Raw genomic sequence first — 288,358 nt, 5'->3', positions numbered from 1 at the left:
GCAATAGCTGCCCAATAAAAATCCCCAGACTCTCTGGCCAAAGTTGTTCTTGATAATAGCATAGAGCATGATTATCTTTTAGCTGAGCAAGGAGATGTTTGTGCTATGGCCAACACCACTTGCTGCCCTTGGATTGACGTTTCTGCAGAAGTTGAGACTCAACTACATAAGATCACTGAACAGGCCAGTTGTCTTAAAAAAGTGACTCTTTTGGGGCCAGCCCCATGGCGTAGTGGTTAAGTGCGTGCGTTCTGCTGCTGGTGGCCTGGGTTTGGATCCCGGGTGCACACTGATGCACCGCTTGTCAGGCCATGCTGTGGTGGCATCCCATATAAGTGGAGGAAGATGGGCACGGATGTTAGCCCAGGGCCGGTCTTCCTCAGCAAAAAGAGGAGGATTGGCATGGATGATAGCTCAGGGCTGATCTTCCTCACAAAAAAAAAAGTGACTCCTTCAATAAGATCTTTCTTTGACTTATTTGATTCTGATTGGTTTGAGTCTTGGGGACCATGGCTCTGGAGTACACTCTAGACACTGGGAATCATCCTGCTTATAATAATCATAGTAGTCTCTCTGGTGCATGTATTCTCTCAAGAGCTTTAAACGCATGTGTGCAGACACTAAGCACCAAGCAAATTATATCCCTAAGAATAGAACATCAGAAAAGAAATGAAGAGAATGACCAACTTAAATAATGTGAACCTGACATCATGAGCTGTGAATACCACAAAGAGATTCAGCAAAAAAAAAAAAAAAAAAGAAAGAAAATCTACAAGAACTCCAGATTGGTAACTGGGAGTAGCACTAATGCCTTAAATTTTTATCTCATCTCTCAGTTAGGTGGAGAGTCTGATCAAAAGGGGGGAATTGTTAAAAAAACAAGACAACAGGCCCAGAATGGAGTTGCTTATGCTAAGCCCCACATCACCAAACTGAGACTTAATTTAATTACAGTTTTGGCTCTCCCAGAAATGGAATCTTCAACCAGTCAATCAGGAAAAACCTGATTAGTACTAGTTAGGTAATCTGCCTGATAGACCTCTGCCATCCCCGAAAGGAGAGTAACTTTGCAATAACCAACTCACTTTTTTGTCTAGTATAACTTCCCTGTTCCTACTCCTTCTGGCTATAAAAGCCTTTCATTTTGTACAGCTCCTCAGAGTTCATTTCTATCTGCTAGATTGGATGCTGCCTGATTCAAATCGATTTTTTCTCAAACTCTTAAAATTTTTAATGTGCCTCAGTTTATTTTTTAACAGTACGCATTCATGGGGAGCAGGGAGACAAGCGTGGATGAAAAGGAGTGTGCTGATGGGCAAGCAAGAGGTAATGGGAGCACAAGGCAGCACACATGGCCTTGCAGCCAACATAAGGATCTGGCTGTCACTTTGCCTTTCACGTTCACAATGGTTTTCACTCAAAAGCCATTGGATGGTTTTGAACTTAAGAGGGACACAATCTGGCCAAGGTTTTTAAAGGATCATGCGAACTGTTGTTGGAGAATAGGTTGAGGGGGGGTGCAAAACCAGTTAGGAGGCTACTGCAATAATAAAGGCAAAAGATGGTGGTGGCTTGGATCAAGGTGGGAGCAGTGTAGGTGGTAAACGGTCAGATTCCAATTATATTTTGAAAGTAGAGCTGACAGAATTTGTTGATGGATTGGGTACATGGACTGGGAGAAGAAAACAGCAATCAAGGCTGACTTTATTTCTTTTGACTCAAGAAACTGATAGAATTTACTGAAAAGTAGAAAGCTGCAACAGAGTTAAATAAGGAGTAGGCATGAATTGAAATCCGAGTTGATTTGGGATGTATTAAGTTTCAGACACATGTTCCTTATCCAGGTGGACCTGGCAAGTAGGCAGTTGGATTTACAAATTTGGAACTCATAGGAAAGGTTAATATTGGAGATATATATTTGGAAGTTTTCACTCATATAGCTGGTATTTGAAGCCATGAGCATATTCTTGTTTAAATCTCCTAAATTTTACTAATTGACTAGATTTATGCAATGGTAAACAGGATAAAAATAGAACAGTAGAAATTTCTGTCTCTGGAGCTTATACAAAGTAGAAAAGCCTCTGGACCTTTAAGATTGCAATCAGTTAACTAGCTCTGCTAAAGGCATTTGATGGGCACAAATGTGAGCATAAAATATAAGCGTGACCAAAGAAGAGAATTTAGACCAAGATCATCAAAAAGTATTCACAGAATACATCAAAAGGACATCTGAAACACACACACACACACATATGGGAGATGCAAGCTAGACATATACATACAGCTGTACATATATAAAGTCATACACACACATACCTGCAGTGGGCGTTTATGCTTAATTATTCATAAAGAATAGAATCAAGTTCCATCTTTTTCTAGTTCTCTATCTGTAGTCCTCCTTATCTAACTCAAGATTTTCAAATCTCCTCTCTTTTCTGTCCCTCCCCTGCTCATCTCAAATCAAAATTCCAACTTATAAGATGACTCTTACCACACCAAACACTTAGAATTGGGGGAGAGCAGTATTTTTTACAAGCTAACTTGGGATCTGTTATCATTTTTTAAAGATGACACTTGATTTCTCACCTGATGTGCTAAAGAATGGCAGAGAGGAGGCCTCTAGGGAGAGAATGAGATTTTCATAGCTTAAATGCTAAAAATAACAGCCCCATAACACTGAATCTCATTACCAAGCAGCAAATGCTCTCGCCTCTCTCTTCTACCGTGATGTTCACAAGATGCCTTTCAGAGCCCACACATTCACTCCACCCCCATCACTCATAAACACAAACACACACACACACACACACACACACACATACACGCAGCCAGCTATACTGTTACCTCTGGTAAACTTGGAAAATACGTGTCAGAACTAGAACCTTCTCTTATCACGTTATCATAATTTACTGCCCGGGAAATGAGTCTGTGTTTACAGACCATTTTGTTCGTTATGTGGCAGATTTGGGCAGAGCTGGTGAGATTAATGAATGCAGCTGCACGTCCTGTGTGCTGGGAGGATAGAAATTCAGACCCAGAGTGAATTAGAGAAAGAGAAAACCTGAGCCAGAGGCACGACCCAGCTCACTCGAGCTTTGTCAGTCACTGTTTACATCATGTTCGCCCATAAAATAGATAATGACAATATTTCCACGTATTCCTAAACTGCTTCTGTCTGGGGACATCTTAAAGTTCATAGTGGCCTTGTAAATAAGTTCCACATCTTTAGCAGACAATGAAAGAAACATGAAATCAGCATTTCATCAATCACTGGGTTACATCTCCCTATGCCTCAGGCAAGGGACTATTTGCAAGGCTACCTAAAAGTATGAGCCAGAGGGAGAGCTACAGAGTCCACACAGGCATGCTCTTGTCCTGCTCTGCTATTTGCCCTTAAATCCTCTTGTAAGTCTCCTGGGGAAAGCTATACCCCCAGAATCTTGTTCTAGAGTGTTCCAGGGGAAAAGAGTCAGCATGGCACACCATACCACAAGACTTGCCTCTCTCCCTCTTTCTACCTCACCAAGCACCTTCTTCACTGCCTTCAGGAGAGTTGCGTTTCCTATCCTGCCAAGGCCTCGAATTAGCAGAATACAGGATTAACACATTCAATTCCATTGACCTGGAAGTTCTAGGCTTTATTAAACAATTTCAACATCTGTGGGGCACATTAGAATTTACAAATGTCTTCACACCATTTAACACAGTGATTGCTTTCAACAGGCTCTGGGAGAAGCAATATGGATGTTACTCTCCCATTTTACAATTGAGTAGGGAAGGCCCAGAGTTAAGGCAACACAGACGCCAAGGTCAATGGGAAAGGCTGGCAACAGGACACTAATTGGAAGCCCCTAAATTGAGGTCCACCTGAATTAACTATATTAACTTGTCATTTTTTATAGGAAGAAAATCCTGGAGTTGGACCGACCTGACTTTGCCACTCAGGCAAACTTACTAATTCCTCCAAGTTAATTCACTAATCTCTAAAATTGATTTATTATTCCTGCAAAGGCTGTTATGATTAAGGATATGGAGAATTGCAAGCACCAGGCACAGAGCCTGGCATGTGTTCTGGGAATGTTAGCTCCTTTGGTGCCTCTTCCCTACTCTCTCTGCACCAGCTTCAATACCCACAACCCTATTATCATTACCGCAATTGTTACTCTGATGGTGATTATACCTAATCTGTTCCCTGCGCTCGCTATGTACCAGGCACTGTGCCAACCACATTCCAGGCACCCCTATATTTAATCCTCACCACAACCCTATGAATTAGCACTAGTATCTGCCTTCCTTGCAAACCTGGAAAAAAAAAAAACAAAAACTGATGCTCAGAGCAGTCAAGCAGAGTTAAGACTCTCTCTGGTCTGTCTGACTCTATTGTCCCAATCTCAGCCACTCTGGTATGTTGCCTTAATACTCAGGCCTCCCACTCAGTCCAGTTGTTCTCTGCTAGCCTCAAAAATCTGCCCTCTCCCTCTCCATTCTCACGCCCCAGTCCTCATTTGTCCAGAACCACCTTGTATATAGACCAATAAACAGCTTCTAGGACATGGACCCTGGTCCTGTTCACATCTACAGTTGCCAGATTTAGCAAAAAAAAAAAAAATTCAGAATGCTCAATTAAGTCTGAACTTCAGAAAAACAACAAACTATTTTAGTATAAGTATGTCCCAAATTTTGCATGCTATGCTGATTTACATGAGACATATTTATACTAAAAAATTATTAATTGTTTATCTGAGATACAAATTTAACTGAAAGTCCTGTATATTATCTGGCAACCTAGGCACTTCCCAAACCCCAGTAGCCTCTGTCTATTCTGTGTCCCATGTCTGTAAATCCTCTTCCTCGAACCACGCTGCAGTAGTTTGTTACATCAAGGGATTTGGGGGACCACACCTCCAGTACTCATATCTTTTTTCCTTTGTCTTGAATTTGGGCCGACAAGAATACAGTGCAAGTGATTCTGTGCCCGTTCTGACCCTAAGCCTTCAGAAGCCCTGGAGCTTCTGTTTTTGCACTCTTGGAAGCTCTAAGCTCTCATGTAAGAATTCTCACTACCCTGCTAGAAAGACCACATGGAGAGGCCTGACGGAGAGAGAGAGGCTTTGAAACTACTTGAAGGAAAACCAAGGAAGGCAGCCAACAGCAAGAACCACAGCCAAAATATGATCCTACTCGAGCCCTTCCAGCCAGGCCCCAGCCATTCAAACCATCCTCCATCAAGTGTCAGACACGTGAGTGAAGAAGCCATCTTGGACACTCCAGCCTCAGCAGACACAAGTGAAACAGAGATGTTCAATCCCGTCTGTGCCCTATCAAAATGACAGACCCTCATAATCATGAGAAAGCAATGATACTTTCTACTACTAAGTTTCGGGGTGGTTTGTTTTACAGCAATAGATAACTGAAACACATGCCTAAGCATTATTTTCCATAAAGTTTAGGGTTAACATAGGCACCCAGTTCAACCCAGTTATTACCAGGGATTCCCCTCAATCCATCCTTATAAGCTCTGATTCTAGATCCAAGCTCCTTCTGTAGTCGTGACTTTAAAGGCTGCCGGAGTCCAAGAGTCAGTCCCCATATTTCTCAGTTACAGTTTGGAACTACGATGTGACAGGGCACAGTAGGCGATGATCTTGTTGTGCTGCATAACAGAAGCAGCACAGTGCTGGCCCACACCCAGGGAGGCATTAGCAGAGCAAGGCTGAGAGAAGATTGTCCGGCACCTACCTGTTCTCAGCTGGGCCTCCCGCCAATCCTATTAGCTTTGTGCTTACATAATCACAAAGTCCACCTACATATCTTTCAAAAGAAAAACTCCAGGAACTGTGGGCCATAATAGCCAACTGAATTATTATCTGGGTTGGTACACTGAGGGGAGGGTTGATAAAAACACGGCAAGAAAAATATGCTAGCAGCATCAACAGAAAAACACAAGTGCTTCTAATATGGATTCACAATTAAAAAAATACTAATGCCGTTATTTGAACCCCCAAAATTGGTTAAATCATGTCCTATGCATTACTCATGTTTGATGTCCAATGTAATGATTAGGCTTCATTTAAGTGGAAGATTTCTGCATAGAAAATTAAGAAGAGGAATTCATGTTCCCCAGAATCAGAGTTGATGTCACTGGACCTTTAAAATATGTATATCATCTGAACATGTATCAAGGGTAAAAACCCTTTGACAGAATTAGTTAATGCTGCTGGGAAGGAAACCTCAGAGGAAAGACACTCAATAGAGCCAGCGTTGGCTTGGGGTATTTTTTTTTTTTTAATTTTTTGTTTATTGCAGTAACATTGGTTTATAACATTGTAAAAATTTCAGGTGTACATCATTGTACTTCTATTTCTGCATAGATTACATCATGTTCACCACCAAAATACTAATTACAACCCATCACCACACACATGTACCGAATTATCCCTTTCACCCTCCTCTCTCCCCCCTTCCCCTCTGGTAACCACCAATCCAATCTCTGTCCCTATGTGTTTGTTTATTGTTGTTATTATCTACTACTTAATGAAGGAAATCATACGGTATTTGACCTTCTCCCTCTGACTTATTTCACTTTGCATTATACCCTCAATGTCCATCCACGTTGTCACAAATGGCTGGATTTCATCGTTTCTTTGCATTGTCCTGATATAGGTACTAGAGAGTAAGGAATTGACTCAAGGTATGGTAGTTCTTTTTAAGGACTCAGAAACATCTCTTCATTTCAACTTAATTGATTTCTCCAGAGTGGACTTTTCATGAAGGAAACTTCCCTCTGGTTGGATCCTTTAATTGAAGTTATATTCATTTAAGTACCTCTTATGTGCCAAGTATCATGAAATGTTTTAGGGATTTCGCAATAAGTAGCACATGACTCTTGTCTTCAACGAGCTTACTGATCTGTACAAGAGCGATATGTGGAAGCAGACTCTTGAAGAAGAGTGCTGATAAATGCAGGAGGTGGCAAGGTAAAGCACAGGCTAAAGGAAGAAGGAGGACAGACAGCAAAAGTGTCACAGAGCCATAGGCCAATTCTATACCAGGCCTGAGACCTCAGACTTACTCAATTCTTGTGATTCAATTCAGGAGACTAACTCTCTGTGTGACCTTGAGAAAGCAACTGAATTTGTGAAGAGACCACTAGCTAGCTTTGTCTAAATGCTGATGCTTTCCATGGCATTGAGTTCATGGTGTCAGACAGAACTGCATTCAAATCACTAGCTTTAGATAAATTACCTGCTTTTGAGACTCAAGTTCTTCATCTGTAAAATGGGGATAATAACGTTTACTCCACAAGGTTTTTGTCAAGTGTAAACGAGGACGGGACAGTTTAGATCAGATTCCTCAGAAGCAGAGCTCAAGACTAGGATTCACGTACAAGTGATTTATTAAGAAAATGCTGGGGCCAGCCCCGTGGCGTAGTGGTTAACTTTGGCACACTCCGCTTCAATGGCCTGGGTTCACTGGTTTTGATCCTGGGTGCGGACCTACACCATACATCAAGCCAAGCTGTGGCGGCAACACACATACAAAATAGAAGAAGATTGGCACAGATGTTAGCTCAGAGGCAATCTTCCTTAAGCCAAAAAGAGAATATTGGCAACAGATGTTAGCTCAGGCCCAATCTTCTTCACCAAGCAAAAACAGAAAGAAAGAAAATGCTCCTGGGGAGACCAGCAAGGGAGTGGAGGAAGCAGGAAAGAGAAGAGGAGGAAGCCAAGCAAGGATGCCATCTCAGGGAGAGAGCTGCAGAGGGTGGCCTCAGCCTGAGTCCACAGGGGAACTCTGGAGTGGGAGTTATGCCTCAGAGTTTGTCCCCACTGGAGGCAAGAGAGCAGGACTTTCATATCCCTGCGTTCTTCAGGCACCAGCTAAGAGCCTCCATGGGGGCTAGAAGGGAAACTTACACTCGCAGACAATTTGAACTCTGTACATGTGAGCAAAACAACTCCTACAGCAGAGCACCATCTGCCAAAAAACAGACTCAAGAACCAGCCGTTTGGAAGCAAATACCCACTGAAACTGGAGAAGGGATGCATAGTCCCAAGCAGGTCTGGATGGAATACCAATAGCATCCTCTTCAGCCTATACTTCCAGGCACGTAGTATTTACTCGATAAACGGCCCTTTCTCCTTTTCCTTAGAATGGGGGGAAACATCTCTGCCTTTCACACATTGCAGTCAAGACAAGTCCTTGGGTTTTCTCTCATTTGCAGCTCAGAATCATGTTTTATGGCAATAAACTGAGACTCTCAGATGTGCAGGGACATCCACTCAGGTTCAAGGAAGAAAAGAGAATGGGAATCACTGACACACTCTGGTCGGCTATTGCTCATCAATCTCTCTTCTCCAGCAGTTCCTCATCAGGCCAGGAGAGTCCCTTTCACCCCTGTTGTACCTGCAGTAGCTAATGAGGGGACAGGGTAGGCAGTGTTACACAACCAAGGCGCTCACTGGTTCCTTGCTACAATGAGAGGCGCTGGGTTTGGGATCAGCATATTGCAGTGGCTGGACTTCCACACCAAGAGGTGCCCTTTGTCTCCCAGTCTGTGTAGGGCCAATGGCCAGCCCCATCCACTTCTCTCAGGGGTGACTTGCCTCTCAAAAGCTAGACCAGAGGTCTGGGAGGGCTTGGTACCCAAATGAAGAATACCTTCAAGATGTCCCTGACCTAAGCCAGCACAGAGTTCAAAGGAGCCCTGTGCCCTCAACAAGGAGGAAAGAGAGGGGTCAGCACAAATCTAGAGCTCCAGCAAGGAGGCCTGAGGAAATCTAATGTCTCTTGAGAATCTGGGTTGGGCCAGGATCTCTGTATCTCAGGATTAAAAACTCATTTTAATAGCTGAAACCAAACATCCTCTTATGAGAGAATGATTTTTGCTTAGGAAAATACTTGATAGACTGCCTAGGTTGGGGAAGTTGAAATCCCGAAAGCTTAGTCCATAAGAAGACAAGGAAATTAAGAGAAATTCAATCATTCCATCTAATAAGTTAAGAATTTGGAGGCTAGAGTGAGTGTGGGGAGAAAAGATGGGATGGATTTGGAGAAGGGAGAGAGGAGATAAGACACAATGCTGAGTCTATTCCTCTCTAGGACTAACATTAATCCATTAGTCTCTTTATCTTTAGTCTCTTTTCACTGGGATGGCTCTTACCCCCAAGCCTGTACATATGATCCCCTCTCAAGAAATTCCTCCCCAGCCCTCTGTCCACTTGAAGCTATAGCCTAGTGTTTCCTGTTCACTCCCCTTTGATCTCCTTGAGTCACTCGTGAGGCAGCCCAGACTCTGGGCTTCATCACGTCTGGCCAGGGTGCCTGAGCGCCCATCACTCCTAAGCCAAGTCCAAGGCTTGGCAGAGTCAAGTGGCCTCCCAATTATCCTAGTCCTTACCTGTCACTCTCGACACCAGATCAACTTCTAAAGATGCCCCCGAGCAGGGCACCTGCCTCTTGCTGTTAACATCGTACTAAACTAGAGCATCTGTAAAGGCCTGTCTTATCTTCCTTGTGACAGCACCTTGAGAAATGACCCATGTCCAAGGCCTCCTGCAGACAAGCAGCCTGTGCCTGTCTTACTGCTGGCTTTCTGTATTGATATTTTTATTCTGCCTTTGCTTTAAAATGAGGTGTTTATAAAATGTTTCTAACTCCAAAGACTAAGTTACTTGAGAGCCTTAACTGTATTGTTTTCATCTCTGCTGCCACAGCCCTCATTGCTGTCAGCCAGTGACGTTGCTCCCAGGGCAAGCCAGAGTCTCTGCCTCGTTCTGGTGAGTGGAGCCACAGATCAAATTGACATCTTAAATTATAATTCCAGCTGATGGTGAGAATGTGGGGAAATGGGCATGATCATACATAACTGGTGTCAAGTAAATTGATTCACCCTCTCTAGAGGTATCTCACAATAATTATCAAGAGCTCTAGTGTCTATGCCCTTTGAGCTCATAATTCCACTTTTGGAAAAGTACCTAGAGAAAGGCACAAAATTTCATGTGTAAGGAAATTCTCATACAGAGGTATTTATAACAGTGAAACCTGGAAATAGCCTGTAAGTCCTGTGATAGATAGCTAAATGAATTTTATTATATCTAAATGATGAAATATTTTGTAGACATTAAAAACAAATTGTTGAAGAATACTGATATGGGAAAATTTTTATTTTATATATATGTAACTATTAAATATGTGTGTATATACATATATATAATTACAATTTTATTCCTCCAAAAGGACATAAATTTATAAATAAAGCAAAATGTGAGGTTATGAATATTTTTTGTTTTCCTTATTTCTTATAATTATAACAAATATAATGTTGTTTCATAATTAGAAAAAAATAAATGTTATCAAATTTTTAATAAAAAAAGTAAGCCTTTGCATTAAGGTCATCAAAAGGCAAATATAACATTTATTTAACAGCCAGTTATTGAGAAGCTCCTACGTGGCCAGGCACTGTGCTTGAAGTTGGAAATTCTAAGACTGAGAGAACACGCTTTCTTTTCTTTCCAGTTTTATTGAGGTATAATTGACAAATAAAAACTGTATATTGATTTGATATACATATGCATTGTGAAATGATTACCACAATCAAGCTAATTAACAAGTTCATCACCTCACATAGTCACCATTGTGTGTGCGTGTGTGTGTGTGTGTGTGTGTCTGTGTGGTGAGAACACTTAAGATCTACTCTTTTAGCAAATTTGTCCTATACAATACAGTATTATTAACTATGGTTACCATGCTGTACATTAGAGTCCCAGAACTTATTCACTTTATCACTGAAAGTTTGTACGCTTTGACCAACATCATCCCATTTCCCCTGCCCCCCAGCCCCTGGCAACCACCATTCTATTCTCTGCTTCTGTGAGTTTGACATTCCACATATAAGTGATACCATACAGGATTTGTCTTTCTCTGTCTGGCTTATTTCACTTAGCATATTGCCCTCCAGTTTCATCCATGTTGTCACAAATGACAGAACTTCCTTCTTTTTTGTGGAAAAATAATTTTCTTTATTGTGTATATTTATACCACATTTTCTTTATCCATTCATCTGTTAATAGATGCTCAGGTGGTTTCCTTATCTTGGGTATTGTGAATAATGCTGCAAAGAACATGGGAGTGCAGACACCTCTTTGAGATACTGATTTTGTTTCCTTCAGATATTTACCCAGGAGTAGAATTGCTGGATCATATAGTAGTTGTATTTTCCTTTTTATTTATTTATTTTTTTTGCTGAAGAAGATTGGCCTGGGCTGACATCCGTGCCCATCTTCCTCTACTTTATATGTGGGATGCCTGCCACAGCATGGCTTGATTAGCGGCGCGTAGGTCCGTGCCCGGGATCCAGACCTGCAAACCCGGGCCGCCAAAGTGGAACTCGTGAACTTAACCACTATACCACTGGGCTGGCCCCTGGATTTTCAATTTTTTGAAGAACCTCCATATTGCTTTCCATAGTGGCTATACCAATTTACATTCCTGCCAACAGTATGCAAGGGTTCCCTTTTCTCCACATACACACCAACACTTATTATCTCTTGTCTTTTTGATAATAGCCATTCCGACAGGTGCGAGGTAATATCTCACAGTGGTTTTGATTTGCGTTTCCCTGATGATTAGCAATGTTGAGGACCTTTTCATGTACCTGTTGGCCATCTGTATGTCTTCTTTGAAAAATATCTCTTCAAGTCCTTTGCTCATTTTTTAATCAGATTATTTTGCGGTTTTTTTGCTGTCGAGTTGTATGAGTTCTTTATGTAATTTAGGTAGTAATCACTTATCAGATATGTGGTTTGCAAATATTTTCTCCCAATCTATAGGTTGCCTTTCCATTTTGTTGATGGTTTCCTTTCCTGTGCAGAAGTTTTTCAGTGTGATGTAGTCCCATTTGTTTATTTTTGCTTATTAGAACCCACTTTCTACTTAAGAGAGTTCACTCGGTGTAATGAGGGTTGATTTGTCATCTGACAATGACCATAAAACATGGTTAGTGTAGTGGAAGCTTAAAGGAGGGAATTCCGACTTTATTGGAGGATGTATTAGAAAAGCTTCAGAGGAAGTCAAGATGGCGGCATAAGCAGACTCCAAACTCACCTCCTCCCACGGACACAGCCAATTTACAACTACTTGTGGAAAAATTACCCCTGAGACAGAACTGAAAACTGGATAAGAGGAACTTCTGCAACAAAGGACAATCCTAATTGAAGCGGAAGAGGCAGAAACTCCCTTCTGGAGAGAAAAAACGCCGCCTTCACAAGCTGCAGCGCCTCACAGCCGCCCAGGAGCAACCCAAATGTACGCAGCCTCGCTGGAGGCACGGGGCCCTGAGCCAGGGAGCGCCCCCACTGTGGGCATTTTGTGGACCCAGCACAATCGAGACAAGTGGCATAATATCTGACTTTGCCTGCTACTAAAACATTGGGGAGTACCCCCAGAATAGCTGGTTCACAAGAAATTAAAACCGGCTCTTAAAAAAGGGCCCACGCGCAAACTCACCCGTTTCAGAAAGCAACCTAAAATCACCAGAAAGAAAGGTGCATGGTGCTTTGGTGAAAAGAGACTCACCTGATAGGCCCTGAGTGCATCTCGGTGAGAGGTGAGACCTCTCCAGGGACTGGGACATTGGCAGCGGCCATTGTTGTGGCCTGGTGTGGGCGGGCTGACACAGACGCCATTGGAGTTCTCCCTGGGGCCTGCCAGCCCAGGTCTGCCCCACCTACTACAGCACCGATTTAATCCAGCTCAGCCAGGGCAGGCAGCCCACCCTAGAGACTGGCCCCACCCAATAACAAGCCTTTAGGAAACTTGTGGGCCTGCATAGATTGGTGACTGGATTCTCTGCAGCCTGGCAACTAAGCCCACTTCAGTGGGGCAGGGCATGCACAAGGAGTGGGTGGAGAGTGTGGGGCAGTGGTGGAGTGTGTGGGGCTCCCGCCGTGGAGAGACTGGGTCCGCATCAGGAGGTCGGGGCACGCACACGGAGCAGGACTGTGTTGACTGTCTGTGTGGACCTGTGGGTGGCAGGGCTTGTCAGCTGCAGAAGACTTACGCCTCTCAAAGACCCGCATGGGGGTTTGCCCCACCTTCCAAAGCCTGAAACAATTGGGTGTTCCCATGCCTGAGGCCAGCCCCACCCAGCTGCAATCCTCAGACAGCTGAAAAGAGACCTAAAGGCTGGAGGCTTATAGCAATTGTAAGGCCCTGAGCCTAACAACTTGCCACACTGGGGGCCTACTCACTTAAAAGACATACTGCAACACAAATGTGGTATTAGAACTTGCAGCCAACTGTGCTGGGGCTCCTCACACCTGATAAAGAGACTGAAGGGCCCACAACAACTACAAGCATTACAACAGCTGGCCAGGAGCATAACTCGGCCTCTCTGGGTGCCTACAGGGAGAGCAAACAGGCCACAACAGAAGGACACACATAGCCCACATAGGGGTCACCCCTGGAACATTGAGAACTGAGGGAAGAACACGGCAGGCCTCTTAAGGCACCAGTTATATAAGGTCACCTATGCAAGAGCAGGAGACGTAGCTGACCTACCTAATACATAGACACAAGCACAGGGAAAGAGGCAAAATGAGGAGGCAAAGGAATACATTCCAAGTAAGGGAACAGGACAAAACCCCAGAAAAGGAACTAAGTGAAACAGAAATGAGCAACCTACCCAACAGAGAGTTCAAACAAAGAGTGTTAAGGATGCTCACTGATCTGGGGAGAAGAATAGATGAACTCAGTGAGAATGTCAACAAAGAAATGGAAGATATAAAAAAGAACCAATCAGAAATGAAGAATACAATACTGGAAATGAAAAATTCACTAGAGGGACTCAAAAGCAGAGTAGAGGATACAGAAGAATGGATCTGTCAGCTGGATGAAAGACTAGAAGAAATTACCCAAGCTGAATAGGTACAAGAGAAAAGAATTAAAAAGAGTGAGGACAGTCTAAGGGACCTCTGGGACAACAACAAGCGCACTAACATCCATAGGTGTCCCAGAAGGAGAAGAGCGAGACAAAGGGGCAGAGAATCGATTTCAAGAAATAATAGATGAAAACTTCCCTAACCTAAGGAAGGAAACAGACATCCAGGTACAGGAAGCACAGAGAGCCCAAACAAGATAAACCCAAAGAGGCCCACACCAAGACACATCATAATCAAAATGTCCAGAATTAAAGATAAAGAGAGAATCCTAAAAGCTGCAAGAGAAAGACAAGTTACATACCAAGGAAACCCCATAAGGCTATCAGCTGACTTCTCAGCAGAAACCTTACAGGCTAGAAGAGAGTGGCATGATATATTTAAAGTGCTAAAAGGAAAAACTTACAGCCAAGAATACTCTACCCAGCAAGGTTATCATTCAAAATGGAAGGAGAGGCACAAAATTTCATGTGTAAGGAAATTCTCATACAGAGGTATTTATAACAGTGAAACCCGGAAATAGCCTGTAAGTCCAGTGATAGATAGCTAAATAAATTTTATTATATCTAAATGATGAAATATTTTGTGGACATTAAATTGTTGAAGAATAATTACTGATCTGGGAAAATGTTTATTTTATATATATGTAACTATTAAATATGTGTGTATATACATAGATATAATTGCAATTTTATTCCTCCAAAAGGACATAAATGGTCTTTTGTGGCCTGACGCACTAAGCATCAGAAGAACCAGGTCCAAAGAAAGAGAGACAACTGAAGTAGGTGTCTAGAGAGCATAGCACCTTGTAGAGAAACACGTAGTGAGCTACTAAGTTGCCACCTCCTGCCTTTGGATTCTGGAAAATTTCTCCCCTGTTCTCCTCTGTTTTAAAGAAGCTTGTTTGCACGAATTTCTGTTTCCTGCAAATAACACTCTTTCATTAAAACACCTTCCAAGATAAAGCTTCCTGAAACTCTTGGGGGATCCCACAAACTTACTGGAGAGACCCTCTGGTTGGCTCAAGACTGGGTCATGCTCTGAGCCTAGCACAAGGCAGATGCCCAATAAATAATTGTTGGCTGAATGAATGTAAGAATGAAAATGGTCCCAAAGGGTCTTCTCTGGCTGCCTGAGAGTCCTCATTTACCTGTCTGACATCCACAAACACTAACAGGAAAGTGATCACATGGGCCCATGCACAGCTTGGATTCTCTGCCTCAAACTTGTTCCAATAATCATTGAACACCTGTTTTTTTTGGCAGTCTGGGTTGTACTGAGCCATTCCAGGGGATATTAGAGTTCTTCCCTGCTCCCAGTCTCTAGTGAGTGATGCTTTTTGTGACAAGGAAAATGCTCAGTGTTCTCTTGAGTCCCATCAGTAGTCAGAATTGTAAGGATTGGAGCACAGAATCAAACACAGACAGCCCACTAGTGAAGATTTAGTTCCTGATTAAAAGGAACAGGTTTCACAAGTAGTTTTGGAAATGAGGTCAAACCCATTTGTTTCCAGATGGTCCCAGACTAAAAAAAAAATGCAAAGGGTAATGGAAAATTTTCAGGCATCATATTGTCATTCATCACATCTAACCAGCACCTTGATTCCTGAAATGTTGGATATATCTGGCTTGGAAGTTAGCCATGTAGCTGTGCCATATACGTGGACTTTACTTCTTAAAGTAAAGTTTTATTCAAGGATTCATAAGCCATATTCCCTACCCAATATAATCACTCTTTCCGCATTGCTGTCAAACAATTCATTTGCTCATTGTAACATTATTTTTTCTTCTTCGTATTATTCCTTTAACAATGTTTATTAAGCACCTACTATTTGTCAAGCTCTTTTCTGGACACAAGGATAAAGTAAAGAGCAAAACAAAGTCCCTACTTTTATGGAACATATATTCTAGTTGGCATTTAGGGGGAGAAAGACAATAAACAAATGAACAAACAAAAGAAGTAAATTTATATGGTTAGAGGGAAAAATAATGCAGAATTATGGAGATACAGAGTTCCTCAAGTTAGAGGGAGTTGCTGTCGTATATAATATACTCAAGGAAGACCTCACTGAGATAGACGGTGACATCTGAGCAGAAATCTGAAGGAAGTGTGGAAGTCAACCCTGCTCATATCTAGGGAAAGAACATTCTGGGCAGAGAACACTACAAGTGCAAAGGTCCTGAGGCAAGAGATGCTTGGTATGTTTTAGGAAAAGGAAGAAGGACAGTGTCTCTAGAGTGGAGTGAGTGAAGGGAAGAGGATAGGACATGAGGTCAGAGGGGTGTATGCAAATACTTTCTACTAGACTGTGAATTCTAAAAAGCAAAAACCATGTCTTACTCATCTTTAAACTCTCCCTAGCTCCTACCACAGTTCCTGGCACATAAGATTGTTTTAATAAGTATTTGTTTTAGTTATAAATGAATGCATAGTTTACTTATGCTTTATGTCATTTCTAGTGCGTTCCAATAATTACGATGAAATAAAGAAATTTAATTTAGCTTTCATTTCCTGAGTCAGTAGATGTAATTCTATTAAATAGATGATGGATGGATGGACAGTGGACAAATAGGTTTAGATATTTAGATGTCAGATTTGAGCCAAATCCTAGAATCTAGCTCTGCTCATACATCTGTACACATGACCATGATTCCATGAGCTTCTCAGTTTATCCTTGATCTGTCTATTGGCAATTTCATCCATCAAGTGATACAGCGTGAGGAGTTCCATTCCCCTGCCTAAGTGGGCGAGATTATGGTTTGCTCAAGCACTGCCGTCCCAAGCTCAAAAATGTTGTACTGTCATCACTTGAATATAAGCCTAGTTCTGGGTATCTTTATCTCCCTGGATTTGGAAGGTTACCATCTACCTCAGGGATTCTGACTTGTCTTCTAATTGTACCCTTGCCTTTTTCTCACCTTCCTGGATGATTTTTGGTTAGCTACAGTCTTGTGTGTTCCAGCATAACACTAACAGGTAGGGCTCAGTGGACTTGGTTGTGCATAGAGCCCATGAATGCACCACAGGCCATTGGGATCCACCAAGTTCTTGGCTAAAATTTTTTCCCTTGTTTCTTCTGTCTGGATGTTAGCCAACCCTGAGACCCTCCTTAACTAATATGGGACCAAATTGAAAGCCAAATGAGTAAATGAATGAGCAAGCCTCAGGTCTCAACCAGACCTTGCAAGAAGAAAATAGAGACCATCTGTTAAGTTGAAGTTGAACAAGTTTTAAGTTAGTTTTAAAATTTTTACTCCAAAATTTCAAGAAGTACATAATTGGCCTTAGCACATAAATGAAGTTGTTTCTTTTTTGAGATTGGTAAACACATTTACCCATGTAGTTAGTACAATAGATCTAAGGACATTAATTGATATGTTGTACTAGAACGTGAGTTCTAATAAGGGTGTCAGAAATGAATACAATACGTTCTCCTTTAAAGATGCTCTGGAAATATTTCATCTATCTCGCATACGATATAAATTCTAATCTGTATCTTTCACCAAGTATTCATTCACATCATGCTGCGTGTGGTGGAAGCTCCCTATAAACTACGACTGTTGTACAAAGACTTATGATAACTTTCTCTCCACTCTGAACGCTAGAGAAAGTGTGTCTTCTACATAACTGGTCTACTTCTTTTTATCTAACAATAAGAATAAGATAAACTGGATAAACTGATTCACCCCCCCCTTTTTTTTTTTTTTTTGGTCTTGTCTTCTAAAAAATTCAAAGCTTGAGCATTAAACTCTAATTCATTTCCCCTCATCCCTGATTCCTGGCATAATTACCCGGTCCCTGATGACACTACATGATTTCTGATCTTCATTTAGCTTTATTTCAGCTTCCCTGTTGTTATAAACTTTACTCTAGTGTTCAGGGAAGTTTGAGGGATGCCTCCATGAGAAACAGGAAAAATATATATTGTTAGTAAACAAAGAGGTATGTGACTAACTACAATAAAACACAGGGTTTTGAGTAATGTAGACCTGAATTCAAATGTCAGCCTCAACAATTATTAAAAGTGTGAGCCTGACTGAGTAAATTGCTGAAATTCTGTGAACTTTTGTTTCTTCATCTAATAAATAAGGGAAATTATTGTAAAGAATTTGTAAGGATTAAATAAGATAATGTGTAGAGAATGCTTAGAACCCTATCTAGCACTTTGTAAGTGTTCAATAAATGATATCCCTACGTGAACAAATAAGAGCCTCTGAGAGGCAACTTTGAATTACACAGTATATGAAAAAGTGTTTCTCAAATACAGGAGAGTAGCAAAAGTTCAGACTTTGGAACTAGTTTATGTGGGTTCAAATCCCAGCTCTGTAATTTACTATCTGTAATCTCAGGCAAGTTTCTTTACCTCTTTATGCCTCAGTTTCCTAATATTAAATGAGAATAAAGACAACATTCACCTCATAGGGTTATTTTTAAGGAGGTAATACAGTATAGGTGCTTTAAAAAGTGACCAGGTACACTAAGCATTCAATAAATGCTACCACTACTGCTACAACTATAGTAATAATAATAATAATTAGTTGTAGTACTAGTTGACTCCTAGATTAAAACTAAATTTTCAGAAACATCTACTCCATTTTGGCCCCAAGAAAAACAGAAAATAACAAACACAGAAAACTGAATTGGTCTAGTAACACAGAGATATTTTTCACAGGTTTGTTTTCACTTCCACATTGGGAGCCTTGTTGATGAGAACATTAGAGACAAATATTTACGGAAATAAATGTGCAACATAAGCCCAGAAAAGTAGACATTGTAACTTCTCTATAACAGAAAGGAATTGTTGGGGAAAATGGATCTCTCTTGTATTATTCCAGAGTGAAGAAACAAGTGAACTGCTAGCCCAACCCCACCATTATTGATTCCTTGTGTTTTTATCTCATTTTACTCTTTGCAATAAGTTTTCATATTCAGCCACCATCTCTTTTGATCCTCAGAGTGAACCAAAAAAGAGGGCAGGAGAGGGACAATTATTATTAATATTAAGGTAAGTAATAAAGCGAATTGACTATCTCAGGGCCACCCAGTTAGTAAGTGATTGAGCTGGGTTCAGAACCAGCTATCTGCTTTCCTGAAATTATGCATATTACCTGAAGTCAGACTTCCACACTGGAGCAGTTTCACATGTAAGAAAATCATTCTACAGTGACCACTGGAACATCTAAGGAGAAGATTGCAGGATGATTCAGCTCCTCCAGAAAGGTGCCTCATCCTGCACAGCTCAAAAGAGGGGGTCTTTGAGAGAATGGGGTGCCTCTTTCCTTTCGTTCCTTGTGCATCTTGTTTCCGCACACAGCCCTGTCATCCCCAAGCTGTCCACTAAGCACCCACCACCAGTAGTAAAGGATATACATCTTTATTTAAGTACCTGTTACTTAAAATGGAAAATTGAAGCACATAATCACAGGATTAGGAACAGCTGAATCTAGGGATGCTGAAAAACCCTTTGGAATAAGTTGCCAAATAGTTCACTCTTTGCCAAAAATCTCTTTTCTCTTTCTTTAAACCCTCCTGCATTATAAGAAAAATGTAGTTAAAACCATGATCTTCTCTACTCAAATGAACAGCTTCTGTTGTCTAAGAAAAAAAGAAAGCCTCAAAGATACCTGTGACTATTCTAGCCCTTGGGAGGAGGGAAAGAACTCGTGAGTCATCCAGATTCAGTCTGCATGGAAATTGACCATACATGTAGGTTGGAAATTGGGCTGGTTATTAAGCTATTGCCTCTCAGCACCACCCACCCTTCTGTTCTCTTTTTTATGATTCTAAGGCTGGACTCCACAGACAGAATTTCTTCTTTGCCATCTAGCCTCCTGTTAGGATCTGCCCAAAAAAGGTGTTAAAGGGACACTACAAGGACAGAGGAAGGAGAAGGGATTTGCTCCTTGCTATTTGCTTCCTCTTCTTGTCAATGTCACATCAGCAATGGTTCTCCACCCTAGCAGCAGCAGTTGGTTCTAGGTCCTTTTTTTCTATATTCCCAGAACCAGACCCATAGAGTTCCCTTCAGAGAGATCAGCATCAGCCGGGTGGCAACTCCTGCTTCATGGTCTGGGTCACAGCTCTGTGGGGGCCTTCATCCAAGCTTCTAGATTCTAGTAACCCCACCCTCTTCCCCTCTGTGCCCCTTGCCCTAAGGGTGGTAGATATTTCCTGCAGTTACTACATCTTTCTGCAGTTACAGTCCTCCAAATGCACGTTTAGCAATTCAATTCCCTATATTAAATTATCTCTGTTAAAGTAACTGGTATAAGTCCTGTTTTCCCGACAGGACATTGCATTCTGCAATGCACTTCTAGATCAAGCCAGTGAAACCTAAAGTACTCTCCATGATGCATTACTTCATTGGAGGCATTGGTAGGTAGCCCATGAGTAAAGGACTCAATGGGTAAATAACTTGAAGAAATGCTGGACTGAACAAAGACAGTTTTACTTACTGCAGGATTTCTCAGAGCTTTTAATATCCTTACATGTCTGAATCCCAACGACAGAGTTACAAATTGCAGCCATCCCTCCAGATCACATTTGATTCATCTTTTCTTTTATCTACTATATATACATCTAATCAAATATTTACATTCCCTCTAACCTCTTCCACCCTGTTCCAACCTCCCCACTGCCACCATCATAGTCTTAACCATCATCGCCCTCCTCTGCCAGCCTCCAACCTGACCAGCTTGCCTTTATCCTCACCCTCCAAGTCAGTCCTCCACAGCAGGGATCAGAAAACTGCAGCCCGCAGACCAAGCCAACTGGTTGCCTGTTTCTTCATGGTTAACAAGCTAAGAATGTTTTCTTAATGGTTACATTTTAAGTGGTTATGTAAGTACCTGCATAATAACTTCAATGATGCCTCTTGGCAAAGCCTCAAATATTTACTATCAGACCCTTTAAGAGAAAGTGTGCTAACCCCTGCTTAACCCTCCTATCAAGTACATTTATCCTAAATCACCTATATTTTTAGGTGTGTCTTCTCACAAGTTGCTCCTACTTGTTTAGCCCGAATGTTTAGAAAACTATAACAAGGAAAATCATCTCATGTAACATTCTCATTCACCAAGCAGGGAAGTGAGGTCCTTCTTTTAGGTTTCAGCAAAAAGGAAAATTGCTGTCACCTGCTGACTCCGAAGCAGAATCAGGGAACAATAAACGTGTATAAAGTGCCTTTCTTGAATACAACAATGTGCACTAGATAGTGGTCAAACAGAAAGAATGACTAATTTTGTCAAAGCAGAATCACCAGGCAGGAAGGGGTAGGTATAGACAGTGATATGCTGACGAATATTTAATAACTGGCTTTCCAGGGAGACATGGAGCAGGAGGTGAGAAGCCCTAATGTGTAGTATTTGCCAATTTCTATGGTGTAAATACTCCCAACATGCTGGTTTCACACTACCAATGTGACATCATTGGATGCAGAGTTGGGAGAGACACACAATTGGCTTTCACTCTAGCAAGCCAGGAACAGAGCAGGAACCGAAGCAGGTGGGGTCGCATTTCTCTGGGCTTTCATGCCCTGAACACTGAGGGGAAAGACCAAGCCACCTAGAGTGGTGACTCGGAATCAAGTCCACAGCTGATCCTTGCTGCAAGTCTGGAGTTTAAGAAAATGTGTCATCTGCTCCCTTAGCGATGCCTTTTCTTCATGGGAGCTGGGGAGGTCCACCTGGTCCCTATGCTGAAATTCTTAAAATTCCTTCAGTAAGAAATGCTCTTGAGAAATAGATCAAGGAAATATTTCGGCTGTCTCCAGTTAGGGCTGTTGTGAATCAAATTGCTATGAGCATTCTCATACAAGTCTTTTTGTAGACATATATTTTTTAATTCTCTTAGGTAAATACTTAAGGGTGGCATTACTTGGTCATAGGATAGGTGCATGTTTACCTTTGCAAGGAACTGCCAAAACTTTCCAAAGTGATTGTACCACTTTTATACTCCCATCAGCAATGTACGAGAGTTCCAATGTTTCCACATCTTCAACAACACTTAGTATTGCAAGTCTTTTTCATTCAAGCTGTTCTGGCGGATGTGAGCTAGTATCTCCTTGTGGTTTTAATTTGCACTTCTCAAATAACTCATAATGTTGAGCAATTTTTCATGGGCTCATTAGCTATTTATATATTTTCTGCTTTGATCAAGTCTTTTGCCCATTTTATTGAGATGTTTGTCTTTTCATTATTGATTTGTACTTTTTTTAAATGGATCTACGTAAACATCAAAAATAGAGACTAAATATACAGCAAACTTTTTACTTCATTTTTATTTTTTCATCTTCATTTTCTTCCAGCTTTATTGAGAGATAATTGACACATAACATTGTGTAAGTTTAAGGTGTACAATGTAATGATTTGATATATGTATATATTGTGAAATGATTACCAAAATAAGGTAGGTTAACACATTCATCTCCTCACATAGTTACAATTTGTGTGTGCGTGTGTGTGGTGTGTGTGTGTGTGTGTTTTAAGATCTATGCTCTTAGTAACTTTCAAATATACAATATAGTATAGGTAACTATAGTCACCATGCTGTGCGTTACATCCCCAGAACTTATCTTATAATCTGTTAGTTTGTACCCTTTGACCACCTTCACCCATTTCCCCCACCCCTACCCCTGCCACTGGCAATCAAAAATCTACTTCTATGAATTTTCTCTGTTTCTATGAATTCTTTTTTTTCAGATTCCACGTATAAGTGAAAACATACAGCATGTGTATTTCTATGTCTGACTTATTTGACTTAGCATAATGTCCTCGAGTTTAATCAAGGTTGTTGCAAATGGCAGGATTTCTTTATTTTCTTATTTTTTATGGCTGAATAATATTCCACATGTATATATATATATATATATCACATCTTCTTTATCCATTTATCCAACGATGGGCACTTAGGTTGTTTCCATGTCTTGGATACTGTGAATAATGCTGCAGTGAACACAGGAAAGGAGATATCTCTTTAAGATACTGATTTTATTTCCTTCAGATATATACCCAGAAGTGGAATTGCTGGATTATCTAGTAATTCTATTTTTAATTTTTTGAGGAACCTCCATACTGTTTTCCATAATGGCTGTACCAATTTACATTCTGATTATTCTGAATTCTTTGTCAGACAGTTCATAGATCTCCATTTCTTTAGGGTCAGTTATTGAAGCTTTATTAGTTTCCTTTGGTGGTGTCATGTTTACCTGATTCCTCATTGATCCTTAATTCTTTGCATTAGTATCTGTGCATTTGAATAGCAATCTCCTCTTCCAATCTTTACAGGTTTGCTTTGGCAGGGACAGGCCTTCACCAATCAGCTCAGCTTAGGGTACTTGACAGGTCAGCTGGTAGTGTCCATGGTTAGGCAGGGTTTGCTATCAGGGTCTCTAGTTGGGTGTGGCCACTGCCTATGCTCTGAGGTTAGGTGGGAGTGCTGCTGGCTGGGCTCCACGTTTGGGTGGGGCCACTAGCTGGGCTTTGCAATCACCTCTGGCTGGGGAAGGTCGCAGGCTGTGTCCCCCAGCAGGGTGGTGCTGCTGATTGGACTATGCAATTGGACAGGGTGACGGGCTGGACTCCAAAATGGCTCCTGGTCTGATGGGGTCTCAGGCTGTGCTCCTCAACTGGATGGTACTGCTGGCTGGGCTCTGTTAAGGCAGAGCTGCAGGAAGGGCTTCACAGTTGGATGGGGCATCAAGTTGTGTTCTGTGATCAAGTGGGACTGCAGGCTGTGTCCTGAAGTTCATTGGAGCCACAGCCTGGGCTGCATGATCAGATAGGCTGATATCTGTGCTCCGCTGTTGGGCAAGGTCTGGCTGGGCTCAGAGGTTGGGAGAAGTCTCTAGCTCTAGCCTGCAGTTAAGTGAGGCTAGAGACTGTGATACATGGTTGGGTGGTCACCGTCTGTGTTCCCTCCCCAGGTGAGGCCTCAGGCTGTGTTCAGCAATTGAGCAAGGCCATAGGCTGTGCTCTGCTGCAGGGTGGGGCTGTAGGGTGGGATCCACGGTTGGGCAGTACCATAGGCTGTGCTCAGAGGCTGCCCAAGGTCACTGCTCAGGCTCCCTGGTAATGTGGGACCAGAGGCTATGCTCAACAGCTGAGCAGGTCTGCTGGCTTGGCTACCTGCCCAAGCACAGTTATAAGATGGGTTCTGTGGCTTCCAGGTTCCCTGGCCAGCCTCCTTGGCCAGTTCGAACTGAAGGCAATACTCAGCAGTTGAGTGGGGCTGATCTGGTGGGGTTCCCTGATCAGGTGGGGCTGTAGAACTGACACTTTGGATGATGGGGCCCATTGACTGAGGACCCAAGTCTGAGAGAAATGCCAAACGAGCTCCTGGTCAGATAGGGCTACCAGCTTGGCTCTGCAGATAGACAGAGCTGCTAGGTGGGATTTCTGCTCAGGTGCCCCTGCAAGCAGGAGTGAGGTCTGCCAATATCTGGGCATTGATTGCTGTAAGCCGCACCTCCTTCTCTATCACTATGTGATCCGCAGTAGTGGAGCCCTGCATATTCTCCCAGTGATCCCCATGAGGAAAGACCTGAGTGGACCTCCCAGAAGCGATCCACAATCCTAGGGGAGCTGGATGTCCACCTTGGGCTCTGTTTTCCCCACTGGAGAAACTGTAGGCGTAGGGGGGCCCTCTTGGTGCATCGCTGTGCTGGCCTGAGGGATGAGCAATGCGATAAGAGTGTAGCTGCTACTCTTAATCCTCTAATGCAGTCCTTCTCAGTCTCCGTGATCCAGGGTGCAGGAGGTGGGGGTGCAGTGCTTCAACCTTTAGGTTCTGAGATTTTCCCAATGATGCCTTGCCTATGGATAGTTGCTAGTTAGCCTTCTTGTGAGGAGGCCTAAAGTCAGGAACGATCTATGTCACCATCTTGATGACACCACTCCTCCACAGGAAACTTTTTAAATCTTCCACCAGGATACTGCACATCATCCTTCCCTGATTTATAATTGTGCCTGGAGATGAGGCTGTTCAGACATTCCAATGCATTTATTAATAAACAGATAATGGACCATGTTGTCTCATCAATATTCTATAACTTGCCTTTATTAGCTGATTATTTTCCTCATGATCCTTATAATAAATGTCAAGAGATTGCGTTCCAGATTATTCTTCTGTGATTTGATAAATATTTCTAAGGAGTGAGTTTCAAACATGTTCTCTAGTTGATATGATATACAGTATGCACACAAACACACATACACACACATAGATATTTCTAGTACCTTAAAAATACCTTATGTGGCTTCCTCTTAATCAATCAAGAATATTAAGCATTGTATTAGATACAGACATATCCACATTGGAATCTTGGTGGCTAGATTGACATTCATTGAGTAAAAATGAATTTTGATGTTACTAAATTAAAAATTGCTTTATAAAAAACTGTAGTTAGGATACACCTAACCATGAATACAAACTATTCACTCTCTAAATTGGGGCTTCAAAATGACCAGAACTTTGATATAGAAGAACTCACAGGAAGATGTCATGCCTGGAGGGTTTTTTTAATGGATGTTTAAAATAGAGATTTTAGAAATGATGTTGTTACTAATGATGACAAGGTCCAGAGTTTGCTGTGGATGTAGTGGCTAGAAATATGTGTGGTGGTAAGCTACAGTGGAGGAAAAGATCATTGGAAGACATTCAGAGACCCAAAGGGTAAGGTATTTGAAGGTTTGTGCAGGTGGATGCTGATGTTGGAGATAAAATATTTGGAGCTGGAAGAACTGGCTCTTTACCCCAGATCTGCTTGATGTGGCTGCATCACCCTTCTTCTCAGCTGTTAAACGGCAACAACGATGGTGATGATGGTGAAGTCTGACAATGATGATACTGGTGGTGAAGACAAGGATGATGATTGATTAGCTTACCTATTCACAGCCTCAGGATTTAATAAAGATCATATATTTGAGGACATGTTTTGAACTATAAAGCTCAATACAAATGTAAGGTATTGCTTGCATAATTTGAGAAAGAGTCACTTGGTCACCGTATCAGTCAGGATTCAACTAGAGAAACAGAACCAGTAGGAGATATGTATCAATAGATTTATTGCAAGGAATTGGCTTATGAAATTGTGGAGACTGGCTAGGCATGTCCAAAATACACAGATGAGGTCATAGGAAGGACAGGCTGAACCTTCAGGCATGAGCTGAGGCAGTCCACAGGTGGAATTTCTTCTTCTTGGGCACCTCAGTTCTGCTTTCAAGGCCATTCAACTGGCTGAATCAGACTCATCCAGGTTATCTAGAGTACTCTTCCTTACTTAAAGTCACCTGATTATGGACATTAATCACATATATAAAACACCTTCATAGCAACACTTATATTTGATTGAATAACTAGGGACTATATCCTAGACAAGTTGACACATAAAACTGACCATCACAATCACATATTGTTTTGTGATCATTAGCCAGTTATTTAGCTTCTTTGAGTCTGAATTTCAACATCTCTGAGGTGGGAATAGCTGTCTACCTCACAGGGCAGACATGAGGATCCAGTGAAATGCTATATGTTTAAATGAATGTTAACCTTAAGGGACTGTCAGCACTAGGGAATTGAATTTAACTAGCTAACCCTTATAGAAATGAAAGCTGGGCCCTGGGCCTCCCTGCCACCATGTCTTAGTTAACAGAAAAAAAATTGCCACCTACCCATCTATCTCACTAATAACATGTGTAAATTTGTCAGCTCATCTATGAGATTGTGATTGAAATTCGTGTGATTCACACCACTGTGCTTTAAAAATAATCCTTATTTAAACATTGTTTCAAAATGTTTCACTGCCTTCAATCTGTCATCCAAGCTGACACCTTCCCAGGGTCCTGGACAAGACTCAGTTCCCTTGCTTTGTCCTTGGGAATCTGAGCAGAACAATTGTTTTGGGTCTCAGGATCTCCTGAACCAATTTAGCTTCCTAATTATGATATTTAACTCAAACTCACATTGAATACATGGCTGAGCCATCTCCTTCATCCCCAGCAAATACCATAAACCACACATAAACCAAGCAATTTTAAAGATTCATAGCTGAATTCATAGCTGAATTCATAGCTGAATAATCTCTGAAATAAAGATTTCTCCTACATATGTAATAACGGTGCTTTGAAATTTTTTCAAAATTTTGTCTTAAAAGGATGTTCTCTGGGCCAAAAAAATAATTGCAAATTCATCCCAGCAGATATAGAGAAACTCAGGGATTTAGTCTAAGACATACTTTTGCTGTTCGTAGAGGATGGCATTTGGAAGGATATTAGACTCTACAGTAGGTAGGGTCAGGCATTAATAGTCATTTGTGAGTAGAACCAAAACAATGCTAAAACTGATGGCAGATATGGCCTTTGTCAATTCTCAAGGATGCCAGTCTCCCCAAATAGAATTTCATTCACCTGCCTAATTTTTTTGCGTCAAATCACATCAGATATTTTATAATCATCAATTTCCAGCCAGCCAACCAATGGAATATCATGAAATTCTTAAATGTGTCCCTTGCTCATGTTCTATAATTTAACTCCATCTTTTCTTTTCTCTTATTTCCCTATATACCTTGTCCCCAGTCAAAGAGCAATTGATCTTAATTATTTAATCAGCAACAGTCTTTGGATGCCTACTATGTGCCAGACACTTTTATAATAGGCTGAGATTACAGTAAATTATGAAACAGGATTCTCATGATTTAAGAGACTAGTGCAAGAGATAATTAAACAAATTATTATAATATAATATGAGATGAAAATAAGAGAGATAAGTGCAAATGCTATAGGAGCCCAGAGGGAGAAACACCAAATACAGCTGAGCAGGGGGTAGGAAAGCTTCATGGAGAAGAAGACACTTGAATTGCTCTTTGAAGATGAGGAGGCACCTTCCAGACATACCTGATATTTAGTGAGTTATTTACCACATGTCCTAAACTAGGCTAGGTGTTTTATGTGTGTTAGGAAGGACCCATAACTATCCTCAGTGAGAGACTTAGAGAAGATGCATAACTTGCTTTAAGGTCACATCTAGTATGGGATAACGCTAAGATAGTCGCTAGAGGCCTCAATGTGAACACAGGTAAAAGAAGGGTCTAGGAGCACTGTACAGGCCAAGCAGCAAACAGCAGCAAAGAAGAAGCACAGCATGAAGAGCGTGGTCAATTGGGAAGCAACGCTGAACATCTTGTGGGTCCTGTTCTCTTGAAAATATGGAGTAAAAATTCTGCAAACATTTCAGCCCTTTCAAAACAGTTCAACCTGTTTGTGATTCAACTGAGCTGATGTTTCCTATCCCTATGGTTTTTCTTTCCAACAGCTTGATCATCCCAGAGTAGACACATCCATATCATTTAATGCAGGTCAATATTTAAGAAAAGGAAACAATGCTTAGGAAGAGATACCATGTTTTATGGATCTTCTGTATCCCCTGAGCACCAAGCCCAGTGATAGAAAGATAGCACTCAATACATGCTAGTTAATTGATGAACATTTTGGCCAATACTTTGCTGTTGGAATTCAACCCTATATCTGACTTCCAAAAAATTAGTCACTTGGAAAAATTATCTAGCAAATCAATATAATCAAACATTAAGTTCAATGTCTGGAATTAGGGTGTGGAAGAACTAGGTTATGATTTTAGACAATTTACCCTTTTTTAAAAAGCACTCCAATGGCAACAAAGAAATGCAACCTCTCTATATAGTTGAGCTTAAATCCAACCACTAATTAAGTGGATTTTCTTCATTCTTACTTCTGTTTATTCATTGATTCCTAGGACTAAGGAATCATGATTTAGGGATGGGCGTAGGCCACTAAGTTGATGCAAAGTTACAAAGGTTAAAGAACATGTTGCAAATACAAGAATAAATCTTTGGAGAAGTGGAAGGTGGAGGGGGTGAGTAGACAATATTACGTGGAGAGTCTGCTGTGAAGCTCAGAACATGAGCAGCATAAAAATAATGAACACATGTTTTTCCAAATTACTTAATCTTAACCTTAATAAAGGTCAGAAATATTAGAAAATCACATTTGGTTGAAATAGACTCTAAATAAAGGTGTCACAAAAATTTCTTCCAGAAAAATTTAGGGAGCTATATTAGATTTCTAGGGCTGCCATAATAAAATACTGCAGGCTGAGTGACTTAAATTTATTTTCTCACAGTTCTGGAGGCTAGGAGTACAAGATCAAGGTATTGGCAGGTTTGGTTTCTCATGAGGCCTTTCTTCTTGACTTGTAGGTAGCCGCCTTCACACTGTGTCTTCACATGGCCTTTACTCTGTGTGCGCATGTGCCCCTAGTATCTCTTCATTTTCTTATAAGAACACTAATCCTATAAGGTCATGCCCTTATTAGAGCAGCCTGTATCTGGTGACTGAGAGAGGGAGGTAAAAGGTGCAGCCATTTCAGCTGGACACAGGACGTTCATGGATAATACTCGCTCCAGAGCACTCTCCTTGTTGGCTGAGGCTTTGTCAGGACTGAATCTCAGTTCCACTTCCCAGTCAGCCCAAGCCTGCCCTCATAGGTGTTGATCCTTAACATCTTGCTCTCCAAACTCCATCTCTGCTTCTGGAGAACCTAACCTACAACAAATCTCTGCAGGAAAATCAGCTTGTATCTATAATTTTATGTCCAGCCAAATTGTCACTCAAATATGAAGGCTAATTATTAAATCATGCAAGACTCATAGAGTTCCCTCCTTATGTACTCTTTCTTGGAAAAAAAAAAATTACTTAAAGATATACTTGAGGGGACCAAAAAAAAAATTCAAGAAAATGGAAACCATGAAAACAGTAGGTCAAAGCCACAAGTGCATTAAAAAGGAAAACCAGAGATAGAACTGTGCCATGAGCCATGAAAAATAAAAAGTCACAGCTAGAACATTAAGTTAGAGAGAGTTCCAGGACAAAATTCTTCATAAAAAGGTAAATTCTCATTTGATAGCTAATATGATAAAGTGGGAAAATCTGTAAAAATGGTGAAGAGATCATTTCTTTTCAATAAGAAAAATGAAAGAAAATTGGAAACTTTAGACAAAATCTATATTTAAGAAACTACAGATATGAAGCAAATTAAAATGTCATGATTTTGAGAAGCTGAAGTAAATTAAGTTCTTAGTTTAATATTTCAAAATCTTAATTTGAAAAGGTGATGGCTTTAATCTATGCACGATTTGCGTCATTTGCTATTCTCAGAAGGGCCAGTCACTCGGCTTGGTCTTGGGGTGAGTAATGTGTAACCATAACATTGCTAATGACCTGTGTTGGTGCCTGAATTTTCAATTCAAGCTACGGGCAAAGCAGGGAAAGCTTAAGCATATTTATAAAATAGAATGAAATAGTAATAAACCTTGACGATGTTTAATGATGTAGTTGGAAGATCATGAGAATTAGGAGGAAAGGTGGAAGGAAGTTCAGGTCTTCTAATTTCATCTTATATCTTTTATACCAGTGAGTCAAATTTGTCTGAATTTGATGGATCAAGATGAAGCATTTGAAGTATACTTTTTAAAATTACTAATGTACCAAGAGAAGAACCCAAACCAATAACTATGAAAAGTAAAATGAAGAGGGAAGGTAGGGAAAGTGAAACATTTTTTTATCATGCATAACATAGAGTCTATAGCTAACGTTTAAAATTAATAATTGGAGAAATAAAGGTTTCACCTAATATTGAGAATTTTGGAGATAACTATTTGAAGAATCAAAAGAAGAAAGCGCTTACCTTGGGAAATGAATCAGAGGAATGTAGGGTTGGGATATGAATGGCTTATTTCCATTATATGCTCTTCTGCATTGTTTAACTTTCTGTGTGCATAAACACTTCACCTGGCTTCTGCTCTCTCTTTGCCTCTTCGATCAGCCCCCATTTATAACCGTCTACCCTAACTCTGATGTTTCTCTCACCTTCAGAACATAGTTTCTCTTTTACGTCTACATGTTCCACACAGCAGAACCCCAGGACTCAGGAATAAGGTGGCTCAGCCCTCCATCACCCCCTTCCCCATGCACTGGCCTATGCCTATAGGAAGGGAGTAGCTGATAAAATCTTTTCTCCCCAACTGGCTTACAAGTGCTTTGATTAAATTCCTCTGTGTACCTAGAAAGTCTAGCATAATCATACATGCATGGACCAATTCATATTTTCTGATTGCACTGAGCCCAGAGGAGTAAATTTTGCCTGAATTGAACATCTTCAATCTTTGTGACCTAGGACAGGTCATTTCACTAATCTGGGCCTCAGTTTCTGCATCCACTTTGTGGTAGGAGTGAAATAGATGCTCTTTGGGGTACCTGACCAACACCAGGATTCTGGAAGTCTGCCTGGCCTAGCTCAGCATCCTAATAGCTTCCAAGTTCATGGTCCAGCAGTGCAGCCCCAGCAGTCCAGGGAAGAAACCACACCACTTCCTCCATCCCTGGCATTTCCAGAATCCTTCCTAAATCTGCCCCAAAACAAAAGATAGTGCTTCTAGCCAGTTCTTTCACTGATCTTCACCTCATATCCAGATTTTCTCTTTATTTGCTTCCTTGGACTCTATTCCTCAAGCCATCCCTCCTTCCCTTGACCCTTTGCTCAGAACAGGAGTGCCAATTCTCCCTTGCTCCATGCCCCACAGCCTTAGGCCAGCTGCAGGGTTACTCCACAAGAGAAGTGAAGCCCTGAATAGCCCAACAATTAAATTAAATTAAAGCTATTTTTCAAGCAATGAGAGTCGTAGTAAAACACCCATCCAAATAAACCCACAAATGATGCACTCAATACATAATGAGTATTATCATTAAAGGTCAAAAATCAGTCATCAGTGAGGAATAGGACAATTATGTGGAACTAAATCTCCACCAGCCAATAAGGACCAGGAAAAGTGCCTGGCATGCCATCGGGGAGTCATTTGGCCTAGAGAGCTCATTGCCCTGGCAAATGAGAATTAGACTCTAATTATCCCATTGGCAGGTTTCAGAAATTTTTAAAATATACTCTCTACAACTGTCACAGTGTCAAAACAATTATTTGCCTGCTTGAGCAGGTGTCAGGCATTGTAAAGTATATATGTCCTAGTAAAATTAAACGGAAAACTTTCCAAAATTAGAGGTGTAAGCTGGGATCCTAATTATACCATACTTAGATATCTAAAGTTGGGAGGCAAAGAGGGAAGAACGATAATTTCTTTTTTCTCTTTTTTTTTCCTGAGGCACTGAATTCTGAGTACATATGAGGTGAAAGTAGAATGTGCCACCTAAACTTCAGGGAGGGATTCCAAGCCATTTTGCCTATCATCCTTGCCTTTGAGCCATCATTGATCCTTAAACATGTATTAGTTTTCTCTGCATAGTCTGTGGACTTCACCTGTATTGTCTCCTTTGATCCTCCATAACAGCCCTGTAAGTTCAGCCAAGCAGCATCTTTGCCCCATTTTACAGATGTGAAAACTGACTGAGTGGTGTTCCAAGTCTCCACATTCCAAGAGACCCACTCTTTCTCCTACAAGACCCCTATGCAACTGCCTTTCTTCCTGGACCAGTAACTAAACCTCTGCTAGCATTACCTCAATGTTTACCCTCCTGTTGCTATTTTGTGGACTCTGAGACTCTTGGATAGATGGATAGGAGGTAAAACAGGCAGCCATCAACACGATGCTCCTTGAGTTATTCACAACTAATAGACATTGAATTAATGTTGAGTGATTGATTGACTGAAATAATAACACCAGGAAGGGCCCTCCTGCCAAATTCAAGGAGTACTCAATTCAACCCGTGTTGATTAGTAGCCTACTATGGGCAAGGCATGTAGACAAGCAGGTGTGTTACACATGAAATAAGGCCAGATTTCTTCCCTTGAGAAACTCACACCTGAGTCAAAGAGATAGATATGTTCTTATTTTCTGAATATAATGGCAGCTCTCGTGAAGATACAGAATGCTCAAAAATCAAAGAAGAGAAGGAAATATTCACAGCTTGGGGTTGTTGACCTTAAACAAATAGACAGCTCATTATTTCTCCAGCAAAAATGGGCTTGTTCGGGATCAGCAAAGAATTCCAATTCAGGGTTTGCAACCATGGTGAGCCACATGCAATCTCCCCGACAAGAGAGGAGGACAAACTCTTTTATAGAAGGAAGAGGAAGTTGGGAGGCTGTTGTAAACAAAGAGTTCCGTGTGTAGTGGCTTTTCATTGGCTGAGTTGTGACAGTCTCCCGTTGACTGAGCTTCTTGACAGTCAAGAAGAGGAAGTCTTTCTTCTTCCTATTGGGCCCTGCTGTGACCAGCCGAGAGCTCCCACTTTTGGCTTCTCGACCCCATTTTAACAAGGTTTCTGTTTATTAATTTCCACAGGGTCAAGGGACTCTTCATCTTCTCGATGATTATTAAGTACCTCTTATGCATTGCATGTTTTACACACATTTGCGACAATCTTCACAATACTACAAGAATGAAAGTGACCCACCTGGATCACCCCAACCCCTAGAAGAACCTTTAGGTTCTGAAGGGAAGCAGTGTGGATGAATTGTGGATTAGTGGGTGCTGGTGGTGTCCTGCCAGAGCCCCTTTACAGACTGGTACAACTATACACCAGACACTGTGAATATTGGCTGTCATGAGCTCCAACTGGCCCCTTCCTTCAGAGAATTGCCTTTGGCTGATTAGAGCCTCCTGGCCTGACGAGGCATGTCCTCACTCCTGGAATGGCCCACAGCAGAAGACTGATAGGGGTTCAGTCAGCATCTTGACCTCAAGGTGGGGACCACTCAATGGCGTGGTTTATGCTCCAGAGCCTCTGCAGATCAGGCCAAGGCTGAGCTCCTGAGACCACATCTTTTCTCTCCTGACCCCTTCCTCCCCCCAAGTTTCTTCTAATAGCACCCCCTCCATAAATCCCAGGTACCCAAATCCCTGTCTCAGGCTCTGCTTCTTAGATCTAAGACAGTTATATCTAAGATCTAAGACCTAATCTTTTGGAGCCCCTTTTCCTTATTGTAAAACTCTGATAATACATCACAAGTGAACATGAGAACTAGGTGACATGATGTAATTCAAGTTCCTTGTATAATTCCTGGGCTCAACAAATCATGGCAAGGATTCTTTCCTCTTTATTTACATTTCCAGAGAATTTCTGGTCTCTGGGATACAGAACAAAGAGACTCCAGGCAGCAGCATCAGGTGGCAGCAGCGGCTGAAGGAGCAGAAGCAGCCACGCGTTTGTACATGCAGGAGGAACCAGTCAACCCGCACATACTGATGGGCCAGTTAGGACTTGTGCCAAGCAAGTGCATTTTGTACCCAATTTGCCACAATGGGTGGGGGCAGGGAGCTGGTCAAGGACCTGGTGGAGGGGGACAGGTGGCAAGGGCAGCAGGGTGCCATTAGAGAAGTTTCAATTCAGTACATTTGTAGGTTAGCTTTGCTGTTCACCTTTTAAGCAAGAAGGGCAAATAGATCGCCCACTGGATAAAACAGCTTTCTCTGAAATATTGCTTCCTGATTCCACTGTTTCATCTCCGTTGGCTTCTGCCTCCCTCTACCCTCTCCTTTCAGGCTGGCTTCCCACAATCACTGCAGGGCGAGCCCAAGCTGATGAGGGCACCTGGCTTTCACGGCAGCTCCTCAAAGCTAGAGGTCAGGTGTGTTTCTAGGATTTAATTAAGCTGGAAATGAAATCCAGCCCTGGAGTGGCTCATCATCTTTATTATCACATTTCTTACCACTTGTCAGGCCACAGTGGCTCCAGGTCTTGAAAAGGAAGAAGTGGGATGCTTCCTAGGCAAGGCTCGGTTAATCTATTTCACACTGCATTTCAGATACCTTCCTCCATTTTAGCAGGATGGAAAAAAAGATAGCATTCTCAGGGGCCTTTCTGGGGAAAAGAACTACCTTAAAATGAACTAAGGAAAATGTGTTTTGAAATAACACAGTATTTCAAATATATTTTCTTGTTATAATATAATGTGTCCACTATAAAAATGTATAAGATATAAAAACATAAAGAATAAAAAAATCATTTGTAATCTCACCAGCTACAGACAACCACTGTTACTATTATGATGTCCTTCCTGCCAAGTACAGGTGTATGTTCCAGGGCTTAAAGTGTGGATAGTGAAAGACAGAGAAAGAAACAGTCCTCTCTTTAGAATAGGAAGAGTCCTGATCCTATAGGGGCTGGGATTCACTGCATAATCCTTTTTTTCTTTTTACTTATGTATATATTCACTAACATTAATTCATATAGAACACTAATTCACTGAGATCAATGAGGTTTTTTTCCCCCTCGTTCAAGCAATCTGGAACCAGGAAAAAAATCAGGACTTAAATAATCTCCATGCTCAAGAGTACCACAGACTATCACGTTGCAGTCATGTTTTCTGTGCCTAATAACATATTCTATAGTCTCTCAGATTAATCAAATGAGATGAGGGGATTTATACACTGCTGTGCACTGAGAAGGGGGCTTAACAGTCTCCCAAAGTAATATCATTTGACATTCAGAGCTATTAGACTGTGGCTGCAGAGGGTATTCATTTTTTAGCCTGATTTGTGTTCAGCGGGTGGCAGTCCCCTTCATGTCCCCTTAGCGTGGCGAGATTTGGCAGCTACAGGGCACTGACCTTTCTCACTCTAGAGATGTGATTGCTTTCACACTGATCGCACAGAAACACTTAGCAAATCTCATACTGTTAACTCCATCCCACACCAGTGATGCTGGCATTTTATGACTGTCATGTGGCATTAGCCAGCTGAAAACTCACTAAGATGGGGAAGCTGTGCTGAATTAATAACTTGTAAGGTAGTAATTTAATCCATTTTCGTGCAACTAATAAGTACCACTATGGCCAAAGGCAAAAGTCACAAAATCATAGAGTGTTGAAGATAAAAGGGACCTTCAAGAACGTCTCATCTGGCACCTTCATTTTACAGGTAAAGGAAACTGAGGATCAAAGAGAGGGAGGGATTTTCTTTCAAGGTCACAGAGCTAGGATGGAGGAGTGGTTTTCAACCCTCATGCTAGCAGCATCAGATTTCAAATGGAATCCTGCAGGTATAACTACAACATATGTGAAACGTCTAAGAGAGCAGCACCATGATTGAAGCAGGGTTGGAATCCAAAGCCTCACTCCTCCTCATCCATCTCAGCTATGAGATATCTCAGGGAGCCCTGAGTCTCCATGAAGCACAAATCAAAAACCACCTTCCTGTGGCATTCTGCCTCCAGTAACATTTCTTGTACCTTCAAATATTCTTTATGTAAACAAATAATCTATATTGGATTAATAAATAATTTAAATTGGAAGAGTGTGATCTCACAGCCTTCTCATTTGCAAAAGGAAGACATTAATGGTTTCTGTGACAACAAGCGAAATATTAGTTAGAAGCTAAACAGACAATGGAAATGAGTAGACGTTGCGATAGCCTCTCGAAGCATCAATTCTAGCCCTGGTCCACTGTGGAACTGCTATGTGGTTTAGGTGGGACTAACCCCAACCCCAGCTTCAGGAGTGGTTCAGGGTTGGCCTAAGCCAGTTAGCTATGGGTAACCACTGAATTGGCAAATGTCAATAGTAGACTCAGATCCACTGAGTAAGAACAAACATTGACCTTGGCTTGGGCAAATCAAACAAGGTTTACTGATTGCAAAATACAAAAGGAAGTCAGTGTGGTAAAAAAAAAATATACAGCAGAGAGGTTGACAACATTCTCCAAAGGATGTACAAGCTTCCAGAATACAAAAATTCTAAACATAAACCCATAGTTACAGATGAAAAATTTGAGAGAATAAGGCCATGTTAAATTTCTAGATACTCAACATCCCCCTCCATAAATAAGGCTGGAACTGCTGTGCAGGTTAGCTAGTCCAAACACGTGTTGGGACTCCCTCATTTGAATCAGTTGCACACCATCACTTTTGAGACTATATAATATGTAACTAAAGAGTATAGCTCAATGCAATATACTTGGATGCAAATATAGCTCTATTTATTATTCTTAGCCTTCCCAAGCTAACATACCCTGGTCTAGTGAATCTCTGAACTAAATACTGCCAAACAAAAATGGGTTTAGTTATCCTATCCCTAGGAGTCAGGCCAAGATACCAGTTATGAGGCCTTTCTTGTAGAGTCATTATGACTCATGGCCACAGTGATTGGTTCAAAGACAGACATGTGCCCCAGTTGGTCCAATCAGAGGAGAGTTCAAGATTTTTGTTTGACAGCTTAGATAAAGGTATTTTTTCCCAGGATATTAACAAGTAAGCAAGTGGTTATCTTTCATACTGGCTGTCTTCCTAGATCCGCAAGGGGATCTCACCTTAGGATAAAGCTGACACCACGGAAGGGAGAACAGGAAAACAGAAAGAAACTGGGTCCTTCTTGGCATCATTGAGGTGCTCGATCAACACTCACCTAAAGTCAGCACTTCTGGCGTTTCCGTTACACAAGCCAATACACTCCCTTTGTTTAAGCCATGTTGTCTTGGGTTCTTTGATACTTACAATGGAGAGAGCTCTTTTTGATATGCAAACATATAGTGGTTTCCCAAGTTCATGAAAGTCTGAAACACTTAAATGCTTCATGAGGAAAATTTGCTTTAAGAACTCTGCACTATTAGGCCAGTAAATCCAATCCTTTATTCAATAGTTTAGGTCAACAAACATATGTGAAAACACTGTCTGTGCCATAGCCTGTGTTAGGCAGTGGGCTACACAGAATCCCTACTCACCAGGCAATAAGATCTTACCAAATATGGACAGCAGCAATGAAGTTAGGGGTCTGCAAGCTATTTTTCAACACTTCAAAAGACCCAAGAGAAAAGTCACATCTTTAGTCAGAATAAGACCGAACTGGCTAACTATGTACGGGGCTCTGGTTACTTTTGAATGTAGTAACACTAGGTATTCCAAGGGGATAAGTTCTGACTGGAAGTTAGAAATAGAAAAAAGAATTTAAAGCTAATTTATTGTGCTAATTTATTTATTTCATTTTATAGCAATAAATCTTCCCAAATAGAGAGATTCTGTAAAAAAAGAAGGAGGAGGAGAAGGTGGAGGAGAGAGAGAAAAGAAAGAAGGAACAAAGGAAGGAAGAAAGAAAGAAAAGGAGGAAGGAAGGAAGGAAGGAAGGAAGGAAAGAAGGAAGGGAGGGAGGGGAGGGGGAGGGGGAGAGGGGAGGGGGAGAAGGGAAAGGGGGAGGGTGGAGGGAGGGAGGGAGGGAGAAAGGAAGGAAGGGAGGGAGGGAGAGAGGGTGGGAGGAAGGAAGAAAGGGAGGGAGGGAGGGAGGGAGGGAGGAAGGGAGGGAGGAAGGAAGGGAAGAAGGGAGAAAGGAAAGGACAGGGGGAAAAAAGAAGAGATTTAGATGGGAGAGGGGTGGATCAATTTGTAATTCAATCACTTTCACACTTGCTAAGGTGTCCTAAACTTCGTTCTTCTGAACTACTTCATTTCCACCTCTGCTGACTTGCAAGAAAAGCCACCTTTGAAAACATCCAGAAATAAGATGCTAACAAAGATGAATAAATAGCTTGATTTTCCCTCTACTTCACAACACAAGAATTTCCCTCTACTTCACAACACAAGAACAAGATCTTTCGAAAAGCATATACTGAGCTCTCAAAAGAGGTTCTGTATTAGTTTCCTAGGACTGCCATAACAAATTACCACAAACTGGATGGCTTAAAACAACAGAAGTTTATTCTTTCACACTTCAGGAGGCCATAAATCTGAAATCAAGTTGTCAGCAGGGCTTCACTCCCATCAAAGTCTCCAGTGGGGTATCCTTCTCGGCCTCTTCCAGCTTCTCGTGGCTGCTAGAGTTCTTTGGCCTGTGGCAGCATAACTCCAATCTCTGCTCTGTCTTCAAGTGGCCTTCTCTGTGTGTCAAATCTCCCTCTCTGTTCTCTTATAAGGATACTTATAAGAATTTAGTCACCCTAAATCCAGAATGATTTCATCTGGAGAACGTTAACTTAACTCCATCGTCAAAGATCGTATTTCCAAATAAGGTCACATTCAAGGGATCAGGGGTTGGAACTTGGACATTTCTTTCTGAGGGAGACTATTCAAGATACCAAGTTGGTGAGCACGTACTCCTGGTTTAGAGGCCCATGTTTCTGACTGTCTGAGCAAAGCACCGTCTAAACCAACACCAGCTCCTTGAAAGCAGTACAACTGAAACTGAACTCATTCTTATTCCTCCCAAATGTGTTTCTGTTCCTGAGTCTCTTACTATTAATGTCCCACATGAAATCAGTTGCTATGCTCTATTTTACATCTGAAATTTCTCTTGCATCCATTTCCTTCTCCATCCCAGAACCAGTATTTCAAGTGTTTTGCACTCCTTCCCAGGCCCCTGCCTCATAGTTGGCCTCCCTGATCCAGACTCCCGATAGGCTTCACCATCCCCTACCTCTAATCCAACCTCCCACCCCTAAATGATTGATTTTTCTAAAATAACAGTGTGTTTAAAACCCAACAATGACTTCCCCCATTTATCTCTTGTCAAACTTCACACTTACTTCAAGGATTATCTAAACTGCTCAGACGCCACCCACTCCAAAAAACTTTCTGTAATCTCCCCAAGTACAATTTTTCTCTTCATTGAATTCCCATAGTTCCTCTTGCAAGCCTTACATTATTTTAGTAATTGGTAGTTTTTGACAATAATCTACAGTTATTTCCACCAAGGATTCATCTTTGCATCCCTAGCAATGACCACATATTGAGACATTTATTGGTCACTTGACATTTTCTCTTCTTCCCTGCTGCTCTGAGACCGAATGCTCACTCTTAGATTGGGCCGGGCCTGATTCTACCCTCTCCACCTTGCCATAGTTGATTCGACACAGACAAAGTTTGGGACAATCAGACGTTCTCCTTTGTGCTTAAAAATTGAGGCTGAGAAGTTCCAGTTCCTTCAGGAACTACTTATTTGAATAGAAGAGAAATTTATTCTCATTAATGTTCACACTGGTGTTGTCAGTGGACCTGTTTGTTACTCGTCCACCACAAAATAAGTATAGAAATAGAGAGTATGCATTTAGAAACTTTTATAGCAATTTGACAGAGTGATTTTATGTCTGTTGACTCTAGTAATTAAAAATGTAAGAATTTTATTTTGTATTTATTTTTATTTTCTAATAATCTATTCTTAATAACTTTTTTGAAATAAATTGACTTACAAAAAGTTGCAAAAATAGGGGCTGGCCTGGTGGCGCAAGCGGTTGGGTGCGCGCGCTCTGCTGCGGCGGCCCGGGGTTCGCTGGTTCGGAGACCGGGCGCGCACCGACGCACTGCTTGTCAGGCCATGCTGTGGCGGCGACCCATGTAGAGTGGAGGAGGATGGGCACGGATGTTAGCCCAGGGCCGTCTTCCTCGGCAAAAAAAGAGGAGGATTGGCGGATGTTAGCACAGGGCTGATCTCCTCACACAAAAAAAAAACAAAAGTTGCAAAAATAATACAGAGTTCCCATGTACCCTTCGCCTACCTTTCCCCATAATATCTTACTTAACCATAATACATTGTCCAAACCAGGAAACTGACTTTAATATTTCTTTTTTATTGTATTTTATAAAAGTATCCATGTGTAACACAATAATTTTTTTTAAAAAACTAGTCATTCACCACAGATAATTTGGAAAGAACTAGTTTACATAATCTTATTACAACAATAATTGAAGGTAGCAACAGAAATAGATAAAAGAGTGGAAATGCCACAGGTTGGAACCAGCTGACTTGATCAAGCCCCTGCCCACCACCCGGTGTTGCTGTGGGAAAATTCCATACCTAGAAATAGGGTTAATAATTATTAACTGGAAAATGGAGTTAATCGTTACTCTTTGTCACAGAACTATAGGATCAGATGGTATAATGTTTGCAAAGGCACTTTGAAAAATACTTTCAAACATAAGCCACTGTACTTTCTATACTAATAAAATGATACTTATGTCCAACTTACATGTGTACCATATTAATACACAGACTGTGTCCCAATATAGCACAATTATAAGAATTCCTTATTTTATAAGCACTTAACAATTTTTGAGCCTCTTTCAAATGCACTGTAAACCTATTTAATATTTACAAGGGTGGTTTTCCCAATTTTATCCATGAAGCTCAGGAATGTAAAGTGGCCTGAACAAGAGTCAAACAGCCAGGATGAGAGTCGAGATAGGAACTCAAGTCTTCTTTCCCTGAACATGGCTACATTTCACTTCCCCACATCGATGTGCATTTTGCAGAAATCTAACGTTATCTCAACTCTTCAGGAACCCAACAACCCAAGGGAAGAAAGAGAATTTGTGCAGATTTTACAAGTTACATTGCTAACTTAAAGACCAAGTTAAAAAAATACTCAGTGTTTTATGATAGTTGGCCTTTGTCACATATGCCTTCCTTCCATTTATATGTAATCTTTGCCTTTTCTTCCCCCTTTCCCAAAAGTGGCACCGTAGAGGTTGCTAAGCAATTGTCCCTGACAAGGTCTCAGTGCCTGTCAATAAAACGGAATATTCTCCCATTCTTTGTTCCCTTTTAGTGCTGAGGAGGGTGTCAATCAAAGAATATCAGTAAATGCTGGCTTTTGAGAGAAAGCAGAGAGGCCCTGACAGGCAGAGAATAAAAGATGACTATTTTTAAAGTAACAAGTCCTTACTTAAAGTAAGGCAAGTTGAGTAAGAGAGAGACGAGTTTCACTATTCTGCTTTTCTGGGAGGTAAAAGGGCTCCTTCAGGTCAAGCCACCATCTTGATTTGAGAAAGTTGTCTTATTTGTCCAGAGAGCAGTCTTCAATGGTGTGCTACTGCTCTTTGTAAACCAAAGAGAAAAATGCCTCAACAAATAGGTATCAGAAATTAACATTTTTTTCCAAAGGCTCAGGAATTTAGAAGCCAGCCTTGGTGGTCTAGTGGTTAAGACCCGTTACTCTCACAAGTGTGGCCCAGGATCATTTCCCAGTCAGGGAACCACAGCAGGTTGGTTGTCACACTGTGGCAGCTGAATGTCACTGTGATGCTGAAAGCTATGCCACCAGTATTTCAAATACCAGCAGGGTCACCCATGGTGGACAGGCTTTAGCAGAGCTCCCAGACTAGACAGACTAGGAAGTAGGAACTAGCTACACACTTCCAAAAAAACTGGTCATGAACTCACTATGAATAGGAGTGGAGCATTGTCTGATAAAGCGCTGAAAGGTGAGAGGATGGCGCAAAAGACCAGACAGGGTTCCGCTCGGCCGTACACAGGGTCACTAGGAGTCAGAACCCACTTGATAGCACTAACAAGAACAGGGATTTAGAAGACTCTCTCAAAAGCTTGCCCATCATATTTAACTAAAGTAAGACCTTCAGAGAATGGAGATTTTATATGCAGAGTATGATTAAATGGTACCAAATTTATCAACATATATTTATATTCAATAAATACAATCCAAGTCATTGTCTATATAACTCCACAACAGCTGCCATCTTTATGCACAGCATTGAACTATACAAAGACAAATACACAGAGATTAAGGTAAAGGGATATTTGCTTCCCTTCAATATGTACAACTAGCTTGACACATAATTAATATCTGCACACAGGCCTTCATGGTGGAGTATCTAGTCAAGCCAGAGAAGATTTGTCTTATATTTAAGACTGAAATAATCAATCAAACCACTATTTCACCTACCACCTCCCAAAAAGGGAATCTTCAAATTGTCTTCCCCCAAACTGACTTAGTCCTTTCAGAACCTACAGCTCGGTTACATTAGAATTTCTGGGAGCAACCAAGTTGCTCTTGATCCCACACCTGAATCATTTTTCTGAATAGACTCATTAACCTTTGCTCAAACATATGCATATGTTCCTAGCAGGTGGCAGCCTTTTTCAATCTCTGGTAATATCAAGATAATTCTAGTGCAAACACGGAAATGTCAGTGTTGCTAAACTTTTTAATTACACACCATATTATCTTCATGTGACATGGGAAATGGCACACTGCAAAGTCGTACTTCAAATAGACTGCACTGAAAGCAAACGCATGTGAGGAAGACCGTCCAGTGGACTCAACACAAAGCCCATGAGGGTAAAGTGGCAAGATAACTTTAACTTAGTGAGGCCATGAGAATGGAGGTAGTAGGAAAGAGCCAACACAGTGACAAGTGCTGAATTCTCTACCAGAGTGCACAGAAAAGCATCCGATTTCCCACATCTATGCCAAGCCAGCAAGTGAGAGACCGGCCACTGAGGAGCAAGAAGCACGGAACACACTTTTACAATCTTTCCCTTAAAGAATGGGTAACAGACCTGCTGGCTTACGTAATTTTCTGAGTACAACGCATTCTGAAACAATGCATTCTCAATAATATTTATGTTCGATTATGAGTTTTTAATATTTCTGGCATTAAGCACCCCAAAAGTGCTTATTCCCTTGACCCTTACTTCCCTTCCAGCTCACCCTCCAGCCTGTAGGTGCAGACAGAATTTCTAATAGCATCCATAATCTTAGGATCCAGGTTTAGATGGCACCTTAATGCAGGTACTCAAACTGGGAACCCAGAGGCTGCCTAGTTTCATTTCCAGTGCCAGTCCATCAATTGCGTGTCAGGGAATTGTGCCTGCTCCCTCTACTGAAATGTAATCAGTGTTGTGCAGTAGAAGGAGAGCAAGCTTTGAGGTCATTCATCCAAGTCTGAACTCTACTCCTTCACTCAGAGCCTCAGATGTTTCCTCTTTAAGATAGGGCTAAGAATGCCCACACACTAGGGTTGTTAAAAGGAATAAATAAAATGCTTAGCCCAATATTTGCAACATAACAGATGTTGAATAAATGCTAGTCTACTGCCTCCCATTTAAATGTGAGGCAGATGATTTATTCATCTTTGTATCACTAACAGCACAGACATTAATATATTGTATAATGCTCTTTATTTTTTTTTTTATTTATTATTTATTTTCCCCCCAAAGCCCCAGTAGATAGTTGTACGTCATAGTTGCACATCCTTCTAGTTGCTGTATGTGGGACACGGCCTCAGCATGGCCGGAGAAGCGGTGCGTCGGTGCACACCCGGGATCCGAACCTGGGCCGCCAGCATCAGAGTGCGAGCACTCAACCGCTACGCCACGGGGCCGGCCCTATAATGCTCTTTATTTTTAAAAAATCTTTTTTTGGGGGGGGGAGGAAGATCAACACTGAGCTAACATCCATGCCAGTCTTCCTCTTTTTGCTGAGGAAGACCGGCCCTGAGGTAACATCTATTGCCAATCCTCCTCCTTTTTTCTCCCCAAAGCGATAGTAGATAGTCGTACATCATAGTTGCACATCCTTCTAGCTGCTGTATGTGGGACACCGCCTCAGCATGGCCGGAGAAGCGGTGCGTCAGTCCGCGCCCGGATCCGAACCCAGGCCACCAGTAGCGGAGCGCGCTCACTTAACCGATAAGCCATGGGGCTGGCCCCAAAATATCTTTTTCATATTCACTTCCGTCACTGCTCAACTCATCCTCCAACCACTTCTGCCTTGAACCTGATAGGTAATAACCCAAAAAATGAACTAGAGTGTTCCTAAGCAGCTAAGTGACTCTGGAAGATAATAATAGAAGAAATACACAGATAACCTTCTCCTTGACATTGGAAGATGGTGATAGGGATGGCATAATGTCCTGTGAGTGAAAAGACCAAATCTCATGAAATCCTTATGACTTCCAGGTTACCCAAAAATAAAGATTGCTCTCCATGTTGTGACTCAGCCATTCTCTGCAATGCTCACCGACTCTATATCATGACTTGTGGTTTTAAAAAGGCCAGTCTATTATCCACAGTTATTTCCCAGAACTCTACAGTTATGTCTGTGTGTAAGTGAGTGGGAACATCGAGACGGTGGGAAACTGTGGGGAAAAAACCTATGTGCAAACACCACACCACATAGAACGTCAAAGAACCTGCCTCATTGGCCCTAATGCTACTGCACAATTCGAGCAATGAAACTGTCTTAAGGAGACTTAGAAACACATCCCTAGCTGTCTGGCAGAGATGCCCGGATTTTGGGTGTGAGAGAAAGAAGCCAGAATTAAAAACATAAAACTAAAGGAGGGGGCTGGCCCAGTGGCATACTGGTTAAGTTCGCGTGCTCCACTTCAGTGGCCCAGGGTTCGTCAGTTCAGATCCTGGGCATGGACCTACAAACCACTCATCAAGCCATGCTGTGGCAGCATCCCATATACAAAATAGAGGAAGACTGGCACAGATGTTAGCTCAGGGACAATCTTCCTCAAGCAGAAAGAGGAAGATTGGCAACAGATGTTAGCTCAGGGCCAATCTCCCTCACAAAAAAAAAAAAACTAAAGGTGAAGGTTACGTAAGTTTTCCCATATTTCCTCCCCATGTTTACAATTACTCATAAGTGTGTGGGTGAAACAGTATATTTTAAAAATTACAGATGTGCTTCATTTGATCCCTGACTCGTGCATCTAAAACAGTAGTGTGCCCATTATATTTTAAGATTGTATCAGAATTCCAGCATAAATACTTCTCCTTCTGTAAACCTTAAAATAGCAAAAATGAGAATTAATTAAATTGCATAAATTCCATTTTCAGTGAAACCAGCACACACATAATATGTAGACTGCAAAATTCATGTAAGAGCTCCCAAAAGCAGCTGAGACAAGGCAGAGGCTACACTAGAAGAAGTAACAAGAAAAGGCATGGGGGTTGGTGAAAGGCCCAGCAAGGGCAGATCTCAAAAAGTGCCAGAAAAAGCACGCTTCCTGAAGATGAGGAACTCATCCTGAAGTAAATTATTTCTCGTTTGTCACAATGAGTGCAGGAACGGAGGTAAACAAGGCTGGAGGAAAAAGCCCTCCAGGACTCAATTTGATTTGGAAAGACAGAGAAAATGAGGCTATACTAAAAAAAAAGCAGATGAGCTATTTTTTCAGGAAGCAGCCTGTCTCTGCGGCAGCAAAGACAAGGAAGCCCTTGTATTGTGAAGTCTGGAAGACTAGCCCAGGCATCCTGTAGCCTCTCCTACCATCACCAAGGAACAACTCAGAAGGAGCTCATCCAGGAAAATAAAATTGATTAAAATATGAATAATAAAAAGATGTAGGTAAAATATTGATACAAACTTACTATAAGAAAAACAGGAAAGAGTAGCAAAACTTACCAGCAGACAAAAATCCTTACCAGAAAAATGGTGCCAGGGAGCGGATTGAAACTGTGACCAAGCATTTTACCAGGATTTATATTAAATACTAATGAAATAAATACCTCCTTGAATGAGGACCACAATGCAAGAATGTAGAAATTCAAGGAAAAGAAGGGGAAGTAACAGGAATATTGTTCCCATGAATTCTTCTTAAGGACATTAGTAAATACAAACCATATATTACAAGTAGAGGCACACTTAGCAGCGCAAAGGAAGCACTTGCTTAATTTTATTGACTAAATAATCAGGGGATAGAGAAAAGAAGAAAGTTTTAGGAAACAGGATCATGCTAATTTAATTTTAACTCACATTTGGGAACTAACAGAAGCCTAAAATAGTAGAAGACTACAGAAAGCTATAATTATGGAAGTAAATACTAAAACAAAAATTCAAACTTTTATAAATTACAGAACTACAAACAAACAAAAAGTCAACCACATGTTAAAAACAGAAAAGAGAAAACAAAGCATAAAATAACATAATTCAGACCCATTGTATCTGTTACATCAAAAAGTGTAAATGTACGTATCACAAGAAAAAGATTTTCAGATTGGCTCACAAAGCAAAATCAAATTCTGGGCCAAAATAAGAGACATACATCTTTAAAATGTGATTCAGATAAATAGAAAAGAAGGCTGAGCAGAGTTATACCATGCAATGTAAAGAAATAAACAAACTGAGGATCACAATATTAATACTAGACAAGGTAGAATTAAGGGTCTAAAGCATTAAATGAAACAAAGAAGGGCACTTGGTAATGCTAAATTTGCTTTTCAAATTGAAGATTTTCAAGTTATGAACATCTATGCACCAAATAATTTAGCCACAGTATTCATAAAACAAAAAAAATCTCATGAGCTATGAAGAGAAATAGAGATGCCCGAGTAACAGGAGACTAAGTCATTTCTCACAGTCCTTGACATCAGCCAAGCAGCCCAAAAAAAAAAAAAAAAACACAAGAGCAAGGATATAGAAGATCTAAATAACAAAGCTGATGAACTGCTCCTGATTGATATATATCATTCATTACCCTGAAATGAAGAATGCATTTTATTTCAGTTCTCATGGAATGGTCATGGAAACTGACCAAGTATTAGTCCACAAATAAAATCTCAATAGATTCCAAAAAGTAAAAATAGAACAGACAGCTTTTTCCAATCACAATGGAATAAAACTAGAATCTAATTTAAAAAGGAGAAGACAACAGGTCCTTCTACCCCTAAATATTAAAAATTTTTCTCTTAAACAATTCATGAGTCAATGAGAACTAACTGAAACTACAGATTTCTGGAAAGCATGGATGAGGAAAACTACAGTCATCAGAGCTTATGAAAATCAGCTAAAACTGTTTCCAGAGAATAATTAATAACCTTAAGCACTCACTCAACTAAAAAGAGAATAAAATAATTAATTATACATTCCATTAAAAATGACAGTAAAATAAACCAAAGGAAAGAAATTAATAAAAATAACAGCAGAAATTAATGAATTAAAAACTAGGGAAAAAATTAAACCAATAAAGTAAAAGATGATTCTTTGTTGGGAGGAGGAGAGGACAGTAAAACTATATAAATAATTCTCTATCTTATGATTTTTTAAAAGGAGTACAAATTCAAAAAGTAAAATATGATAAGATACATAGAGAATTAAAGAATTGTAAGAATACTTTGCTAAATTCTATACAAATAAACTTGAAAATCTAGATAAAACAGATAATTTTCCAAAACTGATAGAATTTACCAAAACTAATTGCAGAAAAAAATAGAAAATTTAAACACATTGATTTCCATAGAAGAAATAGAAAAGTTGTCAGAGCTACCTTCTAATAAAGGACTGGGTCCTAATGGTTTCACAGGGGAAATATACTAAACCTTTGAACAATAGAAATCCAGTGTTAAATGTTTCAGAACATAGAAAAGAAAGAAAACCATACAAATTATGAACTAAATATAATGTTGATACAAAAATCTTCACAGATTATACAAAAAGGAAATGAAAACAAATTATGACAAAGATGCCATATATCAGTGGGGGAAAGATGGACTACTAAATCAATAGCACGGGTCCAACTACGTAGACATTTGGGGGGAAAAAATGCAGTTGGAGCCATAACCCACACCATACCAGTTAAATTCCAAATGGAGCAGACATCTAAATGTCAAACAGAAAAGGGCCAAGATAAAACAGTGGGGAATTCTTTTATAATCTTCGTGAGGGAAAGACCACCCTACTATATTCAAAATCCAAAAGCCATGAAACAAGATTAATAAATTTGACCACAAAATAATTTTCAAACCTTCTGAATGGCAAAATACATCACATGAGTCAAAAAAAATGAAAACCTGGAAAAAATATATGCAACTTATTTCATGGATATATATTTTCAGCATAAAAAGAAGCACCTAGAAACACATGTGCAAAAGATCACAACCCAGTAGAAAAGTGGGCAAACAATATGAACAGGCAGTTCACAAAAATGGAAATACAAATAGTTCTAAGCATCCAAACATGAACTCACTATATTGGCAAAAACCCAGAAGTTTAATAACATGCTCTATTAAGTTCATTTGGAAACAGCCACTCTTGTGTATTACTGGTGGGAATGTGACCCCTTTGTTCAACAATGTTACAATATATTTCAAAAATAAAAATATGTATACACTTTGACCCTCCTATTCTTCTCAAAAATTCTCTCACAGGTATACCTGCACAATGTCTGAATTGACCGACGTGTAAGGTAAATAATAAAGGTTTGGAAACAGCAAATGCCCTTCAACGGCGATTAGTTAAGTAGATTATGGCTCATCCTAACAATGGAATACCCCGTAGTAGTGAAAACAAAACATGAGAAGGCTCTCTTTGTGCTGATATGGAAACATCGCTCAGATCTGTTGTTAAATGAGAAAATGAGATAAAGAACAGGGGCTGGCCCCATGGCATAGCGGTTAAGCGCGCGCGCTCCGCTGCTGGTTGAGGGGGTTCGGATCCCGGGCGCGCACGGAAGCACCGCTCGTCAGGCCATGCTGTGGCTGTGTCCCATATAAAGTGGAGGAAGATTGGCACAGATGTTAGCTCAGGGCCCGTCTTCCTCAGCAAACAGAGGAGGATCAGCATGGATGTTAGCTGAGGGCTGATCTTCCTCACAAAAAAAAAAAAAAAAAAAGATAAAGAACAGTGTGTGTAGTACAAGCCTATGGGTAAAAAAGGCAAGGCATATTTTTATTTGCTTGCATATCCATAAGGAAATTCTGGAAGAGAATAGATGAAACTGATAACAGTCTCTTTGAGCAAAACAGTGAGGAACTGGGAAGATGGGAAGAGAAATTAGGGAGGAATTTCACTGTTCTTCTTTATTATTTTTAATAAACAAAAATATTTTAAATAAATAAAAATAAAGTTGGATGATAAATTAATAAAATTGAATTGTTACTTGAAGCCCCAGATCTCTATAATAAATCACTCCAAGAAAATAATTTCCCCAATATTGTGTACATCTAGATTTTCCTTACAGCATCACCTCATAGACCAATATTCCTTCTAAAACAAAGAGCAATTTTTCCACCCAATTTCTCAAGTAAATTATATTTGGGCCTGTTATATAGATATTCACACATTTGCATCATTTTCTCAAAGACAATTTTTTTTTCAAAAATTACAGAAAGATGAGATTTGGTACTTTAACCTTGATGCATCTTCACTAAAAACTTTTCATTTTTAAAAGTGTTTGTCACTAACAAAATGGTTTATAATTTTAAACTCCACTTTGAGTTATTTTCTAACTAAATATTCTCTGCAAAAGAAATCTTTTATGAAATTGTGCAGAACATTTGCTAAGTTAAGATGACAAAACTATGGAAAGCACTGGATTTGGAATCATAAAATATGGGCTTGAATTTCAAAGCCTTAATATCAGTTCCTTAACTTTCCTTCAGGAGCCAACCTAAGTGAACTTAGATATCGAAGCTTCCCTAGAGTCTTTATTGCTCCTACCCTCTCACACACACACTGTTGTCCTCAAGACCTGGAGAACAAGAGGTCTGCTATCTGTTGGATTTCACAACCTTGTCATTACTGACATTTTGCAACTGATAGTTCTTTGCTGTGGGGAGCTGTCCTGTGCACTGCTTCCATCCTTATGTGGTAGACACCATTGTATGGTCACAGAAAATGAAATCTAACTTTGTAAATTAATAATAGTCTACTCTAAAAATGAATCAGTTACCTGAGCCTCATCAAACCTGGGACACTGGCAAGTTTAGTTTCTGGGATTGCACGCTACAGTTCTGACTTCGCAAACTCTCTCTAAGAAGTCAGCCAGCCTCTCTTTAATATTTTTAACTCATTATCTTTATTCTTGACATTCTATGTCTGAAAATACCTTGACAAGTCCCATTCTTTTCACTACACTTATGAACTTTTTTTTTCTCTCTAAGAGGCTAGAGAAGCAATGGAAGAAGGACATTTGCCAACTGCTAATAAACGTGAAGTTGAAACTTCTCATTTCTTGACTTTGTGGATAACTGTTCTACCCTCTATATTTGGCTTTGAAGCAAAACATCTTCTGAATCAAATGCATTAACCCTACAGAGACCTGACTGATGGAAAGTGAATACATTTAGGGACTAACCAAACATGGTTTGAATTCTAGACCCACCATTTTCATTCACTTGCCATATGAGATTAGTCAAATCCTTAACCTCTCTTACCCTCAGTGTCCTTATCTGTAAAAATAATAATACTTACATCACAAGGTTATTATAAGTATTGAAGGAGACAATATATATTTAAGAATCTGGCACTTAATGGGTATTCAAAACTATTCATTTCCTTTTCCTCGAGTAATCTTCTCTGGCTAATAAATTTGGCATTCAGTAGTATTTGCAGAACTTGTAATAGCTTACTGAAAGGAGTCATTCCAATTAGTGTTCTAGCAGCTTTTTCTGAAATTACAAGTCATAAGTTTATCGTCCTGTGTCCAATATTAGTTATATCCTTATTATTAGTTGTAACTCCAAATGCATGTGTTCTATTGTTACTTATAATGAAAACTTTTTTCCTACAATCCTTCAAGGGGCACTTGGATTTATTACATGCATGGTCTATGTTTAGACATCTAATGCAGGACCTGGGACAAAGCTAACTTGCTTTCTTAACAATAATTACTATAATAAATTTGTTGATAGCCAGAAAGGCTGCAGTTTGTTGAATATATACAGTTAAGTCCAAAAGGAAACAAAAGATTTGATCATCCATCTATATTTATTAGAATATTTCCCCTACTGGTTGACTCCACCTAAAATCTGTTCTCTACCTCTGATCTCAGATGGTATATGCTCAAGCATTGGAATCCAACTCTAGCTCTCGACTTAACAGTCCATGTCGTTGAACAGAAAAGATTGTAGAGTGTAAAATGCATAATAATGCAGACATGCAAATAAGCACAAGCCCAAGATCTGGGGGAAAAAAGTGGGTCAAAATGGAAAGAAATTATATTCTAGGCAAACAAGCACATTTCTTGCATTAATTTTAGATTTCATCCAGCCCTGAACTTTCCTGCTGCCAGTTACATTATTTCTGAGTGAGGCACTGGGATTTGTGGGGAAAGTCACTAAATATTTTACAAGATAATAAAAATGTTAGCAGGCCAAAGGATTCTTTAACCTATCTGGGAGGCAGAAGACTCAGGCTCAAAGGTTTTATTTCCCAGTGGTTTGGCTAAATCGGTCTTGCTCTAGTATCCAAAAGAGATGTAAATAGAAACGTTACTAACAAATGATGCACAACCTTAAAGAGACAAGCTAACCCAGAGATCAGCCCGCCACTGGGAGATTCAGTTAAACTTGTCCTGACTCCCAATTCCACTGTCTACAACAGTCAAAAGACCTCTACACAACATCCGCAAATTCAGAAGTTCATTTCCTCCTGCTTCTATTGCCTCTAAGTCCCAGCTCTCTTTAAATCCACAGCACTCTCAGTTCCTTTACCAGTTTCTAAAAGAAAATCACCACTCAAATCGAGTATTTCATGATTTAGAGAGGTTTCCTGACGACTTGGGGTGACACGTGGAGATGGGTTACCTCAGGGAGCTCACATCTTCCTAGAATCTCCTGGTTTCACTCTCAACACCTCCGGAACAACCTGGCCCCTTTAGAACATATCCTGGCCCCTTGTGACAGAGGAGGAGGTGGTTCTAGAGCTACCCTAAGCTCATATAAAAAGGCTTTCCCTCAAAGTTACCTTTCACTTTCTCAGGAGAATTCCAGTGAATTTTATTTTCTCCAGCTCATTACACTATGACATTCAAAATGGCAGTCTTAGGCAGAGATGGAAACCAATATTTGTGAGTGTTTCTTGTGTGCCAATCACTTTATATGTACCTCCTACATCCCTCACAAAGCCAACCTTGGGCAGTCTGCGTCACACAAAATAGGAAACTTAGGTTCAAAGATGTTCAATTACACTCTATGTCTCAAAGCAAGTAAATGATGGAAGTGGGATCTAACTCAACTCAGATTGACAGCAAAACCTAAGCTTGCTCCCAACCTCCAACTACCTCCACACTTACTCTCTTATCAGAAACCAGCCACTCAACCAGTTCAAGGTTAATGCTTTGAGCTGTGGAATACACTGATGAGCTGGAAAAGTAACAGAGGAAGTCCAAAACACATCAAGAGAGAGCTCCTCTCAGCCTTCTTTCTCTCATTAATACAGTGAAATCCCAAATTCTAAGGGCTTCCTCTTAGCAACGCTGCCATTGTCCTGTGAATAGTTTGCAGGTTACTCCAGCACAGAATGCCAAGAAAAGTCTATGCTCTACTGATTTGCACTAGAATTTACTGCAGCCTATAATTTACTGATTTTCAAAAAGCAAGAGAGTCCTTTTGGGTCTTTTGTTTGGAGACAAAAAAAAAAATGAAGAAGAGCTTCCATCCATGTAGACACCATTTTAAATCTCCATTTCATTTCCTCTATCTTAGAAAACCTAAACCAGCTAGCTGACCAGCCCATTTTTATTTCACATTTATGCTGACATTTCCAATCGCAAAAACCATGGAGGACATATTTACAAATACAACCGTGAGGGAAGAAAAAACCTTTCACGTTCAGCCTAACCTACTTCTCATCGCATCTTTAAATATTTCTTTCTTCAGTGGAGCACATGTTTGCTGCAACCCTGTACAAAGTCTGAAAAGGAAAATGCCTACTCCGTTTTAAAAGTGTCTAGTCTCAAAATCCCATAGCCATCTTCTGTGGAATTTCCCTGTGTTTTTGTACATGTTCTCCCACTGAATTCCCGTGTGTGTGTGTGTGTGTGTGTGTGTGCGCGCGCGCACGTGTGTGTGTGTGTGTGTGTGTTGGGGGGGGTGGCGAGGAAAGACCTAGGAAATAAGGGAAAACAGTTCCTATTAGAGATATGCCTGGGATGTGCAAAAGATGAGAAACAGCCCCAACCAACAGCCAGCCTGAATCATTCAAGCATTATCTTTAGAAGGTGATACAGCACGATTTGTACAGTAAAAGTATGGAAAAAGTATAAACACCCGTCAACAAGGAAAGTAATAAATTACAGTGTAATCATGCAGTGAATCTTGTGCAATCAGTACAAATAAATAAATTAGAGTTTTATATACAGGCATGGAACAATATCAACAACATTTTGGTAAAACAAAGTTATAGGACAATATGGATGGTTAAAATGTATGTTATGTTAAAACGTTAACACATTTTTATGTTAAATGTATATATGCTTAAATGTATATTAATATATGTGTTAAAATGTATATATAGTGCATTTATCAATTTTATTATCATAATCGTGCATTTCATTGTATTATGTACAAATGGGACATGTGGTTTATGCCCAATAAAGGAGGTTGGAGAGGTGTTAACAGCACTTGTCTCTGGGTGGGACTATAGATGTCTTTTGTTTTCTTCTTTTGGCTTGTCTGTATTTTCAGTTCATGCTATAATGAGTATGCATTGCTCTTTTTAAAATACGTTTTGAAGTTATTTTTAAATTAAAAGATATACACACGTGAGGAATCCTTTGGCATTCCAGCAACGTCCAGAACCCAATCGAGAGCACATTCTTCAAGGGGTATTTCTGACACACCTGAGCATCTGCAGACTGAGATTTCCACACTAGGCAGAAACCCTCCTCAACCTTCTCAGATCATCAAGCCAGGTAGGGGCAGTGTCACCCAACACGCATGGCTTATGCTCCTGCACAGCCAATGGCAAGTATGAGCTTCAATGGGCAGGGAGAGCAGAAGGTTGGAACTCAGATAATTTGGGGGAACCTGTCTCAATTTTATAACTGAGGATGAAGGTTGACTTCCTAGACAAGAAGTACACATTCTTGCCACTTACCTATTGTTGAATACCAAACCATTGCAAATTTAGTGGCTTAAAACAACAATCATTAACTATGCTTACATATGCTGTGGGTCAGAAATTTGAACAGAACATAGAGGGGATGGCTTGTCTCTGTTCCACAGTGTCCAGAGTCTCGGCTGGAAAGACTCAAACAGCCAGGGGGCTTGACCCATCAGGAGGCTCCTTTACTCGCATGTCTGGTACCTGGGCTGGAATGACTGGAAGTCCAGGCTCCATATGTACACCTACGTGTGGAAGCACCTACGTGTGGCCTCTCCATGTGACTTGGGCTTCTCACAGCATGGCGACTGGGTTGCACAGGGGAATGTCACAAGAGTGAGCATTCCAAGAGAACCAGGCAAAACTGCACAGCCTGTTATGACTTAGACTTGGGGTTCACATGATGTCACTTCCACCATTCTCTATAGGTCAAAACAATCACAGGATTGCCTAGATTCAAGGGGTGAGGACGCAGACTCCACCTCTTGATGAGAAGAGTGTTAACAAATTTGTTGCCATTTTACAAAACTACCACACACATTTATCAAGTTTCTGCTCTGTGACAGCCACTGGAACTGGAGCTACAAAGAAGAAAACACGGAAAGAGCACTGTATTAAGTAGCTAATAGGTAGCTCAATAGCTCTCTGCCCTGTTTCTCCAATAACTCTCTGTCTCAGTAATAAATTCCATTTCTCCCTCAGCAAGATGGAAATAGTCACGTTAGGTTGAACCGTATAAAACTGCCAATACTCAGCAATTTCTGACCTAAAAAAAAATTGCAATTGGTTCAACCTAATACCTGACCTAATGCTTCATAGAAAATAAGGCTAAAAAGTGATAAAAGATAAAATGTTCTTAGGGGGGAAAAGTGTTTAATGCTCCTTATTTTTTTTAATGCTCCTTATTTTTTGAGCTTTCTTGCATAAGCTTTTGTAATATTTCTACTAAATTTAAAGAGAAATTGATATTCCCTGCTAGCTTATTTTCTAACAAAATAATCAATATCCAGGCTATTGCCAGAGTATATGTCCTGTGATTATGGTTCTACTCTCATACATCCTGCCAAACATCTTTTCTAAAACCTTCTTGGGGTTTCATTTATGGTACAATAAGAATGCTTACTTTTTATTAACCAAATTCTGGATCTTTGCCAATTTTACATTATATTTGAATAGCGTTGTGTCAAATGTTACACTACATTAGTATGTGGTGTCCTCGGTATTCAATAGGTTGCTTCCTCTAGTTATTCATTAAACCATATTGGTAATCATTAAACACTATCTGTACTTATAGTCAACCACATTTTCTACTGTTACAGATATATGACCACTGAAACAAGTTGTTATAAGGATATAACAGCATATAATATAATAGGGAGAGGTAGGCAAGAAAACATTTTCTGGCCAAAACTAGAAGAGCAAGAGAAGTGAAACAAGAGGCAAATTACCAAAAGGTCATTTTGCCAGAAAATACAACTGCAAAATAGTAAGACTCTGTCTCTTGAATGACCCTAAAAGTTAAGTCTAACAACAAATCACAAGAGTTGAAATTTCCAAACATGTTTTGAAGTATGCAACTTCTCAAAGGCAATTTTTCAAAAGGTATAAGCCAGTATTGTTAACATTTGGTGAGTTTGTTCTCCTGTATAGCTCTCGATCAGCCATATTATTTCACTGGTAGAGGAGTAATATCCATGCACAAAATAATAAAAGCCTAAATGAAGTCATTTAAGACAGCAATTAAAACAGTGCATATACCAGGGGCAGCTATGAGGAACAAGAAAAAATTCTGTCCTTGGATCTTAAGACCCAGAACTGAACTTACTAGTGGGTGACCAACTGGTCCCATCTTGCCCAGGACTGTCTACATTTTAAGACTGAAAGCCCCATGTCCCAGGAACTCCCTCAGTCTCAAGAAAATAGGGATAGTTCATCAACCTACTTACTAGGAAACCTTGGGTGAATCATTTTTCTCTTTACAAAATTCAATTTCTCCAACTATAAAATGATAAAAAATAAATAAAACCTAATTTGTACGCTTGCTGTAAGAACAATGGAAATAACATTTCAATGCATACTTTTTAATGTCTACAGACTTTTTGTTACCTGACCTGAGGGTACCTACACAGTTGCCCAGCCCGCTAGTGACCTTGTGGTCTTGGCCACTAGCCTTTGTTATAAAAATTCTATAAGTAATTTCGTAAGTAAGAGATGCCGCTGCCCCTCCTTCTCGAGAAGGGCCCTGAAGGTTGCCCAAAGTCAGAGGAATCCATAAGACCCAGATCCCAAGAAAGGTGACACAGGAAAGGTGACTTGGGGGAGCCCCACATTTAAAAAATGTTTCCATTGAGGACTTGCTTTGCATTTCTCTTGCCGAAGGAGAGTCTCATTAACCATCCTTCATATTCAGAACTGAACCCCCTTTCCTCCCACCCCAAACAAAAAGCAATAGAAGGAGGATCAGAGGGTAAAAGCTCTGTTTTCAGCAAATTTTGAAAACATTTTCTTTCCAAGAGCTATCAGACATATTTCCTTTTCCTAATGCAAATTAGCAATCAGAGAAAAAAGAAAATGCTTACAGACTATTACACTAATAAAGAAGACATTAAGCTACTACAGTCAGAAAGCTGAGTAGTAATAATAATGGAATTTTCCAGCCCATTGTTTAATTAAAAGTTGCCAGAATTAGCATATGTACCCCTCTCTGGGCTCTGGAGTGACTGAGCCCCTCCCTCTTCTCTCCGTGTCACGTCCTACCCCCATCCTACCCTCCCCATCTGCCCCTCCACTTTCTTCACTCCACATATGCCCCCATCTTCTCTCCCTGCGCCTTTCTCACACCTGGAGACAATAACGATATGCAGCTCCAAATGAACGAAGAAAATGAGAATTACCTTCCTAGAGGAAGGAAAGTGCATTTGACATCCCTCTTGTTCCAGGGCTGAAGAGATTCTGATATAATTACCTCAGAGAGGCTGCAGGCAGATGGCAAACTCGGCAGCCCCATGTCCTCAGTCAGCAGGACACTGCCGAGATGCTCTCCGTGACATTTTGTTCAAGATGTTTCCAGCACACAAAGCTGAGAGCTGGCAACCAGCAAAGGAGACTGTGAAGCATTTGTTAGCCTGAAATTATGGCTATCTCACACTTCTGCTCCCCAGGTCTGTGCCTCCATCCCTCTGCCCAGCCCCATAGGCAGAGATCAAGGACATGATCAATGGCGACGTACCTCATGAGAAGCTGCAGAGTGAGCATATGGGCAGAATGGGAGCACAGCAGAAAAGTTGGTGAAGAGTGTAATACACCTGACTCTGGCCCTCTTGGGACACCATTCTCCTCCACTTTTAATCTGTGGGAGTCACATAAGGAAGTCAATGCAAGCTGCTAACTTCTAGACAGATGTTTGGGATTATTATGAAAGAGAATAATGGAGGACTGAAGAGAGAGACAGCAGAAGTGTGACCCTACCAAGTGTGGAATGTCTCTCTCCCTTGCATTTCCACCTCATCAACATCCCACTTTCCAGGAATTTCTCTGTCAGTATCCATAGTAGTCAGGGTAGCACACTAGCTTTAACAAACAACCCCAAATCTCAGTGGCCTAAGATAATAGAGGTTCATTTTTCTCTCTTGGCACAGTCTCATGTGGGGGTCAGTTCTCCTTGGTGCCTCTCATCCAAGAGGATCCAGGTTCCTTCTGTCTCAACCACATGGCCTCTGAGAGCACTGCTGAACGGGAAAGCAAGAGTACAGACAACTGCACAGAAGGACTTAGAGCCAGGTCACATCCTTTGGATGTGACCATACTAGGAAGGTGCTGGCCTTGATAAGAGTGAATGAGATCAGGGCATCAGAAGCCAGGTAGCAGTGTGCTAAGTCTTCATGATTAGTACTTTAAAAAGACAGCTAAGAGTTCAGTAATTTCTTCCCTACTAATGAGGAATTTCCAACAATTGAGACAAAACTGAGCTTACTTTTGTCAGCACATCTCCTCCTAGATGCAAATTAGAGTATAAATCATACAGAATGGGGGATGCTAGAATATCTAAGAGACTATGCCATTTTTAGCCAACTTCAGGATTCCTCAAATAGGACGTCCTCCAAGCCCAGGTCCAAGTCACAGTGTATGTTTGTATGTGGGAAGAGTTAAGTTAAAGAGTGGGCCTGGCTCAGGGATGGCCTTGAAGGGGCAGCAAGGCCCTGAAGGGAGAGTTATAGTCACAGAGGAAGGGAGGAAGGAGGAGGAGCAGGGGCACAGCCCATTGGGCTGACAATTGTAATGGCTGGCATTAATGGGCCATCTTCACACGTGTCCATCTTTTTTAATGCCCACAGCCCGGAGACCTCCTTCTCCCCCAACAAGCTGCCTCCATGGGTCCATCCCCAGCACTGGAGGGAGTTGAGGGAAGTGGAGGAGTCAGAGCCCAAGGACAGCAACTGACTGGGGCAAAGGGCAGATTAGCTCTGACTTCAGGCATCTCAGAAGCTTATTTACGTACCAGAGATTAATAAATTTACTTAAAATCTCTTCTAGCTATAAATTACATATAAATCATATAAAGTAATCTCCTTCAACATCTTTACTCATTCAACCAGCATTCATTAAGCACAAACCAACCATGTGCCAAGCTCTGTGCCAGCTGCTGAAGTGACTATTCGCTTGCTTTCTATCAAGAGTTCACTGCCTGGGACCTTATTATAGGCTGCATTGTGTTGTTTCGTTAAACTAAAGGGGAACTGAAACAGGAAAATATTTGTAATAAGAGAATAAAGCACAATTAATCACTGTGCTCAGAGAGGCAAAGCAAATTTCTCAAGGTCAAGCAGCTGGGAAATGTGAGAGGGAAAATTCAAATTGAAAGTAGAATTGAACTTCCAGAAATCGATTTCATTTTAGACTTTTTAGCACATCAGACACACCTCCCCACGATGTGTTTCCCCAGAATTGATTTTGGTTTTGGTTTCTGGAGTTGTTTATTACATCCCCTTCAGTCCATTCTTACTCCAACACACAGGGCCATAATTTGAAACCTGCACTCCCTTTGCCAGAATGTTATGAAAGCTAACAAGATCGTGTCTTTCAATGCTTGATCATATAGAAGACAAACTCAAGCACAAGTTCATATCGTTTTAGTGATTACAGTCATTATAATTAATACTAGACAACATAATGATAAGAACATGATGTATTTATAATGCCTAATTAGAGTCATTTTATCATTATTTTCTTCCTAGGCCTAATGATCATGATCATCATTATTAATAATGATCATAACCACAGGAAGACAATGACAACAATGATGACAAACAGCTCAGTGCCAGTTTGGTGTTCTCCAGGAAGAGTACTCCTCCAATAGTCTCTTGCCGGTCAGAATGACTTTGTTAGTTGTGAAATGACAGTTAAATTATAAAAGAAAAGTGGCATTACACCACAGAAGGGAGAAAAGACAGCTCAGGCCACCAAGACATCACTGGGTCAGTGCCTCCCCACCCCCAGGACAACTGATATACAAATGCATGCACAGCCGTAACCACCAGCCCGACCTCCAAGCAGCACCATGGTTCATCCATCAAAAAACTCTGCAGTAGGAGGCCTGGATCTGAGGTCCCTGCTCTCCCACTGGGACCATCAACGTGCTATTCTCCTTTCATCCAGACATGTGGCAAGAATCAGAGTGATGGTTAATTTTATGTGTCAACTTGACTGGGTAAGGGATGATCAGATAGCTGATAAAACATTATTTCTGGATGTGTCTGTGAGAGTGTTTCTAGAAGAGATTAGCATTTGAATTGGTGAACTGAGTAAAGCAGATGGCCCTCCTCAATGTGGGTGGGCATCATCCAATCCATTGAGGGCCTGAATAGAACAAAAAGGTGGAGGAAGGGCCAATTTACTTGAGCTGAGACATCCATCTTCTGCCCTTGGACATCAGCACTCCTGGTTCTTGAGCTTTCAGACTTCGTTCGGGACCTACACTATCAGCACCCCACTACCACCCCCTTCTCAGGCCTTCTGACCCACGCTGAATTATACCACCAGCTTTCCTGGTTCTCCACCTTGCAGACAGCAGACTGCTTCTTAGCCTCCATGATTGTGTAAGCCAATTCCTATAATAAATCTCCTCATTAGATAGATAGATAGATAGATAGATAGATAGATAGATAGATAGATAGATGACAGATAAATAGTTGGATGGATGATAGATAGATTCATGAGTGGATGGATGGATGGATAGATAGATAGTTAGATAGATAGATAGATAGATAGATAGATAGATAGATAGATAGGTAGATAGATAGATAATCTCCACTTGGTTCTGTTTCTCTGGAAAATTCTGACAAACATACACAGCCTATCTTAGACATCCAACTGCAAAGATATTTTAGATTTCAATTCACATATGGCTGACATGTGTCCAAATATATTAGGGCCAGGAAAATGCTAGTTAAGGCTTAGGTATATTCACTGAGTCAAATCTGAACCCTATAACGGAAGTTCACAGGTCACCTGGGGAAGAAGAGGATCGTGCTTCTTTTGCTGGCAGATTCTAAATAAATTGTCCAATCTGAGCAACACTAAGTCCACAGTGCTCTAGCTGAACAACTCCCTATCACTCATCATTCGTGAAACATCCCCTCTATTCCTACCCTGCTCCACAGCTGTCCCACGTGTGCTGCTGGAAGCCCTTCTCTCCCCCATTGCTGAACAGTCAGCCACTCTGTGCCTCTTACCAAAGAGGCAGAAGAGGTGTGAACATTAAAATAATTACCAGCCTATAGCTCCCCAATAACATGGTCACCAAAGAAGTAGGCTACAGAGAAGGACAGTTAAACCATCTGTGAAAGGACGGAGGAGCAGAGGATGGGGGGAGAGAAAATGGCAGCCATGTCCCTGAAGGAGACTCCACCTGTGAGTCTCTGCCTCTTTGCCTTGTCTTCTAAGAGTGAGGAGAAAAAGAAAGAAGGGGAGGACAGGCAAAGAAACCTACCCTGCCACACTTGGTTTTGCAGAGCAATCTAAGATTCTTTTTAACTGAAATTAATCACTAATGGGCCCTTCCACAGCTGAGACTGTGCACTTTCTCATTCCTCAAAGGCTGGGGTAGCTGGGGTAGTATGTAGAGCCCACATACTCTTTAGTTCACTATCTAAACAGACCGTCCCCTGAGCTAAGGCTGTGCCACTTTGAAAAGTGTGGGCCAGCCACATACCTGTCCTTATTCTCCTGAGCGTCAAGGTTCAAATCCCAATTACAGTCAGAGAGAAAAATAAACTTAATAGGATCTTGGAGGCCAGCATCTATGCCATTCTAAAATCCAAGCTCTAGTCTGAAAGAAATAGCTTGTCAAGCTGCTCAGATGGAAAGAAGGAAGATGTGGTATAAAGACTATAGGAAGCCACTGTCTGCCCAACTCATCATCCATCTTCTACCTCTGGGTCTTTGATCATTGATGGTCCCTCTGCTTGGAATCTTCCCATATCTTCCCCCATAAAATACTAGCAACAGTTTTAGGCTTAATTAAAAGGTTGTTTCCTACAAGAAGGCTTCCCTTATTTAGTTCCCTCATAAAAAATAAAATGATAATAGTAACATATATTGAGACTTTACTATAATGCCAGTGTTACATATATTTTTTCTTATTTCTCAAGACCATATTATCAATATTATTGTTATCTTTATCATTATCCTTATTTATTATTATTCTTGTCCTTAAATTAACCTTATTTTTCAGATGAAGCTCAGGTAGGCAATTTTCCTAAGGTCACGCTATCAGAAAATAGTGGAGCCACAACAATTTGCTACCTCTTATAACATTTGATGTCTGTAACAGCTACTAGAGTACACGGCTATTGAAATTTCTGGAGGACTGTGTGCCCTTGACTTTGATTCTGCCCTCCACTCTATCATCATTAATAGCACCCCCATTCCTGTCCCTATCCCAATAGGAAACCTGTAACATAGTAAATGTTCAACACATGTTGTTTTTAATCGAACTGAACTAAAGTTGAGTAATAAGAGGCAGGATGCTTAAGGATAAAGAGATGGATGCAACTCTGACATAAGCTTAGTCATTTTCTTGAAAGAGTGGTCTTTGGTGAATCACATTGTTTCACTTGTTCCGTTGAAAAGATAAAGATGCCTGGCTGAACAGATGGTTATTTTGGGATCAGAGACCAGGCCATACCAGCCATCCAACCCTATAGAGACATCCTCAAAGAGATAAGAAGAGCCTAGACTGGCATCTAACCAGCTCAGAAACGTGTATGTGACACCAGTGTCGTCAATTCCCATTGCTCTGCCCTCCCACCAGAAAGGCTAATGCACATAGCATTGCTCTAATTGACTTATTTAAGAATAAACTTCTCTATTAGTTTTCTGTCATTATGTAACAAATTACTACAAACTCAACAGCTTTAAACAATACCCATTTTATTATCTCATAGTTTTGGTGAGTCAGGAGTCCGTGCATGGCTTAGCTGGGTTCTCTGATTAAGGTCTCACAAGGCTGAAATCAAGATGTTGACCAAGGCTCTGATTTCATCTAGGAGCTCAACAAGGGAAAAGTCTGCTTCCAGAATCCCTTGGGTTGTTGACAAAAGTCATTTCCTTGTGGCTTTCTTGGCAGCTTCTTCTTTAAAGTCAGCAATAGAGAGAGAGAGTCTCTATTGCTTGGAATCTCTGACTTCAAAGAAAGCCTAAGCCCTCTTTTGAAGGGCTCACCCAATTAGGCCAGGCCCACCCATGATAATCTCTCCAATGATCAACTCTGTTAGCTGATGAGGGACCTTAATTACCTCTGCAAAATCCCTTCACCTTTGTCACATAATATAACATAATCATGGGAGTGATTCTATTAGAATTAAGCCATAAGTTCTGCCCACACTCAAAGGAAGGAATTATATAGGACACAACACTAGGAGGAGGAGATCATAAGAGCCATCTTGGAATTTTGCCTACCACAACTTTCCTCCATCTTCCCCCAGAATAGCATCTGTTGCCTCAAAATAAAATGCAGGCTCAAGTCTGGGACAGGCTAACAACCTTGTCTCCCTCAGGGAACTCAATTTGCAAGTTAAGGTATCTTCTAAATTATTGGTTCTATCATCCGGATACTAGTTCTCCTCTATCTTAACCACCAAGACACAAAAAATGTTTATTTGAAGTCCTTATTTTCTTTTCTTCTCCTTTTATGTTTCTTTTTAAATGTTCCCATTATTTCTCAATAACGATTCGGGTCATACTCCAGATTTCCTTTCCCTTCCTCCTGTTGTTTCTAACACAATAACAATAATGACAATGACAGCACTGGTGATGACAATGTCAGACAGTTCTGACAGAAGGGAATCATTCGCCCCCACCCCCTTTAAAGACTTCACAATTGCACATCTGTTAGGGGCTGATAGGAAAACAAACCAAATTAAGTTTAATGTCAAGTTGTATCACGTCCCATTTGTGAACTCTCTCTATCTCTTTGTCTCAGAATCTGTTAAATGTGATGGACAGCAGCAAACCTCTGATTAGCATATTTCCCATTGCCGTTTCAGGTAAATGAATCTTCCCTCACCAGAATTTGAGATTCCAGTCATATTCTCAATTCCATCTGGCTAGTCATTCTCATTATTATGCAAATGCCAGCTTTACCTGAAGGCAAAAGCTTTCTTCTTAATATTTAAATTCCATCTCGTTTTCATTGATCTCTAAACAACAGCCCATCTTTGAACTTTCCTTGGAGAACTTTTTAGGGATGAAATGTCCCCCGAGATTGTTCAGTTCGCTCTTTAAAATAGACTGGGATGATTTGGAGAGAGGCAGATGGAAGAGGTAGAGAGGACCATTGCCCCATCTCTGCTTCCAGAACAGGACTTTTGAATGACTTTGGCTGAGTCTGATACAGGGTGCCCTGCAGTAGGGTAAGACACTCAAGGGAGAAATTAATTGGCAGAGATAAGACGAAGCCGCCATGCCAGGCAAGCCTGTTTTGAAGAAGAACAATGTGAGGAACCAACTACCAAGGCAAACAGTCCACATCAGACAAGTAAAAGGAACTAAGGGGCCAGCAGCAAACAGAGCTCGACACCAGGAGTCCAGGCCAGCAGGTGGGCAGGCTTGGGGATGGGGTTGGGAGCTGGAAGCAGGACTGCAGATGCTGGTTTCCCCAGTCACTGAGTCTGAAGTGCAGAGTGCATTGCCACATCAAGGTCCCAGTTACTAGACTGGGGCCTGACATGGCAATTTAGTGTCCAAGAGATGCCAATCAATCTCTCCACCAATCATTCCCTCCTTTGTCCCAGTTGCTCTTCTCAGAGAGTCTATACCCTCAGCAGATATGTCATCAACCTGGCCGCATTTGATTGCACCCATGTGGACACTTGACCAAACCCAAGCCAATCAGATTCTCCATCAGGAAATGTGGAATTAGGGTTCAGAGTCTAGTTGGTCTCTCTCTACCTATCTATCTATCTCTCCCTTCCTCCCCTCTTTCCTCTCTCTCTTTCTCAGTGTTTGAAAGGAAAGTTTGTGCATAATCAGACCAGTGAGTCCATTTTCCACTCTGTGCCTTCTTCTCCTCTAAGAAAAAATTTGCAGAGTGACAGTGAAGCAAACACATGGAGAAAAACATGAAGGATGGAAGAATGATTTACAACCATCGGTCACTAACTACCCACTTTATGACCTATTCTGATATTTAGAACCCAGAGGCAGAGACTATTGTGAGGTAAGTAGACAGTGCTTACTATTCTAGGGGACAGCCTGGATGCCCAACACTGCTCTTGACTTTCCTCCTTCGCTTACAAACTGGATCAAGGGGATCAAAGATCTAGTTCCTCAGCGAGTTTCAGGGGCTGTTTCCAAAAGTCATCAGTGATAGATTCCTTCCCTTCTACTCATCTTTAGCTCCTGAAGACATTAAAAAATTTGTGAGAACTGCCACAGACTGAAAGGTAAATCTTCCTTATCAGTTTCTAACTTATCTCCAATACAAAGGTCAGCATTTTAAACTTTTCTTCAGAAGAAAGAAGTATTTTCAAATGCTTGGGGCTATATTGGACATTTTTGTCAAACAAAATGATGTCAAACCATCATTTTCTCCTACTATATCATTAAAGAGTATGAAGACAAGAAGAAGAGTGGGGAGAAGGATGAGACATAGGAAGAGAAGGGGCAGGGAGGAAGAATAGAAACTTCTTACTTACCATGTGCTTGTTCTTGGTGCTTGATGCACATTATCATTTTACTCTTCTCAAGAGCCCCAGAGGTAGGTACTGAACACCAGAGGGATTATTGTACAGCGGACAAGCACAGGCTCTGGAACCAGATGACCTAGTTTTGAATCCCGGCTCTGCCATTTATTTAACAACCTTTTGCTTCAGTTTCCTCATCTGTAAAATGGAGATGATTATAGTTGAGACTTACATGAGTTAATACAGGCAACAATCTTAGAAGACTGCCTCTCACAGAGTGAGCACCCAGTAAAACCTTGGCTGTTACTATTTCTGCCAGCCCTGGTGGCCTAGTGGTTAAGACTTGGCACTCTCATGGCTGCAGCCCAGGTTTGTTTCCCAGTCAGGAGACTACACCACCCTTGTGTTGGTTGTCATACGGTGGCAGCTGCATGTTGCTGTGATGCTGAAAGCTATGCCACCAGTATTTCAAATACCAGCAAGGTCATCCATGGTGGGCAGGTTTCACTGGATCTTCCAGACTAAGACAGACTAGGAAGAAGGACCTGGCCATCGACTTCCAAAAAAATTGGCCATGAAAACCCTATGAATAGCAGTGGAACATTGTCTGATGCAGTGCCGGAAGGTGAAAGGATGTCTCAAGACCAGGCAGGGTTCCGCTCTGCTTTACCCAGGATCACTAGGAGTTGGAATCAACTTGATGGTACTAACAACAAATTACTATTACTGCCATTTTATAAATGAAGAAAACTAAGAGTTTTCTCTAGAAAACTGAGCACAGAAGAGTTAACTAACTTGCCCAGGGTCACATAGCTAGTCAGTGATAGAGTTCAGAAGTCCACTATACGACCATTCTCTTCTATACCTTCCATGTAGTTCTTGCTCTCTCAGTGCTCTGTTCTGTATCTTAAGAAACTAAAAGGCTGCCAAACTGCTCAAAAGGAAAAGGAATGGAGAACTGAAGTGAATACAGCCACCTGGACTCCCATTACAAGGTCCTGCCTCCTTTTTCTCTAGGAAGTCACCCCAACATCAAAGAGATGGGAAACAGAAACCCCAATTCCACCTTCAACAAACTAGAATAGACTTTTGAAACTCTGAAATATGCTAAAAGAGAAAGGGCTATGAAATCCGGTGAAGGAGTTCACGAGGCCCTCAGCAGGTACAGATCTCAGACAAAACTGTCAGAGCACAGTTGTCCAAACAAGATGGTGCGCTCTAAGAAGAAAAACAATCTCTCATTTGGAGCAACACGAGGGGATCAGTGAGCTGTCAGAGGAAGTTTTCTAGGACCCTATTTAGCACAAGTGTTGGAGGGGAAAGGAACTCAGTGAGAAAACACGCAGACTTTGCAGGAAGCAGATTGCGACTGATACAGATAGAAGATAGATTCTCAACTGCAAACAACCATGCGTTGGTTCTTCTGTCTGGGGAAAACTAAAAGCTAAAATAACTCATTCACTCTCAGGTGCATACAACCCTGTATGATAAGGCCCTTCCTCCACCAAATCTAACGGAAAAAGTAGATCCATGAAGAACTTGTTTCATTCGACAATGACCTAATAAAAAAGAATTACACAGATTTATATAAAAAGACTATATGAAAACAAAAGGAAAATAGAAATACGAAAACAAATAGGAAATGAGAACATTGACAAGAAAAATATACATAATTGTTGACAAAGAATAGGAAAAAAATTACTAACACCACTAAGCATTCAAAAGTTTAAAACAAAAAAAATCTTAAAGTAGAAGAAAACACAGAGGGAAACCTTCATGACATTGGTTTTGGCAAGGATTTCTTGAATATGACACCAAAAGCACAGGCAACAAAAGAAAAGTAGATAATTTGGACTACATTAAAATTTAAAACTTCTGTGCATCAAAGAACACACTCAACAGTCAAAAGGTAACCCACAGAATGGGAGAAAATATTTGCAAATTATGTACCTAATAATGTGTTAATATCCAGAATATGTAAAGAACTACTACAACTCAACAACAAAAAATAATCCAATTAAATAATGGGCAAAGGAACTGAATAGACATTTCTCAAAAGAGGATATACAAATGGCAAATAAGCACAATAAAGATGCTCAATGTCATTAATCATAAGGGAAAAGCAACTCAAAACCACCATGAGATAGCATTTTGCACCCATTAGGATAGCTGCTATCAAAAAAAAAAAAAATGTTGGCAAGGATGTGTAAATATTGAAATTAGGAATGTAAAATGGTGCGGCAGCTGTGGAAAACAACACGGTGGTTCCTCAAAAAATTTAAAATAGAGTGATCATGTGATCCAGCAATTCCATTTCTGGGATTATACCCAAAAGAAATGAAAGCAGATATTTGTACATTCAAAGAGATATTTGTATACCCATGTTCACAGCAGCATTATTCACAATAGCCAAAAGATGGAAGCAACCCAAATGACCATCAACGGATGAATGGATAAACAAAACGTGGCATATACATGCAATGGAATATTATTCATCCTTAAAAAGGAGGGAAATTCTGATACGTACCACAATGTGGATGTCCCTTGAGAACATTATGCTAAGTGAAATAAGCCAGTCACAAATGGACAAATACTGTATGATTCCACTTACATGATGTACCTAGAGTACCTCAGAGACAGAAAGTAAAATGGTGGTTGCCAGGGGCTGGGAGGGAGGAAGGAATGGGTAGTTGTTGTTTAAATGGATATAGAGATTCAGTTTTGCAAGATAAAAAGAGTTTTCGAGATTGGCTGCCCAACAATGTGAATGTACTTAATACTACTGAATTGTACACTTAAAAATAATTAAAATGGTAAATTTTGTGTTGTATGCATTTTACCACAATTAAAAATAATTTAAATTTTTTTTTAATTTTTCAAATCTTAAAGGAAAATAAAAAAGCTTGAAGCTAAATTACAAATTTTCTCCCAATATATGTAATGGACAAAAACGGGAGATAAAGCATGCAGTGACAGAGCTCAGGAAATACATGGGAAATATAATAAATCGTCACAAATATGAAGTCCATATTGAAAGGGGAACAAAGGAGCAAAGATATTAGTGAAACACAGAAAGGGACAAGTAGGACAAGAAGGCAAAAATGACCAAAACAAACAAAATTTTAAAGGATTCAAGAAAAAATGATATGGAACATAGATAATGACAATTCAACATATGCAAAATTGCAATATTTACTCTGAAGAAGCGAACCAACCAGGAAACCAAAACATTAAAGATCTATTTTTAGAAAATTTTCCATCAGTAAAAGAAGAATGAACCTAAAGATTGAAAGGGCCTACTATATCCAAGGGGAAAATTGTTACAGAATGGCCAACACTGAGGTATATCCTCATAGAGATATTACACCTCAAAAATATAGGATACTGTGAACAGTTAGGCCAAAGTTCCAGTCACCTTAAAGTTAAGAAAAATTATGATGCTTCAAACCACCTTAGCACCACTAAATAAAAGAAGACCATGAGAAAATGCCAATAAAGTCCTCAGAGAAAGTGTGACCCAAGAATGTTATATCTGGTCTTACCATTGTTCAAGGATAGAGGCAATAGGCAAACATTTTTCAAATGTACAAGAACTCAAGAAATGAATTCCCATGAGAGTTTCTTGGAGAAACTACAAGAGGACAAACTTCAACCAGCCAAGAAATGACAACAGGAACTATTGTAGAAGGACTGACAGTGGGAATTGACCCATTTCACTGAAGGACTAAGACTAAAAACTATGAGGATTACACTTAGAGAACAGAATGTACATGTTATACACAACAATAATGTCGAAATAATATTACTAACAAAAATTGGGAGGAGATGGGGAAGACAAAAATGGAAGGTGGTATAAGGATGCTGATTTTGTCATCTTTTCTAGGCTGAGGTCAAAATATATCATTTAAATCGATAAAGCAAGTAGGAGTTTGATAAATATATTGAAAGGTATAAGTGTGAACCCTAGAAACTTGTTAAAAAAGAGAACTAGCAAAAATCGGGTACAGGAGAGGGAAAGATGGAGAGAGAAAAGAGGTGGAAGCAAAGTGATTACAGCAAAGTCAATAGAGTCTAAATGAACAGAAAAGTGAAATTATCAATGTAAACACTAGAAGAAATTAACACAGACCACAGACTTTCCAAATCATCAGAAAGTACACACACATACCACCCCACCACCACACATACAAGTAAAGGAAACTGAACGTATAATATAAAATTATTAAAAAGCAAACAAAAACAGAAGGTGTAACATCAAATTTGATGACAGAACTAATATCCAACTCATTTGTTTTAACAATAAATGTAAAGTAAACATTTATTCAAAGACCGTATTCTTATATTGGGTCATGAAGCAAAAACCAACCATATGTATACAAGAGATATATCTAAGACAATTTAACTCAGAAAGGTTGAAAATGAGAAACTGCACAAGGATATGCAGACAAATGCAAGTCAAAATAAGTCAGAAGCTCTGAATCTCACCCTCAGACAGGGTCAAATTCACGGCAAAAAGCACTAAACAGGCCATAGGATTAAGCATCAAAAACAAGGAAAAATACACAGAGGAATATTAATAGGAGACTTGAATCCACTTCTCTCAGCCCATGACTTAAAGTGAAAACAATACAGGTAGGACATAAAAGACCTAAATATACAAATTAATCACACATGATTAATTAATATACTAAACTCTACACAGTCGTGCATTGTTTAAGGACAGGAATATATTCTCAGAAATGCGTTGTTAGGCGATTTTGCTGGTGTGTGAACATCATAGAGTGTACTTACACAAACATAGATGGTATAGCCTACTACACACCCAGGCTATATGGCACTAATCTTATGGGACCACCATCGTATACACGGTCTGTCATTAACCAAGTGTCGTTAAGCAGCATGTGACTGTATTCTAAAAGATAAAAATATTCATTTTTGCAGGGGTTTGGTTGGTTCAAACCAAAAGCTTTGAGAACAACTGATATTTGCACTAAGATCAGTCTAAGAATGGACTAAGGAGTTAGGTCTGGAAGATGGCTGGCGGCAGACATCTGAATCCCCCTTCTGGGTCTCTAGGCAAGGAGAAATGGAGCTAAAGAATCACCAGCAGGGGCATGCACCCTCCACCCTTTAGTCTGGTTCTCTTCTGTCTGCCAATAGTACCTCTTAACCCTAGGGACACTACCAGTTCACCGGTAGCCCAGGCGACTTCTAGGCACTGTCCAACTCTAGTGGGTACACCACAGCCCTTCCCAGAATGTTCATCCTGCTACTGACCACCACGCTCTAGTGCCAAGGTGGATTTAGGCCAGAGGCAGACAGATGCTGGAGGCAGGATTCTGCAGTTAGTTCGTTGTTTGGGGGTTTTTTGGGGGCAGAGACAGCAGTTATAGGGGGACAGACCACAGATTTTGGATTCAGACTACAAGTGTTTGAACCATAACCCTGCCACTTACAAACTTTATGAGCTTGAGTAAGTCACCTAACCTCTCTGGACCTCTGTTTCATAAGTCTCCAGGCAAAGAGAGATGTCATAAGATGGAGGTACTTCACAGAGCTGCTGTCAGGGTTGGAGATAACGAGTATAAAGTATCTAGCACAACCCCTGACAAGTAGCACCTGATCAGTAAATGCTGGCTGCTTAGTCACTGCTATTATCCTCAAAGCCTGCCCTGGGAGCTCTCCTGCTGAATGGAGGAAATGAACCTCATTTCCTCTCCAATCATAACAATGCTAGTTGGGCATCAGAGAAGGATGCAAAATAATGGAATGACAAGTCTGCTCTGCTCTTCCAACAACTCCAGGTTTATTTCACAGCCCAAACAATGTGTGCTGTTAACAGAAGCCTCACACACATGCATACGTGCACAAACACACAAACACACACACCCCTTCCTAGAGTGCTTTGGTCTGGGATCACCGAGGCCTTTCTTTGCTCATTTAACACATGTAGCCGGGGCCTCTCATGGACTACGTGGATTCATCTTTGAAAGAGCACAAAATACAGGTGGCTCTCTCTTGGGAGTGTCTCATCATTAAATCTCTCCGCCCCCCATCTTTTTTGCTTTTTATTAGCCCAGCTCCATAAGGTGTCATTATCTGCATCTGCCCTTGAAAACTTTTATTTCAAGATGTGTCTCTGATGGCTAGTCATGCAGCTTGGATGATGGCCTTGCTCTGATGGCTAGTCATGCAGCTTGGATGATGGGGAAATAAACATGAGCTGAAAATTTCACCCAACAAACTAGAGGTTATTCAAATGCTTTCTATCTGCAAAAGTTAATTATCCTCTCTGACAGTTTCCTGGTCTGTTTGCAAAAAAATAAATATATGGTTGGATAATGATGTTGTATTGGGGGCGTGGATAATAAGAATAATTAACATTTATTAATCACTTACTGTAAGTTAAGTGCTTTACATAATTTATCCCAGTGACTCCTCCCAATAACCCTATAGAGTATAGGACATCTCATCCCAGCAAGTTTAGATGGGGAAACTGAGGCTCAGAGAGACTAAATAATATGCCCAATTAATACTCAGGCAGTGAGTGGCAGAGCATGCCTCTGTTGACCCACGCTCTGGGTCAATTCCTCAATTCCGGGCTGTGAATTCAGTGGTCATTGGTCTGAGCCTGTGTCCCTACCCTAGAAAGGCTTAGATGCTGTTATGGACTGCAAGTATGTGCCCCCCCAAAATTCCACTTGAAACTCTAACCCCTAATGGGATGATATTAGGAAGTGGAGCCTTTGGGAGGTAATTAAGTTCAGAAGAAGTCATGAGGGTGGAGTCTCTATGATGGGATTAATGTCATAAGAAGAGAAAGAGACTAGAGCTCCATCTCTCTCGTCCATGTGAGGCTATCTACAAGTCAGGAAGCAAGCCCTCACTAGAACCCAACCACGCTGGCACCCTGATCTCAGAGTTCCCAGCCTCTAGAACCATGAGAAATAAATGTCTGTTGTTTAAACCATCCAGTCTACGGTACTTTGTTACAGCAGCCCGAGCTGACTAAGACAGAAATCTACTTAAAAGTCTGCCTGAAGATTCTCAACAACTCCAGGAATAGAGTATGAACTGTGCTCCTGGTCACAGGCAAGGTTTGGGACAGGTTGTGAATAAACCCTAGGACAAAGGTGGGCATGATCCTTCTAACTTGGGAGGGTTATTCCAAAACAGAGGAAGGACAAAGAAGACAATTTCCAAGAAAAGATAAAGTCATCTTCAAAATGTCAGGGAATTGAAACAAATGCCAAAGGGGATTTATGAGGAAAGGTACCTGCTCCCAACTCCCCTCCTCAGAGGCAGTTCTCGCCCTCTCACTTCCACTTTGATAAAGTTGTGTTTTCACATGCGGATCTTTTGATCCTCAGTTCCACCACTACCATCTTGTTTCCAAAAATGCTTTTAAGGGAGGCGTGTGCTAATGCCCATATTCCTACGTTCAGTTTAATGCAGCTATGTAAGGAAGCATAAAGCTTGATCTCACCCCTGTTCACAGCTTGGGAGGAAGGCAGGCAGCCTGCTTGCACAGCCAGCCAGCTGCTACATCTGGTACCTCTAAATTCCAATCTGGTCTGGCAGCTGAGGCCCTGGCTCAGCCCAGCCTGGGCTCCTCCCTCTGACTCTCTGGTCCTCATATTGAGGTCTCTTCCTACTCAGACATGCTATAATGTAGTCTGTTTTCAAAAGCCACGGTTGTACGACAGCACCGATTTTTCCCTTTTCTTCTCCAAAGGAGTCCCCAAGGATTTCCTCCTCTGAAGTGTGGTTCTAAGGGCTTCCCTCTCCCTCTAGTCTTCATTTCACTCCAGGCTGCAGGCCAAGGCACCATGCCAGCTTGATCTGAGTTCTTCTGAAGTTGAGGGTTCCTCTGTGACCAGGCCAGCTTATGGTTTCTTCCCTTTCTGGAACACTAGGATAGCTTTCTATCATGGTTCCCATCATTTATACCCCACTGACTAGCCCAATTTGATTGATCAGATTGAGATCCAAAATATCAGTTCCCTTTGCCACATTGCTCTTATTTTCAAACAATAAGAAGAAGAATAATAGCAATTATGACAGCCAACATTCATTAAGTGACAGACAAGTAGCTAAGAGCACCATGTGCATTATCTTAGTGCATCTTCAGAGAAAATGACACTCAGAGAAATTAAGAAACTTTCCCAAGACCACAAGCTAGTAAATGAGAGAGCTGGAATCCTAAACCAAATCTGTCTGACTCCAAATTTTTAAATACAAATAATATAGTTATATAATGTAAAAAATAAATAAAAATTAAAAAACCTATTGCCCCTGCTCTCCACTAAACTCTCAAAAGAGAATACCACACAAATTTTGTTTTTCTAATCCTTAGGGGCTCTCTTCATCACTAGGCTAACTGGCCTCCCGGAAATTAATTTCTCAATCCAGCAAGTCAACAGCAAGATATGTGCCCTGTTGTTAACATTTATGTCACACTACAGTAAAATTAACTGTTTCTATATCTGAATTCCAAACAAGATTCTGCACTCTTCAAGATGAGTCTCCATATCCACAGGGATTGGTTTATAAAGGCTCTCAATAAAGGTGTGTTATTGTTGCCATAACTGCAAATTATGCTATGCAATGCTATGACAAGATTCCTGGGACTTATAAAGCTTGTGGTTCACTCCCTTGCTGAACCCAGGAAAGGATTAGGGATGACCTGGATGACTCTGACAACAGCAAATTATAACCTCGATCAGAGAAGTTAGCTCTCGCCTCTAGCAGCAGTCTGGATGCTTCCCATGACGTGAGACAAAGGGAATCCCAGATATGAGAAAGGAAGGAAAACTTGTGTTTAAAGTTCAATCTGATGCCAGTGCTTGCTAGTGTGGGACTGGACCTCACCCTCCAGGCTCTATGCAGAGAGAACTGTAGAAGATGGTCCACAAGTGGAAGTTCGATAAATTTAGGGTTGAGATCATTGCTTCTTCAAGACATTCTCTGGATCCCATTCGCCATTCCCTGCTCGTCAGACATTACAGCCCCTGATCTGCAGGGGAGGGGAACAGTAGCTGATGAAGAGACAAAATATCAAGACATGTCAATGAACACACAGAGTGGGAGGGGAGAATTTCAACAAGATCCATAAGGAAAGATTACCTGGGAAAGCCAAATCCATCCAGACTTTATTTGGGTTCTGAAGACAAGCCTATGAGGTTTCTCCTCTTGGCCTATGGAGCAACAGCTTCCTGTGGAACATAGGCTGGAGGATCCAGTGTCAGAAGACCAATGTGTCTCTAATCTTATATGCCTATCATTTAGAAGGGATGTCAAGTCTCACCATCACTACCTAGAGCCGGGAATTCTGAGACTTCTCAAGGGCCCTTAGGCTGAGATCAGAATTAGCTCACAAGGTCAGAGATATTTCTAGAGCAAAAGGGTCAAAAAGAGCTTCTGCTTCTTGAGTTTTACCACAGAATCAATGTAAAGAGAAAAAAAGTGGGAACCGAAATGATTGGTGCTTTGTTCTTTCTTCAAATGGATTTTGCCTTCTTTAAAATCTCCATCAGTTTATAGATTGACAGATCTAGTCCAAACCCCCTTATTATAGATGGATCCCCTGAGGAATCAAATTACCTCCTCACAACCATATGGCTCAATAAAGCTCTCAGTTGAGGCTGGAGCCAGGCCTCCTGTTTCCCAAACCCAAGCTCTTCCTCTGCATCATGAGCCTGCTTTCAAGATGAATATCAAAATTAGAAGGAAATGGATCACAAACTGCAACCTGCTGAAGTAGAAATTAATCAATCATTTGGAGAGAGGGACTGTGCAGGGTCCCTAAGCAAAGCTTTGCCTCTCCATGCCAGGCCTATATGCCACTTCCCTTTGCCAGGGCAGCTCCTGAACTGCTGGGTGTCCTTCTGCTCAGGACATGGAGCAAACTAGGTCAAACATAGTATTCAGCAATCTTTCTTAAGCTTTGAAGGTCATCTCAGTGCTCAGCATTTTTGCATCTTTTCGAATAAATAATGAAAGTGAAGATTTCTCAATATGGCATAGCTGGGCTGATTCCCTGGGAGCTGCATTCGTGCCACACCACATATTGCCAGCATATGTTTCTCCTTGTAGAGTGGATGCCAAATTAAGATTACATTAGGGAATAAATTTTCATAGAGAATTAAGGACATCAAGCAATAACTTGTTAGGAAAATGTACTAGGGAGGAACCTGGGCAAAGAGAAGCCCTTTCACAAGAGAACACACAAAATGGAAGTTTAAGGAGTACAATTAAGGAGATAGGGTCTTTAAAAGCACTAAAATAATCCTCAAAATGTCACCAGGTGATCACCATGAACATTGAACCACACCTTACCAACGGATGCGAAAGTGAGATATTGCACAAAGGCCAGATCTACCAAGATCATTTAATATATGTTTAACAGAATCCCAAATAATATTCTGATGCTATTTGTTGTAGTCAAATTAATGTTTGCCTTTGAATATGTTACCTTACATGGCAAAAGAGACCGTGCAGATGTGATTAAAGGTGAAGACCTTGCAATAAGGGGAAATTATCCTAGATTATCCAGAGCTCAATCTAATCACATAGGTCCTTAAAATTGGAGGATACTTTCTGGCTCTGCTCAGAGAGAAAAACAGTCAGAGAGATGCCGCTTTGTTGCCTTTGAAGATGGAGGAATGGGCCCATGAGCCAAGGAATGTGGACAGCCTCTAGAAGCTGGAAAGGGCAAGAAGATGAATTCTCCCCTAGAGCTTCCAAAAAAGAACACAGCCCTACCAAAACCTTGATTTTAACCACTTGAGACCAGTGTCAGACTTCTAACTTCCAGAACTGGAGGGAGGTAAATCTCTGTTGTTTTAAGCCATTATGTTTGTGGCATTATTTTATAGCAGCAAAAGGAAACCAATACATTATTTTTAAACCTGACCAAATTATGAAATTGTGAAATGTTATTAAATCTGTCTAAGAAGAAAAAATATGGGCAAAATTAGGAGGGAAATATTTTAAATGTTCTCAATTTGAAAAGCATTAGAGGACACCATCCTGTTAGGTATTAAAATACATCAGCGTGAAAAAAAAACACAAGTTTGAAACCAAAAGAATGCTCCAGAAATAGACTCTATCACATTAAATGCATTTGCACTCTTAGAGGAAACATCTGTAAACAACACCGAAAGAATAACTTGTTAAGAAATAGTTTGAGGATATCTGATTATCAAATTTAAAACAAAATTAGTTTATATCCTCAACTTACACCATAAATCAAAATAAATTTTAGATCACTAAAAAAGTAAAAATATTTTTGGGGCGGGCAAAGCAGCATAGCAGTTAAATTCTCACGCTCCGCTTCAGCAGCCCGGGGTTCGCGGGTTCAGATCCCAGGTGCAGACTACACACCGCTTGTCAAGCCATGCTGTGGCGGCGTCCCATATAAAGTAGAGGAGGATGGGCACAGATGTTAGCCCAGGGCCGGTCTTCATCAGCAAACAGAGGAGGATTGGCATCAGATGTTAGCTCAGGGCTAATCTTCCTCAAAAAAAAAAAGTAAACATTTTTTAATCTTATAAAAGGTGGCAAAGAATAAAATTAGATACATTTAAATATATGCAAGAATTTAAACTTTCTAAGCTTTAATTGATGGGAAAAATTCAGATTAAATGCTATAAAAGATTTATTTTATAACTTCCAAAATAGTATAATGAAAATTAAGAGAAAAATAAGAGATTAAAATGCTTTTAAAAGAAAGATAAAGGGTTAATACCTATACTATATAAGATGCACGAATCATATACAAATAAGATTCCCAATAGAGGGATGAGCAAAGAATATGATTTGATCACCTAAGCAGAAAGAATTGAAATTAGTAAACAAACACGCAAAAATGCTCCACCTTGCTGTGATCAAAGAAAAACAAATTAGAATATTCATTAAGTACCATTTTACACCTATTATATTATCAAAAATAATGATAATACTCAAGGCTAACCAGGTTCTGATGAAGCTAGTACATTTATACACTGTTGATTGCAGTTTAAATAGATTCTGTTTGTAAAGTATTTAACTACACATATCAAAAGCCATAAAATATTAATGTTCTTGGATCCACTAATTCCATCACTAGGAATTTATCCTATGGAAATAACCCAAAGGAGAGAAAAATGTCTATGTATGAAGACATTCATTTACAACAGTAAAAAACTAAGGACAACAAAATAGTTAAGCGAATTTTACTTGATGGAACATTAGACATTCATTGAAATGACAAGTACGAAGCTACAAAGCAACATGAAAAATCTTAATACAAAGTGTTAAATTACAGCTGAAAAATATTAAGTTGAGCCATATTAAGTTACCATTTTTGTAAGAAAAATGGTCAAATATTGAAAACGCCATATGGTTCAACCTAATAGCTCTGTCATAGATAGATGTAGGTAAAAATAATATCTCCCTGTGGACCAGACCTGTGAGGAAACACAAAGAGAAGAACAGTTGAAGAATGGTAGTATTAAGGATTAACTTTTTAGCCTCTGTTATTCTTCAGGCTATTGTAATATTATTTTTAAAATCAATTTTAATGTTAAAATATTAAAGACAAGATTGCTATACAGATAAAGACATCTCATGAAATAAGTTAAAGGATACAATTTTGTTATCTCTTCCCATTTCAAATTCTTTAATTCACCATACAAGAATAAAGGAATTAAGTTTTCAACTAGAGTAAGATTTTGTTTGGAAAAGATCTAATCAAAAACTGTCAACATTAATAATAAGGCAACATAGCAGGGGGTTAAGTAACAGGTTTTAGAGTCAAATCCTATTTATTATTTATAAGGCATTGGAAAAATTACTTTACCTCATTTAACCTCAATTCTCTTATCTGTAAAATGGGGACACTGATGGTACTTATGTCAGGATTGTCATAAAGATTGATTAAATGATGAATATCAACTGCTTATTTGAGTGTCTGGCAAATAATAAGTACACAACAAATGTGAGCAAGTATATTACTATTAATGAAGCAGTCTAAATCTTTAGATGAATAATGAATGGGGTTAGAGAACAATGTTCACTGAAGAGCACTTCTATATACATTAGGTTGGAAATTATTCCAACTTATATTATTTTTTCATCTTGTCTTTTCTAAAAACATTCTTAATCAAAACAGACCATCCCACACTATGGTATATGCAGAGTTATTTTCAAAATTAAAATGTAGAATATAGATTTAGGAGTAAGTGCAAAGATAAACTTAAAAAAATTTTCCCTTCTCTGTCTTAACCTACAAAACAAGAAGACCAAGCCGCCCCAGGTCACACTTTTTAGAAGAGTTTGTGATAAAATGTTTTGTGCTATTACTCATCACTTGTGGACGTGCTTTCTCATCCTCTGGGGTAAGAAGATTTTGAAAGCTATAGTTGACATTGGTCCCCTTTTTTGTCTGTGCAGCATGTATTCCTTTGGGGGACTGTCCCTCCCATATATGGTGGATCTCTCAACCACATGACCTCCATCTCCTCCATCACAGGGGCAGTAGGAACCCAGGCTAGATACTGAAATTCTCTTCTCACAAACATCACCTGAAAAGAAATTCTCTCCTTCTGAAATAGTGAATAAGAAGGCTCAGGCCTGAGCTGGCAGGGCCATGTTGGTTGACTTTCCTGGACCCTTGGTGCTCTGTCCAGCTACTCTTTTCAAGGTGGACACACTCATTTCCCCAATTGCCAGAGTGATGGCTGCTGATGGCTCAGAGCTCTGCCTCTCACGAGGAATTGCTCTCTGCCACAAGGTAACACTTTATCAAAGTTATGCTCCCTCCCAAAGAGAGTGACCCATAGCCAATGACCTGCTGATAGATGGACACAAGGGCACAGACTCTTTGCTTCGACTTGAGGACAACTCTGAAGGGTTCCAGAGCTTCCAGTAGGATTAGCTGAGGCTTCAGCTTCAACCACTTCAGTGATCAGCTTCTTCCTCTGCCCAATCATGGCTGTCTCACTTCCTCACAGGCGTAATTCCAAGAGCTCTCCAGAATAAATCTCCATGCAACTCTCCATTCAAGAATCTATTTCCTGGGAACCCAGCCTAAGACAGTGGACACACAAATAGAGCCTGTCTCATAATAATACCAAGAACAGACAAGAAATAGAAAAATCCAACAATGTTATTTGAACACCTTGATCATGCTACACGTAAAGCCAGCCCACTCCTTGGTCTTCCGAGTTACATAAGTCAATAGATTCCATTTTTTCTTAGCTAAAATTGGGTCTTTATTTCTTATAGCCGAAGCAGTCCTGGGTAGTACACAAATGCTGTCTCGTCTCCTGCAATATTTAACACAGTGCTATGTACATGAACAGTGTTGAACCGTATTTGTTGAACTCAATTGTCACATGGTTATATCTGTGTTTCATATAATGACAGCCTTTTAAGATGTTCTACTAAAGAGAAAGAGGGAAAAGGGGTTGTATCATAAAACAAGCTTGGTAAGTGCTACATACTACCTGCACCTCCAGATTTAATATATATTCTCATATTAAAAATTCTCAGCAGTTTGCAGTACATTTTTTTTTTAATTACAAATAAAACCTGTTTAACTTCCTTTTAGGCAGAGTTTAGTCTACCTATTTGACCACAGAGGATCGTCAGTACAGGTGTAGCACCCAAACAGGCTTAGTTCGGCTTGTAGTTTGGAGACTACCCAATTTCTAACTTCTTCAGTTTGTACACTGGTCCTCTGGTGTTCTAGAAATTACACAGCTTGCACAAGATTTATTATCAGGGACTGTCGGAGGAAGAACAGCAGACTTTACCATCTCCAACTAATTATTTATGACAACTACCACGCCCAAGACTCTAACAAGCCGCACCGCCACCCCCTACATTCTATTCCTTATGGTCCACAGTTCATAAAGAAAGAAACTGAGAGCCTGGGAAGTTTAATAATTTTCCCTGAAAAGTCTTACTTTGAGCCTGATTCTCCTGCCCCTAGATGCCTAAATAATACCAAAAATGCCATTCCTTAACCTGGAATTAAAGCCCTACATCCAGCTGTCCAAATGGGACTGGCAACATCAATCTCACCACATCTGGACCTGAAACACAATCCATTTTTTTCCTTATCTGATGGCCCAGAGACTCAGGGTGTTAAAAGACTACTCCTGAGTTAAAAGACACGTTAGTTTACTGGTTGGAGGCAATAAATGAAGCATCCCGGGACTTGTTTGCATCATAAGCCCAAAATGGGGCTAGAAAACTCAGCTCTAGAAATGTGTTCCCTCAGAAATTACTTTGCTTAATCAGAGAAGGAAAAATAGAAGCATGCAAAGATTGCAGATAAAAATGAAGCAGACTGCACAATTGTGGTCTTCTACTCCACGCCACTTCTTGATACTTTCAAGTCCATGAAAGTTATCCCCTGGGAAAGAGTTGGAGAATGTAAGGCCCAGCCAGCATCTAAAGCCCAGTCTCTCTTGTACCTGTAGTTAGAGCAAGTCCCTCCAGAAACGCCAATTCAAGACAAAGCACACTACTTGCCCAGAATCACTTTTGTACAAGTAAACTTGGTTTAAATAAATGTCTGAAAGCTGAGCAATACCCTTGCTGAGATAACAGTTGGTTTCTACTTGGTGTCTTATGTATGAGGCTGTTTTGCTGGGTTAAAGACACTAAAGCTGGAGATGTGATAAAGGAGCTGGAGTTGGTATAGGGCCAAGGTGAACATCAGACTGTCTGGGGCACTGAAGGCTTAGAAAAGTGACTATCCATGGCTTCAGCTACTCACATCACTCCCAGCTGCAGTGGTCCTGACAAGCAAATTACAAAACTAGGATTTTGTTCCGTCTTTAGTAGTCAGTCAATTTTCCTGTCCCTCCCACATCCCTTCTCAGAGACATCACTCCAACCAATAGCTTTAGGCCAAGTGACTTCTCCCCCTAGCAACAGTGAAAAGAACCAGTTCAAAGCTAGCCACCCCATTAATGGGCTGGCCAAGAACCAATAAATTTCCTAGATAGTTTGAACTGAGATGCAGGGACTGTTGAAAGTCAGATATTGGCACTGCAGCATGTGTCAAGGGCAGACACATGACCCAAAGCTGGCTGCAAGCCAAAGCTATGGAGCTTCAGAGACGGAGAGCCTTCCAGAGAAAGCTGGTGGGCAAGAGGAGAATGGAGAAGATGTGCAGACAGGAGCAGACAAGAATGAAGCTGCAGAGAAAGGGAAATAAAGAGAGCAGCTGCGTGACAACTTCCTAATACTCTGTCAAGTCTAGCTGTACTGCCCACAATGGGGTTTCATGAGATTTCCCAGGAGCTTTACCATAAATCTTGTTTACATAAATTAGCCTAAGTGGGTGGATTCCTGTGGCTGACAACCTATTACCTCATTTGATGAAAACACATCCATATATTTAAAAATCATTTGTTGAGTGCCAGGCACGACTGTGCTAAGCATTGCAGATACCCTTCTACTAAGAATCTAAGCTCAGAAATAGGTACTTGCTTTAGAACAGGTGCATAAAAAGTGTTTTGGGAACCTAAACGAAGCAGTGTGCAATTTGCCTAAGGAGGGGCAACAAAGCCTTCCCAGAAGAAGGAGGTGATGTCAGGTTGCTGAGCTAGAAGGATAGGGGGGCAAGGAGATTGTCCCAGGAAAAATGAAGAGCATAAACAAAAACACATTGGTACAAGCAAGCCTGGCAACATTTGAGGACTATAGAAAGGGCATCAATGTGTCAGGAGCAAAGAGAGGGAAGAGAGGAGGGGAAAAGAGGAAGAGGAGACTCTGGACTTGTTAGCAACAATCAGCATAAAAGGAATGCTAATGAGTATAGATTTTATCTTTCATCCAAATAGGAGCTATTGAAACTTTGAGAAGGAAACAATGCGCATATTAGTATTTCAGAAAGATGACTCCAATGGTGAAAGGAAAAGGGAATTGGAAGACAAGGTTGGAGTCAGGAACACAAATTAGAAGCTGTTGCAATATTTCAAGCAACAGAATCTCTTTTCTAAGACAGGTAAGGTGGGGTTAAAGAGAAGGGCACACATACAAGCAATATTAAGGAGATAGAATCTATAGGACTTTAGTGAATAAACGTGGTGGGAAAAGGAAGAATCAAGGATAATATGCAGATTTCTAGTGGAGTGACTGGGTGGGTGGCTAGGCCATTCACTTGAATGAGGAATTCCAGGGTAAGGAGAGAAGGGTACAGGTTAAGGAAAAAAGGATGAGTTCAGTGTGAGGCAAGCCTTCAAGATATTCATTCATGTGAAGATGACCAAAATCTAGTTGTATATACAGTCATGGGTCACTTAACGACAGGGATACATTCTGAGAAATGTGTGGTTAGAGATTTCATCATTGTGCAAAGATCATAGAGTGTACTTACGTAAACCCAGATGGTATCACCTACTACACATCCCATAATATGGTATTAATCTTATGGGACCATATATGTGGTCTGTCGTTGACCAACACATCATTATGCAGTGCATGACTGTATTTCATATCAACAAACATTTGCTGAGTGACTACTATGCATCAGGCATTCCGCCGGGTCCTGGGATCCAAAGCAAGTGAAAAGAGTCACCAGATCTTACTCTCATGAAGCATACAGTCACATGTGGAGGGCCATTGTTAATGAAACAATCACATAAATACAGAATTGCAAACTGTGAAAAGGGCTACATAGGGAACAAAGCTGGAACTATGAAGGCATGTGAATGGGGGACCACATATGGTAGGTCAAGGAAGCGCCTCTGTGAAAGCCACCTCTGAGCTGGGTGTGCAAAAACAAGGAAGAGTTAAATGAGTGAGCAGTGGGCGAGAATTCTATGTGAATGGGGAAATTGGGCAGAAATCTTGTGGGAGAAAGGAGCTAGAGTAGAAAGAATAAAGAGAACAGAGCAAGATGAACCTGTAGAGGTACCTAAGAGGTGAATGATGGAGTGGAGCCATGTGCAGGACTTTGACTTATTCAAAGAGTACTTTGAAATATTGAAGGGCTTTTAGCAAAGACTGAGATGATAAAAGGTCACTTCAGTTTAGCGTAAAAATGAACTGAGGGGGACAAAAGTGAACCAGAAGAAACCAATTAGGAGATTTTTCCATAATCAAGCAAGACACAACTATGACTTGGTGGTTGCAGTGAATAGGGCAAAGTGGGTGGATTCAAGAGCTACTTGGAAAGTAATGGTGATGGCTGGGATGGGACATGGTACACAAGACAGAGTAGCCAAGGAAGACATGAAGAGGTTCTGACGTAAATTTATTGAGAGTCCATTCACTGGGATAGGGGACAATAGAGGAGTACCATATCTGAAAAGAAAAATTATGGGTTCGCTTTTGGACTTGTTATGTTTGAGGGCCCTTGAAGCCAACTAAGGAGAGAAGTTTGTTAATAAGTAGACTGTGCAGACATAAGGATCAGAAGAAACATGTAGGCTAGATTTGTAAATGTGAAAATTGCCTCTGTATAGGTGGTCACTGAAGATTTGAATATAGTTTATTATGTATAGAGTGAGGAGAGAAGGCATGGAGTGGAACCATTTAATCACTTTTCATTGGAGGATGAGCAAAGAAAAAAAAGAGAAAGAGCCTCCAAAAAGGTAAAAGGAAAACCAGGAGAGTGTTGTATCACAGAAGCCAAGATAAGAGTGTTCCAAGAATAATGGAGTGGTTTACCCTGTTGATTTCTGCTGAGGAGACCCATAAGGAGAGCACAGAAAATGTCACAGATTTAGTGATATGGAGGTCATCGGGGATCCTAGCAAAAGCTATTATAGTGGGGTGATGGGGGCAGGGGCAAGATTGGACTGGGCTCAGAAGTGTGGATGGGAGATGAAAAATGGAGACAGCAAGCATACAAAATGCTCTAGAAAATTGTGTATGTGAAGGAGAGAGGAGAAATAGGGCTATAGCTGAAGAGGGAAGTGGATTCAAAGAAAATCTGAGGAAGATGTTTTTTAATTTTTAAGCGGGAGAAATTTGAGCATTTTAAAAATTAGTGAGAAGGATTCACTGGAGGGGGAGAACTTAGGATTCAGGAGAGGGAAGGAATAAAGGATAGTGTATGATTCCTGAGACAAAGAGAAAGGATGGGATTAATCTTGATCTTGGGAGATAGGTCTGGGCTGGAGATGTGAATTCAGAATTGACGATACAAGCCACAGTGGAAAATGGCACACTCTTGCCAGCATGAAGAGTGAGAAGAGAATAGCGACAATAGCCAAACACTGGGAGATGTCAATGCTTAAGGAGTGGAAAAAAGAAAGAGAGCCACATGGGAGACTGAAACAATGCCCATAGGGGTCATGAGAAAGAACAAAGGTCTAGAATCATGCAGTCCCTCCTCACCTCCTGTCTGAGTGACGAAAATAGCCTTCTAACTGGTTTCCCAATTACTTACTCCCTAATCTAGCATCTTCCAGTCTACCACTAGGACAGGGGTGAGGGAGCAGGAAAGTCAAGAGCAGTAAAGACAGAACAGACGTTTGATAGGTGAACGTTAACAAACATCTTGAGTCTCCATTTGCCTTCACCAATTTACTTGCTGTGTAACTTTGGGAAAGCCCTCTATTTCTTTCCATTTCAGCTCCCTCATGTGTAAAATAAGGACAACAACATTTTCTTTAACGACCTCATAGGCTTGTCCTAAAAATTACATAAGTTACTGGCTGTGAGAGCGTTCTAAACACCTGTAAATCACAACACGGGCATGAGGAATTATTATTAATCTTGAGTTACTGTTTGCTTCCTGGTTCATCCTTGCTCCAACAGTTCCACTGGCTCCCTTTCTTGGCTCCCAGCAAGGTAATGGATGGTGCTGTCACCACTCAAACATTATTGCCCTTTCCTTTTCAGGTCGTTCCAAATCTGAGTCACAGTTAAGCAAATGTAATGCATTTTGCAGGTAAAGTTGGCAAGATGTGCTCTATTTGCTTTTTGGCCCAGTCCTTTAATTGCACTTGGAAGTAAACAGCACAATATAAAGTGAAGATGAGAGTGTGATTTGGAAAAAGACAGAAAAAAGGAAACTGAAATGGATTCAGGGGTGGAAGAAGGTACATCACACAAACTTAAAATAATTGGGAATAGATGCGGTCTCCTAAGAGTGTTAGAACTGAAGCCTCCTTGCTAAGTACACTCCTGTGCCTGGGTTTCATGGCTCTCCATGATGTGACCCCAACACTAGTCAACATTTCTTTCATGCAAATCATTTAAATCTCCCCATTATGCACCAATGTGCCTATTTCTGCCTCCCCTCCTTCCCTCATGAGATGCCTTCCAAGAGCAGCCTCTCAGCACCTTCTGCCTGCCCCACTGCTATGCCCAGCTCAAGCCTCCCCTTATTCAGGAAGCCCAATCTCCTTTGCTGAATTTCTCCAGAACTTAGAGTCCAGAGCATAGTTTAGCAGATCACTTGGGTGTCTCCCTGACTCACTGGCCTTTTCTAGTATTATTCACATTAAACAACTGTTATGTTCTGGATGCTTTATACCCATTACCTTATTCAAGGTACACATTCTCCCCATTTTATATATGAGGAAATTAAGTCTCACAGGGGGAAATTGTTGTTTGCCCAAAGTTGCCAGGTGTGAGGCCTCCTGATTATAATGGTAAAGTTCAGCCTCATATTTCTCCTTAAAAACAGGATCTGTCTCTTTGTCTTCACTGTAGTTCCTCCTACAATGTCAGTTACTGAGGAGATGTCTGGGCATCCGGGAAAGAGGATGCCCATGTAAAAAAACCTGCTGAGAGGGAGATATGAGGACCCCAAAGATCTGCTCTATTTCAAACTTCTCTGGAGTTCAGAGCAGACCTACCATATTGCAGTCCCTTGCACCGTAATACTAAACCAGATTCTCAAATAGCATTGGGGAAAATGATTTTCTTTTCCTTCTCACCATTAAACAATATTTAATTTGCTAATATTTGTAATGCTATTTTAATCAGAGCAGACTGTGATTTTCACATTTTAAACAGAACAATACTTTCTGTATCTTAGCACTTTAGCCTACCAGAGTGTTATTTGTGTCACTGTGAACTAATATATGCAGATTCACCACAATTAGCCATCACCATGGTAATTTTGTGCCTTTTGTTTTCAGTTTTTGTTGCATATGTTCATCAAGGAGACTGAAGCTTTACTGATGGAGCAAAATTCATTACCTGCCTTTGGATTTAACCGTATTAAATTTAAGGAAATCTTTTCACATCCTGATGGCATTCCATTTCTGGCTTACTTCTCAAAGATAAATAAAATGTTCTGTCTAGAACCAAGCAAGTAGCTTTTACTTGTCTTCCTTGAGCCAGGACTGGCAGATTCTCTGGCAAAAATATCATGATTTCAGTGGGAATATAGGCCCCTGAGAGCTGGCAAAGCCTTCAAACCCTCTAGTAGACCCCTTCCATTTGCTTGAATGACCTCATCTGCTGCATAGTTAAACTGAATCTTGCTTTTTACATCAAGCATAAGGATAAGTGTGCCGCCATGGTAGATTGTCTGCAATGATCGCAGCCGGCAGTCTGCCCATCCCAGTATACACATGCCATTCCTCCTATCAAGAGGTGGAATCTATTTCCCCCAACATTGAATCTGCACAGTAACTTGTTCCAACCAGTAGAATATGACAAAAACGATGTTGTACAAATTCTGCAGTCTAAGAGACATATACGCGTAAGTCTTAAGAGACATTCAATTTCCATTTTCACTCTTTTAGGATCCAGCAGCTATGTAGAAATGTGATGAGGGACCATCTGGAGATTGAGGCCTAGCCAGCTACCAGCTATTCTAGACACCTGAGCTGAGGCACCAGACAAGTCAGTGAAGCCATCTTGGACATTCTAGCCCAACCGAGCTCCCAGCTGAATGTAGACAGATGAGTGACCCCAGCCAACACCATGTAGAGCATAAGAACCTCTCAGCTGAGCTCAGCAAACCCACAAAGTTATAAGACAATAAAAGGTTAAATAGAATGGTGGTTGCCAGAGGATGGGGGAAGGGGGAAATGGGGAGTTGTTGTTCAACAGGCATAAAGTTAGTTATACAAGATGAATAAGTTCTAGACATCTGTGTACAACATAGTGCCTACAGTTAACAATATGGTGTTGTGCACTTAAAAATTGTTAAGAGGGTAGGGGCTGGCCTGGTGGCACAGCAGTTAAGTTCATGCACTTTCATGAACCTCCACTTCGGGGTTCACAGGTTCAGATCCAGGGCATGGACCAATGCACCACTTATTAAGCCATGCTGTGGCAGGGTCCCATATAAAGTAGAGGAGGATGGGCACAGATGTTAGCCCAGGGCCAATCTCCCTCAGCATAAAGAGGAGGATTGGCAATAGATGTTAGCTCAGGGCTGATCTTCCTCACCAAAAAAAAAAAAATTGTTAAAAGGGTAAATCTCATGTTAAGCGTTCTTACAACAACAACAAAAAAAGCAAAGGGATAGAAGGAAATTAAACTTTTGGATATATTTATTACCTTGATTTTGGTAACGATGGTGTCACAGGTGTATGATATGTCTAAATTCATCAAATTGTATACATTAAATATGTCCAGTTTTTTATGTATCAATTATACCTCAATAAAGCTGAAAAAGGAAGGAAGGAACGAAGGAAGGAAGGGAGAGAGAGAAAGAAAGAGAGAGAAAGAAAAAGAAAATAAATGGTTGATGTTGTAAGCCGCTTAATTTGGGAGTAGTTTGTTACACAGCAATAGCTAACTGATATAACAGCTAAAGGAAAGGAAGATGCAACAAGATCCCTCATCATCATTGTTATTGGGCAAAGCATGTATAGCCCCTGCTTTTTTCTTTGCACAAAACTTTCCCCTCCAACCAGAGATCTCATCTACTGCCTCCATAACCTGCTTTGTTCACCTTCAAGACGCATCTCAGATCCCACTTGTGTGGTTTTCTCCATCTTGTTTTTTTATCCCTTTCCTCCCTCCCTCCTCTGTCCAGTGGCATTAACTCCTTCACTCCTCTAGGCTACTTCTGAACTCTGTCCCTCCTTTAATTATTTCTGAGATCACTGCATAATTATTTGTTCACCCATCTGTCTCCATTTGTCCACACTGTTATTTTTAGCTCCATATCTTCAGTTTAAGAGTTGGCATAGCCTCAGCTCTCAATTCATGTTTGTTGAATGAATAAATGAATGCATCCTACCTCTGCACCTTTTCCCTCACCTTGCCTCTTTCTGTTTATCAGTACCTTTTTTTTTTTCCTGTGAGGAAGATCAGCCCTGAGCTAACATCCATGCCAATCCTCCTCTTTTTGCTGAGGAAGACCAGCCCTGAGCTAACATCTATTGCCAATCCTCCTCCTTTATCAGTATCTTATATTTAATTTTCTCCATGAGATCTTTCCTGGCCCCTCTGACCACAGTAATCACTCATCCTGTAGCCTATTTTATGTGCAAAGCTCATTTAAAAGTTAAATATTAAAATTATGTTTAACAAACCTAGTCTTGTCATATAAACTCTCCCAGTTAGCATTCACAGCCACCAGGCAACAGGCTCAGCTGTGATTCCTACAAGGCAACCTCTGTTCATCCCACTGCTGGCAACTCTGCAATGGTGAGGGAGTTACTAATCTAATTGGTCAGAGCCCACAACATTTATTTGGCTCACTACTATGTCACAAATGTGGGTTCCCAGGCTCCACTCTTTCCTCCTACCTCTTGCCTTAGGCCTGGCCCCTAAGGCAGACATGCCATATCCACCTTTTTCTTTTCTACCAAATATGCCTGAGATGGATAAGTGGACCACTTGGAGGCCTGCATCCCCCTCTACAGGTACACCTCAGTGAATGAATCCCAAGATTTAGATTTTATAGGGTGGAGAGAGGGAGAGATATATGGGAATCCCCCTACAGACTCAAGTCCCAGCCACATGCTCTATCCAGCTTATATCAAAGAGCCCTATTGTGGTAAGCAGCTTCTAAGATGGCCCCCAATGACCACCACCTCTTAGTATTTACACTCTTGTGTAATCCCCTTCCACTGAGGCCAGGCTGCCCTAATGACTTGCCTATAACCAATAGTATATGGCAAAGGTCATGAGATGCTTCTTCCATGACTAGGCTACATAAGATTGTTACTTCCATGTTGCTAACAGACTGTCCCCTTTGCTGGCTTTGATGAAGCAAGCTGCCACATTGGAGAGGTCCATGTGGCAAGGAACTGAGGGTAAACTGGCCAACAGCCAGCAAGGAACTGGGACTCTCAGTCTAATAGCCTACAAGAAACTGAATCCTGCCATCAACCACGTAAGGGTTCCCAAGCAGACCCTTTCCCTAGTCAAGCCTTCAGATTGGAACCCTGCCTTGGTCAGCCCTTTGGTTGTAGCCTCATGAAAGAATATTAAACAGAGGACCCAGCTAAACCGTGCACACATTTCTGACCCACAGAAACTGAGAGATAATAACTATGTGCTATATTATTATGCCACTATGCAATAGATAATTAATGCAACATTACGTGTTTGGAGTACTTGCCTAGATAACAATAAAGTACTACTGTGAATCCCATTCTGTTATTGTGGATATAACTCCCTTGAGAACCCAATGGACATGAGAGGTGATAGAAACAGTAAGATTTGGCCATCTGTGGATCCTAATATTTTCAAAACCACACACTAACCTATGACATTAGGTATTATTATCCCCATTTTAGAGTTAAGAAAACTGAGGATCAGATAGGTTGATATTTGCTCAAGTTTCTCACTTCTACTTGTCTTCTAACTCCAAAGACAGTGCTCCTTCCACTACAACAAGGCTGCAGCATCACATTGTTGCTTCAGAATCTTTAAGCAAAGCCTCTGGTTTCATGAATAAACTGCAAGCAGTCTGAGAGCAGGGACTACATCAGGCATGTTTCTGTTCTCCGTGGCACCACACAGGTGGCACTGGATGGTACTAAGGCTGATGCCTGCAGGTGACTTCTAATAGCCCCACAATCTCCATCTTCCAGGCAAACCTCTCCAATGCCACCTAGCAACATCATTTACAGGAATATTTCAGTCACTATCCAAATAAAGCAGTTCAGACTGGGGATGTCTTCTGAATATGAAATGATCCAGCTATCTAACATAGATTGTTTTATGGTATTAATAAACTTGAGTGTTCTGGGAAATGCTTTTTAAGTGAACCAAGTCTAAGTCCAAGGCTCTAGAAAGCTTTTAGTTTAAATGCTAACCCACTGGAGATGTGAGACACACCAGCGTTGAGATGTCCAGCAGAACGCATAGGATCCAGAGAGCCTGTTCCCCTAGTCCATGCATCCCCGTGGTCCATTTCATCCAGGGTAGAGCTAGATAAAGTTCGAAAGTTTGGGGCAGAGAGCGGGAGAGGTAGGGTGGGAAGCAACAAAGAAAATGGAAGGTAACTACTGCTTGCCTGCAATTGAATTCAATTCAAGAAAGGCTGCAAGGTAAAAAGAAGAACTGGATTTTTTTTTTTTAATTAGTTTGAAACTCAGTAACCTGTGACTAACTATGACTGTGGGCAAGTCACTCTCCCTCTCTGAATTCAGTGGAGATAATAGTACTTAGCCCACAGAGCTGTTGTGAAAAGCAAGTGAGAAAAGGTGGCCGGCCGTGCTTTGTGAGCTGTGAGATGCCATACATATGTGAGGTATTGTCATCACCCGGAGCAGCAGCTGCTGCTATAGCCACAGTGATCAAAATAGCAGCAATAAAACAAGCTAATACTCCTTAGTGGAACACTTTGGATTTTCCCCACAAGTAATGGATGCTCTCTGATTTAACATCACTTCCTACAACTTCCACATGAGGCTGCGTCGAGTTCCAGTCGGGAGACAGAAATCACACTAGTATTTCTCTATTAACAGAGAAATTTTATTATAAACAATTGTTATCTTGATATAAAATTGTTAACGAGGTAACTGAGGTAGCAAGTGCAGGAAGCAGCTACCACCCTAAGGTGACCATCCTTCCTGATTAGCCTGGGACTGAGCGGGTTGCTGGGATATGGGACTTTCAGTAGGAAAACCAGGATGAGGTGGTCACCCTATGCAACCCTTAGGGTTGGCAGAACACTGGGAAGATATTGGAATTGTTAAAACTTAAAAGTTTGGAGGAGGAGCCCCTCAGAGATGAGACCCAGACCTCTGAGGAGGGGGCGCCGCCTGGCTGGTGCTGGTGTCTCCAAGGAGGCACAAGGAGGCTGGCTCTGTGAGTACTGGAAAAACCACCGACTGCATTCAGCTGTGGCTAGGGGAATGAGCTGCCTCCACTGGGGTCAGGAAGCCTTGCTGAGGTAGATCAGCAAGGAAGCAGGAAGGAGCAAATCCCTTCTCCCTCTTGTGCCCCCTACTGGCAAAGCTTAACAGGGAGCCAGTGTACAAGGCAAAAATGTGGTCTGCAGAGCCGCCAGCATCACTGAGCAGAGTGCAGAATGTTGGGTTTGCAGCTGAGAGACAATAGCTTAATAATTGGCACAGAGACTATCAAACATATGTAGGAAAGAAAATTATCTGTAGTAAAGAATTTAATCAAAGAACTTGCCTTTTTCAAAATTCTTCCCAGGCTCCTGAGTACCATCTACCTAGGAACTCAGGAAGGGAATTCCTGCAAAGTGCTGTTCTCTCAGCTCCTGCCCTCTGACCCAAATGATGGGATGAACCATTTCTGTCCCCACCCCAGCACTGTGACACCCACCAAGGAACAGTCCAGGGCACTAGCGGTCGCAGCAGCAGACCTGACTCTCGGTCATGCCTTGTGGCCTTTTCCCGGGGAGCCATGTTGTCTGCTTTGCAAACTTTCAGACAGCTGGGCTGAGAGGAGCATTAGACAGCTTTAAAAATTCATGTGGGTCATTATTCTTTCATGAGCCATTACAAATCCACAGCACAAGACCAAAGGCACGCACATGGAAGCCACTGCACCGCTCTGCTCCATTCCTAGCAGATTGAGCCTCTAAAAGAGGGGTTAGAGAGGGCCCAGCAAATACCACACATCACTTGCTACCGAAAGAGGTGCCACCAGACAATGGCAGCCAATGAGTGCCTGACCACGTGGCTCAGGACGACCAGCAGCAGCCCCCTCCCCCTCCTCACCCAACAACACCCCTATGTACGCCTCTATGGGCCAGCAATGGGGAAGGAGACAAAATAGCTCATAGCTGCAGCTCCAATCCCCATCTCTGTTGTCCTGAGAGATGGTGAACATTTTTCCAGGGGGTTTTATTCACTACTTTCCCAATTAGCACATTATTTGACCTTATTTGCTCTTCCCTCTTCCTACCTTCTAGTCTTCACTTTTTCTATCATCTCTTCTTTTTTCTTCCTCTCCATTCACTCCTCTGCCTGTCCGTCCTTTTGTCCCTTTCTTCCAGGTCTAGTCCCTCTCGGTTGGTCTGTTGCACTCCCTCTGTCTTTTCTCCAGCTGTGTGTGGATCTGTCTGTCCACATTTCTCTGCATGTGCATGCATGCATGCATGTGTGTGTGTGAGCACGTGCACACGCATGTGTGCATTTCCCTGATGCTTCCTGTCTCCTATGGCTTCTATGTCTCCCCTCGGTCACTGCTTAGCTCTAATCTCTCTGGGTAGAAGAGTAAAGTGCCTCTGTCCCCTAGGGTAGGGGAGGACTCCGTTTTATTCCCTTGCTGCCTCTGACAATGAAAAGAGGGAGCTGGGGCAAAGATTAGTTCAATTCAGGACACAAATATAGAGTCTCAACTATGTACTAAACAATGAACCACAGATGCACATGTTTAGTAAGTGCCTGCTATACCCCAGGCCACAGGCTCACTCATCACTAGAGTCTCAAAGAGGAATCAGATGGGGTGCATGTGCCACAGATCCCACAGTCTGGTGAGGGAAGCAGATCTGTGAGAGATGCTACAAAAAGGGCATCTAAATTAGGTTGAGGACAGAGTTAATCAAGAAAGGCTTCCTGGAGGAGGTGTTGCTGAATCTTGAAGAATATGTAGATGTTAAACAGATGGAGAAGTGAGAGAAGTGCATCCAAGGCAGAAGGCTTATCCTGAGCAAGAGCACGGAGGCAAAAAACCAGCTTGGGGTATGCAGGGACCCACAAGCAGCACAGGGCTACTCGAGCACAAGGACTGAGGCAGGTAGAGGAGCTGGAGAGCTGGGAAATGGTTGAGTCACACAAGGCCTTACGAGCCAGACTGTGGGGGATCCTGTCAGTGCCCCTCTGTTCCACAGACAGCTTCTTCCTGCAGGCACCACCCTCACTGCCTAAGGTCTCCTCTGGCCACTGGAGCTTGCTGGGCCCCTGTGCAGGGCAGACTAGAGTGTCAGATAATTAATACCCCTGGGAGCACACTTCACCAATGATCAATGGAAGGTTTTGGAGAAAGCTAAGGTTTATAACCCCTTTGTTGACATCTCTGAGGCAAGTTCTACAGCCTCTCAGACACCCTGCAGGACTGAGCTCCGATCATCCACAGGAGTAATCTGCTCACTAACACAGCCTGTAACGACTGCCTCCCCTTCCCCGTCTCAGGACCCACCCCCTCTCATGTTCCCTTCACCTCCCAAATAAACTACTTGCATTTGGTTCTTTGTCTTAGGGTTTGCTTCTGGTGCAACCCAACCTGACTCAGGCTAATGCAGCCTCCTGTGGGCATGAGGGAGCCCATTAAAGCCTTCTAAGAGGAGTGGCAGGGTCAGATTTACATTCTAGAAGGACACTCTAGGGTTGGTTTGGAGAGTAGTTAAGAGAGTACTACAATAGTCTTGTCTAAAGATAAGGAGGATCTCAGTGGGACAACCATGGCAGGAGAGAAAACTAAGGGTCACGTTCAGAAACTCAGAGAAAGGGAGGGCTCGGACTGACAAGTTGCAACCCCTTCCGTGAAGGCATCAACAGACTCTCACAATGCAGTGTGATGAAAACCAAGAGAAGGTGAGGTCTGGCACCAAGGAGCCTTGGAACAAGCTGCCTTACCTAGACAGGGGCCAGGAAAGAGGTAGCAAAGGCATCCTAGAGATGGTAATGCCTGGATGAGCTGTGAAGAATGAGTTGGAGCCTGGCAAGAGAAGGGGAAAAGGGATTTCGGGCAGAGCGAGGTGTGACCGCTCAGGAACTGTGAGTAGTCAAGACGGTTGGGGTGCTGAACCAAGAGTGAGGAGCCCCTGGAGAAGGCAGGTGGCACATGCCACAGAACCCCACCCAACTGTTCTTGCTCTGTCTGAGTCCAACTTGCACTGGACTCGATGTGGGCACAGGATTTATCCTGAGGGGCGACTGCCAGGAAGCCACAGGCCAGATCTCCAGAAACACCTAAGAGACTCCACCAGCCCTGTGTGGGGAAATGTGTACACGGCTGGAGTGCTAGATCCTCCCAACATCAGAGTCGACGATCTATCCGGTGGAGCCAGCTCCATCCCCCAGTTTGTGGGGACAAGGTGTCAGCAGATGTCAAGGAGGTTCACACAGCTTGAGATGGAGATGAGGACAAGAATCTAAAAGGGAAACTTACACAGTCCAAAATGTTCAGGAAAACATATGAATCTCCTGTCCACTGAACCTTCCCTCAGGGTGGCTGAAATAGAGCAATGTTGATTTATTGTCCACAGCTTCTATGGAGGTGGTGTAACGGACCAAAAAGATGGCCAGGAAAAGGGAAACAAAGAGAGAACTAGGTGCCAGATGAGTAAAGGGTGCAGAAATCATCCCCTAAAGGAAACTCCACGGGGAGTACAGCTGGTTCATCCTCTGCTCTCCACTGGTCTTCCACCAAATGGCTCTTCGCACTGTACCATCATTAGAAGACTTAACTTCTGAAAAGCAAGGAATTCTGAGAAAGGAAAGAATTAGCCTCTGTTGACAGCTTACTGCACTAAACAATTGCCAACTCTGTAAAGTGGGGGTTATTATTCTTGTTTTACAGATGAGGAAACAGCCCCAGAGAGGTTCAGGAACTTATCTTAGGCCACTCAGCTTGTTAGTAGCAGTCAGGATTCACCCTCACATCTGGCTGATTCAATTATTCTATATTGTTTTTTACCTGTAAGTATAAATTTGACTTGCCAGGGGTTTGGAACATTCTTGACTATCTTTTCCACTCTCTGCTTAAAATTGCTTATATAAACCAGCTCATAACTTAGTGGATATTTACCAATTTTTTTTAAGTATTTTGTTTTCAAAAATAAATTTTATGGGCCGGCCCAGTGATGTAGTGGTTCAGTTCGCACAATCCACTTTGGCGGCCCGGGGTTCGCGGGTTCGGATTCTGAGCACAGACCTATGCACCGCTTGTCAAGCCATGCTACAGTGGCGTCCCATATATAAAGTAGAGGAAGACTGGCACGGATGTTAGCTCAGCGACAGTCTTCCTCAAGCAAAAAGAGGAGGATTGGCAACAGATGTTAGCCCAGGGCCAATCTTCCACACCAAAAAAAAAATTTTAAGTGCTTCAAGGGGTATTCCCCACTTTTAAAAGATAGAAAAACTATAGCGAGATATATTTAGGGGTGTGTGTGTGTGTGTATATATATATATATATATATATATATATATATATATATATATATCTCCTAATGTCCTTCGGTAACAAGAATCCTGAGAAATTTGTCCTAAACTCCTCATTCTCCTCCCTGTAGTATTCTAGGAAAAGTGTGGGCTTTCGAGTCAGACTTTGTTAAGATATTGGTTCTTCTACTTAATAACTGTGTGAGCCATGAGACAAGTGACTGACCCACTCATGTGTAAATCTAGTACTTCATAAGGTTTGTCATGAGAATTAAATTAGATGACACAAGTAAGATGCCTGGCACACAGATGACAAGCCATTAATCCCTCCCTGGCCTTCCCCCTTCCTTCTACGCAACTTTATCCTCCCGGGACGACGTTACCACTTCCATGAATCAGCAACCTCAAAACAAAGATGATACACCTCTTGATTGGCTTGTCCATGAATTTAAAGGCTTGGCTCAACCCTCTGTTCCACTCTGTGCCTAAATGTATCTAGAAAGTGTTCCCTTAAGTTCTACTTGAATGACCTAATCTTGGTTGGTTGGCAGAAAAGTGGATGTCAGCCTTGGAAGTGGGGAAGGGTATTCTTCTTTGCAGAGAATAGTTGTGCATCCCGGGGGATCACACTAAAGTACAAGGATCAGGTAATAAACATGCTTTGGCTTAAAATGGGAAATAAATCACATGATTTTTCACCAACCAGTAAAATCTACCAGAGAAAGTTTTAATTTAGGTAATGGGTCAAATCCTGCTTGATTAAGCAATATGAATAAGTTGGGTCAAAGCAAATGAAGTTGTCCGTAGAGGTGCATTAGCCTTGGGGAGAGGGAGGGTGAGGATGCTGGTCTTGTTCTGGTGAACGAGAGGGTCGGGGGTGCACTATACGAGGATGGAGCCCCTGTCAGGGGTGGGGCTGTGGCTGGGCACAGAAAACTTGTGCAAAAAGAAGGCTTTGAGACCCATTCGAACCCAGATAACTTCCCCCTAAAACTGGCCAAAAATTAAGAATCTAGCAGCTTGCCGGCCATAGCCCAAAAGGGGTCACTATGTCACATCCATCACTAGCTACACCACTTTCTCAAACCTTGAGAACTCCCAAACTGAGTCAAGATTGGGAGATTAGGAAGAGAAGTGATTAAAAGTACTCTTGCTCCCTTTTCCTCGGCAGTACCTAAATAAACAGGCCTTTTTCCTCTTCTCAGCCTAAATCAGCTGGGCCATGTAGGTAGTCTGAGGGTGGGGACGCTTCTGAGGCTGTCTGCAAATTAAGCTAACCCCAAGGCTGCTCTCCATCATCTCCTGCACTAGCTCACAGTCAGCTCTGGTGCGCATGTCTTAGGCTGCGAAACCTATCCCTCAAAGCACCTTCTACATAATTTCAAACTAATACGTAGGAAAAGTCAACATCATAGAGCCAGAAAACACCACTTTGGGAACCAGGAGACCTGAGTTCAAATCCTAGCCCCAGAACCTCCTGGCTTCTAACCTCAGTCAAGTCATTTAACCTTCAGGTGACTAACTCTCCCCGTTTGCCCAGGACTAAAGGGGTTCCCAGGATGCAAGACTTTCAGTGCTAAAACCAGAAAGCTCCTAGGAAAACCAGAATGAGTTAGCCACCCTTCTTAACTTCTCTGTGCTTCCATTTGCTCATCTGTCAACATATAATGAAAAGACCTAACACACATGGGGAGTGTGAAGACAAAAGGCTGTGTTTGTGCCAGAAACCCTCTGTAAATCCTTACTACTCCACCCTAGAGACACTTCCTTGCTTAAAAAATCAAGAATAATGAGAGAAGGGAAAACTAAGCAGGAAAGCAATAGAGATGGTGGAAGAAAGGAGGACCAATAAAGAAAGGGAAAGCAGAGGAGGCAACCACAGCCAGCAGCCCATTATCATCAGGCCCTTTCAAATCCTGCAGGACTCCAGCATGGACGTTGCGATGATTTGTGAGGCGTGGGGCAGAGTAACAGAAAGAAAATGGCTCCTTCTCCGGACACTCCACTCAGAAATCACGAGAAGCGATGCTCAGGGCACCGCCTGTTCTGAGGCTTTCTTTTCATCCTTCTCCCCAAATACTGACACGCTTCCCTCCCACCGGCACCTGCTCCTGACAGCATGCAGGAGGGTAAGGACTGCATCCTGTCGATTTTGCCAAACCTCCCAGAGCAGGTACCACTGCAATGACATCTAAGCCCAGGTGTCCTTACAGGTGACATCCACCCTGCATGTTCTTGCTCTCTGCCCATGCCTGACAGGCATAAGCTTTCGCTGTAACTGCTTAGTTGCCAGGCATTGTCAAGTGGGAGTTTCAGCTGCTTCCTTTTGAGAGACTTAATTGTTGTTGCTACCTAAGTGTCAAGTACATCTCTCCGTGCTGAAGGGCTATTGCAAAAACTGCACTTGTTCAAACATGAAATGGGCTCCAGCTAAATGAGGTGCCCCAACAGGGTCTCAGAAATCAGGAAGGCAGTTTTTATAATCACCCCAAAGAGTGGAGAGGTCCCCTAATGTGGACTCGGACAAGAATTTCAGGAACAATGCTAGCAGGGATCTGGGAAAGATCGTTGGACCATCAGTCAAGAGACCCAAGTTCTAGTCCTGTGCCTGTCCCTGCATGGCTGTGTGACCTTGGATAAGTCCCTAAAATTCCCTATGAAAGTTCCTCATCTATAAAACGAAGATAAGGGGACAAATCCCCATCCTGTCTATCGTGCAGTCTTCTTGTGGGGAGGAGGGTATTAAATCAGTTTATAGACACTAAGATAGTTTTGCTAACATAATGTAGCCAAAAATTGGAAGCAATCCAATAAGAGTAGAATAAATAAATAAATTGTGGTACATTCATACAATGGAATACTAGAGAGAAATTTTAACATAACAAACTACTGCAACATACAACTATACGGATGAATTTTACTGACAAAATAATAGATCAAAGAAGCCAGATACAAAGGACTACAGACTGTATGATTTCATTTATATGAAGTTCAAGATCAGGAAATCTAATCTTTGGTGCTAGAAATCAGAATACTGGTTACTTAGGGTAGGGGCAAGGATTGACCGGGAAGGGGCACAAGAGAACCATCCAGGGTGTTGGAAATGTTCTATAGCTTAATCTGGGTAGTGCCTACATAGGCACCCACCTATGTAAAAATATCTATGGTTATATACTTAATATCTGGGCACTTCATTGTATGAATGTAATGCTTCAATTTAAAAGAAAAGAATAAAAAACTAGACAGATACCTGAATCACTACGCTGGGTAGAATTCACAGTTAGAAATTGGTTCTATGCTGATGAGTCCTTCTCTGTGACCTCAATAATTCTTGAAAATTAAAGTGCAAAATATACAGCAATTCAAAATGGGAGGCAGTACTATCTACTATTTAAAAGCAAAATGCATACGTGTGTTCACACACAAACACAAAAGATGCTGCCAGCCCTTGGCTACTATAGAGATGAAAATCTCTAAATGATCTACCGCCAGGCTCGATCACGCTGATTTGTTTCTGATCCGAGCGGAAGGAAAGCAGAGACTCTGCAGTAAGATGGAAAGTGCTGCTCGGTTTGACAGAGAGAAATATGATTAGAATGTACCGAGGCAGAAATAATGACTCGCCTCCCCCGGGGACCAGCCTGCCCTCCCGCCTGTACCCACAACAAGCCTTGCATTGCTAACGACAGGGGTTTGGGAGGCCGGTGGCATCTCAAATCCATCCTGACTCATCACGCAATCAGATAATACACAACCTGAAAAGCCCAGACACTTCCAGAAGAATGGCTCACAGAGGCACGGAGCACAAACATCCACAGGCTCCAGGAACTAAAAGGAATTCTCTCATTAGAGCAGGTTTCCCAGCAGAGCCTGGGAGAGAAATTTGGGGGGTGTGGTTTATCTAGAAGGTGCTCTTGGAGGGAACCCATAGGGAGTTAGGAGAGAGAGAGGTCAGGTGAAGGAAGGGTATCTGTGGTCTCAGCTTAAGACAAGCTCTAGCCTGATCCTATGGAAAGCTCTGGAACATGAATTGTGTCACAGTTGGTCAGTCATTCACTGCAGACTATTCCCTGGTGGGGCGCCTTTTCTCTACCAGGCGAGGTGGCCACATCAGCAGAGGGCAGTTCTCCAGAAGAGGAGACAGCTGTGAGCCATAAGCAGCAAAACTCATAGCAGCTGTGGGAGGGAAGTACCTGTCCAGTCAAGGGGATCCAGGCTGGGCACCAACAGACCTTAAATACCACTTGTGACAATCCCAAGTTCGTATCTCTAGCCAGATCTCTCCCCTGAACTCCAGACTCACATATCCAATTGCCTGCCCAACATTTCCAGGTAATGTCTAACTGGCATCTCAGACCGCATTTGTCCCACACTGAGCTCCTGATATTCACTCCAAAGCCAGCTCCCTCTGCAGTCTTTCCTTGTCCATAGTTGGTCAATTCCACTCTTCCAGCTGCTCGGTCTTGATTTCTCTCTTTCCCTCACGCTCCAGTCTATCAGCAAATCGTTTTGGATCTATCTTCAAAATATAATCCAGAACTGGCTACTTCTCATTAGTCCCACCATCACCATCCTGGTTCAAGCCACTACTGTATCTTGCCTGGAAGATCGCGGCAGCTTCCTAACTGGTCTCCTTGACTTAACCTTTGTTCCTCTAAAGTCTGTCTCCCACACAGCTGCCAGAGTGGTCCAGTCAAAGAAATGGAAGGGTATCACTCCTCTGCTCCAATGGCCCCCATCTCATGCAGAGAAAAGCCAAAGCCCTTACTGTGACCCACGAGGGCTGTGTGATCTGGTGCCTTATGCCTCAGTCTGTTCCCTTGCTGTTCTCCACTCCAGCCACACTGCCCTCCTGGCTGTTCCTCAAACACTTCAGGCACAGTCCCCCCTCAAGATCTTAGCACTTGCCATTTCCCCTTCCTAGAGTGCTGTCACCAACAGCCTCATGACTACTGCCGTACTTCCTTCAGGTCTCACTTAAAACTCACCTTCTCAGTGTCAACTTCCCTCATCATCTCAAACCCTCTCCCCACTCCATATTTCATATCCCCCTTTCCTGATTTAACTTTTTTATCCTTAGTATTTATCACTTTTTAAAATATTATCTATTTTACTTATATTCTTGCATATGGTCTGTTTCTCCTAATAGAATGTAGGCTCCATGGGAGTGGGAATATTTGGGGGTGGGATTCCTGCGATTACTAGAACCCCAGTGCTTACAACAGTGACTGGCACAGAAAAGGCACTAAATAAATGTTGGTCGAGTGAGTGCACAAATGAATAAATGAATGAAATGTATAGATGTATTTACACATACCGACACAAAATATTTGGAGAAACTCTACCAGTGGAATTATGAATAATTTTTTATCTTCTTAGTTCAACTGTCTCTTTTAGGATTTTTCTAAATTTTCCACAACCAAATTTTGTTACACATAAAATTTTAATGTTTGTTTATAAGATTTTCAAAAAGTTCCCTTCCCAGAAAGACTTACCTTCTAATACTTCCACTGGTTAACCAGGAAATCCTACTCCCAAAACAGCCCCTGTGACCTGCCTCATATCAGATTAGCTTGCTTTACCCTCAGGTCTAGGAAATCCAGAGTGGTAACCACGAGGTTGACAGGCAGGAGATGGCACTGGGGCAGAGAAAGTAATTCCTCCCCCAGGTCCCCGCAGGAATCCCATCATCTAAGACTGTTGTTCTCACATTGGCCTCATCTAGGAACATGTTAGAAAAGCAAATTCTTGGTCCCCGCCCCAGACCTACTAAATCAAACTCTGGGTAAAGAACCCAGGAACCACGGTTTAACAAACCCTCTGGTTGAATCTGATGCATACTAAGCTTTGAGATCAACACATCTAAGCCATTCAAAACAGAATTGCAGGCAGGAGCAGGGCAGTGGGAAATAACTATGGGTCAATAAGGGTGGGGGAGGATGAGGAGAGAGGGAGCAAGTGTCTTCCTTGGGTCAGGCAGGGAAAATATAGCAACTGCCGAAGTGTGATAGATTCATCAAAAGGATGTGAAAACACCTCAAGAATCAGCCTCCTGGCACAGAGCCTGGAGCGTATTAAATATTTCTTGACTGAATTAAAAGTGAATGTATGAATGAATTAGCCATGCAAATTATGTAACACATCAAGGTTTAATTTGTGCTATAATGGTAAAAATTGCAAAATTTTCTTTAAGATTGGAAATGAGAACCCAGAAAATCTCTAAGCACCATCTTGCCAAGTGGTCCACCACGGGGACGTCCAAACCCTCGGGGCCTCCTCAAACTCTTTAGTCCTGAGATGCCTGTAGACTAGGTTGCCAGATGAAATATAGGGTACTCAGTTAAATTTGAATTTCAGACAAACAACGAGTCATGTTTTAGTAAACGTATATCTCAAATATTGTATAGGACATACTTATACTAAAAAATGTATTTGTTGTTCATCTGAAATTCAAATTTAACTGAACATCCTGTATTTTTATTCAGTAGATCTGGCAACTCTATTGTAGACTCAACTCTCCTTGGAGCAGGCCAAGAGAAGCCTCACCAGCCCCCATTCCTTGTGGGAACAGTGAGAGCTTACAGGCTCCTGCTGCTCCTTTCTTCACCCCCAGAAACACGTAAGATATCTCTGAGGCTCGAGGCTTTGCTCACTTAGATAACGGGGTCATGTTCTCCCATGCCTATGAGCTTTATTCTCTTTGCTTTGACTCTTCTTCCATCCCTACCTCCAGCCTCCCATCCTCCTTTTAACTCCATCTTGCCCTTTGAGACTCATTACTTCTTCATGGAAATCTTCCCTGGAAAACATACACACACACGTGACTGAGTTAAATTTTTCCCTCCACATGTGCAAACATCTATCCTAGCAACTACCACCCTCAGATGGGAGGCACATGTAGACGTACCTGTCTCCTCCACCAGGCACCAAATCCTTGGAGCAGGACTGTGTTTGTTCTGCATTCTATTCCCAGCACTCTGTCCAGTAGGTGGCTTTCAAAAAGTGTTTGATAAATAAGTGAACAAGTGAATGAACAGTAACTTCCAGGAAAAAAGTCTCCAGCTCTTTAGAAAGCACTCGAGAACTATTGGGGAAGGGAGGATTCCTTACACATGTCTGGCCTTAGAAATCTCTCTCCCTCAGGACTAATTAGTGGCCTCTCAGCCAGGGAGAACCCAACTTACTAGCAGGGCACACCTGTCCCTGAATGGCAGCTCAGGGTCTAGCAAAGCACTTGGCAGACAGATACAATTGGGCAATCCTCTCTGGCCGGTCAGACTGTGGACCTGAGACCTGACAACCAACCTTGGCCATACCCATTGGCTAGCAACTTTGTCAGGGCCCTCTCAGACTGGTCCTGTGGCTTTTCTCCCCCCATTTCACAGGTTCTACAATTCACTCTACTAAATTTGGTCTGACTTAGTGCCCATTAACCTAAGAGCCAAGTTCTGCTCTTCACTCAGCCTCCTCTCAACTCCCAGCCTGGGAGGTCATCTCTTTGTTGGATGGTAACTTGAATTTCCCTCCTAAGTGCTGTACAAGTCCTGAACACCTGTGCTTTATGCTGTTGCATGAAACGTTCCCCAATGAGAGCCCAGGAGAACAATGAAAAACAAAGCCCATCTGTAAATGGAGAATTACACAGTCAACAGCAATAGCAATGCTAGGTCATGGGCTGGGTCGTTAATCAGTGAACAAATACAACTGGTGCAGAAAAAAGCACGCTTCTGAAATGTTTGTGACTGAGATTTAAAACTCCTGGAGTTGAGACATTCAGAGGTAAGTGTCCCAGGACAGCTTTCAGCCTGGCTCCAAGGTCTCAGCTCAGAGCCAGGGCAGGCAGCTTTCATCACTCTCTGGGTAACACCCAGGAAAGAAGTGTGTCTCGAGAGACACTAGAGCAATCTGTGTGGCTTCAAGATGAGGCTAGAGAACAGAGAAAATTTGCTTCCTCTTCTAAACTTTGAATATTAGTTCTAGTCTATAGAGAAGCAGAAGGGCCTACTTATCAGTAAACAAAATCAGGCTTACCTTCTTTTGTATCTACACCATGTTGAGAATGTGGCGTCCGTGAGATGGTCTTGCTGCTGAGGGTGGCTCCCGTTGGAATTGAGGGAACTATTCTGTACTCTTTTTAGATGATATAAGTTGGCCATGAGATTAAGCAACATGACAGCCACTTCCTAGTCATCATTTCTCTATCACCAGAACCACCTGTGATGCTCCACCATCTTCTTCCTTGGCATCGTCTGCCTTTATCTTTTCACTGGCTGACATATGCAAATAATGTAAGTCCAAAATTCACTTGCTCTAAGATGCAGGACAGGAGGAGGTGAATCCAAGCAATACCATTAGTGGCAAGATGTCTAGCAAAGCCTTCCAGGGCTAGAGTGTGCCAAAGATAGACGAGCTCAGGCAGGGGGACCAAAAGGGACCTCAGACCTCTGGCTGCACGTCCACAGCTTCTGCTTCTCACAATCATCTCATGGATTCCCATGGATGGACAGAGCCCACAATCAGTAAAAGGACCTGACAGAGGAACCAAGAGAAGGATTCTTCTCTTTCTTACCCAAGTCTAGTTCAGAACGTGCAATGGGGGAGCCTGGGTGGGAACAGTGCAGGCCTTGGCTCCCCACATCAGTCAGTAATGCTCCTAAGGATCACCAGTAAAGCTCCTAAGGATCCTTTGGTTGTATGGGTCCTTCCTTTTCTCTTCTCCATAGGACTTTAAGACCCTTTTGTTCCAGATTTTGGGGAGAGAGAGTCAGTCTTCTCACAAAACTGGGTTGTACCCTTTGGATGTCAGTTTCCAGAAAAGGAAAATGATCACTGTTCCCTCATCCCCCAACACCCTCTACATCCCTGCGTCTCTGATGTGGGGATAGTCTGTGGCTCCCTACAGAAGGTGGGAGGGGAGGTAATAGTCACCAAGCACTAATGATGTGCCGAGCATTGTGCTGGTACCTTTTCTCCTTTACCTCACTAAATACCACAACAACACAGAAGTAGGACTTATTGTCCCATTTTACAGATGAGAAAAGTGAGCTGCAGAGGTCCAGCTCCCCTGAGTTCACAGTAGTAAAGCCAGATGGTAGTCTGAGGCTGCCAGTGCTGCATTGTGAAGAGATCTCTTCCTGGATGGCTCATGACTTGTTTTGCGATTTTCTAAAACACTTAAACTTCCTGTTGGAGCTATTAATATTATAAGTTCTCCTAAATTGGAATAATCTCATCTGTTCATCCTCTCCCTGTTTCTTGTTCCCTTGTCCTGTGGTGCTGCTGAACTACAAAGCTCTCTGAGTTCCTTGAAGGGAAGTTTTGATAAACACGAGTTATTAACCTTCAAAGCACCCAGAGTTTTGAATGAAGAAGTTATACAAATTATCATAAAGTCCTGCTGGGGTTTGATAATGAACAGAAGCTTTATTGAATCTTCAAACACTTCTTTTTCTTCTCAAGAGCAAAAGTGAACCCCTCCAGCTAGAATGGGCACTGATTCCAATGCTAGTCCCTGGCTCTTCTCTCTTCTGATGTAAGGGAAGGTCAAGTGCCTCTTTCCAGAGCCTTCTGCAGTGGCTTCATGGAGATTCTGAGCAGCAGGTGCCTAAGGCTTCAGAACAACACAGCTCCATCATTCTCTGACTCTGACTCCCCAGGTGCAACCGAAATGATGCTGTGACGGTGCCTGATGGAAGAGAAGATGCCACCGCTGAGAAGTCAAGACCCAGAAATTCAGTATTCAAGAGGTGTGTCATTCCTCACCGCTCCAGCTCTCCTCACACTGGCAGCATGATTATCATGGGTCAGAGGAGGACCTAGCTTTGTCCACCCAAGCCACCCAGGCAAACAGGAATCAAGCCGTGCCTCTCCTCTGAGATTGTGCTGTGAGGAGGAGAGGGGAACGAGAAGGGAGGAGGGAGAGCTAGTGGAGACACCCCACCTCCTCTGCTGGGTCTAGACAGCACAGCTATTTGGGATTATTCAAATTCTGAGCCAGGAGCAGGAATGGAGGGAAGGGTGCGAGGTTCAATGGCAAAGCCGTCACCTCGCTATCAATGACCTCCTACCACATTCCATACCTTAGCCTTCAGCTTTGCTCTGGGTTCACAATGCACCAACATGGACAGTGGTTATTGGACATCTGTGTGCACAGCCCACTGCTCAGGACTGCAGTGGCTACAGAAGAGCCTGCCTACCTCCCCCACCTTCAGGGTTCTGTCAAGCCAGCCAAGATAATAAACTTGAGGTGAGGGTATGGAGGAAGGCACCTAATCATCACACCAAACTTGATAGATCTGACCTACCTGTATGAGCTGTCAAAAATCTTATTTGCGTAAAACCTATCTGCCTTCCTAGGAAGAACGGCAAAGGGTAATTTTGGAGATTGGTACATGAACTCCAGACCTCCAGGATGGAGACTGTTGCAAAAAGAAAAAGAACAAAGATGTTTCCTGTCTTTGGGAGAAATATAAACAGGAGAAGGGACTTGTCTAGAGAGAGAGGGGATCTGAATTGAGAGGCCTGGGCTTTTTCCTGAAACACTGGTTTAAAGTTGGCAGAGATGACTACTTTTGAGGGCAGTATTTGTAAATGTTCCCTGACCCCATCCCAGGGCAACTTGGCCCAAGTTTCTTGAGACAGTGAAAGTTATAAGAAAGCCTAACTATCCAAGGCTTTCCATTTAGAAGCTCAACAGGTAAGGGGAGCAAATCCTTTGCCAATCATAGTCCAACAAGACCTTCTACAGTCCCCACCAAACGGGCTCCCCCGGCCCTGTCACAGAGATCTGCACCCACAGTAGCTACAGGAAAGCTTTACTGGTCTCCAATAAAAGTACTGGTGCTTAGGAGACAGAAAAGGCTGCTGGCGTAAGTCATTCTACCTGGGAAGGCCTCAGAGTCAAAGATCGTTGTTGCTAAGCCTTAGGTCGTGCAAACGTGATCGTGCCATGTGGCTCCAAATGCAAATAACTCATTTTCATTACGATTATGATTATTATTCATCCTTGATGGTGCGTGCTAAAAACTAAGAATTTAGGGTGGAATCACACCGACGTACCTTGAGCAAGGTGCTTATGCTCAGTTTCCTCATCGGTAAAATAGGGAAAGCGATAGCACCAACTTCATAGTAACTTTGCGAGGTTTTACTTTGTTAATTGCATGTAAACCACCCAGCACGGTGGCTGGCACGTGGCGAGCACTCACTGAAGGACAGGAAAGCAAGACAATACTAACAGTATGAAAGGAATCTGGAGGAAGTAGAGAGACGGTAGCTGAGAAAGTCTTCCCTTTCTCAGGTAAGGGCAGCTTTTTAAGGTAAGAAGAAAAGGATGACCAAAAGTCAGAAAACGTGGTCGCCTGGCTATGTGGAAGATGAGCCGGGCCAGAACAGAGAGGGTTAAGAAGCAGGAGAAACAAGGCTGCCTTGCAAAACGGACTTTGAACGTCAAGAATTGGACCAGCTACAGTGGGCCATGGGAGGCCCCTGTTGATGTCCAGGCTTCGGACCACCTATATTCTCCAATGGACAGTGACACACATCCTGGGATGGAAGGGCTCACCTCTGTGGCACCACCATTCCAGCCTCTCTTTGGCCCTCTTGACAGCGGGTAGAGCCTCAGAACACTGTGCACCCAAGCTGTGACTCACCCAGGGACGGGAGGACCCCCCAGGAGGCTGTGCAGGTTCTAACGCCAGAGCTCCTAGCAGGAGTCTCAGAGATCTGAAAACCCTTGAGTCATTGCTTGACCCAAAAATAATTGCCAAACTGCCTTTTCTAAAACACAAACCCATAGAGTGGGTGATGCATCTTCTCCAGTAACTACACAGCTCACCTTGAAACCCCACTCCTGAAGAAGCAGCCCATTTTTCTCCACTTCCAATAAAGAAAACTTCCACATATTAAGAGAAATGTCCTGCAGTTGAGGGTGCTTGGGAGGAGGCCGCCTTGATTAAAGCAGGTTGTTCTGCCAAGAAGTCTTGAATATGCTCTCTTGGTTTGGGGCTGTTAGTGCAGCGTGGAGGCAGCAGGCGACATGAAGTGCCTTTTATCTAATTGGAAAACTCCCACCGAGTTTAGAAGTACTCATTTAGACAGGCAGATCAATAAAAGAAACGGGGAGCGGATGGCCATGGTGATGTTATGGAGACGAGCCGGTCCTCTGTACATCTGCTTAATAAAGATTAACTCATCCTGATTGTGGTGCAAACCCGGAATACCCTCTTGGCTCTAGACTGAAGCAAGTTCCATTTGTTTTCCACGAGCAGACATTTCTCAGGAGTGATGGGCAACAGACCTCTTTCCTTGTCTTCTCTTTACCTGGATTCAAGAGCTCTGGTGGAAGGGAGAGGAGAGAAAGAAAGAGGGGCCCTAGGAATTTGACTAGGATTTTTCTAGCATCTTCCCAAAATGACATTCCTTGACCCAGACTAAAGTGGAATAGAACAAAAAGCAGAGACCCATAGAAAAACGATAGAAGAAAGAAAGGAGAGACAAGTGAGGAGAGATAGCAGGCTCCCTTGCCATTTCATACATTCTAGTGTGTAGAAGTCAAGTTGCACAATAATGAACACTTTGTGAGCTTCTGTTTTAAGAACTCCCCAGTCAAAACTTCTTTTCTCCCTATCTCTTAGTCATCATTGAGTTAAGGGCTCTAAAATTTCTTTCTTATTCCCACATCAGCACCCTCATAACATTATCCATCCCTGCCCTTGCTGTTGTCCCCACTCCCTCCCCTACTCCCAGCCTACACACAGGAGGCTTGAACTGCTAAGCCCATCTCTCACTTCAAACACAAGCTTTTGTTCCAGGCCACAGCATCAAACTTATTCCCTTCAAAGGGAAAAATGCTATGTAGCTGAAGGTCCAGAAATAGAAGTGGTGTGTGTGTGTGTGTGTGTGTGTGTGTGTGTACACATGTGCGTGTACGTGCGCTGGGCTGCAGGTATTTCATTTACAGTGGGGAAATTTTTAGAAAGCTGGGAACCCTGCCTTTGATTTATGTGTCCCTCCTTTGACTCCTGCAGAAGTTCCCCGCTGGGCAAGGACTGCGGGGGGGGGAACCCGCTGACACTCAGCTTTAATAAAGGTCTTTTCTCTTGCACAGTCCTACAGTGAAGGCACAGGCTCATACCTGGGCCATGGGTCGGTTGCCATGGAAATGACTGCAAAGTCATAAATAAGGCGGTATTATGTTCTCTCAGCAGGACCAGATGAGAGCCAGAAGCTAGAGAGAGAAAAAGGAAGAGGGAGACAGAGCTAGAGAGAGAGAGAGACAGAGAGATAGAATAGAAATACCTTCCATCAATAGCAAGCCAGAAAGGAAACACAAATAAAGCGATGGGGTGCTGTTTGGGAGAAAGTAGGTTTCAGACAGGGTGAGGCGAGAGTAGAGGAAGTGGCATTGTTTCATTTGAGGGAGAGCTTTTATTTTCAGTGGAAGAGAAGGAAACCCATTCCAAATGAGCCCCATGCACCTCCCTCTCTTCTACTGCTCCTTTCTCTCCTTCCTCGCTGGGTAATGGTGTAAAAAGCCTGCAGAGGAAGGGTTGGGGGGATATAGAGTGAAGCAGGAGGCAAAAGGGAGTAGGAGGTGAGTCAAGCCATTTCTCTTTTCCTCTCTGCCCCAAGATACAGAAAGGCCCTGCTCCGACTCTCAGCAGGAAACTCGTAGCCTCTTCATCCGTGGCTCTCTTAGAAGTTTCACACCAAACTTCCACTCTTCCAGAAAACCATAAGCCCTCCAGGACCTCAGCACCCTTATTAAGATTTTTCTCTTGAGTCAAGTGCCTCTGGAGGGAGAGTGGCCACACTGTCTTCGTAAGGTCACTTTTCATTCAAAGCTTCATTGGTTTCCTCACTGTGGACAAAAGTCTAAGAACCAAGACCTAGATTCAGACTTGATAAGCAAATGAAAAGCAGCTAAGCCATGAAACTTAATATAAGGCAAAGAATTCTAAAATTCTGCCTTTCCCACACTTGTTTTTTTCCCAAATGGATGTGCATATATAAATTTCAATGAGCACAATGCTTTTGGACAACACACAAAAAGTTTCCTATGATCTCTCAGTCCATTATCAAGATAACCACATTTTCAAAACTACTACAATCCCACGTGTTTTCTCAGCTTCATTCTTTCACGTTGGCCACTACAGGTAGCTCTGCCTTAGTCTGGAGTCTAGAAAAAACAAGCAGCTTCCTCTGTAACATGGTTTGACTAGCGCTAAAAGTCTTGCCAACCTAAAATTTTCTCCCCCATCAACTAACATCAGTGCCTAAAACCCCACATTCATGTTACCCCCTTCTGTCTTCAAAAGATCTGTCTATTCAAAAACAAAGATATTAAGACAACCTTCCCTAACTTTTCAGCATGAAGGTGTTTTCAGATTAGCTGAGGAAGCGGGACTTGGGATGAATAAATTCTGATGCATAAAGTGGGGAACAGGATACTCACATCTGTCTCCCTGATAGTGGGAGATGTTTGATATGGAATCCAGATACACGATTCATTGACAGCCACGGGAGGGTCACCACAGGTGCTTGAGGGAAAGAGGAAGAGAAAACAATATGGGTGAATGCACACCATCATTGCCACAGGTTTTCAGCCTTGAACTCCTGTCTAAAAACACTGCCTTTGTGAGTTGGGCTAGACTGCATGGCCCCATGTCACTCAAAGAGCTCCTTCAGGGCCCTGGATGCAGGTTCTTGGTTGGTCCCTCTTAATCTTCAACCACCAACTAACCTTGACCTTGAAAGACGAAGTCAAGGAAATGATACTATTTCTTCGTAAGGTATAAAGCTGCTCTCTCCTGGGTCTTCCCAGGATGAGACCAGGAGCAGCTTCAGACTCCTCTCACAGCATCATCAACACAGAATCAACAAGAGTTGCCAACCAGGTGAAAGAGCTTGAAGCTGTTTGCTCATCTCTCTGAAGATTCTCTGACATGGTACAATGGCTCCAGACTACCCATGGTCCCCACCCAAATCTATATTTCTTTCCCTCTTCTATGGAGTGGAAGATGGAAGGGTGAGCCCTACGCTAACTCAAGAGGCCAACTTCAGAGTCTGCAGGAGCCTCCCAGGCAGGCAGCCAGCAGCAACCCTAATCAAGACCTCCCTATGTCCCTGGAGCTATGGAAGAGTAGAGAACCCGCTTTTCTGATTGGGATTGGTAATAATTTATTTAATCAAAAACTTAGCTAAATCAGGGAATCATAAAAAAATAACAGTGATACATAATACCCTAAATAGTTTATTGTAACTTAAAATATAAACGTGCTTTTTTCTGCTAACTTTTTATGTAGGGCCAAGATGTTTTCTTCAAATATTAGAACATTCATAAAAGTTTTCCATCATCTTCCTTTAAAGGCTACATTCATAACCATCATCTACAATTTCCAGTTTCCATTTTGTTAAAGCAAAGTGAAAATTTAAGGACAATTATGAGGTAATCTGAGTGCAAAATCCTTCCATACTTTTATATTTCTCTGCAATAAGTTATAGTTGCCTCACCCACACCTAATCCAACAGCAATTTTTTAGCAACTCGCCTTTATTGAGAATTTTCAAAGCATGCAATTTTGTTTTCATAGAAACAGCTCTCTTTTCGTACTCAATGTTCATTGGCTTACATAATATTTAATTAAATTATACAATTACATCAGTTAATATCATGAATTGGTTTAGTAGAGTTTGGTTGAGAGGTTCAACTGCTATTTTTTCTCTAAAGGCAAACTCTCAACCTAAGAAGTTTGCCTGGAATTGACCTTTAAGGCAAATCACATTTTAAATATCAGAGATCGATTACCATAGATTGAGAACCGTTTGTGTAACAGATAGGAAAATAGTTTCTAGAGACATAACAACGATTGAGGTTCTGTCTGGCATGACAGATGGAAGAGGTCACCAATCTTCTCCCTGAAAGCAACTAAAATACTGGACAATATTACCAAAACAGCTATCTCAGGACCTTGGCCATCAACCAAAGGCATACAACAAACTGAGAAGATTTATTCAGAACAGACTACTGACTTCGGATAAGAACAGTGGGAATCTGCAACATATTTGCCTGGGGCTGATCCCATCAACCTTCCTGTCACCTCTCAGATCAGTTAGCTTAGCACAGTAGTTCTAACAGGTGAAGCAGGCTGTGTATTACCAACAGAATATTCGCTGCCAGAAAGGGATGACTTGATTTGGAACTAAAGCTGAAAATCTGGTACTTAGTGAATGATAAGTAGCAATCTCAGTGACAAGCAAGTGAGGAACGTCTGGCATTACAACAGTCTGAGGCAGTGGTCCTGTATGGGGCAAACAGCGAACTAGAGAACTTAGCCAGATATTTAATAGGGAAATAAAAGAAATGAGACACTCATAAAGGCACCTGATAATCTTTCCACATATTTTGGGCTGACCTGGGTTGGCATACATGTGCAGCAGGGACCAGAGACAGCCCTATGAAAAGTGAAAGCCGGGGCAGACTTCAAACTGCCTTAACTTTGGATGCGTTCTCAAAACAAAACACAGATCCATCAGCATTGGGTGGGAGCCTTACTGGCTAAAGGGGTATAAATACGACCTCTGAAGAATTATTGGCTGGCCACTAAGCTAGGTAGACACAAGGACAAACCCCAGGAAACCAGGCTTAAAAATAAAAACAAGAATATATATATATATATTTTTTTTTTTTTTTTTTTAAGTGAGCAAAGACATGAGCAGCCACATACTACAAGGGAGACAGATTTCATAGGAAAGTTACAAAATAACAAAAACCTCACAGGGAAAAATTAAGAATCCAGATTTGCTACAATATATTATCTAAAACTTCAAGTTTTCAACAAAAAATTATGAGACATAAAAAGAAATAGAAAAGCGTGACTCATTCAGGGAAAAAAGCAGACAGTAGAAACTATCTCTGAGTGTCCTTAGAGGTTGGATTTAGCTGAGAAACATTGTGAAGTAGTTATTACAAGAATATTCAAAAAATGAAAGGAAATTATGTTTAAAGAATTAAAGAAAAATATGACAACAACAATCTAAAAATAACGAACCTCAATAAATAGATAGAAAATATAAAAAGAAGCAAATAAAAATTCTGGAGGTAAAAAGTACAATAACTAAAGTAAAAATTCACTAGAAGGGTAAATAGCAGATATAAGATGGAAGAAGAAAGAATCAATAAACTTAAAGTGAAAACAACAGAAATTATTCAATCTGAAGAAAAGGGAGAATAAAGATTGAAGAAAAATTAACAGAGCCTCAAAGATCCAGCGGACAACATCAAGCACACTAGCATAGTGTGACAGGAGTTCCTTAAGAAGAAAAGGGAGAATCTCAATAAAATTGGGGGGAAAAAAGGACAAGAAAAGAGAGAGAAATGAGCAGAAAAAAATTTTGATAAAATAATGGCCCAAAACTTCCCAAATTTAATTAAAAATATTAACCTACAGATCCAAGACACTCAAAAAATTAGGAGAAATCTTCATGACCTTCAGTTAGGCAATGAGTTGTTGGACATGACACCAAATGCACTCTCATAAAAGAAAAAAATAATAAATTAGACTTTATTAAAATTAAAAACTTTTTAACTTCAAAAGATACCGCTAAGTGAATGAAAAGACAAGCTACAGACTGAGAGAAAATATTTACAAAGCACATATCCACATATATACAGAACACTTAAAGCTCAATTACAAGAAGACAAACACCACAACTTAAAAATTGAGAAAAGGGGCTGGCCCGGTGGTGTAGCAGTTGTGTGTGCACGCTCTGCTTCAGCCCGGGGTTCACAGGTTCGGATCCCAGGCATGTACCAACGCGCCGCTTGTCAAGCCATACTGTGGCGGTGTCCCGTATAAAGTAGAGGAAGATGGGCACGGATGTTAGCCCAGGGCCAATCTTCCTCTGCAAAAAAAGAGGAGGATTGGCATAGGACATTAGCTCAGGGCTGATCTTCCTCACAAAAAAAAAAAAAAATTGGGAAAAGATTTGAATACACTTCCTGAAAGATATGCAAATGACTAATAATCCCAAGAAAAGATATTCAACATTTTTACTCATTAGCGAAATGAAAATTAAAACCACAATTGAATATCACTACCCACCTACTAGAATTTCTACAATCAAAAAAACCCCCAAATGGTACCAATTGTTAGTGAGGATGTAGAGAGATTAGAACCCTCACACATTGCTGGTGGAGATGTGAAATGGTATGGTCAATTTGAAAATCAGTTTGGAAGTTTCCTAAAATGTTAAACATAAACTTACCAAATGGCTCAGCAATTCCACTCCTAGGAATCTACCCAAGAGAAATGAAAACATACGTCCACGCAAAGACTTGTACACAGGTGTTCATAATAGCATTATTCACAACAGCTAAAAAAACTGAAAGCATTCCGAATATCCACCAACTATTAAATGAATAAACAAATTGTGATATGTCCATACAAAGGAATCATATTCAGAAATAAAAAGAACCAAACTACTGATTCATCCTAGAACATGGATAAACCTCGATATCATAATGCTCAGTGAAAGAACACCAACTCAAAAGACAACATATTATATGTTTCCATTTATATGAAACGTCCAGAAAAGACAAATTACCAGAGACAAACACACCAGATAAAGAGGTAATCTGAGATGGGAAGCGGAAGGAGGAATTGACTGCAAACTGACAGAAGGGAATGTTTTAGGGTGAAAATGTTCTAAAATTGGTCTGTGTTGATGGTTGTACAAACGCTACATTTACTAAAAAGCATGAATTGTAAACTTATAACAGGTAACTTCTATGGCATATAAATTATACCTTTAAAAAACTATTTTAAAAAATGAAACATGAGATATTTCCCCATCTAATGGTATGGTGAGGAGAGGAATAGCAACAAGCAAGATCACTGTCAGTTCTGTAGCAGTAATATACCAAAGGGCTCCGAGAAGGCAGAGGATGGAAAGTCAGGGAGCAAAAAGAGGTAGACTAGAAAGGCTTTACCAAAAAAATGATGTAGGAACTGAGGCTCTAAAAACACCCTTGGTTTTTAAAAATATTACATCGGGCCGGCCCCGTGGCTTAGTGGTTAAGTGCGCACGCTCCACTACTGGTGGCCCGGGTTCGGATCCTGGGCGCGCACCAACGCACCGCTTCTCCAGCCGTGCTGAGGTCGCGTCCGACATACAGCAACTAGAAGGATGTGCAGCTATGACATACAACTATCTACTGGGGCTTTGGGGAAGAAAAAAAGGAGGAGGACTGGTAATAGATGTTAGCTCAGAGCCGGTCTTCCTCAGCTAAAAAAGGAGGATTAGCACGGATGTTAGCTCAGGGCTGATCTTCCTCACAAAAAAAAAAAATATATATATATATATATTACATTAAGCTCAAGTAGGGTTTATCTGAGGCTTAACAGGATGGTTCAACATTAGAAAAACCAGCAATGTAACTGATCTCCTTAATAGACTAGAAGGGAAAGAATAATATACATTTGTCTCAGTTGATGCAGGAAAAGAGTCTGATAAAGTTCAGCAACTATTCATGGGAAAATAAGTCTCTTAGCAAACCAGAAAAAGAAGAGTACTGGGAATCGAACAAAATCCACTTCCTTTAAGATGCACACTGAGCTTAACCGCTACGCCACCGGGCTGGCCCCTAGAGGGATCTTTCAAAAATGAGCTTAGGGACAAAAGTAAGGGACACGATAAGATTTATTCCAAAATACCATTTACATAAATTTAAAATACAAGCACATAAAACAACAAGACAAGGAGTAGAGAGCTCAGCAGCAAACCAAAGGACATACTGTAAAATCTTAGATTGGTTGTTTATGGAGAGGGAATAGAATTAGAAAATTGGGATTAGAGAGAATAAAATAAGTAAAATAAATAAATGAGTGAATGGATGAGAGAGAGAGAATGTCTTCAAAGAATTTGGTAATTCCCTACTTTTCCTTCCCATTAAGTGACCCCATAGTCCACTAAGATTTTCCAAGTAAAATTTTTTAATCTTTGAGGGTCTCTTTAGTCTTCAGTGTAAGATGGAGAATGCTTTGAGCTGGGTCTTAGGAACTCTACAAACTCTGTAAGAAAATGAAAATGAAGCCAACACTTTCTTTCTTTGTGAGTTTGTTACCCTGGTTTTATTCGAGTATTTTTATTCCTGTGCTTTCAAACTCTAGACCTAGATTTCTTTTATAACTTGACTGCAAGTCGAAGAGACACACATACTCCTACAGTGAGCCTCCCTTGGAATATGCAAAAAGATTAAACAGATTGTGAAATAGAAACCCCATGTGTGCCAAACATGTGGGTGTACTCACTTCTTAATTCTGCATAACCAACATGATTTTGTCTAAGACACAGTTTCAGTGTGGGGAAAATACAAATGAGAACTTCAAAGATACTCAGTAAATTCTCTTCAGTTTACAAATAGTATTTCTTATGCTTTCTGTTGCCTAGAATAGAAAGACTTCAACTTTCTTCATAATGTGTGTTATTAAAGAAGAGAATATATTCTAACCATATGTGTTAGAAGTTTTGTGACCAGAACTGTAGGTCCAGAACAAAGTTCAGGCCAGCCCACTGCAAGAGTTCCCCAAGAGCTACAGTGGCCGGCCGCAGTCTCCAGTCAGCTTCTCTTTACTGACAGCCTCTCCACTGTGCCCTGCCCAGGCCCGGCACCACTCTATCCACTTCCACAGCATCCCTGCAGAGAACTACTCCCGCCAGAGATCTGCACACTCACCCGGGTCCCCATGTAGAGGGCAGCTCTCTGCTGATTTCCTCGCAAGCCTACCAGCCTCTTCGTAGCATTCATCTACAACTATGATAATTCAACTATGGTAGAGAAATTTTCTCTTCTGTGATTTTTGATAATTTCTGAAGAATGTTCTAAAACACAAAACTGCCAAGCAAATGTTTAAGAACACACTCATTTGTAAGCAGATTAAGAACATCCCTTTGAATTCAAAGAGTAAATGTACTCATGTCAAATGAGTCCCCTGTAATCATTAAAGGAAGCCTGGTAGTTCTCTATCAGCTATTATAAATGCTTGCAAGTTAGAAAATTCAACTTTTTAACAAGTGTCTCATGGTTCAGAGTGTTGACCAAGATGGGCCCTGCTCACAGCCCTCTGAACTAGTTACTCACTCCACTGCACAGCCACCAGGTGAATTAACCACTGCTATGGGTAGAGAGCCACTAGGGTTAATAAATTAACTGGACTGATGAGTAGAGAGCCTTCCTCAGTGGCTCTTGCAGATGCTCTACCAAATCTTCCTCTTGACCTCTTCATGGAGCACGTATGTCAGCTGAAGCTCTCCGAAGTCTCCTCAGATCTCAGGAAAGCTGCCAGCTCAAAAGAACAGAGGTTGACTACACAATCTAGATGCACATTTTACTTAAATTCCTATGTTCTGCTTAGAGGCCTCCTGGCTCCCCTGGGCCCACTAGGGCAAATCTAAACAAACCCCAGGGTAAGAATGCCCTGGGCCACTTCATCCAATTTTCTACCTCTCTCACAGCTTCCCTAAACATTTGGGGTAAGACGGATTTACACGGTCATTTAAGAAAACTAACTTTTTACGCTTTTCAGATGCCATTGCAACTCTCATTTCAAATTCCCTCTAAGAAGACTAATCTCATTCATTTGCAGATGGAAATTGTAAAAAGCTTTAACCCTTTAAGCTTATAGGACTTCCAGAAACGAAGAGGTTGGCCAGGGAGACAACCCAGGCAGGCCCATGGGCCCCACCACCGGCCTCCTCTGCTGCTGTCACGAGACTACTGGCCTCTCCACACAGGCCCCCACCTCTCCCACAGGCCTCTTTCCCACCTCTCTTGGAGTAAAACTGTAGTTGAGGGGCCATCCGGTGGTATAATGATTGAGTTCCCGGGCTCCACTTCGGTGGCCCGGGGTTCACCAGTTTGCATCCCAGGCATGGACCTACTCACTACTCGTTAAGCCATGCTGTGGTGGTGTCCCACATATAAAGTGGAGGAGGATTGGCACAGACATTAGCTGAGGGACCATCTTCCTCAGGCAAAAAGAGGAAGATTGGCAACAGATGGTAGCTTAGGGCCAATCTTCCTCACCAAAAAAAAAAAAAAAAAACCTGTAGTTGAATAGATTTTTGATCAATAAAAGCATGCATGGGGGCCAGCCCAGTGGTGTAGCAGTTAAGTTCGTGTGCTCCGCTTCAGCGGCCCAGGGTTCGCCAGTTCAGATCCTGGGCGTGGACCTACACACCACTCATCAAGCCATGCTGAGGCAGCGTCCCACATAGAGCAACTAGAAGGATGTACAACTACGACATACAACTATCTACTGGGGTTTTGGGGAGAAAAAAGGAAAAAAGGAGGAAGATTGGCAACAGATGTTGGCTCAGGGCCAATCTTCCTCAAAAAAAAAAAAAGAACTAAGAAAAAAATAAACAAAAATAAAAATATGTATGGATATTGTTCAAAATTGAAGAAAGAGAAGCCACCAATATACCTACCGTTAGCAATAACCATTATTGATATTAATGTTAATAATGACTAAACAAATAATAGTCATATATTTATTATTTCATTTCATATGTATATATGCATTTTCATATACTCCATTATATAGAAAATATACTGTTTTGTATCCTACTTTATTTTATGTCTGTACTATTTTCTAAGCATTACACATATTATCAAATATTCTTCAGAATCACAGCTTTTAATAGCCACAAAAAATTTCATTGTAGGGATATACTATAATAATTAACTTCATTTAATTATACAAACAATATATGAAGTCCAGGTTTTTTAAACAGCCAGAAAGAAGTAAGAATCACCCACCCTGCCAATACCAAGTTAACATATTGGTGTTTGCCTCTCTAGATTTATTTAAGAGCATATAAATACAAATAAATAAAGATGAATATGGATTCTACTGTATCTCTTACTTTGCCATCTGTTTTTAATTAATAATATATACTAAACATTTTTAAATTCTAGTGAAAATTTTTCTGTGTTATTGTTTTAATTAATTATTATATTTCATTGTATGGATATACCATACTTTCCTCATGTAGACATTTAACTTGTTTCAGTTACTAGTCATTATTAACAATGTTTCATCTTTATATATAAATCTTTATATACATACTTAATTAGGTCATTAATAAAAATTCCTAGAAGTGATAATGCCAAAGAATACTTTACATTTCTTAAATCTTCTCATTCATATTACCCAGTTGTCCTTCCAAAAATTACTCACACCTGACATCAACAGTGTTTAACAGTGCTCATATCCCCACATCTTAAACAACACTTGACATTATAATTGTTTTTAAATTTTTTCAATCTGATAGCCAAAATAAGGTATTTCATTATTTGAATTTGCATCACAAATTATTAACTCCAAATGGATTAAAGACTTGAATGTAAGACCTGAAACTGTGAAACTTCTAGAACACAACATAGGCAGTACGCTCTTCGACATCGGTCTTAGCAACATCTTTTCAAACACGTCTGACCGGGCAAGAGAAACAATAGAAAAAATAAACAAATGGGACTACATCAAACTAAAAAGCTTCTGCACAGCAAAGGAAACCATCAACAAAACGAAAAGACAACCTAACAATTTGGAGAAGATATTTGCAAACCATACATCTGATAAGGGCTTAATCTCCAAAATATATAAAGAACTCATGCATCTCAACAACAAAAAAACTACCAACCCAATTAAAAAATGGGCAAAAGACCTGAACAGACATTTCTCCAAAGAAGATATACAGATGGCCAACAGACACATGAAAAGATGTTCAAAATCACTAACTATCAGGGAAATGCAAATCAAAACTACAATGAGATACCACCTCACACCCGTCAGAATGGCTATAATTAACAAGACAGGAAACAACATGTGTTGGAGAGGATGTGGAGAGAAGGGAACTCTCATACACTGCTGGTGGGAATGCAAACTGGTGCAGCCACTATGGAAAACAGTATGGAGATTCCTCAAAAAAGCAAGGATAGAACTACCATATGATCCAGCTATTCCACTGCTGGGTATTTATCCAAAGAACTTGAAAACACCAATTTGCAAAGGTACATGCACCCCTGTGTTCATTGCAGCGTTATTCACAATAGCCAAGACTCGGAAGCAACCTAAGTGCCCATCAAGGGACGAATGGATAAAGAAGATGTGGTATATATACACAATGGAATACTACTCAGCCATAAGAAACGATGAAATCCAGCCATTTGTGACAACGTGGATGGACATTGAGGGTATAATGCAAAGTGAAATAAGTCAGAGGGAGAAGGTCAAATACCGTATGATTTCCTTCATTAAGTAGTAGATAATAACAACAATAAACAAACACATAGGGACAGAGATTGGATTGGTGGTTACCAGAGGTGAAGGGGGGAGGGAGGAGGGTGAAAGGGATAATTCGGTACATATGTGTGGTGATGGGTTGTAATTAGTATTTTGGTGGTGAACATGATGTAATCTATGCAGAAATAGAAGTACAATGATGTACACCTGAAATTTTTACAATGTTATAAACCAGTGTTACTGCAATAAACAAACAAAAAAAAAAATATGCAAACTGAAAAAATAAATAAATAAATAAAATGTAACAAATAAAACAATAGAAATAGAATGAATAAATTTCAAAAACAGTTGAAGCTAAAAAGGGCAATAAAGAATATTTTATTAATCTAAGTACGAAAGAAAAAAGCAGAGAAAAAGCATGGTAAATAGAAAACATAAAATAAGAGGTAGATATAATGTCAAACATATTCATAACCATATAAATTAATTGGATTAAATGTATTAATTTAAAGAAAAACAGAAATTCTCAGATTGAATATTTATAAATCTGGCCATATGCTATTTACCAAAGACTCACTTGAAACGTAATGACGTATAAGTGTTAGAAGTACATGGATGGAAAAAGATATGCTGGGCATATCTTTCCAACTAAGAGGGAAAAAAAAGCTGGTATAGCAACATGAATATCAGAAAAGGAACACGAAACAAAAAAATACAGATATAGAGATAGATATCTATATCTATGTAGAGATAGATATATAGTTATTATACAGGGATAGAAGGGGAATTCACCAGTAAGAATAATAACCCACACTTACAGAGCACTTACTATGGTGCCAGACACTCTTGTAAGTGCTCTTCATATGTATTAATTCATTTAATCTTCACAATGACCCCCAGGGCATGGTCCATTTCACAGATGAGAATACTGAATTACAGGAAATAAATGACTTTCCCAAGGTCCAGAACCAGTAAATGGCACAGCCATGATTCAAACCCAGGCAGTCTGGCTCCAGTGTCTAAAACCTGCATTTTTTTCCTAACAGGACAGCTTCGAAATACATAAAGCACACATTAACAGAATTGCAAAGAAAAATTAGCAAATCTACAATCATAATAGGAATTTTAATGTGCACGTCTGAGTATCTAATTAAGCAAATAAAAAATTAGTGAAGATATAGAACACAATTAAAATACTTGATCTAATGGCTTTATATAAAATGCCATTCCCAACAATTAGAAAATACATATTCTTTTCAAGCAGCATGAAACATTTATAAAAATAGATCACATAAAAGGTTGCAAAACAGTTCGCTATAAATCCCAGAGAATGAAAAGCATAGAGGACATGATCTCTGACTGCAGCATAATTAAATTAGAAATCAATAACAAAAGGATAATCCCAATAACCCATAGATTTGGAAATTTTAAAACACGCTTTTAACTATGTCAAGGGTCAAAGGGCAGATAATGACGTACATAATAAAATCTTTAGAAAAAATGACAAAAATACTACATATCGAAAGTTACAGAAAGTAGTTAAAGTAGTACGTAAATGAGAATTTTATATTCTTAAATGTGTATATTAGAAATGAGAGAGTTTAAAAGTTAATGAGCCTCGGGGCCGGCCAAGTGGCGCAAGCGATTAAGTGCACGCACTCCGCTGCTGGGGACCAAGGTTTGCCGGTTCAGATCCCCGACGCGCACCAACACACTGCTTGCAGAGCCATGCTGTGGCGGCGTCCCATATAAAGTGAGGAAGATGGGCACGGATGTTAGCCCAGGGCCAATCTTCCTCAGCAAAAAGAGGAGGATTGGCATCAGATGTTAACTCAGGGCTGATCTTCCTCACAAAAAAAAAAAAAAAATTAATGAGCTTCATGGTTCAACTAAAGATACAAAAAGAACTCAAAAAGATACAAAGAAAGGAGAAAACGATAAAGTAAGAGTAACTAATAAAATAGAAAAAATTCTGGTAAGTTGTTGTTTTTAGAAGGTTTTATAAAATTAGTCCTGAGGAAGAAGGGTACAAACCACACCAAACACAAGGCTGGGAGATCAGGAAGTCTGTATTTGCCACTGTGCGATCTTCCGCAGTTTTCTTAACCTCTCTGGGCAGCAGTTTGCTCATCTATCAAGTTAGTTAGATTAACTCAACTCAGCAAACTTTGCTGTTCCAAAACTCGGTGTCCCGCTTTTCAAAGACCGTTTATTAGGAAGAATATATATGGAATTGTAAAGCAAGTGGCAGCAGAGTGTTGCTGATAGGAGAAATGTCTTTGGTCTTTATGCAATAACTTGAACAATATAACCAGGAAGTGAGGAGAAACATTCAAACAGCAGCTCCTCCCTTGTGCCACCCAACATTGGGCTAGGAAAATGCTAGAAAATTCTCAGATGAGCATGAAAACCACCTTTATTCAAAAGCCTGCTCCTGGGAATTCATAACTAGCAGCTGTAGAGGTTCTAAGACTATTGGATGTCATATGAGTCTGAAGTCTCAAATGTATGGCAAGTTCAAGACATACACTGGTCCCAGTAAATAATAAACACTCAAAAGTATTTGTGATAAATGAATTAAGATGAAAATGCAAGGTGATGCATGAAAGGAAGTACTAGTCCAGATTTTAAGATAAAGTCAGTTTAATTAATCACAGTTTATTTAAAACAAAAAAGTTGGGCTAAACACCTAAGAGCCTAAGTCTTTAAATTAGATTAAATTGTGACTGACTATGATGGATATTTTGACTACTTAGAGAAATAGACTTCAGCCTTTCTCATGTACCTATGGGTATTAAGGCAAGAAGGGGCCACAAAAATTGCAGGTAATGTAAACACAGCCCAAAAGTTTCTTATGCTCTCTCTACCTAGAGAATGACAGATTGAATACAGTCCAGAATTTGAGAAAAAGATATTCACCGTGTGGACTGGTTCCTGGAGAAGTGGAAGTGTGCTCTCTTTAAAATGAGTACACCGAGCATTTAATTTGATCTGTGTTAAATCAAGTTTGTGATGGGTCCTGTTTTCAAAGTGAAGAGGAGTTAAAGTGTGCTAATAACACTGAAGGTACCCAGTGCCCTCACTACACAGATCAGCGTGCAGGAGTGTAAAAAGCTCCAAAAAGGTGAATCTATGATCTTAAACTCATAAGTAATAAAAAAAAGCATGAAAAATGTAGGAATCTATACAGATACAAAATTGGGCTTCCTGTCCCTTTCAAAAACATGAGGAAGCTCAAGTAAGCCCAAAAAACTGCAGCTAAAGGGGCTCTTCTCCTGCATAATTTCAACACCTCTGTCTTTCCAGAGCCAACCGCTCTCCAGCTGTCCACGTGAACCACGGAGAATTTGAGAAGCCAAGTTCTTTGTACCCTTAATGCCACTTTCCCCAAGTCAGCTCACCTTTCATTATGGGTGAACTAACATTATAATGGAACATTTGGGGTAGATCCAGAAGAAAAAAATCTGACAGTTTTCAGTTTCCTGTCTCAGACCAGAACCAGAAAGTCAGAAAAATTCTCTCAGGGGAAGAGGCTGTGTAACAGTTTCGGACAGAGTGTGGCAGCATCTCGGAGACTTAACTGTTTAAAAGAACATCTCCAACAGGCCCTGGCCGTGTTGAGCTTTCTGAGCACTCGAATCCACAAATGGGTCAACTCATTTGGAGTATTAAGCGGGCACCAAAGCCTTCGGAATGCCGCGCACACTACACTGCCCTTTCCAGGAGCCTGGGGACCAGCTGCTTCTGGGTGACGTGAGTCTTAACTGAGAAATGGGAGAAGGTCCCTCTTCCCTGCTCCCTTTCCTTTATGAGCTTGTCTCTCTTGCTGCCTGCCAGCTTTGCCAGCTCCCCAAGAAACGGGCTCCTTATGTGCAACGGTAAGCCATCTCCTCTGAAACTCTGCCAAGCCAGCCAAAGAAAACAAAATCCATGATTTCCTCATTCAAGGGAGGGAGGAGAGGACAAGAAGAATCCTTGCATTTTATTCTTCAATAAAAGCCCATAGGTCCCCATTTGCCTTCAGTTCCCTCAATACCCCTTCAAAATGCTGGAAACTAACTCAGAATCATTTTTACAAGGCTCATGTTCTTATGCCAAGAAAAATTTAAGTGTGAAAACACAAAAGAAGAACCCTTCTTTGTGTCTCTATTGCCTCCCTTGAAGCTCTCGCCTTGCTTTCCTCTCTCTCCACCCCTTTCATTTCCAGATGTTGGGCAGCCAGAACAGCTCCACATTGCACAGAGTCATGTATTTTTTAAATGTCAGTCTTTAAAGGGCACCACTGCCAATGCTTGCGTCGCATTGCAGGGATTTAATTACCTAAATGAAGTACACTCAAAGAAGCGCATGTTGGGCTTTTTTCTTTCCACAACTCCACTTCAATTTGTATTTTTCCCCTTCTAATTGAAATTAATTTCCCTTGCTGTTTTGTGTTACAAAACACCTGGATGGGGTTATTATTCTGGAAAGGTAATTATAAAATTAGAAGGCTAACCACGATGTGGGTTTCCTAAATCGCAGGTGGCAGTGGTACCAAGTGCCGACGAAAGGGAAAATATTCACAAATGCAGGCTAAATTCTCTCAAAAAGAAACACCCACAGGCTTAGCAATGCCCCAAATCAGGTGATGCCTAAAGGCTTCCATTGTCAACGAGAGTGTGCTAGGTGATGTGATACACTGTCTGGATCCCCCCTGTAGGACTAATGAACACATCCCCCTGCCTGCTTGGGGTGCTCCTGACAGACCATCCTCAGCTGTCAGCCCCCTGTGGCAATTGCCTTGCCCAAGGTCACACCTGCTTCTCGAGCAGCTAGCTCCGTTGACTGGTCCTCCTGGGCCTTTTCACCCAAACTTGGATGACTCTGAAGGGCCATTCCAGCTTCAGAGCTCCCTGTGGAATCATTCTGAGAACTTCATTGAGACTGCATCAGAGACTAGCTTCTCCCTTTGCCCAGTCCTGTCTCCTTCCCTTCCCTTTCACGGGTGTGGTTCCCAAGAGCACTTCCTAAAAAGCCTCCTGCACGCTAAGTCAGTCTCAGGCCCTGCTTACCAGAGGACCCAACCTGCAACAGAGAGGAGAGGTAGGTGGATAAAAAAATTGATCTTGGGGCTGGCCCTGTGGCATAGTAGGTAAGTTCAGAGCGCTTCACTTCAGCGGTCTCGGTTCGTGGGTAAGATCCCGGGGGCCGACCTACACCACTTGTCAGCCATGCTGTGGTGGTGACCCACATACAAAACAGAGGAAGGCTGGCACAGATGTTAGCTCAGGGCTAATCTTCCTCAAGCAAAAAAAGGGAAGATTGGCAATGGATGTTAGCTCAGAGTGAATCTTCCTCACCCAAAAAAAAAAAAATTGATCTTGCATTCACTGAGTCTTCCAATCAAGTGAACACTAACCCATTTATTTCATTGCTAAAGTCCTTCTAGACCCATTAGTACCAGCTCACTAATGGCTACTCACATTAGTACCAGCCTAAAGTCCAAGAAAAACCAGATGACAGCCCTGGGAAGTAATCAGGAAAAGGAAAGGTAATTGGCGGTATGTATAAACTTCCTCAAAAATATTCACATTTTTTGACCCAATAAATTTCATTTTTATCTATGGGATAGGCTTATATTTATCTAATTCCCAAAATTACTGGAGGTGGCTTAACAAAAGTGGTAATTATTCAGCAAATCAAATTACATAAATAATGTGCAGCAAAATAAAGACAATATAAATGCAGGGGTAAAATGAGTCCAAAAGAGCAGCCATAAGGTCAGGCCAGATTAAGGCCTTTAGAGGCTCCCATCTCCATGTAGGCAATTCAAACAAAAGCAAGACTAGACCAAACACAAAACATATGTCGGCATTAAAATAGCTTTTTTTCTAGATTTCCTGCTAGTAAAATTCTCCATGGGTATATTTAAGATGAAAAAGTAAAGCAATAAAAGTTGGGGGCACCTCATCATGAATTTGAACTGACTATTGGGTAATCCAGACTGCTTAGGTTCCATACCATTGCTAAGGATGAACTGATAATTTGGCTTTGGTAGGAATTCTAGCTAGTTCAGCAACATTGTGCATAATCAACAAAAAACAAGATGGTGGGGCCAGCCTGGTGGCGTAGTGGTTGAGTTTGCACGCTCCGCTTTGGCAGCCTGGGGTTTGCAGGTTCAAACCCCAGGCACAGACCAACACACCACTCATCAAGCCATGCTGTGGTGACGTCCCTCATACAAAATAGAGGAAGATGGGCACAGACGTTAGCTCAGAGCCAATCTTCCTCAGCAAAAAGAGGAAGATTGGGAACAGACATTAGCTCAGTGCCAACCTTCCTCACCAAAAAAAAAAAAAAAAAAAAAAAATATGGTGGCTGAGAAGAAGTGAAACTGCTCCTGGGACTGTGGCCTGAGAAGAGGCGCCTCATGAAGGGCCCTGTGTAAGGTGGCATAGGAGAACTAGGGAAGGCATGAGAACACACTCCTGTCCTGCTAGTTCCTAGAACATTCCCCCTTCCCAGGAGGCTGAGAGCAACATCCCAAACACAATTCAGAAAAAGTCATTTTAAAGGGCCCAGAACAAGTTGGTCTAAGCCCTGATGGCCCAGCTAGATCTGAGAATAAAAAGAGAAGGCTTAAGGAGTAGAAGGCCTGCCTATCTGTCTTAGTCAGCTCAGGTTGCTATAACAAAATACCATAGACTGGGTGGCTTGAACAACACACATTTATTTCTCACAGTTCTGGAGGCTAGAAAGTCTGAGATCAAAGTGCCAGCAGATTTGATTCTTGATGAGGATCTTCTTCCTGGCTTGCAGATGGCTGCCTTCTCACTGCATCCTCACATGGCAGAGACAGAGGGCTCAGGTATCTCTTCCTCTTCTTATAAGGGCACTAAACCCATCATGGGGACTCAGCTCCCACAACCTCATCTAATTGTAATTACCTCCGTAATGCCCCATCTCCGAATACCATCACATTGGGAGTTACAGCTTCAGCCTAAGAATTTTGGAGGGACACAAACATTGAGTCCATAACAATATCCTTTCAGTAATCCTCTGAATGTTATTTTCCACACCAGACTTTTGACAAGAGTTGGGCAGCAGAATTTTTGACTATATTCTCTGCAAAACAGCTGGAGAGCAAATGCTGTCTGTTTAGACAGAGCCCTGTGTATTGACATCAGCTGACACACAGGAGGGCTTGGAGATTCCCAGGAGAAGAGCCACCTGGCCAAGAAAGGGTTGTTCTCAGAAGGAATTTTTCCAACACAAGGATGAATGGACAATCAAGGTCTTGACATATTTGGTCATGGAGTTCTATGTGATAGTGATTCTTAGTCTAAAAACAACTTTTTAAGCAGGAATTACAAATAGTTAAACACAGACTTTTTAAAAAGTGTTGAAAGCATGAATAAAGCACCTATAACCGATAGAATATCACATTTTTAGCTCTAGGAATATATCCTTTAAAAAATCATCCTAAATGTCATAAAATGGTCACAAAATTCACTTCAGGTTCTTTATAATAATGATACCCTGGAAACAACTTGAATGACCCTCAATAGAGGAACACTGAAGTAAGTAAAGTCACATAATGACGAGTAATCAAGAATAGTCAACAACAAACATTAATTACTAATTATGTTATAATGTTAAGTAAAAAGGTTATAATGAAAATTGCATTTACTATAGGGATACACCTGTCTTTTAAAAGCTACCAAAAACCCACACACATAAATATGACTAGAAGAATATATATAAAAATTATGATAATGTTTGGTGACAATAATTGTATTATTGTTTTTATTTCTTTATTTTTAAAAATATTTTACATTATTTCTTAATCTTTTATTGTAAAAATATTTATATAATAAATTTGCAAGGACAAAAAACAAAACAAGATACGGATAATATTCGAAGTCCTGACAGATTCATAGAATTTCCAAAATGGCATCCAAAATGGAGTACGTCGAGTTCAGGAATGGATCTACTGATTGATTAAGGTTAGCTCCAATGCCTCCACAGGCCACCACCACAATGAGTGAACCCACACCAAAGTGAGAACTGACATGATGACCAAGGGAGAGATCTTCCTCCCCAAAGAAACAACCCTAGGATTTGATTCAAACTCAGCTGGTACCTGAGTCTCATTTCCTTTCCTAAGTCAATGCCCGAATTGAACCCACTGCTGCATTTCAGTCTCACCAAAGCATCTGTCTTCAGACAAAAAGAGCAGTAACTATAGAAGAAAAACTAATAAATGAAAAGGGAAAGTCTCACTTTTCCTGTGTAAAATCTCACAGCAATTTCTGGAATGGAAGTGGTACTGCCTCTAATTTCCCCTGGGGAGCCTGAAACAAGAATGATGACCTTGTCCCCACAAAAAAACTAACTGCCTCCCAGCGATGGAGATATATTTTCAAAACCAAAATTCAGAACCTATGGGTTTGACTGTTGGGACAGAATATTTGAAGTTGGAGCTGCTCTGAACAACCAAGACTTTTGACTCACAGCAAACGGCCCTTCCTTATCTGGTGAGCAGAGCACTGCCACACAGTGCTATATTCTGAGAAATCCAGTAGCCGCATTTCTCAAAATTCTTTAGAACATAAATGGGCGAAATGGTTTTTGATTACTTCTAGGTATGAGACAATGAATAAGGTAGGATTTAGATGCCAAAATGGTAGAGCTTCTAAAATATTTTCATGGTTTCCGTGGATGATGAAACAGAATCTTTGAAGCGAGAGCTGTTTAAGGAAAGCCTAGCTAGGGAGTTGTGTTAGTCACAGTTATAGCTGTGGTGCTGTGTGCCGTGAAGGGAGCAAGGAGCTCAGGAGATTCTTGAAATGCCTCTTTAGGGCTGAATTTTTGAGGCAATATGTATGTTGTGAACAGTATTTGTCCCACAGGCCTCCACATTTTTGTATCCAGGGTTCTCCTACAAACAACATAGTCCAAAAAATTCCTCTGCTAACCACTGTCTGAGAAGCCAGCATGGGTGTTTTTTCCCTTGACTCAAGGCTTGGATCTTTCTTGTGAAGTAAATCCCATGGATAAGACTAGCTTAAGCTGTCACTAGCCCCTTTTGTGTAAGTTCAGGAAGGTTCCTGATTCAAGTTTTGCGAGAGGAAAAGAGGAGGTACAATGAGGATGCTGATTGCCTGAGAGAATCACTCAGGAGATACAAAGAGTCCCACGGCGGGCAGGCGCAGGCTGCCGGGCTGAACCTCACCCACCATGTTGCTGGGACCCAGCTTTCCCCACCTGCCTCACCACTAGCAGGGAAAGATGGCTGTGCCTGCATCCATCACCCATCTCCACAAAGACTTCATGCTGCTTCCTTCAAACCCCAGAACATCTACCTCTGAGGCAAAGTAAATAGAGGACAACTAAGAAAAACTCCAAGGATTCTGGAGTGGGTCAGTGAAGGTGAAGTCCTCCCCAAAAGATAGAGCTGGGTAGGACTAGACGGTGGAACCACAGCCTTTCCTGCCGTCCTATGATCACCGGCCCACATTCTCACAGTCAAGTATGAGGACACATGTACACTAAGCTGATATAAACAAAATTGTAAGGTCTGTGAGGGCAGGCATCACACCTATTCACTCACCTCTCTATCCCTAGCACAGGGCTGGCTAAGGAATAGGAACCCTCTAATGAGTAGTTGGATGAAATAATAAGTCCTGTTGGCCTTCAGGTTTGATTATGGCTTCCCTGTCCTCCCTGTAGTCCCTGTACACCCTCTGGAAGCTCCTGTTGCTAGAGAAAATACTGATCTTTGCAGAACACCAGTCTACTTTTTTCCCCCAAGGAGAGACCAACTCTTCTTTTTGGGATCACAGAAACTCAGATACCATATTGTGGAGGTGCAGTTACCAGCTGATGACATAGACCCCAGCCCAAACCCAAGATAGGACCTGCAGCTTTCAGAAGATAGAGGTGGTCCCGCCACAGCTCACCTCTCAAGGTTGGCCTAGAAATGTCCCCAAGGCTCTAGTTTCTTGCTGTCTCTAGGGTCACTATTGCAGCCATCAACCAGCACCCTACCTATGCTCTGTAAAGTTCACTTAACAAGACTTTGCCTTTTCTGTGTTCTCTCAATTTTCTATAATAGGCCTGCACTGGTTTTATAATGGGAAAAGCCCACTCTATTTTAAATCTTCTAAAATAAATTCAAGTTTTCTAAGGTGAACGAGAAACTTTGCTCCAGACTTACTGCTCATGGCTGCAAACCCAGGGAGTTTATTTTGGTACCATGAACACCCACTCTCAAGTCCCATATGGCCTGTGCATAAGTAAATGCATTCTACTTTTTTAAAGGGCCGTACACAGTTTCACTCTGCATTTCAAATATAAATATAAACTTCTCAGTTTTCGTAGAGAAAGAAAAAACCGACCCAGGATCCATGGAACTAACCCTTGCTTTCCCCCATGTTTCCTCCCTGGGACATGGAAATCATTTTTTAAGGAATTGGCCATTGATGATCAGAACTACTTCACTCTTGCTCCTCAGAGCCATTGACAGATTTGTAAAATGCCCAGGGTCTGCTCTCGGTAATCCCCTGTGCACCTGTCCCCCTATGATGTCCCTTCATTCTTACATTCATGCAACAAATGCTCAAGTGCCAACTATTTACCAGCCTCTAGTCTAGGCTCTTGAGATACAGCAAGAAACAAACAAACCAATGACTTCCCGCCCTGGTGAAGCCCATGTCGGAAACAAAGGAAATTCCCAGGGAAAAATCCTCACGGATATTCAAACAGGACAACAGACAGCTGGGAAAGACCCAGGTCTGGCCAAGAGGGTTGAGGAGTTGGGAGGAATCCACACCCAAAAAGCTGAGTCTACAAGCGAGGCATTTCAGGGCCAGCAGCTTCTACCAGGGCTAGCGTTGGGGACAGCAGGCCTGGCACACGGGCCAGGATACCCTCCAGGCCAGACAGGCCCAGACTTAAGGCTCTACAAAGCAAGGGCACGAAAACTTCATTTTTGAAAACTTTGACAATTTCTGCTTCAAAAGAAGCATCAAGGCATCGTGGAAACTTGATTGACTCCTTAACACTGATTTTATAATTTAATTTTTTCTTTTTAATAAATTACATAGGGGTAAAGGAAGAACCATAAACATTTTAGTCCTCAGGGCCTCCAAAACTGCCCTTGATATGGCCTTGGCTTCATATTACCCTGATTGTGTGCGACTCTCTGTGCTTAAGTGAACAGGTGACGTCCCCAACCGCTGATACCAAAGGCTTAACACTTCCCTCCGCACCCATCCAGGCCCCCACACAGCTCAAGCTTTGCCCTTAGCCTGGCATGGGCAGCTGCATGTCTACCGGCCTGAAATGAGGCCTGTAAACCCCTCTCTCTCTCAAAGCTCCTCCTCTAAGGAGCTTATATCCCCGTTGTCTTCATTTGCATGCAAATCTTAAATAAATAGCTTGCCTAGAATAAATTTGGCCTTTAAAATGCACACATACCCACACACTTTCTCCCAGTCCCTGTGCCTCACCTCCCTTCCTCCTCCAAATACCTTTCTCTTCTTCTCTGTGTCCTTCACACAGGCATGTCTCCCAACTACTATGCGCCACCCCCTCACCTGAGCCATCCCACTGGGAGAACAATCCTCTGGACGGCCTTGCCACCCTCCCCCTGCCCACCCACAGCTGCTCTACAATTCTCTCTGTCCTTCCACAGTTGACCTTCTCAAGCCTGAGTGCTGCCTTCCTGGCATCACCACCCACTTGCTCCTTACCTGCTGCACACTGGCCGCCCCACCGCCACCACAGCTGTGAAAACAAAGAGTCTCTATGAGATCTCTGTCTCTGTCTCTATAAGATCACCAACGGCCTCGTGGTCATTGACTCATATGACCTTTATTCAATCCCTCATCTCTCTCTCATAATTCTGATACTGCCTTGAATAATGACAATAGCTACCATTTATTGAGCTCTTAGGATGTTCTAGGTGGTATGCTAAGTCCTTCACGTTCATTATCTTATTTAATCTTCAACAACACTATGAAATGGCGGTTACAGAGAGCCACAAAAGAGGGACACTCCATTGAGAGGTGGGGTCTGTCTCCATCCCTTGAATCTAAAACTGCTTTGATCAACAGAACACAGCAGAAGTACAGTTGTGCCAGCTTCCAGGCTTTGGCTTTAATAGACTGGCAGCTTCTACTTTCTGTCTCCTGGAACGTTCACTCTTGGAACGCTGAGCTGCCATGATGGAGAGAGCACGTGGAGAGACCACATAGATAGGCCCTGAGACTTTATGCAGAGAGGGATGCCGGGCCAGCCCCAGCCCCTCAAGCCATCCCAACACAGGCCCCAGGCCTTCTGAAGCAGAGACAAGTTGTCCCCACCTGGTGCTGCCCAAATTGCAGATTCACAAGCACAACAAATGAGTATTGGCCTTTTAAGACATTAAATTATGAGTAGTTTGTTATGCAGCGATAGATAACAGAACATAGGGATTATTATCCTTATTTCACAGCTGAGAAAATGGAGCTTCTGAAAGGTTAAGTTAGTTATTGTCCAAGGTCGTACAGCTAGTGCTCTCAACCACTCAGCCCCCTCCCTGCACAAGGACTCTCCACTTTGAATCTTTCCCTCTATTCAGCCCTTCTTCCTTCTTTGCTGGTGTGCTGCACTGTAGGGTGGTGGTTTTGGTGAGGATCTACCAAGATAGTAAATGCAAAGTATTCAGCACCTTGTATGGCACATAATAAGCCATGAACAAAAAGTCTGCAAATAGGGCCGGCCCTGTGGCTTAGCGGTTAAGCGCGCGCGCTCCGCTGCTGGCGGCCCGGGTTCGGATCCCGGGGGGCGCACCGACGCACCGCTTCTCCGGCCATGCTGAGGCCGCATCCCACATACAGCAACTAAGAAGGATGTGCAGCTATGACATACAACTATCTACTGGGGCTTTGGGGGAAAAAATAAATAAAATTTAAAAATTTAAAAAAAAAAAGTCTGCAAATAAACGTTGTTCTTACACTTTTTAACAGCATACTGTCACTTGGCAATCTGATGCTAGTTAACAGTGCCAATTTGAGTGCCTCTGCTGACCACTGTCGGGCAGCTACCTCCAATCCCACCCTCAGCTAGATCCCAACCCTCTACTGCCAACCACCCACTGAACAGAGCCCCTGAGGATGGTCAGTTCTCAGTACATAGACACGAGACTCCAAACTGAAGGCATCAGCCCCTACCCTAGTCAAACGGGAGCCCTCCTATCTGGCCATTTCTCTCAGTGGCAGTACCAATCTTCCAATTTCTATGCATAAAAAGAAGTCAAGTTGAGCTTTTACATCTCTCTGTCTCATGGATACCACATTGCTGAAGCCATCTTCTCCCCCACTGGGACTGTGCCTAGGTCTCCACACCCCTCTCTCTGCCTAGGCCAAGTCCAGTCCCTGAACATTGCCACACAGCTAGTCTTACTAAAAATATAAGGTTCTTACCTTGAACCGGACCTCTAAAATCCCTAAGGCCATACAAATTTACTGTAGGTTCAAGTTCAAAGTCCTTAGCTTGGCACTGAAGTGACTTTAATATGTGGGCCCACCTTACCTCATCTGCCCACTATTCCTCAGCATGCCCCCTCTGCCCCTCAAAGGGCCTCACTCTTTGGCAGGGTGCCCTCTCCTACCACTGCAAGGGTATGGTAGGGAGAAGGTAAGAGCAGGGGTGGAGCCCAACATCCAAGAAACGTATCTACCTCATCCTTGAGGACTGCTACCCACTCTGCACCTCCATGATCAGCCTGCCCTGTGAACCTGGGGAACGTTTAGTGCCTAAAATTACTCATTTTGCCATTTGGTTTACAGTCTTGCATTGTTAATTACCTAGACCACATACACTGGTCTTATCTCTCCAGACAGGCTGTGACTCATTGCTTCTTCAACATACTATCAGCATCTTGGACAAAAGAACTATGCAGACAGCAGGTGGTCAATATCAAATGAAATAATCCATTCCTAGTCTTGCCTCACCCCTATTCTCTCTTTAAGAATGTGAAATAAGTAAATGGGTGTATATCACCTGGTCCAGACACAGATAACTGTGTATCTGAAAAATTTATCAAGGTTTTTGTTGGAGGTGTTAAGTTGATAATGAAGAATACTTTGAAAAGAAACGCGGTGTGGTGTTTTTTTTTTTAAATCATTTTATGACCTCTAGGGTAAAGTGGTTATCATTGTGAACCAAAATGCTTCAATAGGGATAGATGACAGGAACCAAGGGAACTTCAGTGAGATGCATTGCAGGTAAGAGTCCTCAAAGGCAATTTTGGCCAAATCTCTCATATCCAAAGTACTTGGTTTCCAAGTGCTGGCTGTAAGCAACCAGGTGAAATTACTAATGGGATTTTCACACAACAGAAAAAAATCATTTTTCAGCTGGTCAGACATCCCAGCCAAAGGAACAAGTGAGATTTCAGCTAAGGCCAGGAAGTCAGAGGAAGTGGAAAGTAGCTCTAAATTAAAAAAGAGGTTGCCAACATCACAGTACATTGTAGGTGTTCAATAAATGATTGATGGACTGACATTGGTTTCCTTAATAGTTGGTCAAGAACAGAATTTATAAGTAGTGGGTAAGAGGTACCCAAATAAATAGTCCTTGCATGGAAAAATGAGGGGGATAATTATATGCTGGATGGCGCTTCAAGACGATTCCATCTTTGGGATATCAGCTTTTGGGTATTTGTGGGTGACAAGAAAAGCAACAAGATCATTGTCTCTGGGGGCAATAAATCCAAGCTTTGGTAGCACTAAATGGGCTATTCCAGTGGTTCTCAAAGTGTGGTCCCCAGGGCAGCATCAGCAGCATGATCTGGTCAGACCCCACCCACTGGGTGGGTTCTAGCAATCCTGTTTTAACAAACTTTGAGGTGATTCTGATGTACTCTGAAATTTAAGAATCACTGGTAAAGTTACGTCATAACAAGCCAATTCCAAATCTACCTGTTCTTTCTGTTTATAGGGAGTACACAGCAGGCAATCCTTCCCAGAACCCCATGGAGCTCCCAGAACTCCATGGAGAAAATCTCCGCTTAACCTTCTCATCAGGCACCCTTTTTCCTTGTTGCCTGTGCTGCAGCCACCAATTCCTAGCACAAGCTGCTCTTTTGCCTGAAATTCCTCCCCCTTAACCACTTCACTCCACTCCTACCTTTGGCTAGCTAACTCCTACTCAAACATCATATCTAGTCTCAGAATTTTGTCTTGGTCATTGTTTATCTACAGTGCCTAGAATACAGGAATGTGTGGGAGCTGTCTCACGTGAACTTGCACAAGCCCATTGCTAGCATCTCTCCCTAACTCCGTGTTCAGTGTCATATGTTGATAGCTTGACATCAACCACGATGGTAGTATTTACACCACAGAAACCGGCAAATAGTCCAAATCAGCGCTATTTTATTCAGAAAGCTGGTTGTTAAACAATTACCAACACAATATTACCCTAGTACCTGGTACATCAAGGCGCTCCATAATAATGACTGAATGAACGATTAGAAAACAGAATGAATGCATAAATGAGGAAGGAGAAATATCCTTCCAATGCAGCAGCAACACTTCCACATAACTGTATTCCCGTTGGCATTTCAGTGCACTTGGCCCTTTTGAGGTCAATCGTTTTCATCAAAAGATCAAACTGTCAAAAATCCAAGTCCTCAATTCTATACACAAATACAATATAAGTTAAAGCACATCCCAGTGAAAACACAGTTTCCTGGCACCATTGTGGATAGGCATTCTAATAGATTGTTTTAACAGTACTTTGAATGCTGAGGACAGATCCTTGGGTGACATCTCAAACACCATAAGGGGCCAGGTAAATAATGCAAATATGTGGAGTGGCCTGCCGCAAAGCTCCCTGGGGTGCACGTGGCCCTCAGGCACATGTGGGCCATTCAAATTCAAGCATTCAATGTAAGAATAGTCTTGTTAAATCATAACCGAATTGACCAAACAAAAAGCATCCATGAGCCTTACTGGGCCATCCAGCATCCTCTGTAACCTTGGAGGCTACTTCAGGCTATTTGCATAGCATTCTCACTTCTCCTTCTTCAAAGCCCTGTTCTTTCTCAGCCATCACAGCACTGGATCTTGCCACATCTGATCTTGGGGCATTTCTTCATTTCTCTTTCCTCCACTTTTCTCTGTCTCTCTCTCCTTTTCTCTTTGTCTCCTTTGTCCCTCCTGTACTCCTGTATTCCCCTGCACTTAAGAAAATGAAGTCAGGTGGTCATGGCTGGCCGCAGAGCTCTCTTGACTGATTGGGAACAAGGAAAGGATTCTTGCCCTCCCATTTCTATTCAGCATTGTACTGGAGATTTTAACTAGATCAATAAGACAAGAGAAAGAAATAAAAAGCATAACAATATGGGGCTGGCCTCGTGGCATAGTGGTTAAGTTCACACACTCCACTGTGGCAGCCCGGGGTTCATGGGTTCAGATACTGGGTGCGGACCTATGCACCGCTCAATAAGCTATGCTGTGGCGGCATCCCTTATACAAAATAGAGGAAGATTGGCACAGATGTTAGCTCAGGGCCAATCTTCCTCATCAAAAAAAGAAAAAAGCATAAAAATAGAAATACCTTACAACTCAGCTATCCAACTACTGGGAATTTATCCAAAGAACTTTAAACCAACAATCCAAAGAGATTTATGCACCCCTATGTTCATTGCAGCATTATTCACAATAGCCAAGACGTGGAAGCAACCCAAGTGCCCATCTACGGATGAATGGATAAAGAAGATGTGGTATGTATATACAATGGAATACTACTCAGCCATAAAAAAGACAAAATCATCCCATTTGCAACAACATGGATGGTCCTTGAGGGTATAATGTTAAGCGAAATAAGCCAGACAGAGAAAGACAAATACTGCATGATTTCACTCATATGTGGAAGATAAACAAACATGTGGATAAACAGAACAGACTAGTGGTTACTAGAGGAGAAGGAGGCTGAGGGTGGGTGAAAGAGGTAAGGGGGCACATGTGTATGGTGAAGGATAAAAATTAGACGACTGGTGGTGAGCACAATGAAGTCTATACAAAAATTAATAAACAATAATGTACACCCAAAATTACACAATGTCATAAACCATTATGATCTCAACAAAATAATTGAAAAAAAAAAGATTTATAAGAAAGCAAGTCTACCATGCAAGGACAGGGCTTTCTGTCCTATACATTTAGAGATATAGTTTTAGATGTTGCTTGTGCTTGGCATTTGGTTTCAAGCCAAATATTAAAGAAGGTTTGAAGACAAAAAGAAGCATAAGTATTAGAATGAAAGAAATTATTACAAATGGTATAATTATATACATGAAAAACAATCTCAAACTTTAGAATAAATAAATGAATTTAGCAAGATTACTAGATTAAAGATTAATACTCAAAATTTAATTGTATTTATTTATGTCAACAACAATTAGAAAATAAAATATTCAATAGCACCAAAAAACATTAAGAATAAATCTAAAGAAATATATGTTAAGACCTTTAACAGAAAAGTACAAAACATTTTTGAGAGAAATTAAACAAGGCCTAAATAAATGGAGGTGTATACCATGCTCATGGATTGGAAGCTCCAATGTTAAGATATCCGTTTCACCCAAAATGATCTATGGACTTAATACAATCCTTATCAAAATCTTCGCAGGAGTGTGTGTGTGTATGAGAAAATTGACAAACTGATTCTGAAATTTACATGAAAAAGCAAAGGGCCAAAAATAGTCAAGATAGTCTTACAGAAGAACAAAGATGGAGAACTTATACGCTAGGTAACAATATTTATCATAAAGCTATAGTAATGGAGACATTGTGATATTTGTGCAAGGATAGAAAAATAGGCCAATGGAACAAAATAGATAGTCTAGAATCAGAGGTATGACAAAGGTGTGATAGGAGAGCAATAGGGAAAAGACATTTACAGTAAATGGTGCTGGATCAATTGGATATCTATATGGGAAAAAAATAAATCTTCACCCTTACTATAGACAAAATCAATTCCAGGTGGATTGGAGACCTAAATGTAAAGGGTAAAACAATATATACATCCATATATACTCCATAGAGGATCCCCAGCATTGGCCTCCCTGAGTCATACGCTCTCCTTACAGTTTATTTTCCACACAGCCAACAAAGTGATCTTAAATCACAAATTGGATTATATTAGGCTATGTTCAATAGTTCCCCCAATGCTCTCAAAAAAAGATCAAAATACTTGGAATGGCCTACGAGGCTCTATGCAGTCTGGCCTCTGCCACATTCTCCAGGCTCATCTGTTCATTTTTCTCCTTGCTCACTCACCTTGTAGCCACTCTGACTTCTTTCATCCCTCAAATGCACAAAGCTCTTTTCTGCCTCAGGGCCTTTGCACCTGCTGTTTCCTCTGCCTGGTGTGCTCTTCTCTCCATCCTCCTCAACTCTTTGCCTCATTGATTCTTTTTCCTCCTTTGGATGTCACCTAAAATACCACTTCCACAAAGAGATCTTCCCTGACTTCCCAATCTAAAAGAAGTAACCCTACGATACTCCTCTATAACACCCTGAAATTTTCCTCAATTGTCTTTTTTGTTCCATGTCTGAGCTCCTTAGTAGACTGCCAGCACCATGAGGGCAGAGGCGGGGTCTTTTGTGATCACCATTGCATCCCCAGTGCCTTGCACAGTGCCAGTCTTAACCTACATGCTGAGTAAATATGTGTCCATTGAATGAATGGTCACACCATTCTTACTCTTGAATAAGATAAAAGGCAGAATTAGTTACAATTCAATTTAGCCATGAGTGACGGAAAATACAAAGTAATGTCTCAAACAAGACAGATGTTAATTTCTACCTCACATAAAAGAAGCCTAAAAATAATATTCTCCAAATCCATCCTCCAAATCTTACAACCATAAATATGTGTTTTTCACTCGCATAATAGTAGGTTGGCTGCTATGACTCTGCTCCAGGTGTTTTCTTCTTCTAGGACCCAGGCTGAAGGATGAGTCCCTATTTGGGACATACTGTCTTGTGCCACAGAAAAGAGAGCTGGGGAAATACACAGTGGCTTTTAAAACTTCTGATTGGATGTGGTATACGTCACTCTGCTCACATTTCATTGGCCAAAATGAGTCACATGGCTAAGCTTAAAAATAGAATAGGGAAGTCTATAGGGAGGTACTGTTAATCACTGGCAATGGGTGAGAATGAATGATTCTCCTCCAGGGAAGAGGAAGTGAATATTAAGAACGTTGACCACAGAAAGTCTCATAAAGGCATCAGGGACCCAAGACCCTTAAATTTGCTGCTGTTGTACCCTCTGCATATGATTCCTACCCTACTTTCCAACATGGCTGCACTGTAGCCAGCCAGCACATCTGCATTCCAACCAGCAGGAATGAAAGAAGGAAAAAAAAGAGTATGCCCCTCCCTTTCACTTTCATTCTATTGGCCAGAACTTGGTCATACAGATAGCTGTGAAAGAGGCCAGAAAATGTAATGTTTATTGCAGGAAGCCATATGTCCAACTAAAAACTAAGGGTCTAGAACCAAAGAAGAAGGTGAGAACAGATATTGTGGAACAACTAACATCTCTGCTACAGAAGCCATTCCTCTCCTATAGAAATCCCATGGTTTATGAGGGAAATGACCATCCTTCTAGGTATGCCATCAGAAATACCTCCAACCCAGGAAACCAAATAAATCATATTGTACTCATAAATTTAACAAACATTTAATAATAAACACTTATTGTGTGCTAGAAGCTCAAAATAACTAGAGAATCAGACATGAACCCTTCCCTCAAGAAGCTCACTTTCTTGTGATCCTATCTGTATCAGCTAGCTATTGCTGCATAACAAACCACTCCAAAACTTAGTGGTTTAAAACAACAAGTATTTACTATTGTTCATGAGTTTATAGGCTATATGAGTGATTTGGCAGATCTGAGCCAGGTTTATCCCAGTCTTGGCTGTGCTCACTTATGTATCTGCAGTCAGCAGCTGAGGAAAGCTTTGTTAATCTTTGGTGGCCTTGTCTGAGACATTTGGACTGACTTGGTTCTGGTCCACATAATCCCTCAACCTCCAGCAAGCTAGCTTGGGCTTGATTACATTGGTAGAAGATGGAATACTAAGAGACACAGGTGAGTACACAAGACTTCTTGAGGCCTACATTCAAAACCAGCAACAGTTGGGCTGGCCCTGTGGCTTAGCGGTTAAGTGCGCGCGCTCCGCTGCTGGCGGCCCGGGGTTTGGATCCCAGGCGCGCACCGACACACCGCTTCTCCGGCCATGCTGAGGCCGCGTCCCACATACAGCAACTAGAAGGATGTGCAGCTATGACATACAACAATCTACTGGGGGTTTGGGGGAAAATAAATAAATAAATAAAATTAAAAAAAAAAAAAAAAACCAGCAACAGTCATTTCCACCAAATTCTACTGCAGAGCAAGTCACAAGGCCAGCCCAGATTCAGAAGGAGGGAAATGTACTTCGTCTCTTGATGAGAGGATTTGCAAAGTCACTTTGCAAAGGGCATAGACACAGAGCGGGGTGGACGATAAGGAGCATTTTTGCAATCTACCACAGTACAATATTTCTTCATTTTAAAGGTCCTCCACCATAATAATGTAATAGAACCAAAAGACTTGTCTGCCCTTCTAGGAACCAACCCAACAGTTGTTTTTTTTTAATTTTTTCTGTCTTGTACACAAGAATTACTAGAACTCTAAGGGGACTTGTAGAACAACAACAACAAAAAATTTAGGAATCGTTGTGTGTAGTGTGACCTCCTATGCAGGAACAAAACACTCTAGAGTGGAACTAATGATTTCTTTTGGAAGTCACTTAGATATTTCAACCAAGACTATAATGTTCCACCAGGGAACAGTTTTCAAGTTCATATATTTTATGCATGCTTATTAAACATATTTTATTCATGTACATATGTATAAGGAACCATACTCAGTAAAACAGTACAAATACACAATCAATATAAAAGCCAAAGGAATAAACAGAAAATCGATCTTTTGTGCTAAACCTTGGCCAAAATAACTATTGATAAGATTCTGGAATAAAGAAGAATACCTGGGTTCAAGATATGCTTTGTTGCTATAAAAATACCATAAAAGTTGGCATCCATAATAAAATATCCATTCCAGTTTCAAGGCTGGGATAATAATTTTCCAAAGAAACTATGCTTAAACACTAAGATTAGCAGACCCAGCATAATATCCATATAAACATTCCGGAGAAAACTCTTTACCCTGCTTCATCCTGGGTCCTACCATCATCATTTTTGATAAATACTCTATTGACTGTAGAAAAAAAACAAATATATAAATTTTAAATCTGGAAGGGGTGAGGTCTGCTTAGAGAAGTGACTGGCTTCTGAACACAAACAGTATTAGGAGAATGCATTCTAGAAGGAAGAAACTAGCCCAGAGGAAGTAGAGAGAACAGTAGTATTTGTAGGCTGACTCCCAGTACAATGCCCAAAGTGCCCAAAATCAGGAGTCAGTTAAAACATAGAAGAATAGAAGTTTGAGAAAAGACTTTGAAGTCACCTACACTAGCCAGAACTAGGCACTTGCTTGGATCCCTTCTCTTAGCTTTCCTGATAAGAATGGGCTATTCACTGCCTCCCAGGTCAATGAATTGAAATGGTGGTGTGGTGGGTTAATTGCAATAATGACCCAATTTGTTCACATATCCCTTTGGCAGCACCCTCCCCCTCCCACATTGGTTCTGGGCCTGGTCATGTGACTTGCTTCAGTGATGCAAGTTTGCAAATGTGATGCAAACAGAGACTTGGAAAGCACCTTCTCACTGGCGCTTGTTCTCTTCCTGCTCTTGTATTCCTGCCACCATGTGAACAAGCCCAGGCTAGCCTACTAGAGGATGAAAGACACTCCACCCAGTCACCCCCATTGCCCCAGCCAAGAGCCAGCCAATGGCCAGAGTGAGACCATAGAGAACCAGCCAGGCCCCAGCTGACCCACCAAGTGACCACAGACACATGAGCAAACCCAGCTAAGCTCAGACTAGGTCAGAATAATGACCCCCACCAAGCTGTGAACTAAAAAAATGGTTATTGTTTTAAGCTAAAAAGTTTTGGAGTAGTTTGTTATGCAGCAAAGGCTAACTGATACAGATGGTTAAGTTGTGTCACAGGCCATCCATGAGGGGACACCCACCCCCGCACTACCCATTCAATTGAACAGAGCTAGGGTATGCGCCTGCTCGGGTATGTGTTGTGGGTGAAGAGGGCTGAGATGGTTTCTCTGCAAGCCCAGATGTGACGGAGCTCACTGCTCTTAGACACAGATGCTCAACTGTGCTCCCTGGAGGTGGAGCTGGACCAAGGTGTTACTTTAACCATTTTAGCCACACCAGGGATCTCCAGGATGCATCCTTATGTCCTCCATATGGTTTGGAGCTGAAAGGAGTCTTTTCTGGTTGCCTCGAGAAATTAATCTTCCAACTAGCCCTAGACTCAAGCTCCTCAGAGCAGGACCAGCTCTATCTTACTCACCAGGTACACATCAAGAGCTTCCTCCTACTCCTGGTATCTGACAAGCTCAAGCTCACGTTGCTTCTTTGCACACTGTATTTTATCCTTGCTGGCCATCACAACTGTGATGGTGCTCTCAAGTTTTTGCCTCAGCTTAGCCCCCCTCAATGCCTGTGAGTCCCCCAGGCATCCTCCTGCCACCAGTCTAGCCACTCCTTCTTCTCCCCAGGATTCTGTCTCTTCCAAGTGCACCAGGTGTTATAATGACATCCTCCAACTAGTCCTGGCCAAGAACCTGTGGTCAGCATCCTCTTTCACCATGGACTTTAAGTTCTTCTCCTTTCCCAATTGAGAGCCTGCCTAAATTGAGTCTTGTTGGCCAAGCCCCCATTCTCCACCCCCTAGCTCCATCTACCTGACTGTAATTTGACCTTGACTCCCAATTGTTCTGTTTCTTTGGTGTTGACTTAGTACCCTTGACCCTGAGCTGGTGCCTTACTCCTAATTAATCCAGGCAGAACTACTCCAGAAAGAAGCTCCTAAGCAGACTGACCCACAATACTTCCCAGCTTGTATCACGCCAGAGCACAAATAGAAAATGAAAATATTCGGCACACTGGAGCAAACTTGAGGAGTTGGATGGATGGGGTACATCTGTATGGGACTTGGGAGAAAGTCATTACATTTACTTTATTGTATAAATATAAGAAAATTAAGACATAAAGTGTCGTGGAAGATACTAAGTATGAATGTACCTAAAACTTCCAAATAAAATATTTTTTTTAATTTTTAACAGGAAATTAGAGGTTGTTTCCATAAACAAGACTTTTTAGGCTTGAAATGGCTATGCTCCATTCCTGATCAAGGCAATTTAGTGATGCTCTTTTCAAATTCTTGATCATCAACAATGATAAAAAATCTTTGTTCATACAAGGATTCATGCAAGCCTATACAAGTGATAAGAAAAGATGTGAAACTATTTCTTACAATTATTCAAAAAATTACAACAATGAAATTATGTTTTAACAATCTAAGATTTTTCCTTTTCTTTCATTGACAAATGTAATGTTGAAATTTCTTGTAACCATGTGAACAGATTTCACAGCCAGTTAAACATTTTCATATCAACCATAAGCGCTCTATTTGCACCATGTACTCACATTGTCAGAAGAGCCATCTGGCAGCTTGGACGCCACCAGAAGGGCATATCAGGTACAAATAGGCAGAAGTGAGTGATACCTGTGGAGGTAGAGATTCAGGGCCCTGCCTGGAGCAATACCCACCCCCTGACAGGCCAAACTTGGACTGCATACCATTGCTCCTTGGGCACCCTGTCCACCATGGGCAGGGGAGCCCTATAGCCACACTTACCATGATCACTGAACTTCCTGCAGCAGTTGGGTGATGTACCAGCAGATCCCACTATGCTTTGACCCCCAGGACCCCTAAAGACTCCTAGATGAGGCTCTAATGACCAAAGACAACCCACTCAGGATCCGAAGTCACTCCAGGCCCTCTTGCCTGGCTATCTTGAGGGCATCCTTGACACCCATTGAAGCACACCCAAATTCCCAGGTAGGCCTGCCCTAAACCTCTGCTGTGATGACCTTCCTTGGAGCATGACAGGCCAAAGGCCAAATCCTAGCAGCCCCTAGTCAAGTTATTGAACATCTCTAAATCTCCATTTCTTCATCCTGAAGATGGGCTCCGTGGTACCTGTCTTCTCTGCACTAGTAGACATTATGTGTTGATGCCTTTCTTCTTCCCACTCCCCTTAACGTGGGAGCTGTAGGATTTAAACCTTCTCTATTAACATATTGACACTATTGACTTATCAAATTAGCATAGAGGTTAATGGCATAGACCCTGGGACAGACATGTTTTGCTTTCAAATCCTAGCACAACCATTAAATTAAGTACTTGACCTTGGAAAAACTACTTAATCTCTGCCTTTAATTTTCTCACCTATAAAATCAGCTTAATGATGGTTTCCATCTTTTAAAGATTTAATGAGCTAAATACCATACCGCAATTTGCCCAATGCTAGGCATACGGTAAGGATTCATTTTATAAAAGTTTGCTATTATTGCCTTTTCATTGCTGTTATTATTCTAATTTTTATTATTTTAATTATTAGCAGGACCATGAAGAGATAAAGCGTAGAATGAGCAACTAAGTTGAAAGAAGGAAAAGCCACATGCCCAAGCTGTGGTCCCTTTACCATTGTCCCCAAGGCCTTCTCTGAGGGCCACAGAAGCTCCTGGGCACAAGCCTCAGGGTGCCTGCTGGCCCAAGAATTGCCTAGAGCAGTGATGTCAAATCCTGCTTTGGGGAACAAGGAAAGGTACTGACTGTTCAGAATACATCACTCCCCTGCTTACAACCTTCCAATTGCTGCTCACTGAAATTAGGATAAAATCCAAACTCACAACCCTGGCCCATTACCATGCTTTATTTTCTTCACTGACCTTATCACTATATAAAATTATCTTATTTATTTGTTTCCATATTTAGGGTCTGTCTCTCTCCACTGGGATGCAAGTACTGTAAGAGCAGAGATCTTCATGCCTGACTTATTGTTGTATCCCAGCACCTAGAATAGAGTTGGCTCATAGTAGGTACTCAATACATAAATGTTGAAGGAATAAATATTAATTAATATAAACAGTGATCTGGTAAGAGCTCTGGAAATTTAGAGTGTACAGGCAGTGTTGTGTGTGTTATCTCAAAATAATATTATCCCATTTTACTTAATGAATGTTTGCTGAATGAAGGAAGGAAGGAAGGAATTTGTATGTCTACACATGAAGGGAAATTGTCAAAGAATGAAAAAGCCAAAGTCTGAATGACTTCTTGTGCCAGGTATTCAGTTTCATCCCCACAGTAATAAAGGACCCAAGAATTACCAACCAGGATGACCAACCCAGTGGTGGTCCGATCAGCAGCCTTAGCAAACGAGAACCTGAGAGCTGAGTCTTGGTTCAAGATTGGCCACCAGCTGGCTTTGAAACGTCAGGCAAGTTGCTTCTCTCCATGACTCCCATTCCTCCTCCAAAAACTAGGGCATTTGAACCATATTTTTTCTGAAGTCCCTTCCACCACTAAAAAGAAATGTGGTAATTCCAACCTCTCAGAAAATTCCATACTTTGATCGAAAGCTGCTCACTGTTCCCTGAAGAAACTTTAAACTCAGTGACCTGTCCTTCTCACAGCTGGAGTCTTGAGGCCCCAGCCTCGCTGCCTAACTTTGCAGCAGGGGCTCCCCAGATGTGTAGAGCCCCCCAACTCAGAAGTGCAGCTCCTGTCATCTGAGCCCCGTCGCCTTGAAATTAATTTATGTGTTTGTTTGGCTTTGTGTTTCCTTTGTGCGACTCTAAATAGCACTTAAAAGAAAAAAGTCAAACTCGACGACAAAGTTTTCTTTCTTTCTAGTGGAATAGGCTGTCTCCCTATTTTTCAGCTGACCCAGAATTGCTAATTTTGCTGATTTCCGACTGTAACTGCCTCCTCATTTACCACACAGTGGAGATCTGATTCCTTCCTACTGAGACAAGTAGTTTTGCCTGCTCCTTTGGGTTTTTAGTATTCTTCCAAATTATTCTGATTGATATAGACCTCCATCCATGCTAATTATGCATAGCTTCTCTTATAAAGTGTGGTTTCCATGGCAACAGCGAAGGCAGAACAGGTGTGCGGAAAGCTGTGCTATATTAAATGACAGTTACCCTCTGCCTCTCCTATGCAGATTGCTTTTCTCTGCGTTTATTTATAGCAGGCAGTAATTAATCTGTGTGAATCTCATAGCTGGGGGGTGGGAGTGGGGAGAAGGATACAGAATGATTAACAAGAGTCCTAATTATCCTCATACCTTTGAATTTGAGAATTTTCTCACCATCGGATAATTCCAAAGTAGAATTGTTGAACTCTCACTTGTACAGAGACCCCGTTGCATAAAACTCGAGGCTCTCATCTGTAAAAGGAAGCATTCTTCTAGCTGCTATAGTGCTGATGTGGGCACCTGTGTCATGGCATTTTTCAGAGGGCTCCCAAAGTGGACCCCTGGGCTCTCTCAAATGACCTGTCGAGGTATAAAATTAGAGCAGGCCAGTGACCCATACTCCAGGGACAGCCTCGCCCCACACACTCTGCAGCAGAAATACTGCCACAAAGCAGAGAGGAAAAACAGGGCAGCATCATGGGAGGCTGGCCTCATGTGGGGCCCAGAATGCTGCTGAACAGAAAAAAGTGTTCAAGGAAACAGCAGACCTGGGCACCAGTCCAGTGCCAATGCTGACTCTTTTTGACTTAGACAGGCCATTTTCCCCCTGAGTCTCAGTATCTCTATCTGTAAAATGACAGTGTTAAATCAGAGAATCTTTCAGGTTTTCTTGAGCTCTCAGAAGTAGCAATCCATAGCTCAGATTGAGCTAAAGTTTGCTGCAATAACAGATAAACCCAAAATTCTAATGGCTTAAAATAAAGCTTTTTTTCTCACTTCCACTTCATGTCCATAATTGGTCACTTGGGGGCTCCTCCGTGTCATTATCTCACTCAAGGACCAAGGTTGACGGAAGAGCCATGGAAAGAGTGCTCTAGGGGGTCAGCAACTAACTGATCATTGGCCAGAACTGATCACATGTCCTTGCTTAACCACAGGGAACTAGGAATTACAATCCTGCCAGGAAGGCAGAGAACCGGACATATTTGGTGAGCAACATTAATGGCTAAGATGTAGCCCATTGCATCAGTGCTGAGAAAATCTGTGTGCTCTGGGTGGACCACTGGGGTAACAATGACAACTTTGTAAACCACATAAAAATAGGATTGGGGAAACTAACGAGAAAAAATACCTAAGTGATTAGAACAGTGTGCTGGGTGGTAGATTTATGAGTGATTTTTTTTTTCTTTCTTCTATTTTCTAAACTTCTGACAATGCAGTCAGATTGTACCTGCAGTTTAAAAGATGAATTTCTTAATCTATCTGAGCGGAGCCAGGAGAGCTTTCTATTATGGAAGTCAAGGAAGGTGAGGGTTTCAAAAAGGGGTCATTACAGTGTTTTCACACTACCAGAAGGTCTACGAGGATGAAGAACAGGAAGAGTCTTTGGCTGAAGCAATTACAGGACTGCTTAAAAACAACAGAAGCAGCTTCAGGAAAGTAGAGAGAGGGAATGTCAGATGGCAAAATACTAAGCATGACTGGGTGGTGTGGACACGGAAACTGCGAACGTAGACAACTCTTTCAAGAAGTTGAGGACTCAAGGGAAGCCAGTGTCAGAAAGAGGAAAAGATGTGTTTAAGAGAGGTAAAGTAACCCTTGGGGTGTATAAGCAGAAGGAGAGGAACCCAGGAGAGGAACAGAATGAAAATGCTCATGGGAATAGAAAAATAAACATTTGAAATGCTGGGATTCAAGCAATTTTCACTTATAAAAACAGCAATTTCACATGATTCAATCAAATAAAAAAGCAATGAGCTAACTATTCACTCAGAAAAGAGCACATTATCCAGGTTTGCTTTGGATTGGCAATATGCCAAACATATATCAAAGATCTTCTTGCCAGGCTCTGGAGATGCTGGATGAATAGTTTCCAGTCCTTGCTCTAGATAAGTTTAGGAAACAGACATGAAACAAATCATTTTGACTCACCATGGTAAATGCCCAGTGTGTGTCACTTCAGACTGAGAGTAAGGACTTCCGGGAAACCAGGAAAAACCTAAAAGAATGTCAAGAAGATGCCCAGGCACGGCATCTGGTCAGCATGGAGGGAGAGAGAACATCACCATGCGAAGAATATGAGGGAAGCCAGCATCTTCCTCAAAGATGAAGCAGGATAGCGTGGCGAACTCAGGCAACTACAAGTTTTTGACGTTGCTGAAGTTAAAAGTACAAGAGGAGATTGTTAAGAAATTAAGGTGAAGATCAGACAGGGGCAGAACATGGAGGTCCTGTGGGTAACAGGAAGTACTGCAATATACACGCTCCAATACAGTACTCTCAGTGTGCCCACCAAAGATTCCCCTCTCAAAGCTTCCACAACATTCACGCCCCACCACATCTGCAGCTCTGACCAAAGCCACCAGAAAGGGGCTTAGACTAGTGGCAGGAATATAAGCTAGTTAGTGTTCTAATCTCTGTGATCTTGCTGATCAGGCACAGATGGCTATATATGTTCATGGAAATAGCACAGCACAATATTTAAGAGAAAGATTCTAGAGACTAGCTGGCCCACTCCGAATCACATCTCTACCACTTACCAGCTGGGTAAGGAAGACGAAAGAAGCCCATTGCTTCAATTTCCACATAGGCCAAGTGAAGATAATAATGCTACCTACAGCAAAGGCTTATATTCAATATTAAGTGAGAAGATAAATGTAGATGTACATTGCCTGGCACCTAGTAAGTATTTAATAAACATTGGTTACAGTAATAGGTATACTTATAATAGTAGCAGCAGTGAGTAAGAGAAAGTGACATTATGTCTCCTGCACTTTGTGGCACAAGTTCTGATCTCCCTCCGTAATAGTAACCACGGACAAGCCAAGACATCAATAATGTAAGGAGGGTGTGAGGTCCAATCACAGAGAGCATGTTCTGCCCACATTCATCTTTTGGAATTCTCCCAGAAAGTGTGCTAACAGTATTCCTCCCTCACCAGACAAGTAAAAGAAACTATAATTAATTGCCTGATTCCCTTGTTCCAAACCTTTTAGATTCTATTTGCCCTTCATGTTTTAGAGAGGCAAAAATGTAGACCGAGGAGTGGAAATGAGTTGTCTCTCCCCAAAACTCACAGACAGCATCCCTAAATGGGGTAATGCCACTTGTGTCACCAATATGCAAGTCAGAGAATTAGGACCTGAAGAGAAATTAATTTACTACTACACCCAACAAATACACTCAGACCCACATAAAAAGTAAAGACTAGAGTTCAAGTCTGCTGTGAAACTCAACAAAGGAAACTTCATTTAAAATGGAGTCAGGAGGCCAGAAGGGGGAGCTCTCACACACTACCACAGTGTGTCAATTACAGGAAGAATCGTCAATTACAAACCCCAACAGAAAGAAGTCCTCAACAGGAAGAATCTCAATTACAGACCCCAATAGGAAGAGATGTACATTGCATCTCCAACAAAAAATCACTAGCCCAGCAACTCAGCCAATGAGAAATGATCACCACCCTGAACTCTTGCTTTCCACCAATGGACTTTTGTTCAAAACAACACCTCCCAACTTCCTTCTTTTTCTCTATAAAGTAATGTTCCTATCCTTTGTTTGCTAGACTTGCCTATGGCTTTTGCTATAGCTTTCTTGCCCTGAATTGCAATTCCTTTGCTATTCCCGAAAAAATCCATTTTGCTGGTAAAAAAAAAAAAAAACTGGCTGTTTTATTTTTAAGGTTGACACTACCGCCAAGGCTAAAAGACAACTTTGACCTCTGTTCTCTCACCTCTCTGCACCCCGGATCTCCTGCTGGTTCTGTAAGACAAGATTCTAACAATCATTAGAGTCGTGCTCTGTAACTAAAAACCATGATCAATGAGAGCTGGGCAAGACCTCAGCAGTTTCCAGTCTGGGATCCCAGTACCTAGAGGTTCATCAAAGGAAAAATTGGACTTGGTGGGGAGAGGAGGTATGGATTATAGTCAACTTTTCAAAATCTTAATACAAATAGTATTTATTTATGAGAAGACCCCATAGAACCCTAAATAATTCCTAACCTAAGATCCATGAAGCAAGTAATGAGAGATGCCTTTTAGGTCTAAAATGAAAACATTTTACAGTAACTAAGTAAGAAGCCTCATCTTAAGGTAAAGAGAGCAAGATCCAGAGAGGTGAAGCAGGTTTTCCAAGGCCACTCAGCTCCTTATTTGTAGAATTGGGCCTGATATCCAGAGGTCTTCACGATCCTTCCAAAAACTTTCCACTCATTTGCACTGCTTCCCTCAAAGATGAAATTGGAGCTCATATGACATGATAACAGCACTACCTGCAATTCCTTTGTTACTCTCAAGCTTTTGGGAGTCAATGCAATAGAGCTGATAAAGTTTTGATGACCCAGTAATCAAATAACATCAGGTAAAAAACATCAGGTAAAAAAAATCCTGTGGCTCCTGCTACAGCCGCAGGAGCAATTCTCATGGGGAGACAACGCTCAGATTGTTTGAATCTCACTCTGGTGGTTTTATTCCCACATCTTTTTTATTTCTAAAATGACTTGGGAAAACATAATAAAGAACAGTATAGCAATAAAAACAAAAGGAGAAAATAAGGAACCGATACATGTACCCTCTAAAAAGGAAACTTGACTTCAAAGTTAGCTTGCTTTGTGCTTAAAAAAAAAAGGAGAAAATAAAAATCACGTATAGTTTTAGCACAGAGTTTTAGCACAGAATGGGAAAACACTGAAAATATATATATATATATATATCTTCCTCAGTGGATTTCCCGAGCACCACAAGAAACATCAAAAAATTATTAAATTCCCAATTACTGCCATCCGTACATATGTTTTTCACAGCTGGAAAACAAAGTTGAAAATCAACCAGGACAAGCGAGCAGAATATAGATGCACTTGAAGCCTTTACCAACCCATGTCCCCCAAAGGGGTCAAGCAATTCAAAAACTGAGCTAACAAGGCAAGATTTCCCACGGGGAACGCCTGCCTCAGAGTGCAGGAAACACTGTTCGTCTGCTGTTACTCAGCGCTCCTTCAGTGAGGCAATGGTCCAGTGAGCCAAGCTCAAAGCTGACCCGAACAGCAAGCAAGGGCCCAGTGTAGTTTAACCAAATGACCCTTTATTGACGGAAGAGGCTGACGCTAACATCCCTCACTCCCCGAATCACTGAAACACACAACCACAGAAACTCACGAGCATCATCTCCTTTTTTCTATCGTGGCTCTGGTGCCTAGAATAGAACAAGCTTAATAAAGGCTTTTGGAACCTTGGGATAAAACACTGAGGTCCCAACGGGTTAAGTATTTTGTCCAAAGCCACACAGCTAGTAAGTTTTGACTCCTTGTCCAGTGTTCTCTCTCCAGCTTCCTCCTGTTTCTCCTCCTGGCTCACATCACCCACAGGCGGATCACACACCCAAATCACCACATTGTATTATTCACTTATTTTTCTTGAAGATCCCAGAATGAAAACTAACTTGCTTCAGGCAGTTCTCCTTTCTCTTTCCTTACCTCTTCACAATGTCATTTTGCAGCTCCTCCCATTGGGCTGGCTTTGTGACCTGTTTTGACCAATGGAAGGTGACAGAAAGAGGCATTGATACTGGCTGCTTCCACTTGCTGTCTTGGAACCCTGCGCCTGCCATGTGAACAAACCCAGTTAACTTGAGTGCCTACCATTCCAACCAAATTCATAGTCTTTCCAGAGTCAGAGAAGTTAAGTGACTAGCCCACAGGCACACAGCAAGTGTAAAGGCAAAATTCTGTATAGAAAGCTTGTCTTGACTCCCCTTCAGGGCTTCTTCCACTATACCTATAAAAAATGCCATTTAATGAGGTTAAAGAAAGAGTGTTGGATAAAAGAATGAAGCCCCAAACAGGAGACTCTCACAATTTAATCTCTACTCTGCACTTGTTCCAGGCCCCCATTTCCAATCGTTTACTGAATGCCACCACCGCAATGACTCTCCATTCCTCAAGTCCAAGTCAAATCCTACATCTAAAATCAAGCATCTTGGATTTGTTTTTGTTGTTATCATTGTTGTTTTGTTGTTGTTTTTCATTTTCCTTTTATTTTCTGGAATGTATGGTGACAAGAAAACTAGGGTTCAAATCCCAACTCAGCATTTAATTGGCTGTTGCTACATTCTTAATGGGCAGAATTTACTGCAAAGAAATACAAATCTCTTTGACCTGAACTTCCCCACAATTAATTTGCTGCCTAAAAATAGTTTCCACTAAAAAAAAAAAAAAAGGAGAAGGTGTTAGCCTAACATCTCTGGAGAAACAGCCAGTGGGACTTCACAGAGACAGTTCCTAAAAAGGTATCTGTAAGTTACAGGATGTGGCTTTTTCGGATGTGACATGCCACAGGAGAAGCGCCGAGAGCCGTTATGTTTCTGCAACTTATTATACTGTTTAATTAGAACTTGTCTGTCAAAGAAGCAGCTTAAGCAGCAGTTATCAAAAGGGCATAAATATCTCCAAATCAACCCTTCTGCCCCAGAATTTAAATAGAACTAAAAAAAAAAAAAAGCACAGGAAAATGCCAGAGCATCAAAGCTTCCTTATCATATGAGCTGGTGGGGTGGGCGAACAGCCACCAGGCTCACAGACCAGCCCAGGATGGAGAAATGTTGGCGGATGTCTGTCTGGGGAGCTCCACCTCCCTCTACCACTAAGGCAATTAGTTTAATCCTTCACTTTACTGGTCTCTACTTTTCCTTAAAATTCATTATCTGATATATTCAAATTTGCTGTATCTTTTCTGGCCAAGAAAATTCACAGATGACAATAACAGATGATCCTTTGCCTACAGTGACAACTTTTTACATTTGGTAGCTATAGCAACAATAAAACAACAGCCAGATACGGTTTGTTGATGTTGTGTTGTTATTGCTGCTTCTTAAACAAGGAAGTAGATCTTCTTTGAACCACAATGCATCGCTGCCGGGGCTATCTAACAATATCTGGGTTTTTAATTTCTTTTTTTTTTTAGTAACTTAGCAAAAGCTGCCGCTTACTGGTTTTGTAGAGCTGGACCCTAAAGACTAAGGTTAAATAAGAAGACTGGGAAATTCTAGGTAGGAAGCAACCAAGACCCCAACCCCAGATACTCCAGATTCAAAAGCAAGACAATTCATTAGAATGTCTTCAGGGGCTCCGATCAAGACCTGTAATAGGGCAAGTCAATAAGACCTGAGATAAAACTTCCTCTGGAAAGGGAGAGGTCAGTCTAGCACAAGAGCTAGAGCACTTCTAGGGACACAGTGATCCCAGCACAGTTAGATCCAATACTGGACACACCTCCCCACACAGAGCCATGCTCATTCATGTGCTTGTTGTCTACGGATGCTTTTGCACCACAAAGACAGAGTTGGATAGTTGCAACAGAGATCATAGGGCCAGCAAAGCCTAAAATATTTACTACCTGGCCCTTTCTAGAAAAGTGTGTTGATCTCTGCTTTAGGGAACGGTGGCTTAGCATATGGCATGATGGGGAAAGCTGTAACTTTGGAGGCCAATCCTGGAGCACCATTAGCACGTACTGGTATCTGAACTACCAACGACATCACTGCAGAGTGTCCAAAGTCATACAGCTGGTGATTGGCAGAGCTGGGGCTCAAACCCATGTCCTTGTGATTCCAAGTCTGTAAACCAAATGGATACAAACTACCTTTCATCAGGGAAGGAGTGAGTCCAAACGATTACTACCAACCTAGGCTTGCATCCCAGGTCTTCCTCTCGGGAGGGCCAACAAGGGAGTCCTCTTCTCTGAAAGATTTGCTCTCTGGAAGCCTTTGAACAACTTTCTAGCTTCGCAGCCAATGAAGCCACTTTGGGGATGGTTGTGAAAGTCAAATATTTTCGATGATTTTACAAGACAAATCACAAACAAGATGGTGGGCCATCTTGGTTGAGTTATCGATTTATTGCCCCTCAGCTCCCAATTCACTCTTCAATACCTGCTCTATGATAATGGACAGGACTCTTGAAGCATTTCTCCTTTACAATGAGCACAATGTTAAGGTCTGTCAGTAGAGGGCGCTGGCAGTACATCACAGGAGGCAGGCCCTTCTCTTCCTAATTGGCTTGCTCTGTTTTGCTTTTTCTAGCTCCACCTGCTCATTCTGTCAGAGGTGCATGTGGGTAGGAACATCCAATGACACTCTGTCCCAAATGCATGCCCAAAGTAGGCAGTTCCCCAATGACCTCACAGCCTCCATCTCTGCCCAGTGACCACTTTGCTGTAGGTCTCTGGTTGCAGACACCGCATGCTCCCAGCCTCCGCCTCACAGTGACACCTCCCCAACTCCCTCTGCACTCCTAACTCCCAGCTCCAGCTCACTTGCACCCCATAGGGTTGTTGCTCTTTGTCCAGTTACTGTGGACTAGCTCTGGCTTCTACAACCCAGCAAACTTCTCCATCATCCAGGGACCCGCAACTAGACCTTCTTCAATGAGGTCTGTACACCCCCTTCCATTTGTCATTTCTTGGGACCTTTTAAAGTTCTTTTCCATCTTTACACATATTATCTTACCGTGGCTTAATAATTCTTTACTTTTAACTTCCCCAGTGTTGAAATCACTGAATACAGTGATTGAATGCAAACTAATTCAGAGGAGAAAGTTGGCCGGTGACAGGGATGTGCTACCACACTCAGGAAGTCACCCTGAGAGCCCACATGTTTTACTTCTTTGAATATCCCTCAGAATATATGCTATCAAGAGCTATTTGTTAATGAATGAATGAACGAATAAGTAAACAAACTCTATTGTGATTGAGAAATAAAATATAGAGGAGATTAAATGGGTAACCTAGAAAACAGAGGCCAGTCTGACACAGACACTCAGGAAATTTTATTGACACGATAAAACACTCTACACAACATCTCAAGCCTGTTTCTAAAATGCAGTATTTTTTCTAAGTGTTTACAAGCTATGCCTGTCCATATTAGAATATCTACTTCAATTCTCTTCAAATTCAGCATCCTCATGTCACCATAGCAACTCACAGCTCACAATAAACAATCAGCTTTTATTAGGAGAACTATTAAAAGGAAGCTGTTGATGTTTTTCTTTAATACTCTTATTTTTCCATTATGAAAATCTGGTATTTCACAATGTACACCTCCACGAATTAGGCCACATGAGCTCTGGATGCATCCAAGAGTCCAATGTTTTGGTGCCAGAATATACAACTTCAGTCCAACTGCATCCTCTCCCAACATCCAGCAACTACACATCAAGTCTTGATTTCATGAATGCTGCACAGCAAATAAGGGAAATGAGACTGCATCTTGCCCTCACCACGTGCTAATTACAATCCCCAGAGGCCGTTGTCATAAGAGCCTCCTTCTAGGTTTTAGATAAGGAATTGTGATGTCCAGCGAGAGCAAATGCCTCTGCCAGGAGTAGAGCCGTCACCAGCTGACCAGCCACATTGCCCATATGCATTAAGACTTCACATTGGTAACAAGTATTTTATTCTCTTCCCTTGAAATGAAGAAACCTGATATTTTTGGGCTCTTACTAGATCCAAGGCACTGTGCTTAACACTTTACATGATTATATCTAATCTTCACAATAGTTCTTCAAAATAAGTATTATTATTCTCATTTTACAATTGAGAAAACAGAGACTCAGAGAAATGCAAGAACTCTCCTGATGAGAGACAAAGTTGGACAGCCCTGAAGGCTCATTTTTCCTGCCGTTGTTGGCGGCTCAGCAAAGAGCAAGTTCAGCAGGACTGAGTTATCTCAACTGAAGCAAAGGTCTCTACCAGCCCAATTCCTGGGCTCCCCAGTCTCCTCCTTCCTAATAACACCAACGAGCTCCCACTCCACGTAGCTGCGCAGACGTTCTCTCTCCCCCAGATCTATCGATATAAGGAGCCGCATGGAGGTGGAGCCCCTCTCGGGAACTTGGCCGTGGGGCTGCATACTTCTAGACCTGGCCCAAGCTGCAGGAATCTGAAAGGTCAGAGGATTACTTGCACTCTACTTCTCTGGTTATGAATTTTCCCCCAATAAATTCTATTTTGTTTCTGCCCCTTGTGGTGCTACAGGTATGTGACTATGCCCCCTTTACATGATAGTTCCCCAGGGTCCAGGATTGGAATGCAGTTTCTCTGACCTTTGAGCTCATCTTTCTTCCACAATGCTGTGTGTGTGTGTGTGTGTGTGTCTGTGTGTGCGTGTGTGTAAAATTCTCAGAGATTATCATCAGAGTTATCCCTACCATTTATATCCCTTTGTTCTAAATCAGGCGAGTGATGACATCCTTAAAGGCTTCCCCTCTGTCGTGGGGTGGACTGGGAACAACTGTACCCACTGTTTTCACTACTGCCCTGACGACTCTCTCTCACTCAGCACTCCTTCTATCTGTACTCCCACATCCATTCCCCAGATAACATTTTTATTAACCCGTTCTACCTATAAAATCAAAATTTTTAAATGGGAAAAATATTTAGACAGATGCTTCACAAAAATTAAAGTAATATGAATGGTCAAACAGCATAAGTAAAAGTGCTCAACATCATTATTCACTGGAAAAATGCAACTTAAAACTAAACTGAGATACCACTAGACACCCTCCAGAAGGACTAAAATTTAAAAAGACTGAAAATATGTGTTAGAACTGTTGGGCAGTTTCTGATAAGTTAAATGCCTATCCTATAACTTAATAATCCCATTTCTGAGTATTTACTCAAGAGAAATGAAAACATATATCGACAAAAAGATGTGTACAAGAATAGCTATAGCAACTGTATTCATAATAGCCAAAGTGTGTAAACAGCCCAGACGTCCATGAGTAGGAGAATGGATAAACAAACTGTGGCACAGCCATACAACAGAATATTACTCAGCAATGAAAAGGAACAAATTACTGATACACAGCACACCATGGATAAATCTCACAGTCATTTTGCTCAGTAAAAGAGCTAGATACAAAAGAATACATGCCATTTGATTCCTTTTACAGGAAATTCTAGAACAGACAAAACTAATCCATGGTGTCAGAAGTCGGAATAGTGGTTACTTTGAGGGGTTATTCATTGGGAAGGGGCACAAGGGGGCCCTCTGGGGGGATGAGGATGTTCCATGTGTTGATCGGGATGATGCTCATTTGGAGTACATATTTGCAAAGTTTCATTAAGCTGAACGCTCAAGATAACACATTTTACTAAATAAATAGATAAATGTGTAAGCACAAATTTTAGGACGGTCTATGAAGAACAGGTGAAAAGATAAACCTCACAGCAAGCGGTAGAGACGCAATGGGACACCAGATCTTCTAAAACACACTCATTCCCTATATACGCCACACTTCTTCTGCAGCAGAAAGTAGGGCTTTCTCATCACACAGAGTCAGGCAAGTGACAAGGTAAGCTTGTTTCCCTAATGGAGTCGGAGTCCCTGCTCAGCAGGCTGTGTGGAATTTGGGGTGTTCATTTGGACGGTGAATCATAGCTCATGGGGATGAGAGTCCTTCAGCAGCTCAGGATTTAAATAATGATGTGTCAACATCTGCCTCTGATGACTCAGATTTAATCTTAACAGTGACCTTGTAAGCTTGCAGGATTATTAGAGCCAGCCACACAGCCACAAAGAATATTAAAGTTGTTTGTCAAAAACCTCTCTGCTTCTGTCAAGAAAAACTTCCAGAAGAGAAGAACACACATGCTCAAAACAGAAGAACCTCCAACTGGAAACGGAAGGCATAAGATGCCATTTAAGCCTATTTTGTCAAGAACAATCAATTGGAAGGAGTAAACTTCTGGTATTTGTAGCTTTAAAGGAATTCAATATCTTTCATGTCATTCAAGGAGTTACCACATTGTAATACTTTAAGATTAAAATTCTATGCTTCTTGGATACCCTCATATCTTCTCCACCGTATGCTGAAGGCAAAAATCCTAAGTGATTGCTTCAAATCATATTGCACTTGTGTCCAGGAATTTGACTTCTTATCCTGGCTCCATCATTGCTAGCATAGGTCCTCAGGTAAGCCATATCAGCTTCTCTGCACCTCAGTTTCCCATCTGTAAAATGGAGATAAGTATTAAGGGAGTAAAACCAAAAGAGATAACATTGAGGTTAGAGAGAGACCCAGCACGTGTAGTAGGTACTCAGCAGTCATGAGCTCATTCAAAGCCTCCATACTATGCAGCCTTTCTCCATCCCATCCTAAAAGTAGGCCCCAGATTTCATCAACCTCAAGTACTGCTGGGAACTAGCCTCACCAGCAATGCAGGGTTGACCAACAGGAGTCCCACAGAGCCCCAGAAGGCTCTTTGATTCCCAGCTTAAGCCTGACAGTGTACTAAGGGCCAGATACGCTACAAGACACTTTGAATGGATTGGCTCATTGCAGCATCACCACACCCCTAGGAGGCCTTATAAGGCCCTATAATAGATATGAAAGCTGAAGTTCAAAGTTACGCAAATGCACAGCTAATAGGTGGCCAAGGAAAGATTCACACAGCAGACCACCAGAGTTGGAAAAGCCTGTGCTTTTCTCAATTCAACACAATTCACAAGGCCTCAGGAAAAAGACACAGAAACCTGGAAAAGGAATAGAGGACTGTTTAGTTTTCTATTGCTGGGTTACCAACTACCCCCCAAACTGAGAGTCTTAACACAACCATTATTTTTTTCACAATTCAGTGGGTTGGGAAGTCACAATTTAATGGGTTGGGAATTTGGGAATTCAGCTGGAAATTCATGAACCTGAAGCTGGAAAATTCATTTCCAAGATGGCTTCTTCACTCAATGTTGAGTCCAGCCAACTGAAAGTGCCTTGCAGCGCATCTGGCCCTTAGTACACTATCAGGCATAAGTTGAGTACATCTTTCTGCTCCTTGGCCTTTCTTTGGCTCCACGGGGTACATCATCTGGAAGTCTCAGGACAGTCACACTTCTTACATGACAGCTGGCTCCAAGAGGCAGGAGGCAGACATTGCCAGGCTGGCTAAGGGCTATACCCAGCACTGACATAGGGTCACTCTGCCATATTCCATTGGTCAAAGCACTCATGGGGTCAACCCAGAGTCAAGGGGATGGAGAAATAGACCACAGTCCTTGAGGGGGGAGTGGTAAGGTCACATTGAGGAAGCTCATGTGAGATGGGAGATGTTGTTGTGCTATCTTTGCAAGACATAATGTGTCACACATCCCCTAAGAGTTCTGTATTTGCAGAAATGAGAACCAAGGACTTCATTACTACTATAACCAAGAACAGCAATAAGTTCAGCAGCTTACTGGTTATAAAATACTTTTTATGAGGCGTGTATCATTAAATGCTCATAAAACCCTGTGAGATCAGCATTGTTTACAGAGGAAGAGAAGAGAAGAGAAGAGGTTTGTCTAAAGACCTACAGTCAAAAAGGTCTTTGAGGCTCCAAGTCTGCTGTGATGGGATCGTTGCGGGTGAGCAGGAGCACAGGGTCTCAGAGGCCTTCTGTGTGTTACTACAGGGTGTTTGAGAAGGGCTGTGAGTGTCAGCCTCCTGTATGTACAGGTTAAATCACTGTGCCACAGACCCTGAAGAATAAATAATGTTTGTGACTCTTCCTACCGTACTTCTGACGTAAAAATGTCAGAATCCCGTCCTGGCAGGTGTAGGGCTCAGCTTTCTAGGTAAGAACTGGAGCCACTGGGAATACAACAAAACCACTGAAACCAATGAGAACAGGAGTCCCAACTGCAGCTGCAATTCACTGTCCCTCAGCTGGCCTTTGGTTTTCCAACAACACAGCGTTGAAGAGCCTCATTTAAACAGCACATTAAATCTGCACCCCACCCTCCACCACTGACCCCTTGGATTTTCTTGGTGATGAGGAAAAGTGACCAACATAGATGCAAGACATTATCTTGAGATTTGTGTTTCCCACAAGAAGCTGCCCCTTCTTGAGAATAAATGAAGAAGGAAACATACACTCTCCTTGTTACACATACACATCCACAATTATTCTAATACTTAGCTGTGCATTTCCACAGTACAAGGTTGAACATATTCCTGAAACTTGAGCCAATGAGGAAAGATACCCATGTGGACTGGACCACTAGGCATCCTTCAAACTATGTCATTATGCTTTTATTTTATGAACTTCTTTGCTTGACATCTCTCCACACTCAGATTATAACCTTCACAAAGGCAAAGGCAATATCTCTCTTGTTTACCCCTGTATTCCCAATGCCTAGCACAGAGACTATCAAATATCAGGCACTCCATGAATGTTTATCGAGCAAATAAATGAATGAATGCAACTTCTCAGCTCCTATCATATCTATACTGAATAGATATGGACTATATCTGTCTTGTCTATCTGTATATCTCAGCTGGTGCATAGTAGATGCTCAGTAAATGTCTGACGAATGAAGGAGGAAGGGTCGGGGGAGGAGGAACAAAGGAACTTGGACAAAGAAACAAGCACTGCATCCCATGTGTAGCAATAATGTTTTGCTGAAGTCATTCACTCCCGCTTTTGAATTTCTTAGATTTGGAGAAGCCTAACAGCCCCCACCACTCTAAACAAGCTGCCTATTTTTTACCCTAAGTGAAAATATGATCACAACAACCGAGAAATAAAATTACCGAAGAATGTAGTCTCATTTGCAAAATTTCACAGCAAGGACAAATATAACCAACGAAACAATTAGAACCAGAAGTTTGTGAGTTTCAAATAAAATGTGGTTTTAAGAAAAAGCCAAGAAGCTATTTGCATGTTGTTTAGACGTTAATAACTACATCTCTGCCTCTCTGTCCCTCCCCAGGGTTTCATGTTACTCCTCTCCCTCCTCCGCCCTCCTCCACTCGCATCCCAACAAGTCTAGTGAAATCTGCTTTTTTCCTCTCACAATTTATCTTGGAGCTGTCTCTCCTTGCCATTTCTATAGGAAATGGCAGTTCATCCGTGTCATTCACATCCCACCTTTGCTGGCTGCCTCCTGGGAGAAGATGCAATGATCCCACTAAAGCATCCTGTTCAGCTTAGTGCAGGAAAAGGGCATCCTGTGCAATGGAGCCTGTTCTAAGTGAGTCACCTTTCCCCAGAGACCCTCCCCCACGCCTGAGAGAGCTGACGCTGACCCAGCTCCGGGCAGCCAGCCCATCTCCCTCCCTGCACAGAGACCCAGCCACAGGGCCCAGCACACAGTGCGTGTTCACTGCCTGGGTGCTGGGTGGAGATCAGGGTGGAGAGGCCCACGTGAAGCAGCCCAGTGGGGGACATTACCCAAAACTTGAAGGGTTTCAAGTAGGCTTGTAATTCCAGATACTGAATTCTCTGTCTTGGTGAATACATTTTACATTTACTCAGATCATTCTCCAAGTTTCAGGGGGAGAAAGGGGGCCGGATCAGAGAAGCTATGAGGCTCCACTAACTTAGGCCAGAAGCCATTAGAGTTCCTATTACTAGTGCCCAGGCTGGTGCCTCCCCAAGAAGCTAAGAAGTCTTCCCTGAGTGAAAGAGGGGCCCTGTGTAATCATACTCAAGCTGGGGCCCCCAGTGCCAGGAGGAAAGCATCAGCAGAATGGACCCAGCTGGCCTAGCCATTCACCCACAGTCATTGAGGTCAACTAGGTACCAGGATGTACAGAAGGCCCTACACACACAACAAGGAACAAAAGGTCCAGACCCCACCTTCATAGTCTGGGGCAGGTGGCACAAAAATAAGCATGTAACTTCCGCTCAGAGATCCCGGGAGAGCCCGGCAGGGCCACCTGACTTGACATTAGGAGGTCAAGAAAGCCTCCTGGAATGAGAAGCATGTTGAGCTACCTGGCTCGGGATCTGACCACTGCCCCCTCATATAATAGAAGTCTTTTAGAGGTAAGAAGTGAGGGCCGAACTGTGCAACCTGGATCCAGGAGTTATTTCACAAGTGCATGCTCTACTCTCCTAACAAGTGGGAGGTGGGACAATGCAGGGACACAGGACCTGGGGTCAACTCATAGGTCTGCCACCCATCAGCCATAAGGACCTGGGCAAGTCACTTCGGCTCTCTGGGTCTCCTCTACCCCACCTGTTCAACCTGGACCTTGCACAGTGTGGGCCCTGCAGTTCCTTCCTGCCGCAGAATTCAGGCATCTAGGACCACTGCAAACTGCCATAAGAGGCTGGCTTTTCCACAGCTGAGTCTCCCCAGTCCCAGATCAGATATTGTGGCTGCTCCAGAGAGGAAGTGGCTGGTTCTCGCCTTTCCTTCCAAAACCCAGAGCATTCCACCAGCAAGGCAAGGAAAGAAATGGACATTTATGGAGCCTCTACCATGTCTAGGGGCTTTCCCCATGTGATATCTCATTTAATCTTCACCAAAATCCTGTAAGGTAGGGATGGCTGCCCCCATTTTACAGACAAGGAAACTGACGTTCAGAGCGGCGAGGAGACATGTCCAGAAATACAGAGCTTGAAAGTGGCATAACCTGATTTGAACCCAGCACTTTCAGGCTCCAAAGTGATCTACAGCATCCTCCCCACCCCCACCCCCGCCCACACACACACACTCTACAATTGTGAGGCACAGCACAAAGAGTTTCTGACAGGAACAGAGAACTGGTGGTGTTTGCTAAGGGTCACCCTGCTGCAGAGAACACAAACTCTCGGGGTCCCTTGGACAATAGATTGCATACCTATCAAAGCCCCCGCAAATCTCCCTCCCTCCACACTTATAACACCACTTTGGCGTCTTGCTCTCCTCGCTCAGCAGTACTCAGCATGGATGAGCCAGGTAGTGGGCGAGAGCTGTGTTGAGGGATCCTCCCATTTCCTTGTTGTAAATCCACCAGAACTGAGAGACACAGAAACATCTCTGGGACTCCTCTGTGATTGCTCTGTAAGGACATCGGGACTTTCTTCTTTTAAGACCATGACCTCAAGGAACAAAAAGTACCACTCATTTCAAAACCAGAAGACCCAACTTCTTTCATTCACTCGTTCGAAAGACTTTTGTAGAATGCCCATTCCCCCTCTCCTTCAAACAAAGAAGGAAATATAAATGTCTCAGGCTCTGTCATGTGTTCAAAGAGCTTCCCGCCAGACTGGCTTGTCAGAGCTGGTTAACTGAGAGGAAGGCGATGTTTCCAGTGCCGGACTGGGAGCCCCTCCAGGCAGCAAGCACCAGCTCTGATTCTTCCAGGCTCCCCACAGTCCAGCACACAGCCAGTACTCCACACACGTTTGTGGACTCAAGCAAACATCCTTCCTACAGAAGGTCACACGAAATCAGTGTAACAAGATGTAAGAAATGGAGCTTTACCCTGAGGCACAGTCCAGAGGAAGTGGTAGAACATCTGCAGAATTTGTAAAGGAGATGACCAAAAAAAAAAACCCAACATTACAAAACTCTCATATAAAAGGGGTGGAGTTGACTATTGGAAGAGAGTTTTTGAGGAGTCCTTCAGAGAGAGCTGTGCTGTGACTCACTGAGGTGGGTCCTCTACAGTCTGGGGTCACAGTGGACTGCTGTCTGACATCTCCTTGAATAATCCCAAGACCAAGGAATGGGCTGGCTGGCAGCTGACAGCCAAGTCAAAGGAGACAGGGCTGGGTAGGGTGGCCTGCACTCCCAGAGATGCCAGGACGGAAAAGTTATCAGTCAGTGTTTCCTGGGGACCAGTGGGAACTTTACAAGAAAGAGAACAGGCATGGGGACATCTGATCCTGTCCAAGAGAGACACCCAAAGGGAGTAAAGATACCTCAGCAGAGAGAAACTGGAGGTTTTGTCAGATGCCTGAGGGCTGAGGAAGGAGAACACCGAGAGCTGAGTGAGTGTCCATCACCTGCATCAGGGGAATTGCAAGTGAGTGGTCCTCAGGGAAGGGGAGATGTAGGACATACTGTCAGCACATCACCATAGTTCTTGGATCCCTTTTACCATTTCTATCTGCCCCTTTCCCACCATCTGTGTGCTTCTGCTTCTAACAGCCTGCACCTGCAACTCTCTTTGGAGGACTGCCCTGAAGTTACTGGAGCTGCTTTGCCTGCAGAAGCAAATTGCAGCATGTGCCTGGGACTCTACGTCCCTGTACACCCCACCACCATGATGGCTCCTAACTAATGTCTGCTGGGTAGACGAGGATGAAGGCCCAGCCCCCTGGCCTTAAGTCAGGACAAACTGAGGTATAATTTACACTCCAGAGTGCCCCCTCATGATCAACCTATTTGAGTCTCTCTGGGATTTTGCCTGAAACCACACCTTTGCTTGGCTCCCTCTCCTTGCCCATCCAGCTTCCCCTCACTACCTTGCACCCAACCTAAGAAAGGGTGTCTCTGCAGAACCCCAAGAGAAATCAGAAAGAATGCCAGCCAATCCACAGTGCTACCAGCCAAGTAAGATGTTCCTGTGCCCCTTACCCCTTCTCCCTCCTCTACACCCCAGACCTGCAGAAACTGACATTAACAACTTGGGGCAGTGAGAGTAGACACTGAAGTCACAGGAAGCAAGAACTGGCAAGCCACATTCCTTTTCCTGACCTCAAGCTTTCTTGCCCTCAGCAGCCCTTAGCTGGCAGAATGGAAAATGCAAAATGGAAAAGACGTCACATTACACCAAGTTCAAAGTTTTGACTCCTACATAGGAAATGGACATTGAATTACTTGTAACTGTACTATTCAAGAGTGACCAAAGGAGTCCTGAAGTCCACCTGGATCGTCAACCAAGAGTAGAGGAAGAATTAGTCTCACCAAGTATAGTTAACAAAACAATGAAGAACAAAAAAACTTTAACTTCTTTATGATTCTACCCCACAAGGGATGCTGATTCAACACAAGCAGTTTTATGGGAAAGATCCTCAAAGACATGAGGCCCAACTTTGGAAGTGCAAGTCCTATTTTAGCACATGGCACTTTTTTTCCCATTCTCTACACTGATTCCATTATCAGACTTCCCCATAAGAGGACCACACATTTGCTAACCACTGACTTCCCCATGTGCCAGCTGCTAGAGGCACATCACAATCTGGGTTTGGTTCACCTTTCCAGACTTCTCTCCCATGTACCCTCCTCCAGCCACATAACACTGTATTCCAACACCCCTTAGCTCCCCTGCCTCCAAGCTCTTGTTCTTGACGTACCCCCCACTCCTTTTCCTGAAATCTTGCCCGGACTGCCAGGCTCCCAACCAAGTTCCACAGGGCCTTCGTGGTGGTCCTGGTCACATGGATCATTTTCCCCCAGGAGTCACAGTACACATAGCTTCATCGACATTTGAAGAGGCTCAACTCGTTTCTTCTGGATATGAGGAAACGGGAAGCAGGCAGAGTGAGGGGCATTTGGGGCAAGGCCAGCCCGGGCAGCCGGTAATCTCATGTTCTGCTGCTCTTTGCTTATGTCTGGTTGCTTTCAAACTTCCCTGAGCAACAGAATACCCTGGGGAACTGGTTGAAAATGCAAATGTCCTGAGCCCCAGAGATTGAGACTGTCTAGGGCTGAAGTGTGTTGTAGTAGACTGAGCACGTTAACAGCCCCCATTCCTCACCTCGTCCTGTGCCCTGCCCTTTGCCCTGTGATTTTTGCAGTCCCTCCCACTACAGAAGCAGAGTCTGGATCCCACTGGCCTCCTCAAATCTGGGTTAAGCCACGTGACTTTCTTTGGTCAATAGAATAGACAATAGTGAGGGTGTGCCACTTCTGAACCTAGATCTCCGGAGGCCTTGCAGATTTCCCTCTCATTCTTGCAGCTGTGCAATGTCCTAAGAATGACACAGCCAGGCTAGCCAGCTGGAGGAAGAGAGATAGTGGGGCAGAGCTAAGGCCTTCCAGCCATCCCCTCCAAGGACAGCCTACGCTGGCCACCAGCCAGCTAACCCCTAGACATGAGAGCACACCCAGCTGAGTCCAGAGGGGCTCCCAGGGCCAGGTCTGAATCTCCAATCTGCAGCCTCTTAAACTAAATAAATGCTTATTGTTCTAAGACACTACATTTTAGGGTGTTTTGTTACATGGCATTATCATGGCAGTAGATAATCAGTACACAGAGGAATCTGCATTTTTATCAATTACCCCACCGTTTACTAGAGGGCTCACCAAGAACACCGCAGCCTTGCCCTCACCCAGCTCAACACACTCTGCCTTGAACAGTGATTACATGTGGCAGGAAAGTGAGCCAGTCTCTACCCTTCCCACACGGGTAGGAGCCCCTGGTGGGTAGAGATCCACCTGCGGTGTTTATTCGTGTACCCTCCATGGCTTGTGCCTGGTAAGCCCTGAAGCACCATTTGCTAACTTATACGGAGAGTGTCAGTCTCTCACAGACTGCAATGACTACGGAGAGAAAACAGAAGGTGCTAACTTTTACTGACCCCAAGTAGTTAGCAACTCTGAACAACGCACTGGAGGAAAGGGAGGAGGGGTCATAGACAGAGAGAAATTAAAATGGAAATTTAAAAGAGAATTTTTCCCCTTTTATTGGCAGCATAATTAGCCAGAGGAGCCCCAGCTGATGCTGTTATGACTACTCTGATATGAAACTGAAATCGAATGGGGAAGAATCAGATGGAAAACAATAACACTTAGCATTTATATGACTTTTTACAAGCAGCACTTTTTGTTCCTTTTGTACCTCACGAACATTAACTAATTAATTGCCATAGCACCCCAGAGTAGACAGTCGGTTTTCCTGTCTATATTTAACAAGGCATAAAAACAAGCACTTCCTAAGCAAGATAGAAATCGATTCTAAACTCCAGGTACTCTTTTTGAGTCTTTTGCATTTTGCCACAACCCTCAGGGCTCACACTTTTTTATGTCTTTGAGTCCAGAATTCTAGAGATTCCTATTTATAGACTTAAATATTAGTATATTTGAACAGAAGGGACATTAGGGAAGCGCTGATCAAATCTCTTATCTTACAAATGCTGAAAAGAGGCTTATTTCAGCCAAGGACCGTCTAAGGTCACAAAACAATTCAGGGCAGAAGCAAGACCGGATCTATTTTACTCAGCGTAGGTCAACTCTTACATCCCCAAATTCCAGAAGACACAGTTATTAATGTTAGACTCACAAATGACTTTCCCCCAATCCATGTTCACCAATAATTTTGTATGTCCTAATCATTCAGTCATCAAACCTTAACCAAGCATGGGCCATGGGATTCCTGGAGCACCAGGGATTTAGGAATGAATATGGTTTGTGTCAAGCCAGGTGCGGTGGGGAGTTCGTCCTGGCAGTGAGCAGAGCACAGAGAAGCTCTGTCCTAGTGGAGCCACAGGAGTCCATGACCTGGGGAACTGTGGTATTTCTCAGCCACATATAGTGTTCCCAGCACACAGTAGGTGCTCAGTAATATATGGTGACTAGTCAAAGTGGATATATTCCAGAACTAGTTCAGAAGCAGCCTAAAGTAGGAGCTAGAGAAACTTCCTCGCCCGAGAAAAAACTCACCTGCCAGTGCTTGATTCCTGAGATCCCACCATTGGCAGTTTTAATTCATGGTCATCCCCACTCCCAGCAACTACAATTACAATTACAATTGAGAAACATCACACTTAGGTCTCATTGCATCTTCGCCCCTTCCTGTGGATGATCTTAAGGCCCTTTATGGCAGGATCTCTGCCAAGCTCTTCAGTCACATCCTCACCTCAACCCTGACTTCACTCTCCAGCATATCAAACTGTATGGTCTGCCCTGACCCCTGATGTTGTTTAGACCCCCAAGCTTTGCACAGGCTATTCCCTCTGCCTAGAAAGACTTTACCCCACCTGTTTACCTGTCAAACTCACCAGACTCTCCTGACTCTACCTCCAACCCCAAAGCAGGAAAGAGCACCTTCCTCCCTGATATCATGTGTCACATGCCCACATCTACTGATAACATATCTGTCTCCCCTATAAAACTCTAATTTCTGAATCCCCAGCAACTAGCCAAGAGCTCGCACATAGAGGTGCTTAACACACTTGAATTTCATTTTAAAATTGAATCCTATTGTAAAAACAATCTGTAAAACGGAGGGATTGAGTGTAGACAGAAGACACCTATGAGCATTGGCAAAGGGAGAAGAACACAAGGGGAATCTAGAAGCTCCTGGTGGACTCATTTTACCTCCTCCTCACTTACCCTGAAGTGTCAGATACACAAGATGAATGACATATGGCCCCTCAGATTCCCCAGACCCTCATTTGGCTGGTTGATGGGCATACTCGCTCATTTACCACCTTGCAGCTGCTGCCTAAGAGGCAGCCAGGAAAAGTTTATGCAGTTCCCCAAGTTTCTTTTCTTACAGACAAGGAGAGATGATCACCTGGGGAGGCTGTGACTCAACCATCACTCATTCCAGGAAGTGATCACAGCATGTCCCCAAAAGACTGACATATCCTGGGTCTTGCCGGCTTCTCCATGGCTCAGAAGCCTAGTTGGGAGGTCAAGGGTGTCAGGCTGTGCATGTCCCTGGGCTCCCAAGCAGTTGCCAATAAACACCGAAATCTCTCTTAAACACCACGCTTCTTTTTTTTTTTTTTTTTTTAAATTTTTTGTTTATTGCAGTAACATTGGTTTATAACATTGTAAAAATTTCAGGTGTACATCATTGTACTTCTATTTCTGCATAGATTACATCATGTTCACCACCAAAATACTAATTACAACCCATCACCACACACATGTACCCAATTATCCCTTTCACCCTCCTCCCTCCCCCCTTCCCCTCTGGTAACCACCAATCCAATCTCTGTCCCTATGTGTTTGTTTATTGTTGTTATTATCTACTACTTAATGAAGGAAATCATACGGTATTTGACCTTCTCCCTCTGACTTATTTCACTTTGCATCATGCCCTCAATGTCCATCCATGTTGTCACAAATGGCTGGATTTCATCGTTTCTTATGGCTGAGTAGTATTCCATTGTGTATATATACCACAGCTTTTTTATCCATTCATCCCTTGATGGGCACTTAGGTTGCTTCCAAGTCTTGGCTATCGTGAATAAGGCTGCAATGAACACAGGGGTGCATGTACCTTTGCAAATTGGTTAAACACCACCCTTCTGAGTCTCTGTTACTTATTTCCATTCTCTCCATTGACTTATCTTTCATTCTCTAAATCCCAAAGGGATCCTCTCAGCACTGAATCTATGCAAATGGCCTTTAAAGGAAATTAAACAGTCAGGCTCTCCCAGTACCTGTTCAGTTCAGACACAGAGTACTGATTTCCTACTGATGAAAATAATTACTGAACTTTAAGATCTCTTGGATTTTTCTTCTCTCTCCAAGAGGGGCAGAGCAAAGTATCTTCCACTGTGCCATGTGGGGGGTAGGTAGAAGAAATTTACCATACAATTTGTTTTAAATAAACTTTTTAAAAGCAAAGATAAGCAAAAAATAAGGCTGAAGACTCTCAATTCAGCTGTGTGTTGCCTAACTTTCACACATGGCTCATCAAAGTCTCCCAAGGTCACGATTCAGTCAATGACCTCGACTTAAGTCTGTAGAGTGAGCAGAGGGCAGTACTGAGGGCAGAGAGAACAAGGATTATTGAGGCAGGAGACCCAAGACATCAGAGAATGTTGCAGTTACCTCCTCTGTGCCAAGGGTGGTACCAGCCTCCAGGGCTGAGAGGGACAACAGGTGGGCAAGGCCAGGTTACTTTCTCAAGGAGCTCTGCGTGGTGAGGGAGACGAGCAAGTAAAGAGTCAATGACAGAGAGGAGAAGTCAAGATGGCGGCGTAGGCAGACTCTGACTCACCTCCTCCCGCAGACACAGCCAATTTACAACTACTCGTGGAAAAATTACCCCTGACAGAACTGAAAACTGGATAAGAGGAACTCCTGCAACAACGGACAATCCTAACTGAGGTAGAAGAGGCAGAGACTCCCTTCCGGAGAGGAAAAACGCCGCCTTCACAAGCCGCAGTGCCTCACGGCCGCCCGGGAGCAGCGCACAGGTACGCAGCCTCCCTGGAAGCGCGGGGCCCTGAGCCGGGAGCACCCCCGCTGTGGGCATTTTGTGGACCCAGCACAATCGAGACAAGTGGCATAATATCTGACTTTGCCTGCTACTAAAGCATTGGGGAGTACCCCCAGAAAACCTGGTTCACAAAGACATTAAAACCGGCTCTTAAAGGGCCCACGCGCAAACTCACCCGTTTCCGAAAGCAACCTAAAATCACCAGAAAGAAAGGTGCACAGTGCTTTGGTGAAAAGAGACTCACCTGATAGGCCCTGTGTGCATCTCGGTGAGAGGTGAGACCTCTCCAGGGACTGAGACATTGGTGGCGGCCGTTGTTGTGGCCTGGTGTGGGCGTGCTGACACAGATGCCATTGGAGTTCTCCCTGGGGCCTGCTAGCCCAGGGTCTACCCCACCAACTAGAGCACCGATTTAATCCAGCTCAGCCAGGGCAGGCAGCCCACCCTAGAGACTGGCCCCTCCCAACAACAAGCCCTCAGGCAACTTGTGGGCCTGCATAGATTGGTGACTGGATTCTCTGCATCCTGGCAAGTGAGCCTACTTCAGTGGGGCAGGGCGTGCACGAGGAGCGGGTGGAGAGTGTGGGGCAGTGGTGGAGCATGTGGGGCAGCGGTGGAGCGTGTGGGGTTCCCGCCGTGGAGAGACTGGGTCCGCTTCAGGAGATCGGGGCACGCACATGGGGCAGGACTGTGTTGACTGTGTGTGTGGACCTGTGGGCGGCAGGGATTGTCAGCTGCAGAAGACTTGTGCTTCTCAAAGACCCACATAGGTGGGGTTTGCCCCACCTTCCAAAGCCTGAAACAATTGGGTGCTCCCGTGCCTGAGGCCAGCCCCACACAGCTGCAATCCTCAGAGAATTGACAAGAGACCTAAAGGCTGGAGGCTTATAGCAATTGTAAAGCCCTGAGCCTAACAACCTGCCACGCTGGGGGCCTACTCACTTAAAAGAAATACTGCAACACAAATGTATTATTAGAACTTGCAGCTAACTGTGCTGGGGCTCCCCACACCTGATAAAGAGACTGAAGGGCCCACAACAACTACAAGCAGCTGAGCATTACAACAGCTGGCCAGGAGCATAACTCGGCCTCCCTGGGTGCCTACAGGGAGAGAAAACAGGCCACAACAGAAGGACACACGTAGCCCACATAGGGATCACCCCTGGAACATTGAGAACTGAGGGAAGCACACGGCAGGCCTCCTAAGCCATCACTTACATAAGGTCACCTATCCAAGAACAGGAGACGTAGCTGACCTACCTAATACGTAGTGACAAGCACAGGGAAAGAGCCAAAATGAGGAGGCAAAGGAATACATTCCAAGTAAGGGAACAGGACAAAATCCCAGAAAAGGAACTAAGTGAAACAGAAATGAGCAACCTACCCGACAGAGAGTTCAAACAAAGAGTGTTAAGGATGCTCACTGATCTGGGGAGAATAGATGAACTCAGTGAGAATTTCAACAAAGAAATGGAAGATATAAAAAAGAACTAATCAGAAATGAAGAATACAATACTGGAAATGAGAAATTCACTAGAGGGACTCAAAAGCAGAGTAGAGGATACAGAAGAACGGATCTGTGAGCTGGACGAAAGACTAGAAGAAATTACCCAAGCTGAACAGGTAAAAGAGAAAAGAATTAAAAAGAGTGAGGAAAGTCTAAGGGACCTCTGGGACAACATCAAGCGCACTAACATCCATGTTATAGGTGTCCCGGAAGGAGAAGAGCAAGACAAAGGGGCAGAGAATCTATTTCAAGAAATAATAGATGAAAACATCCCTAACCTAGGGGAGGAAACAGACATCCAAGTACAGGAATCACAGAGAGCCCCAAACAAGATAAACTCAAAGAGGCCCACACCAAGACACATCATAATCAAAATGTCCAGAAGTAAAGATAAAGAGAGAATCCTAAAAGCCGCAAGAGAAAGTAAAGTTACATACAAAGGAAACCCCATAAGGCTATCAGCTGACTTCTCAGCAGAAACCTTACAGGCTAGAAGAGAATGGCATGATATATTTAAAGTGCTAAAAGGAAAAATCTTACAGCCAAGAATACTCTACCCAGCAAGGCTATCATTCAAAATGGAAGGAGAGATCAAAAATTTCCCAGACATGCAAAAATTAAAGGAGTTTGTCACCAAGAAACCAGTGCTACAAGAAATGTTAAAGGGATTGATTTAAGGGGAAAAGAGAAGACCACAAATAGGAAAAATTATCTATTTCCATGATAAGAGGGTAATGGATACAAATGCACAAAAAAGAGGTTAGATATGATATCAAAAACATAAAAGGAGGGAGGAGGGGAGTTAAAGAGTACAGTTTTCAGACAGAGGTCAAACTAAAGTGACCATCAATTCTGTATAGAAGAAGAAAGGAACAGAGAAGGACTACTAAAACACTGAGAAAAAAAAGTTAAAAAATGGCAGTAAGTACGTACTTATCAATAGCTACTTTAAACGTCAATGGACTAAATGCTCCAATTAAAAGGCATAGGGTGGCTGACTGGATAAAAAAACAAGACCCATATATATGCTGCATACAAGAGACACACTTCAGACCTAAAGACACTCACAAACTGAAAGTGAAGGGATGGAAAGAGATACTCCATGCAAATGGCAATGAAAAGAAAGCTGGGGTAGCAGTACTCATATCAGACAAAATAGACTTTAAAACAAAAACTGTAAAAAGAGACAAAGAAGGGCATTACATAATGATCAAGGGAACAATCCAACAAGAGGATATAACACTTGTAAATATCTACGCACCCAATGTAGGTGTACCTAAACATATAAAGCAATTATTAACAGACATAAAAACAGAAATAGACAGTAACACAATAATAGTAGGGGACTTTAACACTCCACTTACACCAACGGATACATCATCCAAACAGAAGATCAATAAGGAAACATTGACCTTAAACGATACACTAGAACAGATGGACCTAGTAGATATATACAGAGCATTCCATCAAAAACCGAAGAATACACATTCTTTTCAAATGCACATGGAACATTCCCCAGGATTGATCACATATTAGGCCACAAAACAAGTCTCCATAAATTTAAGAAGATTGAAATAATACCAACCATCTTTTCTGACCACAATGGTATGAAACTAGAAATCAACTATAGGAAGAAAATCAGAAAAACCACAAATACGTGGAGATTAAACAAAATGCTACTGAACAACAACTGGGTTAACGAAGAAATCAAAGAAGAAATCAAAAAATACCTGGAGACAAATGAAAATGAAAATACTACATGCCAGAATTTATGGGATACAGCAAAAGCGGTTCTAAGAGGGAAGTTTATGGCGATACAGGCCTATCTCAACAAACAAGAAAAATCTCAAATAAACAATCTAACAAAGCACCTAAAGGAACTGGAAAAAGAAGAACAAACAAAGCCCAAAATCAGTAGAAGAAGGGAAATAATAAAAATCAGAGCAGAAATAAATGAAATAGAGACCAAAAAAATAGAAAAAGTTAATAAAACCAAGAGCTGGTTCTTTGAAAAGATAAACAAAATTGACAAACCTTTAGCTAGACTCACCAAGAAAAAAAGAGAGAAGGCACAAATAAGTAAAATCAGAAATGAAAGAGGAGAGGTTACAACAGACACCTCAGAAATACAAAAGATTATAAGAGAATACTATGAAAGGCTATACGCCAACCAATTCGACAATCTGGAAGAAATGGATAAATTCTTAGAATCATACAACCTTCCAAAACTGGATCAAGAAGAAGTAGAGAATTTGAATAGACCAATCACCAGTAAGGAGATCGAAACAGTAATCAAAAACCTCCCCAAAAATAAAAGTCCAGGACCAGACAGCTTCCCTGGTGAATTCTACCAAACATTCAAAGAAGACTTAATACCTATCCTTCTCAAACTCTTCCAAAAAATTGAGGAGGGGGGAAAGCTCCCTAACTCATTCTATGAAGCCGACATTACCCTGATACCAAAACCAGACAAAGACAACACAAAAAAAGAAAACTACAGGCCAATATCACTGATGAACATAGATGCAAAAATCCTCAACAAAATACTAGCAAATCGCATACAACAATACGTTAAAAAGATTATACACCATGATCAAGTGGGATTTATTCCAGGTATGCAGGGATGGTTTAACATTCGCAAATCAAACAACATGATACACCACATTAATAAAATGAAGGATAAAAATCACATGATCATCTCAATAGATGCAGAGAAATCATTTCACAAGATACAGCATCCATTTATGATAAAAACTCTGAATAAAATGGGTATAGAAGGAAAGTACCTCAACATAATAAAGACCATATATGAGAAACCCACAGCTAATATCATCCTCAATGGTGAAAAACTGAAACCTATCCCTTTAAGAACAGGAACCAGACAAGGATGCCCACTCTCACCACTCCTATTTAACATAGTACTGGAAGTCCTAGCCAGAGCCATCAGGCAAGAGAAAGAAATAAAAGGGATCCAAATTGGAAAGGAAGAAGTGAAACTGTCACTATTTGCAGATGACATGATTTTATATATAGAAAACCCTAAAGAATCCACCAGAAAACTTTTAGAAGTAATAAACGAATATGGTAAAGTTGCAGGATACAAAATCAACATACAAAAATCAGTTGCATTTCTATACACTAACAATGAATTAGCAGAAAGAGAAATTAAGAATACCATCCCATTTACAATGGCAACAAAAAGAATAAAATACCTAGGAATAAACTTAACCAAAGAGGTGAAAGAGCTGTACATGGAAAACTATAAAACATTGCTGAAAGAAATCAAAGACGACACAAAGAGATGGAAAGATATTCCGTGCTCTTGGATTGGAAGAATTAACACAGTTAAGATGTCCATACTTCCTAAAGCCATCCATAGATTCAATGCAATCCCTATCAAAGTTCCAACAACATTTTTCACAGAAATAGAACAAAGAATCCTAAAATTTATATGGAACAACAAAAGACCCCGAATAGCTAAAGGAATCCTGAGAAAAAAGAACAAAGCTGGAGGTATCACACTCCCTGATTTCAAAATATACTACGAAGCTGTAGTGACCAAAACAGCATGGTACTGGCACAAAAACAGACACACAGGTCAATGGAATAGAATCGAAAGCCCAGAAATAAACCCACACATCTATGGACAGCTAATCTTTGACAAAGGAGCCAAGAACATACAATGGGGAAAAGAAAGTCTCTTCAACAAATGGTGTTGGGAAAACTGGATAGCCACATGCAAAAAAAATGAAAGTAGACCCTTACCTTACACCATACACAAAAATTAACTCCAAATGGATTAAAGACTTGAATGTAAGACCTGAAACTGTGAAACTTCTAGAAGAAAACATAGGCAGTACGCTCTTCGACATCAATTTTAGCAACATCTTTTCAAACACCATGTCTGACCGGGCAAGAGAAACAATAGAAAAAATAAACAAATGGGACTACATCAAACTAAAAATCTTCTGCACAGCAAAGGAAACCATCAACAAAACGAAAAGGCAACCTAACAATTGGGAGAAGATATTTGCAAACCATACATCTGATAAGGGCTTAATCTCCAAAATATACAAAGAACTGATGCATCTCAACAACAAAAAAACTAACAACCCAATTAAAAAATGGGCAAAAGACCTGAACAGACATTTCTCCAAAGAAGATATACAGATGGCCAACAGGCACATGAAAAGATGTTCAAAATCATTAACTATCAGGGAAATGCAAATCAAAACTACAATGAGATATCACCTCACGCCCACCAGAATGGCTATAATTAACAAGACAGGAAACAATATGTGTTGGAGAGGATGTGGAGAGAAGGGAACTCTCATACACTGCTGGTGGGAGTGCAAACTGGTGCAGCCACTATGGAAAACAGTATGGAGATTCCTCAAGAAATCAAGGATAGAACTACCATGTGATCCAGCTATTCCACTGCTGGATATTTATCCAAAGAACTTGAAAACACCAATGCATAAAGATACATGCACCCCTGTGTTCATTGCAGCGTTATTCACAATAGCCAAGACTTGGAAGCAACCTAAGTGCCCATCAAGGGACGAATGGATAAAGAAGATGTGGTATATATACACAATAGAATACTACTCAGCCATAAGAAACGATGAAATCCAGGCATTTGTGACAACATGGATGGACATTGAGGGTATTATGCAAAGTGAAATAAGTCAGAGGGAGAAGGTCAAACACCATATGATTTCCTTCATTAAGTAGTAGATAACAACAACAATAAACAAACACATAGAGACAGAGATTGGATTGGTGGTTACCAGAGGGGAAGCGGGGAGGGAGGAGGGCGAAAGGGATAATTCGGCACATGTGTGTGGTGATAGGTTGTAATTAGTATTTGGGTGGTGAACATGATGTAATCTATGCAGAAATAGAAGTATAATGATGTACACCTGAAATTTATACAATGTTATCAACCAATGTTACTGCAATAAACAAAAAATTAAAAAAATAAATAAAGAGTCAATGACAATGAGATGACAATGGAATGGCCAAGGGAAGGGAGTGGCCAGCTCAGGCTGGATGGCCCAGGAAAGCCTTCACACAAGAAGTAAAAGTGGAATTGACTTTGAGGGACATTCCCCTCCAGGGGTAAGAGCTATCATGGACGTGCTGGTGCCCCTACCCAGATCCTTTTTTCTATCTGGGTACGCCCAGGCCCAGGCTACATAGATATTGGCTGCTAACTTCTCACAGCTGCCGCTCCTCCAGAGAATTGCTCCGGGCCAAAGCACCTGCCTTGTCCAGGAAGTTACACTCCTTAGCACCCCGCCAGGGACAACCTGCACCCAATGGCTGACTGACAGAGGGGTACAAAATGCTGCCTCAAGAGCTGTATAGAACATTAGGCTACACTTCTTTCCTGTCACCTCCTCCCGGCTTGGTACCTCCAAGGACATTTTCCTCTTCTTCTCTATGAATATTATCCAAATTTTGCTTTAGAGAGGAAGGAAGGGACTATAGGAAGCCCCCATCTGCTTGCTTTTAGTTTTGCTTTTCATGACATCCCAACACAAAAATGCCCCTAGAGCTCCATCCTCCAGAATCCTATTGGAGACAAAGCATGCTCACTGTTCTATCAAGATGCCAGAAGAAGAGATGGACACCTGGGGTCTAAATACACTCTGAGTCTGTCACCATGTGACTGTCTAGAGGTCAGCTCAGCCTCCCAACCACTGACCCTGCTGGTTTCCAGCAAAGCTGCTGCTTGAGCTGCAAATTCCAGGATTGGGTCCCTGTTTCTCACCCCACCCTCTGGGGACCCTTCTAGATACACTTTAGCTGCAGACTTCAAAGAATAGGAACAAGGTTATTGATTCACTGTTATTAAAAATCAGAATGGAGAGTCACAAAGACATTTGGTTCAGTAACATGCCCAGTAAATCCGAGACAAAAGACTGAATCTTTGAAGGGATCTAACATTATTAAATAACTCTCTAATGGGTTTGGTTGGAAAAGTTCAAGAATAATTATTCTGGAGTTCCAGGAGTCAGTACGGTCTCCGGTGTTTTTCCTGTTATTTTTTCCCTGGGTTACTAAGAGTTACTGAACTCTTCTAAGAAGTAAATTCCTCGCCTTTTATAAGGGAGCCACGGTCATTATGGGAACTATCTTTCAACTGAGAGCGTTCAGCAAATGTGAGACCCTCTCTGCTGTGCATTCACTATGAAACAAAAAACATTAAATTAAAAAAATCAAACAAAACTAAGAGCTGAGTAGGAGAATATCACATGGGAGCCGACTTTAGGTAAAATAAATGGAAACGCCTTGCTGAAGAAATAACATTTAAGGTGACATTTAAAGAAATTGAAGGAGCTATCCAAGCAGCGATAGGCAAGAAGACCACCAAAGTAGAGTATGCAGACTGTTCAAGAAACTAAAAGACCAGCAGAGAGAGATTGAGGTGAGCAAGGACAACAGTCATCTATGATAAGGCTGACGGAAATGGCCAGGGCCAGAACATGCAGGGCCTTCTATGTCACGGGAAGTGGTCTGGATTTTATTATAGAAATGAAAGCAGTTGAAGGATTTAAAGCAGGAAGAGTACCATGAACTATGTTGTATTTTGTTAGAAGAGCAGTCTGACTGCTGAGCAGAGGAGAGCAAGAATGAAGCAGGGCCAGCTAGGAGGCTCTTGCAGGAATACAGGCAGGAAATGTTAGTGATATGGGTCAAGAAGATGGCATTGGACGAGGAGAGAAGACTGGGCCCCAGTTGTTTTGCATATTGAATCGATAAAACTTCCTAATGTGGGGGCCGGCCCGGTGGCGCAAGCGGTTAGATACGCAAGCTCCGCTGCGACGGCCCGGGTTCACCGGTTCAGATCCCAGGCGCGCACCGACGCACCGCTTGGCAAGCCATGCTGTGGCGGCGTCCCATATAAAGTGGAGGAGGATGGCCATGGATGTTAGCCCAGGGCCAGTCTTCCTCAGCAAAAAAAGAGGAGGATCGGCAGATGTTAGCACAGGGCTGATCTTTCTCACAAAAAAATAAATAAAAATAAAATAAAACTTCCTAATGGATCAGAAACAGGGAGTGAAGGGAAGAGGGGGATCAAGAGTGACAATTCGGCTTCTGGCTCAAGCAGCTGGGTGAACGGCAGTGCTGTGAATGGAGATAGAGACAGCTGAGGGAAGGGAGACGGCTGGTCGGGGGCAGATCCAGACATCTGCTTGGGCAGGTTAAATTTGACATGTCTAGGAAATAGTCCACTGGAGATGTCAGGTGAGCAGTTGGACATGTGAATCTGGAACGCAGAGAGAAATATAAATCTGCTGCAACACCAGCATAAAATGACATTTAGACCTATGGGAATGGATGACATCAAGGAAAAAAAAAAGAGAGGAGAAGAAAGCCCAGACTAAGCTGAGAGGAATCCCAACATTTTGCGGTCTGGTAGAGAAGCAAGATAATAGAGACAAAAAGGAACAAAAGCAGGAGAGGGGATATGCCAGCAGCCGTGCTAATCTGGTTTGCACCATCACCACTCCACTGAAAATGACTTGCAAAGGTCGCCTATGGCCTCTGTGTAGGCAAATCCTAGGACAACCTTCAGTGCTCATCATCTACAGAGTCAATCGCTCCTGGCTTATTGAAACACTCTCCTCTGTTGGCTTCTTTAGGTGTTCAGCTGCAATTAACAACCACCTCAAACCAAACAAAGAAAATTATTATCTCACATAACAAGAAGCATCTCCAGAGGTAGATCAGCCTTTGGGGCTGGTTGATTCATCAGCTTAACAATGTCTTTAGGGACACAGGCTCTGTCTGTCTCTCTGCTTTGCTGTCTATTGTGCAGGAACCTCTGAAAGGAAGGGATAAAAGAGAGAGGAAAAGCAAATGGATTTTATGTTCAAAAAAGGGTTAGAATCCTCAGATCTCTCCCCAAGTTCATCTGGCCATTCTCTAGAGCAACGGTTGTTAAATGTTTAGTCTTAGGACAACTATACAGTCTTCAAAATTATTGAGGACCCCCAAAAATATTTTATTCCAATTACATATATTGATATTTATCACGTGAGAAATTAAAACTGAGTCATTTAAAACTATTTCTTTATTCATTTTTAAAATAACGGTAATAAATAGTAATTATACATTAACTTAAATAACATATTTTATGAAAAATATATTGTCTAAATCAAAAAAAATTAGTGAGAAGAGTGGCATTGTTTTACATTTTTCAAATCTCTTTAATATCTGGTTTAATATAAGATAATTGGTCTTCTATTGGGCTTCTGCATTCAACTTCTTGCAATATCACACATCATGCAGCCTCTGGAAAACCTCACTGTATACTCATGAGAAAATGAGACTGAAAAAGGCAAATGAAGTCTTGGTATTATTATGAAAGTAGTTTTAATCTTGCTGATGCCCTGAAAGGGTCTTAGTGACTCCTAAGGGTCCACAGATCATACTTTGAGAATCAAAGCTCTAAAGAGGATAAAAGTAGAGATCTCTGGATTGGGTTACACCAAGGACAGTTGGGAGACAAACATACAGTACCAAAAATACTAAAAGATCCACACTGACTGTTGAAACTTCACCCTCCTTCCCCAGACTTCTCAACCTGCCTCAGCTCCCTGGATACTGTCAGTCAGGCTAAATCCTCCAACCAGGAGACTAAAACAGCTTCTCCGAGGAATCTAGCCAGCCTAACAGAAAAAATCTAAAGATGCTGATATTGGGAGTTCCCCAGTGAAACGGTACAGTTTTCACCCTATGGTGAAAGCCATGAATGGCGACACAGAGCTTCAAATGAGCTTTTTGATGTTCCTCTTAGTTACCAACAGACAACCAAAGATAACAATATATTTGAGGAAAGCTTCTAAAATGAATAATAAAAAATAAAACATACAGAGGAAAAATAGAGACAGCAAAGAGAGTTTTTATGCAGGAAGATAAAAACTTTTAAAAGCTATCATTAATAACTTCAGAGAAAATACCTATAAAGAAAATACCAATAAAATAAGACGAGACTCCATTCTAAAATATTCAGAGAACAAAAAAAGAGCCCTTTGGAAAATAAAATATGACAACAGGAATGAAAAACCCACTAGAAGTGTTGGCAGATAAAGTTGAGGAAACCTCCCAGGTAGTAGAGGAAAAAAAAAAGGATATGGAGAAGATGAGAGGTTCAATTCCAAACCACAGGCACTCTGGAAAGAGAGAACAGAGAACACAAATGGAAAGAAATCATCAGTAAAACAATTCAAGAAGATGTCCCAGCACTGAACGATTTGCATTTCCAAATTGAAAGGCTCACAAAGTACTCAGCAAAAGAGATAAAAATAGACCCACATTGAGACTCATCATTTTAAAATTTCAGAATATGGGGTACAAAGAGAAGATGCTAAAGTTCCTGAGTAGGAAAAAAAATTATATACAAAGCATCAAGAATCAGAATAGCATTGAACTTCTCAACAGCAACACTGGAAGCTAGAATCCAATAGGCAATGCCATCAGGATTGTGAGAGAAATGTTTCCAACCAAAAATTTTATATCCAAACTTTTAATTAAATATGAAGGTAAAATAAAGACATTTTCAGACAATGGAGCACTCTCAGTAAAATTTCTATCATTTCTCAGAAAGCTACTAGAGCATGTGCTCCACAAAAACAAGAAAGTATGCCAAGAAAGAGGGAGACATAAAAACCCAGAAACATAAGAGAGAAGGAAAGGAAATCCCCAAGGTGATGGTGAGGGGAGATCCCAAGATGACAGCTGCACAGTAGTCCTGGAGAGCAACCACTTCAGTCTGGAACAGGTGAGAAAATTTGAAGATATTTCTTCAGGAAGGGAAAACTGATAGAACAACTAATGTGGCTGAGCATTCTGAGGATAAAGTGTGGGAGGGTTTTAAGTTGAACGGATGATAAATACATAGAAAACTATGCACTGCTAATGGGAGTGTCCACTGGTATAGAATTTGGGAGATCAAACTAGCAGTATTTAGTGAAATTAAACAATGCTCATATTTTATGATCCAACATTCCCACTTTTGGGGACACATCTCAAAGAATGTGTCCTCTCACTGGGAAGCACATGAACAGTGTTGTTTATGGTGGTAAATAACTGGAAACAACTAGGTGGCTACAAATTGAGAAATGGATAATTAAAAGATGTAGAGATGTATGGTGGAATATTATGCAGCAAGCAGAAGAAATGAACAAGATACACATAGCAATATGGAGAGATCTCAAAAACTTAAGTTGAAATGAAAAATGAAAAGAACAGAGCAAGATCCATTGCACAATACCATTAATTCAAATACTTTAAAATATAACAAACATGGATACACGTATGTAAATAGATGTGTGGAAAATAGAATGGAAGAATATATACAAAAGATAAATATACAAAAATGGAGGTATATGGGAGGTAGGGAAATTGGATTGGAAATTGAAGATAAAATGGGAAAACAATATATTTAAAAATTTAAAAGAGAGCAGCCACAGACCAGTAATGATAGGGTATAATAAACTGAGGAGAATGATGAACTCAATTTTGTGCACATAAGGCACAAACAACCAAGTCAACAAAGGCACCACATGCACCTCACAAATTCATCTCATCCAGTACCACCCTCTCCACTCACTGTTCCAGCCACTCATGCCAACTTTCTATTCCTTGAACATTCCATTCTCTATTACCACTCCAAAGCCTTTTTGGACTTCTGGTTTCTTCTTCCTGAATTGTTCCTTTCCTGGCTCCTTGCATGGTCAACCCCTTTTCATCTTTCAAGTCTCAACTCACATTTCACCAAGTCAGAGAGAATTTTCTTCACCCTCCTATGCAAATTCATCCCTTCAACCTTATTAATCCCTATCCAAATAGCCTGTTTATTCCCCTAATAGCAACTATCAAAATGAAATTTTCTTGTTTGTTCACTTATTGTTTGCACCTCTCCACCCTTATAATGTAAATTCCATGAGGGCAGAGATCATGTCTATCCCATTACTCCTGTAGCCCTTGAATCTAGAATAGTGTCTGGCAAGTAACCAATGTTCCATTATTTATTTGAAAAATTAAAAGTTCAGTGAAGATGAGATTGGGAACCAAGGAGCCATGGTATTGGATGAGTCATCAATATGGATGCTAAAGACACTGAGAATGATGACAGTGTTTAGAAGAATAACAGAGTAAACCAGGTACTGAATTCTCCCATGAATGATGAAGAAAGAGGGGGCAGTCAGTGGATGATGCATCAGGGAATAAGAAAGAATAGCATTATCAGATGGCATGAGCTTCAAAGGGGCAGATTTTTGTGGGCAGAATGAAAAATGCTTGTGTCAATGCAGCAATGGGGAGCAAGGAAGACACCTATTTCACCTCCTAGCCTTTATTTAGGTAGGTAAGATGAGGGAGAAGAAACAGGCTCCATTTGAGACAGCCAAGTTTCAATTAGAGAAAGGAGACAGGAAAATTTAGAGAAGGTAGATAAGTTTCCTGATGACACTTTAAGAGGGCACAATGGAAAGTGTAGGTTATATTAGAGCAGCAGTTCTCAATCATGGGCAATTTTGTCCCCTAAGAACATTTGGAAATATCTGGAGATATTTTTGGTTGTCACGACGAAGATGGTATTACTGGCATCTGGTGAATAGAGGTATCTGGTGAATGCTGCTAAACATGCACTGAATAGCCCCGCATAACAAAGAGTTATACAGCCCAAAATGTCAATAGTGCTAGGACCCCTTGGTTGAGAAACACTGGAATACAGGATGAATGGAACCAGCAGGGATAAAAGTCCAACTGAGGATAGAATGCCAGGGAGCTCAGGCATTTAGCAGTCACTGAGGTAAACCCGGTTGGGTGGCATGATGAGATTAGTCCTGATAGATTCTGGGATGGGAATGGGAAACCACACCTGTTGCTGAAGTTGATTCCACATACCTAGTGGGATGGCAGCTCCCCAAGGCAGCTCCATCTAGCATAACGGAGATCCTGTACAAGACCAGCCCAGTGTAGTGGAATGCACAGATGGCATCTCAGGGATGTTTGGCTTGGCCAAGTTCCCAGGATGCTCCAGGTCTAAACGCTTGAGTATCGTCTTCTGAGGAACTGAGAAATCCATGGAAAACATTAACATTCAAGATGCCTTGGGCTCTCTTATTTGCCATATTGTTTACTGTAATTTTCTTCAATTACTTCTCTTAACAAAATGTCAAAATGGGAAGGTCATGGTGAGCTCCATTCTAAATTGACTTTTCTTAAAGGTGCATATCAGTTAATCAGGAACTAGATAAAGAAGATAAAACAAGAGAAACAACTAGTATTTATGGAACCCTTAGGTATCAGGTATTGTTCCAGGTACATAACAGCCCTATGAGGGAGGGATTTGGAAACGTGTTATAGAGAAGAGCCACATGAGACTGCAGAGATTGTGAGCTTTGTAGATCACACAACCAGCATAAATTTACAGCTCGGATTATAACTCAGGGCAGTGTGGCTTTAAAGTCTATGAGATTTTTACTCTAATATGCAGCTCCCATATTCAAGCTCATGCCTTGCATATGTAGGCACACTAAATACTGGATGGATGGAAGGATGGATGGATGGATGGATGGATGGATGGATGGATGGATGGATGGATGGACAGACTAACGATGGACAAAGCACCTATATGGTTCATTCACATTTTTTCCTCCTACCTTGTCCCCTAGCTGTGGAGGGTTTTTTTGCTATGTTTTGGTTTGGTTTTTTGAAAATATCAACTTCTGATTACCCATGATAATAGAAGAGATAGATAATAGAAATAATTGAAAAACAGAAGACAATCCAGAAATAATTTCTATTTAGTCTGGGGATTTTGCTCATGCCCTTTCAAACAGCAGATTTACCAACCTAATTATATTTTACCTTGACAAATATTAAAATTATTTTTATTCCTTAAATACACACCAACTGATGGTGGGTAAGGTAAAGCCAGACACAAGCTGGATTGCAGAAAAAGGCAAGCTGGGACATCAAACTTTAGAGCACAAAATTTACAAGCTTTGTTACCTTCAAGTGAGTGATGAAAAATTTATTTATAACCCCAGAAAGAGCTCTTTAAGTTTAATTAGAAACAATGAGTCATTTCTCTCTGGATGTTTTTCTATAGTACAGTCTGTAAAGAAATATTATTCAGAATCTCTTTAGAAAGATTTTGACTTGCCCGTCAGTAGGTCCCATCTCAATCTTTGGATGAGCACATGGGATTATGAAAGAAGCCAAATTGTCTCAAGCTGTCTTTATGTGCCTTCTGGTCATCCTATCTCAAGCCAGTCCTCCTGATGACACTTTCCATTCTGTCTCCCATCAAAGTGTAAGTCAGAAGCCTCCCAGGATTCCTAATCAATAGGCCAGCAGAATGCAGTGAGATCCTGGGAGGCAAAGACTAGAATAGCTTCCTCTTTGTGGACAGACTTTCTAGATGGCTATGCAGAGGCCCTCTGGAACACTTAAGCGGTGCTGTAAATGAGGTGCAGTGGTGAAACTGAAATGCTGGAATACAGACAAATTAACTACCCAGTGCAGAGGAATTGTGGTTCCCTGGGAAAGCAGCGAGGCAGGTCCTCTAGAGAAAGGCAGAAGAGGGTCATCTGGGTTCGGAAGGCTGTGGTGAAGTCCAGTGGGCAGCAAGGTCATTGCTTTATTGCCCACGCTGCCCCAGGGAACTTTCACCCTGCCTTTCCCAGCACGTCTGCTCTGGACACTGACAATTTCCACATCATATCACCACCTTAGGCCAGGCATCCACGACTTTTCCTCAGAATCAGGGAGGGAGGAAAGGAGCTGGTCTCATTGGGAGCCTCTCAGGTCCAGGTACAGTGCTTGAGGGCTTGACTACATGCTTTTATTCCCCCATGGTACCTGCCGAGCCCAAGAGCCTAACCATGGTATAGGCTCAGTGAAGATTTGCCAAATGTCTGTTATAAATCTGGGTCTTGGCCTTGCAGAGTTAATTTCACCTTTTGTGGTTGTTTTGAATGTGTTGCACAGCAGGAATGAGCTAGCGAGACCCCAGCTATGAGATGATTCCTGTCTCTCCCTGCTCCTTGGAGGTGAGATGAGATCTGAGACTCTCACTCACTCACTCTCCAGCTAGTGGGAGAGGAGGAGAACCTGCCATGGCCAAGGCAGACAACGATGAACACTCTAGTAGAGCAAGGCTTTTTGGGTCCAAGAGGCTATCTGTAGGGGTTTGGGGACCCCAAAAAGGCCCTCGGGCATGAGCGGAGGTGGAAAGAGACAATAGAGAGTGTTCCAGAAGATGTTCTGTCTGAATGGCATACACATCATTTCTAATTACATATTTAATCTGTTGACCAAACTTTATTTTTAGATTGAAAATGAATCAGAGTGCATGCCATAGTAGGGGCCACTCCTGCTTGTGTTCCAGACCTCTAGGGGCAGCAGTTGCCTCTTGCCAAGCCCTTTACCTCTAAGTGTTGTTGACGGCAGAACAACAGCCTCTATCACCCAGCCAAGCAGCCATCCATTAGGCAGAGAGATGCTCCAGTGAAGAAAAGATAATGGAAAAAGATGTGGCCAACCTATCCCAGGAATAGAACCAGAGAGTGAGATAGGTCATGGCATCATCCATTTTTGCACCTGTGTTTCAAGTCCCCCTTATCACTAAATCACTCATTTTTTCCCAAGATTGGAGAAGGAACACAACACTCCATACTCCTGCTTGGCTTGGTTCTTCCTTTCTTTAGGTTTACTTCTCTGTTCAGCTTCTCTTAAGCTTCCCCTATCATCATGACCAAACCTCATCCAACAACACAGCACATCCCAGAAGTGACTGTACCATAAAAGGGGAAGTACAATGGGAGTCCCCTGACTGTGACTCTGTGAGGAACCAGCACCGGGGCAGGAGTGGGAGTGGAGAGAACTCAGAGTTTGGAGTCAGAAAACCTACGTCTGAGTTTCCCATTTACTGACTATGTGACCCTGGAAAATCCCTGTACTGACTTCTCTAAGCCTCGTTCCCTTATTTATAAACTGGAGAAAAAATGCTCATGTGACATCCTGCAGGCATCTGAAAGGCTGGGCTAAATTATAAAACCAATAAATAATGTATGGGGTCGGTTGTGCAAATGGCACCACAGAGACAAAATGTTTCCTGTGCCAGCTGCAAAGAGAGAAACAAATTAGCTTCATTTGTATCCATGGTATTAATTCAGAACGCCAACAACAACATCAACAAAAGAAGTGTCCATCAGAAAGGGGAGGGAACTCCACTTAGAAACCAGGAAAGTGAGACTCAGAGAGACAACAGTTGACAGCCCATATCACAAGCAGAGACCCTGGCCCTAAGAGTCCACCAGCCCAATGGCTGCCCAACTATTAGCCTGATGCCATTAAGCACTAGAATTGTGGTCCATTCTCACTGGGAAAACTTATGATGATTTTCCCATAGGGAGACAACGGACTAGTCAAGTGATAGGTCTGTCCAGTCTTCTTGACAATTTCACTTCAGAGGTTCATTATAAGACAAAAATAAGATCCCATGAGAAAGCACTTTATAAACTGCCCAGTGCTCTAACATCCTCAAATTCTGAGTTTCACTGGGCCTCTATAAGGATAGATTTACCTATTAGCCATGACATCTGGGTCCACCTGCCCTATTCCAACAGGAGTCCAAACACCTCAATGAATCCTGAAAGTGGAAAAATGCAAAAAACCACTATTGAGTCAAGATCTGCAGGATTCAGGAAGAGCCATCTCTTTGTACCCAGTCCCCACTTGCCTGTGCTCTCTTAATCCATTCTGCCACAGGTATAACACCAGTTTATCTCTGATCCAGCTAGTCATTTGCCTGCTAGCTTTAATCTCATTCATCTTTAAGAAAAGGAAGTCTGATTAAAAACGCTGCCAACAGTTAGCTACTTATTCCACTTTCCAAATACTATTCTAATATTCCTCTCAAATTTGTGGCTATCTCTCTTACAACTCCATAATATCTCTTCCTGGGTTCTGGCATTCTAATTTCTTGGATATCCTTTTGAAATTCTCAGTAGTAATGAAGTCTGCTTGGTACCACATGAGAACAATTGACAAAACTCAATCTTCTCTCTTGTTTCCTGCACCTGAAATTCAGAGCGCTCCTCAATGATTAAATATAATTCAGCTTTATCTAACCACGCAGTAATTATTTATTATTTAGACTGGATCAAGAACTAGGACCAGTGTTTGGACAAAAGCAGCAAATGTGTGACCCAGGTCTGTATCCACTCATTCATTCATTTAGCTGTTACTCAATACCCTCTAGGCTCCTACGTCACACAGCCTGTGGCGTGCTCAAAGAACGGAGAAATGAGGAAGTCAGCTCCTGTTCCAAGGCTTAGAAGCCTGACAACCAGGCTCAAATCCTTCCACTGCCACTTGCTAGTTACTTAACCTTTCTGAGTCCTAGAATGGAGGTGAAATATTATTTGTAGTCAGCAGCTTCTGATATGGCTCCCAATGATCCCCACGTCCTGGTGTTCCTGACCTTGTGTAACCCTCTCCCCTTTGGGACATGCTGGACCTAGTGACTTGCTTCTAACCAACAGAAACAGCAAAAAGGTAATGGGATGTCACTTCTGTGATTAGGTTACAAAAGACTGTGACTTCCATCTTGTTGGTAGTCTCTCACATGCTCGCTTGCTCTTGCTCTCATTGCATGTTCTCTTTGATGAGAAGGTCACTTGGCAAGGAACCAAAAGCGATCTCAGGCCAACAGCCAAAAAAGAGCTGAGTCCAAGAGGAAATGAATCCTGCCAGCAACCACACGAATGAGCTTGGAAGCAGATCCTGGTCCAGTTGAACCTTGAGGTGATTGCAGTCCCAGCCAACACCTTGATTGCAGCCTTGTGAGAGCAGAGACCCTGAAGCAGAAGTCCCAGCTAAGCCAGGCCCAGATTCCTGACCCACAGAAACCATGAAACAATATCTAAAGATTTGGGGTAACTTGTTATGCAACAATAGATAACAATAACACTATTGTTATTAAAGTTTCTGGTATAGTTGAGGGACAAGGAGCAAGCAGTGTGTGGCAGGAGCAGTAAGAAGGAGTATGGAAAAGGAGACACGTTGGCAGCCAGATCGTTGAGAGCTGAGAATTCCATGCTGAACATTTGAGGCTTCTCATGGGGGCAAAGGAAGTCACCAAGTGTTGTTTAAGCAAAGTAGGGACTCAATTTCTTCTTAAATAATAAGACAAATATGGAGTCATAAAGAAAACATCTTTCAAAAGAAGAAGCCAGAATGACTTCTTGAACAGGTATTTTATCCAGGATACAAAATTGGAAAACTTCCAGAGAACTGACATCTCTTATTTTTAGCCCCTTCAGCTGTTAGGCAAACCAGTTTGGGATTTATATCACCAAGTTTAATGGTGAAGAAAAGAAACGAAAGTGAAGTTACTGAAATAAACAATTTCATTAACTTCAAAATCAGTGAGTTCAAAATCAATTAAATTTGTAATACCCTTATTGAGGACACAAGTAGTAAATTAATAACAGTGAAAATGCGTTTTTAAGAATACAAAAGGAGTGAGGTTTTTGTAAATAACTTTTGACATTACAGTTTCCTAAATCAATAAAGTACATCATTTTCTACCTGCAAGCTTCTTTTTAAATCCTGAATCAAGACTTTACATATACCTGCCCTTGGACTAGTCCCATAAATCAGTTTGAAAGTGACCCAGTTTTTGCACATGAGCCATAATATCCATGTATCTAGGTCTTGTCATTATAAGACAAAGGGACTGAGATAAGAATATGGTCTATAAAATAAACAAAAGGAAAACATCTCTGAATATTTACAGAAAGAGTCAGGTTCAAAGGAGAGGGCGCAGAGGATGAGGATGAATAGTTGCTAACTTGGAATCCACGAGACAAATCCTAGACCTTACTATTGGAAGTTATCTCATAGACCTTCACACATTCACTTCTTTGACCAGTATTTATTGGGCACCTACTATGTGATGGGAACTGTGCTAGGCCTTAGACAACCTCTTACTTAATATTGGCCTTGGAAATCTATAGAATTTTGATTTGTTTTTTTTTCTTGAGGGTATAAGTAAGCCTAGTATAGGAGGAAACTTGCAATTAAAAATGACCAGAGTCTGAGCCTGACCATTAATTTGCTAAATTGTGGTTCATTTCACCTCTCTAGGACTCATGAGAAAAATGAAGGAGTTGTACTCAATTATCTAAAAAAATTGTCTCCAATTCTAAAAGACTCAAAATCAATAGCCCCTGGAACGCCCAAATTTGGCTCATTCTCAAACTACAGAGTTCATGACTGAAAAGAAGGAGGCTCTATCTCACCATCTTGACAGGCTGCTTCAGGAAACAAGAGTCCCCAGCATCCCCAGGACATGCTGAGTGTGTTCTATCACCAATGTGATCAATAGGATCCTCTCTCAGTACAGCTGCTGATGGAAGAAACACTTGGAAGCAGGGGACCTAGAGCCAGAAGAGCAGCTACCTCCTCTTTATTCTAGAGACAAGTCAAGTGTGGTCCAGAGAGAGTCTTTGACCTGCACCAGGTCCCACAGGGCTTCTGTCTCCCATCTATGTTATCACACCAGCATAGAGCTGGTCTTGAGCTAAAGCATCTGTCTAGATATTGCCACATCTGGTGACTACAATTCTAATTCCTCCAAAACACGGCAATATCCCAGAACCATGAAATGCCTATTATCCCCAACCTACCTCTGCCCCTCCCATTTCATGGAAATGAAAGTCAAGCCATGGGACTCAAGTGCTGGGATGCTGAGCAACAGATCAAGAGCTAGAACTCAAGTCAGCACTCCGTCCAAGCCTTGTTCTGCTTCCCAAACCCTATCCCACCTGCTCATTCCAGAGTCATCTACTGAGTGTCCCCTGTGTGCTAGTGTTTGCCTAGTGCTGTAACCAGACTCAAACCAAGACACTGAGCTGAAGCCTGTCATTCCATACAACTGAGCTGGCCAGGCAGAACCTAGCCCGAGCAAGGCCAGCTCTAAGAGAAGTCCCAGTGGAAAATCTGAACAGAGAAAGTGACGACAACAACCCAAAAAGGCAAAACCCATTCCTTAAATATCCCAGATAATTCTTTCCAGGAGTTGAGGACCCCTACTCCAGTTTTCACCTTTCTCCTTTTAGTATTTTTCACAGCAGCAGGTCGAATCTAATCTGTGCAGATTCCTCCAAGGAAAGTAGCTAGAGAGGAGAATGATATTAGCTGATGAGCTGGAATTAGTTAAACTGACTCCTTGGGTGTGTAATGCACTTTACTAAATCAGAGATAATGAATTCCGCAGAGAGCAGATGAAGGGAAGGAAAAAATAAGCACACAGTGTAAATACACTTCCTTTCAAGGAAAGCAAAGGGACAGTCACAGAAAGTTCACCTTCAAAAGGGCATGGTCCCCTGACTAGACAGAAGGGAACAATGGCCTTCATGATTTGCCTGACTGACAATGGTCTCTCCTAGCCATCTTCTCACTCAAATCTTCTTTGTCCTTTCAAAACCATTTTGGCTTTTGAGAGCCATTCTACAGTCTTGCTACGGCCAGCGTTAGCTATAGCCTATGTGAGAAGAGAACTTCCTTACAAAAGGGAACGAGGACTTGGTCACTGAGAAATCATTTGTCTTCTGCAATCCCTTAAGTTATTTATCACCATCATGGGGACTGTCCCTGCCTCAGAAATTACCGGAGGGGGAAAGAACATGCTGAGTGACCTCAGGAGGAACCCTTGAAATAGAGACATGGTAGTTTTAAAGTGTCTGCAAATTCTTTGACGCTACTCCCTTAAGAAGGTGATGGCTAATTCTCCTCCACTTGAAAGTGGGCCACACTTGGGGCTTCCCTTCTAAAGAACAGACTGAGGCAGAAGTGATGCTATGTAACTTCTGAGGGTAGGTCATAAAAAGGATAGCTCATACCTGGCTCCTACTCTCTTGGTTTGCTTGCTCTGGGAGAAGCCAGACTCTGTGTCATGAGGACACTCAAGCAGCCTGTGCAGAGGCCCTCCTGGGGAGGATGTGGCCTCCCCCCACTGCCAGCACCAATTGCCAGAGCCACCTTGGAAGTGGATCCTTCAGCCTCAGTCAAGCCTTTAGATGACCTCAGCCCCAGATGACATCTTGATGGCTGCCTCATGAGAGACTCTGATCTAGAACTGCTCAGCTTGGCCACTCCTCAATTCCTGACCCATAGAAATCATGAAAGATAAATATTTAATGCTGTTTTAAGCCATAAAGTTTTAGGATAATTTGTTACACAGCAATAGATGACTAATACAGTAGATGAGCCTGATTCACTTTCAACTTAGGAAGATCCCCCGCCTCAGGATCAGAAGAATTTGGGTATAGAATATGAGAATAGAAAGGAGGAAGGGAAAAAGAGGGAAGGGAGGGAGGGTGGGGTGAAAGGGAGAAAAGTATCCTCTCCACCTACTCCAGCTTTCATGTCTCTCTTCTCTTCTCTTTTTCACTTCTCCCTTCTCTGAATTTCTATCCCTCCCTTGCCAATATGCTCTTTCTTGTTCTCATGTGTACTAGTTTTATCTCACCATTTGGCCAGCTGACTTCTTAAGACAGGAACAGGGCTCGTATTTCTTCTATATTGCTCATAATGCCTGGCAGCGTCCTGCACAAAGTGAACCAAGACCAATGGGTAAAAGTGGCAGGCCAATTATGACTCAGTATCAGAAGGAACATTCTAACAGAGTTTGGCAAAGAAATTGTGCTGGGGCATGAAGCTGGGGCTTCAGACTGGGGCTGAGCCATGGACAATATTTCGTGTGCTGTGGTTGCAAAGCAGCTTCTTAGAGATGGTAGTAGATTGTCACTATTACTATCATTTTGGTGGCCCCCAACAAACCACACCTCTCAGTATTTATGTCTTTGTGTAGCACCCTCCCACATTGTCTCTGAACTTGGCCATGTGATTACCTTTGTCCATTAGCAAGCATGATGCAAGTGGAGGCTTAATAAGTACTTGCACATTGAGGCTTGGAACACTCTATCTTAGAACCCAGCCACCACGCTGTGAGGAAGCCCAAGCAGCCATGTGCAGAGGCCCACATGGAGAAGAATGGAAGCCCCCAGCCAACAACCCCAGCTGAGCCTTCAATCAGCAGGCAGCACAAATTCTCAGCCATGTGAGTGATGCTATTTTGGACCTACTAGCCATCCTAGTACCCTAGCTTATATCACATGAAGCAAGAGAACTGTCTTGTCAGCCCACGGATCATGAGAAATAAACTGTGATTGCTGTTAGCCACTAAGTTCTGGGGTGGTGGGTTACACAGCAATGGACAAGCAAAACAAAGGTCAATCTCAAATCTGGGGTAGGACCATTTCTCAGACCATACACCTTGCTCAGCTGTGACTCAGAAATGAGCCTCAAACCAGAGTGTGTCTATTTGCAAAACCTGAGTTCTTTCCACCACTGCCTCCCACATCATGAGAGTCAGTGGATATGAAAGAACTTTGCAAATTCCAAAGTGTCTTGCAGATGTTCTCACTGGTACAGATATCAAGGTTGCTATTGTTTCCCTTCCATTTCTGCCTCTAATTTTTATTTTTGCCTTGCATTTCCTTCTTTTTCTCCATATTTCTTGCTAGAATCCCTCAGCTTCCTAGTGCACCTTCAAGAGTCACTGTAGGCCAAGATACTGCTGACCCCTCGTAGAGCTCATCTTCTTTCCCAAGCTTGAGTTTTAGACTCAAGGCACAACCATATGACCATGGAAAGTTATTTCCCCATCTGCAGAGGCTGGAAGTCACAGCCTGTCTCACAGCATTCCTGAGAAGACCCAGTGAGAAAAAGGATAGAAAATCCTCACCCATAACTAAGCCTAGGCTTCCATAACTAAGAAGGGGTTTCTCCCCTTCTTCCCCATCTCCTCTTTCAGCTGCTCACCTGTAATGCATTTCCCTGCACTCGAGTGCCTTTACCATGACAAGACTCAGTCAACTCATCTGCTCCTCACTGGAACCCGGGAACAAGGAAATTGCAACTCTAGATGAAGTGATATTTGAAGTTCTTTTGTGAATTGAGAGAGTGTGAGCCATCCTGGAACCTCCTCCCTCTCCAGAAAAAATAATTGCATCCATTTTCCATGACCTCAGAATACAAGTAAACAGAACTCTCCTTTCACTCAAAAGATAGAAGACATTTTGTGACAAAACAATAATGGGAAAGGAGGAGAGAGAGATGCAACTAATAGGAAATATATTCACAAGAATCTATAATATGGATATATATGTATATTTATATCTCAGCAGGCCCTGTGGAGTTACGGATGAGCTAATTAAAATGCTTATGCTTTTAGCAATGATGTTTATTGAAATCATTTTATAACCATCCAAATCGAGATTTGTTTTCAGCTATAATGCAATACTACCTGGAATATTCTGACCTAAATTATTTATGTGCCTAAAAATAGATTACCCTCCCTCATTACTGATTTTTTGAATATATCTCAGAATGTGGAAATTTTTGGTTAGCTCAAGTGATTCCTATAGACTTTCCTTGCATCTCCTGTGCCTACTAAGACAGAGACTCAGCACACTGCATTAGGCAGCCTGCGAAAGGTCAAGAGGTTGCAATAACCCTCTGGGAAACGCTGGGCCTGGTTAGATGCCTCCTGAGTATAGAACGACGATCAGTAACACAATTGGGATATAAATGGATAGTAATAGGTCTGTCTGGGTTCAGGTTCCCACTCTTTTTCTTCTAGTTCTGTTAGATGTGGAGGAAGAGAGTGTGACTACAAAAGAATAGCACTAGGAAGTTTTTTGGGGGTGATGGAACTGTTCTGAATCCTGATCGTGGTGCTAGTTACATGAATCTATAGGTGTTAAAATTCCTAGAACTGTACACTAAAAAAAGTCAATTTTATTGTATGTTAAAAATAAAAAATGTAAAAGGAAAAAATTAATAACACTTAGTAGGTTCAGTAATTGATAATTCTACCTTCAAATTTTCTCTTGAATCAGTCCACTTCCCTCCACCTCCATCACAAGCAACATCTCTCTCCAGACTTTTGCAGCAAGCTCCTAAGTAATACTCCTCCTTCCATGTCTGCCCCTATAATCCATTCTCCCTGCTGCAACTAGAGAGTTCAGGTCACCTTCAAGCTTAAAACTTTCAAAGACTTCCCAGTGTGCTTTGGTTTGAATCCAATACCCTTCACCTGCCTGCAGGGCTCAGCATGATCTGGCCTCTGCTTCCCTCTCCAATCTCATCCCCCCACCATCACACTGGACTCACTATGTACCTTTAAATATCCAAACTCGTCCTATCACAAGGCCCTCACACATGCTGTTTCCTCCTCCTGGGCTGCTCTTCCTGCTTCCTCTTCCTCCCTCTCGTTACCTAAGTAACTCCTCTTCATCTTTCGGATCTTAGCTTAATTGCCACATCTTCCCTGACCAGCCATCTAAATTAGCTTCACCAATAGCACCTTCTCATGATGAGATATACCTCATGAGATACAGATATATCTATCTATATATACACACACAGTCATGCACTGCCTAATGACAGGGATATGTTCTAAGATCATGTCATTAGGTGATTTTGTTGTTTTGCAAACACCGTAGCATATACTTACACGAACCCAGATGATATGGCCGACTACACACCTAGGCTATATGGTACTAATCTTATGGGACCACCATTATATATGCAGTCTGCTGTTGACTGAAATGTCATTGTGCAGTGCATGACTGTATATATATTCATATTTATACACTTTTTTCCTTTCTCTGTTATATACATATTTTAATGTATTGATTAACCTCTGTACCAAAGTACTACAAGACCCCCAGAGGATCCTTTAGTTTACAGACATACTCTACCTGGCCCTCTATCATGTAACAGCTGTGCTGTTTCCCCTAAATAAACTGGGTCAATCACCAGCCAACCTATCTGCCCAATCATTGAAAGGTTGAGGGAAAGATAGAGCAAACCCACCCTCTCTAGGCTAGGGACATAGGGGTGAAAGTAGAGGCAGAGAACATCTTAGAAATAGGTCCTCTGACTCAAAAAACTTCCCCTAGAATCCTCATAATACCTGAAATTTTGCCATTACGAAAGAGCTTCTTTTTCAATGTCTCTCTTGGTTCATAAACTTTCTAACAGAAACAGCTTCCAAAAAGGAGTTGATTTGTTGCCACAGGGACCCTTTACCCAAAAAATTAAAACTGAAAAATGGGCAAGTCAAAAACTCAGGAATGGCTTTACATTGTTAAATGGAAAAGAGAGGTGCAGCTGTGTGCCTCTGGGGGCAGAAGCCCATGAGTGGAATAATAGATGTCAAGAGTATGTGAGGGCAAAAGAGAAATCCTTCCCTTTATTTCCCTGGAGACAGCAGCTCAGAAGCCTGGAATTAAAGGTGACAAGCCCAGGTGTCAGATGGCAGATTAGCTTTGTTTGAGGGAGCCAGCAGGACTAAGAGATTTACACAGAGTGACAGTCTGCAGGCAGTGGCTGGTACCAAATGCCATCTAGAGCTCTTGCTATCTTAAAAGCAGACTCCAGGCAGAAGCCTGCAGCGGGAAGCCTGAGCATCAATAATGGCCACAATCATAGATTATAGTAGGCTGGGGCCTCTGTGAGCCCCTTATTTGGAAAGCTTAGCCTTCGTCCAGAATTTGATCAGAAACTCCAATTCCACTGGCCTAAGACACTTCTCAAACTAGTCCTGATAACCTGGGAAGTATATTTCCTGATTGAGATTTTGTTTGGCAGATGCAATTCACTGACATCTCTTAGTATGGGAAAGGTGACAGCCCTGGTCAGGTGATCCATACATCATAAATAGGGAATTGGCACCAACAGCTTAACTTTCCCCCTCAGTCCCTTGCCCAGCTGTTCTACTGCCAAGCAAAAGAGTCAGGTCCGCACATAATGCAGGGAACCTCACAACTCCCACAAAGCCTTCCTATTTGGTAATGCTAGTTGGTCCAGGTTCTGCTCAACTCTCTGCCCTAAATTAACTCTGTAACTTTATATTAGCAACCTCACCTCCCTGGATTATAATGTATAAAGTGCAGAGCAGGGGATACCTGATTCCCTATAAGAGCCCAGCCACCTCCATATTTCCATAATTCTATGTTTTATTGAAGTATCTTCACTCCCCCAACCCCTCCCCTTCAAAGTATATTCAACCATTCTCTCTTCTAGAAATGCAAATCCGACCCTTTAAGAAACATAACTTAGGAGAAGACCCATACCCAAATCTGGTTTGCTTCTTACCTTTGGCAAAGTTAATATGAGAAACAGTCCATGGCAGCAAATTAGGCCACTACCTAATGGCCTGGAATTCCAATTAAAGGAAGGAGCTTTATGAGGCTGCCTGACAGTGGGGAGGAGTGTCTGACCTAATCTTGGATCCCAGAAAGGCCACCTTAAGAGAGAAAGCAATTGCCCATCAGATTTGCCGTGGGTGAAAGGAAGCCATAAACTACAGGGAGACTGGGCTCGTTAAAATGGTAATGCTCCTGTCTCCACCATGAAAGCACTCCCTGGACGCCTCCAGAAATGAAATTTGGAACAATCAAAGAACCAAGCATTTCCTCCCCTCATCCAATCTAATTATTGTCATTTTATGTATTGATGCGCAGTGAGGCTCATTAAATCTGGACTTATCACTCCTGAGTGCGTGCCACGCTTCACAGGCGCCTGCAAGAAGACAGAACGCCTAGAATCTCAACTATAGGTTATTAGACAGGGGTGTCAGGGAGTAGTCAACAGAGCTCGGTCTCACTGACACCATCTCATAATTCATTTGCAACTCCCTGAAACACTAGCAACCTAAAGAAAACTATACAAAGTGCACTTGGAGGGGGCATGATGTGTAGTCTGGGGTGGGGGAGAGGGCACGGAACCAGGCCTAAGAAGAAAGCATGGGATCAAGCAATAAACAAAAATCAGAGAACCTATAATATCTAAATTCATCATATCCCCCCCATTGACTCATCATCTAATCAATATTCAAAGCCAGAATTGTGGTAGTCATCCTTGACTTCTTCAAATCCATCATTCCATCATTCACTCAACAAGTATTTACTGATCCCTATTATGTGCCAGGCACTGGTTAAGCACTGGAGAGTCAGCAGTGAACACTCGCATCTGTTCTGTCACAGGTCCCATTGATATCTGTCTTAGATTGGGCTCTCTAGAATCAGATTCTTAGATAAGGAATTGTATGCTGAAGTTTTACTGGGGAGAACTCTCAGGAGATACACCTGAAAGGAGAGAGGACGACAGGATTGGGCAGAGGGAGAAGCTGACCCACAATACAGTTGCAACTGAGGCCTCAGCTGATCCTACACAGGGCTCAGGAGCTCCAATAGCCCTTCAATGTTGTCCCAAATTGAGGTCTTTATATCTCCCATCAGCCAGTCACCAGCTATGAGTGGATCCCTAGAAAGTGTAACGTAGGGCAAGGCAGTCCTGAGGCATTCCCTGTCCCTGAGGGTAATTCCCAGAGGACACAGCTGTGAGCTATGAACACCAGATATTCCCAGCAGCTGCCTAAAGAGGGGATCTGGGTGGAGCACCACAGTATCCCCTGCAATATCCCCCATCCATTCCCTGCCAACCTTAAACTTTAGCGCAGTCACTGTTGGTCTTTAGGATGTCTTGTTTCAGACTCCTCACCCTTCTCTGCCTTTAGTACGGTCCCCTCCCCTGGTGATCTTCAGGTCTCATCACTTGAAGCATCCTAAATACCTAAAGCATCTTCGGGATAACATTGGAGTTTCCAGCTGGAGACTGTGAAGGTCTTCAGACATATTAGGGTAGGACTTCAAAATCTCTATAAGTGTATTTTTCCTCTTTTCATTTCAATAATACTTAAATTTTTAAATATAATTATATTTTGGATTGTCTGGATTTTCACTTTAAAATCAAGCAGTATCCTGAAATTTTAGTGCCCACATTTGCATTTGTTAACAACTACATGGGCTCCAGGTAGTATGATTTTAATTTCCTCGGGCTAATGAGGGAAAGTCCAGAGACAAACACTGAATAAATGATGCCTTGGGGCCAAATGAAGGTTGAAGTACTTCATATTACTGCCCAAATTAAGGTTTTGCAGTGTTTAACTAGAGAAAAATGGTGAATGGTTGATTCATTTCTCACACACAGTACAAGTGGGTCAAACTCAAAACACCGGGCCTGATAGCAGTATCATTGTCACATTAAGAGTGGCAGTTTTGCTTTCCCAAAACAGCTTGATCTGACACATCTAATTAAATTTTCATTTGATTTTCTGTTTAGGTCGCGGTTTTATTTGAGTACAATTTATAAATCTGCTTTGGTTTCATAGTTGCATAAGAGCTATAAATATAATGACACTAAGACTAGTTTTATAGTTGTATGTATTTAGGTAATATTACAATGAAATCATTTAAGTCAACACTGGGATATTTTGAGACTTTTTTGCCAAAAGATAAAGTTGGAGCATTTATCATAATTTACTCATAAATTACTCAAGTGGAAAACACGGATCTAAACTCCTTCACGTGGCCTCTGAGGGCCCTCATGGTCTGGTCCCAGCTTACCTATCCAACCTCCTTCTCCTCACACAGCTTCCGGCAGACTAGAGGGTAAGAAAATTATGTAATACCAAAAGGGGCTGTAGCCACTTTTGCCTTCCAGTGGGAAAAGGGGCTGCATTTTTTGTAAAATAAGGAATTATGTGTTTGTTCTACTCCATCTCACTTACAAAAGCTAAGAGCTGAAAGGAAAATAGAAATTGAAATTTCAAAGCCCCTCCTACCTCTTTCTGTACTTCTACATGGTGAGGCCCAAAGCATACAGCTTATCTGGTTCAGCTCAGTACGTTGGTTTTCTCTAACAGGCCTCCTCCCCAAGGAGAGAGTTAATGGTGCCGTAACTCTAGGAAAAGGGAGAATTAGACCCAATAACAATCTAGATGTTGGGTTTTTAAACTGTCCAAGGACGGTGCCAGACAAGGCCCGTGCAAGTATGGAGTTAGAACAGAGACCCTTCAGACCAAAGACCCTCTAAATGTTGCAGGCACAGGTGGAAAGAAAAAGAAAAAAAAAACACTAGTAGATAAGACAACAAGGAAGCTTGTTTCTGCTCAGAATCAGGGTGAAAATGTTTCCTACGAGGAAGGAAAGCTGCAGAGCTTGCGCTGTGCATAGACTGAGAGGCTAGATTTTCACTACCCATATTGCCTTTTCAGATTCCACATATAAGTGATATCATATGGTATTCGTCTTCCTCTGTCTGACTTATCTCACTTAGCATAATGCCCTCTAGGTCCATCCATGTTGTCCCAAATGGGAGGATTTCCTTCTTTCTCATGGCTGAATAATTTTCCATTGGATATATGGATATATAGATAGTTGTTGTTTCCATATATATATATAAGGTTGTTTCCGTATCCTGGCTGTTGTGAATAATGCTGCAATAAACATGGGAGTTCAGATATCTTTTCGAGATCCTGATTTCATTTCCTGTCCATATACACCCAGAAGTGGAATTGCTGGATCATATGGTAGTTTCATTTTTAATTTTTCCATACTGTTTTCCATAGCGGCTGTACCAATTTACATTCCTATCGGCAGTGCACAAGGGTTCCCCTTTCTCCACATTCTTGCCAGCACTTGTTATCTCTCTGTCTTTTTTAATAATAGTCATCCTAACAGGCATGAGGTGGTAACTCACTGTGGTTTTAATTTGCATTTCCCTGATGATTAGTGATATTGAGCATCTTTTTTTGTACCTGTTGGCCTTTTGTATGTCTTCTTTGGAAAAATGTCTCTTCAGATCCTCGGCCCACTTTATAATCAGATTGTTTGTTTCTTTGCTATTGAGTTGTATGAGTTCCTTATATATTTTGTTTTTGTTTTTTTTTTTTTTTTAAAGATTTTATTTATTCAGTTTTTTCCCCCCAAAGCCCCAGTAGATAGTTGTATGTCATAGGTTCACATCCTTCTAGTTGCTGTACGTGGGACTCGGCCTCATGTTGGACGGAGAAGTGGTGCCTCGGGGCGCTCCCGGGATCCGAACCCGGGCCGCCAGCATCAGAGCTCGCGCACTTAACCGCTAAGCCACGGAGCTGGCCCTCTTATATATTTTGAATATTAACTCTTTAACAAATAGATTGTTTGCAAATATCTTCTCCCATTCTGTAGGTTGCCTTTTCATTTTATTGGTTGTTTCTTTTGCTGTGCAGAAGCTTTTTAGTTTGATGTAGTCTGCTTTTGTTGCTTATGCTTCTGGTGTCATATCCAAAAAATCACTGCCAAGACCAACATCAAGGAGCTTTTTCCCTATGTTTTCTTCTAGGAGTTTTATGGTTTCATGTCTTATGCATAAGTCTTTAATGCATTTTGAGTTAGTTTTTGTGAGTGGTGTAAAATAGGGATCCAATTTCATTCTTCTGCGTGTGATTATCCAGTTTTCCCAACACAATTTATTGAAGAGATTATCCTTTCCCCATTGAATATTCCTTGCTCACTTGTCAAATATTACTTGGTTATATATACGTGGATTTATTTATAGGCTCTTGATTCTATTCCATAGGTTTATATGTCTATTTTTATGCTAGTACCATACTGTTTTGATTACTATAGCTTTGTAATATAGTTTAAAATCAGGAAGTGTGATGCTTCCAGCTTTGTTCTTCTTTCTCAGGATTGCTTTGACTATTGGGGATCTTTTGTGGTTCCATACAAATTTTAGGATTGTTTATCTACTTCTGTGAAGAATGCCATTGGAATTTTGATAGAGATTGCATTGAATCTGTAGATGGCTTTGGGTAGTATGGACATTTTAACAATATTAATTCTTCTAGTCCATGAATATGGGATATATTTCCACTTATTTATGTCTTCTTCAATTTCCTTCATCAGTGTCTTATAGTTTTCAGTGCACAGTTCTTTCACCTCGTTGGTTAAATTTATTCCTAAGTATTTTATTGTTTTCAATGCTACTGTGAGTGGTATTGTTTTCTTTATTTCTTTTTCAGATGTCTTGTTATTAGTGTATAGAAATGCAACTGATTTCTGCATGTTGATTTTGTATCCAGCAACTTTACTAAATTTGTTGATTAGTTCTAAGAGTTTTTTGGTGAAGTCTTCTTCAGAATTTTCCATGTATAAGATCATATCATTGGCAAAGACAATTTTACTTCTTCCTTTCTGATTTGGATAACTTTTGTTTCTTTTTCTTGCCTGATTGCTCTGGCTAGAACTTCCAGTACTATGTGAAATAGGAGTGGTGAGAGTGGGCACCCTTATCTTGTTCCTAATCTTAGAGGAAATGCTTTCAACCTTTCACCATTGAGTATGATATTAGCTGTGGGCTTGTCATATACGGCTTCATTATGTTGAGGTATATTTCTTCTATACCTGATTTGTTGAGAGTTTATATCATGAACGGATGTTGAATTTTGTTCAATGCTTTTTCTGCATCTATTGATATTATCATATGATTTTCATCTTTCATCCTATTAATGTGGTGTATCACATTTATTGATTTGTGTATGTTGAACCATCATTGCATCCCAAGGATAAATCCCACTTAATTGTGATGTATGATCCTTTTAATGTGCTTTTGAATTTGGTTTGCTAATTTTTTGGGAATTTTTGCATATATGTTCATCAGGGATATTGGCCTGTAGTTTTTTTTCTTGTAACGTCCTTATCTGGCTTTGGTATCAGGGTAATGCTGGCTTTACAAATGAGTTTGGGAGTGTTCTCTACTCTTCAATGTTTTGGATGAATTTGAGAAAGATTGGCATTAATTCTTCTTTAAATGTTTGGTAGAATTCACCAGTAAAACCATCTTGTCCTGGGCTTTTCTTTTCTGGAAGATTTTTGATTACTAATTCAATCTCCTTACTCATTACTGGTCTGTTCAAATTTTCTATTTCTTCATGATTCAGTCTTGGTAGATTGTATGTTCCTAGAAATTTTTTCTAGGCTGTTCAATTTGTTGGTGTATAATTGTTCATGGTAGTCTCTTATAATCCTTTGTATATCTATAGAATCAGTTGTAATGCCTCCTCTTTCATTTACAATTTCATTCATTTGGCTCCTCTCTCTTTTTTTCTTGGTTAGTCTAGCTAAAAGTTTGTCAATTTTGTTTGTTTTCAAAGAACCAACTCTTAGTTTTGTAGATCTTTTCTACTGTTTTTAGTTTTTTTGTTGTTAATGTTGGCATTTATCACTATAAACTTCCCCCTCAGAACTACCTATTAGTTATTTTTAGTGTCCCTTTTCACTATCAAAACTTTCTCTGTCTGGATGATAAATTATATAGTCACCTTAATTATAAAGGATAAAGAGAGATATTATATAATATCAAGAGAAAAATTCACAAGGAAAACTTAATCCTTATTCCTCTAAAGTGGGGAGGGAAGGGTGCCAAGTGGCTGACTGATGTTCAAAAACAACTCTTTCTCACTTGGGGTGCTTTTATGGTTTTAAAGGAAATTTCCCCACTAGGGCACTTGATTGCACCTCCCTTAGTGTAGGCAATGCCCCTTCTGCTCCCAGTTGCTTGTGACTCCTTGCCCTACCCCTGGGCATCAAGCAGTCTATCCATACCCTACCCATGGCTCCATCGCTCATCCACGAACCTATTCACCCTCTTGAGTGAAATTTAAAATTTCACTCCCAAGTCAAGACACCTTTGATTACCATTGACAGGTGGAAAGGTTGGTATTTCCCAATACCACCATGTTTCTTCACTCCAATGCCAGGTAGGCTGCTCCACTGACCTCTCTTCTGTTGACCTTTCAGGCATGAGTCAGCCACCAGGCCACTGGAGCCCCTAAACTCCAGGGAACACATATCAAGGCTCCATGGGTTCTCCTTAAATTACCTCTCACTAGACATAGCCTTTTCCCCATGCGGATGTAGTAGGGAAATACCAGAGTTCTCCATCAGCTTTCCTCAAAGATATTCTCTCACCTGGCCTTTTCAAACTCCGTCATGTTTTATCCTTAAGCTGGGGGTTGATTAAGGATCACAACCCTCGTTCCCAATTACCTCCTTCACAGCCCTGTATAGGTGGTCTAGCACCTCATTTTAGAAAGTAGGTGTAGTATCTATTATTTTTTATTAGACTTGTGCAGCCTCTGCTGAAACTAAGATAGAAAGAGTTCTATTTTAACACCCTGTGAACAGAAGTGTAAATTCTATAAAACCTGGGTATAAATTGAGTAACAGAAGGCTGTCCTCTATAATTACATAGCAGATGATTTCAGAAAGCTTAAGATTCCTTTCTTTAACTCAAGATGAGAATTCTATTTCTATGAGGACATGAGACCCTGCCATGAACAGTCAGCATAAGGACTCCATGAGATCATCTGGAAAGAGAAAATTATACTAAAATAATGGTGGGGTGAGGGAAGGAAAGGGGATCATTGGAGCAGAAGGTAATTTCCTGCTGGGCTGAGAAGGAGGCAACAAATATGGCATATGAGCTACAAGAGCTCAACATACAAGCAGCACTTCTACACACAAAGTAGCTTCTAGTGATGCACAAAACAGCACAGAAAGGGATTTATGGCTGAATTTGGGATGACAGGAAGCAAAATAGGCTTAGAGAAGTATGTTCACAACAGTCCTAAACAAATGAGTCTGAACAACAGATGTTCCTCTGCACAATAAATAAAACAAAGAAATTGAACTTTATACGATCTCTAACACAGAACTACACCCATTGGGATAAACAAGATCCCTGACTTTCCTGGAATATTCATCTGAGCTGCAAACATGTTCATTAACGAAAACTTTTCATAGTTTCTAGGGAGCATTCAAGTTTTGGTTTTTTGGGAAAATAAATTCCTATGTGGTCAGGGTCTAAATTTCAGAGTTTTTCAACAGGAGCAAAGGACACTTAACTTTATTATTCCCATTTCTGATTGATTTTTTTGTCCGTTGAGGTTAGAAGGAACTATTTGTTTTCAATAGAAGATGCTTCTCTTCCCCCATTTCCAAGAAGAGACAAGAGTTTGACTAAATTTGAATATGGGCCCTTCACCAAAAAATCAAATAAGCTAAAAAGAACCTGCGAGTTGCAGCCCAATTACCATCGTTTTGTGAGTCACAGGGCAAGTGACTTATCCAAGTATATAATGTATTTGCTTGCAAAGTATTTTCTGAAAAGAGAGGCATGCTTCAAACAAAGACTCCATCTCCACATGTGTTTCCATGATGGCAGGAGCAACAGAAAGGAAAATGGAGAGTCACACATTGCTCTGAAAAAGTGTGCTTGGAAATGACACGCCTCCTCACATTTCATTGGCCAAAACAAGTCACATAGCTATGTCAATTTCAAAGGAAGTAGGAAAGTTTATTTTTACCATGTGCCCCTCTTTGTGGGTCTTCTGCAATGAAAGGGATTTTGAATTTCGCCTTATTATTCCCATATGTGGTAGTAAATGCTCATGTCTTCCAGCCTTGAGCCCACAGTCTCCCCTAGTCTGAGGTCCTCCACTCATTCTCCTAAGCCCAATTCAAATCCACTCACCAAAACATATTCCTTGCCACACTCAACCCAAAGTGATTTCTCAAGCCTCTAAATTCTTACCCAATGTACATATTGTGGGCACTTTCATGAGACAGTTTCTGCAGACTACCTCATTTTGGTGTGTTTGTCCCATTGCCCAATTAGACAACAGGCAGCTTGAGAACAAAATGCTTTCTTATGCCTGAGAAAGTGATCCAGTGAATAGAGACAGTGAGTTACAGTGTGGGATGACCATGGGAGGTATAGCTCCTTAGAAATACCCAATTCACACTTAATGCAGACAGCCATAGACTTTAGACCATAGTTTCAATCAAGTACATTATGCACAAAATTAATAGTCATCAAGACCAGAGAGGTTGCAATTGTCCTCAAGCATATATTTAAACTGAACTTCAGAACCACATGGAATAAACTATAGCCCCTTCACTCTGAGAACAAATAACTCCCTGCAAGATCTTTGAATCAGCCTGAGGTGGACCCAGTGAAGTTGGGTTTCCTAAAAGCAGAGACTGAGACAGAGATTTGTGTCCACGTCATTTATTGAGGGAGTGCTCTCAGAACAAACATTTAAGGGAGGAAGAGAGCAGAATAGAGATAAGGCAGAAATAAGCAAGAATGAGGCTTTCATGTGAGGTCTTGCCTTAACTTGATCCCATAGGAGCTCTGGAACACAAATTGTACCTTGGAGTCTGTCCTAACTTGAGACAAGAAAGAAGGGTTTTGTAAACTCCCTCCCACCTAACTCCAGCCAGTTGGTCATTATGACATGCTGCTCCAGTGTAAGTGAGGGGGGTATAACTCCAAGGCATCTCCAGGTAAAGTGACTCCAGTCACCCAAGAGCAGTCCTCAGGAGAAGGCTGCTATTGTGCGCCATCAGCAGCAGCACTGACAACAGCTGGAGATGGGCAAACCAAACTGAACAAATGGAGCCCAGTGAATCTGGAGAGGGCACGATCATTGTCTGCTGTGTCCTAAAAACCGGGCTACACACACAGAGAGGCATCAACATTATCCTTCACCTCCAAAAGTACACGAGACTGAGTAAGTGGGCCAGCCGTAAGCTAAGAGTGTGGCAACAGCTTCACTCTCCTATAGAGAGATTCTCAATAAGTACGTTCATTATTAAGAGAGTCACTAATTTGAAACCGTGTCAGATAGACTCTCTCTCTGCTCTTCTTCATACCCAGATAACTACACCTGGCTAAGGTCATTCCGACCCTGATATTCCATCCTAATTGCTAAGATGACAGCAGAGGGCTTTAGATGGGAAATTCAGTGAAAAGTGGGAGGAATTTTGCCTTTGGCAGCCACAGAAGGATTAGCTTCCATCGCAGGGCTGTGCTGAGGGATGATATTTTGAGAGAATGCCTTGAATTGATACCTCAAAGGGCTTCTTTCGCAGGGATGATTTATACATCACAAGACAAAGAGGATTTACGTTAAAGAAAATGGATTCCTTTTCTGAACTGTTTTGAGGAAGATGGATAGCTTCCTGTAAACTGCAGTTCCGTGTCTGTGAGCTGAGTGTTTCCAGTAAATTACTAAGGTAATGCTGCCTCTGGGACCCACTACATCGTCGCTGCTACCACCCACACTCTGTGTGTGTGGGTGTGCGTGTGTGGGGGTGAGTGTGTGTAAAAGAGTCTTTAGAAACAGTTACCTAACGAGACTGCCCTCTCCTAGGCAGTCCTCTAGAGAAAAATTCATATTATTCAAACTACACATGCATAGAAATTGATGATAATAATGACAAAGGAAATTTTCAGCTTACTGAGTAGCAGGAGTGGTGGCTGTTGCTGTTGTTGTTTACATATTTGCCCACCCAATTCCTCCTACAAAAGCACTGCTCTTCTCTACTAAAAACCTCATTATAATGGTCATTCTCCATATTTTAAATAGTTTTGATGGATTCCCACATAATCTTTATACCAGCTTTCACGTACATGTGATAGAGAAAACCCAACAGAGTCTAAGATTTGTCAAAATGTGAGTAAGATAAAGGCTTATCATTGCTTATAGGGCCTCAGATCCCTGATCCCTGAGGTGGCTGGAGGTGTCAGAGAAGAAACAAATGGGATCACAGAGTTAGTGAAAAAGTTTCCCTGAGAAATAAGAATAACTTCCACTGAGCAATCTAGAAAGCTGTCTGGGGGGTCCTGGCAGCCATGGCACCAGCCTTGAGAAACCAAGAACTACAACTTCCTTTCACTGAGAAATCAACTACTGAGCTCTCAATTCCACTTAACCCTTGAGGGTCTCTCATCTAGTGCTGGTAAGCCAGATCAGGAGAGGGAGAAAAAGCTCTGATTTGTAGCATTTGCTGACTTCTGCGGCATAAATACTCTCATTATGGTCAATTACAAGCTACCATTGTGATGTCACCAAAAAAGGAGTTGAGAAGAGATGTACATGATCAGCTCTCATGAGCCAGAATAAGCTGGCTCTAGATGAGCACAATGAGAGGCACAAAAAGATGGAAGGTTGGACTGGCAATCTATGTGAAAACATCTGTTCCTGCCTTTGTATCTTCCACCTGCGGTTATGTAGATCACCAAAAATACCACTTTCAAATCACTTGCCCTGAGTGTAGAAAAGTTGCATCACTGCATGTGTAAGGCTTGGTAAGATACATTGAATACACTAAGCCCACCTTTGTCCAACATAGGAAAAGGCTCCTTGAGAACTGGGGCTATGTGTTATTCAGTTCTGCGTAACTCATATACCTAGCACGGTACTTTGCCCATAGTGATCACTCAGTGATGGTTACTGAGGGAATGGTTTAGTGACCATTTGTTCTGAACACCTCACAAAGGCTGATCACCCAAATCCAGCCTTACCAGACCAGATGATTTTTTTCCAAAGTTATATGAGAAGTTGAAGACCCTGAAATTTGGAAGGGACAATAAACTCCTAAACTCCATTGAACACAGCCCTCTATCCAGTAAACAATCTTTTCCTCTGTCCCTCTAATAAGTCGTTACTCAGTCTGTAATTGAGTATATCCAATGACAGGGAATTCACCAGCTAAAATCATTGCAACTGACTGGCCATAGCCAGCCATTGTAGCTCAGTGCTATGGATTGTAATGTGCCAAGAGCTCAAACAAAGCAGATATGATCACCAATGACACCTACAAGAACAAATATCTCTCAATATGCTTTTGTAGGCTCATTCCTCCCAACATTCATATTGCTATTCATATTGAGAGGTGAGTTTTTAATGCTGATAGGAGATGAGGGGAGTAGAGCATGAACTGAAAAAAGATGATGAGATGCTCTGGGTAAAAGTATGTTCCCTAACACAAAAATCAGTTGTGTTTCTATATACTAACAAAAAAGGGAATTAAGAAAACAATTTCATTCATAAAAGCATAAAAATAATGAGACATTTAAGAATAAATTTAGCCAAGGAGGTAAAAGACTTGTACACTGGAAAATACAAAACATTGCTGAAAGAAATTAAGGACATAAATAAATGGAAAAATGTCCCATGTTCATGAATTAGAAGATTGAATATTGTTAAGCTGTCAATACTACCCAAAGTGATCTACAGATTCAATGCAATCCCTATCAAAATTCCAATGACATTTTCGGCAGAAGCAGGAAAACCCATCCCAAAATTCATATGGAATCTCAAGGGAACCTGAATAGCCAAAACAATCTTGAAAAAGAACAGCAAGATGAATAAGCTCTAGAGATCTGCTATACAACATTGTACCTATAGTCAACAATAACATATTGAAGACTTAAAAGTTTGTTAAGAGAGCAAATTTCATGTTAAATGTTCTTTCCACTATAAAGAAGAAGAACAACAACAACAAATTGGAGGTCTCACGCTTCTTAATTTCAAAACTTACTACAAAACTACAGTAACCAAAACAATGTGGTGTTGGCATAGAGACAGACATAAGGACCAACGGAATAGAATAGAGTCAAGAAATAAACGCTCACGTATATGTTCAAATGATTTTTGACAAGGGTGCCAAGATCATTCAATAGGGAAAGAACAGTCTTTTCAACAAGTGGTGCTAGGAAAACTGGATATCCATATGCAAAAGAATGAAATTGGACGCTTACCTTATACCATATATAAAAATTAACTCAAAATGGACTAAAGATCTAAAAGTAGGAGACAAAACTATAAATTCTTAGAAGAAAACATAGAGAAAAATCTTCACAACATTGGATTTGGCAATGATTTCGCAGATATGACACCAAAAGCACAGACAACAAAGAAAAGTTAAAGTAGATTTCATCAAAATTAAAAATTTTTATGCATCAAAGGGCATCATCAACAGAGTAAAAAGGCAACTCAGAGAACAGGTGAAAATATTTGAAAATCATACATCCAACAAGGAATTAATATTCAGAATACATAAAGAACTCCCACAACCAAACAACAACAACAAAACAATTTACAAAATGGGCAAAGGATTTGAATAGACATTTCTCCAAAGAAGATATACAAATGGTCAGTAAGCACATGAAAAGATGTCAATATCACTCAATATCACTAATCACTAATGAAATGCAAACCAAAACCACAATAAGATACTACTTCATACCCATTAGGATAGCTAGTATAAAAAAATAATAATAATAAAATAAAAAACAGAAAATAACAAGTGTTGGTGAGAATGTAGAGAAATTGGAACCCTTATGTATTGTTGCTGCAGTCACTATGGAAAACAGTATGGCAGTTCCTCAAAAAATTAAACGTAGAATTACCATATGATCTAGCAACTCCACTTGTGAGTATATACCCAAAAGAATTGAAAGCAGGTACTTAAACAAATATTGGTACACCAATGTTCACAGCAGCATTATTCACAACAACTAAAAGGTGGAAATAACCTAAATGTCTACTAATAAATGAATAGATAAACAAAATGAAGCATATACATCACATTAATATAATGAAAGAAAAGAATCATATAGTCATCTCAGTAGACACAGAAAAAGCATTTGACAAAATTCAACATCCGTTCATGACAAAAACACTTAAATTAAGCCTAGAAGAATATACCTCAACATATTAGAGGCCATATATGACAAGCCCACAGCTAACATCATACTCAATTGTAAAAAGTTGAAAGCTTTTCCTCTAAGATCAGGAACAAGACAAGGGTGCCCACTCTCACCACTCCTATTCAACATAGTACTGGAAGTCCTAGCCAGAGCAATCAGTCAAGAAAAAGAAATAAAAGGCATCAGAATTGAAAAGGAAGAGGCAAAATTATCTCTATTTGCAGATGACATGATTTTATGTATAGAAAATCCTGAAGACTCAACCAAAAAACTCTTAGCACTAATCAAGAAATTCAGTAAAGTTGCTAGATACAAAATTAACATGCAAAAAATTAGCAGCACTTCCATATATTAACAACAAATTTTCTGAAAAAGAAATAAAGATGTCAATTCTATTCACAATAACGTAAAAAATAATAAAATACTCAGGAATAAATTTAATACCAAGGAAGTGAACGATCTCTACTCTGAAAACTAGGAGACATTGACGAACGAAATCAAAGAAGACACAAATAAATGGAAAGGTATCCTGTGTTCACGGATTGGAAGAATTAATATTGTTAAAATGTCAATACTACCAACAGCCATCTATAGTTCAATGCAATCCCTATCAAGATTCCAATGGCATTTTTTACAGAAATAGAATAAACACTCCTAAAATTTATATGATGAAACCACAAAAGACCAGAAATAGCCAAAGAAATACTGAGAAAGAAGAACAAAGCAGGAGGCATCACACTTTCTGATTTCAAGCTATACTACAAAGCCACAGTAATTAAAACAGTATAGGGGAATGTGAAAAAAAAAAACTCATAGAAAAAGAGATCAAACTCGTGGTTACAAGAGGTCGAGAATGAGGGGTGGGGGAACTGAAGGAAGGTGATCAAAAAGAACAAAATTCCAGTTATAAGATAAACAAGTACTAGGAATGTAATGTACAACACGATGACTATAGTTAACACTGCTGTATGACATATAGGAAAGTTAAGAGAGTAAATCAAAGTTCTCATCACAAGGAGAAATTTTTTTTCTTTTCTTTTTATTGTATCTGCATGATATGATGGATGTTAACTAAACGTATTGTGGTAATCATTTCACAATATGTAAATCAAACCATCATGCTGTACACCTTAAACTTATATAGTGATGTATGTCAATTATTTCTCAATAAAACTGGAAAAAATGGGGCATGTACATACAACGAAATATTATTCAGCCTTAAAAAGGGAGGAAATTCTAACACATGCTACGACATGGATGAATCTTGAGAGCAGTATGCTAAGTGAAATAAACCAGTCACAAAAAGACAAATACTGTATGATTCCACTTATATGAGGTATCTAGAGTAGTCAAATTCATAGACAGAGAGTACAGTAGTGGTTGCCAGGGGCTGGCAGAGGGGGAATGGGAGTTACTGTTTAATGGATATAGAGTTTCAGTTTTGCAAGATGAAAAGAGTTCTGAAGATTGATTGCACAACAATGTGAATGTACTTAACACTGCTGAACTGTGCACTTAAAAACAGTTAAGATAGTAAATTTTGTGTAATGTATATTTTACTACAATTAGAAAGAAAAAGGAATAAAATTCTGATACATGCTACAACATGGATGAACCTTGAAAACATTATGCTAAGTAAAATAAGCCAAAAGGACAATTATTGTAGAATTCCACTCATATGAGATACATAGAATAGGCAAATTCATAAGAGACACAAAGTAGAATAGTGGTTACCAGAGGCTGAGAAGGAGAGTGGAGTTGGGAGTTATTGTTTAATGGGTACACAGGTTCAGTTTAGGATGATGAAAAAGTTCTGGAAATGGATAGTAGTAATGGTTGCACAACAGTGTGAATGTACTTAATGCCACTGAACTGTACATTTTAAATGGTTAAAATGGTCAATTTTACATTAAGCAGATTTTACCACAATAAGTAATAATAAAAAGTGTGTTTTTTGGAACCAGGCTTGGGCCCTCTCAAGTCTTCTCGCATGATAGCCAAAAGCATCATAAACTTGATGTGCTTCCCTAAGATTCTGTAAGCACCAGTCACACATTAAGTAGTCAACAAAAATTATTTTTCTCCCCAAATGTGATGCACTCTCCATTCTGTTTTATGATAGAGAACAGGGCAATTGTTTTCCATTTAACTCATTTATGTCTGTCACCCCTTCTTACATCAAAATTCAGTGATATTCTATAAAAGTTACTTGTGAAAATTCTTATCAGTCACCATTTTGCTTCAAAACTGCAGTCTGAGCTCTAAAGGTGCCATCCAAGACCTCTATGAATCTGTCTGTGGGTTTCCTAGTAAGACTAATAGTACGTTTGAGTGTATCCCAGGAAAAGGGAACAGGGGAGGCATTATCATATCATCACAGCAGCACAGTTAAAAGATAAAGGTGTCTCACACAGGAGCTCTTTTAAGCAGGAAACAATCCATTTGGGGTTAAACCAAAAAAGGGATATTTTCTTTTTAGTTTGCAAAAGTCTCGAAGTAGGGTGGTATTTTTTTTTTTTTGGTTTGTTCTTTTTTAATGTCATGATCCTTTATTATATCCAAAATATGTTGGAATAGCCACCTGAATTGCTTACAGCAATTCTAGCAAAACCTAGTCTAACTAAAGTAACTTTTCAAAAGAAAAATCCAATTCAACCTAGTGTCAAATACTTTGCTAAAATGTTCTATTCAATTAATCTGGATACTCTCCACTTCTCTCTAATGTGTTACCAAAAATTCAAATATGTTAAATTTATTTTTCCCTTCATCCACTAATTTCATAATCCCCTCAGTGACACGCTATCAGGTTTTTTTGGCATGACTCTTTGTTTACAGACCTGAACTGCTTCTTGCTGATGATTCTATTATCCTCCATATGACCACAGATTTCTTTTCTCCTGGTATTTGCTCCATTATGTTACAAGGAAATTAAAACCTATTCCAGTAGATATTCATTTTCAGTTTTCAGTATCTTTCCCATTCTTCAAAAACTGTCATTAGATCTACCATTATTCCATCTTCCAGCATCTTCTTCACGTCATAATTGCTTCCACCATGATTTCAAGAGTTGATGAGGAAGACCCGAAAAACTGAAACTAGTCAGAAATGAAATCAATGCCCTAGTCCATACCTTCTCAGCTGTATCCACAGAACTTTGGGGACAACGTTTTTTTAGTTTTTTGTTGTTTTCTTTTATTGCCCTTTGTTTGCTGTTCTTAGAGGGAAGAGTGATTGATAAATAGTTCAAATTCCCTTTTTGTCTTTCTTCACATAACTTGAAGCTTGGAGCTTGGACATTCTAATATAGTCATTTATTTCATTTCCTTCATTTTAATATACTTATTTCTTTTCTTAATTTTCCTTTGAGGAGGAAGAGGAAAAAACTTACCAGAATTCTGTTTTCTATGGGCTTTGGAATTAAACAGACGTGGGTTCAAATCTCGGCTCTGCCACCTACTAGCTGAATAACCTCTGGTAAATTACTTGACCTCTTAAAGCATCAAGCTCACCTGTAACCTAGGGATAGCACCATCATCCCTTCAGGACTGTTTGAGATTAGATGAGCTAGCCTCTGTGAAAGCCCTTAGAACATAGTAGGTACTTAACACCTTCTCTTAATCCCATTCCATCTTCTGCTTCCTCAACGGCATACACCTCCACCTCATCCCCAAATCCCCACTCCAAGGTAGCAAAGAATCCTCCTAGCAACCTCCAGAAAATATCTCTCTAGCCACCACCCCTCCAATCTATCTGCCTCCCAAACAACACTTTAATGAGACCTGAAGCCTACGGAACACCAGAAATTTCTCAGTGACCTCATCCATTGCAGTACATGGCTGCAACATAGGATTGTGAAAAAGATGGTCCAAGGATTTCCCTAAAAGACCCTTGCTCTATTCTCTCAATTCTTTAGTTCCCTAAACAATTTGTTTTGGTCCTTGAGCTATCCTTGTCAAATCACCCAGCATGAGTGAATCCTATTTGTTTGAGAACTGTTTTTCTGGTTTATTTTGTTTTTTCAAGAAAATTCAGAGTCTTGATCACTTATTAAAGATACTTTTGTTTCCTTCTTGATCCCATTCACCATCTCTAAGCAAATTCAATCAGGAATCCATTTTTACCATAATTAATTCCAATAGTTCTGCAGTGACAGCCGTTTTTAAGCTCCATGATTATTCCCACATATCCAATTGACTCTTTCCTACCTTTTTGTGGTAAAGTTCAGATGACTTTCCATAGGACTGATTTATCTCACTTCTAGAACATATATTTGCTGTCTTTATTGCTTGTTATTTATAATCCTCTTCTGGTTTCCTAGGAGGTGAGCAACAGAATTATTATGAAAGGTCTTCTGGCCAGGAAATATCTTAAAATGTATTCAAAATGACCTGAGAATTATTATTTGAAGGAGAGATAATAATAGTTACAGCGAGGAACTACTTGAGGAGGCAGCTTAGTTTACTAAATTAAGCAAATGTCACTGGACAATTCAGCTTGGATATAATTATACCCCCATCCTCTAATATCAAATGAGTGCTTACTATGGCTGGGCATCCTACTTTGTATTTTACATGCACTACCTTATTCTATCCTCACAAACACTTTATGATCTAAGTACTATTATTACAATAAATTTTACAGATAAGGAAACTAAAGCTTTAAAAGGCAAAATAACTTGCTCAGTGTCACACAGCTAAGTGATGGACCCAGGATTCAAATCCAGATCAGTCTGACACAAAAACTCAAGCCCTCAAGCCCAGTGCATTTATGTATCCCCAAGTAACCCAGACCTTTTCCTAATGATATTCAGGAATTTCATGGAAGTCTATTTGACACTGTATACCAACAACTACCAGTCTCTCACTTATAGAGAAAAAGAATAACTTCTCTTTAGCTTATTAGGTGCAAGAGTCTACAAAGCAACTAACTTTAGGGCCCGGAAATGAATTATAGACTGTCCTCAGAAGAGAGGGACTGAATTATAAAATGTGAACACTCCATTATAAAATATAAAATGTGAAAGTAATGCAAAGATCTAACAGAAGACGCTTTAGCAGCAGAATCCAGAAAATTTTTATTACTTTTTTAAATGCTCCTTCTCAAAGAAAAAAAAAAAAACTATTGGTTCGTGATTCAGACCAAATGAAATGCTAAATAAAAAATATCATGAATTTTTCTCCAGGCAATGTAAAGTCCTAAGGCAAAAGAACCCAACTTTTTGCTGAATACACAATATTTTTTATTCATATGAGGCAAGGCAAGTGTGGGGTCAGGCGGCAATGGCAAGACTAGCAGCTGTGTCCATTCTCCACCAGGAATTCCTTAGGACAAGAAAAGAGGGTATACACAGAGTCACACACAGCATCAAGATCAAAGGTAGGTCACAATCGGCCAGTTGGGAAATCTTTGCATCAAGCTGTCATCGGGGACTTGGAAATGAAAGAGCAATAATAGCTTCATATCTGTCTTTTTCTGTGTCTCTCCAAACCAAAGTTATATTGGAAATGGTTGTAACTATAGGACACATGTCTCATTGCCCATCTTGCAATAAAGTTTCTGCTTCGTAATAAAGTTCCTAAAGCGTTCTTTATGGAAAATTTCCTTTTTCTGTTGCTTTTATTTTGTCGTTGTAATTTCAGTGGTGACATGTTATGAAAGGGCTGGTTGCACTGCTAATAAAAGCATTGCTTCTCCGGCGTTTGAGTGACTGCAGTTGTCTCCAGGCTGCTGGCGGGTTAACGCGGCACAGTTCCAACACAGCCTTGAAAAATAACAATAATGTGATTTAGGTCTAGTGTCATTAAACTTGATTAGCTGAGTGAGCTCATGAAAATCCACAATTAACTAGAAAAACAAGAAGACAGATGTTTTTGCCAGGAAATGGAGAGAACCTGGTCTTCTGTTAAACTGCTTTTCTTCCTACCTAAGGGCCTAAAGCAACTGCACACCTCTCTTCCTATTCATATGCAACTGGCAAACGATATCCCCAAAAACGATTCATCTCTCATCGAATCATCACCACTTTTCATGGGGAGGTGGGAGAAGAGGAAACGCAATTCCTTCGGATGTGTTGACACTCATCAGACAAGTTGGTAAATGCCTTGAAATATGTTACCATCAGCCCAGCCCAGACTAGCCACTCACTCCCACTCTGAAGTCTCCCAGGCCCAGTGGTTCTCAACCTGAGGTGATTTTGTCCCCTTGGGGCACATTTGACAATGTCTGAAGACATTTTTTGTTGTTACAACTGGAGAGAATGCTACTAGCAACTAGTGGGTAGAGGCCAGGGAAGCTGCTAAACATCCTACAATGCAGAGAACAGTCCCCCACAGCAAAGAATCTGACCAAAAATGTCAACAGTGCTGATGTTGAGAAAGCCTGCCTGGGCCAAAGGTAAGCCCAGAGTGGGAACATCCTCTGATGCAGACCAGCTAAACCCCCTCACTGAGGAGTCAGCTCCTCAGATCCCCAGGTCAACCCTGAGCTGCACGTATTGATGATTTTGAGACAAGAAGCACAAGTAACCATTATGCAGTCACCCAGCAGAGATTCACACAGACCCTGAAAGAATCTCATTTTAGGATAGCTGGCATCAGCTCAAGAAAGTATGCTTAACATGAGAACCACTCCCTATGATGGTATTTGTTATAGAGGCTGTGACCTCTCATATTACACTCTGCTCAACTTCTGGGGAAAGTGACTTTCCATCACATTCTTTCTCCAGCTTCTCATTTTCAGCTCATGCCTTTAAAGAGCAGGGCAAGGTCAAGAAACCACAGACTGAGTAATGGGAGAACGGGTTCCACTCATGGATTTTTATACAACTTTGTACAAGTAACCTTTGCAACTTAGATTTCCCCAGGCGCTAAAATAAGGTTGCTTATAATCTTTCTGTCTCACGGGGACAATTCAGAGAAGTGAGAAGAGAAATACTTTCCAAAACCTCATATTAATATATTAGGTTGAACCATATGAAATGGCCATTTTTATGGGACAAAATTGGTTGACTGTTGGTATTTTCATTTGGTTCAACCTAATTATATCAGTCAGGGTTCTCCAGAGAAACAGATCCAATAGGATATATAGAGATACATAGAAAGAGATTTCTTATGAGGAATTAGCTCATGCTATTTATGGAGTCTGAGAAGTCCCACGATCTACCATCTGCAAACTGGAGGCCTAAGACAGCCGATGATATAGTTCCAGTCCAAAACCAAAGGCCTGAGAACCAGGTGAGCCAATGGTGTCAATCCCAGTCCTAGGCTGAAGGCCTGAGAACCAGGAACATCAGTGTCCAAGGGCAGAAGATAGACGTCCTGGCTCAATCAGAGAGAGTGAATTGTCCTTCCTCCGCCTTTTCATTCTATTCAAGCCTTCAATGGATTGGATGATGCCCACCCACATTGGTGAAGGTTATCTTTTTTACTCAGTCTACTGATTCAAATGCTAATCTCTTCTGGAAATACCCTCACCCAGAAATAATGCTTTACCAGCCATCTGGGCATCCCTTAGCCCAGTCAAGTTGACACATAAAATTAACTATCACACTAATACTCCAGATATTTGGGAAATACTACGGCTCTTTACATTTCCCTAAACACTCGATTCTATCCCATCTGAATTCTAACCACTCTGTGAGAGAGGTATTAATTTCAATTAATATTCTTATTTTATAAATGGGGAAACTAAGGCTAGGGGAGGTTCAATAACTAGTCAAATAGAGCACAGTTAACATGCAGTAGACCTAGGCCTCAAACACAGAAGTTAAGACTTCCTAAATTTTTCCCATCAGCTTCTCAGCCCTAAGCAAGTACAATATGCTGCCATCTCCTATTTGACAAGACCACTACACTCTGCAAGAAAAAAATTTTACAACTGTGGCTGGGATTAAAGTCAAGGTAAGAGTGGGCTTTATTTTCAGCTAAGAACACTTGTCAAGACGGAAAGGCAGGTCCAGTCCAGGCTCACACAAGCTACATTAATTCAGAGGAAAAGGGAGCCCAAGATTGATAAGAAAAGACCTCTCTGACAGGTAACAGCACCCTCGCTTCCTCAAGCCCCCAGGCCTAACATACTCCCCTCTCCTGCCTCTGAAGCCCACAGATACACAAACACATTCTTAATGAGCTTGGTGTCAAACAGCAAGCATCATGGGAGCAGGGCCCAGGATTCTGATCAATGCAAGCAATATTTAGCCTTCCCTGACGGTTGCCCTCGCCCGTTCAGCAGTTCTGCAGCGTTATTTTTAGTGTGTTAAGTTAATAGAGATCCCTAGAGTGGCATGGAAAGAAGAAAGTCACCAGAGAAGCACTGCTAAATTCATAACCTGAGAGAGGCCTGCAGCTACAGGGTTTCATGAGGGGGACCATCATCGGGGAGCTAGATGAGCAGGGCACCATGGGTTCATATCTTAACCGAGGAATACTGTGTAAGGCTGCTCCCTGCCTGGGTGGGAGGAAAGGAGACCAGCACGATTCTCCTTCTGCCTCAATGATAAAATAAATAAAATAAATGATAAAATAAAAATGATAGTATTCATGGAGGAAAATAAGCCAGTAAGTTTATGTTACATTAAAATATATGTTAGGAAATAAAAACCATTCACTCTTAACTGATGTCAAACCTTCAGTTTCATATTTAAATAACCTCTACCCTAACATTCCCTCTGAAAAGCTGTCACTGTAATTAGAGTTGTAACAAAGGACATACAGACTTACCCAGGAGAGAAAATTATGACAGGCTTGATCAAAATTACCCTATAAATATCACCTTACTGTTTTAACTACCACGTTTTAGTTCTGGGGCCATGAAAATGAGTCATGTGCCACCAAAACCAGGCATAGAGCTGAAATTTGATTCATTCCTTTTGTGGTAGCCACACTAGAGATGTACCCACTAAGAGACTCACCCTCTGATTAACGTATACAAGGTCCCTAGTGGGCATGGTCCATAAATGTGAAAGGTATACTAAAAGGAAGCTAGAAGGAATAAAAATACAAATCAAGAACTTTTCCTCTACCTTCTTTCTCTAACCTATGAACATCCAAGGTGAGGTTTCCCGAGCCACAAAGATGACAAAAGATGGAGGAACTCTTGACCAAGGAAAGTGCAATTAGTGCCACCATCTGCTCAACCTTGCACATCATTCTGGCTTTTTATTCCTTGATAACTTTAGAAGGTAGCTGGTGTTCACCAAACTTGGAAACTACACAAAGAACACAAAGGCAAGTGGGGGAGAAAAAAAGAAGAGAAAAAAATATATAGTTACATCTGCCTTCTTGGAACAATAGGTTGACTAATGAACATTTTCAAATGATGATTTTTTTCTATCATTTTTTATCTCATTTATTGAACTTCACTGTGAAGATTGAAGTTACAAAGGAAAATGTCTTATGAAGGGGAGATAAATAACTTATTTCCATCATAAAACAAAATGAAGAAAGCATCATACCATTTACTAGATTGTTTCATATAAACATGAATCGTTTTACCTTGTTTCTGAGCAAGGACACAGTCACAGATCACTTCCTCTAGAAGTGGGAATCAGAGGCTCTAAAACCTGCTCATTGATGCAGGATTTGATTTTGACTGACTTGCCAGAGGAAAACATGAAATTTTTATCTCTCTGGGCCCAGGGGAAAAAAAAGGCTAGACTCTCTTTCATAAAGGCTGTTGTTTAAAATATTAAACTTTAGTGACTAAACTGAGTAAGATGATTATTAAAAGAAAGATTTAGAGTTTCCAGAACCACTGGTTCAAAAAATTTGGAACATCTGAAAGGTCAATCCAGGTAATTTACTTTTAAACAATATTTTCCAGATTTATTTTGATTCTACAGAGAGCCACTCGTCATCTACTCTATTCCTCTTCGTTATGTGGAATTTGGGAAGCTAGAAGGAAGAGGCGAGCAGGAAATGTCCCAGAATGCATTTGACGTGTACATTCAGCCTCATCATCTCAGGGCGGCAGCTGCTGTTCCTACTGGCTTCCCTAAGGAGCAGTGACAGAGGAGGCGGGGAGGGCAAGAGGACTGGAGGTGAGATGGCGTGAGAACATACCAAGGGGCAGAAAGATCACCAAGGCAGACTGGGGAGGTCTTGCCCAAACCCAATCAGAGACTACAGGGGGTCAGGATTTATGACCAACATACCACCATCAGCTGGAATTACCTTCACATTTTGCCTTTATCATCACAGGGCATCCAGCTGTGTTCCAAGTGTCATCCAGGGCTACTGTCCATCTGTCCTACTGAGGAATTGCTGGTTTTGCTACCAGACTGTCTACACTATCTGTTTCCATCATAAATTGACATTTTGGTCATAATAACTAAGGAAAACCAAGCATCAATTTTTTTTAAATCAGCCATTATCTCATTAATGTCTCATCAGAAGCCATATCATAAGCCCTACAACTAATGAACACTCTTTCTTACAGTGAAAAATTGGAGATTGTCATTATCATTATCCTGAGTACCCAACGGAGACTTTCATGCCCAGTGAAGCCATTTGAAAAGAGAAAAAGCTTGAGAAGCACTATTCTGGGCTTTTTCTAGCTTATCAGCCTCTACTATCTTAGCACATCAGTGGACTAACCTATTCTTAAAATCCACCAGCGGAGATTTCAAACCTTCTGGGTTCCAATGAGAAGGTCCTTTTTAACTAAGAGATGGGGCTTGAATTCCCCTGACTGCAACTTAAACTTACACCCTCTTGGCCTCTCCCACTTAAGCACTGAACCACAAAACTAGGGAATACAACCTGAACTGGCTAAACTATTATCTGACCTTCGGCATTTCATTTTCACATTTCTGTCTGAATCTCAAATCTAACTGAGGGTGGGGGAGAAGCAAGTATTAGATTAATAAGATTCACAGGGAAATAATGATTACCTAATTTAGCAGTGAAGAGAGAATGGGAACAACCTTCAAATGTCATCATCGGAGACAGTGTTGAACTGCCTCCTTTTTCTGACACAATTCTGTCAATTAGCTGAGCAAAGCAATTACCATTCCTTTCTTTTTTATTTGCAAAGAACCAAAACTTTCTAAGGATGATAAATGACTCCCTGGAAAATTCAATGCTGGTTCTGCTAAATTTGCACTTTCTGTATTGTAAGGGTTTGGGTGGACTTTTTTTTTTTCCAGTTATTTCTCACAATCAATGGGGTGAGCAGCTAAAAAAAAACACCCTGTGTAGAATTCAGAGATGAGGGCCTCACAACAAATCAGACACACTCGAATCTGTCCAAATGACCAGCAAATGAATACATATCTCAGTGTAATTAGCACAGTCGAGGACATTGTGAGCCAAATGATGAAGTAAATTTCATTTTAATTGTTTTGAATCCTATCCCTATTCCCCTAAAAAGAAGAAAAGGAAATGTATTCCGATTATGACCTTTGAGAATTCTGGACTCATTAGCGTTTCATATAACACGGCACAGAATTAAAGCGAGAAATGGATCCACAATGTGCCCCTAACTGTGGCATGTACATCATTAATGGCACATAATTAAGGAAGTGTCAGTTTTGGTCCCGGGTCTCAGCTGACAATGGCTCACAAACAGCATTTTCAGTCCAATGTAATAGCCAGCTCACAGTGGTTAAACCTGTTCATTAAAAAAAAAAAGACAAAGGAGACCTAATTTTGCTCCATTGCTAGGAGAGGGGACAAAGGAATAGGAGGGTGGGCAATGAGGCATATCCTGAACCAGGTTACAGAAGTGTCTGTAGCCTTGAGGGCTCCCCACAGCTATAGAAGAGGAGGCAGCAGGAAGGAAGTGAGGAAAACCAGGCATAGATACAGACCATGGAAGGGATGGTGAAGCAAAAAATTGGAAAGAGGGAGACGGGGAGAAGGAGAACCATTGGTAATTGCCCTCTGAGCCACCTGCACCCCTAAGACGGACCGCCCTCCACAAGGCTACAACTGAAGTCAACGTCAGGAAGAGGTGACAAAAGAAACTTTAGAGGCAGAGGGGCCTAAGAAATACCTGTTTTAGAGACTCTCTACCCAGAAGAGCCCAAAAATAGTCCAATTCCCCCATTTGAATCTGTCCGAAGAGGTCTGTTTCAGTTATCTATTTTTGTATCACAAACCACCCAAAACCTAGTGGCTTAAAACAACAATCTATTCTTCATGATTCTGTGGGTGGACTGGGTTCTGCCCCAGGTAGCGTAGCGGTGGTCACTCATGTGGGTGCATTCAGGTGGGAGCTCAGCTGGGACTGGAACTTCCAAGACAGTCTCTCATCATGCAGGGTGTCTCTCCACGTGGCTTCTCATCATTCAGTGGTCTACCTGGACCTCCTTACAGCACGGCAGCTGGCTTCCAAAAGAGGCTTCCAAGAGGACAAGCCCCAAAGTGTAAGCACTTACCTAGCCTCTGCTCTCTTTACGTTTACCAATGTCCCATTAGCCAAAGCAAGTCACCGGCCAACCCTGGGGTCAGCGTGGGAGGGGCTACCCAAGGGCTTGCATACCAAGGTCCATGGTTCCCCCATGAACACCAACCTACCAATCACCACAAGGGCATAAGCCCTCTCAGAACGAAAGCCCTTCACAGAGGCTTCATCTTTTATTTCCACTGAGGCTGCTAAAAGGTCCCTAATGCAGCAATGCAGCAGGAACTGTCATGGATCCAAGGTTCTCTCCTAGCCCCTACACACACACACACACACACACATCCCTCCAGTGCTCCTTTACTCTGTGAGTGGTACCACCATCCGTTCCATTGCGCATGTCAGAAACCTGAGATCCTCCCTTGATATTACCCTCTCCTCCCCACACCCTAACTGCAACTCGTTTCCAACTCCTGTCCATTTGGAATCCTGAATAGCTCTTGAATCTGGCCACTTATCACCATCTTCAGGCAGCTCTCCAGATGACCACAACAACCTCCGAATTTGTCACCCCAAGGCATTTGCCAGGCTGTAGCCAGAAGGAAATTTGCAAAACACAAATCAGATCACGTCATGCCCTCCTGCCTCCTCCCCATCACTCAAGATAAGGACCAGGGTCCTTTCATCGCCTACAAAACCCTGGATGTTCTGGCTTCCCCTACCTCCTCAGTCACTCTCCCCCTGGCTCTCAGCCACACCTGCCTTCTCACTTTCTCAAACACACCCATACTCCCTCCCACCACATGGCCTTTGCACACTCCCTGCCTGGTCAACTCCAACTCCACAGTCCAATCTCAAGCATCTCTTGCTCAGGAAATCCTTCCCTGGCCTCCCAAACCAGGTGAAATCCCACTTAGGTGTACTCTCCTTCTCTTAACCCCAGTCATTCTTTGCATCTATGTGTGCCAGTTACTAGAATAGGAGCCCTGGGAGCATGGGAACTGGGTTTGGTTTTGGTTACCTAGCATAGGGTAATATTAACAGTAAATAGTTATCAAGCTCTTACTATCTGCCAGGTCCACAGCATTAAGCAATAGCATTGTCAATAGCATCTACTATTGAGGTCTACAGCAGTAAGCAAGACAACTCTCTGCCCTCATAGAGCTTACAGTCTGTTGGGGAAGCAAGGAAAAAAAACCAAATGCACATCCACACACTGTGATGTCTGCTGGTGTTACATGCCAGGAAGAAAATTAAAGCAGAGTAAGGGGGTAGAGAGTGACAGAGGAGATGTTGTTTTAGATAAGACGTCCAGAGTAGGTTTCTCTGAAGAAGTGACATTTGAGCAGAGAACTGAGTAAAGTACAAGAGCAAGTCATGGGACTATCTGGGAAGAATGTTCCAGGCAGAGGGGACAGCAAGTGCAAAGGCCCTGCAGAGCAAATGTGTTCAACACGTGTGATGGGCAGTCAGAAGGCTGGGGGAGCCGAGGGGAGAGTGGTAAGAACTAAGGCTGGAGAAGTAGCCAGAAGCCTTGTAAGCTGTGATGAGTACCACAACCTAGGCGTCTTAAAACAAGAGAATTTCATTCCCTCACAGTTCAGGAGGCCAGAAGTCCAAGATCAAGGTGTCGGCAGGGTTGGTTCCTTCTTGGGGGCTCAGAAGGAGAATCTATTCTGTGACTCTCTCCTTGCTTCTGATGATTGTCAGCACCCCTCGGTGTTCCTTGGCTTGTAGATACGTCACCGCAATCTTTGCCTCTGCCATCACATAGTTGTCTTTCTTCTATATATATGTTTCTTTATGAGTCTCTTCTAGTCTTGTAAGGACATAGTCATATTGGATGAAGGGCCCACCATACTCCAGTATGACCCCATCTTAACTTTACTAACTACATCTACAATGACCATATTTCCAAATAAGGTCACAACTTGAGATTCAGGAAAGGACATCAATTTGGGGAGAGCTCTATTCAACCCAGGACAATGAGGACTTAGGGTTTTAGTCTAAGTGTGTGATAGCAATGATGAACAAATCAGTAAACAGACAAATGCAGGAGTGAATGGTCACCCGGGTGAAACAAGCAGCTATCGCTTGCCAAGACCACCAGATGGGCCTTTGTGAGTCACTGATGGACATTGCTCTGTGAAGGGGAAAAGCTTTTGCCACCTTGGGCCTCTGTCCTCTCTTTCTGAATGGATATTCAAAACATAGTGTTTCTCAAAACTTTCCAGAAAGCATGAAGACATCTCTCAAAGTGAAAAAGCAACAACACTCATAGTAGTGAGCTTCCAGTCCCATAGGGGATTTTTGGAGCACACACTATTTCTGACAGGGGGCCACCACCCTTGTCTCTCGGACCCCCAAAGTCAGCTCTCCCAGGCTATCATTTTTCATGATTAGGCCTGAATTTGGGTCCATCCAACGCAATGACAAGTGCCCAGAGAGGGGCAATCTTATTTCCCTGCTCAGCCTTCATTATAAGTCTCAGCTGATAAGCTGCTGAGTCCTGACACTGCACATTTATTTAGAATTGCAAACACCTGTGCACTAGAAAACCGGGCCAGCAGAAAATCTTGCCTCCTCATCCCTGCCCCCATCCCCAGCAGCCTCTATTCTCAGGTGCTGCGTGTCCTCTCACCCCACTCGCAGTCGGAAGCTAGAAGTCACGCTGATTCATGCACCTAATGAAGGCAAACCTCCCCCACCTGAGCACCTGGAACAGCCTCATTAAGCTTCCCTGGCAGTGCAGTCCCATCCCACGCTAAGGTGCTGTCCCACCAAGGGTTAAAGAAATAATTATTGTGGGGCTGGGAGACTTGGTAAATAGCATTAGCCTAAGGAGGAAGCAGATTTCCTGAGCCCAGCTGAGAAATACAATTAAGTTGTAATATTTTGTCAGGGCTTTTTCCTCCTCCTTACTGTTTATCAGTGTTAAGAGACAATTTATACTTTCAATTCTCTGGGATGGTGAGTGTACCTCACAGCAGGCAGGTAAGATTAAACTGTCTGTCATGAGGCATTGGCCTTCTCGTGTTGCTACATACACACAGCCAGGGAGAAGAGAGCCTTGGGCACTGGAGGATCTGCAGACTTCAAACTACAACAACTGGGAACAGGGCACACCATCGCCTCCCCTGCCTTAACTGTGGCTCAGAAACTGGAATCAGGACCAACGGGAAGATTTAGCATCCCCCTTACACACTAGCAGTGGGGCAGCCTGTGGTCCCCTCTTCAACGCAGAAGATGAGATCTCTTAGCTTTATTCCCAAGGGTCTCTGGTTCCCCAACAAGTCAAAAGTGTGGTCCATTGGGGGCCTCCCTTCCTGCAGGGAAATCTGTGACTAAGCTGAAGGCACCGTGATTAATTCATCTCCTCACACAACCTCATGTAATGAACACATTCAAATGAGATGACGCATCTCAGAGGGGACACATTTAGCCTGTCTCAAAATCCAGTCAGTCCTGGATCTCTCTCTCTGTTATAAAGGGTTTCATCACACTGAATAATTGAAAATCAGTTGACTCTCTTTACCTTTCTACGTCTCATTCACTTTAAAATGAGTACCTATGTCCACAAAAAGACTTGTATATGATATTCATTGCAGCTTTATTCAAATAATGTTCAAGTAGCCAAAAACTAGAAACAACTCAAGTGTCCATCAACAGGAGAAGGGATAAACAAACTGTAGCATCTTCATATAGTGGAATACAGCTCATCAAACAGGACAAGCCGCTGACATATGCAACACATGGATGACTCTCACAGGCACTGTGCTGAGTGGAAGAAGCTAGATCCAAAAAAGCACATACTGTATGATACCATTTCTATGAAGTACAAGATCAGGCAAAACTGATTTTGGTAACAAGTCAGAAGAGTGGTTATCTCAGAGGTGGGAAACTGACTGGAAGCATATTTTCTGGGATAATGGAAACATTCTGGTGGTCACACAGGTGTTAAAAAGTCATCAAGCTGTACACTTAAGATTTGTTCATTTTACTGTATGCAAATTAAACCTCAATAAAGAACTTCTAAAATTCACTCATGATTCACTCATTCACTTAAATTATAGCCTCCCTTCCAATATCCCAGCAGTCTGCTCAAAATAAACTTCTTTCAACACTCTGGGGCTGTTGGATCCTCCACCAGACTGTGAACTCCCCCCTCTTTATGGGGCCCTCAGATGTTTGCTGGATGGATGGATGGATGGATGGATGGACGGGTGAGAGGATGGATGGATGCACGCATGCATGCACGCATCATGCCCTCCAACATACAGAAAGAGAATGAGCTATCCCACAATACTGAATTTTTCTCCTGGAAGAGGGGCTTAATCTGCGCCCATTCAACCACACACCCTCAGCTGATCCACCAGGTGCCAACAACACACAGCTGAGAGATGACCAGCCAGAGTTAGGCTGTGTAATCAGATGACAGACTTAAGTTAATGGGTCCACAGGGTGATAAAACCATAACTTGTTCCATCTATCTGAGCGACTAGGAAGCAGTGTTTATAAGCTGTGATGAAAAAAAGCACTAACTTGGATAATCCAAACTTAATCCAAAAATGACTTGTATGTGTCTTGAAAATTGTTACTGCTGCCTAATTGTTTAGTTCAAGATTTTCTTACCTGCTAAATGGCTACAATGGGCAGGAAGTACACCAAATTAGCTAAGGAGATGGCAGGCTGGGGAAAAAACTTTTATAGGCAATTAACATCTGAGACTCTAGTTCTAGCGCAAACGCAGTTAAGCTTTGGGTCTCCATTATTGGGAGTATCTTGTTTAGACTGAAAACTGTCCCTGTCAGGATCCATGTTTCTCCTTTGAACCAGATTTCAGAGTCTTTATCCTTTTAACTCTGAATTTATGCGCAGAATTCTTTCTTCAGAGGGACAAGAAAAAAAAAATCTTGGCTATAAAAGGCATTCTCAATTGCTTTGCAGAGAGAGAGAGAGAGAGAAAGAGAGTCCTCAGATCCCAAGGGAAGGTACAAAGGGGAGAAGAGGGGAACTGTCTTACTTGAAAGAGGGGTTCTTTTAACCTTTTGGAGTGGAGTTGATGCAAACGTTTGAGCAGGAGCAAAGATTACAGATGTGAAAATGTTAGAAGATTTATAGTTAATTGTTTAAAGTGCTGAAGTACTATAGGGTGTTTATTTTTTAAAGATTAATACTGAACCAAGTTTGCCACCCATTTCTCTCTAAGTACTGGGTCTGTAATATTTCAAATACAACTGGCTAGGCTTTCAAAAATGAAGATTGCTGTTCTGCAAATCAATAGAGCATGCAGCTGTAATGAATTATACAGCCTCCAGAACCCTGCCCCCGGTGAGCTACCGCCTGTATTTACAAAGCTACCGTTCGCAGGGTACTGTCCTCAAACAGCCAGGGGCTCACAGCCTGCAGGTACCGAAGTCAGTCAGGTGACTAACTTTAGCAATCCCCCTAGACAAGCAGACACGCACACATTTACACACACACACACACACACACACACACACACACACACACCCCATCCTGGCAATGCCAGCATCCCATCATCAGGAACCAGAAAGCTCCCACCTATAGCAGGACCCCTTGGTCTGGAGATCCTACGGAGAATTTAGGTGAAGACCTATGAAGCTTGTATCCCGTAGCTCCAATCCACAAACCCAGTTTCTCAGAAAGCCTTCCTCCCCTCCACCTGGAGAAGCCCCACATCTAGTTGTCCTGACCACACCCTGGAGCTGTCAGTGGGAGGGTGGCCACTAGTGGCATGGACCTCCCCCATTCCTTTTTCTGAGTTTCACAAGTTTCTGACAAGTACAGCTATAGAATGCCTGCACAGCATGCTTCACACTTGTCTCCTTAAAAAAATCCCACCCTCTCCCATTTGTCATATTCCCTCAGGGGATATGAGGATGTGATCCACAACTTGCGGCTGATGCAACCACAGTTTTGTCCGAACAAGCTGGTGAGATGAAGGGACAGAGCCAAACTGAAACTTGAGGACAGCCAATCTGGTCTGAGAAGGCTCCGAGATGAGACACTCAGCTCCAGAATGAACTGAGGAATCAGGGAACCACAAGAGAATGGACCGCCTACAAAGCAGGGAAAACAGGAAAGAGAAAAAAACAAGAGGCCCCCATGGCATCAGCAGTCTTGACCCTCAGCTTCAAACCCAGCTTCCAGCTTGTCCTCTCGGCCCAGCCCTGGCTTCAAAAAGGGAAGGTGGCAGGAGCTACTCCAGATCATGGGCCCTAAAGCTGGAATCTCAGCTCTGGCACTCACCAGCTGGGTACCACTTAGGAAAAGCACGGCTCTGGGCTTTAGTTTACCCATCTGTGAAGTCTAGATTATAGTGATCTCTACCATAGGCTTGTTTTGAGGATTAAATGGGAAATGTATGTAAGGCCCAGAGTATCATGGCTGGCACATAATGAGTAGTACTCAAAAGTACATTGCAGGTTAACACAAAGGTAAATGAGTTCAACAGGATTTGGAGGGCTGCTCTTAGCCCTGGACCACCACTGCTAATATGGTTTCCAAGAGAAAGGCATTCTTCCCATCCATGGGCTCATTTGTTATCACCTTCTGAGGGCAGCATAGGGGACCCTCCTCAGTCTGGGGCTGGGGCAGGACGTTCCCTGGGTCTTCATTATCAATATCAATTTTCCCTGCATGTAAGAGGATTAGAAACAGAAAGGAGGGAGAAAACGGGGGGATTGCCATGACCACCCACTCTACTTTGTGCCACTACTACATTCTCACTCAGGGGCACTGACTGGCCTGCCATTCAGGGCCCAAGACTCACTCTCCTTCCCATGGAAAGCCCCAAGTTCAGGCCTGCCCTCAGACATTGGACCAGCTCCCTCAGCGGCACTCTCTGCCCAGCCCCACCACCACCACAAGCCCATTCTTGCCGTCTCATGTACACACTACAGTGATGCCTCTGTAGTCAGGACACCTGGTGGTTTCCAGGCCCTCAGTCAGCACCTTTTGATGAGATCAATTCTATTTTAAGTCAAAATGGAGCTGAAAGAGCCAAGAAATCCCCCAGTCTACCTCTTTCTCCTGCATAAGGCTCCTATCTAGAGAAAAACCTCTTGTTCTCAACCTGAAAAGACATAGTGTTGGAACCTGAAAGTTTATGGGCCAGAAGAGATTTGAAGAAGATGGAAAGAGAGAAGAAATAGCCGCACACGGCAGATTTGTGGTAAGAAGCTGAGTCCCGCATGGGAAGTAGGAGTCTGGATGGTAAAAATAGAAAGGAATTGGAAGGGCGAGGGGCAGGGAGGGTAAGAGGTTCGGGGGCCCAGGATAGGCCAAAGAAGGAAGACAAAAAGATAAACATTAAGATGGGAAAAGCCCAGACCAAACTCGTGAATCTCCACCTCACATTCCTCGTGTGAAAAATAGGGTACTGGCCTGCCACCCTCATCCCAATCTTGACAACAAGCACTTCATAAATATGGCCTTCCATAGAGGTGTTTGTGGTAATAATAACTCCACCTTTTGCCAAGCCTCCTCCTCAACATCTTTCTTCATGAACTGCAGCTAATTACCTAAAATATGGTGTTTTTGTTCCCCAGAAACACTCATTTTGAGCACCCTCAATGTTCAAGGATTGATGGCATGCCTTCAGGTTTTCATCCTGAAAGAAATGTTTTTGCCAAACGTTTGTGAAAGGCAGATAACATAAAAAGAGAAAATGCTGAAGGCAGAGATTAAGAGGGAACAAAGAAGAGAAGGTGGTTGAGTATAACAGCTCCTATGTCCTAGTTTCTTCAATTAAAGTTTAAATGGTTGAAACTTTCCCCAAATGCCCAGAACGCTTGCTCCTTAAGATCCACGTGCTTACTCTCCATACATTCCAGGGAGTGACACCCCATGCAGAGGGTGCTAGAAGATGCTGGAAGGTGAGAGTAGCCCCTGTTGACTGCAAGGCACCAAGAGTTTCTGGAGGACCCTCAAGCTTTTCTCTTCCCATCTTCATGATCCCACTTCTGGAACTACACCACCACACCCCCAGCTACATAAACTTTGTCTGCACCTTTGTCCTCAGAGCCTGTCACTAGGTACACACTTCTGACTCGGGAAGTTCTCATGCACTTTTTTGGAAAAGCGGGGTTTAGGGATTCAATTTCACACAATGAAAGATTACTGATGTATCAGGTATGGTTATCTGGTTGACCCAGCAACTTACAGTCCCTCTCTATGTTACAAATACAGAATTGCAAAGAGTAGAGACAGTAAACAACCAAGTAATCTTAAAAGATAGCAAATAGGGAGCAAAGGGTGGGAGAAAAACATAGCAATCTTGAGGCATCTGGTGCAAAACTGAGTGCAATTCCTCAAAATGGCTCCTGAGAGAAGCCACAGGAGATGGTGCTGAACCTCAAAACAGGACAATTCCATCATATTCATGCAACAAATGATGTATTGAGTACACTTGGAATTCCTCATTTAGGTCTCAAAATCTCTCTCAAAAATGAATATTTTTCCATTTCTTCCCATCTATTAATAACGACTTCATTTTCAAAGAAAAAAAAAGAGCACTCCCACAGCACGATAAAACACTCTCATTTTCAAGAGATGAAAAGTCCTAAACCTCAGTCCTCCAGAAACAGCGTGTGAATGCCCAAGATAAACCCAATATTAAAATCCAGGTAAGAAAGGCTCTCTCAAATCCTACATGCTCATACTTAACACAGAATTTTAACCACCTTAGCTATATACCTTTCCAGACTAGATTATAAGAGACAAACTAGGGAGAATCTTCATGAAGGCAAGGACGTAGATAGGAGAAATACACTGAAAAGGGATGCGTATTGGATGTACTACACAAATAATGTTCATAATGATGACCTTAGGTCAGCATAAACAGGGTGATTTAAATAATCTGGGATAGAAGGAAGTGGGGAATATAGATGAAACATGGCTAGTCATGAACTGATCATTGTTAAGGCTGGCTGTTGGGTACATAGGGTTTATTCTATGATTCTCTCACTTTTGTATATGCTTGAATTTTTCCATAATAAAAAAAAAGATATTTTAAGGCTGAATTGATCTTAGGGTACTCTGCTATAAAAAGATGTAAATCACATCATATATTTTAAAACCATTCCTTTCAAAAAACAATTCAACAAAATACAAAGGTACTTTAAAGGATATACTCTAGAAAATGCACATTTATCTAAAAAGACCTCATTTCTTGGCAGTAATTTTTTATGTGGGAGGAGGGAAGTGTGCCTGTGTCAAACTCTCTCTGTCTCTGCCAGGGCCCAAATCTGTTCTTTATGCACTGATCACCTCTCTCTCCACACAGGCCAGCCAGCCGTGAAACATGCAGCCCAAGGCACTGGTGGCCATGGCCATGGGAAGTGGAGATGCTGGGCTTTCTGCCAGATCCACCCTGAGGAGAGGCACTCTCCCACGCTGTCCACAGGTGCCTGGAACCAGGATTTCTATCTACTGCTGGCTGCCTAGGTAGCCTGGTGAGGGTTGAGCTAGATTCAAGTTCTGAGATTCAGGCTTGGACACATATGTGTCACCACTGGCCTCTTCCTGGAACCTGAAGGGTTTCACCTCACCCCCCGAGTGGTGGCCACTAGAGAAGATTGGTGCTGCAGAGCAAAGCACTCTCTCAGACTAAAAATAAATTGAGCTTTCAGGAAACACAAGCAATCGAGTCTGAGTGGGATCCAATCATTCATTCCAAAGCATGTTAATTTGTTCTTCATTTGTTCCCATCAATCATGTCTCGATGGTTTGAGTTCAGGGCTGGGGACAGCAGCCAGCCTTGGCATTCCAGGGGGTGTCCTTTGGAGGCTCCAAATTATTTCCTGTTTGTGAACACTTAGAGATGCCAGCCTTCTCTGCATGCTCCTGTCAAGGACCATTTGAGGAGATTATTCTTGAGGAAACAGTGCATCAAGATGGTTAATGACTTATGGACAGACAGTCACTCAAGGCAGTAGTGGCCATCCACTACTTTTATAACAGTCCCCATCTCACAAAATGGCACCATCAGCCATCTTATTACTCAGAACAAACCAGGGCACTAGCCCAGAAAGTACCCTCTCCACCACCCCCCACATCCAATACAGTCCATTTCCATTCCTAAATATCTCTCAAATCCATCCAACTCTCCATTTCCACTTCCAACACCCTCATCCACTCTAATTTCCTTGAGCTTATTGATATCTGTGAGAAAGCTCAAAATGAGAGCAAGGAAGGGAAGAAGCACCTCTGCTCCCCAAGAAGGAAGATGTGCCATCCTGCAGGGGAACTTGGCATCACAGAATGTCAAATCCTCCCTGTGTCTTAGCATCTAGCTCAGCCCATCACCCAAATATGGAGCCAATCAGGCCCAGCATCCATGAGGGGGATTTGCTTGAGGAGTTTTCCCTGAAAGCCACTCCAAGTGGGGAGCAGAAGATCAAAAGCTCCATCTCAAGGAGAATGAGAAGGGAGTTGGGGGACCCACATAAGAATTTGGCAAGGGGTTATGGGGATAAAAAGTTGATGGTTGGGGGTTGGCCTGGTGGCGTAGTGGTTAAGTTCACTCACTCTGCTTCAGCAGCCCAGGGCTCACGGGTTTGGATCCTGGGCGCGGACCTACACACTGCTCATCAAGCCGTGCTGTGGTGGCGACCCACATACAAAATGGAGGAAGATTGGCACAGATGTTAGCTCAAAGACAATCTAGATTGGCAACAGATGTTAGCTCAGGGCCAATCTTCCTCACCAAAAAAATAAAAAACGTTGATGGTTGTATCTTCCAACAAGTCAGGCTGGCTTCATGTGAAACCACCATTCTAATCCCCGAGGGACTCAAAGAGGTAGCCTGTCAACCTGACCAAAAGCAGATTTTGTTCATGGTATTTTTCCAAATTGGCCTGAAAGGGCTTTAGCTGGAAAATGCCATCTCCATTTCTTCCCAGGCCCCACCACCCCTGACAGTATGACACCTGGCCTAATTCACAAATTTCTTCAACCTTCTGAACCCTCAAGGCATTTAATTGTTTCACCCTCATAACTTGAGAATAAATGGCAACAGAAAGCCCCAGGGGAGCACACTATAGAGCATGTCACATTTTTCTCCTTGACTCAGTGTCTCTGGAGAAAGAGGGAGCTGTGAGCTGGATTTGGCCAGGACCTCATGCCAAATTCTGGGAGGGAGGCAAGCCAAGTGTCTAGCAGGTATTCACAGACTGCTAAACCAAAAGGGAAAAATGAAGAGTCCTAAAAGTCAGACAGGTGAGAAGTAGGCTGTGTAGCAGGCAAGTGGGAGTAGGGGTCAGAGCACTGAGGAGCTGTTCTCCATGGCTGTTACCAGCCCATGTAACAGCTCAGGGCTGGCTGGTGTTTCAGCCTCTCTCGGTACCAGCGCGTGAACCACCGAGTTTGAGGCACCCCTACAGAGGTCGTCATGGGGATGGCTGCAGTCTCCTCCACAGACCCTGCTCTGACCTGTGCCTTCTCGCCAAGGGCAGAGCAGTCCTGGGTGAAAGTGCAGCTGAAGAGTTCAGGCTGCTGCTGACCATCCCTCTGTGCTCGCTCCAGAGGAGACGCTGCTACCACTGGACATCACGGGGCAGGAGGCCACAGTCAAGTCCTCCGCATCCTAAGTGGAGATCCTCAAGCCCAGTAAGGCCCTGGCATTTCCATCCCCTGCCTTTATAAAGAATGGGGCTCAATCCAATTCTTTTTTATGTTTGAAATCCTTTTTAGAAATCTAAACTATCCAGACGCACAGATGGAGCAAACTTATTCCTGAGTAGTCCTGGAGAAGGTAGTGACCCCTCCACAGGCAGAAGTGGTGCTATCCGGGAAGCCCAGAGGACCCATCATAGTGTTGAGCACCAGAAGGAAGCTCTCATATTATACATAAAGAAAGTGAAGCCCAGAAAAGTTAAGTGACTTGCCCAAGGTCACGCATCTGTTTCAGAACAGACCAGAACTAGAAAGTGTGTTTTCCTACAGGAATACACCTGGAGCTCTCTCCCCAGGCCTCATGTTCTCTTCCCAGCTTTGAACAACACCCTCATCTCTCAAAGAGGGACATAGTCTTGCATCAAAGGGAGGGTCTGAGACTGAAATATAAACGTGAATTTAACTAATGAGAGTATAACTATGTATTGGTGATAATGTTCGTTAAGAATGTTAAAAAAGTAGGAAAATTTTTTGGCATATTATATATGATCATCATATGTCATCATACTTTCTAAGGAAAGTTATTTCCAAAAATACCCTCCTATAATCTCAATTATATGCAATATGAACAGGTAAAATCATAAAGCTTTATGCCAGCCACATGAATTAGCAAAGGCCCCGGCCTAGAAGAAATTAAGCAAGTTTTTAAAAAATCAGTTTCTCAAAAGAACGTTTTTGGGTAAAAAAAAAAAAAAAAATAGATACACTCTTTCCCTCATACTCTGTGATAGACAGTATGCAAAAATAGTCAAAAATTCTTTGCTGTCTGACTTCACAGCTCCTCCCATCAAGAGGTGGAGTCTATTTCCCCACTCCTTGAATCTGGCCCAGCCTTGGGATTTGTTTTGGCCAATGAGACATTAACAACAGCATAAGGTAAGCAGAGGCTTGAAAAGTACTTGCACATTGGGGCTTGCCCTCTCTTATCGCACAGGGAACCATGTGAACACACCCCCATGTGAATGAGCCCAAGCTAACCTCCTGGAGTTTAGGAACCCATGTGGAGGAGAAGTGAAGTGCCCCAGCAGACAGCCTGCCAACCACCACCCATGTAAGTGAGCCCATTCTAGATCAGTCTCAAGCCAACCCACTAACTGCCCACAGACTATGTAAAAGCCCACCTGAGATCATTCAAACCATCCCAGGTTGGGAGAATCATGAGCCATTAGATTTTGAGGTTGTTTGTCACACAGCAAAAGCTACCTGATTCATTCTCCAACATTGCAGGTGGCTTCATGTTAACGAAGTCATCAGAAGTCGCTTTCACTTTGTCAGGGAAAGGAAAAAACTCTGTGGAGTGGGCCAGCGAGAGATTTGGATATGGGACTGATAATTATTTCTTCTAGTTTTCTTCCACACCAGCCCAAGAAGCCCGGTGGAGTAAGTCCTCTTATTTATTTTTATTTGCTGATAACTACCACCTCGCTTTGGTTGAACCCTCAGTGTGGGTATCAGAAATCAATAGTCAATATCAGAGCTAATCTGATGTCCACCGAGGATTCCGAACCAGGAAAGAAAGTGACAGGGATCAGGTTATATGGTGCCCACAGCTTGGTCTCTGTCTTCTCCAGCTCTGTTCATTGTGAGCTGAGCCTCTCATGGAGCAGTGTGGGTTTTGCTCTTTGAGTTTCAAATCCCAGACGAGCTGTCCATGGCAAGCAATGGCTACTTGTTTTACCTGTTAGGAACCATGTGCTTTCATTTTCCCTGGATGACCATTCACTCCTGCATCTGTCTGTTTGCTCATTTGTTCATTCGTTACTGACACACACACAGAATAAAACTCGAAGTCATCATCATGGCTTACAAGGGTCCTGGCTACTTCTCCAGCCTCATTTCTTACCACTCTCCCCTCAGTCTGGCCTCTTGACTGCTCTTCATACACATTGAACATGCTTGGTCCTCAGGGCCTTTGCCCTTGCTCAGATGACTCGTCTGCTCTGTGTGTCTCACCTTCTAGCAGCCTACCCTGGGCTGGCATACACAGTAACTCAGCAAGTTTCTGAGAGAGAGAGAGGAAATCCACAAGGCCTCTCAAGGCCTAGGCTTAGAAATGGCACTTGGTCACATCTGCCACATTCTACCGGCCAGAACAGGTCACAGGGCGAGCCCAGATTCAAGGGATGGGGATATAGACACCACCTCTTGATGGAAGAAGCTGCAAGGTCACAGAGCAAAGAGGCGTGGATAGAGGGAGGGAGTGGAACTGCGACCATTTTTGTAATCTACCGTATTAGCTTTGCTTTCCTATAAAGAGGCCTGTGAGAAATCTCCCAGGGGTGGGAGACGGACTTTTCTTTATATGCCTTCTTATCCTTTTTGAGTTTTAAACCCATTAAATAATAAATAAATAAATAATTTCAACCAAATTTTTTAAAAATGTCTAGTAAGGAAGGAATCTTTTAGCTAAAGAAAATCTGGGCCTCCATGATCCCTGTACAAGTTAAGACGGACAATCACATGTTGGTTGGGTCTGAGTCATTTGTTAACTGTTTAATGTTTCAGTTCTTTCTAAAATTCTGTCCTTAAAGTACAAGGTGGCTGAAGTGTCATTCCAGAGGGGTGGTATCATGCGATGCTATGCACACGTGCTCACTCTTTGTGGGTTCAAATCCTAGTTACGCCATTTCCTGTCCGTGGAATCTCAGGCAGCTCATTCATCCTATTTAAGTCCCAGTTTCCTCCTCCGTAAACTGGAGATAATAACATCTATTCTGTAGGATTTGAGTAAGAATAAGGGAAAACATAAACAGAATACCTAGAGAAATGTCTAGCACATAACAGATGCAACAAATGGTAAGTATTATTTATAAAGTAGAAACTTGTATTTTCTTTCCACAACCATTTCCTATATTACTTCCAAAATAAACCCTTTCAGATCAGACAACTGGCTAGTGCTCCCACAGGAAGCCCTGCTATTCAACCCTTTAAAAAGACATGACAGTCTTCTTATTGGTTACGATTATCAAAACCCAGGTCTACTTAAGGTAAGCAATGCCAGTATTAATCACTGTCACTGAGAAAGCAAATCTATCCCCCAAACCATTGAATACACCATCAAAAGACGCCGGGCATTTTTTACACCTATAGGTGAGTCAGGCCTCTTTCCAAATAAAGTGTGGGGTTTGGAGAAAATTAGAGTCTAATTCAGAATTTAGATGGCTAATAAGAGAACAGTAGAATGCCATTTTCTCCAGAAGGTGCTCCTGAAACCCCAGAGAAATGAGGCTCAGGTCAACAAGATTCCTCCTGGGATTTGGACGGCTAACTGGGATGGACCAAGTGGATTACCACAGCTTTAACTAGGCTCATTGCATCCTTGCCAGCTGAATCACAAAGGCACTTCTCTAGAAGGGAAGGGCTCCACCCTTGCTAGGAGTTTAGAAACAAAGCTTATGGCATTGAACAGGGGGTGTCAACACTTCCCCAGGAAGCTAAGATGCGCCACAGCTGCACGAGGTGACTGCTGAGTGGCTGAAGACTGCGAACAATTGTTTTCCAAAGACAAGCTCCAGCTCACACTTGCTCACATATACAGATGTATTACCCAAACACTGTCTGAGAAGCAAAATTTTATGTCTTTGACAAAGAAAGAGCATTTTGAACTGGGGATTTACAACGACCAAGAGACAACAGAAAGGTACAATCTTTTGCATCCAAGCAGTGCAGCAGTCTGAGAAACGATTATCACTGCGTTCCTTGAGGGCATTCATCAGAATTACAATGAGAAACTGGAAACTTCCACTGTGGAAGGGCAGGGCTGGCACAAGTGTGAAGCGGGCTGAAGTGCTCCTCCAGATCTCCTGGTTGTTCTCTCCTCCCAGCCAGCCTGTCAATGACTCGCCCCTAGACCGTCTCTCTCTCCTGCATCCCACTCCCCCCAACATCAAAAGCTAACCCTGGGGAATGATCTAATCCAGGGGCCGGCTAACCTTCTGTAAAGGGCCAGAGAATAGGCTTTACAGGCCATGCAGTCTCTGCTGCAATGACTCGACTCTGCCACGATAGTGCAGAAGTAACCAAAGACAATATGTAAATGAGCCGCGTAACTGTGTTCCAACAACACTTTTATTTATGGACACAGAAATTTGGATTTCATATAATTTTCATGTGTCATGAAATGCTCTTCTTATTTTGATTTTTTTCCAACCATTTAAAAATGTAAAAATCATTCTTAGCTCACAGGCCACACAAAAACAGGTTGGCAGGCAGAATCTGGTCCCGTGGCAGGAGTTTGCCAAGTCCTGATCTAATCACTTCACACTCACTGAGGAGTAAATGACTACTAGGGTTGAAAGTATTACCTCCCCCAGGTGACTTGCATGTAAGGGAGCCAACAAAATCCATTCTTTCAATAACTAGTTATCGAGCACCTTCTAAGTGCCAAGTGCCATGCTGGACACTTGAGATATACTGGGTGACCCAAAAAAGACCTGGTCCCTGAATTCCTGTAGCTGATGGGTTAGCAGGGAACTTCCCTAATTGTGTTATGTGAAGGCATATCTGAGCAGGGAGAGAGGATCTTAGAATGACCAAGAGGCTCCCCAGGATGCCAAATCCACACCCCCGAGCCCAAAGAGGACCTTTGCAAGCCCAAAGGCTGACCTGGCCATAGCGCAGCCCTGCCATTCCAGATGGGTGTCTTCTAGTTCCAGAATTCCCTGGGGAATCTACAGCTGCTTTTTCCCTGCCACACGGTTAGATTTCAGGACTGCTTTACCTGTGGGTACCTTGGAAAGACAGATGCTTTTTGTTACAGAGGTGAGGAGACCAAGCCAAGGAAATAATTGAATGATATCAAAGCTCAAACCACAGAGATGTGATGGGATTAACATCTGTTCCCAGGCAAATTTACCGATGATAATTCAGAACTTTACATTTTCTGGGCAACAAGACTCATTTACGCAGAACGTTTGAAAATTCTGTTGTTCTGTCTCCCCAGCCTGTGAAGGGCGCAGAACGCAATCTGCACTTGCTTATTTTGTATCTAAGCAACTGTCAGATTCCATATCTACTAATAAGAAAGGGTATAATTATACCCTGATACTTTAATTAGTAGCAGATGCCTGTGTTTGTGAATAAAATGTAAGATTTTTAGAGGCCCAAAATCTCAATTATATGCAAACTTCAGGTGCCTAATGTTCAGGTCTCTAGTTCTTCTGGTTGGTCGGTGAGGACATAGAAGTCCAGACAGTGGCCTTTACCAGATTTGGGCACAGTGAGCAGGGCTAGGGGCCTATTTGCATGTGATTTTCATATCACTGTGTAATATATGTAGACATTCTCTAGCAATTTTCCAGTTACGGCTGGTGACATCTTTATTTCTAATTCACCATTTCTTTCTACCCACAAAATCTGCTCGGAGAAGGAGAGGTGAGAACCTGGAGAATTAGGGCAGCCTACCGTCAAGTGGGGTTGGGTTACAGCTTGGACAGCATCATCCAGAGGGTACGTTTGAGCTCATCTATTGCAAAAGGTGTATTTCCTCAGGCAAAAAAAAGGCTTTAAGTTTACTAGCTTGGTTTATTTTCCCCTCTCAGAATTCAAGGCAAGTTCCTATAAATAAAAAAATGAAATTTGCTTCCTCAGGTCTGAAAGCACTACCTCTTGTGTTGAGGCCTTTGGGGAAGGACAAAAGTGATCAAACACGTCCTTGGAATTGCTAATACTGCTGCTCACTCACTTCCACCTGGTAAATACACAGCCCCCTAGGGCTCAAAAAATTATCAGAATTCACACACAACAAAAAAGGAAGTAAGAGAGAGGAAAACTAATATAATGTAAAAAATAAAAAGAAAGAAAGAAAGCGGGGGGGGGGGGAGGGGGGGAGCGGATAGGAAGCCATCCTTCTGCCCCTGTAATTCACTACTCACCAGCAGAGTGACCTGGGCCAAAAGCTGATCCATAAACTGGATAGATAAGCTGATTGCTGAGCCATAAACTGATAGAGACTGTGTTTCATGCTCCTTGTATGGCCTCAGTCCCTGGCACAGAGTGGGCACTCACTTAAGGCTTGATAAAATAAACCAAATGGAACTTTCTGGGCCTCAGTTTTGCCATCTGAACAAGACAGGAGAGGGACAGGACAATCTCTAACATCCATTCCATAATTCTACAGTCTTATTATCAGTAGGCTTGCAGACTTCTGCAGGGGTCAGCTGTCCAGCCAAGTCTAAATTTTGGTTAGAGACTGAGAATAACTTGAAAAAGTCCAGACCCCAAACTTAAATACTAAAATCTCTAAGAATAATGTGTCCCCACCCACCTGACATGACTCTAAGATGTTTTCAGATAGCACTCCCACCAAATAGTCAGGAAAACATTATTGTTTCTTGAATGGATTCCCAATACAGTTCTCCAACTCTTGGGTCCACTGACCAAATGAGAGAGTTCTGCTGGAACCAAACACTACAGGATAAAAGAGCCGGGTTCTATAAGGGGACCTCACAATTTGGGGAATTTCATGACACCTTCCTTTGCCTTATTTTCTTTGAAACCAAGTTCCTCAAGTCCAAAGATAGACTCCAGCCTCTCCAACATGGGTATCACAGGGCTCCACCCTCGAGTTTAGTCCCAGGGAACCCATGGAGGGAGAAGAAGAAACAACCTTAGGAGCCAAGATAATTCTGCTTATTCTTTTCCCAGTCTGGATTTAGCCAAACAGCTGGACACAGTGGGGAAGGAGAGGTTTGATCTGAACACTTCTCCAAGCCCTGCTCTGTCCCTTCAGAGCTGAGAGGGTGTTACCAGAGCAACTGGGCAGTGTATGGGCATATCCTGTGAGCCTAGTGCAGGGAGGGAAAGGATGCTCTCATTCCCTGCAGGCCAGCTTTGACTGATCATGCTGCAGACTGGCTGCTGCTGCCTCCGCTGACCTCAGGGAGCAAAACGTAGTGGATTGGGAACTTTTAACCCACACTTAATTCTCTTCAGCGTCACCACACCCAGCTGCGACATCCCTCCCCTGTGGGGAGATAGCGTGTGTTTAACACTGCTAGAGGCAAAAAAGAAGCAATTATTCTCGCCCAAATCTCTCATTCCACAAAAACCTTCTCTCATTCCACAAAAACAAGCCTTCTCAGACTTGCCGGTGAAGTCTCAGTTTCTTTAACATCATCCCAACAATCTCCTTTCACGACCCAACAGTGCTTAGCCACCCCCTGCCCACCCCCCACGCCTTTATCATTTCGTCTTGACCCTTGGCAGTGACAGAGCTTCGCGTGTTTTCTGCCATTGCCTGTCCATCCATTGCCATCTAGCGTTTGCACGCTGTCAGATCTGCCAGCTCTCAGGCAGTTGCTGAGAGCATGTCTTGCAGCTATTTTGTTCATTCCCCTGGAAATAAATACTAGGTGTGGATTTGGCTTTGACCACCACTTGCAGGGGAATTTCTGACTCTGCAGACGCAACAGCATGGAGCTTCTTGGTATTACAGCTGACCCGGGCCTCGTTCCGAAGAAGCCCCCGAACTAGCTTTCTTGAGCTTGTAGTTTAGGAAAGATACCTCTGGAGCAGTGTGTCTCAAATTTTTACGTGATTTGAATCACAAAGGGATCTTCTTAAAATGTAGACTCTGATGCAACAGGTCTGGGGTGTGACCTGAGACTCTGCATTTTTAACAAGCTCCCAGGCAATGCTGATGCTGTTGGTCCACAGACCACACTGAGCAGCAAGGAGCTAGAAGGGCAGCAGAGACTCATCAAGCACTAATTAGCAGGAAGGTACTCAGAAGGAGCCTTAACTCCGTCTCTGAATTGCATAGCGCCCCCTGCCCAAGTCCACAGGACACCCCTGCTCAGAGTGTGCGAGAAACTTGCTGTTGTGGGCAGTGGGGGGAGTACTTACATGCCTGAGCTTGGGGGTTAAAACATGACTCTACCACTCATAGTGTGGCCTTGGGGAAGACGCTCACCTCTCTCATCCTCAGTTTCCTCTTCTATAAAATGAAGACGTAATACTAGTCACTGAGATAATATACACACAGCAATAATTAGCCCATGCTCGGTGGGTGCTGCATGCTCAACCTTACTCTCATTCATCGTTAGGAAAGCTTCAAGTTCCCTATCTCACTGCCCCTTGACTGCTACGTTGTTCTATGAGAGATGATGAGTATGCAAATAGAAAGGGGCTTCCCCAGGCCAGAAGAGCAGACCCTTATACTAAGAAAAGCTGGGAGGTGGAGAGGAGGGATATGAGGAACACACAAGGCAATAGTGCTGCTGCCTTCTGATTTCTGCTGAAGCCTCTGGAAACTGCTTTGCCAGTTATAAATGGCTCTCCGAGGGAATGCCATAACTGATAGCCCAGCTCAGGGGCCGTCATGGGGCCATGCACACACACACGCCCCCTTCCACTTGGTAACCATGGCTTTTATTTCTGCACAACCACCCTTGTTCCCACCCCACTGGGCACGAGGTAGAGGGGGAAGCAGGCGGCCAGCCCCAGCCCTGGGGCCTTTGTGCCCTCCAGTGAGCAGCAGCGGCTGGCACCGTGGGGAGTGGGTGCCACCAGGACAAATGTGGGCAATGGGCAATCCTGCTCAGTTCCCACACTGAGGCCCCAAATGGCTGACAGTGTAAGGACTTAGGGAGGACAGGAGTTCATTTTGTTTATTCAAGATGGTTGTTTTGACCAAACTAACCTGCATCAAAATTCCCACATAAAGGAATAAAAATTATAAACTTTTTTTAACATAGTTTATTCCTAGTTCCAACTTCCTCAACCTGATGGCTAGAAAGTGTTTTCTGCCTACTAAATCCCTTTGTTATTTGAAGCCATAATCGGCCATGGGAAGCAGCCATAAACTGAAGCTTTAGAAGCACAGAGAGGTGAATACATTTGATTGTTCTAATTCTTCCCAAGGCCTTTTCCATTTTGTTTTTCGATATTTGAATGGCAATTCTAGATAAAATTATTTTATTTAAAAAAAAAAAAAAAAAAGAAAGGCAGCATATTTTTGAAGGGCCAAGAGCATTTTACAATAAATCTCCAGGGAGCCTTAGGAAAAATGACTTCAGGGTTACAGAGGGGATGCTGAGGCAAGTCCTTCAAAGCACTGGTGTGAAAACTTCTAGAAGAGGTGAGCTCAGAGCAGGCCAGTCTTATCTCACTCTAAGAAGATGCCTGTGGGGGCGTCTCCTACTGATGATCTTTTGAGATGCCTAGAGCTTCCCCTCCCTTTCCTCCCTACCCGCTTTCCTGTTATTGAACTTAAACTATGTTCCTACTGACTCAAAGATAGATACCTTCCTCCATCCTTACCACCACTGACAACCTTCTGAGGACCTTGTACTGGAGGACACTGCCATTCGTCCCTCCAAAAGTAACCCCATCCTGAGGCCCGAGGGGCAAGAGACAGCTCAAACTCCACACAGTGAAGGGCTAGGTCAGAGGAGCCTACTGCCCACCTTGCAGCCCTTCTGATGAGAGGGGAAGAAAAGAGGTTACAGAGGTGTACTCTTTCCCATGTGTAGGAGGTCAGTATGGCTGACGTGGAGAGAACAAGATAGATAGTGGGAGGAGCTGAGGTCATAGAGACCAGAAGCCAGATTATCCAGGGCCTGGTGGGCCAGAGCAGGGATTACTGAACATGCCAGGCACATCTCTGTCACAGGGCCTTTGCACTTGCTGTATGCTCTGCTCTGAAAGCTCTTCCCTCAGAGATCCATAAGGCTCACTTCCATTTTCCTGGTCCTCATTCAGAAGTCTTCTTCTGACTGCCCAGCAACACTTTATATCCACCCTTCCTCCTTTATTTTTCCTTCTTAGTATTTATCATTACCTGCTAGACTATATATTTTTCTGATTTGCCTTGTTTATTGTCTGTCTCCCCTACTTGAATATAAGCTCCAAGAGAGCAGAGACTATTGAATCCCAAGTGCCTAGAACAGTGCTCAACACATGGTAGATGCTCAACAAATTTGTGTGGAATGAATGAATGAGTCAGGGAGCCTGGGCTCATGATCAAGCCTAAACCCTCAAATCATACCAAGTAGTCATGGAGCACTCACTGTCAGCATGACGTGTGACATGTGCTGGTGCTACAAGGAATTCAATCAGCAATAATGCATCATCCCTGTTTCAAAATGCACACAGTCTTATTTGGTAGACAAGTCACAAATGTCAGGAAAATTAAATAATAACAAAGGATTTCCCCATTTGTGACCCATCAGGATTTTTTGGTCTCTCTAAGACAAAATCCCTATGGTCTAGGATGCTAGACTTTCAGTTTAATGGAATTAGTGATCCCCTACGCACTGGAGAGTCCTCCATCCTCAGCAAACGACAAAATGCTCTTAATACGTACATGAGATAGTCTTACAGACATGAGAGGACTAGTGCAGAGGTGTGCTGGCATGTTCAGTAACCCTGCTCTGGCCCATCACACCCTGGATAACCTGGATTCTTGTCTCTACGACCTCAGGTCCTCCCACTATCCATCTTGTTCTCTCCACGTCAGCCACACTGGCCTCCTACACATGGGAAAGAGTACACCTCCGGGACCTCTTTTCTTCCCCTCTCACCAGAAAGGGCTGCAAGGTGGGCAGTAGGCTCCTCTGACCTAGCCCTTCACTGTGTGGGGCTTGAGCTGTCTCTTTCCCCTCAGGCCTCAGGATGGGGCTACTTTTGGAGGGACAAATGGCAGAGTCCTCCAATGTCCTCAGAAGGTTGTCAGTGATGGTAAGGATGGGGAAGGTATCTCTGAGTCAGTAGCAACATCAAATTCAAGCTGACAAAACAGTGAAAGGAAGATAGGCAAAGGTTTAGTGTATTAAGAGTTAAATAAGAATTTTAAATCATCATAAAAGATATACCCCAAGCAGATATGTTTGAAGTTACCACGTGGACCCTAGAGAAGATTATTACCAGAAGAGTCGGGGGGTGGCAGGGGTCACTTAGGGTCACTTAAAGCAGGACAGGTCAGAGAGGAAGGACTTTGGAGCCAGAGTCTCGGTTTCAAGCCAAATTGAATACTGCCTATGGAAAGACCTGATCTCCCGCAGAAGAAATGGAGGAATTTCCCTGAGAGGGAAGGAACCCTCTGACCCATTGAGGACCTCACTAAACCCCACAACATCATGCTCTGGAAGCTTCTCCTCAGAAGCCACCTCTCTCTCAGAAGTGCCTCGTTGAAGCATCCAGAGAATTTCGACCCGCTTGGAACACCTACACCGTGCTTGGTTTCAAGGACAGCAGCCTTCATTTCCCAGGAGATTTTCCCCTTGTCCTGTGTGTGAGAAAAGCTGAGCCTCAAGTGGCTTTTAGGACTAACTTACAGCTCATGCCTGGTGGAGCAGGCCTGTGTTCTCACCCACTGCTTCGCTTTCCATCTCTCATTCATAAGTAACGCTCACCCCCACTACCAGGCTCAACGAGTCTCTCCTTGGCAAGGCTCTGTTGTGTTGAAAGTCTGCAGATGTGAGCAGGTGTCATGCTTGGGGGAGAGGGAAGACAATTATCTACCAAAATGTACAGCCACCAAAATAGCAAAGTGGTGAGTCACCGACAAATGCCAACCATGAGGATTATGACAATGATATCATCACAAAGAGGAAAAAATAAGGAGGAATAAGAGGAAATATTCTCAAACTCATCTTGTCCTTAAAAGAGTTGGGATATGAAATGGGAGTGAGAGAGCAAGAAATTGCTCTCAGCAATGAAGATCATTCAGCAGAACATGACAGCATCCTCACTTCCTACCAGCCCCTCAACACACCTCCTCTTGGAAAAGGGGGTCTCTGCTGCCCTAAAGGAAATTCTTGAGATATTCATTCAGCAGACATTTTCCAAACACCTACTACGTGCCAGGCTCTGTGTTCAAATGGATCAAGTGAGCCTCTAAAATAAAGGAGTCCAGTCTTTGCAAGGTACTCAAGTCTGATTTCAAAATTCCTACTCACAATCTTATCTCTTGCCCATTTTTATCTTAAACCTGCCTGAGAAAGAGCTGCCACCTAAAAATCAATCCTACTCAACTCAGTTTCCAAAGAGAGCAGCCTCACGCACCCCTTGGAAGAATCTATTATATCCTGTACATGACAACACAGAGCCGTGAGGGAGGAGAGTATTCCTTTAAAATCTAACAATAAGAAAGCTCTAGGCCGGCCCCGTGGCTTAGTGGTTAAGTGCGAGAGCTCTGCTGCTGGCGGCCTGGGTTCAGATCCCTGGTGCACACCGCTTCTCCAGCCATGCTGAGGCTGCGTCCCACATACAGCAACTAGAAGGATGTACAGCTATGACATACAACTATCTACTGGGGCTTTGGGGGGAAAAAAATAAATAAATAAAATCTTTAAAAAAAAAAAAAGAAAGCTCTGCCCTGTGGCAGCTCTTTGCACTGTGGGGAGGTGGAAATTCTACCTCCATCTAGCTGCCCCCTCCTCAGGGAGTCAAGACAGCAAAAGACAAAAGCTGTGGCCACACTGTGGGGCCTTGTAGAGCCAATGAGGGTCCTTTCCCAGGAAGAGTTAGGCTTCAAGGTCACCACTCCCTTGTGGGAACAGCCTTAACATCCTGCTGATTCCCTTACTAATTAATGAGTTAAATAAATCTTTGACACTTTCTCATCTATATTTGAGGGTTTGGAAATATTTTTTGGTGGAGGAGGGGGCAGTGATGATGCAGCTGAAACGTGCATGGTTGGGGGTAGGTGTTTGTTTGTAGCAGCTCCTTGTTATAGTTCAGGATCCACCCATCAGGCCCTCCCAAGCTCCTTTTGTTTATAATTTTTTTCTTCCTACCTGCAAATGTCTCAATTCATCCTCTTTCACAAAGAAAATTTATTGTAAGTTCCTGATCTCTTTTCACTGAGGAGAAAGGAAAAATAATATTGTTTCCTGCTTGGAGATGTATCAGGAAATCCTAGAAGATAAAATTAAATCTGAGATCAGTCAAAACCTAAACAAAGAGTAGAACCAAACTGCAGGGCAGAGGTCTGGAGAGAGCCCTGCCACCATTCTGGCAAGAAGGAACATGGGGCAGAGGGTACTCAAAAGCCAGGAAGCCTCACCAGGTGACCCCATCCCCTGGCTCTGAAAGGGTGCCCCTGGTTGCCCTTTCTGTCCCAAGGCCTTCTCTTCATGATAATGTTAATTTTCTTAAACTTGCTCTGATTCATGGTACCTGATGTGTTTTCCTGGTCTTTTCACACCACCTTTCCCTCAGGAGTGATATCAGCAATGAAAAGTGAGGAGTTGAGAACATGCTTATTTTAAACGAGCTGAGGGGGCCGGCCCCGTGGCTTGGTGGTTAAGTGAGTGCGCTCCGCTGCTGGCGACCCGAGTTCGGATCCCGGGCTCCCACCGGCGCACTGCTTCTCCGGCCATGCTGAGGCCGCGTCCCACATACAGCAACTAGAAGGATGTGCAGCCATGACACACAACTATCTACTGGGGCTTTGGGGGGAAAAAATAAATAAATAAAATCTTTAAAAAAAAAATAAACGAGCTGAGGATAGCCTTCGGGGATTGTCAAAGAATGGCAATTAGCAGCTAAGCGTTGTGTCCTTCCTCTGTCATTTTCTTTAACTCAGTAACAAATAAGTTAGGTTGATTTGGGATTTTCTTTTTTCATTTTAAATTACAAGTGGCTGAAGCTTAAAATGTCACAAATACAAAAATAACATCTCTACATTTGCAGCTTAAAGGCATTTCACAGGGAGAACTATATGTTCTGTTTCTCGACATTTGTTTAGCTTACATCACTCTTTCCCATCCATGTCCTGCTGATGAAATCACTTTCTTTCCTGTCCTGGTTTGGCTGGCTTTCTCATCTTCTGCAGGACTTTTCCTCTCTCAACATCCCTCTCTCCTCCAGGTTCCAAACCTGCCCATCTGAGTCTCCCCAGCAGCCATGTTTCCAGCACAGCCTTTAGCCCAGGAAAGCCCGCCATCTTGTACACAGGATCCAGTCTCCTTAGATTACGGGGTCTTTCTTCCTGATCTCAGACCTGTCCCGTCACTCTCTGGGCTGATGCCTGGTGGTACAGTAGTCAGAGCTGAGGCTCAGGTGACTGAAGACCTGGGCCCAGCTCCAATGCCATCATTTATCAACTAGATGATAGGAGCAAATCAATGTCTTTGATTCTGTTGCCTTGTCTAGGCAATGTGGGTGATGACAGCAGCCACATCTCAGGGTTGCAGTGGGGACCAATGAGATGATTTATGAGAATGCACATCAAAGGGTCTGGAAGGCACTAAACAGATGCTAACTGTTTTCTTTCACCAAATGCCTGGCCATGATTTCTCTCACTCAGAGATTTCCTGCTAAATTTTCCTAAGACAATCCAACAGGTCATCTGCTCCCCGGAATAAGAAAGACAGCTCTGGCTGATGCCTAGAGGACTTGAGTCCTGGCTTCTTAGCAGCTGTCTGGCCTGGAGCAAGTATTGAGTCTCCCAGGGCCTCAGCTTCCTCATCCATGAAGTAGGGACAACAAACACCTGCCAGTCTTTCTCGCAAGGTATCAGGAGGATCAAAAGAACATTTTTTTGTAATCATAAATTTTATAGAAATGAAAGGCATTGTTGTTTCTTAATTTGGAAAAGGGGGAGCAGTGCTTGGCTTCTGTTCAAAATTTTTTCCCATGACCTCCTGTCTCTCCTTATAGGAAAATTTGACTCTTAGAAGATTTCTCCTAAGAAAGCTTATTCATTCATTCATTCAGTCCATCAACAAAAATTTCCTGAGCACCTGCAATTTGCCAAGACCCTCTACCAGGTGCTGGGCATCAAAGTTGAATAAGACACAGTCTGTGCTATCAAGACAGTTACAGGCTAGTGGGAGAGACAGACAAACACCAGGTGAGATGGGCTCCTATGGGACAGGAGCTCTAGAAACACAGAGGAAGGGGGGCCAACTCCACCAGGCAGATCAGGGAAGCCTGTGCCCACTTCATTAGCTGTCTGAGGCACGGCCAGTTACTTTCCCTTTCTGGACCACAGAGTGCCCCTCACATGAAAAATGAGGAGCTTGAGGTAAACAAGCCCTAAGGTTCATAAATGAGTCTATCATGTCCTGTTACTCAAAATCCTATTACCAAGAAAAAATTGAAGATCAAAAAAAAAGGTTCTAAGCCTCAGGAGGCCTACATGCTCCAGTCAAATTGAGATACCACACAAAAATTCTCTCTCTCTCTCTCTTTCTCTCTCTCTCTCTCTTTCACACACACACACACACACACACACACACGCACACACGCACACATGCACGCACATATGCATGCAGGCACAGCCCATTCACCATTCACCCTAAGGGGATCCGGCACATAACTCGTAACCAGTCAGCCTTTCCTCTATCTCCCCGCACTCTTTTGGTCATGGCTGAAAGGTGTTGCAGGGGTTTTCTGGATGCAGCTGAATAAATTCAGTCTAGCCTGGCACAAAGCCGCTGAAGTTAATATGGACTATATCATAGCTTCAGGAGGCAGTTCAGGACTTTGAGCTATTTATAGACTTTTCAATATGCGGAGCTGTTGCTTTACAATTTCCATTAACTCCTCAGAGGTTTGAGCTGTCAGATTCATTTCCCAGTTCCCCAAGGAATGCTGACCTTCATTAACCTCATTAGACCATTTTCTTTTGGGGTTCATTTTTCTGTATATGTAAAACACTCAACATCTTCATAGACCTGCTCCATTTACCTTGTACTTCTAAAGCCAGAAAAGTGAAAAGGAGTTTTCAAATTATAAGAATTCTAAGCACCCTTCTCCAAACAGCTTTCAAAGTAAAAAACTCACCATGAGGACATGCAATTATAAGAAATTATCCATAACCATGTATAAGCAGTGTTTTACATACATACAAAACTAGTAATATGCATGACTTTATAAATGTTTACTTAATCAAACTGTAAAAAAGACTATATATGTGTCCTGAGATCTAGTTCTAGCTCTGCCACTGACTCTCTGCATGACCTTGGGCACAGCTTTCTACCTTTCTGGGTTTAAGTTGCCTTGCATGTGAGATAAGGGAGTTGGACTAAATCAGTGATTTTTAAAAATTTTGAGCTCTAGAATTCTTTCTTCAAATGATATTGTAGAGGTGCTCAATATATAAAAGAGATGCTCCAATATGTAAGGGAGATGCTCCGGTGGCCCCTGTGAGTCCTGAATCCCACCTGATTAGCCTCTCTTATCCCCATCCTGGAGCCCCCAGAGCATCTCATGGAACCTTTGGGGCCCCCTGGAGCACAGATTGAAATCCATTGAAAAGAGCGCATTTTAAATCCTCACCAAATCCCAAGTTTTGTTATTTTCATTGCCAAGTTCTTGCCTCCATTAGCCCAACTACCATCTTAGGATGTTCTGCTGTTTAAAACATGTCAAACTTATAACAGAGAAACCTTCATGACAAAAACTCATAATGGTCACTTCACTTGGGGTAACCATGCACAGCTCAGTTCTCTCACCCCACAGCACCGGAGTATGGGTAAGAGACAACCAACAGAAGAGACCTCACTCCACAGGGAGATACCACAGAGTGGGGAGATTGGAAAAATGGCTCAAGATCTGAAGTGATAATCCAGATCTCCCAGCACACAACAGAGCACTTCTCAAATACATGGGTCCACCCACCTGATACCAGGCACTGGACGAAAATGCCAAGATGAAGGTGAATCCTCAGAGGACGTCACCTCCACTGGGAGACATTATCTGAGTATACTCATACTCAGACCTGTCTGAGTATGAGTAACCCAATGGTAGAACCCTGGCAGCTGTGGACAGAGTAGACACAGTGCCATTCCTAGGCCCAGAGCTTCCAAGCCAACCCTCCTAGATGGGGAGAGACCACTTTAACTTCCATCCCAAGTGCATGGCACACAAATGAGAGCCTCCAAAACTCTGAGGGTTCTTTAACCCCGGCAGAGTCTCTGCAGCGTCCATAGTCCTCAGTCAAGAGATTAATTTAAGGAAGTGTCTGTAGGCTCCATTGACTGTTCCACCAGGCAGACAATCTCCCACCAGATATGATGAGGAAAAATAGCAACTCGTCCATTACTTCAACAGACATTGAATGCCTACTATGTGCCCTGAAATGTACCAGAAATTAAGCAATAAATAAGATGAATATATTTCCTGAAAAACTACCAAGTCCAACAAACATTTATCAATCTTCATGTTGTGGAACTTTCCAGCATTTGACACAATTGACCACCCCCTTCTTGGATCACTTGCTTCCCATGGCTTTTATAGACAAAACTCTCATTTTTCCACCGACCTCTCAGGCCTCTCCTCTGCCCCTTTGCAGCCTTATCCTCCTCTGTTTGGTCCAAGACTCTGTCCTAGCATCTAAGCACTCTCTTCCTCTCACTCAAGGCCAAGTGTCTTAACCTGGGGTCCCCAGGCCCCTTGGGAGTCAGTGAACTTGGATGGGAAAAAAGATTGCATCTTTAATTTTCACTCACCTCACTGAAATTTAACAATTCCTTCAATTATGAACACAGACAACAAACCACAGCAGTATTTGCAAGACCTTTGATTTGTCCCCAATAAAAATACCAGGTATCTGCATCTCACAGGTCTCAAAATCTATATTCACCACTACTTTGAAATTATAGTGATTATTCTAACTGCCACTGGGTATTGTTATTTAACGAGTTGATAAAGAAGCATATATACTTCTTTATCACAAATTTATTTTTAATATTTTGATAACTATTTTCAATGTAATTGCTTTCCATTGTTATATTATGCGTTTTATTTCACACATTTAAAAACATAGGCATCCTCAGACTGCCAAAGAAATCCAAAGCACAAAAGAAATGAAGAGCTGCCTCCCTAGGGGGTCTTATGTGTGACTGTGACTTTAGTTATTGCCAGCTCACACACATGCATCTTCAGCTTAGGCCCCTCCTCTGAGCTGCAAACCTGTGGATCCAACTGGTTACTCAAGAGCAACCTGTAAATATCTCAGTTACCTCAAACTCAACATGTTCAAAGCCAAATTCATGGTGACCCCCTCCCAAACTCCTCAACCTTGCAGGGAATGCCCTGCATGATATAGCCCGAACTCCCCAGCCTCGCGCTGTGTCCATCCCTTCACTCTCTGCGCCCCAGCCCCCCTGCCCCCTCCTCCGCTTCAGTCCTTTGTACCCCACCTTCTTCCTCCCACCTGGAGTCGGGTCAGAGCTGCCTCATTCCACTCCCTCCACCCTCAGCTTTTGCTTCATTAACATTTGCTCTCCATATCTCAGATCTCACAAAGACTTCCGTGTCCCAATTCCCCTGTCAAATTGCCCCACTAGAGAGACTCACAGCATAATGTAACCCTCCTTTGTAGAACTACCTCTGCTGCAATTTTACTTCTGTTTTGGTAATTATTTCTTAATGTTGGTGTTCCCATCTGATTATAAATTCCCTGAGGGAAGGAATTGGCTCTATTTCTATCACCACCATATCACCAGAACCTTAGCACAATGCCTAGCACATAACGGCATTCAATAAACATTCATTAAATAGATGACTTAATTGATTAAAGTCTATGGAGTCTACAGTCTAGGAGGAGACAGATATTAAACAAACATTCAAAGTAATAATTATGTAATTCTCACTGTTAATAGTGGTACTAAGAGAAGAATGAAGTGCACTGAGAACCTATAGCTGGAGAAACTGATCTAGTTTGTCCAGGTTAGTCAACAAAGATTCTCCCAAAGGAGCAATGTTTATGCTGAGGCCTCAAAGGTGAGGAGCAGTTGGTAGCTGAATAAGGGAACAGCATCTTAGGTAAAAGAATCAGCATGTGTGTAGTCTCCAGTGCAGGAAGAGCTCGATGGTTTCTAGGGACCAAAGGAAGCCCTTTGGGACTGGAGTGCCAAGAATGAGAGGACAGGTAGCCAAGGTGAGACTGGAGAGGAAGCCAGGGACCAAATCACAAATAATTATATAGCCAGGGTCAGGGATTGGGGCTGGGGTAGGTTGCAAAAATGGCTACAATTTTACCCCTACCTGGATCTAGCCCCTACGCAAGATGATTTTGCAGCTCCTCCCATCAAGACGTGGAATCTATTTCCTCATCCCTTAATCTGAGCTGGCCTTTTCTTTTGCTTGGGCCAAAAGAATGCAGAGGAAGTGATGTGCCAGTTCTGAGCCTAGGCCTCTACATACCTTGCAGCCTCTACTCCCTCTTTCTCTTAGAATGCTTCCCAGATCCTACAGGATGAGAGATTATGTGGAGCAAAGCCCAGCCATCCAAGCTGAGTCCCTCCTTATCCAGCTAGTTCCCAGCTGACCCACCAGCTAAGCCCAGATTCATGAGTGAGCCCAGACAACTCCAGAAGAACCACTCAGATGAGTCCAGAACAAGTTACCAATCACAAGCCATAAATGCTTGTTCGTTTTAGCCACTAAGTTTGGCACAGTTTGTCATGCAGCAAAAGCTAACTGATACCATGGTTTATCCAGAGATCCATGGAAAGCCATTGAAGGGATTTAAACAGCTGAGTGACAGGGTAAGATGTGCCTTTGTAAAAATTACTCTAGCTGCTACAACAATGTGCGGAGAAGGGGCAAGATTAGTGGGTTAGTGGGTATTGCAGTCACCCAGAGGAAGGCGATGGCCACCTGGCCTAGGAGGTAGCTGTGGACATGATGAGAAGTGGACGGATAGAGAAGCGCTGCAGGAAATGATATCAATAGCACTTGGTGACTGATTCGATGCTGGCGGTGAGGAGAGGGGGATGTCAACAATGACTTAGTTTCTGCTGGAGCAACTTGGAGGATGATTTGTATTAGTCAGGGTTCTCCAGATAAACAGAACCAATAGGATGTATCTATAGATATAGATACAGATTTAGATAGATAGGTAGATAGATAGATAGATAGATAGACAGACAGATAGATAGATACAAAGAAAGACATTTATTATAAGGAATTGGCTCATGCAATTATGGAAGCTGGCAAGTAGAAATCTGCAGTGTGGGCCAGCAGGCTTGAGACCCAGGAGAGCTGATGGTGCAGATGAAGTCCAAAGGCAGTCTGCTGGAGAATTTTTTTTACTTGGGGGAGGGTCTATCTTTTTGTTCTACTCAGGCCTTCGACTGGTTGGGTGAGGCCCATCCACATTATGAATGGCAATCTCCTTTACTCTACCAATTAAAATGTTAATCTCATTCAAAAACACCCTTGCAGAAACACCAAAATAATGTTTGACCAAATATCTGGGCACCCCTTTGGCCCAGTCAAGTTGGCACATAAAATTAATCATCACAGTGGTGCTGCCAGTTACTGAGAGGGGGAGGCTGAGAGGAGCAGGCTAAGGTGATGAGCTCAGGGAAGCACAAGGCTCAGTAGACAGAGGGCATTCTGGCCAGGCCTAAGGCATCCCAGGGAATCCTGAGCAGTGGCAGTTGGTTTCTTCCATCCTTGCTGTCATTCCATCATTTGCTCATGGTGTGACCCTAATACTATGGTAGCCACTGAAGAGACCAAGGAGAATCAGACAGCACAGCCCCCATCCTGACAGACCTTAACAGCCTAGTCGGAGGGAAAAAAAATGGAATTCAAAGAGAATGGACCCCAACTGGACTAATGGAGGAGACCCTGGGGCCGCCCTTCCAAAGCAGCCTCTCACTGCAGCCATGGGGCCCTTCCAATGGGCAGCCCAACTCCAGGACTGCCCTGCCCAACAGCCCATGGGCCTGTGTGCTGCATACAAGGCCCTTCAAGGTCTGGGGCCTATCTGCCTTTCTCTCCAGATTCACCTTCCCTCACTCCACCCTTCAAGGAAAGGGCAGCAGGAAAAGGAAAGGACAGTGATTAAGAGGATGGGCTTCACCGTATGGCTGCCTGGGAGCAAATCTTTGCCCCACTGGTTCTGGGTTTCTCTGCCTGGGCAAGTTACTTGACCATTCCCCAGCTTCCTCATCTGTGAGGTGGAGATAAAACAAGACAGACTTGCGTGTGGTGAGAATTAACTGAAATAATGCTTAGCACAGTGCCTGGTACTTAGTGAGTATGCAGCAAGTGTTAACTACTATTACGAAATTACTGCTATCATTATCATTGCTATGGGCTTTAAAGTCCAACAAACCTCGTCAACTCCCTATTAACTACTTATTAACTATGAATCTTGGACACTTAACCTCCCTGTGCCCTAGTTCCTGAACTGTGAAATGGGACAATGATTCTTACCTCTCAGGGATATTCCGAGGACCAAAAGAGACAAAGCAAAGAAAACACAGAACATTTCCTGGCACTTGGTAAGTGAGCAATACATTTTAACCAGGAGTAGCACGGCAGTGTGGTAGTTCTCGAAATGCACCATGCTATTTGGCACTTCTGTGACTTTTTTGTTTGGAATGCCCTTGTCCATCTGCCAAGCATCCATTCATCATATGAAGCCTGCTCATACCCATATTCCCCTAGAAGCTTCCCTGATACCCACCTCAGCCCAACCCCCGTCTCCTGGGTACACCTGCTATCGAGGATATGCCTCTATCACTGCCCATGGCTCTTCACATTGAGGATACCTGCCTATCTCTCTGATCTCCACGAGTGTCCTGGACACCAATGGGCCTCCAGAGCCCAGGCCAGGGCCTGCAACACAGCAGGAGTCCAGTAAGTACTGATAATGCTGAACCAGCTGGGCAAGAGAACATCCTGGACTCATAGGAGGTCTACAGCTGCAGAGCACACAGCCCCTCTGGACATGGGTCCTTGAGAAAGGCGAGGAGACACCAAGACCTCAGGGAGGCAGCCTCTGTGCCCTGTCTCTTCCCCACCACCCCACCCACCCCCTGTCCTCCAGCCTCCCCGTGGCCTTCCCCAAGAGCGCAAGAGGGAGGCCAAGAGGAAGTGAGAGGACCTGGAGGTGAGGAGATGCCTTTGGGCCTTCTCTCCTGCTATGTGGCCTGAGTCTTCAGGTTTCCTGAGGCTCCAGCCCAATCCTTAATGAGTTGGCAAGAAAAGATTTCTCAGCCCAGTTTGCTGCTCCTGCCAGAGTGAAAAAAATGCTAAATGGCATCTCTGCTCACACTGGGCCTGCCATGTTAAATAACACACCAGCAGGCTGGGACTCGTGTGAACTTCAGCGCACCTTCCTGCCACTCGCACTCCCGTAATTGGCCAGGTCTCTCCAGGCAGGCCCTGTCCCCTGTGCTAATGGCCTCACAGCCTAGCACCGCCAACGGCTTTGTGCACTTACTCAGAGCTGTCCGCAAAGCTCTCAGGGCTCTCCTCCACCATTAATTCAAAGTTCCTCCTGTCCACACAGACCCCAGGAGGTAGGCCTGGAAGCTGCAGCCTGCACACCAGAAGCCACCTACCTGTCCTATTAACTGTCTCGTCAGAACTGCTGCGTGTGGGAGGGAGGGATGGGGTAGGTAGGAGTGGGCAGAGAGACGTTCGCTCTTTTCTTTTAGAAACCTTACACAAAACGGAAACTGCTCGTTCATTCACTTTTTCTTTAGAAATTTACTGAGCACTCACTAAACGCCGAGTTCTATATTAGCTGCTAGACTCACAGTGGTGAGCAAAACACGGCCCCCGTTCTCTCTGGTGGGGTTTGCAAGCTGGTGGTGGGGTCAGATTGGAATCAAGGAATCACAAAAATGAAGGCTTAATTCTGCTAAGTAATAGCTGCTGCAAAGTTCAGAGTGACAGTGTATATCCTCCACGATAGGACAAGAGGCCCAGACTGAGTCAGGAGCTTGGAGTTAATCATCTCCAGAGATGCTTAAAAGGCATTTAATGAAATTAGGTAGATTCTTAGAATGATTTCATTCTTAATAAAAATAAGAACTACTTTACAGACTATCTTATAAATCTTTAGAAACTGTTAGTTATCCCCTGTATTCATCTTTTCCTTCCACAGTAATTGAACACTTGAATATTAGCTGGGTACTTGGCTACCTAGAATAAAAACCACATTCTCCCAGCTAGGTATGACTATGCAACTAAGCTCCAGACAATGGGATATGAGCAGAAATGGTATGAGCATCTTCCTGGACAATACACCTATAGGGAGAGAGAATGTCCATTGTATTCCCTTCCCCCCTTCCCACTGGCGGAGGAGTGATCATGGCTCCTGGTGCTGGAGCAGCCACCTTGGACCACAAATGGAAAAGGAACTTTGAAGAGAACAACAATAAGTAATCCTAATTTAAACAGAATTTGGTACCCGCAGGTAGAGAGTCTCAAGTAGCGAAGCCTAAAATGCGACATTGTCCAAGCGGAACTGGTAGGACAGCAGATGGCAAGGATGCAGACATGATATTTCATTGCCTCTAAGAAATGTGCATCTTTTAACATTTTAAATGTTAAAAGTGTGCCCATTTTAACATTTATGAAATTGATTTGCATCTTACAACTGAGAGCATGTTACAATTGCCATGGGCCATTTTTACTTTTTAACATTGTTGAGTAAGATGTATCTAGCAATCACTAACATCTTACTTAAAATATGATACCACAGGCTGGTCCTCTGGTGACTCTTATAATTCCATACAAAGCTCTTAGTTAAACCATCACTGGTGGTATCTTGGAAGACAAACAACCTGCCAATGGAGGTGAAGCATTAGGGAAAATTCCAAATTTTGGTGGGCATTAGCTGCCTTTTTTTTTTTTTTCACTCAATGTTACTAGAGAGATTAACTCAGTCTAGAGCCAGCCAGTCACAAAGAGAGATGGAAGGGGACATAATTCTTCCAGGAGAGGAAGTACTTTCTGTCTATGGCCAGCAATCCAAGTTGACTGGGAGTCCAGCACTTTTATGGCCTTGAAGAATAAAAGACAAGGAAGAAAGTTTCCCACAGGCAGAGCTGGGGACTTCAGCAGACAATGAACAAAAGCATTTTTCCCAGAGAGCAGAAAGAGGTAGTCTGAATGGACTAAAGATGAAATATGTTCTACAGCCAGAAAAGGGAATGTTTGCCATTACAGCCCAGCGTAATCTCTGCCATGGACCAATGTCTACAGCCTTTCCCATTTTCCCTTTTCAACGTGGAGTTCCTGTTGTGATTAGCTTGTGTCCACTGAGTCAAGATATATCAGCTATGTTGCAATTAGATCATTATCCTTTTAGTTTAAAGACGATCAGATCAAGGGAAGCCTATCTTGATCTGTTGGACAGAACTGTGCATCATCCAGAGATCCTGGCCTTTGACCCAGATGCAGGAACCAAATGGGACTCTGTTCCTTTTAGGAGATGGTGAGTACATTCTACATAGAGAAAAGGCGCACACAGGTACTTGGCTAGCCCAAGGAACTGGCTACAGCAGAGGCTGCTACTGATGGATGCTTCCCTAGTGTGATAGATATATCTATCCCAATTTTCTAAGCAGCCTCATGTTTAATGAGAAAACACAAGAAGCACTCCCATTAAAGTCGGGAACAAAACAAGGTTGTCCACCATCACCCTTACTATTTAACATAGTTCTGAAATGTTAATAAACAGAAATACAAAGTACAAAAAACTTAAAAGTGAAGGCAAAGTTAGCAAGATTTGTAGTTGGTATGAATATCAACTAATAAAAGTCCAAGAGAATTAAATGAAAATCTATTGCAAACAACAAAATTTTTTGTAGGTTGGACAGATACAAAATTAAAATAGAGAATTTAATAGCCAGTTAGAAGGTATCATGGAAGAAAATATCTCATTTGTAATAACCAAAAAGGATAAAATACATAGAAATAATCTAAGATGTGAAGAATCTATGTGAAGAAAATTTAAATTACCCCTGAAGGATTCACACAAAAAAAGGATTTACATTAATGGGGAAGGTGTACCATATTCTTAAATAGGAAATCCCTCATATGGGAAAAAAAAAAGCAAAATTTTTCAAGAAAAGTCTTCTTTTAAAAGCAATGTGAGAGGACCATCATATATTAAGATATACTACAATACTACAGTAATTAAAATAATATGGTACTGGTGCATGAAAGGACAGATAGATCAAAGGAACAGAATTTTAAGCCCAAAAAAGATCCATGAATAAATGTGAGTGTGTATAAATAGATAAACATTTGACATATGATAAAGGTGATGTTTTGAATCAGTAAGAAAAAGACTTTTTCTACAAAATAATGTTGGGAAAACTGAATAACCAGATAGCAGGGCTGCCACATTGCAAATATTTTTTCTCAATTTGTTTTTGGTTTTTTTACTTTGCATATGGTATTTTTTGCAATGCAGGTGTTTTTTATTTCTGTTTTTGTTTTATGTAGTCAAATACATTGATCTCTTTTACTATGACTTCAGGGTTTGTGTCATTCTTAGGAAAATCTTGCCCATTTTGAGATTAAAACAATTCTCATATGTTTTACTAATACTTTATGACTTTTATTTTTTTTAATACTTAAATCTTTGATCTCTCTGGACCTAATCTTGTTGGAAGATGTGACATAAGGCCAAGTTTATTTCTTCTGGTCTGATTTCTCAGAGAACCATGGGGTGTTCCGAGAAGAAAAATGATTCTTCCTCTGGTTCTAGGACAAGAACATGGTCCCAATTGCAGGGAATCAAACAGCCTGCACTGGTCAAAGCCACCTTCTTCAGTACTAACTCTGAGACTCTGCACAATCACACGGGTTGTCATCAGCGGCCCTGAATTGCCACCTAGATAAAGGTCAAAGGCAGGCTGAAGGCACAGTGGACCCTGCCCTGCTTTTCACTCCAATCTCACTCTGGCTTGCTCCCTGCCCCAGAGCACCCTCATTTTGTTGTTAGTACCATTGAGTCAATTCCGACTCCTAGAGACCCCGTGTACAGCAGAGAAGAACCCTGCCTGGCCTTTCTGCACCACCCTCTCACCTTCCTGCACTGTATCAGACAGTGCTCCACTGCTATTCATAGGGTCTTCACGGTAAGTTTTTTCAGAAGTGGGTGGCCAGGTCCTTCTTCTTAGTCTGTCTTAGTCTGGAAACTCTGCTGAAGCCTGTCCATCATGGGTGACCCCACTGGTATTTGAAATACCAGTGGCATAGCTTTTAGCATCACAGCAACAGCCATCACAGTATGACAATAGACAGATGGGTGGTGTGGTTCCCCGACCAGGAAACAAACCCGGGCCATGGCGTGAGAGCGCTGAATCTTAACCACTAGACCACCAAGCACCCTCATTATCTGGGATGAAATGCCTGTGCTTACTGGAATTTGCCCTTCACCACATTTGCTGCCTGCCTAACTCCTTTTTCAAATCTAAACCCAGCCATTACCCCTGGGCTGCCTTGCCTTACACAAGACACACATAAGTTCCCCACCAACATCCCTCCCCCTGGGCCACATGTACATGTCCCCAGACCCCTCCACACACACCACTACCAAAGCAGAAAGCACATTCCACGTTGTGCTGTTCACTGTTGTGTATCTTCCCCGCTGGACTCCAAACAAATGTGTCTGCTGCTGCTTCTATTCCTCCACCGAGTGTGGAAGGATGCTGAATAAATGATTCCTGAATGCATGAAGACCTTCCAACCTTGCTCCATTAGTACATATTTTTCTAACACCAAGAACGGTAAAATCATCACGCAGAATGTGATGTTCATAGCAGTGGTACATGTAATGTCCAAAGAAAATGCAAATTATAAATGCTCATCGCTTACAGAGCTGATATTCAACCAGCCATTCTGGGACACAACAGCATGGTATTTGGTAAATATGGCCCAAATTACTCTTGTCCCTGTATCAACACCTCTTTTCAATGTGATTTTGCAGCACCTTCCATCCAGAGATCGAATCTATCTCCTTGTCCTTGAGTCTGACCTTGAGACTTGCTTTGGCCAATTAAGTGTGGCAGAAGAGGCATTGTGCCCATTCCAAGCCCAGGCCTCAGGAATCTTTGCGTGTTTTTGCTTGTTTGCTTGGAATTCCATCCAGCCACGTGAAAAGCCCAGGGTAGCCTTCTGGAGGATGAACTACACACAGCCAAGTCATCCCCATCACACCAGGTGACCTCGCAACACCCAGAAGCAGATTGTCTAACTGTCCAGCAACAGACCACAGACACATGATTGACCCTAATCAAGACCAGAAGAACCACTCACCTGACCCCAGCACAAATTGCCCACCCACAGAACCAGAAATTAAATGCATTGTTTTTTGTTTTTAAGTCACTAAGTTTTAGAATGATTTGTTACACAAAATCTAATTGATAAAATTGGTTATTAAATTGTCGCAGTTCTTCCATATCATTTGGTAAATATTCACTACCCAATCCCCCGCCACCAACAAATGGACCCTTGGGCCACTCTACAATCAGCAACAAAAGAGTTAATGCCCTGGGGCCGGCCCCGTGGCTTAGCGGTTAAGTGCGCGTGCTCCGCTGCTGGCGGCCCGGGTTCGGATCCCGGGCGCGCACCGACACACTGCTTCTCCAGCCATGCTGAGGCCGCGTCCCACATACAGCAACTAGAAGGATGTGCAGCTATGACATACAACTATCTACTGGGTCTTTGGGGGAAAAAATAAATCTAAAAAAAAAAAAAACAGTTAATGCCCTGTCTAGCAGAGGCCTCCAGGACATGTTCTGCTTCAACAGAATAGCCTGGTCTATTATGACTAATCGATGTTAATGACATATCAGTTGTTAAGTATTTTTAAAATACCTCTGATCAAACAGGAATGGGCAAGTCAACTATAGCACAGCAGAGTATTATACTGTCACTAAATATAACTGTGTGGGGGAGGTTGGGAAGTCAAGGTGGTGGCGTAAGCAGACTGGGAACTCACCTCCTCCCGTGGACACAGCCAATTTACAACTACTCGTGGAAAAATTACCCCTGAGACAGAACTGAAAACTGGATAAGAGGAACTCCTGCAACAACGGACAATCCTAACTGAGGTAGAAGAGGCAGAGACTCCCTTCTGGAGAGGAAAAACGCCGCCTTCACAAGCCGCCAGCTTCACGGCCTCCGAGAGCAGCTCACAGGTCCGCAGCCTCCCTGGAGGCGCGGGGCCCTGAGCCGGGGAGCGCCCCCGCTGTGGGCATTTTGTGGACCCAGCACAATCGAGACGAGTGGCATAATATCTGACTGTGCCTGCTACTAAAACATTGCGGAGTACCCCCAGAAAACCCGGTTCACAAAGAAACTAAAACCAGCTCTTAAAGGGCCCACACACAAACTCACCGATTTCAGAAAGCATCCTAAAATCACCAGAAAGAAAGGTGCTGTGGTGAAAAGAGACTCACCTAATAGGCCCTGAGTGCATCTCGGTGAGGGGTGAGACCCCTCCAGGGACTGGGACATTGGCGGCGGCCATTGTTGTGGCCTGGTGTGGGCGTGCTGACACAGACACCATTGGTGTTCTCCCTGGGGCCTGCTAGCCCAGGGTCTGCCCCACCCGCTAGAGCACCCATTTAATCCAGCTCAGCCAGGGCAGGCAGCCCACCCTAGAGACTGGCCCCACCCAACAACAAGCCCTCAGGCAACTTGTGGGCCTGCATAGATTGGTGACTGGATTCTCTGCAGCCTGGCAACTGATCCGACTTTAGCGGGGCAGGGTGTCCACGAGGAGCCGGTGGAGAGTGTGGGGTGGTGGTGGAGTGGGTGGGGCTCCCACCTTGGAGAGACTGGGTCCGCTTGGGGAGGTCGGGGTGCGCACATGGGGCAGGACGGTGTTGACTGTGTTTGTGGACCTGTGGGCGGCAGGGATTGTCAGCTGCAGAAGACTTGTGCTTCTCAAAGACCCACGTAGGGGGTTTGCCCCACCTTCCAAAGTCTGAAACAATTGGGTGCTCCTGTGCCTGAGGCCAGCCCCACCCAGCTGCAATCCCCAGAGAGCTGACAAAAGACCAAATAGGCTAGAGGCTTACAGCAATTGTAAGGCAGTGAGCCTAACAACCTGCCACGCTGGGGGCCTACTCACTTAAAAGAAATACTGCAACACAAATGTGGTATTAGAACTTGCAGCCAACTGTGCTGGGGCTCCCCACAGCTGATAAAGAGACTGAAGGGCCCACAACAACTACAAGCAGCTGAGCATTATGACAGCTGGCCAGGAGCATAACTTGGCCTCCCTGGGTGCCTACAGGGAGAGCAAACAGGCCACAACAGAAGGACACACGTAGCCCACATAGGGATCACACCTGGAGTATTGAGAACTGAGGGAAGCACACTGGAAGCCTCCTAAGGCATCACTTACATAAGGTCACCTATCCAAGAGCAGGAGACGTAGCTGACCGACCTAATACGTAGACACAAGCACAGGGAAAGAGGCAAAATGAGGAGGCAAAAGAATACATTCCAAGTGAAGGAACAGGACAAAACCCCAGAAAAGGAACTAAGTGAAACAGAAATGAGCAACCTACCTGACAGAGAGTTCAAACTAAGAGTGTTAACGATGCTCACTGATGTGGGGAGAAGAATAGATGAACTCAGTGAGAACGTCAACAAAGAAATGGAAGATATAAAAAAGAACCAATCAGAAATGAAGAACAATACTGGAAATGAAAAATTCATTAGAGGGACTCAAAAGCAGAGTAGAGGATACAGAAGAACAGATCTGTGAGCTGGACGAAAGACTAGAAGAAATTACCCGAGGTGAACAGGTAAAAGAGAAAAGAATTAAAAAGAGTGAGGACAGTCTAAGGGACCTCTGGGACAACATCAAGCGCACTAACATCCGTCTTATAGGTGTCCCGGAAGGAGTAGAGCGAGACAAGGGGGCAGAGAATCTATTTCAAGAAATAATAGATGAAAACTTCCCTAACCTAAGGAAGGAAACAGACATCCAGGTACAGGAAGCACAGAGACCCACAAACAAGATAAACCCAAAGAGGCCCACACCAAGACACATCATAATCAAAATGTCCAGAATTAAAGATAAAGAGAGAATCCTAAAAGTCGCAAGAGAACGTCAAGTTACATACAAAGGAAACCCCATAAGGCTATCAGCTGACTTCTCAGCAGAAACCTTACAGGCTAGAAGAGAATGGCACGATATGTTTAAAGTGCTAAAAGGAAAAAACTTACAGCCAAGAATACTCTACCCAGCAAGGTTATCATTCAAAATGGAAGGAGAGATCAAAAAGTTCCCAGACAAGCAAAAATTAAAGGAGTTTGTCACCAAGAAACCAGTGCTACAAGAAATGTTAAAGGGACTGATTTAAGGGCAAAAGAGAAGACCACAAATAGGAAAAATTATCTATTTCCATGATAAGAATGTAATGGATACAAATGCACAAAAAAGAGGTTAGATATGATATCAAAATCATAAAAGGAGGGATGAGGGGAGTTAAAGAGTACAGCTTTCAGACAGAGGTCAAACTAAAGTGACCATCAATTCTATATAGAAGAGGAAAGGAACAGAGAAGGACTACTAAAACACTGAGAAAAAAAAAAGTTAAAAAATGGCAGTAAGTACGTACTTATCAATAGCTACTTTAAACATCAATGGACTAAATGCTCCAATTAAAAGGCATAGGGTGGCTGACTGGATAAAAAAACAAGACCCATATATATGCTGCATACAAGAGACACACTTCAGACCTAAAGACACTCACAAATTGAAAGTGAAGGGATGGAAAAAGATACTCCACGCAAATGGCAATGAAAAGAAAGCTGGGGTAGCAGTACTCATATCAGACAAAATAGACTTTAAAATAAAACCTGTAAAAAGAGACAAAGAAGGGCATTACATAATGATCAAGGGAACAATCCAACAAGAGGATATAACACTTGTAAATATCTACGCACCCAATGTAGGTGCACCTAAATATATAAAGCAATTATTAACAGACATAAAAACAGAAATAGACAGTAACACAATAATAGTAGGGGACTTTAACACTCCACTTACACCAATGGATAGATCATCCAGACAGAAGATCAATAAGAAAACATTGGCCTTAAAGACACACTAGAACAGATGGACCTAGTAGATATATACAGAGCATTCCATCCAAAAACCAAAGAATACACGTTCTTTTCAAATGCACATGGAACATTCTCCAGGATTGATCACATATTAGGCCACAAAACAACTCTCCATAAATTTAAGAAGATTGAAATAATACCAACCATCTTTTCTGACCACAATGGTATGAAACTAGAAATCAACTATAGGAAGAAAATCAGAAAAACCACAAATACGTGGAGCTTAAACAAAATGCTACTGAACAACAACTGGGTTAACGAGGAAATCAAAGAAGAAATCAAAAAATACCTGGAGACAAATGAAAATGAAAATACTACATGCCAGAATTTATGGGATACAGCAAAAGCGGTTCTAAGAGGGAAGTTTATAGTGATACAGGCCTATCTCAACAAACAAGAAAAATCTCAAATAAACAATCTAAAAATGCATCTAAAGGAACTGGAAAAAGAAGACCAAACAAGGCCCAAAATCAGTAGAAGAAGGGAAATAATAAAAATCAGAGCAGAAATAAATGAAATAGAGACCAAAAAAACAATAGAAAAAATTAATAAAACCAAGAGCTGGTTTTTTGAAAAGATCAACAAAATTGACAAACCTTTAGCTAGACTCACCAAGAAAAAAAGAGAGAAGGCACAAATAAGTAAAATCAGAAATGAAAGAGGAAAGGTTACAACAGACACCTCAGAAATACAAAAGATTATAAGAGAATACTATGAAAAGCTATATGCCAACCAATTCGACAATCTGGAAGAAATGGATAAATTCTTAGAATCATACAACCTTCCAAAACTGGATCAAGAAGAAGTAGAGAATTTGAATAGACCAATCACTAGTAAGCAGATCGAAACAGTAATCAAAAACCTCCCCAAAAATAAAAGTCCAGGACCAGACGGCTTTCCTGGTGAATTCTATCAAACATTCAAAGAAGACTTAATACCTATCTTTCTCAAACTCTTCCAAAAATTGAGGAGCTGGGGAAGCTCCCTAACTCATTCTACGAAGCTGACATTACCCTGATACCAAAACCAGACAAGGACAACACAAAAAAAGAAAATTACAGGCCCATATCACTGATGAACATCGATGCAAAAATCCTCAACAAAATACTAGCAAATCGCATACAACAATACCTTAAAAAGATTATACACCATGATCAAGTGGGATTTATTCCAGGTATGCAGGGATGGTTTAACATTCGCAAATCAATCAACATAATACACCACATTAATAAAATGAAGAATAAGAATCACATGATCATCTCAATAGATGCAGAGAAAGCATTTGACAAGATACAGCATCCATTTATGATAAAAACTCTGAATAAAATGGGTATAGAAGGAAAGTACCTCACATAATAAAGACCATATATGACAAACCCACAGCTAATATCATCCTCAATGGTGAAAAACTGAAAGCTATCCCTCTAAGAACGGGAACCAGACAAGGATGCCCACTGTCACCACTCCTATTTAACATAGTACTGGAAGTCCTAGCCAGAGCCATCAGGCAAGAGAAAGAAATAAAAGGGATCCAAATTGGAAAGGAAGAAGTGAAGCTGTCACTATTTGCAAATGACATGATTTTATATATAGAAAACCCAATAGAATCCACCAGAAAACTTTTAGAAGTAATAAACGAATATGGTAAAGTTGCAGGATACAAAATCAACATACAAAAATCAGTTGCATTTCTGTACACTAACAACGAAGTAGCAGAAAGAGAAATTAAGAATACCATCCCATTTACAATTGCAACAAAAAGAATAAAATACCTAGGAATAAACTTAACCAAAGAGGTGAAAGATCTGTACACCGAAAACTATAAAACATTTCTGAAAGAAATTGAAGAAGACACAAAGAAATGGAAAGATATTCCATGCTCTTGGATTGGAAGAATTAACATAGTTAAGATGTCTATACTTCCTAAAGCCATCTATAGATTCAATGCAATCCCTATTAAAGTTCCAACAACATTTTTCACAGAAATAGAACAAAGAATCCTAAAATTTATATGGAACAACAAAAGACCCCGAATAGCTAAAGGAATCCTGAGAAAAAAGAACAAAGCTGGAGTTATCACACTCCCTCATTTCAAAATATACTACGAAGCTGTAGTGACCAAAACAGCATGGTACTGGCACAAAAACAGACACACAGATCAATGGAATAGAATCAAAAGCCCAGAAATAAACCCACACATCTATGGACAGCTAATCTTTGACAAAGGAGCCAAGAACATACAATGGAGAAAAGAAAGTCTCTTCAACAAATGGTGTTGGGAAAACTGGATAGCCACATGCAAAAAAAATGAAAGTAGACCCTTACCTTACACCATACACAAAAATTAACTCAAAATGGATTAAAGACTTGAATGTAAGACCTGAAACTGTGAAACTTCTAGAAGAAAACATAGGCAGTACGCTCTTCGACATCAATTTTAGCAACATCTTTTCAAACACCATGTCTGACCGGGCAAGGAAAACAATAGAAAAAATAAACAAATGGGACTACATCAAACTAAAAAGCTTCTGCACAGCAAAGGAAAACATCAACAAAACGAAAAGGCAACCTAACAATTGGGAGAAGATATTTGCAAACCATACATCTGATAAGGGCTTAATCTCCAAAATATACAAAGAACTCATGCATCTCAACAACAAAAAAACTACCAACTCAATTAAAAAATGGGCAAAAGACCTGAACAGACATTTCTCCAAAGAAGATATACAGATGGCCAACAGACACATGAAAAGATGTTCAAAATCATTAACTATCAGGGAAATGCAAATCAAAACTACAATGAGATATCACCTCACACCCGTCAGAATGGCTATAATTAACAAGACAGGAAACAACATGTGTTGGAGATGATGTGGAGAGAAGGGAACTCTCATACACTGCTGGTGGGAGTGCAAACTGGTGCAGCCACTATGGAAAACAGTATGGAGATTCCTCAAAAAATCAAGGATAGAACTACCATATGATCCAGCTATTCCACTGCTGGGTATTTATCCAAAGGACTTGAAAACACCAATTTGTAAAGATGCATGCACCCCTGTGTTCATTGCAGCGTTATTCACAATAGCCAAGACTTGGAAGCAACCTAAGTGCCCATCAAGGGACGAATGGATAAAGAAGATGTGGTATATATACACAATGGAATACTACTTAGCCATAAGAAACGATGAAATCCAGCCATTTGTGACAACATGGATGGACATTGAGGGTATAATGCAAAGTGAAATAAGTCAGAGGGAGAAGGTCAAATACCTTATGATTTCCTTCATTAAGTAGTAGATAATAACCACAATAAACAAACACATACGGACAGAGATTAGATTGGTGGTTGCTGGGGTGGGGGGGGGAGGGGGGTGAAGGGGATGGTTCGGTACATGTGTGTGGTGATGGGTTGTAGTTGGTGTTTTGGTGGTGAACATGATGTAATCTGTGCAGAAGTGGAGGTGTAGTGATTTACACCTCAAATTTTTACAATGTTGTAAACCAATGTTACTGCAATAAACAAAAAATTTAAATAAATAAATAAATAAATAAATAAATATAACTGTGTGAACTGTCAGTTCATAAAATCATGTCTACAAAATAATGCTAAATGGAAAAGAACAGATCACTCCCAATTGGTATGCACCCATTGTAATAACATTAAATGCCTACGTGCACATTGACAAAGATAAGAATTGAAATTATGGTACCAAGAGCTTGGTGTTTTTATTCTCTGTAATTATTTTATTTTAGTGCATAATAAGAGAAAAACAACCATACTTTTTCTAAGTAGAATGTATTTGGAAACTTGTCATCTTGGAATTGAGATGTCTCAGAGCAAAGCACTGATGTGGAGTATAATGCATTACAAAAAAACATTTGGTTTCCTCTAGGCAATATATCCTAAATGTCTATTTAAATTTCTAACTTATTTTTAAAGGCTAAAAATTTGCAAAATGAAAATATAATCAATGTGTTCTAAAATAGATCATACTCATTTAAGTGAATATTTTTTCACATGTGAATATCTTTGCTTAATCATCTTTTCTTCCCTGTTTTTGCCAGATCAGCCCCAAAATTCTTGTGATGCAAAATCTAGAAGATGAGTATCCCAGGTATTGCCAGCTTCTTACCTAGTATTTATCTTCCCTTTTTTACCAACAGAACCCTGATTTTTTTGCAGGGTTGCAAGGTGACCACAATTATACTTGCCTTCCCAGACTCCCTTGCAGCTAGCAATGGCCATGTGACTATTTCTGGCCAATGAGATGTAAGTGGAAATATACTGGACAGGGCTTCTAAGAAAGCAATTGTTTTTCTGATAGAAAGAAGCCGTTCAGAAGGCACATGTCTTTTGCCTTTGGCCATTCCCCCTCTTCTGGCCTGAAATGTAAACATGATGCCTACAGGTACAGCAGCCATCTGCAAGAATAAAACTATACTCCATAAATGGAAGAACAGAAAAGCAGAAACAGCTGCTGGATCAGCCATGGAGCATCTTCCTACGGACTTGTTGTTTGGGGAGAAAAAGAAACTTCTTACTTGTTTTAGCCACTATAAAGAGGTTTCTGTAACACGCAACCAGACACAACCCTGACTGACATAAGATGGGAATGGGTCCTGAGAGACAGGAAGAAGGGAGGGAGGGTATGGCAGAGAGGCCTAGCCCATCTATTTAATAAAGAAGTAGACAAGAGGAAGGAAGGGGCAAGAGAAAATTCAGCTCCAGAGTGCCGTTTGAGAAGTAGTAGGGTGTTGGCACAACAGACCATCTGGAAAAGCTGAGAGAGGAGTGGAGGAAAGGGCCTTTAAAAAGTGTTACTATAACTCATGAATCATTTCCCCTTAAAGTTCTTCAACAGAGTCACATAACAAATGAAATTCCTTCTCAATTCTGGACGCTGAATTTTTCTTTTGTGGGGGGGGGCAGTTGCTGCAGTGACTGAGCAGTGTGGAGCCCCAGGATTTACTAGGGTTATATAAGCATTAATTTAAGAAAGTTCTGAATGACTAGTACAAGGGTTGCTGTAGTGAGAAGAACAGAGACAAGGAGCAGGAGATGTGAGTTCAAGTCCCCATCCTTGCACGATTTGCTGTGGAGCCTTCCACAAGAACTTTGCCATGTCTGGCTTCAGGACCTCCTTCATGAAAGGAGGGAGGCAGACCAAATGTGCCATAAGAACCCTTCCAGCCCTGCGACATAGTACTCTAAGAGATACAGTAACAGAAGGATATCTGGATTCCTAGAAGGATACCCCTCCCTCAGGTAGCTTTCCTTTTTGGCTTTGATGGCGATATATGGTGTGGAAGAGAGAAGAGTGTGCAAGGAAAAGAAGTCCATCTCAATTCAATACACATCTGTTGATCAGTTTCTCTGAGTTGAGTACTCAGATGAAGATGGCCAAAGGATACATACAGTCCCACAAGCCCTCCACATCTGGCCCTGTCTGACTCCTTGGCCTTTCTCCCTCTGGTTCTCCACATACACCCTCACTTCTGGCATCCTGAGCCACTCACAGTGTCCTCAGCCTCTTGTGATACTCGATGCCACCCTCTCTCCACTCCAGCTTTACCCTCTCGCTACCAGGGATGCCTTCCCTTTTTGATCTGGGAAACTCGCACTCACCCTTCAGCGCCCAGACCAAGCATTTTGAGAAAAATAAAATCAGTCCTGAGAGGTTTCAGCTATTAGGTGACCTAGTTGCTACCAGCTGGGCTATGATGTTCCCCCGATGATATAAACAATTTCACAGAGTATCAACATCAATCGAGAACTCCAACAAGACAAAAACAATACCACTCCATAATCATACCTGAACAGAAATAAAAAACAAAGACACTGTGCAACCACAAGAATGACCAAACATTCCCTCTCTAGGCTAATGTGAGCTGCTATTGCTTCTTTTCCAATGACATCTCTAACCCCACTCCATTCCTCCCACCTCCTAGATTCAAAGTATTAAGATGCCCAGTCACCAAATTGCCCAGCTTTCTAACAATGACCCCCACTTCCTTGTACTCAAATCACTAAACACAAGCCCATATCTTCTATTAAGCCCCTCCCAGCTCCCCCTTACCCAGGCACTCCATGGTTCTCTGTGGTGTACATTCTCCTTTCGTGTAGCAAGTTGCGAACCCAACTTTAACCACACGCGTATTCCTGGTGGTCTTTGGCAGGTGGTCATTGACAATCTCTTCCTCTCTGACCTTCTCCAATCCAGCGGACAAAAACTTATCTCTCTACCTGGGCAGACTTCCAGCTTCCTTGAATCCTATTTGGAACAACATTCTGTTGTAACACTTATTCCTCTGTATTGCACTTCTTGGCATAACTGTCTCTCTACGTTTCTCCCATAAGACTGTTTATTCCCTGATGACAGGGTTCATGTCTTCCTCAGCACTAAGCAGGTCCCCAGGATGTCTGTGGAACAAATACCCCAGGACTCCACACCACAAAGCAGCATGGATAGGCTTCTGAGAATCTCAATACCAAGCACCAAATTGTTCATAACTCTTCCTCTTTCGCGGCCCACATCTCCTGTGGAACCACAGGATGGCAATATTAGAAAGTTGCTCTTCATCAGCACTTCAGCTACTGCTTCTCATTTTTGCCTTATGTGCTGTTCTTAAATTTGCAAACTTGCCATCACTGCTGATCATCCACTGAGGCCACCTCTGTGACTTTTACATCCCCTGACAGTGCTATGCCCCTTTATTGAAAGCAGAGGACTGCAACTCCAGGCAAATAACGGGAACATAAGTTAATGAGTTGATAACACCAAGATCCTTCACCAGAGGGAAGGAAGGAAGAGTCCTAAGGTTTAAATCACCTCCGTAAAACATCTGCAAATAGGAGTTCGGCCGCTGGGAACCTGAGGTTCCTGTTTAACATGCACAATTAGCAGTTTTAGGAAGCAGCCTTTTGGAGATAAGTATGTCCTGAAGTGCACCCTTTTATTCTTATTCAGTTTAAACTCAGCGGCTTGAAGGCAAGCTGCATTTGGCCTGGCTCACAGGCCACAGTGCACCACCTCCGACAGGAACAGTGGCAGCAGCCCACCTTCAAAGGCATTCTGGAAGAAACTGCAGCTGCTTTTACCAAGCAAAATGTGATTTTTCTCAGCTTTACTGAATGTGAAGCAAATGTTTTTTTAAGTGGTCAAAAACAGGGTTGTTTTTTTTCTTCTCTCTCCAAAATGGTTCCTTGGATGACAAGGGCAGTGCAAATACCACTTGCTCACCAAAGTTTAAAAGGAAAACTTCATGTTCCACTTCTGTTTCCTCCCTCATTCCTGCAGTATCAGCCCCCATTCCCCAGGACCTCGCTCTCTTCAGATAGGAATTAGGGTCACAGGCAAATACACAGGAGAGAAGGCGCCCAGCACGACTCTCTGAAAAAGAAAAGAAAGAGCTCTTCCTGTCGTCTCTTTTTCCAAAGCTGAAGGGAGGTTGAAATATAACAAAGTGGCCTTTTTTCCCAACACAAATTAATTCTGCCAGCCACAGGAAGGGTTGTAAACCAGATGCCACTTCTCAATAGTTTAAGAAACATGTGACCTGGAGAATCACCTCAATTTTGTCACTCGTAAAGTGAGGTTCTTTTATCTGACCCCAACATCAAAGGGATGTTATAAGAAACATTTGTACAATATCTTTAAAGTGCTTGCGGTTTCTCGGAGAAAAAAATGGAGTAAGAGGTGAGACTATAAAATAAAGTGTAGGCGTGTCCAAAAGTGGATAAAACAAGTTCTTAGACCACATGCCAAAACTGACCTAAATGCTTAGAATTCCAACCCACCCAGGACTGACCCGGCTGAGGGAGTGTTTGGGTACTGTGCTCCCTCCTGTGACTACATAGAAATCAGGGACATATTCGTTCCTGAAGTTGGCATTACTTTGTTAGTCACAGCATGGATGGCTTCCAAGGAGTCAGAGAGAAGGGTCAGTCCTCCTACCTCACCACCTAGTCCTCTTCCTAGCGCCCCACCATGACCCCTGCTGCCCCCGTCCCTCCATCCTCATCAACTACGCCATCATCACTCCCTACACAGACTACCAGCAACGACCCGCCATCACTCCACCAACACCCATCCCTCATCACCCACCACCCCCACCACCACTCCCACCACACCCACCACCACATACATGTTGGTTGCAAACTGGCCCCCATACACGAAGGGCAGGGAGAGACTGAAGAAAGGGGCAGGCCACTCCAGATTGCTAGCTGGCAGGTTTAACAAGCAAGAGAACTTACATACAAGACTTGTCTTGGGTGGCCGCAAGATGAGGAAATCTCCGCACCCACCTGCCAGAATCTTAAAAGTTAAATATATAGAGGCCTTAATGGGTTCAGTGACATATATAGTCCAGATGGTCTCAACAGCACCTTACTCTTTCAATGCTCTGTCCTTGAAACCGGCTTCCACTGTGGGAATGGTAGGTAGAACATACATTCCAAGGACAGGGGTGGGAGTGAGGAACCTCCAATTGCCCAGGTCCAACTCAAGGGTCAATCCACAGTCAATGACCTCCCCAGACACCACACTGCCATCACTCATCCACCCCCATCCCATTCTCACCACAGCATGTTGAGGAAACAGGGTCCAGGGACCTGAGTCACTGGTCTAGACTGTCTAGTAAATTCACACAACCCTTTAAATTCGTCATCAGAGAACATTTAACAACTTGCCTAGGGCAATAACAATAACAATAGCTCATAATTCTGAGTGCTTAGTATGTGCCAGGGACAATTCTAAGTGCTTTTCATACATTAACTCATAATAACTTTATGCAGAAAGCGCCATTACTGCTTCTATTTTAAATAGGGAGACACTGAAGCACAGAGGAGCTAAGTACCTTGCCTCAAGTCTTGCAGCTGATGTGTCAAACCTGGGACTTAGCCCAGGCCATCCAGCTGCAGAGCCCATGCTCTTGACCCATTTGTCACAGTGTCATCTCACAAAATAAATCTAACATCACTTTAATGAAGCTCACCAGGTTATTGGGAGTACCAGTGCCGTAAAGTGAAGCAGGATGCTGCAGCAGCTCACAGTCATGGCTACTAGTATTTGCCTGCCCCATGTACACCGCATGCTCAAAGAACAAAACTACGAGCCTCCATAACAATAGCCAGGCACGGGGCTAACTGTACACATTTCGTTTTCTTAATTCTCACAATAATCTCGTGAGGTAGGTAATATTATTCGCTTTTTATACACTAGAAGGCTGAGGCTCAGAGAGGATCAACAAGTTGCCCGATGGTCATGCAGTAGACATACATGAAGGGACCCCATTCAGAATAGTCACATTTACCCAACATGTGCCAAGCGTTCTGTGAGGCACTAGAGATCCATAGCACTTGGGTCGGGTTCTCTCCTGTGGCACCAGCATCCAGGATGGAGCCTGAAAGGGGAGTTTTCAATAATGAGTAGATGAATGCATGCATGCAGGAAGGAAGGAATGAAACAAGTGTTGCTCATAATTAAAATTGCAGAAATAACAGCCAAGAATCCTTAAAGGTCAGAAAAGCAGACAGTGTAAGAAATGTTAATTTTAGAATCACCGGGGGGAAGTTCCAACACAGAACTACCAATGGTGGTGGTGACTCCGCCCACAGAGACACTTGGCTGGGCTTCCTTCTGCCTGACCTACTTCGGCGCGAGTGAGGGGGTTTCAGAGCTGTTGCTTCGTTCGATGCTGACTTGTCAAAGTGGCTGTTGCCCTTTGCAATTAGACACTTAAGACCTCTGTTCTGTGCCCTTAAATATATACAGTGACCTATGTGCTGATGTGGCCAAAGGACAAGGAACTTGTGAAATTGTTCCCATTCAAATCAGCCCTGGGGGCAACCACTGCATAACCAAGTGGAAGGTCCGGCTAGGTCCTCAAATTTTTATTATAGGATCACGGCCTTTCTCCGCCTATAAAGTTCTGATCTCGCTCCAGCCTGCACCATCTCCCGCCTCCGGCCCGTCTCCGCCCACACACACCAACAAGACACCTTCTAACAGCCACTGAACTCCAGGGAAAACCTCCAGCTAGGTTTCTACTCTGAGAGAGGGTCTGTTCCCACCAGAATAACAAACCAAGTATATTCTCTGCTTTACAAGGTTTCTTTTAGCGGAGGGGAGGGGGCGAGCTGGAGGGGAGGGCTGTGGGCACGAAACTTCAGTTCTCACTGTGCCTGGGAGACTCACTTTTCCGTATCACGTCTTCCTCGATGCACAATACAAGGATGCTTCAGCTCTTGGAGGGGTATCAGCTACAGAGCCTCGTCACCGGGCCCCAATTACATTGCTAACAGTAAAGAAGAAAACCTGAACCAATTTTAGAAGAAGAATTAAGACGGGATTAGAAAAATCCCTGCTGTGATCTTTTAAAACATTCGTTGGGAAATAGTTCCCTCTTGTGGTCTAACTGAATATTGCACTCTTCCCTAGAAAGATTTCCAACAGCTGGAGGTTAATAATTTTTTTGTGCCGTGAACTGTATCAGGTAAAGCCTATGGACCTCTTCCCAAATACACAAGGTAAAATACATGGAATTACAAAGAAAACCAATTATATTTAGATTCATTTATCCAATTATTAAACAATGAGGGCTATACTAATATATATGCTTCTTTAACATTAGATAACAAGACCTAGTGCAAGTCTAATCGCCATAAAGGCAAAGTAGTGATGAGCATAAGTGAGATTTTGAGAAATCAGTGGCAACTGTAATGCAATATGCAAATAGCTAGGATTTCTAGAAGTGACAAAGTCACAGGTTCTGGTAATACCACAAAGGTCAGTGTTTGACCTTTCATTGCCATTTGCAATTGGAAATTCTGTATTTTAGTTAGAGGTTAGTAAATACGAAGCTCCAGTCTTTCCCCGTTCTAGGACGGGGGTCTCCTGAATTCTGTCCACAGGCCCCTCGGGGTTGGTGGAGCCCAGCTATTCTAATCCAGCTTAATCTATTCATTGAGCAGTTTCTCCACATGAGGCAAGGAGGTTACCAGTTCTGTAGTATTTCACGGAGGAAAATGCTATTGTTGTCGCCAGGGTGTGAGAGAACTGGGGAATCTGAATTAAACGGCCAATCCAACACATTTAATGTAACTGACACAACACTGGTCTGAAAATCAGGAGCACTAGTTTCTGTCCCATCCTGGCTGAACGTGAAATAGAAGCAAATTTCAGCAAGATGAAGTACAGATAAGCCTGAAGTCATAAGGGCCAACAATCCCACCAAATTCCCCATAAGTGAGGGGAAAGTTTGCCTGTTCTAGTAATAATTAAAACAGCCAACAGTGTTTGAGCATCTACCAGGGGCCAGTCTTTCAGGCATTTTACTCTTCTGAGGAAGGGATTACTTCTGTTTCATCAACAAGAAAATGGAGGCTTACAGTAGAAGTGCCTTGCCCCAAAGACACTTGCAGGATGGGAGCCCAGGTCAGGCTGGTTCTGACAACCAAGACTTGAACTCCTGCACAGCACTGCTGTTGGTTTGTAAAAATTCAGGAGCATCCTGGGTAAAAATCTGAAACTGGCCCCTGTACAGGGAGGGCAAGGAGAAACCAAAGAAAAAGGCAGGCCATCCTAGATTGCCAGGTGGCAAGTTTAACAAGCAAGGGAACTTACATACAAGGCTTGTCTTGGGTAGCCGCAAGACGAATAGATCTCTGCACCCGCCTGCCAGAGTCTTATAAGTTTATATAGAGGCCTCAACTGGGCTCAGTCACATAGTCTGTCCAGATGATCTCAACAACACCCTACTCTCTCAAGTCTCCATCCTTGGAACAGCTCCTAGTGCAGGAACGGTGGGCTGAAGGTACATTCTAAGGACAGTGGGGAGGGTGAGGAGCTTCTGATTGCCCAGGGGCCAGATCGAGGGTCAACCAGTGGTCATGTCCTCTTGATGACCTCCTTCAACACTCGACCCCTCGTGAAGGCTCTTACAATCTCACACGCCCCCCTCTGCTGCAATGAGCCGTGAGTGGTCAGCAAGGAACACATTCAAGAGAAAACACAGATTAAGATAATAATTCTCAAAGTAAGTAACAATTTTTTCCATCAAGAGCTCCATGATCCAAACCACTGATTTATTAAGTCCCCTAGACTGGGGGTTGGATCACTCAGGGCGTTCACTTGTGTCCTCACGTGATTTAATAAAGATGATACATTAGCAGACTCATCGGGTATGAACACACAACATTCTGTTTGGATAATGCACAGGTGCCTCCTTGTGAGACAGTAATAATGTGCAAGGCCATCCTATTTTAGAGAACAGCCTTCCTCATTAGAGACATTTCAGTGTTCAGTAAGGACAGGCTTTGTTGGCTATCTCTTAAGACTTGCTGGGTGAATTTGGTAAGGGCTTCTATGTGACCTACAATGTCCTCCAGGGCAATGGAGGGAACAAAGACGGTGGCCAAATGATCGTACCAGTGGCACACAGAATGTGCCCATCTGGTCTTGAGGAGGAGGAGGTTTGCAGCTTTAGGGACTTGACCAGGTTGTGCAAACCATACGTTTTGGCCAGGGGAGGCAGCACTGTCAGGCATGAGGAGATGAACTGGGGACAGGATATGCCAGACAAGGACCCCCACCTCTTCTCCTCTTTCAATGGTGCGTGTTCCATTCCAAGTGTAGCGCATTTCAACAGGTTTGGCCTGGAGATGGACAATGGGAATCCAGTGGAGAGTGAGTAGTTCCCCTTCACCCAGGGGTGAGAAGTAACTCACCCATCCTGGTGGGACCTCTCATTGTAAATTTCAGTAGATAATGCCTTTACCAGGCATGATGGGGCTTGGTATTCTCAGCAGCATAGCACATTGATTCACGGTAAGAGTCGCGGCAATGGCTGTTCCTTCAACTCCTGGCCCCAGAGACACCAGCAAACAACCTCTGGGGCTGGAACACGCAAAGGGTTTAGCTACCTGGCTGAAGCTGAACACAGGGAGAAAGACAAGGAGAACTCCCTACCACAAATTCATGTCTTAAGATAACATCCATCTTCAAACCTATCATTCCCAGTTCAATTTCACTCTTTCCTGGAACATAAGATCCTTGAGGGCCTAGTTGTATCCCAGCACCTAGAATAGTAAGCAGTCTCTCAACATAGAGTTTTGAATTATTGGGGAGAAAAAAAATGAATGAATGAATAGATGGATGGATGTGAGGAATTAGAGAAAATGCCCTCCTATAAAACAAATACTCCAAGAAACCGGATAAATTTTAGAAAGTCTTTAAATTTTCATCCCAATGAGAGCCCAGGTCCATCACAAGCCCGCCCCAGATATTCATCCTCTTTGTGCTTTGTTTCCTCATCTCCTGTAAAATGGGTTGAAATTAGTAGCCACCTCACTAGTAGTTTCTCTGCTAAAATAAATTAATGGGTTTTAAATGCTTAAAAGAAGACCTGGAACATGAGGGGCACTCAATGTTAGCTATTTTTAGCAGCAGCACACAAGAGGAAGCTGTGTTTGTTGTGACATTCATTCAGATCAGAGGCAGCAGGTAAAAGAGACCTGAGACCCAGCTCAGCTACTTAGCAGCCATGTGTGGACAGCAATAACAAAGTGGAATAACATATGTCAAGGCTTCTAAAATAGACCTAGGAGGCCATTAAGGAAGTGGGGCTTACGCACTCTCACCACATCCACCACCAGATGTTAGCTGAACGTTTGAACTTTACCTGACACCAGAGGTCACATCTTGAAACACTTCCTCATTCCAACAACAATCTGCCTAGGTACAACCCAAGGACCAACTGCGTGCTGACAAGCCAGCTCACCCCACGCCAGAACCAATCACTAGCTGTTCAATGTAAACCTCTGTGGGCCTGTGTCCTTTGCTTTTATAAACCCCTGCCTCCTTTGTCTTCCTCGGAACACATTTTGGGTTTCTACCTGAATCTGTGGCTCCTGAATTGCAATTCTCATTGCCCAAATAAATATCTGCTGTTTGAATTGTAGTGAATTTTTCCTTGGTCACCATGTGTGACCTTGGACAAGTTGCTCAACTTCTCTACAACAAGTTGACGCCTCTGTTTAGAGTATGAATAAAAATAATATCAATTTCATAGGGTTCTTATGAAACCAATAAGTTATTATTTAAAGACTCAGTACAGTGCCTAGAACTAGTAAGTGCATAGTTGATGTTGAGCAAGTCACTATTACATGAATTAGAGTAGCTACCATGATATCAATGAAACATAGCAGCAGTTGACTATAGAGTGAAATGTGAGATCAGTAAAGATTGCATCAAAAGGTAAATATGAGAGCCAAATTTAAAAACACTTTAGGGATGGTGTGTGGAAGACTTAGTGCTGCAGAAAAGTGAATTCTGAATTAGAAGACTGTGATGGTTAATTTTATGTGTCAACTTGACTGAGCCACAGGGTGCCTAGATATTTGGTTAAACATTATTCTGTGTGTGTCTGTGAGGATGTTTCTGGATGAGATTAACATTTGAATCAGTAAATTGAGTAAAACAGATTGCCCTCCCAAATTTGGGCAGGCCTTGTCCAATCCATTGAAGGCCTGAATAGAACAAAAGGCTGAGCAAGAGAGAATCTGCTCTCTGCTTGATGGTCTTCAAGCCAGGACATGTCTTCTGCCTTCGGCCTCAGACTGGAACTTATACCATTGGCTTTCCTGCTTCTCAGGTCTTCAGACTTTAGATCTTGGAACTTCTCAGCCTCCATAATAGTGTGAGCCAATTCCTTATAACTAATATAAAAATCATTTCAGGAAATTCTCTCAGAATTGAGCACAAGGAAGAAAGGTAATAAATTCTCTAAGCTTAAGAAAGGCTTAAGTTTTTATATCAAAAAGTTCATCTGGTTTTCTAGTTTCTGCTCTGATATGTGAAGAGCTTAGAGGTCATCACTCCATAATCCCCCCCAAAAAAAAACAAAGAAAGAAAGAAAAAGCTGAACTGAAAATCAGCCATTCTTTTTAGATTCATCAGAGAATTGAGGTCACAGGGAAAATAGACAGTCCCAAAACTGGAGAAATACCTGAAGACAGAGAATTACAGCTTACCAGGAACAAATACCACTGGAGCCAGAATCTGGGAGGAAAACAAACTGTAATGGAAAAACTGCTGGAAACTGAGTTTGGACTAGGTTAAGAGTTAAAAATTTCTGGGGGCCAGTCTTAGAGGGACCCACATTCTTGCATGGGTTTTACCTCACCAGATTTTCATGGTGAAGATCTAAGAAAAATTTCCTCCGGCTTCCAGCAGGGGGAAGACAAGTCACCATCTGAGTGTTCTGTTCTCCACCTGCCCTCAAGAGGAACTACTTTATCAGAGCCTAACCAACATGGGGGAAGGGAAATACCCAACCCCAGCCCCCTCTAGTCTTCCTGTCTCATCTAAGGAGAGGAGGCAGAGGAGCTGGGGAGCACTTGTGAAAGTTATAGCGCAGGGCTACTGGCTCATTAAAAGATTGAGACCTAATCATAGAATTCTAGAACACTTCTACCTCCACACCTTACCACCACATCAACAGGGCTCCTGTAAAATGGCAGAGTACTACAGCTGAAAGAACTGGTAGGCTCAGACTCTATTTAAGAAGGAATTTCTTGGGGCCAGCCTGGTGGCATAGTGGTTAAGTTCAGGCGCTCCGCTTCGGCAGCCCAGGATTCTCAGGTTTGGATCCCAGGCGTGGACCTACACACCACTCATCAAGCCATGTTGTGGTGGCATCCCATATACAAAATAGAGGAAGATGGGCACAGATGTTAGCTCAGGGCTAATCTTCCTCAGCAAAAAGAGGAAGATTGGCAACGGATGTTAGCTCATAGCAATCTTCCCCACAAAAAAAAAGAAGGAATTTCTAGGGAAAGCCAAAGACAATAGGAAAAATAAAAACAGGGACACTAGAGGAAATTGAAGACTCAGACACCTACAAACAAATCTACAGAAAACAGCAAACACAGTCCAACTCTGAGCCAAATAAATATAAACCCTCTACTAAAAGTCTATTACGTCAGTTCCTTTTACCCAGTACTTCATGTCTGCCTTTCAACAAAATACTACAAGGCATGCTAAAAGGCAAGAAAAAGAAAAAAATACAGTCTGAAGAGAAAAAGCAAGCAACAGTACAAGACTCATATGTAATAGAGATTATGGACTTATTTGACCAGGAATTTTAAATAACTATAATTAATATTTTCTAATAGGAAAGTGGACAATATTCAAGAAGAGATGAGGAATGTAAGCAGAGATTGAAACTCTAAGAAAGCATCAAATTGAAATGCTAGAAATCAAAAGCCCCATAACAGAAATGAGAATGCCTTTGATGAGCTGCTTTGATGGACATGGACAAGGAAAAAATTAGGGGCTTGAACATATGTCAATAGAAACTTCCCAAACTGAAATGCAAAGAGGAAAAAGAATGAAAAATCATAACAGAATATCCACAAACTGTGGAACAATAACTTAACATGTAACGCACTCATAATGAGAACACTAGAAGGCTTCAGAAGAAAGAGAGAAAGGAGCAAACAACATATTCGAATAATGGCTGAGAATTTTCCAAAATGAATGACAGACATAAAACCACAGATCCTGGAAGCTCAGAGAACACCAGTCACAGTAAACATAAAAATATAAAAACAAAAATCTACACCTCAACAAATCATATTCAAACTGCAGAAAACCAAAGATAAAGAGAAAATCTTGACAGAAGCCAGAGAAAAACACATCTTACCTATAGAGGAACAAGGATAAGAATTACATGGGACTTCACTAAGTATGCAAGCAGAAAGAGAGTGGAGTGAAATATTTAAGGTGTTGAAAGAAAAAAGCACCAACTTAGAATTCTGTATCAGGCAAAATTATTCTTCAAAAATGAAGGAGAGGATCATAGACCTAAATGTAAAACACAAAATTGTAAAACTTCTAGAAGATAACAGGAGAAAATCTAGGCAAGACAGTGAGTTTTTAGATAACACCAAAAGCACAATCTATGAATGAAAAAAAGTGATGTTTGATGTCATTAAAGTTAACAACTTCTGGTCTGTGAAATACAATTAAGAAAATGAAAAGACAAGCCTCAGACTGGGAGAAAATATTTACAAAACACATCTGATAAAGGATTTGTATCCAAAATATACAAAGAACTCTTAAAACTCAACAATAAGAAAACAAAACATCCAATTTAAAAATGGATAAAATATATAATACATGGATAAAAAATCCAACTTAAAAATAGATGAAACAGACACCTCACCAAAGTTATAAGATGATAAATAAGCATATCAAAAGATGCTCAACATCATAAATCATTAAAACATTGCAAATTAAAACAATGATACACCACTACCTACCTATTAGAATGGCTAAAATCCAAAAAAACTGACAATTCCAAATGCTAGAGAGGATGCAGAGAAACAGAAATTCTCATTAATTGCTGGTGGGAATCCAAAACAGTATAGGCACTTGGAAGACAGTTTGGCAGTTTCTTACAAAACAGAACATACTCTTACCATACGATCCAGCAATCATGTTCCTAGGTATTCAAACATATGAGTTGAAAACTCATGTCTACACAAACCTGCACACAAAGCAGCTTTATTCACAATTGCCAAAAACTGGAAGCAAAGAAGATGATATTCAAAAGGTGAATAGATAACCAGACTGTGGCATATCCAATATATCCAAACAATGTAATATTTTTCAGGGCTAAAAATAAATGAGCTATCAAGCCACAAAAAGACAAGGAAGAATCTTAAATGTATATTGCTTAGGGAAAGAAGACAGTCTGAAAAAGCTACATACTGTGATTCCAAGTATATGACATTCTGGAAAAGGCAAAACTATAGACAGCAAAAAGATCAGTAGCTGCTAAAGGTTTGGGGGAAGAAGAGAGGGGTGAATAGGTGGTGCACAAGGGATTTTGCAGACAGTGAAATTATTTTGTGTGATTTTATAATGGATACATGACATTATGCATTATGGACAAAACTTCGTAGAATGTACAATACAAAGAATGAACCCTAATAGTAAACCATGGGCTTTAATTAATAATAATGTATGAATATTGGCTCATCAATTGTAACAAACTTACCACATTAATGCAAGATGTTAATAATAGGAGAAACTGACGGGAGGCAAGGAGTACATGGGAACTCGTTGTACTTTCAGCTCAATTTTCTGTAAACCTAAAACTGCTCTAAAAAATGTCTATTAATTTTTTTAAGGTTCATATATAATCAGGTAATTTTACTAAAAATAGACCATTGCCAGGAGAAATATCTCAATTCTAATGGCTAAAAATTTTGTACAAGATTACCAGTAAGGAAAAACAATGATTTCGCAGCAGACATCTCTTCCACAACACTACAATCTAAATTTTGAAGTGGCTTCCCTTGTGCAGAGCTCCCCTCACTTCCTTCTACATTGTGTGTCCCTCCTCAAAACTCCATATAGTGATAAAAGAAGCTGATATGGAAAGGGACTAACATAAAGATCCCTTTGAGAAATGAAAATATGAAGAAAATGAATCTTCCTTTAGGAAGCAAACAGTCTTTCATTAAAGGGAAACGGTGAAGCTGACACTTGGGCCTACATGTCCTTTGGGCAGTCACCACCATGTTGTAAATCTCCACCTTTCGGCTCATGAGAGAAGCTAGAGCATATGGTATATTCAGTATCACCCAGGGAGCTAAATGAGGAAGCTATTTGTTAATAAACCAAACTGAGTATAATTCATTTACTATTGCTGCTGTAATAAACTACTACAAACTTTGTGACTTTGAAAACAACACAAATTAGTAATCTTACAGTTATGGAGGTCAGAAGTCCAAAATGAGTCTGACTGAGCTAAAATCAAGGGCTGTTTTCACCTTGTGCAGGCCATAGGGGAGAATCTGTTTCCTTACCTTTTTCAATTTCTAGAGACTGCCCACTTTCTTTGGCTCATAGCCCCATTACTCCATCTTCAAAGCCAGCAGCATTGAGCAGAGTTCTTCTCATGATGCCATCTCTCTTTGTCCCTTTTCTGTCTCCCTCTTCCACTTTTAAGGAATCTTATGCTTACATTGGGCCCACCGGAACAATCTAGAATAAACTACCTAAGGTCAGCTGATTAGCAACCTTAACTCCACTCACAACCTTAATTCTCCTTTGCCATGCAGCCTAATATACTCACAGGTCCAGGGAATAGCACATAGACATATTTGGGAGGCCGTTATTCTGCCTACCACAGTATCAAAAGAAAATTAAATGTGGTTATGCTCCATTCTCTCTCTTAGGTGCAGTTATTTTCTATAAGTCAATGTTAAAAGCTTTCTTGCTGAAAAATTAAGTATCAACCTAAAATGCAAATCTTTGTCAAAAATTGAGACATACTCTGGGTAATTATGAAAAATCATAAAGCATAGTGGGGTGAGAGATTAATGATCATTCAACACATGTCATTAGTTAGTATTAACAATGTCAAGTATAGCTGAACTTAGAATTAGCTCTCTGAAGTTTCCAGCTAAAAATGCAGTCTTTGTTCTCTATGAAAGAAGGAAAAAGCCAGGGCAGATTTTGGTTTTAGACCCAACTGTCACAATTCACTGCATCCCTTCAGCAGAAGGGCACAACGCATCTGCTTCTGGGAGTTAATAAGCCTAAACACAATCTGAACTCTGTGTGCACTGGTAGCAGAGACCATATACGAGGAAGGGAATTGGATTAAGAGACTTTTTTATCAGATCAAGAGACCTCTTTATCACACACCTTTTTTTACCTTTTGAAATTTGTAACATATGCATATATTCTTATTCGAAAAGTATACTAATTTTAAAAAGAATATATTATGCAGCCCAGTCTACGTGGTGGATGGTGAAGGTTGAAGGGGCAAGCGTTCTTCTTCATCCCCTTTCTTTCAGGTTCCAGTGGAGAAAGAAGGCATTGGCCCTTCAGGGGGTCCCTCCTCTGGAATCACTGGTGCTTAGTGGCAACAGAGAAGCCCACAAGGCGGGAGGCTCTAAGGAATTTGACGTGAGAGAGACACCAAGATCAAACCTCCTGAATACCCAAAGACCCTCCCAACAAGGGAAAAGAGAGGAGGCCCAGCTATACCCAGATTTTAATAGACTGTGTTTACATATTTTGTAAATTGAGTAACATAAAACTGAATGAAAAAACACAAAGGTCAACAATTATAATCAAGAGAAGATGCCTAATTAAGAATAATAGAGCATTAACAATAGTACAAGCCTAAACCCTGTTTATAAAAACATTTTTTTAAAAAGACAAGACTTGGCTGAGGATGGAAGAAAATAAGACTATCAGTGTTCCAAATAACCAGAACAGAAAAAAGAAAACATAATCTAAGCAATGAAAGACAGGAAAAGGAAACAGAAAAGGCAAAATATTCATACCAGACAAAATGTCAAAGATCATTTAAAAGTTGTAAATTAGTTCAACTTTCCTATTAGATTACCAAAAAAAAAAAAAAATCCAATAGGGTCAAATAACTAAATCTAAACACTTAAAAACTAAGGCAGGCACACACAAGTTAGAAAATGCGCTAATGTATCCAAAAAGAAAACAACTGTGGTGATAGTAATAACAAAATATATTACAAGGTGAAAAAGGGAAAAGGTCCCATTAAGTTCACAATAAAGACATAATCGACATGAATATGAATCACATGGCTTCAAAATGTGTAAAGACTTAGTTAAAAATACAGGAAAACTTAAAAAGAAACACAATGGTAATAGACTTGAACCTATTCACCTGTATCACTTGGTATTCATTAGTTGAAAGGGACGTAAGCAACTTCTAAGCAAAAAGGAAGGATATCAGAAGCCGCAGAACTGACAGAAGACAGGGTCCCTTGCAGGCAGAAGTGCTAAGGCAGACAACTTGGATGTGCCCCGGATGGATTATCTACAAAGGCAAGATTAGTCAGCGTTCAGGGACACTGGTTGGCAGCAGCCTGAGGCTCTCAGGTGCACATGCTCCAGGCAAGTTCAAGTCTGCTCACAGGCAGTTCCTAAGCCAATCCCACCCTGCAGAGCTTCTCAATCACTTTTCTTTAGCCTGCAGCAGAACCCAAGTTCCAGGGGGGGGTCCCTTAGATGCCACTCTCCACATGTCTAAGTTCCCAAGCCCTTCAGCGTGAACTCTCCATGCTCTCCAACCAGATGCCAGGTAAGTGAAAATAAAAAAGATTTAACCACACCCAACTGTCATATATTTAAAATTTATATGATAGGGATTCATACTACTGATTCATTCCCGGAGCTAGCTTGTTCAACTTCAACAAATTTGAAAGACATACAAAATCAATACATTTTCTGATAAATTGTGTATTCTGAGCTACGCAATAAAATGGTTGCATCTGACCTTAAAACATGGGAGAAGTAGAAAGAAAATAAGAAAATATGTTTTATAAGATGAACACGGGCCAGCCCGGTGGCGCAGCAGTTAAGAGCGCACACTCCGCTTTGGTGGCCTGCGGTTCGCAGGTTCACATCCTGGCCGCACACCGATGCACCGCTTGTCAAGCCATGCTGTGGCAGGCGTCCCATATAAAGTAGAGGAAGATGGGCATGGATGTTAGCCCAGGGCCAGTCTTCCTCGGCAAAAAGAGGAGGATTGGCATCGGATGTTAGCTCAGGGCTGATCTTCCTCACACACACACACAAAAGATGAACACATTTCACCATCCCCCCTTCTCTGATCAACTGAATATGGTAATCTTGCCAAATATTTCCAAAAATTAACCCAAAAAATGACACCTGAAGAAGAGATTACTCACCTGAAAGAATTGGGGCAGACTAATGAAAACATAGTTTTCATAACTAATGAAAAACATAGTCCATTAATGATAAATTATAAGGTTGACAGCTGTAAGAATATATTTACACAACATTGTCTCCCTTTTATAGTCTCATGCTTTTAGTCAAACTGGGTATTTTTTTATTTCCCAACCTACCATTTGTCAAAGAAATTACAGAAACTAAAAGCTGATGGAGAAACACTTTAAATAAGAATTCATACTCCAAAGAAGTAAGAATCTTTCAACTTTTATTTCTAGGATACATTCATCTGGAACCTTTTTGTTTCTTTACAATTTTCCCCTAAGAGAAATGAATACAATAAAAATATAATCCAACTACCAGCAATGTTTGTAACCAGAAAAGAATTTAAAATCTCTGGCGTGATAATATAGGATTTTTTAAAAAATATAAACTTCTTACCAGAAATAAAGCCTGAATATTCTCTTTTTCTTTAAAAATATAGTTTTTCCTTCTTTGCTCTTCCATAAATCTTATAATCAACCATTTAGTTCTAAAGTCTATTTTTAAATTAGTAATTATAACACTATAGCACTGTTTTTTTCCTACTTTGTATCCTGTTCTGTACTGTGAATCAACCAATAATTGCTGAAGTGTTAAAAAAAAGAGATGTCATTAAGTTGTAGCAAGATTCTTCAAGATACACTGACTACTAAAAAATTAGAATTTCATTAACTGAAACCTACCTAACAAATTGCTTTTTATTATGTTTATGAAATTCGAAAATGTGTACAAAGCACTTTTGCAAACTGTAAAACTCTAATGGAAAACATTTTTTAAATCTGTTTTGACTAGAAAGGCTGCTGACAGGGATAGAACATCAGGGACAGAAGGCTCTGCGAAATCTTGTTCCTTTTTTCTGTAACTAGTTAGATTTGGGGAGGGGGAGATTATAAATTGCAAAGAAGTTGGGGGTATGGGTACAGGGATATCTTAAAAACATTGAGTGGTTTGCAGTGACATATGACTGCTTTTCTTAACTGAGAATAAAGACCAAGGGGCATAGTAACAGACCAATACTTCACACCAGACTGAGAAGTCAAATCATCTGTCTCCAACTAGGAACAAGAAATAAGAGAAGTGAGACAGTTTTTCCCCCACTTCTGACCAGTTCCTCTAAACAGAGCTTCATTACTTGAAGCCTAGTCCATTTAAAA

The 288,358-nt window shown here is 42.0% G+C and overlaps 1 long non-coding RNA gene across 3 annotated transcripts; it reads right to left on the bottom strand.

Moving 5' to 3' along the window:
• Nucleotides 1-76,891: 76,891 nt before the first annotated feature.
• Nucleotides 76,892-262,812, bottom strand: LOC147917006 (uncharacterized). 3 transcript variants are annotated; one of them, XR_015552358.1, is made up of 4 exons: nucleotides 262,723-262,812; nucleotides 110,565-110,649; nucleotides 104,144-105,797; nucleotides 76,892-77,168 (listed from the first exon to the last, which is right to left on the bottom strand). It is a non-coding gene; the product is annotated as an uncharacterized LOC147917006 (long non-coding RNA). The 3 variants fall into 3 exon arrangements; XR_015552357.1 differs by lacking the exon at nucleotides 76,892-77,168 and adding an exon at nucleotides 78,598-79,724; XR_015552356.1 differs by lacking the exon at nucleotides 76,892-77,168 and adding an exon at nucleotides 103,026-103,104.
• Nucleotides 262,813-288,358: the final 25,546 nt, after the last annotated feature.

The sequence above is a fragment of the Ceratotherium simum genome, chromosome 5 (genome assembly GCF_057802395.1).
Source record: "Ceratotherium simum simum isolate JZ-2026a chromosome 5, ASM5780239v1, whole genome shotgun sequence".
Classification (NCBI taxonomy): domain Eukaryota; kingdom Metazoa; phylum Chordata; class Mammalia; order Perissodactyla; family Rhinocerotidae; genus Ceratotherium; species Ceratotherium simum.
This window is presented reverse-complemented; position numbering and strand designations above follow the sequence as displayed.